General features: G+C 39.3%; 9 protein-coding genes, 3 long non-coding RNA genes and 1 pseudogene across 20 annotated transcripts; 6 read left to right on the top strand and 7 right to left on the bottom strand.

Annotated features, from left to right (window-relative positions):
• Positions 1-923: 923 nt before the first annotated feature.
• abhd3 (abhydrolase domain containing 3, phospholipase) lies at positions 924-13,231 on the top strand. Of its 3 annotated transcripts, none has more exons than XM_042427530.1 (9): positions 924-1,268; positions 2,790-2,953; positions 4,918-5,100; positions 6,525-6,570; positions 9,208-9,320; positions 10,042-10,215; positions 10,547-10,595; positions 10,696-10,861; positions 11,003-13,231. In XM_042427530.1, exons 1-9 carry the CDS (start codon positions 1,107-1,109, stop codon positions 11,182-11,184), a joined length of 1,239 nt encoding a protein of 412 aa, XP_042283464.1. In that variant the 5' UTR covers positions 924-1,106; the 3' UTR covers positions 11,185-13,231. The 3 variants fall into 3 exon arrangements, with proteins under 3 accessions (XP_042283464.1, XP_042283466.1, XP_042283465.1); XM_042427532.1 differs by lacking the exon at positions 924-1,268 and adding an exon at positions 1,282-1,447; XM_042427531.1 differs by lacking the exon at positions 924-1,268 and adding an exon at positions 1,462-1,804.
• A 2,897-nt stretch (positions 13,232-16,128) lies between these two features.
• greb1l (GREB1 like retinoic acid receptor coactivator) lies at positions 16,129-58,513 on the bottom strand. Of its 6 annotated transcripts, none has more exons than XM_042429353.1 (34): positions 58,370-58,513; positions 40,132-40,243; positions 36,326-36,485; positions 35,412-35,585; positions 34,982-35,158; positions 34,590-34,766; positions 34,300-34,422; positions 32,915-33,037; positions 31,606-31,743; positions 31,351-31,476; positions 30,658-30,795; positions 29,911-30,096; positions 29,433-29,732; positions 29,179-29,307; positions 28,624-28,758; positions 28,014-28,214; positions 27,632-27,812; positions 26,865-27,054; positions 25,897-26,033; positions 25,356-25,698; positions 24,840-24,955; positions 24,261-24,493; positions 23,218-23,783; positions 22,736-22,835; positions 22,432-22,578; positions 22,192-22,331; positions 21,848-22,009; positions 21,448-21,652; positions 20,660-20,822; positions 20,323-20,550; positions 20,088-20,229; positions 19,762-19,962; positions 18,981-19,119; positions 16,129-18,627 (listed from the first exon to the last, which is right to left on the bottom strand). In XM_042429353.1, the coding sequence occupies exons 3-34, from the start codon at positions 36,480-36,482 to the stop codon at positions 18,464-18,466; spliced, it is 5,841 nt and encodes a 1,946-aa protein (XP_042285287.1). In that variant the 5' UTR covers positions 36,483-36,485; positions 40,132-40,243; positions 58,370-58,513; the 3' UTR covers positions 16,129-18,463. The 6 variants fall into 6 exon arrangements, with proteins under 6 accessions (XP_042285287.1, XP_042285291.1, XP_042285290.1 ...); XM_042429357.1 differs by having other exon boundaries at positions 25,897-26,030; XM_042429356.1 differs by having other exon boundaries at positions 28,014-28,211.
• A 3,104-nt stretch (positions 58,514-61,617) lies between these two features.
• On the top strand, positions 61,618-92,566 carry rock1 (Rho-associated, coiled-coil containing protein kinase 1). 2 transcript variants are annotated; one of them, XM_042428894.1, is made up of 33 exons: positions 61,618-62,507; positions 72,872-72,953; positions 75,219-75,319; positions 75,470-75,607; positions 75,718-75,893; positions 77,182-77,266; positions 77,475-77,619; positions 77,789-77,927; positions 78,893-78,984; positions 79,889-80,048; positions 80,176-80,254; positions 80,419-80,507; positions 80,818-80,866; positions 81,011-81,146; positions 81,609-81,700; positions 81,972-82,218; positions 82,690-82,796; positions 83,024-83,174; positions 83,922-84,082; positions 84,172-84,356; positions 85,035-85,104; positions 85,195-85,298; positions 85,520-85,685; positions 85,807-85,900; positions 85,983-86,071; positions 86,180-86,371; positions 86,459-86,624; positions 88,386-88,456; positions 88,594-88,682; positions 88,835-88,913; positions 89,092-89,353; positions 90,008-90,215; positions 90,478-90,944. In XM_042428894.1, the coding sequence occupies exons 1-33, from the start codon at positions 62,415-62,417 to the stop codon at positions 90,527-90,529; spliced, it is 4,149 nt and encodes a 1,382-aa protein (XP_042284828.1). In that variant the 5' UTR covers positions 61,618-62,414; the 3' UTR covers positions 90,530-90,944. The 2 variants fall into 2 exon arrangements, with proteins under 2 accessions (XP_042284828.1, XP_042284829.1); XM_042428895.1 differs by lacking the exon at positions 90,478-90,944 and adding an exon at positions 90,951-92,566 and having other exon boundaries at positions 61,619-62,507.
• Positions 92,567-95,531: 2,965 nt separating this feature from the next.
• Positions 95,532-102,965, top strand: usp14 (ubiquitin specific peptidase 14 (tRNA-guanine transglycosylase)). The gene is made up of 16 exons (XM_042429169.1): positions 95,532-95,736; positions 96,586-96,731; positions 97,686-97,718; positions 97,835-97,939; positions 98,443-98,546; positions 98,693-98,751; positions 98,865-98,995; positions 99,106-99,186; positions 99,299-99,381; positions 99,576-99,690; positions 99,900-99,965; positions 100,081-100,173; positions 100,270-100,398; positions 100,524-100,584; positions 102,499-102,606; positions 102,710-102,965. Exons 1-16 carry the CDS (start codon positions 95,721-95,723, stop codon positions 102,853-102,855), a joined length of 1,476 nt encoding a protein of 491 aa, XP_042285103.1. The 5' UTR covers positions 95,532-95,720; the 3' UTR covers positions 102,856-102,965.
• Positions 102,966-103,763: 798 nt separating this feature from the next.
• thoc1 (THO complex 1) lies at positions 103,764-110,249 on the bottom strand. The gene is made up of 21 exons (XM_042429168.1): positions 110,139-110,249; positions 109,838-109,911; positions 109,690-109,750; positions 108,940-109,009; positions 107,935-108,053; positions 107,787-107,835; positions 107,599-107,694; positions 107,410-107,492; positions 107,244-107,317; positions 107,032-107,140; positions 106,793-106,927; positions 106,461-106,561; positions 106,266-106,332; positions 105,909-105,959; positions 105,636-105,706; positions 105,421-105,516; positions 105,098-105,163; positions 104,924-105,007; positions 104,664-104,811; positions 104,478-104,559; positions 103,764-104,267 (listed from the first exon to the last, which is right to left on the bottom strand). The coding sequence occupies exons 1-21, from the start codon at positions 110,184-110,186 to the stop codon at positions 103,990-103,992; spliced, it is 1,962 nt and encodes a 653-aa protein (XP_042285102.1). The 5' UTR covers positions 110,187-110,249; the 3' UTR covers positions 103,764-103,989.
• Positions 110,250-115,333: 5,084 nt separating this feature from the next.
• LOC121908304 lies at positions 115,334-117,304 on the bottom strand (annotated as a pseudogene).
• On the bottom strand, positions 117,263-119,032 carry LOC121908600 (aquaporin-1-like). The gene is made up of 4 exons (XM_042428765.1): positions 118,521-119,032; positions 117,854-118,012; positions 117,608-117,688; positions 117,263-117,516 (listed from the first exon to the last, which is right to left on the bottom strand). Exons 1-4 carry the CDS (start codon positions 118,881-118,883, stop codon positions 117,322-117,324), a joined length of 798 nt encoding a protein of 265 aa, XP_042284699.1. The 5' UTR covers positions 118,884-119,032; the 3' UTR covers positions 117,263-117,321.
• Positions 119,033-121,703: 2,671 nt separating this feature from the next.
• On the bottom strand, positions 121,704-122,144 carry LOC121909282. The gene is made up of 2 exons (XR_006099401.1): positions 121,975-122,144; positions 121,704-121,867 (listed from the first exon to the last, which is right to left on the bottom strand). It is a non-coding gene; the product is annotated as an uncharacterized LOC121909282 (long non-coding RNA).
• A 4,505-nt stretch (positions 122,145-126,649) lies between these two features.
• Positions 126,650-129,130, bottom strand: LOC121908599 (aquaporin-1-like). The gene is made up of 4 exons (XM_042428763.1): positions 128,696-129,130; positions 127,826-127,987; positions 127,501-127,581; positions 126,650-127,205 (listed from the first exon to the last, which is right to left on the bottom strand). The coding sequence occupies exons 1-4, from the start codon at positions 129,056-129,058 to the stop codon at positions 127,026-127,028; spliced, it is 786 nt and encodes a 261-aa protein (XP_042284697.1). The 5' UTR covers positions 129,059-129,130; the 3' UTR covers positions 126,650-127,025.
• A 31,148-nt stretch (positions 129,131-160,278) lies between these two features.
• LOC121909337 lies at positions 160,279-177,598 on the top strand. The gene is made up of 3 exons (XR_006099413.1): positions 160,279-160,302; positions 165,562-165,630; positions 177,449-177,598. It is a non-coding gene; the product is annotated as an uncharacterized LOC121909337 (long non-coding RNA).
• LOC121909336 (CD59B glycoprotein-like) lies at positions 177,436-178,620 on the bottom strand. The gene is made up of 4 exons (XM_042429840.1): positions 178,468-178,620; positions 178,278-178,347; positions 178,006-178,131; positions 177,436-177,542 (listed from the first exon to the last, which is right to left on the bottom strand). Exons 2-4 carry the CDS (start codon positions 178,324-178,326, stop codon positions 177,436-177,438), a joined length of 282 nt encoding a protein of 93 aa, XP_042285774.1. The 5' UTR covers positions 178,327-178,347; positions 178,468-178,620.
• A 1,770-nt stretch (positions 178,621-180,390) lies between these two features.
• On the top strand, positions 180,391-182,586 carry LOC121908956. Its single transcript, XR_006099331.1, has 2 exons — positions 180,391-180,569; positions 182,031-182,586. It is a non-coding gene; the product is annotated as an uncharacterized LOC121908956 (long non-coding RNA).
• Positions 182,587-194,623: 12,037 nt separating this feature from the next.
• On the top strand, positions 194,624-231,850 carry LOC121908702 (corticotropin-releasing factor receptor 2). Its single transcript, XM_042428929.1, has 12 exons — positions 194,624-194,786; positions 194,900-195,019; positions 219,344-219,429; positions 220,004-220,110; positions 220,987-221,104; positions 221,231-221,384; positions 225,136-225,196; positions 225,277-225,349; positions 225,884-225,969; positions 228,023-228,158; positions 228,702-228,743; positions 229,680-231,850. Exons 1-12 carry the CDS (start codon positions 194,666-194,668, stop codon positions 229,818-229,820), a joined length of 1,245 nt encoding a protein of 414 aa, XP_042284863.1. The 5' UTR covers positions 194,624-194,665; the 3' UTR covers positions 229,821-231,850.
• Positions 231,851-235,088: the final 3,238 nt, after the last annotated feature.

Here is a 235,088-nt window from a genome sequence, read left to right as displayed (position 1 = left end):
GCAGGTAATCTGAATATGTAATCCCTGTGACTCCTGTTCCCTGTGCACTGTGTACGTGTTAAGCACAAATTTATTTAGTGAAATGCACAATGTAAGCAGAATATAAACAGAAATCATAACTGCCTTAAAACTATGATTCAACTCAGAGCCCCTCTACAAGACAGGACCCCAAGATGAAGTCATAATACAGGTGTTGCTTTATTATACCAATCTGTAACTATCGACTCCACATTGCATCTCATGATCTTCTCATGTGCACAAATAATCTTGCTTTTGTCAAGCATACATTTGTGGTAGTTAACATTGTGGGTGTGTGTGATGTGCTACTGTGTGTAACTGTGTATTATGTTTTTTTGCTTTATACTGTTTCATTATTGTGCTGTTATATGTTTTAATTGTGACCGGGGGGGGGGGGGGGGGGGGGGGCTGCAGACGAAAATCAGCTTTAAGCTAACTCTGGTAGAGTACATCAAATGTTAACATTATGTTTAACGCTGTACATGGTCCCTTACAAATAAAATAAATAAAGCAAGAAAGAAAATAATTTCAGTTTATAATGTCCTGTAGTGGTGCACACAGTATGAACAAGCACATTTTCAGTTAATTAAATTACCACACACTAATTGCCACATAGTGAACCTGGGGCCTCCGGCCCCCCTGTGGATTTTGAAGCCCTGGGGCCAGTTTGCCTGCTTTGCCTGGCTGGTAATCCAGTTTTATTGTAGACTTCCACACCAGTAAATCCATAATAATTTTTCAGAAGCTGCGGGTGTTTAATGATGCTCATGCTGTCTTTGCAAATATTACAGCGCCTATTCAGTGTACATTTTTTTGGGGTGGGCCTGCAGGCTCATTTCTGCCAGTACAGCTGTAATGGTGCACATCAGCTGTAGTGACTGCAGGGGGCGACTGACTGACTGGCTGTGCCTGGTTGCATTGATAGCCGGTCAAAGAGCGCCACCGCTCGCTGATACATATATACATACATACATCAGGTCCCCTTGACTGTCTCCTTCACAGTGGGATCGCAGGCAGGCAGACACAGCTGAAACCCAACCGAGCTGGCCGCTGTCCTTGCAGTACGGGGGGAAAACAGGGACCTTGCAATGATCTCGCTGGACTTCAATTTCAACATCTTGACAAGGGATCTGTCGCATTATCTGGAAAATCAAGTGAAAGTTGGGCTGTTCGGCTCGGGAGTAGGGCTGTCTCTGGTGCTGGGCTTTAGCGCAGCGTACACCTGCTACTATTTGCTTTCCGTAGCGAAGGTAACGTTAACTTATGGTTTATAATTTTACCGGCTTCTTTAAAGGGACTCTTTGAGCTTAAGCTTGCACTGTGTATGTGTGTATGTATGCGTGTGTGTGTGTGTGTTCAATGTAACCGGCGTTTGTGCTTTTCCATAGAGGAGCATCATCACCTCCATGCGAGTGATGATAGTCGACCGGTGCGTCTGCTGATGGAGGTTTCGATTAGCTGGCATCTGTCGACCGGTGTGCTAACATTACGCGCCTGCACATGTGGGATGCATCTCATGGCATCAAGACGCGCGTTTTAATTGGCACATATATATACCCGAAATGAATATTATCTGTATGCGTGTGCAGTACAAATGTGCATTAAATCAATCCATAGCAAGACAGTTACAGTTAACTAGATGTCTGCGCTGGCTAAGCTAGGCCAACGTTACTGTATGTTAGCTAGAAATGCCGGGAGAAGGTTTTATGTAATGCAAGTTGCCACTATTTACTGGATGTGTAAAAGAGGGACTGACAGTGTTTATATTATGCAGCGTACACGTAGAGTAAGTTTATCATGTACATTGACATATTATAACAGTTTAAGTTAGCATAAATCAAACTTGAAGTGAAATGGACTGGATTGAATCCTGCATTTACAGTCAGACCAATACAGTTACTGAGCTAATAGTCTAAATTATGCAACAAATATATATATTGTTGATTTTTAACATGAGCCATAATACATGGAAGTATATTCATTTTGATTATACAGGGCTAATGCATTTCTAATGTTTATTACCAGTCTGTTCAAGTGTAATTAAGGCTCTCAGTGAATGCAGCTGTGCTTTTATCTCATTACACTCCGTGGTCAGTAGGCTATAGAGTGTCCCCAGTAACAACCTTTCTATTTGATTTTGAAAGCACACAGATACAGTGCTTCACATATAGTGTAAAATACACACATACAAATACAAGAATACATGCATACATGCACATACATATGCCTGATACATAAATGACAATTAAACACAACCAAAATCAAAATCAAAACTAAAGGCAAGAAAGCACAGATTCAGCAGATGTGATAGAAGCAGCAGATCTCCTGGGGAAGGCTGTTCTAAAGTTTAGGAGCAACAACCGCAAAAGCAAGGCCACCTGTGGATTTAAAAAAAAGGAGCGGAGAAACAGATAAAAGGCCTTGATCAGATCATTGGAGTGGCTGGCAGCTAGAAAAGGAGCTCAACAACTACTTTCTATGCAGATGCATGCTCATGTTTGTCATCATGTATTGTTTATTTTGTATGTTTTCCAAGTTTTATTATGTGCATCAGAAGATTTTATATGTAATTCATTTTGAGAAACAAGAAACGTCAAAAACTTTATTATATTTTTCACAACATAAGGTGTAAGGAAGCATGACTTTGAGCTAGAAATGTTTCATCACAGTCATGGATGAGCAGTCACGTTAAACAATATCATGTTAAATATTACCTGAGGCGGGTGCCTTTCTTGAATCTGCGCCTCACTTCATTTGTGTCTGTTTTGCAGAAGCCGCAGCTCATCTCCGGGGGTAAGAAGTTCTACCAGTTTCTGAGGGAACAATGTCCGGTAGTGTCAGAGACCTACTACCCCACCTTTTGGTGCTGGGAGAGCCGCATCCAGACGTTGCTGAGACCCTTTGTCACAGCAAAACCAGGGGTCGTCTACAGGAAGTAAGTTTTTTTTCCCCCCAAACTAAGGATTTATATGTTTAAGCAGATGTGGTTCATGTGTGTATTTGAACTCACAAAAACAAACAATCAAAGAGGTAAGTGTGAAGCATGTGAGTTAATTTATAATGTACATAGTAGAGTAAAGTGCATAAATCATTCCCGTATCATTTTAGAGCAAATGAATGCCAGACAAAACATTACACATTTCTTTCCAAGACCATTGTGCAAAGCTTTATTAAGAAACTCAAGAATAAGAAGAATTAGCTCACTGAGAAACTGCTGTTGCCTATTTCTTGATTTCTGTCTTTCACAACTGGAAAACAAATCCCAGTCTTATCCTTTAGCCAAGACTCAAAAGCTCTGAGGAGAAAGAGACCTTTTGTGCCACGATGCTGGCCTGGGCCGCCTCGCCTGCTCCTTGATAGTGTACATTCTGTTGAAGATTAATTGGCAGTGCATTCCTCGCCCCCTGCATACATAAAGCAGATTAAAATTAATCAAGAGAGACTTAATTTTCATTATTACTCATTCAGAACTTATTTATTAGTTTTACTTTTCTTTTCCTTGCGTGTTATTTATTCAAACATGCCCTAATGTTCATGCACATCCTTTTTGGTTAGTTGTATGTGTGTGTGTGCGTGTGATTGTCCTTATTTGTTTGTGTGCCAGGTGTTTGAGCTTGGATTGAAAGAAAAAAAAAAACAATTTCTGTTACTGTACTTTTGATTTATTCTCTGATAACATAGAAAAATCAACTTAAAATGAATAAGACAGTAGTAGAAATTCAGCGTGCATCATTAATATTGGTTATAGCAGGAAGTTAATCTTTTATTGGGATTTAGGAGCATTCAGAATTCAAAATAATTATGGAATTACATTTATTCTTCTTAGATCCATCATTTGTGATGCTTCTCCCAAGGACATATACGCTGCCTCTAGCTTTGACTGTCTGCTGTGTTTTCTGTCAAAGAGATAGATATTCCCATAATGCACAGGGACTGTATCCATCCTAGTGCAGCTGTCTGTTATCAAACCTGGTAAGAGTGACGGTGACATTCGCTCAAGTTATTATCACATTTCCTGCGGGGAAGACATGACAACCCCCCCCCCCCCCCATCCACCCCACCCCACCCGCACCTCCCCCCTTAATGAAGTTACCCAAGGTTGACCCAAGGACATACACCGTGAAAACCGTCCTGTTTGTCGCAGGCTTTTCCGGTTGAAATTCCACTCATCTTGTTGAGCGGGATTAGTGCCAGGTCCCCTCCCACGTTGTGTGCTGGTCACTCTAGATTGACCCTCCCTGACTTTAAAGTCTAGCCTCAGGTTCATATTTCACAGCGGTTCTGTAATTCCATGCTGATGCCTTTACCCCTGGCAGGCCAAGTTGGTTGACTGCTGTAGGTGTGTGTGTGTGTGTGTGTGTGTGTGTGTGTGTGTGCTGCAGGTTTTAAAATGTACTATCACTGGGACTGAATGACCTCATCTGTCAGGCTAGGGTTGTATAGCTCAGAAATTGATTGACCATAAGAATGCACTGGTGCAGTGCCCTCCTCCTTTTCTTAACTCGCTGTGTGTTGCAAAGCACGCTGACAAGATGATCGCAAGGGAAATGAGGCAGCTGTCAGGGAGTGTGCTACTCACAGATCCAATTCCCTCTCCTGAATAGACACAATAAATAAATGACTCTACCTGGAACTGAACACAAAGTATTAATTGTGCCGACAACTGAAGCAGAAGTATTTTTAATAATGCCATGTCACCATTTATTGAGTGTATTTAAAAGCAGATATGCATTTAGATCTAAATTTGATGTTAATCCCAAGTATTTTTCATATCCTGTGTATGTGCTTTAGTGTATGCATGTGTTTCAAGGGGAAAGATAGACGCATAGAGATACAGGCAAAAGATAACGGTCATAAAGATCCTCATTGCCGCGTTGCGTGTCCCGCTTGTCTCTGCAGTGAGCTTATTAAGGCAGCAGATGGAGGACAGATCTCTTTGGATTGGTTTGACAACGACGACAGCCTCTCTCATCCCGACCCCGCCACCAGGCCCACAGTCCTCCTTCTCCCCGGTCTGACCGGCACCAGCCGAGAGTCCTACATCCTGCACATGGTCCAACAGAGCCGGGATCTGGGCTATAGGTGGGTGGTCTTGGCCGGATACCCTGGCCGAAGTCCAGCGCTGTGCACGCATTCGGGGCAGTGAATCACAAAAATTTGCCTTATGTTGCAATTTGCCGTTCATCTAGAACACAGACTTTTTGTCCAATCAAAGTCAGAATACTTAACAGGCATACCGATGTTAAAATGAGATTTAAAACCACTTTTGTTTTTAACAATTTTGGAACTTTTATATAACAGGCCCATGAGTGACAGGAGCTCGGGGTTATTTCAGGTGAAGTGCACAAATAAATTGGGCAGCTTAGCTCTGTGTCAAGAGCTGCTTTTGTAAATAGCCAAACGTAGCACAAGCTTGGAGAGTTGCAGAGAGAGGCAGTTTTTTTTTTTTTTTCTCTCTCTCTCCACCTTTTCTCCCTCTCCAATAGGCCCTTTCTGTGTTCGCTGCACTCATTCTTTCACCCAGATTTGGGAAGGCATGGGAAGAGAACCGGCAACTCAGCATCTTCCACCCCTCACCCCCTTTCTGTATGGCTTAATGAATTACAGCTTATCCTGGTACAAGCTTTGCAGCTAAGCCCAGACCAGCTTCCCAGTCTATGCTGCAGTATGTGTTTAACCACCCCCCCACTCCCCCCACTCCACCCCCCCACCCCTCCCTCCCTCTCCCCTTCCTCTTGCCCAAACACTCTATCTAGCCCCACCCTGCTGCTGAGTTACACCGATAAAAACAGCAGGTCTGACTCCACCAGATAATAGATGACTGGCGAGAGATGTGGGGCGAAGAGGGATGCTGATGCCTTCGCTCTACAGTACAAACAGAATGCTCATCACACAGCTGTGCCTCTCTGCGCATCTCAACATATTCCCACTTCAGTTTTTTTTTTTTTTAAAGCAAGGAACATAAAGGAATTTGGGCCACCGTGTTCCTATAAACATGCTAATGGAAGTCAGTAAGTTGTAGTGACACCAAAACAGGTGTATGCCCACTACAGCTTATAAATGCTCTGCCACATACGTGTACTTTTGATCTAAAGTGAAATCTTATGTAGGGATTTAGGGCTGCAGCTGTTGATCATTTCCATCATTGATTTATCTCCAAATTATCTTCTTGATTGTTTTGTCTATAAAATGACAGATAATTATGAAAAATGCCATCACAATCTCCCCAAAACCAGTCCAAAGATATTCACTTTACAAAGATGTAAATCAGAGAAAAGCAGGAAACCACTCACATTTCTTACGCTGGTACCAGCAAATGTTTGCTATCTTCGCTTGAACAGTCACTCAAATGATTAATCAATTATGTGAAAGTTGCTGCTGATTAATGTTCTCGTTTCGGTTCTGCTTGAATTTGTTCCATTTACTACTGATGGATGAAGTGATTAAAGGAATGATTTAGGAGGATGTAATAATTTCTGAAAAGTGTTATGTTTTGTGTATTTCAGATGCGCGGTATTCAACAATAGAGGGGTCTCCGGTGAAACGCTGCTGGTAAGAATCTTAACATCCAGTCATTTGTTGTTTCCATATTCAGAGAGACAGACGTGCATGCGGGATAAAAAGTAGTGTTAAGGACAGTTGAGGACAGTTATGGTCTGGCATTTGTCAGTATGACAGCTCCTTAGTAGGGCTGTGTGCTTTTCGCTGCTTCAGACAGTATAAAGTATGTCTGTCGCACACGTGTCACAGGGCCCACAGGGAGCCTAAGCAGACGCCGCACCGACAATGTTGTTGCACAGCGGGGGATTAAGTTGCAGGCAGATACTGTATTTTAATGCCGATCCGCAGAAATATGACCTCGCCGCGCACGTGCTGGTCTGACACCTGGCTTAATCTGTCCTCTCACACCCGGGTATATTTAGCCAACAAAATGGGCCCCGAGCTCTGATAGCGCAAAAGTACTCCCACTGTGTTTTATGCGTCTCTCACCCTCTCTGTCTGTACATCTCGGAACAGAGGCGCGTTCTTTATATATGACTGTATTACCCAGATCTAATCATACCGTCGCTACTGTACAGAGATCTCATCCGAAGCACAAATGGTGTTTCATTAGAAGCAAGGATTGCCCACAATCAATCTAATGTTCCTTCTCGGTGGGTGTAAATCTGAATCAATGGCTGGTCTGTGTTGCACCGCTGCGTTTGTTGCATTCTGTTCCCTTTTGGCCTCAGCTGAAAATGTGACACTGAAGCAAAGCGTCCAGTGTCACTCAGTTTGGTTTAAACTTGCATTCTAGGTCATATTTAGTTTGCTCAGTTGTAAAAAAAACAAGAAGTTGGAACTGTATCCTTGGCACTTTGTCAAATAGTGGTGGTAAGGAGGGATTTTTTTTCTCCCTCATTTCAATCAGGAATTGTGCTATATTCTATGCAAATGATTAAGCATTTGTACGCTCCTGTGAGTGTTTTCTCTGTGGCCAGTTAGTGTGAATATTGTCCATTGTTTAAATAGGCCAGAGCCTTAGAATGACCCACTGTGTGAAGGATGCCCCCTGCCTCAAACACTGTCCTGAGTGCTAGTGCCCCTATTTCAAGACCTCATAAAGAGCCTGTTACATTACACTTGGCTGCGGAGAAGTTTCACAGCATAGAAGTTGGAGTTTATTCAAATGTTTCCCCTATTTTCTTAACATATATTTTCTTTTAATATTCTATTAGTGAATTATGCTGATTCATTACAAAGTCCAAACTTTGTGCAGGCCCTATTAGAGGAGCTGTAAGAGAAAAGAAAAACAGGAATTTACTTTGCCTGAGTTTCTGCTTGAATTTTAATGAAGGACCTTGAAGAGCTGAAGAGTCAACAGCATCCTGAAAAATGGGACTTGTTAAATAGGCTCCCTCAAGTTAGAGCTGGTTCGTTTTATAATGTTAAGTAGCCTGCGCTGCTTGACAAGCTGTTTAAAACTGAAAGGGATTTGTCCCTTTCCCCCCACCCCAAAAAAAATCCTAGAACAGTGTTCTTATCATAGCCAAAAATACTTGGATAAACTATAGTAACATAGCATTTGTCAGGATAAGATGGAAAGTGGTACGTTTCTGTAGTCATACGGATGTCTGGAGAGAAGCTTCACACCTATGACTCTGCAAAATACTCAGAGACAAACACAGCGGCAGCTCAAACCCAGCACAAGTTTGGTACTCTGTATTTATATTGTTTTCTGAAAAACTAAAATTCATCATAGTCATAATAACAGAAATTAGCAACTACATAATTACTGTTTGTTTTGAGGGCAGTATAGTTACTCATGTTGTCTCACACGTGTTTCCAAACATATCTTTCTTTGCTTTATAGATGTTTGATTTGCCTTATATATCATAGAGTCACTTTACTGTCAGAGCATGTGTGGCAACAGCAGATAACAGTGACTGATCTTCCCTAAAGATGGAAAATACCATGAGCTGAAAACAGCGCATCTGCCACCTAACAGAGACGGATTCTATAAGTCCACATCCTCCTCTCGCCCGCTCTCACTGTAAATAACAAATGTCCTGATGTAATCATTTGTAGCATCTGGCTTCATATTTGTCAAAATGACAATTTAATGCCTGCCACTCACTGAATTTAGCCCAGGGAGATTGTATCTGTTACATAATCTGTGAGCTCTTTGTGTCTACATGTGCATGTCTGTCTTTAGATACTCTATGTGTCATGTCTGTGTCTGTGTGTGTGTCACACCTGTGTTCTGTGTTTACAAAAGTGTATCATTTAATATATTTATTTCTTAATATTCTCCCACTAGGATCCAAAAGGAAAATGTTGCAGCCTAATGAAATAGTCAGTTTGCAGTCATAGTTCTTACAGCTCCAGTTTTTCCATTTTATGTTAGATTTAGTCTCTTTTCAACTTTACATTGGTATTTTAATTTTCAAATATCAGTTTTTATTCACTTTTACCACAGAAAGTAGTCAGATAGATGTAATATTTTCATACAAAAGTGGAGTTGGGCTACTGTACAATTTTCCTGTCAACCCCCAATTTTTTAAGAATTTACATATTGTGTTTTACCTCTGATGATTATGGACACAATACATTATAGTTTAGACTTTATTTTAAAAAGTTACTGTTCGCTAAAATGTTTTCATGTTCAGAGATAAAAAAAAAAGAGTGACTGCATTATTGTCCCACCAGACACCACGGACGTACTGTGCTGCTAACACAGAGGATCTGGAGACTGTTATCGAGCACATCCAGAGGACCTATGAAGCTGCTCCGATGATGGCTGCTGGAGTATCCATGGGCGGGTAATGAAGCCACTCGTTACCAGCTGACTGGACATTGCAGATACTTGCTAACAAATCCCAGAACTTGCAACCATACACATTTGTTGATGGCTCAGTGGTGGCTGAACTTGGGACTAAAAATATAAACAATAATACCTAGAAATTGCCTGACGTAACTGAATCAAACATTATTAAACAGCACAGCGATCACTCACATTAAATAATCCAGCTGGTTTGTGATTGGTCTTTGCTAAATGTAGGGCTGCAACTAATAATCTTGATTAGTCAATTAGTCCTAATCGTTTATAAAATGCCAGAAAATGGTGAAAAATGTCAATCATTGTTTCACCTAGCTTAAGATACAATATAAAATGTCTGGTTTTGTCCCGACAAACAGTCAACAACCCAAAGATATTCAGTTTACTATCATAGAGGATTTAAGGAACCAGAAAATATTCACATTTAAGAAACTGGAACCAGATTATTTTAGCATTTTTTCTTTAAAAAATGATTCAAAATAATGATCTAGCATCTCTTATGAATAAAAAAGGAGTGCATATTTTTGTCAGTTTGGATATGTCAGGGCTTTAATATGATCGCAGTCGTTCAGTGCAGCCTGCCAAAGAAGATGTTTTGTTTTTTTTTACTATACAGCGCTAATCTGTCAGAAATGGAACATCCCCCCCAATCCTTCTCTTTTTACACCGTCTGTCTAACCCTCGCACCCTCTCTCCACATTCAGGATGATGCTGGCCAACTACTTGGGGCGCAAGGGCCGGGAAACCTGCCTGAGAGGGGTCGTCGTCTTCTCAGCAGGCTGGGATGTATTCGAGTGCACCGCTTCACTGGAAAAACCCCTGGACCGTTTCCTCTTCAACTCCTACCTCACCAGCTGCCTACAAGCCTCTGTGCACAGGTCAGCCGAGGCCAGAGCGGGATTAACACGGCCGCTAACTCAACTGCAAGCGCAGGAGGCTAAGCATTGTGGGAGCTTAGATAACTGGGTTTATGTATTTATATTTTATATGCTAATCAACGGTTTGTTTTTTTTCAGTTCCTGGTGTATTTGTTAAGTGTTAACAAAAAACTGGTCGCAATTATTATACCCACAGCATATTCCAATATGTGTATTAACATGTTCCTCATTGTTGTTACAACCTTGTCAACATTTTTGAGGGTCATTTTCAGATGATCATTTAACCTAACAGCAGCGGCAGTGACACTTTTACTTTTAATCTCCCTTCCAGACACAGGCCAGTGCTTGAAAAGTGTTACGACATCGATCATGTCATGAAGGTAGGGATTATTTTCAGCGACCATAAATGCTAATCTAATTAAAACAAAGTAGTCAAAACTCAATCAGTATTCCACCCCTCCCCAACACACACACACACAGGCAAAGACCATTCGAGAGTTTGACGAGAGGTTCACCTCCATAATGTTTGGATACCCTACCAATGATGACTACTACCATGATGCCAGTCCTGTCCACAGGCTGAAATCTGTGCAGGTGCCAATGCTGTGTCTGAATGCTGCCGATGATGTCTTTTCCCCGTCTCATGGTGAGTCCTTAACATTATTTCTTGTAAAGTTAAGAATAAAAATGTAGCTCTAATAGAGTAGCTTTAGGAATGGAGAACTTATCCATAAGAAAATGCCTACAATAGGAGAAAAACCAACTTGAATACTTTTTGTGTTTGCAGCCATTCCAGTGGAGGCTGTGAAGCAGAATCCCAACCTGGCCCTGCTCATTACCTGTCACGGTGGCCATATTGGTTTTCTGGAGGGCCTGTGGCCTCGACAGAGCACCTACATGGACCGAGTCTTCAAGCAGTTTGCTAAGGCGGTTATCGAACAGGGCAGCCGACTCAATGACCTCTCCTGATAAGAGAACTCCACAAAGTGTTCCTCTGGTTTTACTTCCTTACTTTTTTTTTTCTTCCTCTCTTTCCTTCCTTCCTTCTAACTTTTCTTTCATCTTTGTCATCCATTTTTTCCTCGTTGCATTCCATCCTTTTTTGTTTTCCTACCTTCCTTCCTTCTACCTTTTTCCTCCCCTCTTTCATTCTTTCCCTCCTTTCTGCATTCCATCCGTCCTTTATTCCTTCCTTCTCTACCTAATCCTAATTCCACCCTTTTCCTTCCTTCCATTGACTTTATTTTTATCTTTTCCCTCCATCCTTATGTCCCATTCTTCCTCCTGCCACAAGCAAAAAAAAACAAACAAACATTCTTTCTCATTTGAAAGGCACATCTTATTGAATGCAAGCGTTTGTCTCGCATTCAACATCAGTTTATTTATTCGTCCATACAATTAACAAGTCATTGTATGTAATCATGCTCTCAATGGTATGCTTATTAAAAAGCAAGCAAGTAGCTGTTCATGACAGTGTTGAAAAGCTGATTCTGCGCCCATGTTGTTTAGTTGCATTAGCTAGCTAAAAAAAATTCTATTACCTTGTGCAATGAGTTTTCTTTTAAAGTTAACACAAGTACTGTACATAAAAAATTCAATCATCTTTGTTCATGAAGCGTCCTTTAGTACTAATGTCAGTAGGATTTTAGCCCTCAGGGATTTTCTTTATTTACCCATCTTTCCTGTGGATTTTTGTTTTGTCAGTCATTATCCTTTAGTTTGTATTTTTTTCTCAGTCATTGGGAAAGCATTTTTTGCACTCTCTTGCTGAGAGTTAGATGAGAAGATCGATAACACTCTCATATTTGTCTGTGAAACTTGAAGCAACAGCCAGGAATATAAAACTACAACTTGCTGTTTTTGCGGCTCAGTTTTTGTACAAGTAAATAATGGAGATAAATTGGGTTAATTTGGTGCAAATTTTTGTTACCTTTGGACACAGGCTAGTAGATTCCCATATCTTCCGGTCTTAATGCTAAATTAAGCTACCTGTCTCCTGGCTGTAGCTTCAGATTTAGCACAACAGACATGACAGCGGTGTTGATTTTCTTATCTAACTGTAAGTGTATTTCCCGAAATGTCGAAACAGTTCCTTTAAACATAGATGTTATTTACCAGTTGACATACACTAGTTTCTTTTCTTTCAGTCTTCTGCATGCACTTTTGTTTTTTCACACATTCTACCTTCTACACCAAATAGTTCTACAAATGTATAATACCGAGAATAATTAATTAATGACAAGGAATGTGAAATTGCACTATTTTAGTTGACACTACCATGCCTCTAATTCCTTAATGCAATGCACTTCATTTCATTTGATATATTAAAAGTATATTCCAAAAAGGCTGAGCAGAGCATTATATGAATTCCAAGAGATGTTCTTTGTGAAAATGTTGGTGGTTAGTTGTGTATGTGAGTAAGAGGGTGCTAGATACAGTGATGTGAATGAAGTAATGCACATGGGAAGACAAGAGAGTGTACATATTGGTGGTTTGAAGTGGCGGGTGTTGCTTTACGAGATGCATAGTATCGTTAATGGAACCTGGTCGTCGCCTTTTTTTTGTTTCGTTTCGCCAACAATGATCAAGGGGCTGGCTACCGCGTATGAGTTGGCATCGATGAAACGAGCAGATCTGACCGACGGCCAGGCTTTCAGTAATGCACTGCATGAGGGATTTTTGACTTCCTGTTCCTGTGGAATTTTTTGGTGTCTGTTTGTTCTGCCAAGTGTCCATTGAGTAGCATGTATCTCATCAACGTCATCATGTCCTGAACCTTACGACTAACACCACACGATCTGTAGCACAAAGGACACGTTTGTGTTTCCTCATAGGATGCTGCATTACATTTTGTACACCGCATAAAAAGAAGAAAAAGAAAGAAACATTCTGTTTAACATGTGCAGCAATAAGATTTTAAATTTAAAAAAAAACATGTCTCTGTAGTATAAGTACTAGTATATGCACATTATCAACATGAGTGTAATATGCTGTATTTAATAAATTATTAAACAGAGTCCAGGTCCATTTGTCTGCTTTCTCCACTGCTTGTGCTTGTAATGCATTTTCTCAGCAGAGTATATTGGATTGCTCAACTGACCATGTACTGCTGGTGGGTTAGCATCATTTACTGTGATTGCCTTTTGTCAGCAAATCTTTCTTTCTTTGTGGTTTTACACCTGTGGGTAAATAGTTTTAGTATCTGGCCTGCACAGTCAGAGGCTCATCAGTCACGTGAGATGTCAGGCTTACACAGGACCTCACCCTCGGTCACAGGCTTGTCTCCCTTAAGGCAAGACATTTGACAGGCTACCACTGGAAGCCGGCTTACTGCGTGACCATTGTGTCACTGCAGGGTCACACTCCCTCCTTCTCGCATCACAGTATTGGGTTTTGCTCCCTGGAATTGACTCACTGCACACTCGCAGGCTTAGCGGCTGATAGGATATGCATCGCTGCAGTAGTGGATGTGATCCACCAAAGGCAAACTGTAATCCCCCGGCACTCCACTTACCTTCACCCCAACCCCCTCCACCCCCAATAAACCCACAGACAGATGAGCTTTGGTTTTAGCAAAATGGTTTATGGAAGCCTGAGAGTAATTAGAGTAGACTGCCAAGAGGGATGAAAACTGATATTATATTGCAAGAATCCCTCTATTATAAATGTTGATATCTCTGCTCGTGAAAAATATGCACAGTGTAATTATATAGTTTATAGATCAGAATAAACAAGCACTGTTCTTCATGTTAGGATTAAAAAAAAGGAGAAAATATTTCAGAGTAGTATGTTAAAGTGATATGTTTAATCATGTTAGTGTTTGAAAGTAGTTTAATGTTAAGTACTGCATTGCCTGAGGACTGTGAAAGAAATATGTCAGAGGGAATCGTCAGGAGACATTTTCTCTTTTTCCTCCAAGTGATCTGTTGTAATATCAGGTAAATTGAGGAAAATGTGCACCACAAGTAAAATGACATCCTATATAAGCATCAACATAATCTTGAAAAGCTGAAGAAAGTTGTAGGCTAAAATAGTCAATTACCCTATTCCCCCTTTTTAAGCATCGGTATTCTCCTCTTTGTCTTAAATGAATCACTTTGGGACATTTAAAATCTTTAGAAAAAATTCTCTTGTGGGCTTTGGGCACAATATCTTTCTTCTGTTCCCAAAAGAGCAATTATGAGGTGCAAGAATCAGCAAACCAGCCGTTCCTGCCCTCTCTTCCTTATCCTATCCTGACTGCAGCTGGCTGAAAATAGCCTTGTGTTATATCACACAGGGGTTGTAGGTTGATGAAAAGTGTGCTCTAATATTACCTCGTGGGAACTGAAATAGTACTGTCCATGGACCGACAATGCCCCTGTGCCCTTAGAGTGAAGCCAGAGATGATCCTAGCATCCATTATGAGGCCATTTCTGCTTTTGATAATGAGAGGGTCACTGAATTATCGCAGCGTGGCTGCAGAGGTGTTGAGATGAGACGAGAGAGGTGGTCCTTGGGAAGTGAGCAAGGGCCTGGGATTTATTCTTTAGCAGAGTAAAAAGATCTTGGATGGAATGAATGCAGGGGAGAGAGTGAGAGGATTATTAATCACAAACTAAGGACAGAGCTGCACAAGCATTTCAACAATACTGCTTTGTATCAATTCACACTTTAAAATACTCAGCATTTACTGTACATGGGAAGCACAACAAAACAACACAGAAATGATTTTAAAAAATCGGAGCTACAGTAAATGTTGAATTTTTCAGATGACTACAAGATATATTGTTTGTAATACAATGTACTAACTCAAGAGTATGGATAGAGTTCAGATGGAAGAATTAAACACAGTTCTGCATAACACCCCAGATCAAAGGCAGGACATTAAAGGGGTGATCCACACTGAATATGTAGGAGGACAATACAAAAAGATAAGTGACATACGTGTCTTTCTATATTGTCTTGATTTTCTTTTATAAAGCAGTTTGGATTGCCTTGTTGTTGAAAGGTTCCATACAAATAAACTTACCTTGTCTAATCTACTACTATACTACTACTCAGCCTGTGAAAACCGTTGTATAATGTCTTCTGTGGCTCTGGCGGGAGTTTTCCAAAGATTGAAAAAAATAACCCTGATGATATATTTCTCAGTTTGGGCTTGAGACTAAAAAATGTAAACAGAAAGCCAGTGTTACAGTGTGTTGGTGTGGAGTTTGATAGATCTGAGCTTTTTGGGAGGCAGGGGAGCTGTAATGAAAGAAGTCATCAAGTTGCATTATGGGAAACGTAGGATCCAGCATTTTTAGAACTTAACCCATCCTCTGCTGCTTTAATTTCGACCATTCTGTTTCTTTTCTACACATCTGTCTCTTCTAAGTCCCCCCAGCTCTGTGGAAGTATAATACTTAATCAGTGGAGTACCACTTTAACGCAGCAACCATGCTAGAGGCTCTGGGGAGACCTGGAGGCACAGTTTTTTCTGGAGGTCCACACCACTAAAGCTTTTCTGAGACAAGGTAAGTTCATCCATAAAAGACATTATGGTATTTGCCATTCCAAACAACTGTACTATGATGTACTTAGGAAACACTGAGGAAGCTATACAAGAAAGAGACAAATATGTAGCGAGATGTTTTGCTAGCTGTTACTCCTAGGAAATAGCAAGGACTTGATAATGCTCTGAAAAATTCTTAGATGGAAAAGTTGATCTATCTTTTGAGAATTAAGGGAAATATCTTTGACAGAAATTAGAAAAAGTTGATTATTTACATGAAGTAATATGTCGAACAAGTAATATAACTGTTTAAATATGGAGAAACTGAAAATTAGGATGTACCCCATGACAACTTGGGGTAAAAATGTTTTCTATGTTAGATTGTACTTCCAGATTTGAAAAACTAATTAAAATTAAAATGTGAGAAAACACAGAAATCATTTTAGAAGTCATTTTATTACATTCATAAATTTTCAACAACAATAGCATGGCTGTAATGTCATTATGTTCACAGCCTGCAACCACAATGGTAAACATGAGGTAGATCAGCCAGGCACCAAGGCTACCACTGGGCTGCACATTTCAGTGAAGATTGTGAGAGCAAATAGCATATTAAGTGTTAAGACATTCTACGGACCGTTGGAGTTTGACTAATAGTTTCAATCACCAGTCTTATATTTGGGCTAATTTTTGGGTTCATTTAACAGTTTTGCTTGGTGGGAAATATTTTCTTCTGCTGGCAACTTGTATAGTGCAAGTTCACATTTCCTACCCCCAGTGACATTCAGTAGATTTAACAATCATTCGTTTGGGTCTTGTGCAAAGCCTTCATGGATGGTTTTGAAGAGGACGCACTCCGTTTGGCTTAAGCGAGCTAAGCATGCAATCAAATATTACACTTCAATATGATTATCAGTCCAAAATGCTTGTCAAATAAATAAGAATCCCTCATGGACCTGATTTTCATTCTCAATAAAAATCCAATACAAGAACAGGAAGGAATACAGACATATGGTTAAGGACACATCTAGGTAGATTCTTCTTGCCTTTGCAACATAACATAAAATGTAGAAAGACATTATGACCAAAATATACTGGAAAACGTTACACAAGACTTAAAAAAAACATCAGTAACCCTCAGTGGTTAAGGGGATGATATAATATATTAATAATGTAAACAAAGCTTTAAACAGTACAGTAGTCCGAAATCCAATTATTTCATCTTGCTTCACCCAGACAACATTTCTTCGCCTCACAGTTATATGGTTTCTTCATTCTCATTGGTCCGAAAAATTAGTGACTCGAGCAATGACTGTATCAAATGTCACTTAAGGCATATTCTTTGGACAACCCTGTGCAGAAACATACAAAAACATTCTCCTTTCAAGTATATGAATTGGCCTGGTCAGCTGCTTTTGGCAGTGTGTTAACTTTTCTTTGATTACTCATTGTTGTGGGGGAAAATGAGTTTAGGGTATGAGGATGGTAGCCAAGACCGGGCACAGCCAGTAGCAGGATATTTGGCAGTGAGGGGGCTTGCTCATAGGATTTACTGACATATTGTGATTATGCTTACAATACCCAGCATTTTAAACAGCAAATGCCTACATGCAAAATATTTGTCATTGAGAACATACCTGTAAACTAGTCTCACTTTCACGTTGCTCTGACTGATTGGCCATAAGATGAGTTGTAAAAATAAAACCCTGTGGCGGGTCATATATGTCTCTTTTGAACAACAGACCAAGGTCATAGTTGTATATTTAAGTGGTAATAGAATATTAACGTCCTACATTCTTGTACTTTTTTCAGTTGTGAATGTATAGATCACTCAAATATAGTCTTTGGATACATTCCTGTGAAAGTCATTTGGAAAATAAAACCACACTCGTACAGCTCCTTGCCAGAAGGATTATCGATGCCGCATAAATATTTTAGAGGCACAAGAGAAAAGGAGTCCCCATTTGCAGTTTAAGTGTGCTAGCTCAAATAGCCACTTGTTGTTTTAATCCCAATGGCATTATACTCTTGATGATAAAAATACGATTCACTGGCGTACTGTAAGTATAGACCAACCTCTGTGGTTATATTTAAATGAAGTGAGCTGTCTCTTTATAGTCAATGAGCTTCATGGAGTTTGAGAGGCAGAGCAGGTATGAAGGGACAAGGAACAGGTAAAGGCAAGGTGCAGCTGAGGATGTCTTTGGTGCCAACATAAGTTAATGCCAAAAATACATGGTGAACAGGGAGAAAACTTAACCCCCATAAGTGACCTCCCTTTGATCTCCCTTTAAAACCCTGAGATAAACACGTATGTCCAGGATGGGACATACTGTAGTCATAGTCCATGCACACATACAATCTTCAAATAGTCACATTATCAATAGGAGAGCGTCCATTTTTGTGAAATACAACAACAAAACAATGAAAGTTCAGTTTCAGCTGTGCTTTTTCTTTCACAGCAAAGTCTTTTTGTGTAGAAGTCTCGAGTGGAGACAAGCCCAGCTACAAGCAAGAGTTAAAAACATGCACTGACCCTCATCAGAGCCAGACATAGTGCACTGTGGTAGTACAGATGTAAGGAAAGCCACGTTAGGTGACCATGTGTCCTCTTGTGGGGGCACTGCGGGTCTTGTGCTCCAGCGTATCCCCTCTGACCTTCCATCGGAATGGCAAGAATTGTGATTGCTGGCTGGTTCGGAATCAAATCTCCCCTCGTTTCTGATTGTGTTTCTGCAGCAAAGTAGGGGACCCTGGCTGTTTCAAACAGGTTCAAACATGGCGGCCAGTCAGAAAGTAGAGGGGCCGATCCTCGCTGCAGTTGGCTGTCTGAAACTCGTCCCGCAGGCGGAACTGCCACTCATCCTCCAGCTCCAGTCTGACAATGGTCTGGCGCAGGGAACTTCGGTCCTGGCAGATAACACAGAGCGTGGCACCTGTGGACATGATCAGAGTCAAAACTTAGCTGGTAGATTGCAAAGTGTAAGTCAAAACTACAAAACTAGTCTAAAATCCCCACTAATGCTGATGTTGCTTCTTAAACCCACCAATTGTACAGTATGTGGGAGTCTATGTATAATGATTCTATCATATACCATTATTGAGTTAATGTGGTCAGAAATAGGTCAACAAACAAGAAACAACACAGGAACACGTACACAGAAATGCTACTCCCACATACCACATGTACCACTGTGGTCTCATAGAACAACTTGAAGCAGATGATGTGAAAACAGAAACAACAAAGATATAAGCGCACGCAAAAACTAAGACTACACTGATGTTTCACCTTTGAGGAAGCGGAATTTCTTGAGGAGTCCAGAGACGACGAAGGAGTCACAGAGGTAAAGCAGCAAGCCACTGAACACCAGGCCCTGATGGTTCAGGTTGGTGGAGTGTGGACGAGAGCTGATGTAGCACACAGAAATCTGTGACACAAGATAAGACATAAAAACTTTACTAATCAAGGCAATTGAGAAAACATGACACATATTTGTTTAGGATAAAGTGAATTAAATAATTATTATGCAACCTTAATCATCACTTTGGGGAACCACTAGGTCATCTTCATAAGCAAATATTACAGGCTGCATTGTGTGCAACTATGCATCATGCTTTATTCCCATTAGAGGTGACAAAACAAACACAAAAATTTGTCTTGGTATGCAAATAATCAAGGTGTGCAGAGCAAAGCGGTTATCACCTCATATGCACATTGCACAGTCCAAATATGCATTGTCAGCACTCACTGTTTGCACATGCGTGAGGATGCAGGTCAGAGTGTTCTAAGCAAAACAGATGGCTGGAAATCTGCAACGTTTTCTGTGGCTTTACAAAATTCTGCAAACTTATGCTTATGAAAGCATTTGAAGAAAAACTCAGCAGGTTTTTCTTACTTTTGTAACTGTTAACATTTTAGAGATTCCTGTGAAACTGTTAATGGCATTTGACTTTTATGGAAAAAGAGGGTTTCTCAACAGCTGTTCGGTCTTCCTGTGGGTTTAAGTTGATGGGATGATGCTAATAGTCTCCTCTCCTGCTTTGACCTTCAGCTCCTCGGGGGCTCTTACCTCCGGGCTGATGTTGAGGTAGCTATCTATGGACAGAACTGGGTTGTTTCTGTTCTGAACAGCCTTAGGAAACAGTCTGTGGCTGCAGCTCTGCAGGAACCTTTCCAGCAGGAACTGGGCCGGGGCATCCAGCAGGGTCTGCTCGCTGTCTGGGGCGCAGACATACTGGGACGGGCTGATTGGTGCGGGGTTTTCTATTTCCTGGAGATAGAATGAAACAGTTATGTATTAGAGTGTGTTTCATGTTGCAACAAGAGAAAATAATAATAATAAAGGAATTTTGGATCAACAGTGAAGCTGTGATGTTGTATGAATAAAATACCCACCATGAGTTTAGGTTTGACCATTAAATCTTTGTTTCCCCCAACTGGAATGTGTTTCTTCATCAGGCTGAAGTAGTTGAAGCGACAAAGCAGCAGCCCGCTACTGTTCACTCTTAGATTAAAGTCCACCTCCTCACAACTATATCTGCACATTGGCACAAAAAAGCGATGTTAAATCATCAAGATAACACCCACCACTAACTGACTAGCTGACTGACACAATCCTCTGCTAACTTACCGATTGAGGTCATATTGAACATTCTGCGTCAGATCCACATTAAGCATGACAAAGTCATGGAGGTGACACCGAGTGAAGGGGTTGCTCTGAGGCTTGCGAGCCAGGCTACTGCTCCATTTGCGCGTGCCACACATCGCATAGAGGGAGATCTTCGGTGTGGTCTCCATATGCTGCAGCACCATTTTCAGAGACACGTTGGTGAGGGTTGAGCCTCCATCACATGTCTCACTAGAAAACAGACAAAACACAATTTAAAAAGCCTGAACATATACTTTTTTCAACCTTAGCAATAGGGGTAACTCAATTGCAAATTATACAAATCACAAACGATTACTACCTGCTGTCTGCTTGTTGGTGGACGTTCCACAGCACGCAGGAGTCGTCCATCATGACAATGAAAGGCCATACATCTTGCCTCTTAACACCTTGCTCCTCCAAACGGTTTCTCTCCAGCTCCAGGTTATGGTATGACAGCTCTTTGATCATGAAGCGAGCAGCACCTTAAACAGACAGGAGCACTTCTGTCAATTTTTAATCTATATTTCCTTATATTACTTTCCTGCAATAAGCTTTGCATGTAAAATTTAAATGCTGAACATTCAATTTTGCATGGTGTGTGTATTCATTACAAATTTGCGAGTGAACTTGAACAGTTAAGATAAGGTTACGTCAAGGTAAATGATGTTTGCATATTACAGTACAAAGTGTAGTGGTTCTATGCTGAACAGAATATTGGCAAGCAGCCACGGTGACTCTCTGTGTCATGGTGAGACAAAATTGGTTAAAGAGTCAATGGTAGTTACACCCATTCCTGAAAGGCTGTACACTTGATTGGCCATCTTACAAATCAGACCACTGCACTGTAGATGATGGTTTCATTTATGATGGCTGTCTCTCATTGGTTAAGCTACATTTACACTTTCACCTACTGCAAACAAACATGACTAACTGTAATAAATATGACCAGGGCGGCTCACTGTCTGTTATAAATCCTCCATTATCAGCAAAGAGATAAGTATGTGGTGATGCAAACATAACCTTAATCCAGTTCACCTTTTACAAACAGTAAAACACTTGGAAAACCTAAATGGTCACCACTGCTGGTCAATGCCAAACATCACTCACCAACTCCAGCGTTGTTGAACATAGCCGGTAGGACGAGCAGGATGTGGTTGGGCCAGTACTTCCTGTAGTGGGGCATCTCAAATTGCTTGACCACCAGGATGTGCAGATGAGCGGCACCCTCCATGGCATGAAAAATGTTGAGCAGGCCGTGCTCTTGGCGTCCTGTAGTTGGGGTGAAGATTGGACTCTTCAACAGATCCGGGTCCTAGAGACAGAGGCAGAGAGAGAGAGAAAAGTGAAAATGTGACTCAGCTAAATCAAAGATCATTTCCAATTTCTGATTTCTGATTATGAACTGTGGCAGGGAGAGATGAACAAGCAGACTCTCTCTCTCTCTATACATGTACATACTTTCACACTAACACATACTGTAGACGTATATACTGAGTTATAAACTAACCTTGGTGGAGACCAGAGGCAGGCGCATACTCTCTAAGTGGCTGCCCTGCTGACTGAAGACAAAGTGCTGCTCCTTGGCTTTGGGAATGACAAACTGGAGCTGAACCTCTTCCCCCAGCATGGAAGAGCAGAAGGTGAAAGCATGGAAGGTGCACTCCGACAGCTATAACACACACATAAATGCATTATTAACACAGAGAGAATGCCATTAGGCATGACTGCAAAGAGTAAAAAGCTTTCAAGTATCATAGTATTTTGATAGGTTAGGGTATACAGTAGGTGTGTGTATGTATATGTCTGCGATAGAGCAGCAGATGAGTGCCTCAGCCTGCATACTGCACTCACCTGTGTGGCAGGACCAGCTTCACAGTAGCGGTGACACTGTTCACAGTGATGAAAGGCATTGTGAGCTGCAAACCTGCTGAGACGTATGGACTTGGTCTCTCGTTTGGCTGCTGTTTGGATCTCTCCTTCTTGTTTAAAATCTGCAGATACCAAAAATCAAACATATTCAAACTCCAACTTTGAGACAAGCTTGTTTAAATAATAAGTGCCTCTGTTGTGTGTTTGCATATTAGTGTTTACCTGTTAAGCCCTTTGGCATCTTGTCAGAGTAAACAGGGCTAGCCTTCCTGAACTTTGAGTCTCTGGGGTAGGGGTCAAATGGTAGTTTGCGTATCTCCTCAATGTCAGGCCACTGGCTGTTTGCTGGAGTTGTAACCTCTGATGTTTCTGGAGATTGGGGAAACATGAAAGAATGGGAATTAAAAATGAATAACCGTCATGAAAAAGACAATCTCACATTTAGTTCTTCATCATTTAATGTATTTAACATGTCCAAAATAATGAATACAAACAAATGAAACAGTTAAGTCCCAATAATCCTCACCTTCTTCCTCCTCCTCATCATACACATCTACCTCCAACAGTTTGATGAGCATTCGAAATAGGATACGGAGAAACTGCAGGTAGGCACCTGTTTTTCCCACCTAGAAAAGGACAAAAAAATAATCCTTGTTATGTTGGAATAACACTTAACATCCAGAGATGCATAAATACATACATTTTGATTTAATTGATAAATTCCACAATAATATTCAGGCATTTTGTCATTTTAGGCCAAGAATAAGTACTATGTTCTTTTACTGGCTGTTTCTAATAGGAAATCTGGGTTTTAATTAATATAATTTTCCTTTTTGTTTGTCTTTCATTGTCTTTTCACTCTTCTCTATATGTGAACAGCAGATATTTTCTGTTTTTCAAAATATTCCCTTATAAATATAATCTTATGTAATACACATATATGGTGATACAAGATGCAGTCATCCAGAATATGTACTTGTGGAAGAAGTAGTTCTTTAGTTTTGTTACCTGTGGAGGTCCACTGAGTAGCAGCCGTCGTGGATGCGGCACAGGCGGAGCTTCATAATCTGCGTGATGCTGCCTGGCGATGGTCCACTGACGGTAGTACACGCTCTGCTCTGCCCTCTGGAGGTCATGAGTGATCAGGGGCCTCAGCGGGCTGCTCCAGGCCACGTCCGCATGAGGCAGCAGGGAGAAAGAGTTCAGCTGGCTCCCCGACTCCCCCGACAGCAGGTTGTACGCCGCTCGTGACATAATGACCGTCCGCGGTGACACTCGGGCGGGCCTCGGTTCTCGACCGCACTGTGTGGACTGGCTGGGCCTCTGGGTGGAAGAGGAAGACGGGGAGAGGGAGGAAGAGGAGGAGCTGGAGTAAAGGGACGGAGGGGCCTTGGAGGTTTTGGAAGGGTTGGAGGAGAGCTGGCTTCCAAGGGAATCGCACTCCTGCTTGAAGCCTTGTGTCACTGTGCCCACGTCCGAGGTGACGGCACCTTCAGGTGGGCAGGTAGAGGTTGAGGGCTTCTGGAAAGAGTCGGCAACATCAGATGAACTGACACCATTCTCTGCCAAAGAGCCTGAAGGAGAGTAAAATGTGAATAATTAATACACATAAAGTGAACTTGTAAGATATCACTTACAGGTACAAAGTATTAAGCTTTTAATTTATACAAAATGTAATAATTTGGTATGATTACTTTAAACGACTGTGATAACAGATGAGATGACTACACACAGTTATTTCTTCAAATTAAGACCAGATTTCCTATAAAACCTTCTCTTTCATGTTGCAATGATGATGCTGCTACTTGCTACTTCTACACACTCACTCCCACATTTAACAGCTTTGCATACTGACTTATCTGCTTTCCAGTGAGGCAAGTTAATGTGAACAGTTGATATGTCAGTGGAACAACAGTAGCTCTCTTCCAGTTTTTTCCCAGTTGTATATAATGTAAAAAGCAGTTTACAGACTCGCAGAAGCTAACTTTTTGCCACTTGTGTTTGCATCTTTAATCTTAAGATTCAGTATCTCACTGAGATCAGGGACTCACCAGAGGTTCTGGTTGCTGCACTGCCATTGCTCTGAGGTCTTTCCAGCTCATCTCCATCATTCAAGCTGGTGGTGGCCTTCTCTCCGTCTGATTCCCGAGGGACCATTGCCTTCTTAGGCTCCTGGACCACACCCATGGACACATAGGTGCAAGCCAGACCTACCTCTTGCTCCAGGGCTGTGCGAGTCAAGTAGCTTGAGTCAATTAGACGCAAGTCACTATATTTCAGAGACCTAGAAGGGCAAAAAAGTAAAGATTGTCGTTCAGAAAATGAAATATAATTACAGATCATGAATTTTAAGAAAACATTTAAAATAAAAAAATACATTTATTTGTAAATAATACACCATCAGGATGCCCAAGATATGTTAGAAATTGAAACTGAATTACTAAATTTGATGGTTTTGCTATAAATCTAATTCAGTTTATTGATGCTGACACACGACACAGATCTGACACAGCGGTACAAGACCAAAAGTAACTAGACCTCTCTTGTACAGGAATTACAGATGAGTCAAAAGGAATCATTCTATACTCTCCATGAAAAGATCAGCAGGGTATTGTGAAGTAAGCGATTACCTGGGGAAAGTCTCTCCAAGAGGGTCTTTTCCCGTGAGGATGACAATGCAGGGCAGTCCTTCCAGATCCTCATAAGTGTGCGGTACCCAGTCTTCGTTCTCACAGCCTCGCCATGCCTGCAAGCAAAACACAACACACAATTACTTTAATAACTTTACAGGTCAAAAGATCTACTGAGCTAATGAGATTTTTGGTGTCTCATGATGGTTAAAATGAAGTTTGTGTGGACAGAAGGTGCAAATAAGAAAAGCAAGTTTCAAGAAAAAATTTGATAGTTTAAGAAAAGATGATCAGAGATTAAGGTCAGAAGTCTGAGAAAAATAAGCAAATTTTGAGAATAAAGTCAAAACAATGTTATTTATTCAAACATTGATGAACTTGAGTGTTACACAATGTGGATGTGATTCCCTGAACGCATCTTGCTTGACAGTAAATTTGTATAAATATTTAAAATGTTAAGGAGAAAAAATTATCAAAAGAAAAGACTCATGCGACTCTGGCTTTCACATCACTCACCCTGAGGCGGCTGGTGAAGTTTCTGGGCAGGTTGAGCTCGGAGGCGGGGCTTCCCAGCAGCACGGCGAAGCACAGCTGGAGGCCCAGCTTGTCCCTCACGTCCTCTAGCCGCTCGCGGGCCAGCATGGCCAGCTGTAGTGAGGGGACGCGGACAAGCAGCATGTGGCCCCGGCCCTGAGAGCCCTCTCTGCTTGGGGCATTGATCAGGTCCTCTACCATGGCCAGAGTCTCTGGGGTTATGTGGTCTCTCAGGGACGGGGAGGAGGTCAGGGCCATCATGGCCTCAGTGTACTGCTGAATCAGGAGGTAGCTGCGGATCACCATGCTGTGTAGGTGGGGATGTCTAGGATAAGAAATAAGAGAGTTTGTTATTTGGTTTGTTTTTAGCTGATGACGATATTTCTTATAATGTTGGGAACAGTTGTGACAAGTTTCTGAACATAATTGTAACATCTGGAACTTTTGACTAAATGCCACTAAAAAAGACAGAAGGAGCTATCTAAAATATTTGATGTCAACTCTTTATTGACTCCATACTCACCTTTCCAGCAGAGTGTGGACCATCTTCTCAAACGCATCATCACAACGCAGAATGGGGCTGGCCACGCCCCACTGCAGGGAGCTGCTGTAGTCCCTCAGGCCAAAGTAGACCAACTCATTAGGGAACTGCTCCCCCTGCTGGAAGAAAACCATGCAACATGACTGAGTGTGAATACACAGAAGAGACGAACCTGCACACCAAATGTCCACACCATTACTACTGCACCAAATTCAGAGTGTTGAAAAGCAGAGCTAATTTATTATGCAAATACATATGTGAGCCTTATCCTAACTTCCCCTTAGAGGGCCCGGGATCCTGATTCCAGTTTTGGGAATCACTGCTAAAATTAAGGTCATCCAAAGGATATTTAAATGTTATGTAGGGCTGCTGTAAACTCAGGTCAATATATTGATTAGAATAACAAATAAAGAACACCCTTACACTTTTCTGCAGCAGGAAAAATCAAATCTTAAAGACCTGAGTCTGTTATATGCTTCTGTGATAAAGAACAGTGTTCAGCTTACACACAGTATCATTAAGCCAAACCTAAATTCTGTTTATGCATTAAATATAAATATAATTATCACCACACAAACAGTAACCTAAAACCAAAACCAAATATTTTTGAAGACTCAGTAGCATCACATGGTTAAAGTGTAAAACATGGACCATATCTACAGAAAGTCATATTTCATTTATTTTTGTAAGTGCATTTTAAGTCCACCAGGTGGAGCAGCTAAACCACAACTGTTACAGACCTCTGCATGCTGCAAAACATTGAAATTTAACAAAATTTAGAGCTGAAATATCTGCATGACTTTCACCAAACTATATCTCTTTAAAGTTGTGTGATGTTTGATTTTTAACAACACACAAGAAAGTAGTATTTTTATTCCTTTGACACCCTTTAACAACAACTTATTGGGCTCTTAGTATACAACAAAATCCATTGGACTAAAAATACTCACCAGACTTTCATTGGAGGGCCAATGAACCTCGTTGTGGATGCTGATGCGGGACTGGTGGGTCTGCAGGGTGTAGGGGAAGCAGCTGACCTGCAAGACAAGTAGGTTCATCGCATCCAAGACTTCCTGGCAGTTCACCACCCGGTCAGCCAGACCCTGCAGCTCCCCATGGCACACAGAGCCTGACAGAGCACTGGAGAGGAAGAGGTAGGGCAAAGTGTTTGAAATGTGCAGATCTTACAATAGTTGTTTATAACATGTTACATACTTGTCATACCACATTAGCAAAGGACACAAATAACAACTTGATTCAGGACATGGTTCAGGAAGGCTTTTACATTTGCTTAAAACTGCCCAGTGTGTTGTAGGTTGTTCCCAAGAAAAATCCTCTGGAAAACAGGAAGTGATCTATTTTATGTTTCTGGCAGGGAAAACAGTAGTTTGCTTGGAACAAACAGGATCTTGGCATGAGCAGCAGTAGCAACCATCACTGAATAGATAAATGTCAAAATGCATCAGCAGAAAAGGAAAAATAAACATCACTTAGAACCAACTATGACTACAATAAATAAAAAATGGAGATCTCAAATGATCTGACCTACATTTGAGCAAAATTCAAGGTATAGATTGTGTTCTGTATTTGTTCCCACTTGCTCACAGCTGTTCTCCTCTTTCAATTTTAATCAGGACAAGGCCAGATTTGCAGCCATAACAACTCATCTTTTCACATTATCAGCAGAGAAAACGTGTTTCTGTGTGTGTCGTCTTACCTTGTGAGGTCGACATGCGAGTTGTCATGGATGAGGACAAACAAGGTGTACGGGTTCTGTTTGACTTTTCTCATGAAGGCTTCCATCTTGGCGTGGACGTCACCGTCCAGACGCACCACATACTTGTCAGGTTTCTGGTGGGCTAAGGAGGCTTCTTCAATACCCAGGTCCACGAGCACTCCTGTGCAAAAAAAACAAAACAAAACAAAAAAAAAACAAGTAATAATTAATGCATTTGGATGAGACTCAACTGTTTCATAGAATCTTTTAGTCACAACTTACTGAAACAAAACTTAAGTTGTGGAACAGTCAACCCTTAGTCCTTAGTAGGGATCAAAAACCATCTTAAATCATGCAGATGTTCTGTGCTGGGGGCACATACCTGATTGTCGGATGCGCTGTGCCGTCTGGTGTACCAGAATGTGAGAGGGCGGGACCAAAACAAGGAAGTCTACTTTACTAAAGCGCCCCAAGTCGAGGTTTTGGGTTCCTGAGTCAGCAATGGAGCAAACTTGAGAGAGGAGGCTCCGTGCCACAGTCAGCTGGGCCGGATAGATCTGGAAGACGTTACTTAGCAGCTCTGCTACAGGGAAACAAAAAAGGAGAAAACCAAGAACATAACATCAATTTACAGTAGTTGTCAATATAATGGAAAACATACATTTTAACCACAGTAAACCTCAAATAATTCTGCTGGTTTGAATGTAGAGAATATTGCTACCACTGAAAAAGATAACCGTCACATTTGCTGCCAACCAGTACAGTCGGAATGAAGACAAACAGTAAAACAGTAAAATGATTGGTTTAGATAAATCACCACAGTGGTCAGCAACATATTGATTCAGTAACATTTTGATGCCTTGCTGATAATCTTGCTTACATTTGTCTATAAGTGAAATGTTGTTTTGACTGATTAAAAACTCTGAAAACAAAACAGTTTAACCAGCCTCCAGCAAAAGAAGCCAAGCAGTGCAGTTAGAGAGCAGTCTAACCTCTGTCTGAGGGTGGTGACATGCTGGCAGCCTCCTGGGAGTGGATGTGGTCAGTGACATCGCCCTGGAAGGGCTGGATGACCTGGCCCTTCCGTCTACGCTGATATCGTACCAGCTGCTTGTCCAGATTGTCCCCTAAAAGAAAGCATTACGGCATAGCCACACACGACCTCACTATTGTCTCAGACACAAACACAGTTATTACATCTTTAAAAATAGTAGCAGCATCATGACTCACTAAGTTTCCTTGATATTATTCAATTGTGATTACAGATTACAGAAGTTATATTGGGATGTATATATATTAGTCTGCAGTTGATGAGTGATAACTGTTTTGCTGCCTGTAAAAAATTTAAATATCTGCATATGACTACATACTCGGACACAATGATTCACAGCCCTAAAATAAGACAGATGATGGCAAATTTAAAGTAACAAAGTGATGCTACTTTTATCAACTATCTAGGACTATCGAATATTGGTGATTTAATTTCTTCCTATTTGATTTTTTCCTTCATCAGACAACAAACACAGAATAGATAGAATGGAGCTTACCTAGCGATGTGGTTTTGAAGTGAGACGCCAAGATACTGACTTTCCCTGTAATGAGCTCATAGCTGATTTCTTTCAGAAATTCGTTGGTTGTCAGCATGCCCTCAGCCAAGGCCCGCGCTTGATACTTTCCTGTGTCCAACACATATGTTTAGATTACATTACAGCCAGATCATCATACATATCTTGTACAATTCAGTCAAAGTAATAAGATCAATCCAGATACTGAAGTGGAGCAGCCAGGCCGAAAAACTTACTTAAAACCAGCACGCAGAACTCGTTGCCGCTCATTTTAGAGGCACATATGATGACTACATATGTGGGCAGGCATTGCTGGTGGTGAGGAGCCTCACTGAGAGAACGCAGTGATTCAGAAATACCCTCTCCCAAAGAGTTATGAGTAACCACTACTTGGACACTGCCCCCAGAGACGCTGGCTTCCAGCCGAGCCAACCAGGGCAGCTGGGACGGGGAGATGGCGGGACCCCCGGGACAGCAAAGCATGGCTTTCAAAACAATCTGTTCCAGCTCCTCCCTCAGGGGAATCTGCTCCGAGCCTGCAAGAAAAATCACGTACACCAAATTTAGATATTTGTTTTGCTAGGGATATTTCTGTGTTTGATTAAGACACAGAATCTCGACGGTCAATCTACCTCACTAACCTGTGTGCTTACTAACAGCTAACATGCAACATTTAAGTAAAAACACACATGACGGAATGTATTTACTGCTTACCTAAACGTGCAAGATACTGCAAAGTGAGCAGAATCATTGTCTCCACACTGAGTAGCTGGCTGCTGTTGAGGCCCAAGGTCTCCAAGGTTTTCTCTGTCAGCTGGCCGCTTTTATAGCAGCTGACCAGCAGGGGGCTCACCACTATATCCCCGACGTTCCCATAGAAATAAGGTAAAGTGCCATGCCCTGAAAAGAAAAGTCATCATTAGATACAACTGAAATATACTGTCAACAAGTAACAACAACAACAAGAGTCTCCATGTGTCTCATAGGAAAGGGAAATATGGATACCTGTTTTCACTCGGTATGTATAATAATTTTCTGTTTACTTTGTATTTTTTTACAATATTACTGCTCTTTGTTGAATGAGTGCTATATGTAATGCTACAAGGGGAAAATAATGGACAGTAAACCCGCCTGAACTCAGTTTAGGTGGGTTTTCATTTACTGAAATAGAGTTCAACCAGCCTTTAGATTTGAAACGTCAAAGTAAGAAGTACCACAAAGTCTTTTGTAGAAAAAAGCAAACTACTTTTCTACTTTTCTGAAAAGACTGTATAACTTCTGTGCTTCTAATGGTGGTCCTGATAATCATCACCTGGATAACTAGAAAAATATTAATTTACTTTATTCTACTTGGAGGTAAAACAGACTCTGAGTCCCTTTTTTTCTGACATGAATTAACATTATTTATATGCAGGATGATGCTTATTTTGCAAGTAACACATCACTGAAAGAATCTTGTACCAATGAGGATGACGGGGCGAACTCCTGAAGAGTTAAGCAGGTTGTCGGGGACGATGACCGTCTCTCCAGCGGTGACAGGTTGGGGTTGAATGACCCCTGCCACTGGTGGCTGAGGAGAGGACACTCCTAATACAGAACCTGGTCATAAATAAAAGAGTGACATGTCAGTAGTGGGATTAGTTAGCAGTTACTTACAGCTAAATTGCAGCTTCGCTTAAGTTTTAAAGAAAACTGATTAGAACTGTAGCTGCTGTATTGTGGCCATTTTGCAATTGGAAGAAAATAAAACAGGATAGGCAATTTATTTGCAATGATGGTGGTATATATAACCACAATTGCATGATGTGGCAGCTTTTTTTTAATGTTTTAATCATTTCTACAACAAACTCTCCAGCTCTATCTCCATGGAGATGTAGAGTGAATCATCCCTAACAACCACAGAACGTCAGGGATGAGGTTTTCTCATCCCCAAACTGGAGGGAGGGGGGGCTATAAACAACAAAGTCTACACTCCTAAGAGCACAGACACACACTTCACACACTCACACACACACACACACACATACGCACAGACAGCAAAATGAGCAAAAAATGAGACAAAATAAGAGGGTCAATTTACAACACAGCTCACACTGACTCATGTTGAATACATTATGGCTCTAAGAGCCATCTTGATAGGGTTCATGAACTGACCTGGAGAACAAACTATTGGCCGGATGGCTGGCACAGGGACGGCTGTCGGTGGGACAGGCACCAGTGAACTGGGATGCCAGCTCCGGTGGCGCTTCTTTGGAGGACCAGAGTTCATGGCCGAGGACACTGGACATCAAAACAGAAACAGAAAACATCATAATAGAACATTTGAGCACTCAAAAAAAATTGAGCATGAACATAGTATAACACATATTGTGCCTCTAACTGTTTGTTCAGGAGAAGCGAGAGCATTACCTGGACTGTCTCCCAAGTCAGCAGTGCGATACCCCTGACCTTGAGGCCCTAAGGAGACCTGGGAAGGACTCAGTAATGGAGGACGTCCATCAACACCCAGGCCATTAGTCGGCCCGTTCACCCTTAGAGCTGTGGGCACTGGAAACACACACATGCACATAAACACACAGATTTACAAAGATAAGATACATATATATACACAAACACACACACACACACACACACACACACACACACACACACACACACACACACACACACACACACACACACACACACACATATATATATATATATATATATATATATATATACAGTACATACATACAATTTATTTTCTTTCTTTTCACTTTTCCCTCTTCTGAGATGTATTATATATGTTAAGTACTTTGGCAATACTGTATATGATTATGACCCTGAAAATAAAGCCCTTTGAATCTGAATACAAGACATATATATTTAACTTTATTGTCTATACTGTAGACATACTGTAGATATTTAATGATTATGGAAATATAATTAAATAATGATAAAATAAAAACATAGAAATATTATATACAGTACATATAAATATATTTTCCCAAGTGTGACTGTCTGCAGAGACTGAGCAATACATAAAAATGAGTCAGTACTGACATTGGCTTATCGATTTGCAATACATCTATATACGTCTATTGCCAAAGACCCAATTTTTCCAATCTCATATTCACTGTGTATGCAATATACTAAAACATTGATTGGCAGGTGTAGCATATGCTTGTCAATATCACAACCTTGTAAAAGGGCTAATGGATAGCAAGGCCTTGAAAAGTCATTACAGCATTCCTTCCTTCAGTATTGATTGGTGTGTAAATACTAGCGCTCACACATGCATGTGTTTGTGCATGCGTGCTATGTGTGTGTGTTTGTGTGTGTGTGTTTGTTTGTGTGCATCTAAACAGGCCATAGCAGAGGTTAATCTTGGCTCCATGGTCAGCGACGGCTCCGTCTGCCTTATGCTGAACCACGTAAAACTGTAGCTAAGCAACCTTTTTCAGGATAAGGGCAAGGCCATTTAAGCGTCACTCACATAAAGGCAAAAACTTATCAGCATCTAAATCCTTGCAAATGCCACTGTCAAAGCCTGGATGCTACTACGAACATAGGAGCAGGACTAAAATATATGTAGTGTATCATCTTTGTTATCATCTATCTGGGAAGGTTAATAATAAAGTTTAGTAATATATAATAAGCATAATATAGAAGGGAAATAAATCGATCAGGTGATAAAACAACGTGAAGGTGCAAGTGTACTGAAAACAAGCTTCACCTATTGGTAGAGTCTTGTTTCCAGGTGTGGAGGCCAGAGGTTTAAGGAAACTGCAGTCTCTGCCGACATCTTGACTCCCAAAGAAGACCGAGGACACTTGCGTCGTTCTAGTGGGTGGAGAATCTGGTGATAAAACAAAAGATGATCATGCAAGGATATATATAAAAAAACACATCTAAATATCTATCTATCTATCTATCTATCTATCTATCTATCTATCTATCTATCTATCTATCTATCTATATATATATCCACATAAAAGACTCATAATCTCTGTGCCATGCTGGTGCACAGTGTTGCAGTGTGTTGTCAACAAAATCTTCATTATAGCTTAAAACTCAAACTGCAACTTCAAATACAACAACAAATGTCAAATATTAACATATCCAACGCCCATTGCACAATAACAAACAGACCATAACTGTCCTTTTCATTAAACATTGATGGATAAACATTCATTTGGCAAAGAGCAGGAGAGGCGCACATTACAGTGTCTAACCTCCTGGTTTCCTAAGTAAGTGTCACCGACCTCTTTGGGGGCAGGTCAGGAGGTATACGGCAACAGTTACATCAACAACGAGCCCAGCAGCTCAGCTGTCTAACACATTAATGTGTGAGATCGCTGCTGACAGGCAGCTTCCAGGTTCAGAACAAATCAATACCATAAGCCCCAGAGCTTCTTTCAATCAAAGAGGGAACAGCCACTCTTGTTGTGAGAGGTCAGAGAGAGAACAACATCTCCTCAACAGAGGCAGAATCTGTCTTGTAGTCATATCACATTTTAATGTCTGGTTTATCTCAAAAGACTTTCCATTTGGCATGACCTATTATGAGAGTGCCAGAAACAAATAGTGTTCTTGAATTATGCTGCTCAAATGTATAAACTTATAAAAACATTACATAAACAAACAAACAATACTGCAACAACTACTGCTCATAAATGTAAAAACAATAATTCAAATCTACTAAAGAGATTTTTTGATATTGATAAAAATATCAGTAGGCTACCAAAATATATGTCAGAACATCATCACAACAAAATGGGATGAAACACAAACAACACAGCCGCCTCTTCGTCACGAACTGACTCATAAACAGCTGAATGCAGTATGTGATTCAAGCCTCAGTATGCTCATCAAATAAATTTCAAGGCTTAGCCAGGACGACCTGTCTCTATGGCAACAACATAAACCTGTCAGCATATACCACCTGACACAATGAATCTTAAAAAAAAAAAAATAATAATATATATATATATATATATATATAGGATAGTCATTAAAGGTACTATTTGAATGTTTCTTAGAAGTTATTTCATGTCAGCCTCAACTGGATCATTAACATCTGGACTGGATCAGAGACATCTGTGCTGCATGCTGGCTCACCTGAGAGGGAGAAGGGAGACGAGCTGTGTCCACTGGTTCCTCCGTTTTCTTTACTGCTGAGAGAGGAGGACGAGCTGGGTTTGGATGTTGATGCACTGCTGGAGAACTGACGGGTTTTACAGTCTGAGAAATGACAAAAAAATAGAATAAACAACAGTGAATTGAGTAATAACTGTGACATACAGTATGTAACAGCACAACATCATTAGAAAATAAATCAGTAGTGTAATATGTGTAATATGAATGCAGGTTTGAAAAGCTGAGATGCTCGGGACTGTTTTTTTTTTTACCTTTCCAGCAGATGAGGGGTCCTTTGCACAGAGCACCCTGAGAATTCTTCACCAGGTAGTATTTTAAGTGCTTCTGCTTCTTGGGCTGGGTGGATAACTTCAGGTTTATGTGGTTAGAAAACTCTGTGAAGTATCTGAAACCCTTTTCCCCACAGCCCACACAGTTTCCTGAAAAACCTGGAAGTAATTAAAATGAAATTAATTTTAGACAGTCCGGTGTATGACCAGTACAGGCTGCTCAACAAAAAGGGTAATAGGATAGGATGATGAATACCTAATATTTTCTAATGATATATCCTAAAAAAAGCTGTTGCTAATGCATAAAATGTGTCTTCATGTCACCAGAAACTCGATGATGCTGTCTGTCTCCTTCACTCTTATCTTAGACTGACCTAAAAGTGCATTTTTCCCATTCTCGTCAGGCAAAAAGCGTCGGTCCACGGCACACACCAGGATGTGCTCGGGGACGCTGGGGGACTTGGCACCGACCAGCTCGAAGCCCGCTGGGACTTCGATGGGCTCCGTTGCTATGGAGACCAGGCGGAGGTCCTTACCGGCCTGACAGAACCCTGAGGAGGAAGGAAGGTTGTTTTTTTTTTGTTTTTTTTCTCTCAGTCAGTTGTGATATTTAAAGAAATAAAGCAGGACTAGGATAGATTTGTCTACCGAGTGATGAAAAAACACAGATGACAAAATCATATGTTCTATAATGATTAAATCTTTTCTTCTTCTTTTTTTTCCCTTATAAAAAGAAGAAGAGGAAGAGACTCAACTAGTTAGATATGAGCTGAGTTTTTAAAGGTGTGTGGGTGCGGGAATTACCGTCCAGTGTGCAGCAGCCGTCTGGTGCAGGGCCCTGCAGGTAGGGAAGTGGAGGGCTGCTGCTGTCTGAGTCATCGTCGTCCTCCAGCTCCTCCAGATCGTTGGAAGAGTGGCCATTCAGCAGCTCGTGGCCTGGCAGCTCGCCACCATGGAGGTCAGCTTTGGACTTCATGTCTGATGGACACATATAATAGATTTTCATTCATGGGCCCATAAATTTCTAATAAATTCCTACTAAGATTCATATAAAGAAGTACGTAATTTGATACTACTTTTAGGGACAATATGGTGCATGTCCAATTAATTAATACATTCTAATTTATTGTCAGAGAGTCTTTTAGTTAGTGCAACAATGTGACTTTTGTCCACAGATAAGCACGCAATTCAATATATAATTCAACATATGATAAATGCATAATAAATTAATATCTATTTGGGTTTATATGGAGCCGTTCTGTCAAGGATTTTTTAAAATTCGGCTAATAGTTAGTACCAAATAATGTGGTTCTTATGATTAAGCTTTCCGAGAGGTTATTAGGAAACTACAGAGCTGTAAAATAAAGCATTACTGTATTATGTTTAAAACAACAATATGACCAAAGCTTTAACTCATGTCTAGTTATGGGTATGGTGTTTAATATAAAATCTAAATCAGAGTTGCATGACAAAAAAAATCCTTAGTAATGTAGACGTGATTGGCAGACATCATTCAGTCATTTCAATTGAAAAAATTCAAAAAAAATTCTTTCATCTAGTTTTACTGCAGCCTTTAAGATCATAAACATGTTATGTTTTAGTTAACCTGAATCTAAATCATTTCAAGCAGTATTTGTGTAAAAAAACAAAAGTCTTTCCTATAATCCTACTGCTGTGATCACTGCTTTACATAAATCTGATCCTGATCAAGATCCTACCGTCCATGTTACCAGGATACGGCTCCGGCTCCAGGTAGAGCTGTGTGAAGATGGGCTGTGGATCTCCACTGCTAGATCGCAGAGATGCCTCAATAGAGTTATGGAGAGCCTCTTCAAATCGAGCAGACTTCAGCTGCCCGGCGTATGAATTCCCCATTATCTGTAGGGAGAAAAGAGCAGCATGCTAAGCAAAAGCTGCACAATCACAGTACTGTTCATCCACATTGATTGATTAGTTCCTTATATAAGAATGGCAGGATACAGACAGACAAACAAGCAACATGGGTCTTTTACAAGTGCATTCATTGTTCATATAAGGACAACTTTATCTCTGAAGGGTTAGGCCACTGTAGGCTTGTGTAATCATCTTTTCATTTAAAATGATACATCAGTTCAACAGTGCTTGTCTATAAGAAGACCTTCAGCCAGATTCTTCTCTTTTAAATGACCTTAGCACCAGAGAAACACTAGATGAATGTGTTTTATATTATCAGGCTGTGCTGTGCATTTAAACCTGAAGTAATCATGTTTTGTTAAAGAGAGTGGGCACATGTTTTGCACTGGAAGTGTCTTTGCTAGATCACAAAATGCAAAGCTGTCCAACATTACTGAACAGGAGAACGTTACTGAGCTTTGTAACCGAGCTGCTCCATGTTGTCTTCAGTATCAACCAGCGTTAGGAACACCGGAGACTTGCAAGAAAAAAGACAGAGCTGCCCAAACTGGAGCTGTGATTGGTCTCTAATAAATAGTATAGTTATATTTCAGAGGATTTTTTAGAAAATGACCAAATCAACAAAACCCTTAACCCTGTCTGACCCTACTGAAATGTGAAGACCTGAAATGATCAGTACATTGCGAGAAATTTAATTTTAATTTTCAAGCAAAAACAATAAAATTTGTTAGTTCAAGCTTCCGAAATGTAAAGGTTTGCTGCTTTTTTTGGTCTCATATGATAATATATTTGGTTTTTGGCCTGTTGGTCAGACAAAAAAAACCCCCAAAAAACCCAATTTGAATCTGGAAGTTGTGATGGGCTTTCTTCACTATTTTCTGATGTTTCAAAAACCAAACTGTTGATTGGTTAACATAGAAAATAATATTAATCAATGCAGCTCTATAGTACTGATTGTAACTGGTACTATCTGTCCTGTTCTATAAAAGGTTTACCAGCAGCTACTGCAAATGATAACACACACATGCACTCAGCATATATACGCTTGTAGCCCCACACACTTAGTTTCTCTTCTATGTCAGCCCAAAGATAATGGCCAAGGCCAAAGGCTTTTTTTCCTATTTTTTGGGGGGTCTTTCTCCTTCTGTCTGATGTGTCACTCTGCCTGCTCTGCCCCCGTGCCCCCTCCACCCCAGTGTCCACTCTGGGACATCTGCTGGGGTCGGCTGTGTGGGCCTGATGTTGGCTGGCTCTCTGGTGGCAGGTGGCAGCTGGACAGAAGGCTAAAAGCGTGTGGTCTCAAAGAACAGAGCGAGAGAAAGAAACTGAGGGGTGAAATAAAGAGTGACAGAAAGGTGTAGACTGGGGGAGAAAGACAGAAGCTTAGAGAGAGAAAGAGAGACTAAATGAACTCCAAATGTGGTGAGAAAACAGCACTGATCAACAGCTACGCTACATTAATGTTTCCTTTTACATAAATTTATACAGTGGAGCTGCCTCAAATTACTCAAACTCCCATTTTTCAGTTAGTCAAAACATGTCACTAGATCGTTTTTTAATGATCAAGAGTATGTTTGGGATGTGAAGTAGTAAAAGAAAATAAAGGAGGTTTTGGCTGATTTCCTGACACATGAGAATGGCCTGAAATACCCTCCATGTTTGTCCTTGGTCTACATTGCAGATCAGTGTTGTTGTTCATCAACACTGAAGCAGCCAAGTGGAGCTTCAGCTGTTGTTAAAAGTTCAGACTCCTCATTCAAGTCTAACTAAGGACCTGTGAAGCTGTTCAGGCTTCACATGACATGCTCATGTTGTATCTCAGGTTCTGGCAAATGTAATTCATATAAGTGACCTAAACTTGTTTTCAGAGGTTAGTAATGATTCAACTAACCTCAGTGTGGCAGATAACCAAACCAAGCATTAGCCTTGGATTTAACATGTGTATACACACTGTGTTTCTACTAAAGCAGTTTTTAAATACAGCGTTCATACATTTGTTTGGATCAAAGGTACAAAAGGGTCCAAATCCCAAATATTCAGCTAATTATTAAATAGTATGACAAAAAAGCAGCCAAGCTTTTCATTTCAGGGGCTGGAGCCAGTGAAGGTTTGGCATCTTTGCTTGAAAAAGATGCCAAACAGAGCTATTGAGTTTATTGCATGTTTTATTGATGAGTGTACTTATGTCTTATTACTGCTTGTTGTTTATTGTATTATTTGTTCTTGTATGATGCAAGTTGACCTTGAGTGTCATGAAAGGTGCCTTTAAATAAAATTATTATTATTAATATTAATATTAATATTACTACTACTACTACTACTACTACTACTACTACTAATAATAATAATAATAATAATAATTATATGATAAACAATGAATCAAATATGCAAATTTTGTTGATAATAATTGGTTGGATTGATGGATTTAGATTAATATATTTTACAATCAAAATCTGTGAAATGTGATGAAAGTAACAATTTTCATTTACACATTCTTCATCTCAAATATCTACTTGGAAGTGTTTGCTTGTTTTAACATATCCAGGATTAAAAGAAAACACTTGGCAGCATTTAAATCTTGTGATTGCTGTTAGTTTTACTGTGAAAATGTCAATCCGTGACTCAATATCTGATATATATAAATACCCTGAACCTTTTTTATTTTGTCAATAAGGGGAAGGGTGGGAATCAAGTTGGAGCTGCCTTTCTCCTCCCAGGTCTCATTTTGCCCACGCCTGGACAGGTTCCAGACCCTCTGTTTACCTAACAACCTTCCTGGGGAGGAATCTGACCAACCCAGACAAAAGACAAGATTAACAGTGCCTGACTGTGCTGTCAAAGAGATAAGCAGCTTAACAGAATGAAGCTACAGTATTTCTTGCTTAACTGATGAAGGAAGGTGACTGCACAGAGAAAGAAAAACAGAATGGGTTAAAAAAAAATAAAGAAAAAAAAATGAGTGCCTGAGGGTGTTTTTAAGCAGCCGCTGCCTGTTCGATTGTGAAGTCAAAAGAGGCTCCGGAGGCCTCTTTGGCTGGCTGACCCTCAAGCCTCAGAGGACAGATTTGTCATTAACCTCGCACAGGCCGGAGGTGAACACAGAGAATGACCTTTTATCACCTGCACAACTTAAAGCAAAGCGTGACTGTGGCAGAGGTCGCCTAACGGATGTTTCTGAGGTGTGACTCAGGTGGTTGCTAAGGTCAGTTGTAGTGGCAAGAGGGGTATTTCAGGTGAGTCAGCAGCTGCAGTCCGCTTAATGGATGGTCAAACATAATGGGTGGACTCTACCGGGAAGAAGCAGTTTAACATTCAAAGACTAATGGTTAAAAAGGGATGTTCATATCGGTGAGTGGTGACTTTAAAACTGCCTCTCAGGCAGTCAGATGGTCAGTCAGTCAAGGCTATTCCCCAGCTCCTGGGTGGCATCAACAGATTGCATGAATGTGACCCCAGGTCAAAACAAGCTAGTCTAATCTTCTCTCGGTGCATTCGAGAGGACAAAGAAGTAGAAAATATGAGAACACAAGACATGCAAGTAGCAGCTGAATTTCCACTACAGTCTCAGCCAGTGCTGTTTTGCAAAAAACAGATAACACATTAGCAGAGCATTAAAAACAAGGCGGCTTACGTTGTCGGATTGTTCCCAGGCGTGAAGGGACTTGTTCACCTCTGCTACATGCTGGGTCACTACCACTCGGCAGAAACTTTCAGGAAAGACATTTCTGTCAGTGCTTCGAGACCTGAGGGAGAAGCAGGAAGATCTGTGATTAGCTCACGAACTGTCAAACACAACACAAATGAAACAGTTTACAGCAGCTGAAAAAAGAAAGACAACAAGATGTTCCTCAAAGATGTTGAAGTTCTTTTGACTTGCATCAAGAAAATTAGATTTGAGGATTTATTCATGGGTAAAATTATTTGTTCAAGTGAATATTTTTCCAAGATAAAAAGCAATGTTGAAGTACTGTACCATTGTATGAAAAGCCAAACAGATATTTCTCTTTGACTCTATTTTCTGAAACATGTATGCTATAAATACTGCAGGTCGGCACGGTCCGGAGAGCATGCCCATTCACAAAATGAATGGTTGCACTTATGACCACTCAGACACTGAGAGGGGCTCAAACCGTGACATATGTACTCACTATTCTGAGGCTAAAAAGGCGTTACATGATACTGTGGCCCTGGGGCTATTTTCATAAAACACAATTGGGTGTTTTAGTTTGTAGCTGCACTCTCTACACACAACCACAGTGCTCTGAATAGATCTGCCAGTTACTTTGACCCCTGGACAAAAGTATTGTTTATTCACTCTGATGGCTTTGATATGACAGAAGCAAAGTTCCCTTCAAAACACTGACTGACTGTCACAATCTACCCCGTCACCACTTCTGACTGTGTGCTGCTATTCTGCAAGTAGGCTGCTGTTCTGGGGTCCAAGTCCTGCAAATAGCAAGTGTACACAAGCCGTTTCAACTTGCATTAACTGACCACACTGGAATTTATTTTGTGAATGATTAGCCAGCTTGATACAGGTAATCAACCTTAAAAACGTCATGTGTCCGACAGAAACCTATACTCCTTTACCTCCAAGCAACCGAAAAGAAGAAAATGATATCAGAATTCAGTGTAGTATTGATAATGTGAAATGTACTGTTCTGTTTAAAGTATCATAACAGAAGTTAATGCGTAATCCTCCATTGGGTGTTTCCACTAAGGATGTGAATCTCAACCAAAGCTCTGACACTGCTAATTACCCAAGGAGAGGAGTCTTGAAATATTTTGATGCTTATCTTGTCGTGAAAGGTATAGACGACCCAGAAGGAGACGCAGATGGCTCCTGAGATGAGGATGAAGGAGCCGTAAATCTAGACACCAATACAAGTCAAGCTCGAGGTGCTTATTTAAAGTCCTGCTTTTCCAGTAATGACATTTGAGGGAATGTTTAGGTTGAGATGCTGGTTTACTTTACTCGGGGCCTGACAGTATTCAAGGCAATGGTTAAGTTAAAGACACGCACATTTGTCACGTAACTACTTTGTTGCAAGTGTAACTGCATGTGCATGCACACACACACACACAAACACACACCCATCTGAAGTACAGCACCAGTCAAAAGTTTGGACACACCTTCTCATTCACTTGAATGAGAAAGTGCTTCCGTATTTTTGACTGGTACTGTAAATCATCAAATACTCTGGCTATTTGTTATATATTTGTTATATATCATACAGCACAGTATTAAAATGTAAATATAGAAATATTCATTTAATATTTAACTGACCAAATGAATTGCACTATTATTCCTGTTCTTTCTTTTTCTCTCTCCATGCAGCCCTTCTTTTGTTTCTCCATAATTACACAGCAGTGTTAACAATAGAGGGAGAGAGGCAGGATTTAACTTGCTTAACCTCACATTCAAACTTTATCCTTCAAATCAAAACCAACACATTTTTTAAAGAAATGTGTAAAAAAAAACAATCTACTGTTTTCCATATTACAGTAAATATCAGAGAAAAAGGAGGTAGGAAGATGTTAATACTATCCATAGAGTTAAATTTGACATGAGGTCATTGTCTAAATTTTTTAACTCAGCAAGTACAGACAACTAACATTAATTAAGCCAGGATTTACTTTAAAGTGTTATCAAGCTACCAATTCACCAATTAAGTCTTTTTCTTTTTACCCGAGTCATCAACCATGGATGAAATGTTAATGAAAATTTGATAAATATCTAAACCGTTTTCACCTCATTGTTATGCTTTAACATTTGAAGGTCCATACCAATAGTTGAAATGCGGGAAAGAGCTCAGCACACTCTTAACATTAGAAAAGCTGTGGTGAAAAGACACTGCCCATCAGATATAGGAAAGGGGGATGGGGGTAAGAAATGAGGAAAACAAAAAAAAAAAAAAGACAAACATCTCTTGTGGCCTCTAAATTAGGTGCTAAAAGCCCATCTCATTAATGCTACACATCAGGCTGAATACCACATGTGACACACAGCAAGCAGTTTCAAAAGCTTCTCCTGTACCTTCCATGACTCCTCGACCAGTGGATGAACCCTAAAAATCCAAATGTAATAAATCCCAAATGTGAATGAAGGCAGTTTTTTTTTTCAAAGGTAGTCCATGTTAGATGATAAATCCTTGTGGAAAGAGTTTGTTATGATATCCAGGCAGCATGTGGAGTTTCACTGTTCTCTGGTATGTCTCAAGTCACCTTTGTCATGATACTCTATGGAAAGGACTAGGAATCCCACTCTTTCCCTCAGTACAGCAGAAGCCCTCCCTCTCTCTCTCTCTCTCTCTCTCTCTCTCTCTCACTCACATGCAAACAAACACACACACACACACACACACACTCACAGACCCCTCCCCCTAGTCCCCTATGCCCTCCTCTGTCCTGTGCCATTTGCCAAGGAGGGAGGGAATCCACCGGGGGCTCATTCATCTTGGCCCTGCTGACCCCCTGTGGTGACAGATGCTCTTGGAGGCCTGCAGAGCTGTGGGGGGGGGAAACAAAGAGAAAGGTCTGCATCTCCCCGCTGCCACACAGCCACGGCACTCTGCCACGCGTGACCCCCAGCACGCCAAAACATGGGCACTGTGTCAAGTTTTCATTTTTCGAAAAAAGGGGAGAAGGTGGGGTGCGGGGGGGTGTCTGTTAATCAAACTTTTGCTCTCACGCTCTAGCTCAGTTCGGTCCCTCGTTGCCACACCCGACTTTTATTGGGGCCAATTCAGAGACAGGAGACTCTGTCACCAGCAAAATGGGGACAAGAATGTCAGGTCAGCTTGAGCATTTTGTCCTTGTAGCCTTGCCCGGGATTGACCCCACACTGGGCTTTTACTCCCGCTATAAATACCAGGGGCTCATCTGGTCAAAATAAATAAACAGAAATGCACCACAAATCAACAGGCGCTGGCAGATGTTGGGGATTTTAAGTCATTATAGCCTAGCGATCACCAGGCTATACCTTATCATGATATTACCAAGCGGAGAGGGAACAGATTTTTCAGGAAATAACCAAAGAGACTCAAGACTGATGACACTGCAAAACAAATGAAGTTAGATATGTGGAACCTCACTGCATCTGAAGGGAATGTCACATTTACTTCACATTCCCTCAAATGTGAGAAATAATAGACTCATAGACTAAACTCTGCCACTCCATTACATATCATACAATCCAATATCAACAAATACTTTTTTAATCTTCAATCTTTTTCCTCCATAAACACAATCAACTGTCAGATTGCTAAGTCTAACAGTCACTCCCAGGATGTTATTTTGACTTCAACTTCATGTTTCTAATACTAATATTGCAACTGAATCATTTAATGTGGCCTTAACCATGAACTGTACAGCTCCCTTGAATTGTACAGAATTTTACAGCTCGCCTTATGGCTTCTGTGTGTGTGTTTCCCTGTCAACTAATTAATGTCAAGTAAAGAATTTGTCAAGTAAATAGTAGGTCCGACTCACATCTACTTGATGACAGGGAAGATACACTCAACATTTACCATGACACAGTTTATAGCTTTCACTTTAATTCCAATATTTCTCCTCAAAAAGTTGATTAGATTAAGAGTTAGAGCAGAAATGATAACAAAAAGGCCAATGTTTGATTTCACAAATTAGGTGTGAAAATTACACGCTTTGAGAGCATACTTTCAAAGAAGATGAAGAAGATGCATACTTAAAATACAAAATAATAATGACGATAAATGTTTGAAATAAGTGGCGGCATCAGTTGTTACAACTGTTGTATTAATTAAAGACTCTCATTATCAACACCTCACTTTACTGGCCCAGGTTTCTTGCTTCGCTGAGCCGTGTGACTGATGTTCCAGTTCATTACCACAGACACAGTCAACAGTTGTTTTAATCAAGTCGTGTGCAGCTCTTCTCACCTCCTCTCCAATGGTTATATTAGGGCAAAGTCAGTGTGAGGGACAGCTGTAAACCATGACATGAGCCAATCAGGGCCTCCATTAGTCCTCACTGCGCTTTCATGCGCTCATTTCTCTCAATCAGCCACATTTGTCTAAACATTGGGCTTGAGTTTGACTGTGAAATTTGTCTGGCTATTGCGGATTTAGACCACACATGGTAAATGTCAGTGAGTATCAAGCGGAGCCTTAGATTACATTTGACATTTTTAAGTGATGACTATCTTTGGCTATCAGGTGTAAGAAAAGTGAAATCCCTACAAATGATCCATCTGCGGCGATACCGATGTAGCCACAAGTTCAACTGGTGGAAAAGAGCTGTCAATGTGATTTATGTCTAAGCCCCTGACTTTGACATGGCCGGTCTTAAATAGCCCATTTAGGATGGAGATAATGAGTAAACCCAGCATTTTCTTTGTCCTGAAAAGACACTGTGCAAAAAAACAAAGGAGTGTGGATTGAATGCTTGCCCGCCCCCGAACCCATCCTTCACCATTGCATTGAGCTCCTGCTAAAGTCCCTGACAAAGGGGAAGTATCTTTACCACCGCCACCTGAGGAAAGACGAGTCATGTGACCAGCTGGGGGGTTCTGGGAGATCATGGGCTTGGGGGCTCTTAAATTCGGAGGGGGTAGGGAAGAGGGGTTCTTCCTCTTCAGGATTCCCAGTGGAGTGCTGCTGCTTTGTCTTAGCTGACTCAGCAGCTGCCCAACACATGACGGTTGTATGGAGCAGCTTGGATTGAGCTAAAGGCGAATCATCTACCTAAACTTGTTATTGCAGATGCTCTGACATTAATGAAATAACCTAATATACTAATCTACCAAACCTGGCACATCAGGATGGCAGCTGTGATTACACAATGTAGCAAGTCGAGGCTCTGAGACTGTAGGAAAAATGAAGGTCCTCTGCTGATGAGGTTCAACTGACAAATCGAGAGATGAGAAATGAGTATCAGGTGGGGAGGAAGTACAAGAAACGACTGAGGTGCTAATTAGCACGTCTGACTCTTATAATAAGAAAACAATCCTCCAGCTCAACTGTCAAAAAACAAAAAAAGAAAACGAAACAGCCACTATGTGAAAATTCCCGCAACCAGAATCCCCTTCTCTACCCGCTTCACATGGGCTACCTGACGCCAAGGGTGTGAGGACTCGCACTGTTGTTTACTATCCGGGTGGCAGTCCACAGCTCTAATTTCCTTATAAAAGCCCCACAACCTTCTTCGAAAACCCCCCTCCTCCCGCTCCTGGGGACTACCTGCTGGGCCCTGAAGTGCAAATCGGTGCTAGTGAGGATAGCAGATGAGCTAAGGTCATTCATGCCTTTCTGGTGGGCCACACAAACAAAGGCAAACATTCCAGCTGAATGCCATTGCTGAAGTCGGCAGCAACAGAGAGAAAGAGAGGGAGAAGGAGACAGAGCAGGGCTCAGTGGACATAATAGCCTGAGGGAGTGTGTGTGTGTGTGTGTGTGTGTGTGTGTTTGTGGTGTGAGTGTGCGTGCATCCATGTGTGTGTGTGTGTGTGTGTGTGTGTGTGTGTTCTAGGGGATTATCTGTGGAACTATAAAGTGGGGTGAACCAGGGTTTAAGGCCTGGTGTGACCAGAAGGAACGGGGGTAGGGTCTGAGGCATGAGGAGGGGCGGACAAAAGGAGCATTTGGGCAGATGAAGAAGTCATCATCATTAAGCCACTGGAAGTTTACTGTCCAGTTATAAAACTCATTTCAAAATTAGAGGCTAGGGGGTGCGTGTGAAAGGGCATCGGGGCTGGGAAGGCCTGCAAGGGGCTGGAGGGACTTGCTGAGGAACTGTGGAGCTAATTCATTAGGGGACAAGCAGCCTTTGTGTTAACACTAGGTTGATTGGAGTGGTGACCTTGCCACACACTCTGGCCCAGCGGATGAGTTTAAGGGCAAGGCATTTAACCTTAAACTAAATCTCAGCCACGGACAAAGGCCAGCATCGTTTAATGGCCAAGGCCTACCAAACAGATAACTGATGCAGCACAAATATAAAACAAGCCTTGTTAAAAGTTGCCTAGTCCCGGATAACACTGTAGAATCACATTAACAGTAAAATTTTAGTAAATACTATAACTAACATTCCAGCATATTACTTAAAAGATATGATTTTGATATTACAAAGTGAATACAGAGCTGAAATGATAAATTAATCGATTAATTGATTTCATTTTTTAAGGAAATTTATTGGTTCCAGCTTCTTAAATGTGAATATTTGTTGTTTCTTTGAGATAGTAAACTGAAAATCATTGTGTTTTGCATGGTTGATCGGACAAAACAAGCTGATCTCAAGCCTATTTTCTGACATTTTATAGAGAAAGTGATTCATTACTTAACTAAAAGACTCATCAATGGGTTATTTTATAATGAAAATAATAACCTGATTGTGATCATTTTAAAGTTTTAATCAGTATGGGGGCTGTCAAATTCCATTGGTTCTATCATTTTTGCAATTAGTCTTATCAAAAGCAAACAGAGATGACTAAAATTGCCTCCCAACTTCCCCAGAATTTCTAACAAAGCTGACCAAAACAGACAATTAAGCAACAGCTGGTTAAAATGTTTTGTGAATAAATGTTATTTTTATCCAGCTGTTATCATTTTTCTAAAAACTGATCTCATATTTTGTGTCCTCTAAATATGATCTTTTGTAAAGCTGGAATGTTTTAAAAACCTTTTTTTTTAAAATGCCAAATCTAGACTGATGGGCTTATTTTGGCCAAATAGCATCACGTCTCGCCAAAAATGTCAGTTCTTTGATAATGTGAGCAGCAAGCAGAGGTATCTGTTTTCCCGGCCGTTATCCCTGATAGAATAAGTGAATGAAAGTGAAGGATGAGTGACAGTTTACAATGTTGTTCATGACTGTGTAATAAAATGGAAGCCCTGTCAGTGAACCCAATCTGCATTTTACAACGCTGCCGGGTTGAACGCCAGTTCACCTAAGTCGGAACAACAGAGAGAGACACAGGACCCTAATGCATTTATGGACTTATTCAGGGAAGCCATATTGTATAAGACAACTATGAGTTCTATTTCATACTGTAAACCTGTCACTGGCAGTGGTCAAACACCGGTCAATGGTAAAGGCCAAGATGAGGGAAGGAGAAAAAAAACAAAACATGAGCAGTTGCAAGATTTTAACTTGTCAAAATTTCTAATAATTTACATCTTTATTCTAAGTCTGGAAAAATCTTCTCCTCATGAAATAAACAAATAAGCTTATTATAGACAAATAAAATCGCTTATTTGCTTATTCATCGTGTTCCCAATTCTGACTTCTATTTTATCCTCATCTGAGAGAGAAATAGTTTCTTCAGCTTCTTCTAACATCTGGCACACACCTAATGGCTCATCCCAGAGTAGATCTTTGATGATGGTTGACCAGGCCTTGTCCTGGCCATAAACTGTTGTTTAGACAGCCCTATTAATGGGGTGTAAACGGAGAGCCATGGATCACATTGAGAGGGACAACACTATCAAAACATTGGCTCTTATCAGATGACAGAACTAGCAAAAGGGTCATGTTCCGTTTCCAGGAGCTGGCCTGAGCTGCACTCTGCCCTCACCTCGACATTACGTATCGATCAAAGTGAGGTGGTGAACCAACAGTAAACACAGTAAAAGGGTTTGGTATCATTTACATTTTTTTGATTTTTCTGCCAATATGATATCTGAGCTTCAGTGCCAATACCAAAACAGTATGTGTGACAAAAGAAACTCAACTGAAGGTCAACTTACTGCCTTTTTTTTTTTCTTTTTTAGATCTTTCAGCTTCATCTAACAGCCTTCATTAGTAAATGGAAGAGGCTTGGGTGTCATCATGAGACATATGTGTGGGATGTGGGTCACATGATAAAAAAGACAATACTTTTCTCAACACTTCCCTTTAAAGATGATTTCTTTGCCTTTATTTGAGAGTCAGTGTAGCAAGACGGGGAAACAGGGAGAGGGAGGGGGGTGTGACATGAAACAGGGGTATGCTGGCTGGGAATTGAACCGTGGACGTTGTGGTTATATGGTATGCGCCCTAAACATTAGGCCATCAGGGCACCCTTCAATATACTTTCCTAATAATTCTTAGTAAGTTTATTGAAAGTAAATATTAAATCAATATTCATTTATGACTGGAAATTTCATATGTGTTGACTTGTAAGCTAACAAATTTCATTTTTTGCTGGAAAGTGTACCAATTAAACTAAATAAGCAAAACTTCTCAGTGCACCATCAGACTTTAATTTTGTCTCAACATGACGCAGATGGAAAAGAACTTTTCCTAAATAAAATATAGTTAATTAAATTACTGAAAATATATGCCAGCTTTATGTGTTTGACAGTTTTCCATACTCAAGCCATTAAGCGATAGATGTTAAAGACATATAAAAGATAAAGACATACATCGTCTTTATAAGGATCTTCACTCAACATTTTGGATGCTTTGAACCTTTTTTTGTAAATGAAGGAATATAAAAGGCCCTGATTCAAAAGACAGCCGATCTACTCAACCTTCTTCCCTGAAATGTTCACACAACTGACACACTAACTCAATTTAGCCACGCAGGAGCACTGAGCACTCATGGAGAGAACAGAAGAAGGAGGTCTGTTGTGTTTATCAGGCGTCCAGAGAGAGACCCACCTTTCACAATAGGACCTCTCCTTTCTTTTCCTCCCTGAAAAAAAGTGTCAGCCACCTTGAATCCATTTGAGTGACACCGCGACAAAGAGGCTTCTCAATGTCCTGAAGAAGGAGACTCCTCCCCTTCCCTCTAAACTTCCTTACCAGGCGATCAGCTGTATCCATCATGTCCCTCTTCCTGACCCCAGGCGGCACTGCTGCATCAGCAGCACCCCACCCCCGTTACTCCCTTGCCACATCTCCTCCATTACCCCCCACCCTCCTGATTAATAAGCACCAAGTTGCCCTCGGTGACAGGACCCACACTTAAATCCCATCACTCCTCCTTGCTGCAGCAAGAGCCACAGCATCAGCAGGACTCTTTTTGTCTTATGGCACAATGGGCGCAGAGCCATCCTTTGTTGAGGGCTTGACCCCACACACAAACCTTGCTGATGAGAAAAAGTGACAGTAAACCTATTCAGGGCCGGTATCACTTCATCCTGCACTGATGCCTCTGAGAGATGAGATATTTTACCAACCGGCAGATGTGACCGTTAGACAGGGCTGCTTCTACAATGTGGTGTACCAGACAGAAATGGTGGTTAATAAGGCACTCAGTTGCAAAGTGCTAAAAAATCTGAATAAAAAGATGAAAAAAATGTTTCAACTTCAAATGTGTTCCTTCTCTCTTTTCTGCCAGGTTCCTTGAAACTACCTACGTGGTGCAGTTAATGAGGGTCTCTGAAAGTGAATTTCAACATGTACCCACTTACTGTTATTGCACCACAACATGGGTTGTTTTTATTTAACAATGTTTGTTGTACCTTGGCAGCGCTAATTTGGCCAAAGTAGATATTTTTGTAACCGTAATTTGATGTTCTGAGGTCACTCTGCAGGGAAAATACAGTTTCTCTTTGAATAATTTTTAATCAACACCAACGTGCAAGACAGTAAACATACCCAATTTCACTTTCTCTGGCTTCACATCAGAGGCGCAACTGTACTGTTACATTCACAACAATAACACCACAGTAGGTAGGAACTAAAGTTACCCTGAGGCGAGGGAACATGAAAGAGCAACTTAAATGTTATGCCTCAACAATAATGTTAAGATTGCTGTATGTGGTAATGCAATCATTACTGTTGGATTAATAGTAATACAACTGAATTCTGCAAAAGTCCGAATTACTATGGTGAAATCATTACAACTAAAAACATTACAATGTACCAAAGTGTGTTATACGACTCAATTACACAAGATAAAGTAATTCAAACTTAAAAAACTGGGAAGATTTTTATTGTTAAGTCCACAGAAAGGGGATAAAAACAGCAAAAACACAGCCCCAAACAAGTGTAGCCAAATGTAGAGAGAGAGAGATTCTTTGTAGGCAAATATGCGCTCAAGTTCTTTGAATTTTTCTTATTAAAGCGAGGATCATAGATTCTGACAGTTTGCCGCAGTCAGGCCAAGCTTTAATGCTGCTTGGCATAGATTCTCTGGAGATGAACTGGAAGGATAAACGCTGTTCTTCCAAAAGATATTCCCTCATTTGGTGTTTTTAGATGATGGTGGTGGAGAGTGCTGACTAACACGTCACTCCAAAATCTTCTTGTGATATTCAAGTGGGTTGAGATCAGGTGCTTATTAAGGTCGTAGCATATGATTAACATCATCTTCATACTCATCAAACTATTCAATACAGCCTCAAGCCCTGTATGGTGACATTTGCATTCTGCACTCTTACTCAATTTTTTGATTTAATTCAACACATGCATATATATCCTTTTAGGAAAAGGTATGATAGTATGTATATGTATGGTCTGACAATTATTTTCTCAACTAGTCAATTAAATGTTTAAAAAACAGTGAAAAAAAGGGCATTCAGAATTTCTCAGAGGCCACATATTACTTGTTTTTGTCTGAGTAACAGTCTAAAATGTTGAGATATTCTGTTACCCATCATATATGATAAGGAAAAAACAGCAAATCTGATTATTTGAGCAGCTGGAACCATTAAATATTTGTCATTTTTGCTTGAAAAATGACTGAAAATTAATCGATTATCAAAACGGCTGCTGATTAATTTTCTGACGATCGACTAATCAATGAATCCACTAATTGTTGCAGCTCTATATGAATGCAAATGAAAGACTGCATGGCTTTTGCATGAACCACATGTGGTCAAGCTTCTTACAAAGCTCACTTACAAACAGCTCTCTGTTGTCTTCTTGGCAATGCTTTAAATTGACAGCTTACAAATGCCCAGCTAGTCTCACAACTGGTAGGTATGGTTTCATTGAATTAGTCCAATGGAAAATGCTAATGTGTGTTTTAATGCTATTGATTTTAGCAGCAAGTCAGTACGCAGATCTACTTAAGAAAATCCATAAGGAATTCTTCATATTCTACAGTATGCTTTTCTGTGTATTTTCTTTTTTTTGCCAGATTTTCCTTCTGTTTGTGCTTGAGTTGCAATTGCACAAGTTCACACAGAGAGAATGAAAAGAGAGAGTGAGGGAGAGATAGAAAGAGAATGACCTCCCCCTGCCAACAGAGGAACGTTGAGTCCTCGCAGCAGAGGACTGGGTCTTGGTCACCGTAGCCTTGGACAATCTGTGACAGCCTATAGAAAAGCCTTCTGCTAAAGACAGCCCTCTCCCCCACAAACCCTGGCAGCATCAACACACAGTGACCTTGTGTTTCAATATGAAGAGGGAGGGAGAGCGAGGGAGAAAGTGAATGTCCTGTTTGGGATAGAGTTTGTTTATCTACTGTATGTATGTTTGTGTTTGTGGGCAGGCTTTTTTTTAAATTTTTTTTTATAGTAAAATCAATTTGCTTTTGCTTCCGTTTTTTTTAGTCTCACTTACCTTCATTTAACACAAAAAAGAAGAAACTTAAATCACCACACAACTAAAAAGGAGCAGGAAAGAAAGGCAAGGGTATAAAAAGGGTAAATATTTGGTTATTTGTTGCACAAATGCATATTTCCTCCCACATACTATCCCACCACAGTTGGAATATGTTCAATAACAGAGCAATTCAGAAAATATTAAGTGGGTCTGTTGCAGCTGCAGATTACAAGCGCAGTGAAAATGAAATAATAAATTCTGAGGATGATCAGTGTGTCTAACTGTCACGATAATCAAGAGATGGAAACCTGATGCTGTGATAAATGATTCAAATGTTTATCTTTGGGGAAAAAAAGGACACACAAAGGCCAAAATGGAATTCAACCTAAAAACTATTAACTTTCCTTCAGATTATTGTACTACGATCCAGCCAATTACACAGCACACATTGTACTCTTCAAAAAGAACACGTAAGATGCAAGCAGTAATGTCTTGCTGCAGGTACTGTTCCAAAGGGTTGGCATCTGTGCACGGAGGGGGGGGGGAGAAATACAGCGGAACACCATGTAAGAACATACTGTTCCATAACAGCACTGTGCGAGACGGGATTCTCAGCTGGATGCTCTCCAGGTTTCAATGGCAGGAATGAGGATATTATTACTAAGTGCTCTCCACAGAGCCGCACGTACACTTTGCTCTTCGCGAGCTTGCATTGGTATAATGGAGCCCACAAAAATCCAAGAGATTGATCTAAAAAAAGGAGGAACACTGTGCAGACACGAGATAAGCACTGCATACCATAATCCTGCTGTGATGCAATGCGAGATACAAGGACTCGGGTGTCAGGGTTATTAACCTTATTTGTTTATTGCTGCTGCTGCTAATTCGAGAGTTCAACTCAGGGAACAAAAGTCTGAAATTGCTCCTTCACCTTGACAAGCCATCACTCCCCCATGAACGCACACACACACACATGCACACACCTGCACTTAATGGCAACCCTGCAACTTTGCCGTGGATGCGCTTCCTGACGGTCGACTTGGGTGCATGTCCAATAAAGTTCAATTCATTTCTGTCAGTGAGGTATTTCAACTTTGATCTAGATGTGGGAGTGCAGAGAAAAAGAGGGCAATGGAGGTATAAATCTGGAGGTTTTAACTTTTTGGTGCTTAATTTAGCTTTTTATTTAGATGCCTTTGCAAAATACTTTGAAAACAGCTGTATGAATAGGAATAAGTGTATAAATATACAATATTACAGAGATAGAGGGCTTAAAGGTTGGAGTTTGTTGAGTCAGTTGGTTGATCAACCTGGATGTGGTGACAGATAAGAACCAGTCATGCATGTCTTAATCTGAGATAACTAACAGGACAACAGGAAGTGCCATCTACCACAGAGAAAGACAGACAGACACACACACACACACACAATTAGCATCCGAAGCCTCCCTTTCGACAAAGAGCAGGATGTTCAGGCCAGTCTTTTTTGGCTGTACTCCTACGTATTGCATGTTCTACCTTCCTGACTGTAAGTTCCTTTCATTCATCATTACGTAAAAGCCACATTCTAGGGCTGTGAGAAAGAAAGGCACATTTTAGTTGTGAGTAGAAGTTTGTCCACACAACCTTTCAGTTTCCCCTTCACTGCTGAGCAGGCCGTAAACACCCTGGCGTGAAGGAGACTCACACCCAACAGCACAAATTCATGGTCAGACTTACAGGAATGAATGTTATTCACCCAGAATGAAGTCAAATAGTAAATGAACTGCTAGATAGTGTGTTCATGTTTCTCAATGTGGCTTGAACCTGTAAAACATGTCAGCTGATATAATGCAGCGAGAACAAAAATGAAAGGGTCTGTGGTGACAATACTGTATGTCTTAGCTACTGTAGATTCCTAGATAAAAAAAATAAAAGTGTTCATTCTCAGGTTTAGAGTGTGCTCTTGATTGAATATGCTAATGTTTGCTCAATGAAATGTACATTACAACTGCATGCACTATATATATATACCGATTAAGCTATTTGGTCTATAAAAAAAATTAGTTGAGAATATTCCTCACAAGCTTCAACAGTCCAGAATTCCCAAATATTCACTTTAATATCAGTGAATTTTTAGAATTTTTAAAATAACTTAGATGATTTTTCTAATGTTAAATTGTTGTCAATTAATTTTCTTTAAAGACTAATTTAATAATTAACTAATCATTTCAGCTTTCAAGAAAAAATAAAATACTAATGATGAAAATGAAAAATAAACAAATAAGTAAATCATTAAAATGTAAAAAAAATAAATAAAATAATTGCCCTGTTTCCTGCAAGTGAAACTAAGATATAACAGCTGATGGTAGAGGGCTCTGAGGAGGAGGCCCCACCCCCACCAGAGGGATCAATGCACATAAATGGAAGAGGTCACAGACCTTTGACATCTCTTTTCAGCCGGGGGAGGGGCACAGGCCTTTGTGAGATTGGCTTTAATGATCCAATTGTCGACTGTGTCATACACCTTCATACAGTACATACATTTAGTCTCGCATTTCGCTGAATCCTGTGCACACTCCCTTCTGTTCCTTCACTCGAACCGACCAGCCGCGATCCTGAGGTTTGCCTTGTTTCTCACTTGCTGCCTGCATCCAGCTGCCTTGTTTCATTCTTCATCACTCCCACATCTGTTTTAACCTCTTCTCCCATCTCTTCCCCTCCTCAGCCTCCCTTACTCCTTCCAAGACCTTATCTGTGCTTTCCCTCCCTCTTCTTTCATGCTGCATTTTTGAACAGAGGTTTGGTCACTTAAAAGGCCAAGGCAGGAGAAGATGACCACCTTAGACGTTTTGACACATTTTGTTCCTTGGATATAATATGGACAAAATAGCAAGAAGCAAGACATTCAATATATCTAATAATTGTCAGAGGGTGGATGAATGAAGATCACAGCAGGAAATTCAAACTAAAAGAAGCTCAATTAACCGATGGAAAAAGAAAACATGCATTGCTGACGTTGGCATTATATTCTGTGAATATTTCTCTCTTTTGTTAACACACAGTGTTCCTGGCATTCTTGACCCTCCGTAAAAAAGATGAGATAAAAGTTTACGAGCATCCATGCGCAACACATTTAACTCTGCAGATGACATGCTTTTATTTCTGATGTTTTTTTGCAAATAGACATTGAACAGTTTGACTGATATACAGTACAAAGATGTTTCTGTCTAATTACATCTATTCTCTTTGAATTCTGAGCAGCCTGCATAAGGTCACTGAATGCTTTTGACTCACATTAGACTCCTGAAGCGATAAAGTTGTCATGCAAAAACAAACATCTAAATCATAAAATATCTTGCTAAGTACTAACGTGCATCCATGATTTCCATGTTGTTTTTATAAACTTTAGCTTAGTAATTAGCTATGATCAGATCATGGTGTATCATCAGTATTAATGACACAATAATCTCCATGTCAACATAAACATGGGGAAAACTTTAAAAGTGGGGTGACTGCTGCCTCAGTAGTTTGATCAATGATGATTATTTTGAGGACCACCTGTTTTCTCTGTCCGGCCACATCACGGCCAAAAAAGTGTGAAACAATAGCACTGATCCCTCTAGTTGAGATATTGTCCCTTGTACCATCTGTACTCTGGATCAGAAAAGCCCATCACTAAGAAGTACCTCTGAAAGGATCAAGAGAAGCATCTGCCCGGCTTGTGATCTAATGCAAATGATCTGTGAGGGTGTTCCGTGTAAAAGATTTTGCCTCATAGATCAATATATACAATAATATGTTCCTAGAGCTGGCTGAGACTATAGAAGAAACTGAAAGCTGTGTTACTGACTGGATTGGTAATCAATCGCTATGTATGCCTTTTTGTTATGACACATCCAAGTGATCCATCACACACTCGTTTGTCATAACAGAGAGCAATAAACAGAGAACGTGTTGAATAAAATGTTGGCTGTCAAACAAACATATTCTATTTTTTCCCCTGCAAGATAAACGGATACACCAAGGGCAAAATGAGCAGACACAAGGCATAAACAGCAAAAAGAGAGTCCTCACGTGCTCAAAATAATAGCTGGAGAAAAATGAGAGAAAATAAATCAATCTGTTACCCTGGTGACAATTGCCCCATCTACAAATGGATGTGAAATAGTCATCTAGCCACAGCTTGGTCTGGCTTTTCAAGTGAGAAATGTCATGTTGCATTTTTTTGGGAAGCCCTCTGCTTCACAGCAGGTCTTCTTCACTATAAAACAACTCTGAATGAGAACTTGGGCAAAAAATAGAGAGGAGCCATTATCATAACAAGATAAAAGGTTTACAAAATAGTATTTTCAGCATGATGAAAAGGTGTGTTATTATTTTAGATGGGGCATATTTTGAGGGTGGACAGAAATGTGTTATAACTATAATTTACTTGTTTTGTAGTTTGGTATATCCAATCTTGGTTCATCTGAGTTGCTAAATCTGTAATTTAAAAGGAGAAAACCTGCTTGTGTTTATTGCTTATCAAGGAGCTACAGTGACATATGGTTTTTAGGTTTTGGCTACATATTAATGATCAGGCTTTCTTTTTTCACCACTATATGGAACTCACTTACTCTATTTCCAGGGCCAATTAGAAAAATAAAAAGTTAAGATGCCACAATCACACGAGGACAATGCCCGACGCCAAACGTGACCGGCTCAAGAGCTTTTACAAAGCGGCACAGGAAAGAAGATGTCTCCTTCAAGGCTAAAGAGAGAAACCTGTCCGGGTGCAGGAGTGGTGTCACGGGGGTCTTACTTATCTCCTCCCAGATTAAGTCCCAATTGTTCGCAGGGAACAAAGGCAACCAGTGAGGAAACCAGCCCCCCAAGGGCCAGATGGTCAGCGTTCAGAGCCTCCTGACCCCTCCAGCCCTTGCCCTCTCTTGACAGGGCTGCGCGTGCTCTAGGCGAGAGAGGCCACCCAACAAATTCACAACCCGCACGGCTCGTACAGAGCGTGTACTCACATGATACTGTACACATACTTGTAGTCTACCTGTCTGACTTCAAAGGATGTTTCTCTGTGGTAGATATTTATTTTTTTATAGGATATAGAGTTGCAGAAGACTACCATGATGATCAGAAATCATGAATCAGGCTTTTAAGCAATATTTCTAATTATGCAGATATTCTAAGATCTAAGATTTTAAAGCGTGAGAAGTGAATTTGTTAGGTGCCTGGATTAGAAATTGCTCCATAAATGCTGCTTTCGTTAAAAGTGACTATGTTTGAGAGAATGATGCAGCACAGCAGTAAACAAGGCCTCTCTGTATCTGCTAAAATGAACATTCTCTGCTGTAGTTTGTGGGATCTTGTAATATGCATGTAATTGTCATTAGCTCTACTGACATTCTGAAAGTACAAAACGGGGGTTGGAGAGACATGAGGAATGCAACCTTTGGGACTCGAAACATGAGGAATGGCAGATTAGATGTAGTCAAGACAGACTGGTTTGCCTGTAATTACAATGACAAACCACCGACTACATCTCCCAGGTCACTCTTATCTGATGTGAGTTTATCTAAGCTGCTGATACCTGTTTTCAACCCTGAGCCTTAGGCAACTGTAACAGTATTCAACAGACAAACATGTAAATTTGTAGCCCTGGTTCCAGATATACTTGACATGACTTTGTTAACAATGATTAATCAGCAGGAGGGTGAAATAAAACTCCACAGTCGAGATTAACCTTGTGTTAACTGCACTTATTGAAGCAGGACAGACTCATCTATGATTCTTTCATTACTCATGAGATAAATTAATTGACCAGTGATATATATCAATAATAAATCAAGTTTCTTTGACTTGCTTTTCTGCTTCAGGTTTTAAAAAGGCAAAGTTCCACACTGACACTCATATGACACTGCAAAATAGATTTATTAAAAGACTAATTGGCTATTAGATGTAGGACGTTTACGCACGCATTTGCGACAGAGCATCACTGACAGCCACCACATTAGGTAAAGCGTTATTATCTGCGCTAATGTAATGCAGCCTGTACATTAAAATCAGCGTTAACTCCGAAAGATGCATTCATTATATCCGAGCATTCACACGGGCTTACCGACTGAGTTTGCATGGCTATTAATTAATTGATTATCGCCTCACGTCATTGCCAACTTTAACGACCCCTTCTTATAAAAACGGGTACACTTTTTCCACCAGCGGTTTAGATTTCCGGGCAAATGTAGTGATGAACCAAACTTTAATCATCTGTTTGAGCGTTGTTGACGGAGCGTCACCAGGCAGCAGTGAAGTGACCCGGGGAGCGTTAACCTAACCAAACTAATCCCGTTCATGATCACTACCGTGCCTTCGTATAAGCATGTGATATTTAACAGGTGTGTGGACGTGAGGATACAGAAACACAAAGTCCCAATGCGTGCCTACCTTTTTTTTCCACACGGAGATGTGTGTTACAGGGTCATGTCCATGCAGAATCGGGTCTGTGGGTTAAATTCGCGTCCCCGGCTGCAGCAACACCGACGCCGCCGCTCTGCTCCGCTCTGCTCTGCCACAGCCGCTCTGCGCACAGTGACGGAGCCGCCGAGTGACGTCAGGAAATTACTGTACGTACCGTTTGGTTCACTTGAACGGAAGAAGTTCAGTTCAGCTTGTTGCTCTAGCGGGGAAGCTGAAAACACAAAGGAAGACACAAGAAAGTAATCCGTCAGAAACGTAACCAGGTGACGAACTAATTCACAGTTTAGATGAACCAAAATTAAGTTCAGCTGCACAGTAACTAGCAGTATCGCAGTAACTAATAGTAAATAAACAACCTGCAAACATGCAAACAATTGCAAAATGAATAATTCCACTGTTGATACGTTATACATTCATACATACATTCATAAATACATAGCCTTCATGCATGCATTCATACATACATAGATCAGACTCATCTTTATGGGCCAAGTATGTTTATACATACAAGGAATTTGACTCCAGTTTAGTGACTTACACAAAATAACAACACAACAATCTTCAGAAATATACACAAGGAATGACTATATACAGGTGAAATCGTTTATGTGGACTGTAAATTGGATACAAAGATACATACATGTATACTGTATAGCTATAACAAAATTACTATTATTTTCATTTTAGATACAGGCCTATGTAAGGTAGCCTGTTTCTCCAACTATGGGTTTCAGGTTCAAATATCTCCCTCTGTTGGCGGAAATGCATTGAATTCAAGAGGCTTCATATAGGTTGAGCAGGTCGCACAAACCCATGATCATTGCAATCTTTACAAAAAGTAAAGTACATCCTCCGCCCATATAAACTGATATACAAATTAATTGACAGCCGGTATCCGGGGAGCATGTTGTGACAGCAGGTTCAGTAAACCCTGTAAAAGTCAAGATCATGGGTCTTATTCAAGTTTCAGGACACGAGTGACTTTTCAACATGAATTGTAGAACATCGCCCTCTGTTGGGGGACATGCTGAATAAACAGCAGAACAGAGCAGGATCCTTGCTTTCAAAGGGAAAAAAGGAACAAAAGTGATTATTTAAAGTTTGACTAACATGACTCTTACATGAATACACACCGTTTATTAGTAATTAATTTTCTGTCTTCCCTTTTCCCCTTTCTTTTATTAGTCTCAGACAAACAGACAGACATGTAGACAGACATTAGATAGATAGATAGATAGATAGATATAAAACATTCTTTACTTAATCTTTAAAGAAAATCAGAATAGAATAGAAAAGTTAATTGTATATAGAAAGTTTATCATATATAGAAAAGATGATTCTGTATAACATAGGACAGAATAGATTAAGATATTTGATTAAGGCCCAGAACCTGATCTTATTGACTATGGTAACCTATAGATTAATGGAGTAGCTGAGTAATTTCCATTACCAAATAGCAAGGCTGCCACTGCCCCGGGGCTCCATCAGGGGCCCCACAGGCCCCAGGTATCTATGTATGTATCCACCTACTGGCAACAGGAAGTTATAGGCCCTATACTTTAACAAACTACTCCTACCAGGTTAACCAGATCCACCTGAAATGTGGTCAGCAAAGTTGTAAGATCTTGATGATGCAAAGTGGTGAAGCTTTTGAGTTTTCATCAAACGCTGTTGCCATAGTGATGCTTTATTCACCATGAAACAGGAAGCTGTTTTTGATGTGCAAGGTGTGCTCGAAAACTCTTAAAACTTGGAGCACACATCAGAACCCATGAACATTGCAAGAATATACAGCGATTGAGTTCATGCATGTTTAGTGGGCTCCATAGCGTCCTCTAATGTGTGGAGGGCTGTAGTTGGGATAAAGTTGCCCCGATATTTCTGTATTTTACGTGAACTTTTTCGAACCCCTCCTAGAAGGTTTATTGGATTCATTTGTAATTTGATTGGTATAACCCTCAGAGTACTGTGACACTAAATTGTGAAGGAACAGTCGATACTTTGAACAATGATGTCATAGGTCATGTGACAACAGGCCATTTTATGCAATTTGCAGGTATGGAACTTTTTGAAACTCTTCCTAGAGGAATCAACAGGTCCACCTCAAAGTGAAATCTCAAGGACTTCACAATACCAAATTGCCAAGCTTTTGAGTTTTTGCAGGAACGCTGTCGCTGATGTGGAAAATATGCATGTTTCGCAGTGAAAGATGAAGCTGTTATAACTTGACTTTACATTGTCCAATCTGCCCCAAATTTCACATGCTGGATAAGAGTCCAAGCTTGAAGACATCTACATGCCTATTTTAAGTCATAGTCATAGTGCCACCTACTGACAACACGAAGTCAGCCTTATGTGACATCATCCGATTTACATGAAATTTACATTGTTTTGTCTACACATGATATACAGCAACATGATGCATAATTAGTGGGTGTTCCCTGCTACCACATGGTGGACACAGAAAGTGATATTTAACTCCTGTGTGCAACAGCTGATATTCATGAAAATGCATATGCATGTCAGGCGATCTCCACTAATTGTGTTGTTGCATTTAAGACCCACAGCTCATTTTTGCCCCATGGTCTCCTGGCACTTTAATCCAGCCCTAGATCATTTTAATTACTGGATATAATAGAATAGAATATATAGAATACACTACTCTATATAGAATGGGATAGAATCAAATAAGCTATTTAATTATGGTTCAGAACTAAAAGCATTTACTCAAAAGAATAATCTATTGAGTAATGACAATTACACAATATTCTATTGTATAAAAATATATTCTATTTGATTATATTATACTAGAATAGAATAGAATAGAATAGAATAGAATAGAATAGAATAATCTTTAATTGCCCAAGTATGTTAGCGCATACGAGTAATGGCTATATAAAGGTGAAACCGTTTCTGTGGACTGTTAACAGAATACAAATAGTGCAAAGAAGTGAAAAGTGCAAAGAGTGCTGAAATAAATATTAAATGGTAAAAAAAAAAAAAAAAAAAAAGAGAAAAAGACGTTATTTTATATACATGTAGTAGGTAGAACATTTGAAGTTTTGGAAATGACAAGACGAGTAATTATGATTTGTTGTATTTTGCTCACCCAGAGGAGCTTTTCTATGAGATAAAAATGTAAACTTTGCAAGTAGACCAGCAACATGTTGCCACCATCAATCTGAACTCTTTGAATGCGGCACGCATGCGCAGTGCATTGACATTTTGAAGTTGCTTCTCCGGGGTGTTTGAACAGGAAGGCGGACATGTTGGCCAGGCTGTGGGAGAAAATCGGGCATCGTCTGCTGTTTTTTTCCCCCCCAAAACCTAACATACATCAAAATCCAATCTGTTTGCCTTCGATCTGAGAGATAAAGCCGTCTGGACGACGAGCAGTCGACAGTCAGTGACAGTGCACGGGGCTGCGGCGGAAGGACTGCCGTTAAACGCTGTAACGACTCCGTGTTTCAACTGATCGAAATTTGGAAGAAGCAGAAGTTTTTTTTCCCACCACTTCTACTTTTGAGCTGTCAGATTCGTTTGTCGTTTTCTGCAAGGGCCTGGCACAGATATGGGAACGGGCCCGGACTAACCCTCCCACAAACTGTGCTTTCCAAATAGACGTTACATTCAAGTTTAAGTTGCCTTTTGTTTGGATGCACCAACATTTTTAAGCCCTTATCCTCTGCGGCATCCTGCGGAGGCTGACTAATCTGTCGCCGCATTTATCTTCTACCACTGAAGTTATTTGCCACTCATACTGGGAAACATCTTTCGACACTGGAAATGTGGCTTTTGTATATTCAACGCAACCAGAAACGTTTTATCGTCTGTGAAAACTCGAGGAGAACGATGTGTTTTCTTTGAAGTGCGGCGGAAAGTTCACACGAAGAAAGGAACATTTGGCTAGCTAGCTACCGCTGGCTGCTAAGGCTAGCTAGCCAGCCTTCTGCCTCGCCAGTGAGCTTTTTTTGTTCATAACTCAACACCGGGACTGAGTTCAACAGCAAAAATGTCTGCTGGAGAAAGTCTGGGGGCTCGATTTGAAAAAATCGATGCCATGTTGAAGGACCCAAAGTCAGAAATAAATACGGATTGTCTTCTGGTAAGTTTGTAGCTTGCTAGCTGGCTAGGTAGCTAACGAGTCAGCCATTCGGGGTCAGTCTACTCCTTGGAGCAGAAATTCTTTCCGAGACCAACAAGTCGTCTCAATTGTCGCAGAAGAAATGTGTTGATATTGACGCTGACTGGCCAGTTTGGCTCACACACTAAGCCAAGTTCAAATATCTGCATGTGGGCGTATATGTCCTTAAGTATTAACGAAAACAAAACAATCAGCGGGTTGAACTCTGTTATTCTGTACTCAAATATAATATGAACTCCCAGCCAAAAACAATGAATCTGTAATTGCTAGCAGCAGGGTTTGTGTTTAATTTCCACAGCGATGGACTCTCAGTACTCAATAATTTGGTTTCCTTAAAGGAGACTAACTAATTAAAAAGCAGTGGTGTCTAAATTTGTCTGACAGATGACAACAGACACGCTTTAAGATTATTTTCTCAGATTATTCTCGGTCTAATTTACGTCAGTAGTAATACATCGTGTTATTAAATGTGATCAAGTGAAGTGGTTTCCTTGACATCTTCTTCAGTCTGATAATGGTATGTGATGTCACCAGTGTGACCTTCAGATCAATTGCAAGAGGTTGGTTAGGTGTGCTCTGTGCTGTTTTGTCTGAATTTACTTATCAAAGTTTCATTTGAAGTGATAGGCTGCCTGCAAGCTTGTTCTAACCTGCAGGCCTCCAGCTGCATCATTACACCTGTTGGCTTGAGTTCACCCTGACTGCTTCCTGTCTATGGGTGACAACTCATGAAGTGACTCTCCAGTCTATGAGAAAGAAGGCGGCTGCTGCCACGTGCTAAACCCTAAAGCAACACCTTCATAGATTTTTTTTTTATTACATGTGGCAATCCCAGGAACTGACTCACCATGGAGTGGAAGCTAAGGGGATGTTGTTGTGTCAAGTGTTTGTTGATATCGGGAGCGTTTTGGCTTGGGTGACAGTGGCACTGAATGTTTTCACAAGGATTTGGCCCTTGGTGACTCACAAGAGCAGTTGCACTCAGATATATAGTGTGATGAAGCCAGATATTCATGTGGGTAATTGGATGGAAAGTTCTGGCCTGAATTTTCAGGGATTGACCTTGGTACCTCTGTTTTGGTGCCCATGTTTTGAAAACTCAGACATACCCGCCTGAGTTTTCACTTAGGGTTCACTGTTTGAAGTAGCAAGGGATGACTGGTAGTTACGGATCTCTGTATACAGTAGTTTCATTGTAACTCATTCAGGTGTTGTGCGCATAAGGTCATACTCTTTAATTAATGACCCCTGTATCTTGAATGTGTGACATAAGTGTTTTAGCAGGTAGATTGTCTTAGGGACATCATGGAAACTGTTTTTGGGAAGGGGGCTTGTCCTTAAATCCCACCTACACACCTAACTTGGAGTATTTGTGTATAACCTTCTGTGGATAGCTTTCTTTTGAAAAGAAAACTTGCTTAGTCTCTGTGACCTCCCATCCTGTTGCAGAAAGAGCCAATTAAACTCACCTAAAAGTGCACATGCTCTGCATTTTTAATGGCAAAAAGCTGTGGGGACTGTTCCTGCTGGCAGCCACACACACAAGGGTGTTGTTCCTCTTTTTTCCCCTCTCTGCAATCTCCCTTGATCAATGAATGGAGGCCTTTTGCCGAGGCTCTCTCTGCCACCATGCAACTCCACCCACAGCTTAATAAAATTCCATGCTAATCAAATAACCTCTTGTCTTTGACTGGCCTGGAGTTCCCTGTGTGTCCCAAAGCCATTCTGCACGTCTGGAGAGAGTTGAGACCAGGCAGGCTGCTCTGAGGTAGCTGGGTGTGGGCTCTGCTCTCTACCCATAAACCAAAATTATGTGGACTGAAGACTCATGTTTCTGAAGGCCGTGAATCAGGACATTTAACTCATAAAGCAGCCAACATGCTTGGCTATGAGTAATAGGTTCCATCAGAACGCACAATGCAAGCCTCTTACTGGCTGTGTTTCTGTACCTGAGTCTTGAGCTGGCACTGCTTTCTGTCTCAAGTATAGCACTGTTGTGATTCTAGTTTTCTTCCCAGAGAAGCCTGGCCTGTGTTGCGTGATGGTGACGTTTGGCCTGCACCTTACCACTCAGCTCTGGGCCGGCCTATCAAGCCCTGTATTCCAACCCTGTCGCCCCTTATCTTTACCCCCCTAAATAAATCCTGCTTGGAAAGAAGAGCGCCTTATCTGGATGGGCTGCCCCCTCCCCAATCATTGTGCTCAAGGCAGGCTTCTAAAGAGCCAATCTGTACAGACAGAATTCCTGACATTGTGATGGGAAAGCTTGCTGACATTAAGGGTCCCAGAATTGATATGTTTTTCTGTTGACAACGACCGATAGCTTCCATTAGATCCTTCTTTCATAGTATATGCCTGGATTGAACATCCTCACATTAGTTTGTGTCTCTGAACGTTAGCATACAGGAAATAGGATGTTAGTACATTTGTGAAAATACTGAATACGCCTTCAGTGGTAGAGTATGTTTATCATTTGGTAAATTAGAATGGTTGGGTTGATATGTTGGAACTTGTTTTGCATGGGCTTTGCCTCTATTTGAACGATATATAAAGGCTTCCTGGCATAGTCTTTGTTCTTACTTTGACACTTGAGGTGCATTAGCTACTCTGTGTTTTGATCTGTCTTTCATCTGTTATTTGGACTCTAAATCTGTAATAAGAGTAATTACAGGAAGCGACAAGGCCAGTAAACCAGATTTGTAGACAGTGATTGTGTGACTGCTACATGAACATGTTCAGATGGATGCTCTTTTATTAAAGTGATTTAGAATATGAGTGAAGCTGAAATTTTAAAATCATAAACAGTGTTAATAGTAGTTAATGTGGTAGATACAAAAAGGCTTTAATTCATATACACTTCTGAAATACAATAAGTATGAGCTAATTTACAATGCAGAAACACTTTATTAAATGAGTGGAATAATTAGTGTATTAAAATGATATTTGCAGATTAATACCTGCTAGTATTTGTCTTCCCACAACAATGTCAGTTTAACTGATTGAAAGAGGTGCTTATTTTACTGCTTAAGCCATTATAACTAATCAGTGGTGCTGTGTGGCAATGAATCTATGGAATAAGAATGGCTAATGTGAACATTATATGCTTATTTTAACTTATTTGCTCAATGACGGTCACATTGCCACTGTTGGCATGCCGCATGATTTCCATCTCCAAGTGTATTCGAGTCCCAGACACCTACGCCCATGCTTTGGCATTCAAAGTAAACCGTCATATAGCAAAACCAGGGTCTACAGATGGTGTCCATGAGCTTTTGTGCAGGCAAAGGGACAGTCCCCAGTCACGACTGTCTAAAATCGAGCCTTCAGAATCATTAGATGGATCATTTTACTGGTGTGCTTTTAGTCGTCTCGCATAGTAAATCTGCTGAGGCCCAGCTTAAGTAACAGCCAGAGTACAGTCAATTCTTGCCCTTGTTTAAGTGACCTTTGTCTTTAATGGGCGATTCTTACCTGCAAGGTGTTGTCTGCACTGATAATGCAACTATAGTTGGTATTGATTCAAGACTTAGTGACAGATCTGCACAGTTGAGAGGAAAATGATGTCTACTTTCTTCTTAGCATGTGGGCCTATGTGTCAATAGACCAGGATTATTGCTATATGTTTGCTGAATATCAAGTCAAAATAATTAATGCTTTTTTACAGGGAGAGCTCTACCATTTCCTTAACCTAAAACCTGAGGATGTAGTAAAATTAAATTATTCAACGTCATTTTCTGTACCTATTCATTTAGAAAGCACGAGATGACTCATTATCGTTCTGTAAATGACTATACTGGTGGTTTTTATGTTTAAGCCTGTTGAAGTTGCTTAAAATTTGCTTTTACTCTATGTTAGTTGTGACTGTTTAACCAAGCATCACAACCTTTTGATGCATAATTAAGATTTAGCAAGTATAACACTGATGACTGAGGCAAATGTGAAATAATATTTTGATGATTTTTTTTTTTCTTTGTCATGTTGCCCAGCCTTGTTGTTGTCACACGGTAATGCGGCTGCCAGGAATGACAGATTTGGAAACAACTACTGGAATCTTGGATGCCAGAGCATCGTTGAATGCACCACCACTTTATTTGCAAATTGTCTCCGCTCACAGCTACATTATATCTTGCAAGGCTAATATAACTTTGATAAAAAAAAAATAAGTGATTAAATTTTCATGGTGGTGGACTGCTTCAAGTCTCTGCAAGTTAATTTTCACAGCTTGCTGTCTGGAAGCAGGAAAATCAGTCGAATAAAGTTTGGTAGGCTTTGGAAAATAGACAGAAATTTTTGTAAACAACGTCTAAGTTAGTTATTGGTTAAAACACCGGGAAAACCACTGGCCTGGTCTATAATGATGAATTCCATCTCAAGTTGAAAAACACATATTTGTAGTAATGGTTATTGTCAGCATTTGATCCATCCCTATTGTCAGAAAGGTTCAGGGCTGTCGGTTGTAAACTGCTCTCCTCAGCTATTCGGCTATGGGAAAAACAATTGGCTGAGCTATTTGTAGCTCTGCATTCCCTCAACTGACTGATTATGTGCAGGAATGCATACTAAAATGATCCACTCTTTTAATAATGGAACGCTTTTTCCTTTGATTTACCCATTGAACTTTACAGCCTCCTGCTTTTTTTTTTAATCTTAGTTATTAAGGGCTAAAATCCAGTTATTTTGTCCCACTTACAAAGGACTCTGCGACCCCTATCCAGTCAAGATGGTCTAAGTGAACTGAGTGAATGTTTAATAAGATAGTTATTTGTTCGGGTAAGGTCAGAAATCCTGGGCAATGCAGGAAAGGAGACTTGAGTTTTGCTTGAGAATCCAGAGCTCAGTCAGTGGAAACACGTGAGCGCTCTTCACTGTTGAAATAACTCAATTATATTTTGACATGAAAGCATTTGTGACAGTGATTCTCGCTCACTGGGACCTCATAAGGAAATGGAATGCCCCTGTTTTGCCACCCCTGGGTTCACTGTCACTGCCATTTATCCAGTAGAGTTGTTAGATATGCAGGCTTTCTAGGTAAGTGGGATTTCCTGTCAGTAGATATTATATACAGCAGGACTACGCAAAAGGAGTTCGGACTAAGTGCATAGTATGAAAAAAAACTTGAGTGAAACTGACTGATGAGTTCCTAAGTTTTCCAAATTGATATATCCCAGAACAGATGATTTGTATCCCCTTACATTTCTATTTGTACCTGAAAGCTTTCAGCAAGGAAGTAATGTGGTATTTTAATGCTTTGAATGGCTTCATTGGCTTGTGTGATCCCATTCGTGTTTACACGGGGCCCAGCCTGCAATGAAACTGCCTTTATTTGCATTGCAAACCGAATGGCTGTCTGCACAATTGCTCACATGTGGAAAGCATATTGTCTTGAAGGAGGTGGCAGAAAAGGAAGTGAGAAGTAGGGCTCGACTCAGGCCAGTCCACATGCCTTGTTCTGGCATGCAGAAAGGGATGATGTGGATGAATCTCCCATGGAAATTTTAACTCAGACTTAAATGTCTGGAAAAGAGCTTGTGTGTTGTGTGTGTGTGTATGTGTGTGTGTGTGTGTGGATTTCTCTCCCCTAAAGCTTAAAGAAATAATTGCCATATGTAATGTCAACCACTGGTATTGCTATACACATTTTTTAAAACTTGCATAATTACCACATTCCATTAATAGTGCGACGAGATGGTTTTTCATGTTATTATTATTATTATTTAGTAATCCCAGAGATGTGTCGCCCTCTGCCTGAAGCAGCATCAGCAGAAATAGGATAACATGGAGCCCTGCAAGCTCTAGTTTTTCCCAGTGATTTTTTTTTTTTTTTTTTCCCCAAGACTGCCACATAATGAAACATAGCCTGTGGCCTGCTACCGCCCAGTGCTTATTGCACTGAGTGAATTTCATGCACGGTTTTGCTCTGCTTCTATTAGGGTAGATTGTTGGAATATTGCTTATGTTAAGCTTTAAATATATAGTTATCAGGGGTGTAACGGTACGTGAATTTGTCCCGACCCATCAAGGTTCGGACGTTACAGTTCGGTGCATGCAGTCTAACGAAGAATATGATCTCTGACCCAAACGATTACTGTCAAAATAGTTTAATAATCCACTTACTCCGACGTGCAGAACAATGATTCTAGAGCACAAGTTCCACCCGGCAAGTTTTGGCAGCGCACCACTTACGACTGTAGCACGCTCATGTATAGTATGTATGCTAGCCGGCTTAGCCCAGGTAGCCTGGTTACCCTGTGGTGTCGCTACATCAGAATGACAAATGAGAGACCCATAACACTGACCGAGTGCAACACTATTATTAAAATAGGCTCTGTTATCTCCGTAGTAAAACGATACCGTATCTCCCCGTCCCCCTCCCCTCTCTCTGACGGTCGGCTTTTCACTCTGCCTTTTGAATGAAGCCATTCATTCAACAATAAACACATTTGATTTCTGACGTGTTCACACAGCACGTCATAAGAACCCGTACTGAGGGAGAAAAAATGTAGTTAAAAAGTAAAAGTGAAGTATAGTTAAAATAGTTGTTTGGTCCTTCTGGCTGATGTATTATTATATTTGACATCATTATATTATTAATATTGAAGCATCAGTGTTAGAGCAGCATGTTACTGTTGCAGCTGCTGGAGGTGGAGCTAGTTTCAACTACTTTATATACAGTTAGACCATAAATTATCATATAAAACAGCTGTCAGCAGGTGTGCTGACTCAGAAAGTTTGTTTGTTTTTCCACTGCAGTAAAACTTTTGTTTTAAACTGATGAGTCATTGTTGGATGTTTACATTTTTAAAAATAAGGACCAAAATATTATTTTCTACCTTTCTACCAGCCATAGTGTCTCTAAGGTTTTGCGCTTGATTAATATTGTTGATTAATATATTCTTGCCTGGTTGATTCTTGCTGTCTCTACAAAGTATTATGATATCTTGGTGGCTATTGGCTACATCCATATGGACTTAGAATTTAGGCCCTTGTTGTATTATTACTATTCATTTGCAGCACTGTATCATTTTTTTCCCCCATTTCATACTTACACATATTTATTGTTGATGCTTTGTTTCCTTCTGTTTGCCTGTAAACAGAAACCTTCAGTTCCTGAAATTTTCACAGCCTCAAATTCAGTACATGTGCTTCACAGTTTCACCTCTGTGAAATTAATGTGAATTACTAGCCAAGAAAGAGTGTCGTCAGTGATTCTGGACCATCACACTTATATTTGTTAGCATAGCCCGGGGATGATTTTTGGCTGAGCCATGTTGGGGCTATTGGCTGCTCCATCTGGTCCGTTGGCAGAGTGGTCTGAGAGTCAAAGCCAGACAACACAGATGATGTTTGGTCATTGAACTACAACCTTGATGATCACAAATTAGCCACCAGACTACAGTATATTTAATATTTATATATTAAACCTGGTGACCTTACTTCTGTGTGTGTGATGTGTTAATAAACAAACACAGAGTCTGTTTAATATTGCAGACAAACTGATGTTGATACATTGATGTGAGGAATTGAAGTTTGGTCTTTGAAAGCCTCTGATTTTTATTTTTTTTTTCAGTGTCACTTATTAGATATGCTGGATTAGCATCTAGAAAATTTACCATGTCATCATATATTATGGCGATAGAGGATTTTATCTATATCGCCCACTCTTAACACCTCCGTATCTCTAAATACAATCCCCCACAAATACCTTGACACAGTCCCTCTTTCCACTAGGATCACCAGTAGAAACCACAGCGCAGATGCAAATGCTGAGATTCAAACTCGGAACAGTTGCTTCTCACACAGCCATTGTTATTCACACTTACTGCTTTAAATTGCAGATTTAATATAGCGCAGTTTGTTCCGTAAAATCAGCTACATGTAACAATTAAAGTCTGTAGTTTGTGCTACAGTGTGCTTTCCCACTCACTATACCTGGTTCTTTTGTCACTGGAGATTCTTAGCCTTGGCTGTCTTCTGATTTTTTTCTTTGTTTTTTCCTTCATTTGTTCTCCCATTGGAGTAGCCGGCCCCACATGCACAGCCCTCCACTCCCTCCTCCTTTCCGTCATAGTGTTAAGCACTAGTACTGATTGAAAATAAGGCTCACTATGTGACTCTGTACTTGGGATGGATTTTTTTTTTTTTTTTTTCTCCCTCCCTTCCTTCACTTTTTGTTGAGAACTTGTTTGGCCACATACCTAAAATAGCTCTCTGACGTGTACAGTCCTGTTAAGGAATGTTACTGTGGCTGTCCAGAGTTCTCTGCGGCAGGAAGTTATGCAAACGTGCATTGCTGAGCACAGAGCCTTGTGATTAGGGTCCTGAAGGACTCAGTTCTTCAGGTTTTTTTTTTTTCCAGTGCAGGCTGGCTGGATACTCAATGGCCAACAAGGCCCCCTTTTTCTCCCAGCCAGTGGTCTATCTATGTGTGAATTCTCCCTTCTGAAAGTTGGCTTAAAGCTTTTTTTTTTAAAGCTCAGCAGATGATGGCTCTCAGCGTCGCCATGTGTGTCGATTACAACCTCCTCTCTCATTAATTTCCCTCATTCTGTCCCAGTGAATGTCTCCGTCGCTTTTATCCTTCCCACCAGCCATTCTTCACCTCCCATTTTCCCTTTTTTTTTCCCCTCCCACCTGCCTTCTCCCCTGCTTCCACCCATCCCAGAGGGCGTTTGCTTGTTTTATGTCTCATAGAGGGGGGTACGGCCCTGACCGCCACTGCTGAGCACAAGCAGCAGAGTTACTTAAGAGGATTCCTCTCCTTGTCTGAGCTGCTGATTCACCATGTGTCATCATTGTTTTGCTCAGAGGTGCAAAAAAGAAATGTGTCACTAGTTAACAGAAGATCATTCACAGTACAGGAATGACAAGATTCCTGGTCTGATAGTGAGTTCAGGGATGATGTATCTTGCATCTACAAGTGAAATGAAGTGGGTTTATTTTTATTATAAGCAATTTAGTTGTAGTATTTTTTTTCTCTGACTTTTTGAAGAAAGCAAACGTAGGCTAGTTGACCTGTAACAAAGTGGCAAAAGATACTCCGTTTCAACATCTGGCTCACACTTGCTGGAAGGAATGCATAACAGTATGTGGTGTTCAAGTGTTTGTGTGCCTGTCTTGTTGCAGCCATTCTGGATTATGGAAGATTAGATTAAATCCCGCCAGTAGCACTTATGCTCCTACCTAGCTCAAGGCAAGATAGCCTGTACTGTTTGTTTACAAATCGCAGAATTCCAATATCGTAGATTTCCAAGAAGGATATCTTATCTCTTCAATTACATCGACACCATCATACTCAGCCCCGTCTTCACACCTCACAGGAATGATGCTACTCAAGTTATTATGAAAGCGCTTCCTAATGAGGGTCAGGAACCGGTGAAGAAGGAGTAGCTTCTGTGTTTTCAGTGGGTGTTGCAGCCTTGTATTGTTAAGTCACACAGTTGACCTCACTGTATGGTTATTGTTAGGCACCACCCTGTTGCCTCAGTCATCAAAAGGTACTTAGTTCCTTCAGTTGCTTTTATTAGAAACTTTGTAACCAGGGTGGGAAATATGGCTTTTGGGTCATCCAGCCAGAATGACAGTTGGGTTTTTGAAATGTACCAGGCGTTCGCTTTTTCCATCCACCATTTTTTTTTTTTTTTTTATGCAAATTGAAATAATTTTCATAATGTCTGTGTCTGCATTATTGGCTCCAGAATAGATTTTCCAGTAATATAACTCATGAATCCAATTCTATCCAGCAGCTGACTCTAGCGTCTGGACGTCATAACCTTTTCACAGCAGGCTTATTTCACGTCATTTCAGCTGCATGGCCATCCATCATGTAACTGACAACATTAAAACCAGACCTGTTCGGTTACTCGTTCTGTAATATGCTTGTTATTGTATTAACTAAACCCAAATGAAAGCAGATTTTCCAATCCCTCATGTATACTTAGTCGGCATGCATTTTAAATATCGTCTTCTAGCATTAAACTGGACTTACAACCATGATTCAGTGATTTTTACATAGACCTTTGCAGACTACATGCAACTAGTAGATCTGTTATTAATCCCTGTAACACACTGTGAATGTTTACAGTAGCAGTGAAATCCGGCTCTTTGTAATAAGCTAAAAACCTCCCAGACATTATTAATGTAATCCAGGCTTGAAACTAGCTTTGTGCAGAAGTGACCGCTCAAAGCTGTCCCACAGAGACAAACAGCCTGACCGGACACTGTGTTTGCCTTTTTTTTTTACATGTTGCCTGTGATGTTAGGAGTAGTAGAGACTGTGTAGCTTTTTTTTTTTTTCCTGCTTGTTAACCCTTCTCTTCTCTCTTCAGGATGGCTTGGATGCACTGGTGTACGACCTTGACTTCCCTGCCCTGAGGAAAAACAAGAGCATTGACAACTTTTTGAATAGATGTAAGTAGCCCCTCGTCATTGCTTTTCCCCCTCGTACATCCTCTTTTAAATGTCGATCCCTCCGTGTCTCTCGCTTTAACCATTTGTGCTTTGCAGTCCCCCTGTTACATATGGGTATAAGCCCAGGCCCAGAAAAAGAAGGCTGTTTTTGGGTCACCGCCTCTATGCAGGCTTGGACACAATAGGTGTCTGCTGCTTAGTGTCCCCAACAAAGGGGCTTTCATAAATGGCTGGTGACCCACATGATGCCTGTCGGGATGGCTCCTCTTTTTTTTTTTTTTTTTTTTTTTGCGGTGCCCTTACACTGGGGAACCCCCATCTAACTATGCGTTAGACAAACCAGAACATACACTACCAAAGCTGATAGTGAAGCTTAATCTAACTCAGACTGGCTCACCTTGATACAACGGCACAAGCATTTACATTTCTAAGAGTTAGCAACTAACATGTTAATCGCAGAACTTGTTTTCTCTTCTTTTTTTTTGAGCCAACGATGACTGGGGTGGGGGCAGGGTATCAGTGTTGATCTTGGGGAATATTTGTCTTCTGAATTACATATAGACAAACATATATTACATATAGAGAAACATATAATTTAACAAAACACCTATAACCAAACATATGCTTACTCTCCCTGCCTCCTCTGTCTTCATCCCTTATCATAACCCAACATATTCTCCCTCCCTTTGTAGTATGTTTTGCAGCCTTCCGTAACACTTTTTTTTTCTCACAGAGACTCTTCATAGCTCTCCTTTAAAGAAAGAAACCCGTGCACAGGGCATGAGAATTGTATTCACATGCGGAATGAATCGGGAAGGGGTTGCTTTCACGGGGAAGTGATCGGTGCTCCGCGTTCACTGTGCGCTCTTTGTGATAGACGTCACAGATTGTCGCACGTATAAACTTCTCTCACTATGTCCACAGTGGCAGAAATACATTACCCTGATTCAATCATATACTAATTTGTAATGACTGTAGTTGAGGTGGGGGCAGCCTGCCTTATGAAAACATAGCTGAGAGGAAATGTTATTCTCCCTTGGCTCCATGTTAAAGAGTTGAGGGTTTATTTTAGTCCATGTAATGGCATTTAATGTAGCCTTAACAGGACCTATAAGCTTTTTTATCAGAAAATATTTAATGTTTCTTATTTGAATATCAACCCGAGCTTCTGCGAACCCTTCGGCAAAAACTGCCATTACGCATCTCCTCAATTACTCTTGGTACAGTACTTGTGTGTGTATAGCAGCCAAGTGTTGGAACTGCATTGATGGATATGGAGTAATGGACTGGCTGTCTTGTGAGACACTGGTCCTCAATGGCATTTGTTGCCTGAAGGGCTCTTTACTCTGAATTCCTCCCTCCATGTATTGCGCTTTGCACCCCGATCATATCAGCTGATTGCTCTACTCTATGTATGCGTGGATCTACTGGAAATAACCTTCCTCTAACCCCGCACACACACACACACACACACACAAAGTATATTCTCTGTAACAGCAACATAAAATCCTATTTGTACCATTTCTAAACATGGTTTCTGTGTTATTTTTGCCCTCTGGGATTTTTCAAGTAGGGATCATGATTTTGGGAACCTCTGGAAGTGGAAATGACTCACTCTGAAATGTTCTTATTCTAATAGCACAGCTCTTGGTTTTTTATTTTTAGATCAATTGAACTCGGATGCCTCTACGCCCCCCCTTTTCCATGCATTCCCGTGCCAGTTGTGACCCATGTGAATTGAAAATTATCCCTCTAGTTCAACTATGACCAAATTTGGCTGAACAGTGTATACAATCTCCCCTAGGGGAGCTAGCATTGCTACATCAGGGAGAGGCCAACTCTCAGTAAGCAACAAACTTTTCCCTAAACAGCATCCCTCAGCTGTGCAGAGGCGCTGTCCGCTTTTTCTGTTCTGTTTGTCAAGAGGCTGGATATTCTTATGAAAGTCAGCCTCTGCTATATGTAAACATTACATGACAACTAAAATGTGGTAACATTACAAAAATAGGATAGCAGGGCACTGATTTGACTCGAAACGCAACCACAATAGACTGTATTTTAATCAGAAAAAACAGGATACATACGTGTCGGCTCTTTTAGGCACTTACAGTATTCACTTTGAGTTGCTGATTATGTCACCTATAGATTCGGGCTGTGATGCCTCAGCTTCATCATGTGAGGTCAATGCAATAAGTTGCTGAGTATAGTGTCCTGCATAGCGTCTATTTTCTATTAACGTTTTTGTTTGCTTGTTTGTTTTTCCAGATAAGGAAACCATTAGTAAAATCCGTGACCTACGCATGAAAGCGGAAGACTATGAGGTGGTTAAAGTTATCGGGAGGGGTGCGTTTGGAGAGGTGCAATTGGTAAGTATGCCATCTTGTGCTTTTTTGAATAACACTGTATCTATAAACATTTTAAGTATTGCAGTGGTATAATTAATACACGTTTTGCTCTGAAACTACTTAAGTTTGTGATTGAGCATCACTCGATCGTCACCTCTTCATCTTTTCCAGGTAAGACACAAAGCCACATGCAAGGTATACGCCATGAAGCTGCTGAGCAAGTTTGAGATGATCAAAAGGTCGGACTCTGCTTTCTTTTGGGAGGAGAGGGACATCATGGCTTTTGCCAACAGCTCATGGGTGGTGCAGGTAAAAAGCATCTAAAACTACTTAAGCAGTATTATGTGCAGGTCACATACATAAGCTATCATTCATGAATAGCACTGACTAATAATATCTCCCTCTCTTCCACTCCGCAGCTCTTTTTTGCCTTCCAGGATGACCGCTACCTCTACATGGTGATGGAATACATGCCCGGTGGCGACTTGGTTAACCTGATGAGCAACTATGACGTCCCAGAGAAATGGGCCCGCTTTTACACGGCTGAGGTGGTGCTGGCTCTGGACGGTATCCATTCTATGGGCTTCATTCACAGGTAACGGCAAAAATTCTGCCTTTTCCTCATCTCCTTATTTTTATTCTTCGGTTGGTTTTCAGATTCAGCTGCAGTCAAACAGCAATGCAAATATTGTTTCTTACCTTTGTGAAGTAATCCTTAAGCCTTTAAACTCTGCTTGGAAGTGCTTGTGAAATGTCGAGATGAAAATATAAAATTTATCTTTGATGGTTTTTGTACATGTGGTGGTAACTTATGATCTAAGGGGGCATTGTAATAAGCAGGAAATTATCCACTTGTTATACTGTTTTTAACATTAATGCTAGTTGCATACGAGTGTTGTAGCTTCTGCATACTTCATTGCTGCATGTGTTTAAAAACTGAGACTCCTAAAAAGAAATATCTCTTGTATTGCGGCATCAATTTTGATCCTGTTTTTTAAAAACAAACAAAAAAAACATGGATGCACTGGTGCACAATAATATCGGCACGTTATCGGTATCGGCTGATGAAGGCCAAAATTAACATTTCTGACGATATAACAGGCATATTCGTCGCCTTCTCCACTGCTGCCTGACGGTAATTCCCTCAGCGGACTATTTGACCTTTACGGTCCTGCTGCTTCCTCTGCAATCTCCACTCCATTCGCTGCTTTTTCTCACTTAAACCTGAATAACAAACCGGGGGTCGGTTCTCCAGTTGGATCCACATGGAGAGCTGGGGATAGCTGGGGCGCTAGCGGAGGCTAGCTGGCTGTGTTTCTCTCCAGCAATGCTGCAGCTAACGCTCCGCTAACCTCCCAGCTAGCCCCGGTTCTCTGTGCGGATCCAACTAGAGCAACAACCCCTGGTTTGTTATTCAGGTTAAAGTGGGAAGAAGCAGCAGGTCTGTTGGTCCACTGAGTGAAGTGGAGCCTGCGGAGGAAGCACCAGGACGGTCAGAGTACAAAAACTTCCACACTGAATTTATTTTTTAATCACAAAACTAGTGTTTGCTCAATTTCATGTCATGTCATATGTCATGCATTCTTTTTTATGTTTTTCGTTGTGTTTTAGTATAATATATAGGTTCTCTACCTCTATCCCAAACCACTTATAGGCAAGTGGTAGTTGCTTTAATTGTTGTCATTTCTGTTGTGTTCTTACAGCAATTATTTGGGATTTAAATTCTGATTTATGTACTGTAGCTACTTTTCTATTTCACACCCTCAAGCACTTCTAATCTTAACCGTAGACATAAACACGTGAAGTGCTTCAGTTTCCTTGTTAAATGCTTGAGTTTAATGTATTATTTGTGTGTTGATTTCACTTTATTTTTTCCTTCTCAGGGACGTGAAGCCTGATAACATGTTACTAGACAAAGCAGGCCACTTAAAACTGGCAGACTTTGGGACCTGCATGAAAATGAACAAGGTATCAGTTCATTTTCCCTCAAAAAAAAAACAACTGTTCTCACACCACATAGATGAGGATAATTCAAGTGTGAAAGTTCAAATAGTCTTGATTGCTTATGATAAACATCGTGGACTCTGCTCCATTTTTGACAATTTATTTTAGGGGAATTATCTCTACAAAGTAATAAAAAAAGGGGAGATTTAAAAAAATATTTTTCCTCTTTCAGGATGGTATGGTACGATGTGACACAGCAGTGGGAACTCCTGATTACATTTCACCTGAGGTACTGAAATCCCAAGGAGGAGATGGCTACTACGGCAGAGAGTGTGACTGGTGGTCAGTGGGAGTGTTCCTGTACGAAATGCTAGTTGGTGAGTTTTTTTTTAATAAATCATAACGAAACCCTGGTAAAGTTTTACCTTAATATCCATTTAAAAAAAAAAGACTTTCTGCATCTTTTCCTGTTTTCCTGTATGTTTTCTGAAATTTCTTCTTACTGTGGAGATATCTGTAACCCATGGCTCTCTTTTTTTTTCTTAGGTGACACACCTTTCTATGCAGACTCACTGGTTGGGACATACAGCAAAATTATGAACCACAAGAACGCCCTGACCTTTCCCGATGACAGCGACATCTCCAATGATGCCAAGAATCTCATCTGTGCTTTCCTGACTGACAGGTTAGATGTGACTTACCAAGAAGTGACTTACCGAACACTGAATCACGAAGAGGGTTCATACCTTAAAACCCTCTCCTTGTTTGGACATTGATTGTTCTCTGGCTTATGAGACGCTCTGTGGAAGGAATCTTGGTAGAAATATACATTATAACATAAAAGATATTTGGGTTGGATGTAACGGGACAGAGTGCACAGTGAACTCAGCAGCTACACATTTCTCCCTTCTCTGTTTCTCTTTTTTGCGTCTTCAGGTTAGGCTAACCCATTGTTGCTAACTTTAGAGCTAACCCCCTTCACTTTTCCAGCACTTGGGGAAACAACAGACATGACTTTTTAGCATTTATTAACTCACACACTGGAGTCTGTACTGTACATTTACTTCCAGATTGACAACTTACTGCTAACCTTTTCCTCTGCTCCGCTCGCATCCACCGTTACTTTCTTGCCACTCACTCTTTCCCACTTGCTACACAGACATACTACCCAATGCCTTATTCCTTAACGGAGTTACGCTACCAATAGTTTCCCAGGCAACGACACAGAGGTTGACTCACGTACCGGAACAGCGCTGCACAGGGACTCCCAAACGCTATTGATATCCGAATGAATGGATTATATTATTTTTGGCATCAAATATAGGAGAAACACTGATTCAGTAAACTCTCAGTAAACGTTGGGTACAGTTAGACCTAGGAGTCTCCATTAGGTTGGGCTTGAGTTCAAAGTTCTGAAAACAACAGAGGTGTTTTGAATACATCCCCATTTTCACAGGTAATTTGTTAGTCTGTCCCTCCCACCGCAGGAAATAACAGATTAATCCTGGAAGGCTGTTGATGTAGCACTTTTCCACTTATGAAAGTAACACAGCAATTATTTGACCAATGAGAATTTGATTGGACGAGACCAACTAGTCTACCAGGAGACTCCAGCCCTAAAACTAAGTATGTCCTTCCTTACCCCTACAGGGAGGTTCGTCTCGGCCGTAACGGTGTAGATGAGATCAAGAGGCATCCTTTCTTCAAGAATGATCAGTGGACATGGGAGAACATCAGAGAAAGTAAGAACATTTTCACCTCTCTTTTCATTTGGCAGCGTGCACACTGTTACTGCAATAGGCCAATAGGCCATCATGTTTTCCATTTGACCTACTACAGACAGTTGCAGGAAATTCTTGTAGACGAGGCATTCATTCAGTATCCTCTCCAAGACCCAACGCAATTCCTGCTCAGAGTAATAATTGGCAGCACAGCATTTTTTGAGGCCAACAAAAGGGGAAGCAGTCCATCGCAAATGTTAATGCGCTGGGATCGACACTGGAGCAGGGAGAGATTAGAAATGTAGGGCTAAATCCAGTAGCTACAGTCAGTTCTTTAGTGGGTTTATATTTAATACTTAACTAGGCTGAAGTCAGCACTTTGGTGTTGGCCACCCACCCCTGTCGTTCCAATGGCTGATCAGCTCTGCTAGCTGGCTGGTTTCCCTCTATTTAAAGAGGGTTTCAAAAGAGATCTGTGATCCAGAAAAACTCTGCGCAGCCCTCACAGGTTACAGAAAACTGAAACACTGTTTTCTATATCTTTTTATCCAGGCAATTCCCAGGTAATCTACCTCCAATACAGTTCTGACAGATAAAAAAGAAACTATTTATTGATAATGATAGAGACAAAATAGAGAAATAAGTCAAAATCTAAGCATATGTCTTATTAAAGATCTATTTTACTACTGTGTTCACTGATAAACAGCCTTATAGAGAATATTTGTGTGTTGTCAAACCTTAGTGTCTGGATTAAAAGACCCGTCAATCATTTTTGGGGAGCGAAACCTGTTTTGAATTTTGGTTGAGAGGCATTTGCATCAAAGACTGCGCCTTTAACACATAGTGACTTATTATTTATGTAATGAACTGGCTCCGTTTTTTCCTGCATCATCATGAATCTTCCATCTCCATGTGCCATGTGCAGCTGCTGCCCCAGTAGTGCCAGAACTGAGCAGCGACATCGACACCAGTAACTTCGATGACATCGAGGAAGATCGGGGAGAAGAGGAGACCTTTCCGATACCAAAGGCCTTTGTGGGCAACCAGCTCCCCTTTGTAGGCTTCACTTACTACAGCAATCAGCAGTAAGTCCACCAGACGTTGCCGCATGGATGCAGAAGTGTCAATTTCATTCCATATGACACAAAATTGTCCACATAACAGCACATGTATCGAAACATAGGATTCTTAAAAATGTGTTCTGTTTTCCAGCCTTTCGCGCAGCTCCACCACCGCCACCACAAAAGCCAGTGACAAACGTAGCAGCTCCACAAAGGAAGACAAGAGTCATGTGAGTAAACGACTACAATTTTTTAAGCCTTTTGAGATGTAGAATATCTGCCAATGATCCATCTCCTCTGGTAACTTCTAATTCCCTTCATGGAGGAATCTGTGATATCTGTGTGTGTGTGTGTATGTGTGTATTTTCTAAGATTGTTGAATGTTTCTGTTTAGCTGGAGAACCTGCAGAAAAGAATCTACCAGCTGGAGGAACAGCTCCACAGTGAGATGCAGCTGAAGGATGAATTGGAGCAGAAATGCAGGTATGTAACGGGACATTTGTTCAAACACAAAAAAAAGGCTGCTGCTTACTCAGTAAAATTAAAGACAAGATGCAGTCTTTTTTTTTTTTGATCTAATAGAGCAGTTGGCATTTTTAAATGTGTGGCAGACAGGGCAGAAAATAGATAATAGCATTGCAGAAAGCTATGTGGAGAGGAGTTGAGTCGCTTGTGAACAGGAAATCTGACTTTTGCACGCAGCAACATACCTGAGATTTTTCATCATTTAACATCTTTGTGCAAGAAATCTTCCAAATATCTAAGTAGGTTTCTCAAACCCTGTTCTCCCCAGGACCTCGAACACCAAGATCGACAAGATCATGAAAGAACTGGACGAAGAGGTTAAACGTTGCTACCTTTTCTTTCTCAACATTCTTTTCACCAACACGTTATGAAATCACAATATTCGCTACTTTGATGATAATTAGATATGTCAATGGTTGGTTTGTTCCCGCCACGTCATAGCTGCTCTTTTGTTACCACAGGCAAACCTGAGGAAAAGTGCCGAGGCCAGCATGTCTCTGCTGGAGAAGGACAAAATCATGCTGCAGCACAGATTCACCGAGTACCAAAGAAAAGCTGACCAGGAGGCAGAGAAGAGACGCAATTTGGAGAACGAAGGTAAAGATAATGAGGTGCTGCTGGCGTATGATTCAGCCCTCTTCCAGTTAAAGTATAATTGCACAATGACGCTATGATACAGTCAGTATTTGAACATAGCGACGCTCTCATCTTCTCATTAACATTTGATCTGGCTAAGACAAATATTCCGGATGGATTACCTGGTATCCTGGTGTGACCTTCCACCCTGCTCACTGCTAACCTCACATCTAGTTAACTGTTAAACCGTGCACATGTCCATCTGACTTTCCCATTGACTTGCAACAGAAGACAACACTAAGTGGATTAAGAAGCATTTAAGCAGTTCGAATAGAAAACTTGATATAGTATGGCCAAACATTTGCATGTGCTAATGCTAAAAGGTTTTAATCGGGAATTTTGGGGATGGGATTTTGTTTTAGTTTGAAATAGGAGCTGAAATGAGGCCCAGTCTAACCCATTTCCTGACTGATTCTTTTGCAGTGTCAACTTTAAAGGAGCAGCTTGAAGATATGAGAAAGTTAAGCCAGAACTCTCAGGCCTCAAATGACAAGATTGCCCAGCTGCAGAATCAGGTATGTAGTTTAAATGCACACACACACACACACACACACACACACACAGTCAAGACTAGAGAAGATTCATTGACTGATATGATTTGTCATCTCACATCAAATAAAGAAAAGAGCAGTGCATCATCAAAATAATACGGAACAAGGGAATAGGAAATTCCCAGATGCTTTTCTACATCATACCTCAGTGTACTGATCATTAGGATGTATCCCTGGAGGAAAGCACATTAAATTTATATTTTCCCCTTCTGGTCCTCTCTGTTTTGATTGACAGCTGGAAGAGGCCAACGACCTCCTGCGGGCAGAGTCGGACACGGCAGCGAGACTGAGGAAGAGCCACACGGAGATGGCCAAGTCAATGAGCCAGTTGGAGACTTTGAACCGGGAGCTGCAGGAGAGGAGCCGCGCAGTAGACGGAGAGAAAGCCCAGCTGGAGAAGGAGCTCCTGCTTATTCAGAGCACCCTGGACTCAGAGAGGAGGAACTACAGCCAAGGCTCTGAGGAGATCAGGGAGCTGCAAGGTGACCCACTGACACAAAACACGAGGCTTAAGACCTGATTGTAAACGCAACTTCAGAAAAACAATGGCTAAAATCCACAACAGCATGACCAAATCACAGTTTGCATTAGAATATATTAGACCATCTCAGAGTGGTTCCAAATCACTCTGACGTTATTCTCTCTCTCTCATTCAAACATTTGGGATCCCTCATTCTCCCGTTGATATCAGGCATGCCCAAGCACTGACAACACCCACAGTATTCACATAAGTCTCTGGTTTATATGCCAGCAAGTTATCTTTTTAATAGGAAAGTCAGTGGAGGAAGGACATTGAAGTTATTTCCCAAAACAGTGATGAAAGTTTGGATATTGCAAACTGTGAAATATCTGTAAAAAAAAAAAAAATTCCAGTAAAAGTACCAGCTTCATATTTTAACACCATGTTTATTTGTCTTAATCTTTATCTTGACTTTTTCATCTTCTCTTATCAGTGAGGATGACAGGGCTGCAAGAGGACAACAAAAGCTTGAAGCTCAACCTTTCTAAAGTAGAGGCCGAACGCAAACAGGCCCAAGAGAGAAGCAATAACCTGGAGAAGGTATGCAATCAGTTCCAGTAGTCATAATTGTTTACCAAGTGTGTGTGTGCACATTTGCAAGACCTTCCAGTAGAGTAGTTTCTTACAATATGCGCTATGAGCCTGATTTGTAATATAAACAACGGCAGGTCCGATGTGGGGTGGGGTGTGATATTTCTAATGCGGACAGTTGCGTGTTCAGTTTGCTTCATGTTGTTTTTCCCTGCTCGTCACCCCCTCCCCCACAGGAAAAGAACAACCTGGAGATAGACCTGAACTACAAACTGAAGACCCTGCAGGAGCGTCTGGAGCAAGAACAGACCGAGCACAGGGTGACGCGGGCACAGCTCACCGACAAATATGAGTCTATTGAAGAAGCCAAATCAGCTGCCATGAATGGTATGCCCGTCCTATGTCAGAGCATGCCCTACTCCACCATTGTTCAACTCTGCTTTTTCCATTCGGTTAATAATGTTTTTCTTTCTTTCTAGGCATTATTGTACTTTGCCTTCTCACTTCCTTAATTTGCATCGCTTCTCCAACATTAGTTTATTTAACCTTTTCCTCACACCATCAGCCTCTTTCCTGCTCCGTCTTTCTTTTGTACTATCTAATCAGACTCACCTCCAGGGGGTTTTGGGTGGGAGGAATTTCTAGGAGTGTAAGCCAGTCAGCATGTCAGGACATTGTCTCGTTGCATATTAAAGCTGGACTGGAAAACAGTTTTTGCAATAGTGATGATCTGGCTAGATGATTTCTTACCTTTCACCTAGTGCATACTGGAAGAGACTCAAGCCCTTGCGTGTCAGTTTTCTTTCATGGCAAAGCTTACTGATTTATAATTATGACAAATTGTGAGAAAAATGCATCTTGGCTGGTTAATATGCATCTTTCTCCTTTTGTGAATTTAAAAGGAGCTACCAGCTTATAACTGTTTCTGAGACATTTTTTAAATGATCTCAACACATCTTCATGTTTCTATTTCTCCATCCACACTTATATTTTTGTATACTATGTGTTGAGTCAAGTAGAGGTTACTGAATATCAAGTGATCAACGCATTCACATTCATTCATTTTGCTTGATACTCTGTCATTCGGCCGTAGAACAAAGAATTAACTCTTATTCCGTCTCTGTCCTCCCTCAGCTGTTCAGCAGAAGATGTCGGAGGAGAACGGAGCGAGGATGCGAGCGGAGAGCCGGGTAGTGGAGGTTGAGAAGCAGTGCTCGATGTTAGAGTTTGACCTCAAGCAGTCCGTGCAGAAGATGGAGCAGCTGATGAAGCAAAAGGAAAGGCTGGAAGACGAAGTAAGTAAAACCGCTTCCAAACACGGGAGACGTCTCAATCACTTTACCCGTAAAAAACTTCCTAAAACTCTTACACCTTCCTTCTCCAGGTGAAGAGTCTGCGGATACAGCTAGAACAGGATTCAAACAAGCGCGTCCAGGCCCAGAACGAGCTGAAGGGTCGCATGCAGGAGATCGACCGTCTCCGGTGTTCAGAGAAGCAGCTCAAACAGGAGATCAACACAGCACTAGAGAGTAAACGCTCCCTGGAGTTCCAGCTGGCACAGCTGACCAAGTGAGTGGTCTTCCTGCACTAGAATTTTACAATCAATCGATAACTTTTTGTTTTTTTCATGTAAAAGTTACATCTTGTCCATCCAAGACTACACTACCTACCTCACAGGAGACATTGTCTACATGTAATGTGAATAAAACAACCAGAATTGAAGTGAGAATAAACAGAATAAACACTTGTGTTATGTTTAAGAGACCAGGAAAATCTGAGGTTACTTATGCCATCCTGCCAGATTATTTTGACTCTGAAACAAACTGGCAGCTGCTCCAGCCAAGAGTTCTTATTTTCCGTTATTCCTTTACAGGCCAGTAATGCTCTTTGGAAGTCAAGGTGTCAATTGCCCTACAATTGCCTGCTATTTTCAAATAAGTACTATTATTCCAGCTTAAAGGGTGACTATGCCAAAGCTGCACTGCGACTGTGTTTACGCCACAGGATTAGGCTCCATCCACTCCAATGCTAATCCTCTGGCTAGCTCTGTAGCCAGTGCTGCTGGTTGTGATGCTAGTTTGCATTTTACTGTCGGGGCTTACTCAGAGGCTGGCTCTGTTTGCCTCGCTGAAATGATGTGTTGTTTTGAAAATGCTCAAACTTAAAAAAAAATTAGCTAGATACATGGATTTAATGAAGTATCTAATGCATATAGTTGATTTTTTTTTTTTCCCTTTTTTTTACCAGACAATACAGAGGTAACGAGGGACAGATGAGGGAACTTCAGGACCAGCTTGAGGCCGAACAGTATTTTTCTGTAAGTAAAAGTCTCCGTTCCCTTTTTATCTCTGCCCTCCTTATTCAGTGTGAAAGCTACTGACTAAACTATCTGTCTTTCCTTCTTTAGACGCTTTACAAAACTCAGGTCAAGGAACTAAAAGAGGAGATCGAGGATAGGAACCGGCAGGTACAAGAGGCTCATAAAAAGGTGCAGGACTTGTGCAGTGAAAGGTAAGAGACTAAATATTATTTATACACATTGTAGCTAAGTAGAAGGACTCAAGTCCGTTACTCATATTTATAAATACCCAAATATTTATTAACCAGCTAAACTTTTTATGCCCTTTTTTTTTTGAGTTTTTATTATGGCCTGCTGGGGGGAAAAAAAGCTGAAGTGACAAGGTTACAAGTTTTTAAACTAACCTATAAAATTTGTTGTATCCTGTACAAAGGGACTCCCTGTCTGCCCAGCTGGATCTGACTGTGACCAAGGCTGAGTCAGAGCAGCTTGCCCGGGCGCTTCAGGAGGAGCAGTACTTCGAGCTCAGCCAAGAGAACAAGAAGACAGTAACTAGACATAAGCAGGAGATCGGGGAGAAGGAGTCTACTATTGCACGAGTAAGCAAACCTAAAATGTCTCTCTGAAGCTAGTTTTGAACATTCAGTACGATGACCTTATTCGATATATTTTATTGTCTCAACTTTGAGTGGAAAAAGTGATATTCAAATTTCACTGCAGCTTGAGGAATCCAATAAAACTCTGACCAAAGATGTGGAGAACCTCAGCAAAGAGAAGTCCGAGTTGAACGAGAAGCTTCGTACTCAGGAAGAAGGTATTTCCTGTTGTTTACCTCCATGTGTCCCATCTCTATATAATTTGGCTGTTGTACAAGCTAACCCTCTTCTCCCTTTCAGAGTATACAGCTCAGAAGGAAGAAATTACAAATGCAATCAAGGCCAACTATGAGAAGGTCCTCAATACAGAGCGTACACTGAAGACTCAGGTAAAGACGCATCTTTTTTTTAGTTAGACATTATTTGCAAACACTGTTCATGCGAGTGGAGAACGGTGGCTGATGCTTTCCAACTGTTTACCCACCTCACTCCGTCAGGCGGTGAACAAGCTGGCAGAGATCATGAACCGCAAGGACATGAAGCTGGACCAGAAGAAGAAGGGCAGTACCGCTGACCTGCGAAAGAAAGAGAAGGAGAACCGCAAGCTTCAGCTTGATCTCAACCAGGAGAAGGAGAAGTTCAACCACATGGCCATTAAGTATCAGAAGGAGTTGAGCGAGATGCAGGCGGTGAGTTAACATCTCAGCAAAACGGTATGATCATTCTAGAGTTTTCCTTGTTTTTAACTCTAATCTTGAGTCTTTGCTTACCGACAGCAACTGGCCGAGGAGTGCACATATCGCAACGAGCTGCAGATGCAGCTGGACAGTAAGGAGAGCGATATCGAGCAGCTCCGGGAGAAACTCAACGACCTGCAACAGCGCATGGATAACTCTAGCGTCACCAGCTTGCAGACAGACGAGACAGACAGCAACATCGCAGGTAGGGTTATCGCAGGGGGCTAACTGGACACTGCTGTCCCTACTTTTACTATGCAAGGCAGTCACAACAAGTCTGAAAAAAGTTTTGAAATCAAATTTAGTAGCATATGAATAACATATGAATAGTCAGGGAGCGGAATTACAGTAAAGTAGAAATATTGTACGAAAATTATTTAAGGGGTCTTGAAATTATTGCTGTTTTGCGCATAATTTTTACATATGTTGTACCTTGTGGAGCCAGAAAGCAGCTCTCTAACACACACTCAAACTGTGTATGTCCAATATGTAGCATTCATACTGTTTACCTGCTGGGTCTTAAAGTACCCAGCAGGTAGGAGACAAATGTCAGAGAGCAGTGTTTGAATTCCATGGTATTAAGATATTATAGCAGGTGTTTAATTGAACAGACTATTAAACAGGTGCCTTTTGGTTTTACATAAGGAGAAAGCAGAGACAATCTCTATTTAAAAAAAACAAACAACTGATTAACAATTGTTCAAAAATCATGATTTTAAACTCATGTTTTCCTCTAAACAAGCTCTAACACAAATATGAATATTTCTTGTTCTAGGTCTGTTTTCATGAATGCTGGTGTTTGTGGTTAAATCATTCTCTCTTTATTCCCCTCATGTCCAGTCGGTTCTCCTTGCTCTTCTTATCTTTGTAACTTCTATTCCTTTCTCTCTGTGAGTAACAAAGTGGACGAGCCCCGTTTGCCTGGCCTGTGCTGCAGCTGTCGTGTGTTTGTGTCTTTTTTTTTTTTCTTTTTTTTTTTTTTTTTTTCCTGGCCCCCAATTTTCTTAAGTATTCTTTTGCCAGAGGTGAGAAAACCATCTCTGTCGGGGGAAATGCAACACTTTTGAAAGAAGCCTGATAAGAGTGGGAGGAGCAAGTAGCTTTCAAAATCTGACCAATGAAATTCAAACATAACATAAATGATGTTATGTGATGATGCTTATTGTCAGGAGGTCAGCCCCAATGGTAAAGTAACCACACAAGATAAAAGGTTACCATCATACAACAGACTACACCCTGTGTGAGGTCTACCACAGCGCTCTCAACGCCTTTCAAAACGTGTCTCGAAACTGGAAAAAAAGACATTTTTAATTCATTGCACTGTGTGCTTCAAACACTTGTTACCGTTTTGTTGGCATGTTCACCTAGAAGTACTGCTCGTTTGGGCACGAAGACCTCCCTCACAATGACACATTTTAGTAGACAAAGCCCCTCTCTTAGTTCACCGTTCCCGTTTAGCTTGTGTTGTTTCAGCTGCATGCACTTTAGATATAATTTTAACACCGAATAATATCTACAGCCTACTGCACAGCTTTGTTTCTATGAAAGGAGTGAGTGATCAAGCTGTAATTGAAAGAAAATAAATACTAATTCTTACTGCAAAACTCTTATTACAGCGTTTTAAACTTAATTTGAAATGATAAAATCTTACATGCACTGTTAACATGCTGAAGTAAGGACTTACCCATGTCTAATGTTGTCCTCCTGCATGGAGAATCTGAACTCATCTCTTGTCACCTACTCCGGTGCAGTTACCCTAACGCTGGCAGGAACTCCCTGAAGGGGTTCACACTGTGTTTTGAAACAGTTACCCTATGACCTTTGTCACTTGACTTTTTGTTTTTTTGTTGTTTTTTTTCCCCCAGTTGAGTTTGGATTTAATCACTGCATGGCCTCTTTTCCCACAGTGCCTTTTAAGACACAGGATGTATTTGTAACTATTTTTCACATCTGGGCTGCTTTTCAGAATCCAGATTGGAGGGTTGGCTGTCTATTCCTAACCGCGCTAATATCAAGCGATACGGATGGAAGAAGCAGGTATTTTCGTGTTCATTTTGTGTTTCCTCTGTTCACCTGCATTCTTGTTCAACTTTGTTATGCTGCCATAACACATGCAGCCAAACCCCTCGAGGGCAGTATCAGTCTTCCTCTCATTGTCTTTTCAATATTTGCAGTATGTGGTGGTGAGCAGCAAGAAGATTCTGTTCTACAACGATGAGCAGGATAAGGAACAGTCCAACCCTTCGATGGTACTAGATATCGAGTAAGTATTTCTCAATCAAAAATTTAGCTGCTGCAAGAAAAGGAGTCACCACAGAGGTCGTGTTGCACATTGCATGTTGTTGTGTTTACAGGTTTAGTAGTGCTGGTATGTTTTCTGGTATGTAATTGCAAATTTTGTGCCATCTTGTGCAGCAAACTGTTTCACGTCAGACCAGTCACACAGGGAGACGTGTACCGAGCTGAGACAGAAGAGATTCCAAGGATATTCCAGGTAGGAGGCTCCTTCCTGTCCCGGATTCTCTAGATTGACATATTTCTATCCAGCCTGGACTTCTGACGTCAAAACGTCAAGTCATATTCTGTGAATAAACATTTCCGCTCAGCTTGAGCAACACTTCTGCTAAGGCAGATTTTTTCTGACGAGGTGCTCCCTTTCTGTCCGTATTTAGATCCTGTATGCCAACGAGGGAGAGTGCAGGAAGGAGGCGGACATGGAGACGGTCCCTCAGGGCGACAAGACCAACTGTCTCCCCCACAAAGGCCACGAGTTCATCCCCACGCTATATCACTTCCCTTCCAACTGCGAGGCATGCGCCAAGCCTTTGTGGCATGTCTTCAAGCCGCCTCCGGCCCTGGAGTGTCGCCGCTGCCACGTCAAGTGCCACAAGGACCACCTCGACAAAAAGGAGGATGTTATTGCTCCTTGCAAAGGTAACGTGTTAACAGTCCTGTCCTAAGAATGTGAGCTATCTATGTGAGAAACATGAGAATGAAAGAAAATTTCGTCGATAAATCAATTAGTCGATATTTATTGTTTTCCTCTCCTATGGTTTTCTTAGACTTCTATGACAGTAATTGTGATGGGCTTTGTTTTTTTTTGTTTTTTTTTACTATTTTCCTGACGTTTTATCGACCAAACAGGAAAATAATCGTCCGATTAACTGAATGAAAATCATCAGTTGCAGCCCTGTTATAAAGACTGCAGTCATAATTTGGTTGTGCAGCCTTGAAATAATCAAAAGAAAAAGCAAAAATGCCAAAAAAAAATTCTGGTTCGAGCTTCTCAAATGTGATGATTTGCTGTTTTTCTTTGTCATATATGACAAATAATTGAATATCATCAGGATTTGGAGTGTTACTAAGAAAAAACAACCAAATTGAAGACATCACCGTGGCCTCTAAGAAGTTGTGAATAAACATTTCTTAGACTAAACGACTACTCAAGAAAATAATCATCAGATGAATCAATAATGAAAATAATGGTTAATTGCAGCCCTACTTGAAATGCAAGTTAGTTTACGGTCATATTAGTCTGTTTGAGTTCATTCTTGATCTGCAACACATTATGCTACATCCCCTCCACAGTAAACTACGATGTGACCTCTGCCCGGGACATGCTCCTGCTGGCTCTGACCCAAGATGAGCAGAAGAAATGGATTGGCCACCTTGGAAAGAAGATTCCTAAGACCCCACCATCCACATTTTCAAGAGCCTCACCTCGTACTATGTCCACTCGCTCCGGACCGAACCAGTCCTTCCGCAAGAACCCTAAAAGCAATACAGGAAAGCTGAGGTAACTTGACAATTTGGGACTAATTATTTGCTAAGATTTTTTCTTTTACTGTGATTTTGTATTAATATATTTTTCCCCAAACACTATAATGTTCAAATGGCTATAGATAAGTGCATGACATATAATAAGGCACGGTTTAGAATACTATTTAAAGGAGTAAGTGAGGGTGTGCTTAAGTCAGAAGTCTTATTTTATCCCATGTGGTGGGCTGAGATGTGGTCAAGTCAGTCACATGACCTGCTGTTTGTCTCCTGTGTTGTAGCAGAGCGCAGTCCAGCCTCCAAGCAGCAGACACAACATCCAGCACTTGTTGACAGGAACTTCTTCAGAAAGTGTTGATGTTTTTTTTTAGACTTTGTCTACAGATTTAAACTCGTCTATTTATTAATTGTGTTCCTGGGTGTTTCTAACACGAGACACTTCTTGGTTGGTTGGTTGACTCCTGGGCTCTTTTCCAGTTGACACTTGGGATTCTTGTTTTTCTAATTGGCACTAATAATGTGTTGTTGGGTTCAGTAACTAACTTATGGACTTACTAGACATCCCTGCTTAGAATTTACTCCACTTAAAGGATTTTTATATCACCTGTCAAACATGATGCAAAGGTGTTAATGGTGTTGCATTGTCTGTAAACCAGCATTCCTGTTGTATGTTGACTTAAAATGGGCTACTAACCAAGGTAAACATAATTTTGTCTTTCTTTTACTGGACACCTGTCTCTGTTCTTTCTTTCAGCTAACCGTCTGAACCATTGGATTCTTTTCTGGACTCTATACTTTCCCTCCTCCCCCCTTCCTCATCCTCAAAAAAAAATGGAGAAACTTGTATTATGTAGAAAATTCGGTTAAAAAAAAAAAAAAAAAAGAAAATATCAGAAAATAACCAGCGCTGGAAAATTACAAAACATGTCAGACACAAGGCATCATGGACATTAAGAGGCCTGATACCCCCCACCCCCCACCTCCTCAGCCCTCTCACATCCTCGAGATAAAACATCCATCTACACAAAGTTGCAGCTCTCCATTTCTACCAGAAGATGGCACAGTCGTCTTGAAAGATGGACAGAGGAGAGATGGAGGGACTCATGTTATGGAGGCATTCTGTGTTTCATATCATTTGACAGTTCTGATGGAAATCGGAAGGTAAAAGGGGGTTTTGCTGGGACTTCTGCAAGTATGTGTTCAGTTAAAGGTACTGTCATACAGGGATTGCAGATCTGCAGTGAGTGGTTGTGTCTCAGGGGTGGAAAAATGAATATCTATTTTGTAATTTTCTCTCCCCTTCTGACAGAGACTCAAGTTAAATGTAAGCATACTTCTGTTTTCAGCTAACAAAAATGACTGATGCCTTCATCAAATGTCTCTGGCCTTTTTGCCTTTATTCTTATTATTCAGCAAGTCAGTTATCAGGGTTGGGACAGAGTATTGGGACATGAGTATTAGATGTTTTGAGTATTGAGTGAGGAGCATGCAAGATCATCATTTAAATCTATGCATTATTTTTATTATTATAATTATTTTTATTGCTCCAAGCCATACGGAAACCTCCATTGTAATGGCATATAGGAGTGCTAAAACTTAATTGACTTTTTTTCTGTTTATTTGGTACATTGTCTCTGTAATATTATTTTCTTGTATTGTTTTTTTTTTTTCTTTTTGTAATGTATTGCCTTACATTGATTCATAGATAAATGGTTCAAAAGGAAAACATTAAGTTAACAAATGTAAAACTGCACTGTTTGAATTGTAAATTATTTGTAGAAGACTAAACAGGTGTAGCATTTGGCCCACCTAGTGCCTTAATGTTTGGATATTGATTTTACTGCCATATCTGTTTTTTTTTTTTTTTCTTTCTCCAAAACAAGACAAATCTTAACTCTTCCAGCATTTATTTTTTAAGAAATCGCCACACATTCGTGGTTTTATCGAAACTTACTTTCTGTGGTTTGAGTATATAAAATATATATATTAGATTACCTCTTTATGGACACATTGCAATAGAGTTAGAGTGTAAAAACAAAGTCCCCAGACTCAGTTCATATCATTTGACAAATTTCGGGATGGTGTACCTTAAAGCGAGGCCTACCTGTGTCAATGATTGTCTGTTAACAATTACAAGTTGTTTCTCTAACACGGTAATGTCCCGTTAATGCAAACCCCCCCACAGTGTATATAATGAGAGAGACATAAGGATTATGGAATACCTCCGCAATCTTTTTATTTGTAACTTTTTTGTTCAGTTAAAAAAAAGCACTGGAACTATGATCTACTCTTGTCTTGGATAATTTGCATGGTTAATTGCATTGGAGTCCGCACTGATAGATATGTCAATAAACATATCTTTATCATTCATTGTATGCTCAGTTTTTATTACAGATTGTACATCATGACTTTATTTTGATCAGGCTAAACATGGATGCATCACATCTCAAGGCTGGATTACCAACTTGGCTAAATTGTCAAGTGTCCCAGATCCCCATAAGTTCAGGGGCACCAGACTTACTGTGTGTAAGCTTTTTTGCGCTAATTTAATTTTGTATGGGAATATGCAATGTATATCAAGTAACTTTACATAAAGGTTTTAAGGAGGATTCTTCTTCTCTAATCTTTAAGCCCTGTCTGAAGACAGGGCCCTTTGTCAAAATGTAGTTTTAAGACCTTCATTATTGCACATTTGTTCATATGTGTTACATATTTCTAAATAAAAATGTGTGTGTAATCAAATTACCACACATAATATCCCAGCATAGAAAAATTGCACAACTGTACTGTATATACTGTACTTGGAGGAACAGGGTCTTATTGGGAGTATTATTATATGTTATTATGAATTAACCTCACAGGTTAATTCATCTCCGTGGTGCACAGAAATAAAAAGACTCAGTTGGGTTTTTTATATTGTGGTTGGAAAACTATCACCTGTCCTGAGTGTTGTAGACAAAGTAAAAAAATAAAAACGCAGGTTCAAACCTTTTTGCGCTCAACAGAAGGAAGCAATTCAATTGGCCAGAATTAGACGCAAACGACAACGAGCGGGTTTCAGGCTTCACAAAGGTGAGCAAAGTCACTTCAGCTAGTTTAATACTGTTTAACGAAGGAATGAGACCAATCACACACTTGTTTCATCATCACAAAACCTGCAGCATGTCAATAATTGCACACTCAAAGTTCTGCCATTCGTCCCCCCCTTCATCGGATTTGAACAGTGTATATGTTCAGGAGATAGTGCAGGGCGTCTTCAGTGAGTTTAATTGGTATTTCTTAAAAGCATCTTGAGTTATGAGCAAATAGGCCACGCCCACTTGCACCAATCAATATGGCACTTCAGATTTTGGTTAATACCATGGTTTATACTTGCCCTCAGAGCGTTCACACCAATTTTGGGGAAATTCTGTCCATTGGGTTTTCCTATTCCCTATCACGGACTGAAGTTATGTACCAAATAGGGATGTACTAAGAGCCCAGTATTTGTATCTATCTTTGTATTTGTATTCGACTTAAAGTGGAAATAGGTGTAAAAACCCAATTTCTGTTTTTATTACACTTTTAATTTTAGGATATTAAAGTGTTACAATAAGTGTTCATGAATAAACTATCTTACAAAGGAGGTCCCCACACCAGGTCTCAAACTCATCTCCCAGATCGTAGACGACTGTGCTGACTACTGAGCTAAAACAACATGCATCGCAGATGTGCGGACAGACCTCTACTTATTTATACACCCATAACACAGAGACAGCACGGCGTGTAATGTGTAGGGAAGAACTTCAAAGGCGGTTCTTGCTTTGCACTTTTAATTTATTGCCTATTTTTTACAACTTAACTTTGTGGAAAGGAGAAGGGGAACAGGTTATGGAGTGTCCCTTGAGAGCACTTTGCATGTGTCAGTAGCTCAGCTTTATCTCTGAAGAACACCCCCAACTCTGGGAGTGATAAGGATAAGGATGATGCAAATAAGGAAATGTGCATCATGTAGCAGGTGGATGTGACTCCCTTTTTTGAGACCTGCTGATAGACATAACAGTGGAGCAGAGGAGAGAGACTGAGATAGCAATGTAACTGACCTGCGCGCTGGTATTTGACATGTTTTTTTTTTCTTCCTGAAAACAAATAATCTTAAAAATATTTGTATGAAATAAATATTTGTAAAAATCCCACTATTTGTGCTTTGCTGAATAACATATTTGGATTTGGGCACACCCCTAGTCACAAAGATTTATGATGAGTGGACAAATGGTTAATGAGTTATGGCCAATATTCTCTAAGCCCTGCCCTTTGTGAAGATATTTTGGTTGGTGACGGCCATGTTTTTCGACTGAGGCTGCTCATTTATAATAGAAATGTGTATTTCAGTCCTGCAATGCTGTATACCCTATATGTACAGATGGGTGAAAAATTAAAGGAAAAACCGATACAGGCCAGAATGCTTGACTCCTACAGTGAGGGGATCTGGTACATCTATTATGCTTTGGGGGGCATTTTGCTGGCATGGTTTGGGTCTACTTGTCCCCTTAGAAGGAAGGGTCACTTCAAATCATTACAAAGTTGTTCTGAGTCATCGCCTTTATCCTATGATGAAACATTTCTATCCTGATGGGAGTGGTGTCTTCCAGGATGACAATGCCCCAATTCACAGGGCACAAGGGGTCACTGAATGGTTTGATGAGTATGAAAATTATGTGAATCATATGTTATGGCCTTCGCAGTCTCCAGATCTCAACCCAATTGAACATCTATGAGAGATTTTGGACTGACGTGTTAGACAGCGCTCTCCACCACCATCATCAAAACATCAAATTAGGGAATATCTTTTGGAAGAATGATGTTCATCCCTCCAGTGGAGTTCAGAAACTTGTAGAATCAATGCCCAGGCTGAGGCACACCATTATGGTCCAAGAGGCTTTTTCTGTAGAGCACATTGAACTGGACTTGTGTGAGAAATTTCAAGTCAATCAGACATAGGTGCTGTGGCCTTTCTAAAATTGAATTTTTGGGCCTTAATTACAGCGCCACCATCTGGCCGATTGGGCTCATATTTCTGGGGAAGCACATGCACATAATTTCCAGTTATTGGGCCATGTTTCATTGTTTTTGCTCATTCCAGCTCATGGCAATTTGAGCTGCAGCAGAAGACAAATAATAAGAATAAGAATAAGAATAAGAATAAGAATAAGAATAAGAATAAGAATAAGAATAAGAATAATTATCTAGCACAAATACAGAGGGGTTCTGTCCCTTTGAGATTTGAACCCTAAAAATAGCTCTGCCTCTCATAAATTTTGTGTCTGTAAATGAGCTGAGCAGGGAGAATCAGGGTGTGTATAGTCTGGCTGCATCAGGATGACTAGCAGATGTCGGAGCGCATCGATAAGTTCTCAGCGTGTTGTTGCAGCGTCATTCTGTTTGAATGAAGTTCAGATTGAGAACTAGCCAACTCTTCATTCGCGCCCCGGTGGACTGAAACAGGAAAAAACAAAGGAGTTGAGGAAATAAAAGGTTGCCAAATATGCCGGTGTTTACAGGTAAGGTGATATTTTAATACAACAAATTCACTGCCATGGAGAAATGTGACAAAAACACGAAGCTTTACACGTGTTTTAGTGAAGCAGCGTAAATTACATTTTAGCGTGTTAGCTTAGTTAGCTTTAGCATAATATGCAGTTAGCTCTCTCAGCCTTGTTAGGCCACTGGTGGAGCTATTACAAAAACACAATATTTAGAGACAGTGAAACACGCAAAACTGATACACTGCTTTAAATGTGTCACTGTTGGTTGTAGGATTTTAAGGTGTGTTTTTTTTCCGAGCTGGCTGCGTAACGCTAACTGGCGTCTGACATAAACCAGAAAGCAGCTACTGTCGCTAACTGTCAGCTAGCTGGGCTAGCCGAGTAACAGTTTATAGCAAAGACGGTTTAACTGCTTATTTAAAAGCCACTGTTTGTCAACTTTACGCATTTAATATAGTCGTATCCGTTTCAGTTTGAGCTATTTGCATGTCTAAATATGTATAAGTATTGAAAAGCACTGAATCACTGCCTCTACTAGCACGGCTATCAAAGCTAGCCAAATCATGAGTGTACACTTCCTAAGCTTTTTTTTTAACAGTTGCAGCTAGTTGGGCACCAAAAATGTATATAGGACATGAATTTGTCGTTTTAGCATGACAGTACTGTGACGAATCAGTTGTTTAAAATCAGCAGCCAAACAACTGGATGTATGTTATTATCCTGCACTTTAGCTCGACAGTCAGTTGGACTGTCTGATAGCTGACTAGATGCTGTGTCATACATGGCAGCAGTTTGTTAATGTTTGTCACAACCTGGGAGGCTAACACATGATCCTGTACTGTTTGTTTTTTTTCAATCTTTCAGTAAATGTGAAATGGGGCAAAGAGAAGTTTGATGCTGTAGAGCTGAACACTGAGGAGCCACCCATGGTTTTCAAGGCTCAGCTCTTCGCTCTGACAGGAGTCCAGCCAGACAGACAGAAGGTCATGGTGAAGGGAGGCACTCTGAAGGTACTCATGTAAACAAGTGCATGTCAACAAATCATTGCACTTTAGGTTCTGTGTTACTGAGGGGTTGTGTCGATTTTTCTATTTCGTGATGGGATCGTCAGCAAATCCAATGAAAAAGACCAAAATCAATAATGAATTGTTCTAACAAATATTGTCTACGTAGCCTGAGCCCAGAAACAGCATATTCCTCTGTGCTATTGTCCAAAAACGATTTAAAACATTTCAGTGAGTCACACTGTTGCACCGTGTGACATTTTCCTTCATCAGGATGTACGTGGACATTGTATGCATGGACTACCTGAAAGCAGATGTGTATTTCAGTATGTGGCGTCAAACTGTGGAGTTCAAATGTTTAAAGAAATAATAATTAGACAGTATGAAGTTGACAGGTAATGGCTCTCCTTAGTTGGTGAATTATAGTATATGGCATTTGATGTTGTTTATCTGTTATTGACATACCCATCTGTTTCTATTGTTTATGTTTTGAGTAAGGTGCAGGCAAAATGAGATTTTCTTCTCCCCGCTCCTTTTCGGTCATGGAATGTGTACAAAGAAATTGAGTTGTTTTGTTTGGGAATCACGTTTTCTTTTCTGGAGCTGCGCATTCATTATAATTTATTTTGGCATCCTAATTAGTCAGTTGAGCACCAAATGTGGATTAATCTACAGATGAGAATATTCCCAGACAAATGCAGTATGAGTAGTTTTTGCTAAAAACATCTGTGCCTAGCTATCATTAAAAAAGCCTTATTTTAATATATATATTTGTGGCCCTTTTTAAATTCTACATTTTTAGTTGGAATAAAAGGGATTGGGGCTGAAAGACAGCCTAATGCATTTTTGGCTTTGGTCTTTTCATGGGATTTGTTATGTAACATACAGAAAATCACCTGCCTTACCCTTTTTAACAGTTTTTTTTTTCTGGATCTAATCAGTGTCTCATCTCCATTTTAGGACGATGAATGGGGGAACATTAAACTGAAAAATGTGAGTATTTTAAGCCTAGTTTGGAGTCATATAAAGAGAAGCTCTTTGTTTAGAGAGCTATACCAACAGTTAGAGCAAATGTGTTTGTGATTTGCTGTGTATTTCTGTTCTTTAAGGGGATGACTCTGCTGATGATGGGTTCAGCAGATGCCCTGCCTGAGGAGCCTGCTGTCAGGCCCATGTTTGTAGAGGACATGACTGAGGAGCAGCTGGCCTCAGCGGTGAGTAAGCCTGAAAATTACCAGCATGTCTAAAACAAATATGGTGATTGTTGCTTTCCGTGCTGACGTGGCCACTTCCACCTGGTTTCCTCAATGTGATGTTTACCAAGTAGAAAACCTAATAAGTTAAATAAACAATATATCTCCCTTCTAAGTTTTTTAGAAGCATTTGTGTGGCTCAGAGAGAAATTAGGCTGCAGCCAGCAAGGTGTCACGAATTTATGCCAGTGTTTACATTTTTTTTTTACTGAGGAGGAGGAGGAGTGCACCAATCACAAGGTGCAATATCAATTACAAACTGCTGTGTCACTTGATACTGTGCTGATGTTTGGTCTACAGATTCCTCTCAGTTAGGATATTGTCAGCTCCTTATTGCAGAGTTGTGTTTTAAAGGGGATGAGAGTAGCTGATTGGAGTGCCAGTGATGATGCCAGCTTTTTTGATGGAGCACTTGAATCTGTTACTTGCAACCTGGAACTTACCCAATCCTTCGTCATTTTCAGATGGAGCTACCTTGTGGGCTGACAAACTTGGGCAACACCTGTTACATGAACGCCACAGTGCAGTGTCTGCGCTCTGTGCCAGAGCTCAAAACTGCTCTCAGAAGGTGGGTTTTTCCTGCTAATATTAGGTCTTAGTATACAATAAATATGCTATGATGGTCTATACTTAAATGATTTACTTTCCCTGCTTTTTGTATTACATTGTTTTTGTGGCTCTGGTCCAGCTGAAATCATCTGTCTCCCTCTACAGGTACTCAGGTGCTCTGCGATCTTCAGGGGCAAATGCACCATCACAGTACATCACAGCAGGTATGTGGCATAATGGACTGATGCTGAAATCATACAGTCTTAAATTATATGTCTTAAACTTGCTATTACTGTTGCATGCAAAAACTAACGCGCATGTATCCTTGCACCCTCAGCCCTTCGTGACTTATATGAGACCATGGACAAGACCTCGTCCAGCCTCCCACCCATTATTTTGCTGCAGTTCCTTCACATGGCCTTTCCACAGTTTGCTGAGAAGGGAGATCAGGGACAGTACCTCCAGCAGGTAAGCAACTCTTCACTGCAATACGCACCTTACAGATTTATCAACGACTTTGAATGAAATGTCAACTCAACATCTCACATCTTGGTTTGCTTATTTTCTTGTTCTCTCAGGATGCCAATGAGTGCTGGCTGCAGATGATGAGAGTTCTTCAGCAAAAGTTGGAGCCACTAGAGCCAGAGACTCCCATGGAGGTAAACCCTAATGTTCTTTTTTTTAAACTTGTTTTATAATGAAAGGATGATTATGTATCTGATAAGTTGAGGAAAAATAATATACTCCATTTTTACTTTTTGTCTTGTTTAGACTGACTCTGAGAGCGGAGCTGCCTCCGCCTCTGCGAAGAAGAATTTCATCGACCAGTATTTCGGCGTAGAATTTGAAACTACGTATCCTTGCAGCATGTGTTTGTTAATTGCATCTTTCTACTTTTTATTTTTTGTTTGAATAGTAGGGACTGACTCTAAATATTTAAGTCACAGAGAGCAATTTGCAGTGCCATAGTTGTGTTCAAATGACCCAGTGAAGGTCTCCCAGCAGTGTGGCGTAACTCTGCCAAGTTTTTCTTAACTCTTCTGTTAAGTATGAAATGCACAGAGTCCGAGGAGGAGGAGCCAATCAAGGGCAAAGAAAGCCAGCTCCAGCTCAGTTGCTTCATCAACCAAGAAGTCAAATACCTTGCAACAGGACTAAGGCTAGTATGTATCAGACCAAAAAAAGTATTTTCTTCAGGCAGAGGACTTAATAAGCTGTCATGCACCTTTAGGTTTCTCGGATATTTAAAACTATACTTGGATGCTTGTCCAGGTCAAGTCTGAGTGAACATATGAACAACTGGCACATGGTTAGTTTGTCTCCATAGCAACAGGGATCTAATCATGTCTCTGCCTTTTTTTTCTTTCTCCAGAGACTGCAGGAAGAAATAACAAAAATGTCTCCATCCTTGGAGAGAAATGCTCTGTACATAAAATCTGTAAGTTTTTTTTCCCCCCCGTAACTTCTCTTGCACAACTAAAAGAAATGGTCTATCTACTGCTAAAATTGCAAACTTCTGTTTAAAATTTTTCTTCTCCTCTACTTCCCGCCAGTCAAAACTCAGCCGTCTCCCTGCCTACTTGACTGTTCAGATGGTCCGTTTTTTCTACAAAGAGAAAGAGTCTGTCAATGCAAAAGTCCTTAAGGTTTGTCTTGAGCCCCCGTCATTTCTCATTTGTACCAAGGTTCATTTTAAAAGGTCGCTGGATGCTTAGTCTGAAACAACATTGTCCATATTATAGGATGTCAAGTTCCCACTCATGCTGGATGTCTATGAGCTGTGCACCCCAGAGCTCCAGGAGAAAATGCTGCCAGTCAGGTCAAAGTTTAAGGAGATCGAGGACATGAAGCTAGAGAAACAGCAGCAGAAGGTAACACAGATCTATAGTTGTTTTTTCTTTTGCAGTATACAAGCTCTCATGTGGATGTTTAATATAATTTACATTTCTGTACAACAACTCACTTTTTTTTTTCTTTTTTTTTTAAAATTGTATAGCCGGTGAAAAAGCCAGGTGCAGTGAAAGAGGTGAAGCACGAGCCTTTCTCATTCCCTGAAGGTATGTTGTTGCATGTCACTGACATCCACCACACACTTAAGCACTTTCTAAAAGATCTGTCATCTTTTTTTCATAACTGGCTAAATGTAAAATGCGATGATATATTTTAACATCAACAGTAGAGATTGTTAGAAGCAAATTCATTTTCTCTCTCTAAAATATGAAAAGTCAACATCAGGGGCCAGATGCATAAACCATGCATAAACCATGCATACGCCATTTCCTGCACATAACCTGGTATTTATAAACACAGAATGTGTGCACCTCTCACATTCTTCAGACCAGGCGTACACATGTTTTTCTAAAGTGAACTGAGGGCGATGTGATGTGTTAGAGATGAAGTTTAAGTTAAAAGATGGAATGTTTTAGTAAAACATTGTTTAGGTTGATGACCAGCTGCGGTGATTGCAGTGTGATTGTTTTTTGCATTTACACAGAGATTTGTAAAATGCCAATCAAAGGTGCATTTATTAAGGTGACATTGATTAATTACTTTGTGTGATTAATTTTATCATTCTTTGAATTTACACAAGAGTCAACATTTCATTTTGCTGTTAATATTTTTTATTTTATGCTTAGTTGTGTTACACTTTGTAAAGTCGGTTTAGATATGAGTGCTGCAAACTATGATTACATTACTGAGATATCCCTGCTGACGATGGTTTACAGTCCATGTGATGAATTAACGATATGGACGCTATGAAGAGCTACACAGCTGTTCTTAACGGTTGTCCATAATGACAGCTGTTCTGCTGTTTGAGAACCTCGCTGGTGCAACACAATCAGTGAAACAGCACTTTTCTTTCCAGTTTCTTTCATTGATAGCTGTACAGACTGGTGCGGCAGACCATCATGTTGATATGGAAACAGCTAGTTTAGGGTGTGTCTTCATCCATTAATGGCTAATTGTGGAAGTGAAAATGAGGCTTGTGCACGTGCGCCCAGTTCCTAAATGACTGAGATGTACAAAACAGAACCATGTGAACGCACAGCCTCATAAATTTGACAAAAAGAATGCATACGCATATTTCTGGCTTTGTGTGTACACACAGTTTTAGTCATGAAAATACAGAGTTATATGCATTTGGCACCAGGTTTGTATCAGTTCTCCAGATCCATGAAACGGCTTGTGTTTAGATTTTAGCATTTGTAACCAATTTTTAACATATTTTATTTTTATCATACAAAAATTAACTCATATTTTGTATGAGTATCGACTCATACAAAATAATCCCTCTCAATCATCACTTATGACCCGCTAGAAGTGTGTGGCCGTGCACTTATCTGCAGAGACTCTGCCCTCTGCCTGTATTTTCTTATTGTCTTGTTATTTTGTTGTGTTGGGGGTGCTTCTGGGTTTCAACCTTTGGGCAGTGGGTGTGTAGCCCCCAGCCAATAACAGCGCGCAGGGTGTGAGGTCAGGACTCGTAGTGTAGCAACCAGGTTACATCGATGTCTCCGTTGCTGTCCTCTGGGTGGGGCTGAACTACACACACGCAGAGCAGAGAGGCTATAGCAGACAGGATGAAGCTCTACATTCACACGAATGGTTGAATGGTTCATGGTTCTGTGAGCATGTTTATTTCTGCTTTAGAACGTAACTGCTGTGAAACAATCAGAAAATAATGTTTTATTTATCTGATTCATGGCTTTGTTCTCACCAGTGCCGCTCGCTCTCTTCATTAAGTCTCACTCAACCACCGCTGCTATCTACTATTTTAATAATCGAATCATCATTAGTCACTTTTTTTTAAGGAAGAAGAAAAAAAATTGCGGTTGCAGGTCCTCAAGTGTGAGGATTTTAAATTTTAATGTGTCATACATGATAGTAAACTGAGTATCTTTGGATTTTGGATTGTTGTTTGGGAGAAAACAAGACATTTAAAGGAATTATAACACCCTTTTTTCCTGCAGACCTTGGTTCCAACAACAGCGGCTACTACGACCTGCAAGGCGTGCTGACACATCAAGGCCGCTCTAGCTCATCAGGTCACTATGTAGGATGGGTCAAAAGGAAAGAAGGTAACTACAGTTGTCTCACATTATTAGGCATATTAGCATTGTGTCATGACAGATGTTCAGGAACTTAATGTTTCCTCTCTTCCCTTTGATTTCTCTTTGACAGATGAGTGGGTCAAGTTTGATGATGACAAGGTGAGTGTGGTGTCTCCAGAGGATATCCTGCGACTGTCCGGCGGCGGAGATTGGCATATAGCATACGTTCTACTGTACGGCCCCCGGCGGCTGGAAATACTTGAAGAGGAACAGTAGCTGTGGAAGATTTCCTAGAAGACAAAGACGTCATCCAACACACATACAAATTGCCATTTCCAAGCACTGTCTGCATAGATGTGCAATAAAACTGGTGTCTTTAAAAATTTGATGACCTTAATTTTTTTTTTGTTTGTTTTTTGTAACCAACATGGATGCTTGTAAATCAATCTGTCAAATGGTGTTAAATATTCAACAATAGTGGGCTTTGAAAATGGAGATATGACGAGAAGCAATCTCTGGACTGGATCCTTGAAAGAGGTTTTTAAGTCTAGCTCTGCAGTTTCAGTAAATGTTTTATACACATTGTATATTTTTTAAAGCCTTTGATAAGGTGCTCATATCATTAAAGCAAAGTATTTCTCTTTAGTCACGTATTCAACTTATAAAAAAAAAATGCCTAGCCAAGCTTTTGTCCTTGACATTCTGGCTTGTATCTTCTCAGATGTATTATGGAGATTTCCACTTAACACTGTAAAGACTTGCCCTTGTTCACCTGTTGGACTTCTGGGAAATTTGGGTTCAATCTCAGGTCTTTTGTTAAGTGCTTGGCTTGCACCATCTCCTGGAATTGTTCTCTAATGTATCGACAGATGAGAAAACTTCACTAATGCTCTTTTGAGGGAAGTGTGTGAGGAGCTAGGTCAGAACAGGTTGCCCTTGTGGTGAACTGTGTGCAGTTAAATAAAGACTTGAGATTCAACCGTGACAGTTTACTCGACAAGCCTTGACCATTGTCGTTGTTGACGCTTGATTTCAAAATCTGACATCAATACTTTTAAATGCTATGCTTCACTTTGTTTCTCTGCGCAGGTTTCCTTGATCATCCTGCCACAATGTGTAAGACCTAACCATCACTCTGTAATAAGTTATTGACTGATCGCTTTTCATAGGTGGTGAAAATAAACTGTATACCAAAATGTGAGATTCTTTAATGTGAGCGTGTGGTTGAAGTCCTCTTGCAAACATTTTTATTAGAAAAAACATTTATTGAATTTTCTACAGTGAAAAAAACATGGATTTCAACTTTTACTACATACAAAAAAATTAAGTCTCCAAGTGTTTTTGGTATGAAAGAATGCTGCAACAACGTAATGAAGGTACTGAGTATTTAAAAGTAACGGATTATCTAATTCAAGCCTCACTGAGGCCGTCTGCAATCTGGGAGAATCCAGCAGCGTTGAGAGCCGAGACCAGGTTCTCCACAGTAGCTTGTGTTCCCTCTCTGTCCTGCCAGGCAACCAGCAGCAGCTTGGCCTGCATGTCGACATCTTCGCTGTCTGTTTCGATCTCACGCACCTCCGCCGCCTTCATCTCTAGATGTGTGGCTAACGTCCTCCACTGAGTGCCAAGTTTGGCCGCTATGTCATCCATCTGCTGGTTTGTCACAAGCTTGCTCTGTATGCTTGGACCTGGGAGAAAGACAATAGGGAGGATATGAATAGACTGGAATGGAAATTCGTGGTAACGTGGAGGATAAGGTGATTAATCATCCGTACTAGAACATGAAAAAAATACAGAGGTCAAGTTGGGTTGGGGAGGCTGGACGTGTTGTTGCACGCTAGAGGTATATAGGGAGACGTGAGAGGTATTGTGTTTAATAAGCGACTGTTCAAACTCACTGTCATTGCTCTCTTTGAGAAGATTGTCTCCGTTGTCGTCATCTTCTTCACCCGTCTTGATCTCTTCAGAAGGGATATCCTTCTGCACGTAGGGAACGAAAATCTCGATGTCAGTGTTTGTGCGTCACGCAGACTTTTTAGTCATTACGAATACTGTTTTTTAAAGTTAAAAAAACACATCCTCACCGGCAGTTCTTTGGCCAGTTTGCTAACCATGCTGTCTAAATAGTCCGCCAGGCTCTTGAACTTCTGGTTTGTCGGTTGAAAGAAGTGCGGACTTCTCCTGGACAGCAGCCTCAGAGCACGCCAACCGTAGTTTGGGTTCCGCACAACCCTGCACAGATTTACAGAAAGACACTGAAAACTCAGAAAAACGGACTGAAAATGAAGCCATTTAGGTAACTGGCTTGAAGGTTTTGACAGGACATGTTTAAGCGCAAACTTACTTGTACTCCTCCTCCACCATGTTAGCAGGGTCAGCCTGTTCAATGGCCTCTGCAAAGAATTCATCCAGGGATGGCATAAACTCCCTGAAAGGAAGACAACAAATGTGAAAAACTAAAAAATGATGGTTTACAATTGTAGTAGGAAACAATCTGCTTGTGTTCTGAACCGCTTACCTGCTGTCTGACTTGCAGGCCTCCATGTTGTCTTGGTTCAGGTTCCACAGTCGAGTCAACTCGTCACTAATAAAAACACAGTGAAGCTTGAAAAATAGAAATAAACTCCACTGGAGGTGGTGTATTTTTATAGTTTCGGTCACATTCTACTATTGATTCCCAGACCTGTCTTTATTTGCCGCCCCCTCCCCCATGTTGTTATCAAAACAGGGTCTGCACAGAACAATGCTGGCACAGTTTCACTACTAAATTTAGCAGGATTACAGGATTCAAACCTGGGATTTTCTTTTTAAAAAGACTCTCTCCAGTATAAGTTTCCTTACTTTCCCATGAAGATCTTGCGGTCAGGTCCTTTTCCGAGGAAGTCTTCTGGAGCTTGTCTTTTCCTGGTGGGCCTCTTGGGTTTGTCATCGACTGGCCTGTTAAAGAGGAAACAAGTAGGACAAAATCTCACTTTGGCATGCAACCTTCGAGCCTGCTCTGGATAAGCTGGATTGATCAACAAAATCAAAAATGTTCCGCCGTCACTATTAAGTACCGTTCTTTCACAAAGCTCGGGCATCCCTCGTTTTTCCAACCATTCCAGTTCTCCTCTGTGTTGAGGATATGCTGTCAAAAAGAAATTTAAAGATACACCAAGTCTTGTAGTTAGTTAAATGGTGAAGATGATGATGATGAAAATCTTTCAATATTACGTATTCATAACAGGTATGTAAATTTTGTTGGACATGACTAGTAAAGGACAAAACTCTGACACAAATAACATAATGTGTGTGTCTTTAATACCAGTATTTCTACAAACTGAACTTACTTCAACCATTGTAGCAAACTTGTCCCCATCAGGAGGGATCTCTCTCAGTAGCTACAAGAGAACACTTACATGTTAAAACAGGTTTGTTTTTCTCCATTAGACCATTTTCATTTTTAAATGAATCATATATTTCAAGGAGAAGTAAACTTATAAACAAAATTCAAAATGCATAATGCATTGTAACCTGTGATAATTTAGTATTTATGTGCCATGTATCATACCTTGTCAACATGTACAAGTTTCAAATATAATAATAATGCTATACAGTAGCAGATATGTACTAAAATCACATTGATTTCTGTGAACTGACCCTTTAAGTGTGTCTATAATGGTTCGACTAACTCCTTATTGACTGACCTGGTAAACCAGTTTAGTTGTCTCTTCAATCCATGTGGTCTGGTCATCGTTCAGAATGCAGCTGGAGCTGTGAGAAGACAAATACATACTAAATATTAAACTCCCACACTTGACAAATTTATTATTTACAATTTCTCACTTGTTTTTACACAAATGGAAATTGTTTTTGGACTATTCGACAAAGACAAAACTTACCTTTTAAATTTCACCTGACCCTTCAGGTACTGGAAGAGGATGAGGTACTGAAGTAGAATATGGCGCCTGAAGTTGCTGTCGCTGAGCTGCAAGTCCATCAGCTGGAGATGAAGAGTAAAAGAAAAGGAAGTGAGGTAATGTCTAACCCATATCTTCAGGAGGTTATCAAATATCATATCTTATCTTTAAATGGTTCGGAAAATAGTCTTGACAACATCATACTCTCACTCAGAGTGGAATTGATTGTCTCATTCAGCCTTTAAACAGCCTCAAAACTGAATAAAAAATGTGTGAACGGCCCGTTATTACCGCTGTAAAAATAGTTTTCTCACCTTCTCGCTTGTAAGGAACTTGGCAAAGTAGACATGTTCTCTTCCAGATGCTCTCAGCTCCTCTAGCTTTCTTTTAGAGGCCTGCATGTCATCCAGCTTGAAGCTCTTGAATACTGCCAAGGTCTCATCTGAGTACTGTACAAGACAAAAGGAAATTCACATTGATAATGCCCTACTTTGCTTTTTTGCTATGATTTGACAGTAACGGGGCAAGGGCGAACTGTTCTGAGGTGCATTACCTTGAGGAATGTCATCCAAGAGAATTTATCGTAACACTGCACAGGGTTTCTGAAGTAGTCCTGCAGTGTCCAGAACTTTCTGTACAAGTTGTAGTCAATCGGGATGGAGCTGAAATGAAATTTTATTTTAAATTAACTTAAAAACTAAAAACTGAACAAAGAAACTCTGTCATTTAAATAAAAGAACAGGGACGAGCATTAGAGCTACTTACCATGGTGCAGGTAAATCCTCTTCTCCCATTTCTCCTTCCTCTACTTCCATACCTTCTTCCTTTTCTTCTGTGTGCTATAAAACATAGAACGGACAATTACAATGTAACTGAAATTTAAATTTAATTTCAAAATGCATGCAAACATTAGCACATGGCAACACCTTACCTTTTGTCCAAGAGTACTTTCTTGTTCATTTTTGTTGAATACCGTGATGTTGTCCAGGTTGAACTGACTCTGTAGATTGAGACCTGGAAAAAACATAAAACAGGTGTAAAAAAGAGTCATCAGAGGAGCCGAGGAACATTGTAAACTGCATCCTTGACGGGGTTTATATTGCCTTATTGCTGCTCTTACCTGATTTTTCAGACAGGGGGAAAAGACGTGCCAGGAAAAGCTGGATTCGCCCGCAGAATACAGTATTCTGAGACTTGGAAAGCCTCCTTAAAAGATCTACAAGGTGAAAAAAGTGTCACAAACAGCTTTGCCTTTTAAACATAACAAAATCTTATACATCAAAAACAAGAATGAGATTTTATCCTTACCGTTACACATCCTCAACAAATAGTTCTTCCCGGCAGTATAAAAGGAGTTCTGGGAGAAATGGAGAGTACAGGTACGGTGATCAAATGATCTAGATTATGCTGGATAAAGACTTCAATTGACTTTATTGAGAGGCTGCAGCTTATTTACCGATTTCCAGGTGGAGACATTCTCCTCGACAAAGGAGAAGATTTTGTCACACTGGTCAAGAGGAAGACTGTCCAGTACATCTCCCAGCAGAAGGAAAGGAGTCGTAGCAGAGCAGATACCTGCACGGAGAGAAGGAAACAGAACAGTAAAGGCTTGATCACCACATTAATGACACATTTGTATTATTAGCCATAAATAGCTGATGAATGATAAAAGGCCTCATTGGTGTATGTGTAGAGAATAACATTCACACCAAACCGCATGCAACATGTGGGAACATGCACAGAATTGTACAGTATTCTCAGTTTCCCTACATAAGTCAAAAAAGTTCCCAACCTTATTTCCTTGCAACAACACAAGGCTGACCAGATCTTAAGTGACAAGGAAAAAAAGTGTAAAAGAGACCAGTACGGGCTGGTTGAAGGAAGGACAACTGAACATTTTAAGAATAATACTTCAGTTTTAAAACTTGATTGGAAGTCAGAGGCCAAGTGCATAGAAGGGTTAATATCTGTGGGAATTCACAAATTTTAGCCCAAACTACATCATTCTTTTCAAAAGGAATCTCTTAATGATGACATTTGCGGGTAGAAGTTTTGTATAGGAAGCTTTTAATGTCTCTTATTTCATTTTCGTTTGTACTCTAATTGGAAGCTAGCTTGATCTAGCTTGAAGAAGCCAAATTTCACTGCCTTCAATGCTGCCATCTGCTGTGTTGTGCTGTTCTGCATGTAACAATAAAACCTCTCGGATCTTGGTAGGTGGTTGTGTACAGTATACACAGCCTGTTCAATATACAGTAATGACTGAAATGCATTGAACATTTTGTATATTAACCTAAAATAAATATGTATAATTTGTAGGTGTAGTTGGTAGTACAGTGTTACAGGGTTATCGCACAGTGCCTGAGTTAACCTTTCAGAAGTGTGACAGCATATTATGTGTATTATAACGTATTAAGACAAATCTTTCACTGATTGATGTCAGCCTTTTAAGTCAACATACCCTCTGTGACGGCATCTATACTCAGGTAGATGAGAGACAGATAGTCATCACAGCTCGCCTTCTGCTCAACCTGCAGAGAAAAACATTAACATCAGGCTTTCATAAACCAGCAACAGTCTAATGAAATTACTGAGTTTTGTTAAACCAAGCTCTAGAGACAATGCTGCAGTTAGCTTCTGATTTGGGGTTAAAGGGGAAACTTGAGGGAAACATTAATACTGATATTAAGCAGCTGTTTCTCTGTTCTTTCACCACTTACACCTCTGAAAAAGTGTGAGACATTGTAGCAAAAGCCTTAACACTGTTTAAATCCACTTTCAGATTTGAAAAACCTTTATTTTGCTTATGGAAACTGAAAATATTTCTCCATCCAGACCGCATTAGACCAGATCCCGATCAAAAACCACTATACTTAGACTCGTCAAATCTGGACTAGATTATCATTATCAAGATTTGACAGATCGAATTATAGTGGTTTTTGATCTGAACCTGGTCAGATGTGTTCTGGATGGAAAAATATCAGTGAAATCGCCCTTTTTTGAGTTTTCACAAATAAAATAAAGGTTTAACAGATCTGAAAGTGGGTTTAAACAGCGTTAAGGTTTCTCCTGCGATATCTAAAATGGTGAAAGTGGCGAAAAAAAAAACAGAATCGGCCGCTACATATCTTTATTTATGTTTCCCTTACTTATCCCTTTAACCCAGTTTCAAAAGCTAACTTCATCGTTGGATGGCCGCTATTTAACTCACAATCTGATCACCAAGGACCCCCCTCAGAGCCTGGTCAAGTGTGCTCTTCTTTTCCGTCTCACTGTAACACATACACATCAGTCAAGTCAAAGCTAGCCTGCATGTTGTGTTTAACTAACGTCTATCCAAGTAAAATAGTGTTACTTACTTCCCAAGGATCTGATTGAAAGCAGTTATTATAGGTTTGCTGTTTTTACCAGCCAGGGCTTGTATGGTAGAAGCCTGCGGGCGAGTGAGAGGGAAGAAGAAAACATTTCATTTGAGAGAGAAGACGTCGTTGGGTACGTTAGCGTTAGCGTTAGCTAGCAACTGCTAACAGTTATAATAACAGAACAAGACAAAACAGTGACTTGCAGTGATAAGGCTGCTATCTAGCAGGTATTGTTGTCACTACATACAGTATTCATTAACATGTGATTCAATAACAAGGCAATTCAGTGATTTCTCACCGTAAATTTGTCTTTAGCGTCGACAAACTTAAATAAGGACGGCGACATCTTTACACCTCTGTGACCGGAACTGACGCCAGACGTCTTCCGGTTTCTTCGTTGTTTTTGTTTCTCTTTCTTTATTGACATATAAAACAATTAAACAATTTTTCTTCCACAAAATCATGATATCCAAAATATAAAAAAAATAATCTTGCGGTTTGCAGAAGGAGAAAACCCCTCTGATCGGGGAGGGTGGTTACACTTCATACAAATATTAGAAATAACAGCAACAACAACAACAAAAAACAGGTATTGATAGTTTTTACATTTTTGCGATACATGCTACCTTCAAAGTATCAAACTAATAAAGTGCCCCTGGTCAGCTGTAACATTGTTATTATTATATACTATATCATATAACTATACAAACTCTACTATATTATGTCTGTAAATAGTTAGATGCATTTTGTTTCTGAATAGTATATATTTGAAAAATCAATGTTCGATCCAAGTAATTAAATGTTACACCTCTACAAATATTTTAACTGATGCATTATTTTGCTCAGTAATGATCTATTTTATTTAGATCACAATTAGATCTCAAATTTAAGATAAAATAAGACATACTTTACTGTCCCAGAGGGGAAATTTGTCTTGGGCTCAAGTGTTGAATACAGCTGCATATAGAAAAATACAACGGTACATACAATATAGGTACATAATCTCCATTATGTACATGACTCCAAACAGACACATATAAAATACACTATTATACCACTAGTGCTTAGACTATACACTATTCCTAAAATAATAAAACACAATAAACTGTGCTCAGTAATTTAAAGAATGAAAACAATAAAAAGGAGAAATTATTTTATTTATTTTTTCTTTTTCTTTTTTCTTTCTTATTTTTATTATTTTACTTGGCTGAGAAAAAACAAAAATGTTTTAACTCGGTTGTATGTGATATTAGAGTTGAAGTTCAGCCATGGTACAACAGCGGTATATAATCTGAGCACCTCTGACCACATCAGATTGTAAACTGGAAAAAGTAACCAAATATATACAAGTCACAAAAAAATACACAATACATGAGGATATATATTTCAAAAGCATATCTTTAAAATCAAAAATGTGTGAACCCATCATGTCTTGATTTTCAAGCAGGGCATTGAGCTGAGTATAAGGGGGATGAGTGATGATATTCAAACATATAACTTCACATTTTATGTTGAAAAGTTACAACTGAACCTGTTCTCTCTATACGATTGCCTGGCAGTCTTCAGTGAAATAGAAGAGGATATTGTTTTTGGAAAATTCAGCTTCATTCTGATATTTAGGCCAGACTAATCAAGATATTATTGTGGCCTTCAGTCCATGCAGGACTTAATCCAGTTCAGGCCAGAGGGCGGCAGTGTTGCACACTATTTATGTCCACAATAGTTAAAGCCATCAGATCAGTTGCTCTGTTTGCACACATAAAAACAAATTGATTGTGAGTGAACAGGTGGTAAAATGTACAATGGTCGGATGAACCTGAAATCCACCATCTTCTGATGATGATCCCTGTAATATTTTACATTATATGAACATGTAGATGGTGGTATAACGTGTGTCTATTTTATTGGCCTCAGTCCATAAATTTGTTTTAAAAACTTCACTGAAATCTCTCAGAAACTATCTGATTTATGTTCATCACAGTTGTTCTCATGATCCATATTTGTCAATTTGGATGATTACTGTCTCCAAAATTTATTGGTGGTCATACAGGTATGTTGCATGTGTCCTTAACTTAAAGTTAGATGTTCAGGACAGGGCCAAAGTTATCACTGGCATTCAGTGGTTATGAGTAGGATTAATAGAGGTCACCACAGTCATATTAGTGTATTCATGTGTGTTGATTTGCATGTGTGTCTGTGTCTGCCAGTGCACATTTCATTGTGTTGTTGTCATACAATTTAAATTGCAACTGCTGAGCTGCAGGGCTTGAATTCTTTGATACGATCTACTGTTCAACAATGTCACACAGCACATTAGAACCAGTGGGGCATTACACTGTGATGTCAATCATTAAATGTCCAATCGTACATTTTATAGCAGAAAACTTTAATAACCTGGATTTGGTTTGTTGCCAAGTGTTAGTCTATGCTTTAAAACACCTTTTAATCAATTTGACCAATATGTTGCATATTTTGGTGGTGGGATGACCTTTCAGTTTACATATGAACAACTACTGTGTTTTAACTTTGACAGTCTACATTCACTGTTGATCTGTTGTGATCTGCATTTACCAGCAGTTTCACAAGTCAGGACCTCTAAAGTAGTTTGTGGTAGTATGACTATTCACCTTCTGCACCCTCTGACAAATGTTTATAGCCCTACAGTTACAAAGGCTAACTGAACCTAAAGGTGTTGTGATGATGTTTGGAGAAAAACACTGCAGTTGTGAAAATATAGGCCAGTAGTGTCACGTGGAAAGAGCTGAGGAATCACTGTCATTGCATTGTATTATTGCAGTGGTCATAAAAAAGGAAGTGAGAACTGTTTTACCCTGCAGTTTTGATTGACATCTTGTTTATGGTACGCAGAGTACTGCACACAGTTTACCAGATATCTAACCATGCCCCACCCCCACAACCCACTCTTCTGACACAGCGTTTTTTGAACCATTGCCAAAAACTGATGAAAAACAGAAAGGGAGTGAGTGTGGGGGAGTGACTATCGGGTTGCAGATAAGGGCCCCTGCATCAGTCAGTATAGGGAGATGGGGTGAAGAGGACTAGTGGGGTTTAAAGTTAAGGTTAAAGGGAAGCAGTCTTCTAGCTGCCGGATAGTTGGAGATGTTACGCTGCTGCCGGGTACAAAGGAAGCAGGTGCATGTCCCTTTAGAGGATAAGGCTGGTGTTTCTTTAAGACAACAAATTGATGACAAGACCAAGACCAACAATTTGTTTGTCCATGTCTCAATTGTTTTCAACTTCCCCACCACCATGTCAGTCAGCACCAAGCCCATTTGTTCCAACAGAAAATATTATCTTTAAAAACAAATATATAGTTCCACTTTTCTTTAAAGACAAAGTAACTTCCTAAAACAGCTACCTCAAACAGGAGTTAAAGTGTTTTTGTTGGGTACTGTTTTCAGCCGCGGATTAATACACATTTGTTGTGCTAGAGAGTATTTACGGTACCCATGTTCATTGTAATGAAGGAACATGTCACCCTGTGCAATAGTGTGGCTAATTTGTTTTTAATAGTTTTTGGATAGAAATAAAGGTCTATGACACAGAGGAACAAGCGATATCAGTTCATGGCTGCACAGAAAATACTTGTTAGTTTAGGATCAATTCATTGTTGGTTTTGGTCTTTTGTGACAACAAGAAAAACATAGAATATTTTCTTATCCCTTAATGTATTTCTATTCATTTTGAATTAAAATACGGGAAACTGGTTTCCAACACAGAATCTGATGAGAATATTCAGGATGTAAGTTAAATAGACTGAAAATAATGAAAATTGGGTTAACTCTTTGAAATCAGTTTAAACCAGGTTAGACCTCCATTCCCAGTTGTTTGTTTTGTCTAGATAAATATAATGACAGGACCACTGGATGCTCTCCCATGCCAAGTAATGGAATAATCAAGCTCAACACAAGAGCCAAATAATATGATGAATGACACTCTTAGACAAAATGATTGAGGAACAACAAAAAGAGCATTGTCCATGTTGTTGAGGACAAACTTCAAAACAAGAGGCTAAACACAATGCTCTGACCTCCGAGGTTAAGCACACAAAGGAAGGAGATTTTAGATTGTCTACCGTCACATGACTGGCCTCTGAGATTCTACCATAAAAAATCATGTGAAGAAGTGTCATGTCATATAAGTGAGATAAACCCATCAGCACAGCTATCCTTCATTGATAAATTTAAAAGCAAGGCGCACTTTAGCAGTTTTATGAGAAACCAAACTGACAGAGTTGTGGTAACATACACCAGAGCAGAGCAATATTCCTCCTTGAAGGGAGGAAAGCCATAGAGGATGATATATATAGTGAATGTACATAAATATTTTTATTCAGATTGCAATTGCAATTAAATATAAAGAAATATGTTTATTTGTTCAGGTTCTACAGATAATTATGGGGCTCTTCCCTGAAAACTTTCCAAGCTGTCAACATCAGCATTACAGTCCATCTATCTCTTGCATGAATGCTTAATGTTGCACTGAATTTGTGATAGCCTATATATCAGTGATTTTCCATCATGGATTTCACTTCCTTAGCTGTTAGGCAACAAGTGGAACTTGGACTTGACAATATAACAAAATGCACACCTTTATGTCCTTACCGGGTGTTGTAAAATTATTTGGGACACACATTTTGTTAATGATCATCTCACACAGATCAGAATAATAGGAATGCTCTCAAAGCGGATGTGCATCCAACCACAGCGTTTATCCTGCCTCCTGATTGGATCGTAAGCTAACAATAACTTGCATCTATTTAAACAACCTTGGCTGGATTGCCCTCCTACTGCAGGGTTTGTGTTGAGAAATGTTCGGTTGTGGAGTTTAAAGTCATTTGATGGTTATTCAATGATTAGCCCAGGGTGTGGGGACCATCAAATACACAGAAGCCATAAAATGGGATGTGAGGGGGCCATGTGCGTAGATGGAGAAAGGACATTCTTGTGTCACAGCCAAACAGGAAATCTCTGTGATATCCACATCTTGTCTAATCATGCATTTTCTTATGAAGAATTTAAAGTTCCTTTATGTGCAATTACCTGATCCACATCCTTGTGTTGTTTTACTACAGAGAGATTTTTGGGACTGTCGCCAAACACCTTGAAAAGAATAATAGTGTATACAGTGGCTGATACATTGTAAAGCAATTCTTGTCAAGGTCATTCGGATCTAAATATACATTGAGTTAGTCTGGTAACTCCTCAATGTAAACAAGGATATGTAGACCTTACTCTGAACTTTGCCATATAGAAAACAGTTGGAGATGTAAACACTGAAATGGAGGGATAAACAGGGATATTTAAAGATAAGATCACTGTTTAAAAACACATGTGATTTAAAGACTACCACAAAAACACTTGATGCAAAACTAATACATATAATCATAACCATTTTAAAGCATATCTGTATATCAGATATGCAGATTACCAATGTGCTGACAAACAGATGAGTTAAAATGTTGCATCTTGTTCAGTGTTTAAGCCATTGACTTGGCCCTGAGCTGCCGTTGCCTTCTCCATTTATTTCAGATGCATCGTTTTCATCCTCTGGACCATTAAGCAGGATGCTCCTGTGTGTGCTGAAGTCGTATGATTATGGATATGGAAGGAAATCATAAATAAGAGCTGCCACTCTGCCACCACACATCAGCCCCAGCCAGTAAACCTGGAGTAAAAGTAGAGATAAGCTACATTTGTCTGTGAGATGGTAAAATGGATAAAAAGGGATTTTAGTGGCAAAGCTTCAAACTGTCAGCTTATATTACCCAGTGGTCCTCCATGTCACTACGTATCAAAGCTGGTCCAAGAGAGAAAGCAAGATTGATATCTCATCCGGTCAAATCTATCTGTAAATGACAACACATATAGTGTTTATTGAACAGATTATATTCATTGGGTGGAATAGTTCATATGTGTAGTTTGGGAATATGTAGTTATCTTATGCACAAATCAATTACAAATCAATAGTGCTGGCTATTCTTACATCATCAGTTTTGAAAATATATATTGAGAGTGGAAAAAAAAAATACAGTAACTCAATGTTTTTGTCGAGACATTTAAATTTGTTGATTGACCAGTATGATACATTTTTAAATATATCAAGTTTTTAAAATATAAGTTGCCCATGGTGAAAGCTTATTGTTCATCTTGTTAATGCAGTTTTCCTGCGTGCGTCATAAGGATTTTAAAAACTTTCTTGGCCACATTATAAGTCAGTTTTGGCACCGGGGATCTAGGCGGTGAGCCCTTAGTACTTCTGTAGTTTGTTTTATGTTTCCATGAACACACTTACAAAAACAGCGATCAAAAGTTGACACATGCAGCTAATTTGTAATCTGCGTGTGTAGCTGCTTTGCAATTGTTTTCTGAAGTACTTTCTTCCTGGCGTGCTGGCATATCAGCCGCACCGTGCAAAATTACGTATCGAGGCAAGGGAAAGAAAAAGTCTTGAATCATGGCAACACCTGTCAAACACTGGAAAATTGTACTGGCAAGGAGAAATAGTGGTCTCAAGAAAACACTAACACTGACTTAGGATATGTGCCAGCACACCTCAGCAACCTGAACAAAAATCCAACATGAAAAACCAAATTGCTGTTTGCTGCAGAGCTATTTGAGTCGAATAGTGCTTTCATTTTTTCCAACATCTGTTATTTAAATGAAACCCTTGTCCGTTCCCACACGACTTATTTTAGTAAGTGACACACAGGGAACCAGATGAAGAGTGACAAGGAATTTGATTAAAAACCATTGTCCCACAGTCACATTTAGTTGGAAAAGATAGTGAATAACAGCTCTTTTAACAGCAAAAAGATAATGAATGCAGTGGTTTACACTACATAAAGTCAACCTCTTTCTATATATTTTAAAAGCTCAGTAATTGTCCTGTCAAGATGAAAGTCAAAGTAGACAAGGAATATCCCTTACCATGAGATTTACCAGGTCTAAATCCATTCACAATAGCAATAGCTGCAACTGCCCCAAGCATCTGAGCCAGGATGTAGCACACACATCTGAGGACACTGATCTGGCAGCTGACCAGCCTGCCCAGAGTGACTGCAGGGTTCAGGTGTGCTCCACTGATGTGCCCCAAGCTCTGAACCAGCGTGGCAGCGAACAGCACAAAGGCCAGCGAGACCTTCTCCACCAGAACAACTCTCTCATCTTTTCCAACGATAGCTGGAACAGATACGGCTGAAAAATTCTGCAGCCACAACCCTCGAAGAACACCCACCTTTTAATTTCTGGCATCTCAGCTTTTAGTGTGTCTGGTGTGTTAAAACCAACATGTTATGCGCACCAGTATTTATAGTGGAAAGGCTTTGTATTCAGAGGGGAGGAGAAAAGAGATGAAACAGGAAAAGATGTCAAGCATCAAGAGAGCAAAGAATCAAACTCCTTATCTTGAAAAATTATTTTATTTGACATAAATACACATCATGCAGGAATTATTTGTACTCAGACTGGCTCCTTTGACCATTCTCCATCTTTAACATCCTCCAGAAGGGGCTCCCGAATTTCAGTTTCCTGTGTTGAGCCGCAGTTGAACAGAACTTTTGATTTATCACTTAAAGGCTCATCTCTGGGTGACAGTATGTAGTTATACAGAAGAGCTGCCACTACACCACCACTCAGTGGTCCTGCCCAGTACACCTGAAGAACAAAACAGGATGAACACATTTCAATAGGAATGACTCATGAATCCAATAATTTCAAATCTGATTTGCACTTCCGCATTACGTACCCAATGATCATCAAAAGACTTCTGTATAATTGCAGGCCCAAAGGATCGAGCTGGGTTTATACCGCATCCTGTGTAGCTGATCTGCAAACCATATCAGAGGAAAACAACACTTACCTCTCTGGCTGTACATCTTGCAAGCTTGATGTACAGCCAGATCATTGTTATCAGGCCACAGCAGGATGGATAAACCATCTACTAAATTAATGAGGGAGGGGGAGGGATATAGAAACGTCTTAATATATTTACCCCGGCAAGGTGTCCCAACCCCACCGAAAGTCCGATTGCCAGAGGTGCAAATCCACCAATATCACGTCTTTTGTCAGTGACTGCGATCACACACAGGACCAGTTGGAGGGTGAGCAGGAATTCTACACCAAAACCTTGACTTGGGCTGATTCCACTAAGCTGCAATAATGAAGAAAACAAAACACTTAATTATGATTAGGGGGAAAATAAGCCTACACTTCCGCAACTCCTGCATGAGCTGCTAAAGAAAACCGAAAATGGAAACAAGCATGCTGCAAACCCCCCCCCCCCCCCCAAAAAAAAACCCATCAGGCAGACCATGCTTCAACTATTTAGCTGCCTGATTGACTTCGTACTTAAATTACTGCCTAGGACAGCACAAGCTTTCATCCCAAACCCAATGCCCTCCTGCTTTTGTTGCATGACAGCTACAAACCTGGAGTGATAATTAGAATTTGACATTTAATTAAACACCTTATCACCAACAGTTAGCAAATGCGGAAGTCTTAGAGATTAGAACACGCAACTTTAGACAATGGGTGTCAGACTTTCACAGGAAGACTAGATCAGCCTGGAGGCAATTCCCCAAATGTCACTCAATCTGAGCAGTAAATGTCATTCATTAGCATTACTCAGGAAAATTGGAAGGACATAGATTCTTCCTTACCTTGTTAACACCCAGTGAATCTGTGGTTTCTGGCCTTATGCCATACACAATGGCACTGCCCGCCACTGCTCCCACAACTTGAGCTATTATGTAGAAAAAGGCTTTGAGGACACTCATCTGGCAGCTTGTCAGGAGGCCCAGGGTGATGGCAGGATTAAGGTGGGCACCACTAATGTGGCCTATGCACTGGGCTAATGTAGCAATGGCCAGGCCAAATGCAAATGCCACTTTTATCTCCTGGTCGGGGTAGGAATCATTTGGATCCCCTATTGCAGCAGAGAGGCCAATGAAGATGAAGATGATCATTCCTAGCAACTCAGCCAGAACTGCCTTCCAAAATGCCCACGTTTTAATTTCTGACATTTCTGGCTAGTCAGATAATGTCAGCGTCATGCTAAAACACAGAGTTTATCCAAGACTGCGAAACAGGCAGAAACGTGGTTCCACCAGCAAACCAATTGAAAGCATCATGAGTCACATTCACCAGCATTCATCAAGTGTGTGGCTGTAAAGAATCAGGCCTAATTAGAAACAGCTGAGAGATATGCGTTTTCCACCAGTTAGAATGACCTCCATTTCTCCTGTTCTGTTCAGTACTTTTCCAGTTTAACAGAAGGCGGTGCTGCCTTTTTTGTAATTCACAACTCATTAATGATCACACCAAACTGTTGTGGATGTTAACAGAGTGATTTGGAAAAAGCAGTTCAAATGAAGAATATATTAATTTATCTAAGTGCTTTATTGGATTTAAAAGGAGGTTTTAGTGCATTAGAACAGAGGTTTTAGTGCATTAGAACAGAATAAAACTTGCAGCAAACAGCAGCTTGCATGCATAATTTGATCCATATTTTACAAAACTGTAAATTTGTATTTTTATAATTGTTGCAACATAAAACTGAAAATGGGATATTCCTCCAAATGAACCAGGAATTCAGAAAAAGAAATGCATGTTAATGTTATGGAGTGTATTATTAAAAAAATAATTTGTCGTAATTACAGGCACATGAGACATTAAATGTGTGAAGGACATTCATGAGTTGTGTGAAGAACACTCTGCTCCTGACTTCCCCCCCCCCAAAAGTCCCGTAAATGGCATCCCTATCTTTCAATCAGTTTATTCTATTCTGAGGATGCGCCATGCAGGGTTTGCTGCATTGAAGTTAACATCAGTCATATGCAGCTGTGAAGGAAATGGGCCCTTTTGAATTTGTGACAAGGAAACCAGCCTCCCATTCTCTGGTTTGTGTGAAAGAACTGACAGGTTAAAAGGTCACACTGCTTCATGTCTTCTTGTCAGAAGTAAGAAAGGGAAACCTGTCAAAGGATAACCTTTGAACTGGGCTCCATCCACAAGGAAGAATATCACCTCATTTTCTTTATCAAACAAAAGCAGTTTTAGATGCACATTTTGACATATACTTATTGATTTAGTTAATTCAGTTGACTTCTATCTATTCTCAAATTGCATAGTTGTTTCCATTTTCTGCCTGAGATTTATTTTAGTCTGTTTTCAAACATATAAAAAACACAATATAAATATGGTGCAATTCTGACTACATAGCATTTGCAGCTCAGGTAGAGATGATAGCATAACTGGAAGGATGTAAGATTACGTCAGAGGAGCAGGATGGAAGAGGTGTAACGAACTGCACATAATAAAGCAAATGTGACAGCAGAATGGAGAAACAATCTTGACGGGAAGGACGAAGGTTATGCTTTCCAACCCTATGAGCAACCTCTCTATGGGCATGCCAACTCTCACCGCAGAGCAGCAAACTCAAATTTAAATGTAGGTACTTGTTTAATCATGATGGACAAACTCGCTACAGTTTGTTGATTGGTTGGAGAAGTACGTTTGTCTCGTCAACCAAGATTTGATTGATTGAAAATATCCTTTTTATAGTAACTAATTACAAAAGCACCTTGGCTGAATTTTTTATGTTTGGGGATCTCTCACAGTGCTGCCCTGGGAAATCATAATGCTGACATGTTGCAGCCATAAAGAAGGAAATGGCTTTCTCTACTATCAACGCCAGCAGTGATAAGGGCAGCCTCAACATACATCATTTTTGTTATGCAAGAAGGAATAGTGAATTAATTTAGCTACTGAAATGCAAAACGCAAAATGTTAAATGCTGCAAAATAATAATAAAAAAAGCTGAGCAGAGCTCCATTCATGTAAATTGGCTAAATATTTTAAAGCTGTAGACATAAACTGATATTTCCACATGTTTAGGTTTTTGGAGATAGATAGATAGATAGATAGATAGATAGATAGATAGATAGATAGATGAATAGATAGATAATGTTACGGCGGCTATCATATGATGACAAAAGACACTTGTAGCTTACAAATCACAATGAGGTGTGTGTGAATTACCACACACACACACACACACACACACACACACACATATACATACATATATATATATAGTACTAAAAAAAGTAGAATAAATAGAAATTAGGCCAAAGATTTGACATGGACGAATAATATCACATGCAGATAATATTTGAGCTTTTAAGCACATTGTCAATAATACTGACTGAATCTTTTATTTGAGGGCCATTTTCATTTATGCTTGGTATTTAGGTATTAAAGGATCACAGTAAAGCTATTTGGGAAAGAACTCTGTTCAAAAAAGTAAAATACAACTGCATGACTACAGTTGCTGAGACAGCTGTGGTATGAATGTATCAAGCTGACTAAATTTTTCCAATCAATTGGCCAGAGAGAAGGATGAATTTCAATCTACCAACATCATTCCAGGTCAAGGACAGGATTAAAATCCACCAAAACCTGTTTGGATTCTGTGCCAGTGGGCAAACCTTATCTAGAAAGGTCACATGTGCTCCCTACACTTACAATGATGTTCACACCTCCTGCCTTTCTGATGAATAAAGACACAACAAAATAAGACAAAACAGTCCCCCAGATCTAGCCCCTCATTTGCCAGAAGTATAAATAACATCAAGATGCAGGTGTTCTTTAGAACCCCAGAGAAGATTTATTATTGTGGTCTGTCATGAAGGTTGGACTTCAACATAACTCAGATAACAGGATGAACACAGAGAATTTAATCAAGCAGAAATGGAAACAAGTATATAATCAATATGTGTGCTGGTGTTACGTGGGGGCAGAGCAGAAGAACGCAAATGCAGAAACAGGCGAGGAGACAGGGATATGGTAGGAACAAGGCATTTATTTTAAGATGAGGAAAAGGGAATGTTGGCCTGAGGAAGTCTGGACTGGTAGCAGGGAACCTGGAGCTGGGGCTGAGGATGGTAGCTGGGAACCTGGGGCTGAGGCAAGCTGGGGCAAGGGGACCAGGTCTGGAGCGGAATCCCTGGGGGGGAGCAGAGTAGAACAAGGGTCTAAGGCGAGGAAGTAGGGCTGACGAGACAAGAACAGGAGACAGAGACAGAGGAAGAGTAGACAGGACCGGAGACAGACCAGACGGAACTGCGGGGAACAGGAGACAGGGACAGGAGCCAGATCAGATGGGACTGTGAGGAATAGGAGACAGGGTTAGACCAGGAAAACAGGCAACAGCAAGATAAATGCAGGAGAAACGGCTTGAAACGTCAAATGACTGGACAGAGCCGATAATCTGGCAGTATGGATCTGGCGGGGCTGAGTATAAGTAAAGGTCTTGATTATAGAATGGGTCTCAGCTGTTCGGGCTCTGCTCTGACTCCAGCACACCTGACTCCACTCACACAATCACACACATAGGGAGAGAGAGGGAGAGAGCCACTGGGGAGGTGGCAATAGGTAGGTTAAATGGTAAAATGGTACTTACAACTTCAAAGTTTTTCCCTCCCGGTTGCTTATAATAAGTAAAAACATAAACTCATGATATCGTGAATAAACATCAAGTGTAACCATGGAAAAACACCAAAAAATGATTACAGAAGAGTTTCAACGGTAATTAATGAGTATCTTTTCAGTCAATCCAGGTTGGATTTGGTTGTTCATTTCAAGCAGTTTATCCAAAGTCCAAATCCAAAGCGAGTTGAGTCCAGAGGTTAGAGTCCGAGGTGCAGTTGTCCATCCAGTTTGTTGGGGAAAAGACTCCTAGTGTATTGAGCTTTGTTGGTTTTCCTTAAATAAGACTCTTAATCACATTTTAACACCCCATCACATATCTCCCATCATGTTTTTCATAGAAACTTTTATGGTCTGTCACCTCCCACAATGACATCATCTGACTTTGTAAAGGACAATATCAACACCCCGTAAGCAAAGATTAATAGATTTCATCCATACAGCTACAACAAATACTGTATTTTTAAGAATTGATTGGATATTGATGCGGGGCTAGAAGTTAAATTATGGCATTGAAAACAAAACCTGAACTGAAAAAGGAAACACTTTAAAAAAAAAAATTGTATTGGCACTAAAAAATAAAACACAGCCATTAAAAACAATTACAATCTTATTATCTTATTTTATTTATTTTTTTGCATTATGATGTGTTTTTCAAAGTCAATCTTCAGATTTATTCTTCATGTATTTGTTTTTTCAGTTTTTTTTTTTACGCTGTCGTTTTTTCCCCAGTGTCACTGGTTTTCAGTTTCAACTTTCTGTCACTGTTTTGACGTAGAGAGGAGGGCCCTTGCTGGGCCTACATTACCCAGTATGCCTTGTAGTCTGACGAAGATATCCAAGGGCGATGGTATCATGACAGAGATTTTGATATATAAGAATGTTAATATGTCACTTTATTAAGATTTAATATTTTTTCAGGCAAGAAAGTAACCATGTAGATTCCCAATATGTGGTCAATTTATCCAAATAACGCCTGCTTGTCGTGTTCAGAGAAGCTGTAGTCTGAGCATTTGACTTTCAGGGACCATTTTTACATACGCTCACCTCAGGTTTTGGAAAATCCGACATCATTATCATAGAAATAACAGAAAATCACAAAAAACATGATATGTCCCCTTTAATGGTTCAAATCAAAGCCACTTGAACCAATGTATATGTGGTGTGTAGGAACCCCATTGGAACCAGTGCGTGACCTGCTGGCATAAGACTCAGCACACTGTAGTGGAGAACTAGTCACTCGGCTCAGCTAACTCCAATAGCTGTTCCAGAGCACGCATCCAAAAGGTGTTTTTGTGAAGTGCTCAATGGCCAACTGCCCCTGGCCTTTTGCTCTGAATTCCAAAACCTCTATTCAATCAGTATGTGTCTGTGCCTTAAAGGGACACTTCATCAACCATCCTTTTAGCCATAATGTTGTATTAGTAACCTAAGTGCAGCTCTGTCAAGCCCAAGTGCCCTACAAATTCTCCTCTGGTTGGCTCCCCCTCTGTTCCTTTGAGTAGCTCAAGCAATCTCAGCAAAAATGAACCTGAACTCTATATGCAAACAATAACCTGCATGTGGTGGAGATGCCCCTTTTTCATCTCTGCCCCTGCTCCATCGGGAGTATGCATACCACTGAGCACCAATTCCCAAATTTCACTGGGGAGTACACTTTGCTCCTGTGTGGAGAACAGAACGGAAGCTTTGTGCCCGCATACTCTGTCAAAGGATGACTAACAAGCTGCAGGTTCAAAGCCAAAAAGCTTTTCGATCTTTCTATGTCCTCCACTGGCAGGCTGCCATAAAAAGACCAACTTATGGTGGAGAAATGGAGGAAAGATGAGTCAGAGAAATCTTCTCTATGTGCGTTGTTTCTTAACTCCTGGAGGGGAAACTCACCAATCTGGCAACCTGCCATTAAATTCTTCACCATACCCAGCAATGAGTAACAACAGCTGGGAAGTACAAAGAAAACACAAGAAATTTGTGCAACAACAAATTTTTTAGATGTATTTTACGGGAAACAATTCAAGATAAAATTCTACACTACAAATTAATTCAATCATGGCGTCACTGAGTTGACCATGTTTTTTGTCTCTTCTCACACAACTTAAATAGTCACCATATTCAGTTGTTGCATTGACCTGGACCCTGAAGTTGATGAGGAAGATACCAGTTAGACTTTATTCTGACCGGGCCCACATCAAGTATATTCACAAACACAACTGAAGAACTTACAGATAAAAGATAAAAAATGTTCAGCATTCATGTTTCTTAAGCTAATCATAACTGAAAGTATAGGGCTGTGATATAGTACAGGGCCATACTAATGATTTCATCAACCTTTGACAACACACTAATTTAATCAACCTTTGACAACATCCGTCAAAGTTAAAGTTACTACAAGGAACTTTCATTTTGTGCCCATGTGGACAAAAGCGGTAGTGTTTCCTAGAGTGAAGCCTGCATTACCCATGAGCACCACCGCCTTGTGTTTTAAAGATCTTGATCTGGCTAGCGTGTGCACTGATTCACATTCTCTGATTCACTGCTTTGTTCTCGCTACCGCCGTTTCCTCTCTTCATTCACTCTCTAGCTCGCTCGACCACCGCTGCTCTCTCACACGCGCTCTCTCTCTTTTTCTCTCATCTTTTTGAAAATGAGTCGGGAAGCTGACAGCAAGTCTAGCTTTACTTTAACATTATCAAACAAAGGTTTGTACTCCCTCATGCTACAATGCTACATGTAATGTAAACATAGGCTCTTCTGGTCTACGTTCATCTGATTTCGTGGGGACTCTAATTGGCAACCATTTAGAATAAATACATAGAAACAGCCAATCTTCTCGGTGATGATCTTGTTTGCTTATGTAGGCCATATAGAGGTATTCAATTTAGACTGTTTCATAACCAGTTAGAAACTCCTTGTTGTTGCTTTAAGAATACAGATTTAGCTCTTGTCTAATCCTCTCAATCATATCTAAAGACCTGTCAGTCAATTTGGGAGTGATACCAGGTTCCAGTTCTCTGTTTTCATTTTTTAGTGGGTCACCTTTTTGTTTACATATGGATTATGGATTTTTCTGTCTACTAGTAACCAGCCGTTGATGTGTGCTGTTATGTCTTCAGTGTATGCACTGCCTTCATAGATGTTCCTCTCACTGCAAGACCTTTGGCTTTAAGTCATCTGTGCTTAGTTTTCTAGTTTAGTGGTTTCCTTCCTTGTTAATGTGTCATGCATCATTTGAACAGCCATCTCCCTTTATAGCTTTCACCACCCATGACTCCTTACAATACAACAACTACTTATAACTTGTTGTTTTGTTAATTTGTCTTTAATAAGTTCTTTTTGTAACTGCTACTGTTTGATCTCCCTTGTTTGTTTCTGGCCTGGTCAAGCCAGTTGTGACAGAAGACAGCCATTTTAAAGAGTTTTTTTGGGGATAGAGAGGGGGCAGTGAGGGAGTGGGGGTAGGGGGGATGACATGCAACAAAGTTTGCCAGAGTCACACAGCCAACTTTGTGATTGCATGGTATGTGTCTCAGCAACTCATACACCAGGTGCCGAGAACGACCTGAACTTAAACTCGTTGTGAATAGCATTGAGGGAGACAAAAGCTGACATGTCAGCCAATAAATGATAAAATGAAATGGATTTTGGCCCAAGTTTTCAGCAGTTCTGACCTCTGTACACTTCTTTGTTATCAGATAAAGTCATGTCTTGATAACCAACTGGGAAAAGTGCACAATTGCCCCAGGGCCTCAGATACCCAGGGGCTCCAAACACTTCAGGTCAATGCAGGTCAATTGTTTTTCTGTAAAAACTAAAAACTTTTAAATTCGTTAGGTAAGTTGCATCCCTAAAGTACATCGACCAATGTGGCTACTGCATTATACTTAATTATTTTAGTTTATAGTGTGTTCAATTTGCAAATATTCATAAATTAAGTTGTTTTTAAGCAAATTATGACAAACTAACTGAAGCAGAAAACCTGGGGCCATGCATGGTCTGCTGTAATTGATGGGAACTGGGATTTGCGGTAAACACACAATGCACAGAGGGAAGGGGGGTAGGGGGTGTGTGTGTTGGGGGTGTTCAAGAGGGGCCTTGGGGCCACCTAAAAGGTTGATCTGGCCATCAATCTGTATGTTTTCATCTGAAAATATTCTTGAAAACACACAATGTTTTCTGTTTTTAACAAGATAATGCTCATTCAATATGTTTTTTCAGTGTTCATAACCATAGAAAAGAAAATCTATAATAAAAGATACTAAATATTTACTACCATCTACAATATATAACAAGAAAGCATGAGTAGGAAGTGTAACAACAAGTGTTTTATTTACTTAAAAAAAAGTGACAGACCTTTCAAGAGTGTACATACAATACATTATTCATCAGAGATAAAAAGTGATACAGGCACATAGAAATATGTATACAAAAAATGGCTCAACATAGAATACTGATATTGGGAATAATTTCAACACACTGCTCTGTCAAGATTCTCCCAACCTTGACTTTTATGCTTTAGTGGCAGTGAGTGGGGTCAAACCAGGAGTGAGTTAGAAAGAGACACTAACTGACCCGTTACCATAATCCTCATTGGTATTTCAAAATAGAAGAAAAAGAAGAGGCTTTTTACAAGAGTATAGACATGTACAATGACACTAAGTGGTTGTGATTGCACTGCACTACTTTGACGTCATCTCCACAGTTGTATTGTCGTTGCCTCCATTCACGTCGTAGTCGCCCACCGGGCCGCTGACCAGAACCTTCATACGCTCGGGGAAGTTGTCAAATTTGGGTGACAGCAGGAAATCATACATGAGAGCTGCCGCCACGCCACCACACATTGGCCCCACCCAGTACACCTGCAATGGATTACTTGGATCAATCTCAAACCATCGTTATCTCACAAAGGATTAACAGGAATAACAGAAAGATTCCAGCCCAGTTCAAAAGGTTTTCTTTTATCAATATCTCAGCCGGGCTTATTGTAAAACAATATGAATCTATTACTGATTAACTTGTGAAGGAGGATTCTCATGTGATTGAATCATCTGCCTGTTATTGAGTTATTGAATTATTTAAGGTTGACATGTAATATGCATCCAGAAAAATGTGAGGCATGCGTGAAGTGCTTATGAGCTTCCCTCTCTGACTTACCCAGTGGTTTGTGAAATTATTCAGGATCAAAGCCGGACCAAATGAGCGAGCGGGATTGATGCCGCAGCCTGTGTAGCTGATCTGTAATCAAAAACAAAGAGACAACATGAGAGGATATCTTCAGCTACATGGTCTGGTGGTATATATATACATATATATATATATGTATATATATAATAGAGGCTGGCAGGGGTGAGGAGTTTGAATGAAAACAATGCAAATGCATGAAATCATGTCTGCTGCTCTGGTTTATGTCGCTTAAATGTACTGTGTCTAATCCTAGATAAACATACAGCCTTGAGGATGGTTGTAAGGTGCAACTTACTGCTGCCAAGTGTCCCAGGCACACTGAGAGGCCAATGGCTAAGGGTGCTGAGCCAGTGACATCACGCCGCCTTTTATCAGTGACTGCAATAACACACAGCACCAGCTGGAAGGTTGCCAGGAGCTCTATGCCCACGCCTTGGCTGGGAGTGACACCGTTGAGCTGCAAGAATTAGGGAGGAATCCAAAACAACAACAGTTTGTCAGTCTGTGTCAGTTAGATGGATAGTTTCTCATCACGACCACTTCCCATTTAGCAGCTGCTGGCATCACCCTGGAAGTCCAACAGCGATTTGGCAGAGACTCTGAAGTGGCACATTGCTTATTCATTTTTCATTTTTGCAAAACCTGATCATTGTCATTCAGTGTTATTTAGCTGGGGTAAACTGTATGGAGCAGCACAGATATCATGCCCCACCAGTCAAGACAGCTGATGTTCCTAATTACAAATTGCAGGCTGAATTTAAAGTGAAGTTTCTTAGGAGAAGACCCTAAAACGCTTGTATACAAAAGCCGATATCTTCCAAAACAGCTGAGGAAAGACTTGACATTGCATGTTTTTATCTGTAAATTCTTTCAGCAGCTGTGGTATGGTGTGCTTTAATCATGTGTCATCACTATCCAATAATAAGCAATGACAGAATGTCCAAAGCACAAAACAAACAGTGCCAATTCAGCGCTTGCATCTTTACCAATTTCTCATTTTTCACTTGTTTAAACAGTTAATACTCACACTTTTGATACATACACCTTTATCACACTGCAGTGGATCACATTTCTTAGCATTGCACAATGGTAAAAACTCTACACTTTTAAGTGACATGTTTTCATATATTCTACCAACAACGGCGATATGAACTTTTTTACTTACAGTATTGAGCCCCAGTGCTTCAAGGGTACTTGGTCGTGTTCCATACACAATGCCACTGGCCAGAGCTGAGCCCAGCATCTGGGCCACAATATACATGACTGCCCTAAACACGCTGATCTGGCAGCTGGCAAGCATCCCAAGGGTAACAGCAGGATTCAGGTGGGCTCCACTGATGTGGCCCAAACTCTGGGCCAGTGTGGCGATGGACAGTCCAAAGCCCAGTGACACCTTCACCTCCTGGTCTGGCTTGGTATTATTTGTGTTTCCAATTGCTGTGGAGATGCTGAGGAAAATGAAAAGGGTCATGCCAACCAGTTCGGCCAGAACGGCCCTCCAGAATTCCTTGCTTTTGAACTCTCTCATGGTGGCTGTGTGGCTGCAGGTTTGAGCTGGTCCTCTGTAAAGTGTGTGTACTCACAAACAACTGCAACACGCTGCATATATAAGGCTGAGGCTGATAATGGTCAGTGGGCGGGCTTTAAAAAAACTAAAAGAGAGGGCCACACTGAATTAATGAGAAATCCCAAAGACTGGTCTCTCACTTCCCTCCCTCCCTCTGCTCTCACTCCCTCCCTCCTTCTCTCTCTGTCCTCCGGCCCCTCTCCCAGTACCTCCCAGTGCACCACTTTTTGGTCTTTGGACTTTTGTGAGTAATAGAATTGGGCCCTAGAAATAGTTGTAACCATAGATACATTTTCTATTCATCCAGGTATTTACAAGGTTACTGCAGAGGTTGTTTTAGAAAAACATTTTAGAAAACATTTTTGCTTAAATTTTTTGCAGGTAAATTATGTCCAGTTTAACTATAATTAGTCCGATTCACGTTTGTACTTCAGCAGTAAAAATGTACAACTTTTCATAATTGTACTCCTGTAGACTTAATCATACAATGGATCACTGACAGCACATAAGGGAGCACTAGAGAGAGGCCAGGCTACTCCCTAATAGTCATTTCAGGTCTCACCCTTCCTGGCACAAAAAAGGTTTTCAAAACCTTTACAAGACCACCCAAATGACATCTCCATGCAAGATTGGAGACACCCTTTTAGACAAATAGAAGAGATTGATAGAATAAAAAAGCTAATACATTTATTGTAGACATTAAAGATAGCCTCTTTTTATTATCACAAAATAGAAATTGTTATGTGTAGCTTCTTAAACAAACATATGTGCACAACCACACAACAAAACTGCAACATTTACTAATATGTAGCATGTTTCTAGGTTTTTTCAATATGTAGTGACAATTTAGTTTGTGAGAGGACACATTTACAAGATGGACTTGTGTAAACAGAGCAACAATAACACATTAACTGGAAGGATGCTTGCTAAATAATTATTACATGTATTTTAGAGAAAAAAAAAGCTGGAGCAGGGTAAAACATCAACTCTGAGAAATGAGCTGCCTGTTGCACCTGGCCCCCCACTCAAAGGGGCGTGATAACAAACAGCAGTCGGACCACTGCAACATATGTCATGGAATTGACTTTGCTGCTGCTGTGCATGTGTGTGTGTATATGTGTTTTTTTGTGTGTGTGTGTGACGAGTCTTTTGTTTTTATTTCTGAAGATATTCAAGTGTCTGATTCAAATCAAATCAATCACAAACCACACATGATTTCATCTGGTATGAATAACACCAAACATTTTAGCAAAAAAGCTGATTTAGCCTGTGGGATGTAGTTTATATATAATGAATATAATTGTGACTATTTCTGTACGTGCAACTTAAGTAACAGACTGTCTATTTTTAAGCAGCATCAAAGGCAGGTGAAGGGAAAGTGTTCTGTCCTTAAACAAATTTATGACCTTTCAATTATTAACTGTTCCAGCTTGTACTCTTACAAGCGCAGTGGGTCATATTAGGCACATTCCTGATGGTGAGAGTGAAGGGGACAGAGTGACAGGGCCCAGTGAAGAAACAAAACACGTAAATCAAAATGACTAATGCTTGAAAATGCTAATGCTGTTAAAAAGGAAATCTAGTATGTTACTGGAAAGCTGCTTAGTTCAGTGCTGTGACATGTGTGTGTCACTCTGCTGAGTAGTGGTAACAGGCATGTGTCATGCTTTTCTTATTTCAACAGGATTCCTTTTTAATTCAGTCTCCAGACGTTGTTGCTGCTGTTGTCACTTCCACTTGCTCAATAACTGAATATGACCTCACAGTCGTTATATGGTTTACAGCAGACATTACAGCAGACAGTTTATTCTTTACACTAAAGGATATTTTGACTTTCACATCATATCACATTAAATTTTTGACAGGGACACACTTCCTGTAGTGTGCTTTGCTGCCCAGGAACAGGATGCAGATAAGGACCGCTGGTGAGCAAGGAATGATGACATATCCTCTGTGGTCCTATACAAAATGCTATTTGATTTGAACATATGTAAGTTATACTGCAGGAAACTGAGGTATCTTTTGGCCATTTGGGGGCAGCACATTAGGCTGTAAACACAACACTGACAGTCATAATGATCATTTAATGCAACTGACTTGGCAAACTTGTTATCAAACGGTTGCTTATTTACACACAGAGCAGATAAGGAGTGACATAAATATGAATTTAGAGACAATTAAGTCCAATATGCAAGTCAACCAAACTAATAAAGCTGCAGGTGGTGAAACCAAAACGAGCTACATGAGCTAAAAGAGGCAGAAATGCTGAGCTCAGGGACATTACAGTGATAATTTTATATTGGTTCATCATTAAGATCAACCCCTTTCACACATGTAGTCATTTGATCCATTGTTAATACATAAATGTTTATTGTAGCTGATTCAAAGTATCAAAAGCTGTTGGGCAGTTTAATCTGTAATAATGCATCATATTTTTTGAAGTCATTGCATGTTTTGTATATTAAATCTTAATCTGTAAAGTAACTGACAACATCAGCAAGTTGACAACTGAACATGATGAACTGCAGATGAAGCTAACGATGTACAGCTGAAGCTTGATGCAAAGCACATGTGGTTTCTTTAAATAAAGTCTTTAGGTATTAGTTTGCCCCCTAACACAGTTTTCAGTTGCCCAAGATCCCCATTGACCTGTGTTTACCTGATTTGTTTGATAATTGAGTTAATGTACGGAAGGACGTGTGGTAGCCAACAGGAAGCATTTTACGAGCGCTACAAAATAGGCAAAACAAAATGGAACTTTATTTTTGGCACCTAATTATAATTCTCCGCTCCCAAGAGAATAAGCAAAGTACAGTATCAAAGAAATACTGCTTCAATATCACGGTTTGACCTATGTTCAGGATCAAAAGACTGTGAGAAATCAGATTAAGGTGCATTAATGCCAGAATAATTTAAAAACCTGACAAATAATCCGGGTTTGCTATTTGGTTATGATTACTCTTGCTTTGTTCTTAATTAAAATAAACCAGTTAAGTTGTTTGCACCACTAACTCTGTTACTTGCAGTTACACTCAAACTGGAAGAAGGGAAATCCTGAACTAAAAAGAGTGTGATTGGATAAGGAACAATTTCTCAAGTAGGTTTTCAAGCTGCACCTGTCCCACACATTTTGTTCCTGCTCTTATCTGATGCAATTATCTGCTGCACATATTCATGACTTCTTAACTGTTTATGATCTGCAAGAGCAGCACTGGAGCCGAAAGTTCTAGGACAGGTGTGGCCTGAGGACTATGTTGAGAAATAAGGATATACAGGAAACACTATATAAATTGTGTGCGTGCAGCAGAGGTGAAAGTTTAGTATGGTCATGGCCAGAGGAATAAAATGGACAAGCAGCACAGCTGAAAATTGAAGGAAATTCGCAGCCATTTTGTTAGTGTTGGCATCTCTTACTGTCAATCAAATCAGCTCCTTTTAGTCCCTTTAAAAGCAATGTGCTCCCTGCTAAGATGTACTGACAGCTTTGCAACTTAATGATTTACTAACTTTTCAAAGAGCAAACTTGATGACTGATAAAATAACTAATAAATGATTAATTCATTGTCATTTGTCACATCTCATTAGTCACATCTTATAAACCCTTTATATGTATACGTACCTCTACTATGTCAGGCTTCTCCAGTATGAGAGTAGAAAGGACAAAATTAATCTACCCGTGATTTACAAAGTGACATATCTGAAAACAGGGACATGTTGTCAACATTCAGCATCCAAAGTCATGACAACAATGTGAGAGAACAAGGGTAGGATTTCAATTGAAAATGTCAAAAATACATATAAGAAGTGGGCTTTCACAATGTTGCACATGATATGTAACCCACAGTTATGCTGTTATGCACATTCTCTATAACATCTCACATCTGTGAAGGGAAAGCACTAATATGGGTTGCAAGTTTAGTGTATTTTTGTCATAAAACAGCATTTAGTAATCAGCATTGTGGTACATAATTAATAATTAATAATAATTAGCAAGTAATATATAAACATTTAATAAATGGTTTATAAAGTAATATATTTGTCAACAACTAAAATGCAACACCCAGAAGCTGTTGTATAAACAGATAATGAATGACAGTATAGTAATGTATAGTAATCATAGTTGTACTAACATAAGATATGTCAACATAGAAGAGATCGTAATCATTGACAAGTACAGTACATTAATAAACACTTAAAATATTATATATTAAATATAGACTTATACATGATGAAACTTATGAAATGTTTATACTGCTGCTTAGGAGGACTAGGTAAAGCATTACCAACTAGGTTATGAAGACTTAAATTTAAAATTTTGTATGTGTAAACCTGTGATAAGCCATCGCTTTTCCTCTGGAAAATGTAAATGCATGGATATCAAGATGACTCATATGCTCCAAATGCGCTAAAAACACAAACCATATTTCCTCTGAGGAAGGAACTCTACTGTTCTCCTCTCAGCATTTAAAAAACTATGTACAGGTACGATAATCTGTACTTATACATATATATTGTATCTGTATCCCAACTCTTTTTTAATACTTACATAATTTTTTCTATTTACCTCAATTTGAAGTCAACTGAAACCACTTGAACTATGAAAAAAAAAAATAGAAATTAATATTTCTTGCCTATCATTTGACATTAAAGAAAACACAAAACCTATTGTAAACTTTGCACAACAGTTACAGATATCTCTGCATCTTATCAGACTTTCAGACCACTCTACCTTTGCCTCTGCTTATATCTTCTCCAAAACATACCTTAGCTGTAGTCCGTGGAGGGATGTGACATCAGACTGAATTTGTGAGGTGCTCAGATCACTAGCAGAGGAATGCAAGGAATGCTTAAAAATACACAAAGTGTAAACAGAGCGAGAAGTTCTGTGTGAGTGATTTACGTAAGAGTTGAAATAGATGTTCTGAAAACCATAAAAATTTTGAGCTAATGGAAGTGACTGATATAACAGCGGAAAGTAAACGTCAAGGGGAGGTCAAGGTCATGGTACGCTTGAAAATCACATGAGTTGCTTTGGTATTTAGGGTCAAAGGTGATACATAGTATAGACAGAGGTTAACACTCTTACAGCGTGATAATCCATACATGCATGCAGCTCGTTCATACAGCCATAAATAATTGTAGAAACTGTAATAAAAGTCTGTAGAAAGTAGTAAAGAACTGCATGGTGAGGTCCCTATGACTTAAGAAGAAACACATGTTTTCAGAAAGGTGAAGTGTACTCAAGTGGAACTGTTTCTTATTCAAAAAGGAAATTCTTCGTTTTTGGTTTACTTTAATAACACGACATTTAAATCTGCAGCCAGCTGATAACAGCTGGAATTTAGTGTTGGGTGGATATGAGAGTATTGAGGTTCCTTCTTTTTTAATACTTTATGCAAGAGTGCACCAGTTAATTTGCTGTCTTATTAGCTTTATTTATTCATTCATTCATTTTTACAATGATAAATATATTTTTGCGTTAAAAAAGGAAGTGAAAACATGGAAAAAAGTAGTTTTTTAAGAAGAGGTGCTAAAATGCCAAAATAATGGCAAAAAGAAGACAGAGAATAGAAGGAAGGAGTTCTCTGCCCAGCAGTAATTGAAAGCAGTACATGATGGATGAGCTGAAATTTGGGAAAATCCAGTCCAAGTATTAGATGGGTTTAAATGAGACACATCATGCTTCTTGTGGTTTTCTGTTATTTATATGCTGTTATGATGTTGGATGGATGTTAAACATGGTTAAAGGTCCAAAACATGAGGTGAACATATTTAAAAATGCTCCCTGCAAATCAAAAGCCCAGTTCAACCTGCTCTGTATGCTTTGTTTGCAATGTTACCTCTACTTCCTCCTCGGGATGATGTCAGATCTTTTACGTATGCCCACAGACTGCCATTTGTTCTATAGCCTTTGTAGTTAATGTTGTTCCATGGGCTGTTCACGTTTCCCACTCGCATATTTCGGATCAGATTTGTGCTCAAACATGTATGGACGTCTGCTAAGAGGCAGCTTCTTGGAGCTAACCAATCAGAACAGAGTGGGCTCATCAGGAGGGGGGCCTTAAAGAGGCAGGAGCTAAAACGGCCTGTTTCAGACAGAGGCCGAACTGAGGGTCTGCATAAAGGGCCAGTAAAAGACTGTGAGGTTTTCCAACAGCAAATCATGCAGAGATATACTAGAATATAAATACAGACTTGGAAACGTGCATGATACTTCCCCTTTAACGTCATTGGTCATAGTTACAACTGTCAGACTAGAGTAAACTTCGAAACAATTTTGTAGAAGTTTGACTATACTATAGAGTCATCATGGTTTGGCTCAGTTTCCTTAAACAGATGTCAATCTCCCTTTCGTTTCTTGCCATATTGTTTTTCCCAAAGCAATTCAAAGTGGTACAATGTACTGAAAAGGGCGAAGATGGAATCAAACCATGCACATGCTTGTTGAGTGTTTGACGGGAATACTGCGGATTTGCGGTTGAACAAACAAACTGAAAGGTTAAAGGTTGAGGAGCAGGAACCGTACAGAAATTCAGTGACCCGTGAAACTGCCTGTGACAGTTAGGAACTCATTTTACTAATTGCTCAAACTTATTGAATTACAGTTTGTTCATGAGGTGTAACAGCAAAACAAATATGATGTTGTAACATTTTCTCTGAAGTAAAAAAAAAACATACGTCAGAACAAGGTTGATAAATTTGTTCCCAAACAGATGTTTTGATTGTGAAGAGATTGCCGGGACAAGGAGAAGTCATTCTCCACAATGACCTCACAATGACAAGGAGAGGAATTTAGCAAGCGTGTGAAAGTGGACACAGACAAAAGAGCCAAATGATCATTAAATACTAAGGGTCAGATTCCTTATGTGTTTGACAATCATAACGCGTTTCCCAGAAAACACCTGCGCACACACCATCATTGGTACACAGCTTCCTTCAAAGGTTTCTGTTCAACCCTATGACAGATTGGCATTAGATATTAAATCACAATCATGTGACTGCTGCTACTTAGCAGGTTCAGGTCAGTGGGCCGGCGAGCTGCCCCTAACCTGACTGTTAGTTATATAACTAACATGAACCATCTGAAAATAAAGGTGCATGACCCAAATTAACCTGTTGTCCTCACATTATTCTCATTGTTAGCTTTCTAAACATCAGAAAAGGATACAAAAAGATAAGGATATTCCTGTGTGTTTCTCATGCAAGGTGCATTCATGGGCTATTTTTAAGATCTGAGGTTTATTTCAGATGTTTACTTCATGATTGATCCGCTTCGCTAAACAACATCAATGCGACATTTGCCTTGCGTCCAGATATTGTTAGAGGACAGGTGAATTATGACATCCAGAAATTTCCTGCTGCCTCTGCGTCACTTTGTATTTGTTTTTGAGATATCCAAGGTGTAATGTTGGGTGTGGTTGTTTTAGGATAGGAAGCATTAGGAGTTCTAATGTTGCTTTAATGGTTTTTGGCTTATCTGACTTCCACAGTGGGAATGTAATTAGTGAGTTATAAGGTGAAACTGTTTATTTTTGCAACAACCATCATAGGATATCCTCTTATTCTGCATGTGTCTCATGGCAGAGGAACTGTAGTAAATTTGTATGCCTCTCAACACCATTCATAAATCATTTTGGCAGGATCTCAGTCCAACTGAAACTGTGCAGATCCGCTGTTTGCTCATAAAATCAATTTTGGTGTAACAACTGGATAAATGAATAAATGTATTAAAATTCATCCTTAAACTGTGTCATCTTCCTCTTAATCTCTGGAAAGGAAAGGCATTTGACCTTTTCACTGCAACAAATGACTCTCCTAGCACCCTCAAATTGTTTTACAATAGTTGCAACAGCATCAAAGCTTCTTATCAGTGATGGGTTCATATAACCTTAAACATTAACCAATCAGTCTTCCAAGGAATTTTGTACTCGCAGATGAAATCCAGCTTTCTGTTGTCTTTAAATGACTTGACTGTGGTGAATTGTCAAGATTTATCTCAGTTGTACCTCTTTTTGTTTTGTAATAAGTTTCTTTGTTTGTTTCCCTGAGATCGGGTGATTCAAACCACCATCTGCAATTCAGTTCTGCTCTGACGCTTACGCATGCCCATCTCTGAAGAGATTTATATATGCAGTCTGTGTGTTCTCCAGAGACTAGCAGACTCACAAACGCACAGGGGGGCTTTTATTAGGGGGATCAGTTCCCCTCAATTGTTGCGTGTGGCTCCTGGCTCTTTGCCTATTTATTACCATTGTAAAGCCCCTTGCTTGTGTCCCCCACCTCTAAAAAACCCATACAAAAACATTTCTGAAAGGCTTAGTCAGGGGTCGGTGATGCCATGACAACAGTCTTAACATTATAGACTTCTTCCCGCTTCGGAGACCATATCATGTTTTACGCATCTTTGTGGCGAGTTCACCAAGGAGACCTTGCTGACTAACCACATCAGGATTTTGGCACACAGAGGAACAGATCAGAGGTGAACATTGGTCGCTGTGAACAGGAAGAGAATGTAAGAATGTAAAACTGATCACTAGATTTTTTAAAGCACTTTTCACAATTCATAGGCATTGTTTGGTTTATTTGAAAACCAAATAAATCAAACAAATATTTGCTCTCCACACAGTGTTATGAAAAAAAACTTTGATAATTTTATGATAACTTCACATTTCGTAGAATCACAATGTCCCATATAGTGTAGCCAGCTGTCCATGAGAGGATAATAAAACAGTTAATTCTTTCAAGATAACACTAGGCTTTATTATACCTTTATGGCGAGCTGCCATCCCGGATGCTTTGGGATAACATTGACTACTCTAGAGTGAAAACACGTTTATAAAATAATAAAAGTAGAGTTCCGACTGATAAGGATGGACTTCGTACTTCCAGCAAGCTCATCTCTGGCTTTATCATCCAATACAGATGATCATACACTATTAGCCCCAAACTCCCTCATTTGATTTGATGTGCTTGTGTCTATTTACATTCCTTGTCAGATAACAGCTGGAACATGAGGTGCTCAGGGAGAGGAGAAATTGTGTTTGTTGATTTATGAGGTACTGTCTGCACATCTCTGAAGCTTTGAGATCACACTTAAATACGATAAATAGGTATATTTTACTTAAAGCAGCAGTCACATATGCAGCTGACATTGACAGCTTGACATTTTTTTCACCTTGGTTTACTGCAGCCTGCAAACAAGTGTCTATTTACACATCAGCAGACAAGAAGAAAGATTAGCATTCATTTTGATTCATGTCTTCCCACTTGGTGAATGTAAGTCTAATATTCACTCTTCTTTTAGACCTGTTTTGGTCTCCACCAATTCCTGAGGTAAATATCTGACTCTTTACTTGCTAGCCGTTAACTTTGTCTGTGTGCAGTTTGGTGCTGGGAAACTGGAAGAAAAGGTACATGAGAACAGTTTGATTAAATCAAAACAGTTAAGTTGTAAACCAAAACAATGAGCTTAAGGACGCTAAAACGCTTAGTAAAGTTGAGGAAACTGCAGAGACGGGTGATAATTCTCTGTGGGTTTGTAATTACATGTGACCCCTGTCACATTACACACAGTCATTTGATCCATTGTTAAAATAAAAAAATATGTGTTGTGCAGCTTGTGCAGCTTTAAAGGAACCATTTTGTGAATAATTAGTTCAGTACTCATAATTACCTTATTAAATAATAAAAAAAGTCCTGTGATATGCATTCTGTGGACCAAAAAAAAATCCTCTTAAAGAAAAGTACATTTTATCTGATGCTAAGCTGGTAGGATGTGTATAAAACAACAACTCATGAAGATGAACCCTGGTTTATGTCATCTGGTGAGGTCTTCTTGCAATGAAGTGATGGTATCAGGGTGATCTTTCTCTTTCAAACAGAGCAGGATTTACAGTTATCTACGATGACCTGACAAAATCCTTAAACCTACTGCAGGATGGTTCCTTGGCAGAAACCTGATTCACTGGGAGGCAAGATCTGCATATATGATGTTTACCTAAAAGTTATAACATTGTAAAACGTCCCAGTCAAAGTGGGATTCTCCATATACCATGGAATACCATGAATCTCAGCAGTAATACATAATAGATTATTAAAACATTCAAACTCTTAAACATTTTAGCACCTCTGAAGTGCTTGAGATAAGAAACAGGAATTACTGATAGGTACCACTATCTCAGCTGAATTATTATTATTATCAGTACTGAATATAATAAGGCAGAAATAATCACATAATGATCTCTTACTCCTTAACTTGGACATACCCACTGAGATAAAACTGTCCTGTAATTCTTCCTAAAAAAGAAAAGCAATTACAATGCTTGACTCATTTATGGAGAATACAGAAAGATTTAATCAAAATTAACGATTAACAGTTGGACATAACCATATTCATGCTGAATGTGTTGCTCCAGCTGTAAAAATATGAATTAGTGACATTTAAAGTAAGACATGTTGGTTGTTAAAAAAACAAAACAAAAGAAAAAAAAAAAACATCTCAATGATATCTGTTAAATTTCATCTTTACAAGGTTTGCAAAGTCCAAATATTTATATAAAGGATGACACTGACCACTGACACTGCCTTCTCCAGCATTTATCACATAACACAACTATTTAATCTTTCAAGATATTTCTTTCAAATAAAAAAAATCCATAAGAACTTCTCCTTTCCTGAAAGATGCCAACAGCACATATTTGGTGGAACAGCATTGCTATGAGCACAACACATTGTTGTTTCCCTATGGAGACAATAAAGTGTATCAAATCAAGTCAAATCAGATCAGATCAGATCAAATTGTAGATGTTATTGCAGCAGTCCATTTAATGTTACATTTCCTGTTGACAGCTGACACTTCACACATTACATCTCAATGAATATTTCACCAAATACCTGAGCGAGAAATAAATGATGCTAAACAGAGCAGCCAGTGAAGTTGTAACCGAGACACATCAGGTACCACAAATGATTTCTCTGCCTGCATTTCTGGTTAGTTACAATGATCTTTGTTAAATATCTTCAGTATTATCCACTTTTTTAAGGTTGTCTGATTTGTTTTGTCTCATTCTTTGAGCTCTGCTTAGGTTAGATCATTGAAAAAAAAGGAATGTAAATTTGCTCATGTGTAATAACAATGATGGCGTAATCAATGAAGAAAAAATGTTCTCTTTTGGTTTGTCCCCTCCCACACAGAGGGCAAAGCCGTGTGTCAGCCAGAGAGCAGCGTCCATTGGAAGTGTTAGAGACTCTACACGAGGGTGGACGCTTGCTGTCATGGGAGATTGACCCTTTGGGCTTTGTGGAGACTCCCTTGTTACAAAACCTCCTGTTGCTCACAGAGGCTCGGCCAGATGACAAAAATGCCTTTTCAGAAGTGTGTTTAGAAATTGGTCATTGGTATTGTTTGAAGAAGAAAGCATTACGTAAATGACAAATAACTAAAACCATATATTTTGTTTACAGATTCCATTCAAATTGACAGAAAAGACAATACAAGTTTATGAAAAATTAGAATAATGCATATTAATATGATCACAACCGAGCAGCTCTGACATGAGACAAAGTTCAAGTCCTTGTGTGAATAGAGAGGGGGTCAAAAAGTCTGACTTCACTGTACGTTTGGTACATCTGTTCTGTCGAATATGTGGATGCACAAGAGAGTATGTGTGGGCGTGTGTATGGGTGTGTAAAGCCATCTGTTTTCATACTGAGAAGGGAAACAATGAAACCAAATTAGACTATGTCCTAAGAGACAATCTACTGGGGGGCCACATATAATGACAACAAAAGTGACTTCCTTATCATATAGTAGGCCTCATTATAGCACATATGCCTATGGGCTGGACATTGTGCTTGGTGCACGACGAATATCCTTAAATAATCAAGAGGGAACACAGCTGACTACATATTACCTATGTGTACACATACCTCACACCAATGGGTGTATTTGGAGAACAATAATGTTGAAAATATAGTCAGATGATAAATTATGATGTCCTCAGATACTTTTAATTTCAGGGAGAGGAGAGTGTATAAAGCTCAGTCTGGAGTCCCACCCAACACAAAGAATCCAATCATTTTCTTATGGTTCCCAAGTTGAAAACAAAATGTTCTCATGTAGCTTCTTGTGTCTCTTGTGTCTCTCTGTCTGATTAAGATGACATTATGAAAAAGCAACAAAACTATTCCCAGTCCATCTGTCCCAATACATAATATTTTCCAAAGAAGCAGCTGTCTTCATACTATGTGATTCTTGTGAAAGAAAGTGTAATATTAACAGATTTATCCCTTCATAAAGTTATTGGAATGGCTGGAGAAAACCTAAAGAGCCTCAAGGTTAAGATTTTAATTTACCAGCGCCAATAAAGAAAGGGATACCTGTATTTGTGACGTGTGCACTCTATCACAATCTGCTTGTGTTCATCACATTTCTGCTGCTTTATAATTGACATACTGCAGGCTCTTCTGTCCAAGAGTATTTGAAGATGATCCGCAAATATCTCCACATTCATTTTTTTTTAACAATTTATTCATTGACTGATCACTTTTCCAACAAGTAAAAGATGGATACATTATGAAATCCACAGGAAAGAAAGAAAAAAGCACGAAAAAACTCTCTAATAAGAACAAACAAACAAAAAACACAAAACATCAGCTCAGTTTCATAAACACAACATCATAGGTTACAGTGATAATGTCCAATAAATCAAGAAAAGCCATGCAGCATGACGGCAGAGACACCAGGCTCTACATAGTTCAGATAGGGTTCCCAAATTTTATAGAATTGGTCTATTTTTGAATGCATTATACATGTAAGGTACTCTAATGGCACTAAATCAAACAATACTCTTTGCCAGCCTTTTTCAGTTGGTGCTTTTTAATTAATCCACTGCAATAGAATATTTTTCCTCGCAGCATAAGTAAAACTACAGTACAGTCTCTTATTGTTTTTTGATATTACACATCTGCTTGGGAGGCCCCAAGCATGAGGGACACTGGGTCCATCTCCAGCTGCAAACCTACCTTTGTAGTTTACAGCATGACCAAAGACAGTGAGTCAGAGTACCAATTTCTGTCACATTGGTGAGAGAGTAAGGTTAAAATGATATCTACGATTGGAGGAAATATATATTCTGTGTATAATCTTAAACTGTATTACTTTGACATGATTGCAAACTGAAATTGATTTAGCAGGTCTCCAGATATCTTTCTTCTCTTTGTCATCAAATTGTGACAGGTAGCTCTTTCTCCCATGTGCCCTTAAGCCCCTGTAAAGTGACAGGGGGTGTAAAATGCATAGTTTCATCTTTCCAACTGTTAGAAATAACAGCTACTTTTATGAGAAACTGTTATCACCACATTTATTGAAAATGACATGCAAAGCTATCAGGGTTTTTTTTTTTTCAATCTCAGCAAAAGCTCCATTCTGCTGCATATACACAAGAGATACAGCACACTATCTCTCAGATATTATTGATGCACAGTGGACCATAATGTTTTAATACTTCTCACAGTGTCTAAGCCATATTTTTTTGATATAGTCTGTCATAAATAAAGACACTTTTGAAAATGTGATTAAACGGAGGAGCTTATCTTGCAAACAATAAACTTGATTTGACTTAAATCTGACCACAAATGACCTTAAAATAGAAAAATAAAATGTAGTGAAGATGATAAAAAAAGGTGGTAATTATAAGCCTCATCATTCACTCACTCAGGCCGCTGACCACTCAAGGCAACTTTTCTCCTTCTATGTCCTTGGTAATCTAGTGTCCTCCTCTGGTGTCTGCTGAAGGATCTCAGTGGGTGTTCATGGATCTAGGTTCCTGTTAGGTACCTTGATGGCTGGTATTCCTTGGTATATGCCCTATCCATGTCCTGTTTCTCTTTCTAAGAACTGGCAGCTGTTTATCAAGGTTTGTATTTTCTGAAAGGTTGCTATTCACCAAGTCTTAGATTGGTACCACTTTCTTAATAACTTGTAATTAGTGTCTTCATTAAGTAATCAATAAGTAAATACATCATTAACTAATGCTTTATAGATCCACCATAAGCCATTAATAGAACAACTTTTGGGTTTTGCCAAACTGAAAAATCCCTATGGCAAGTATTTATCCTTTGTGAGCCACTAAGTCTACAGTAAAAAAAAGGAACTAAAGACCTAACAAGCCCCCCCCCCCAAAAAACAGAAACAAAACAAACAAACAAACAAACAACAAACACTGTCACAGTGTAGCACAAAGACCAGCCAGATAGAGTTTTCACAACATGGTAACCTAAAAGTAATTAGGAGCATTAGTAAATTATTTATTAATAAAGCCATTAGTAAAAACTAATAAACTCTTTATAAAGGGAGGCTTATTAGAGAGTGGTGCACTTAGCTTTGTATATTAGGACTACTTATGGAGCACCTGAACCTCAAAAGATTTGTTGTTGAGTGTGAACCAGTTTTCTTCTAGGTGGAACATGTTGATTTTGGTGGTTTAAATGCAGCAGTTTAAAAAGTTGAGCACAGTGATCCCTCACTGTGACGGACTGTACACTTGGACTGCCATAATGTTTGAGTTAGTGAGGTATATCACGGTTTGTGGCCTGATCTTGTCTTACTTTCCAGTGTTTTTCAAACTTTGGGCAACAAATTCTTGCCCTTACAACTACACCAGTGTCTTGATGTGTTCAATGCTACTGAGATAAATGAAAGTCTGCACCTCTTCCAGGGGCATTGTCTGTAAATTGACTGGCTCCATGCTGGTGGTATTGATTAATAGTATCTTTGTCTACTTTCTCTTGCATCTGTTGATGTCTGTGAGAAAGTACAGCCAAGTCATCTGTGAAGTCCAGGTCATCAAGCTGGGTCCACTGGGCTGTCTGGATTCCTTTTCTTTTCTGTAGTTACTGTCTTAATGATGCTATCAATGATGAATAGAAACAGTGACAGCACTGTCTGGTATAGCCTTTAACCTGGAAAGTCCAGTCAGCTAACTGCAGGTCATACCTTTTGAATGTTTGTAATAGGCTGACTACCTTTCCCAATGTGCCATTATACATGCCAACCAGTTTTGACCATTTATTAAAGGCCCTTTTATAATCTGCTTGATTTACACATGAAGACAATTTCTACCTCAGTGACTGTTCTATAATTATATCTAGTGCTTGAATCAGGTCTATGGAGGATTGTCTTTACAAAAGCCTTCCTGTTGGCCTTTCATCTTCTGGTCCAAAACTGTCTTTCACCTTTTCCTGCAAAATGCTGTGAATGACCTTTCCCAGGAACTGACAGTAGTGATTCTTTCATAGATTTTCCAATGGTTAAGGTCAACTTTCTTTGATAACTTGATGATGTATCTCATCTGCTAATCTTTTGGTGTCTAGTCTTTCTATCATATCTTTATAGACACTCAAAAAAAGAGATCCCAGAGAAGTAAATGTTTGTACTAACACTACATTTTCTGTGTCCCAGAAAAATACCTTTTCATCATTTCACCAATAAGGTACATAGTAGTTCCCAATTATAAGGTACAACCTAAACAAAAGGTAAAGTTACCGAAGTCAGTTAATGTTGTACAAGTTTTGGGAACCTCAACTGGGCAGAGAAAAAACACAATTCAACATGTACCACTGGGTTCAGTCCTCAGCAGCTGTGCTTCTGGCTTTGTCCCATTAAACTCAAGTGGCAGTTTTCACTGAAGGGAAGTTGGTGAGAGATCAAGTCCGTCTTTCAGAACTGAGAACTAATTTTGATTGGCTTTTATTCCATTGTTTATTGGTCATTTTCAATCACTTGAGGTACATAATTGTAAAAGTTTCTTACAACTGATAAAGGTATAAAAATGTTTTTTCAAGAGAGGATATCATAATGAACTTGTACTTGTCCCAACTACAATTTTTTTCAGTTACCTTCTTCTGAGAACTCAATTAGTGATTCTGAAGGTATGTAAAATACAACATCTACATCTCCTTGGTAAAGCTCAGTGACAGAGACTTGAACATAATTTGAGGGGAAACCATCAGTCAACGATAGCATACAAAGAGATAATTGGATAGCGTTTACACATCTGTGCACTGAAAAACTTGGTTCCCTGGATCAGTCAACAGAGAACTAGACGCATGTCCAAGATGTTCAGAAATCGCTAATCGTGTGGGTAAAGAAAGGGGTGGATGTTGCAAAAGACCATCATCTACTGGCTACAAAACTGAGCATGAAACTTCTGGAAGAACTTTACAATAGGGCAAATCAAAAGGCAAAAGCTTAATGTATGGTCCCTGAAAGGCCCAGAGATCCAGACAGATTAGAGCTTGGCACAGAGCAACATATTCCAACTACGTCAGGATTTACGTACATGACGAGGAGAACCACCTTGATGCCCTCTGGCAGGATGTGAAGGCAGGTTTCACCTATCAACATGCTTTGGATACAAGGAAACAACAACAGGAGGAATGGCTATCAGCAGCAACCGCGCAGAAGGTCGAGACGCAACAAAAGAAAAAGGAAGCCGTGAAACCAGCAGTCACACAGGAGTGGTGACAGCATCAGCGCTAGCAGAGTATATGCCAGCCCACAGGGAGGTGAAATTCCAAAAAATAGAGGAGACAAAAGACATGTCATCAATAGCGTGGCAGCATTGAAGGAAATAATGGCAGAAACTGACCAGGGAGACTGGTCACGAATAGATACTGATAGATAAGGAAGAACTTAATTAAACCTCAATCTGTAATTTATAGTGTCCCCCTTGTTGGATACTAAATATGTAACAACCATGGATGAATGACATGTTATTGTTGGACTGGATATAAACACAATTTAAGATCTTAGAGGTATGATCTATGTGCAATTTTGCCGGGATGCAGTCTTACAACGCCTATAATACCATCATCCACACCTAAAGTGATTCTCTGCCTTCTGAGTATGAATCACTCACCCCCGTATAGCCGAGAGGTGGTTGTAAAAAGTTTTGCTCCTTCTTGAAGATTTTTACTCAAAAGTTAGACTTTCATCATTTATAACAGGTGGTTTCTTTTTGCAGACTGATGTTCATTGTTAGCTAGGATAGACTCTACACTCTTTACTTTACTTTTTAGTTTTAAAATCTTAGAAAAATGGCCTCCTTATAGGACATTTCTGCAGTTAAAGAAACCAGGGGACACTGCTCTTGCAGTAAGCTGTAACTTCTTGTTGTTTTTTTGCTGATTTTATTACTGTGACTGTCTGATGTTTCTGTTTTCTTTCATATGTGACAATAAGAAACTAAACTGACCTGACCAAACTGCCTCTAAAAGTATCAATATTTTTTCTGGAGGTTCTCAATTTCAAAACTGAGCTTTATTAGCATATGACATTGGATCATATTTTTTTTCTTTTTCTGATTTTAAAGTTTTAGTCAGTCTAGTTATTTATACTTCCATCTGCACAGGTGCAATTCTAAGTGTTTTATAATCTTTCCAACCATAAACAAGCATTTACAGTGTTTATCCCTAAATTAGTGTCTGTTTTTATGTCTGTGGTCCCATTTTCATTTTCTGTTGTGCTCATAACTGCAACTTCCAACATCTTTGCTTTTATTGACCCACAAGTGCCCACAAATGGTAAAAATAAAAAAATAAAATAATAAACAAATGAACCAGCATTTGTAATGCCTTTAGGGCTGGAAGGAAAAGTTGGTATGATTTGTTGCTAAGGCATGCTCTAAGGCTGTTTTACCATTGTTAGTCTGAGTATGGAGGGGGATTCACCCTTTGATTAAAAGACAATACGAGGAATTGGGATGCAGATGTGTACAATCTGACATGAGATCTTGGTGGCAGCAAGAGATCAGATGGTACAATAGAATGCTACGTCAAAGATTTATCCCGTAAGTGGTTTCTCTTTTTCCTATGAAAAGGGGAAATAGAAGAGATTACTGCCAGTGCACGCAACACACACAGTAAACCAGGAAAGGGAAGATGCATCTTAGCTGCTGAGTTTGCAGTTCAAGGGAAAAAGGAAGGGCTCTTTGGGTGTCTTCACACGTATTAACTTTGCATCATCATCCATGATTTTTAATTAAAAAATGTAAAAAGACAATCATATTTTGGTTAAATTATGCTTCATTTGTAAGGTATACAAGGTATAATGCTTTAAATTTCACTTTTACAGGGAAGAACCTCATCCAAAACCAATAGACTGAACAGACAAAGGAATGAACTCGATGGAGACACACAGAAGTGTCAGCCAGGATGCAGATTAAATTTAATACTGTTGATGTTTGGACAGGGCTGTGGCTTCCCCTTTGGCCTCGCTAGTGTGACATTGTGTCATTCACTGTTAAGATAACCTCAATGAGTATTATGATTTATAGTAATGTAAGTACTGACCGTAAAATAACACTGAGGCTGACCACAGGTTGACCTTTGTGACTGCTGTTTTTTGTCTTAAATTTTTAAAACGTGTGGTAAAAAGAATTGTATTTCTTTACTTTATGTCAAATATGAGAGGTTTTGGAACATTATTTTTTGTATAATTAAAATGAGGCTATCAACTGCTTTCCATAATTATATCCACACTAACTGACATAAAATCAGTGTTTGTCTGTATGACTCCATTCACTTCTTCCTACCTACACATGACACTTCTGCCTGCTGGGAAATGAGAAAGCACCCGTCTTTCCCTTCCCATGCCCAACAGCTACTCTCAGAAATCCTGTCCCTGTGAAAGTCTTTGGTGATGGACGTCAAGGGCTTTGATCTGGTGAAAATCACTGACAATAAGGGGGAACGCTGGCCGACTGGTGTGCTAGACAATATCCCATGCTGTCAACCCATTTCTTGGTAATGATCAATGACAGTATTCTGAGTGGAAGCTCCTGGGTCTGGATGAGAGTCACATTAGGAATTCAGTTTCCTCTGAGTGGCCTTGTGGTCAGAGGAACTGCCCTTGAACCACATGGGGACTCTGGTTGGAGCGTTTGTGTTAATAGGCGACTGACGTTCTCAAGTGGCTTTAAACAAGGCGCTACATCCCTGCCAGCTCCTGGCCTGACGTAAGTGCTAATGAAGTTCCTCTAAAGGGATTCATAAAATATTATAGTAGGTATGTTTACAGTGCCTCTATTGTATCGCTTGATTGTTAAAAATGCTCACGCGTGTTGCGCAGTCGTCCTCCTTAAAGTTCTTACGATCCGGCGGAAATGCCTAGCCATATTTTGTTGAAACTAACTGTGCATACAAACATTCAGCACTGGAATAGGCAATAGAGAAGAATTTTGAAAAACGTTTAGGGACATTTAGATATGCTATTTTTCTTGTCATTAGTCGTTCGTATCCATTGTAAAAGAATTCATTCAAGTCACTTTTCTCTATCACTGTAATTTTTTAGATAGATGTTAGGTGTTGTTTCACTTTAACACGTTTTCAGTTATCTGTATGAATGGATGTGTTCACTGCGTAGTAAACATTATGAATCACATTGAATAAAATATCTCAAAATACTGTGACAGGCTTACTAACTCTGTTCTTTTAATTCTTATGCAACCTGGGGATTACCAAATGACCATTCTTGATTGTGTAAAAAAACAATCAATCGTGTACTCTGTGCACTCCTCCCAAAACCACAGACAGACAATTGTATCACATTGCAAGCATTTCCCAGATGCCTGAGTGTCAGCATTAAATCTTAACATACAAAGCACTGTGCGAGCAGCGGTGGAAACCGGCAAGCGCTGATAATCAGTGGGAGGTCGACTGGGAACTGAAGCGGGGGTTCATGGGTGGCAACAGGGCAGGTGTTGGCTCCAAAGGCACAGGATCTTCTCACACAGTGCCGGTCCCCAGGGCGTAAAAGGACTCTCCTGTCTCCTATTTTGTAGTAGCCACTGCCTTATCAAGGGAAGGAAATAATCTGGGAGCTGCTTCCCTGTATTGTGTGTTATTGTTCCCCCTAGTGAGAGGAGGCTGCATTAGTCAGCAGGAGGAAGATAATGCTTGGGGGTGGCTCAAGGTAAGTTTGTTTGCACTTTCGAGGAATATTACCTATTTTGACTTATAAGAAAGAAACAGAGGAAACAGAGAAAGCATGAACCAGCTGATGTGAAAGTATGGATGAAAATATAACTTAAACCTACTGATAAAAGAGGCAGCATACGCTCCATGAATAAGAAATGAGTGGATACGAATTTTAGTGGCCCCCTTCACAAAAATCTACCTAAATGCTTCTTGCAACAAAGCTGCCACATTTGGTGCCCTTAAAAATCCCCCTGTGCGTTTTTATCCTCTAACTCTAAATGATGGTCCATGCACCTGAAATCCATTTAACAGCTGAGTTGTGTAGCTGCATATCAAGAGCCTTACCCATTCACTTCCACTGGCAAATGCCTGTTCCAAAAAACACTATGCCAATTTGGTAGAAGAACAGAGGATGTTCTTTTCCATTTCTTGGCTGGATGGCAGCACCATAGGCGCCCATATTATCACAATGTTGACACTTTTAACCACCACTTATCTCTCAAGATAAACTCCACCACGCACAGCCGCACTACTACTCCACCCAATCCATTTTTAACAGCAAGTGCAAGAACAGATGGATGATTAAATATCTGAATGTGCACAGTAATACTTGGAGCTGAGCACTAAGGGGGTGTTAAAAGGTTGAATGGTGAAAGCTGTTTTAATGTTCTCTACTTAATGACATCCTGGGCTACTGTTCAGCTGCCCAAGAACTTGTTACAATACAGGCCTGTAATCTGACCAACACTTCCCCCCCTGAAAGCTTGACAGTTTATTCAAGCCCGATCTATCAGCCACAAGGCTTTCAGCGGTCTCTCTTGGGAAGGGTGCTGCTTATCAGATTTATCCAAGGGAAGACTCCACACCTTTCTTATGGCCTCAGGTCTTTACCGTTCAAAGACGACTGCTGATACTCATATCAGCTGGCCAGGATTTACGTCTGGTGCCCTCTTATTATTATCCACAGATCTGTCAGCAAGCAAATCAGTCTCCAAGAAATAAAAGCGTATTGTCCAGACAAAAAAAGTAGCACACATGGCAGCAAGAAAGCCTCATGCCGCTCATCCCTCTCAAGGAAAAATAAACGTATTCACAGCTTTGTTTCTGCCCATTGGCTTAATGAGGTTAGAGGGGCCCAGTGTTCAAGCCATTACTTTGAATGTCATATCACTTGATGCAGATCAACCCTCTAAGATATAAAACCTCTTATGTAATCACAGCACAAATTTGGAGAATGACATACGATTATTATAAGTTGCACAGAACGAGGTTACAAAACTGCAATTGGCATGGACCCGAGGACATAAAATACTCTGACCGCTTCAGTCCACCTTTGTTCTTTACCCCTCTGAATAAGAGCAGGTCAGAATATAAATATCACAAAGTGTAATTACACAATTCCCTGGTATTTGAAAAGGTCAGTTCTACTCTTTTTTTTTGTCGAAACTGCTGATGGGATGCTGGCTCTTTCTCTTGAGCTGCAGCAATGAAAAGATCTGCTACCGTTTTTAATGCGGTTTCCTACCAAACCCCCCATAGTGAGGAATAAAAGCTATTGAGGCAACTCGGGTGTAAGGCCCCATAGTTGAAAAGGGATCAAATGTGTGAGAAGGCTGTTTCAGACCTATATGTTAATGAGAGAGCACTGCCAAGAGGCTGTTGCTGCTGCAGCTCAGGCTCAGGATGTGAAGACTGAAGCTTAAATCCACAGATAAACATTTGTCACTGAGCTCTGAGAAAAGACAAAAATAAATCATTTTTTCAAACCATTTCTGGATTGCAATTTCACAAATCGGTTTTACAAACAGCACTATAGTTTGGCTAAAATATATATAAAAATGATTCTAAGTTGTCTAGGATTGGAATCCTATTAGTCACCACACATGATAAGCACTTCGGAAATGACCTGCGTATCTGGGCAGTTAAAATACTTTGTAATTTCCTCATCATATTTCATTGACGAGTGTCTCTGCCAAAATGAAAAGGCACCGAGACGCAGAGTGGGTCAGTCTGACTCAGAGCATGCTGAGAGGACATTCCCATTTATCCTGTGTACACAGAAGAAATTAGACTGCTTTGATTGGAACAGCATCCAAGTCAGTCACTTCACTAAAGGGAGGTTCAGGTTACTTCCTATTAAACAAAGGGCCCATAGATCAAACAGCAGGCAGCGAGAATTTCTTTAAACTGCAGAATCTGAATCCTGAACTGTAAATTATGCTCACATATCGTTTACGTTTGCATGCATGTGCAGTTGTGACATACGTTTTCTTGACTGTTTTCTTTTCCATGCAGCATTTTGCACAATGGGTTAAAGTAGCAACACAGCAGATGCTGTCTACAAATCACAGCCTATCAGGCATGGGGCCAGTCATTGTGGCAGCTTTTTGCCAAGTTCATATCTAGACTGGACTGGTTGGTTTGTTTTCCTCGGAAAGTCTGATATGTTCATTGCATCCTGTCGAAATGGGTAGCTTGTGACTCCCTTCAATAGTGTACATGTTTATTTATCCCCTAAGTATATTTTATGGAGAAACATTTATGCCTGTGCGGAATTCACAAACTGTTTTTAGCTATTTCTGCAAGAAAAAAAAACAAAACAGCTAATGTTGTTTCACTGAGAACTTATTGAGGGTTTGAATTCTGATCACATAGGCTGTAATATGAAGAAATGCAGACAAACATTGCCTCATAAACTTGCCTTGTGGAACTGATTTCATTCTTTTGTGTCCAGGCGACAGATAAAACATTATCATGTTTTCTTACACAACACTATTGCCCCGGGCCAACTATAACAGACCCAAAACAATCCTTTCACATCAGATTATATGGCCATTTTCACACAGTGGAACTAATCTCTACCCATAGTGCACTGGTCTTGATTATTCTGCTTCTCAATAACATACGCAAGCACCTCAGGAGCTTGAGTAACGGCACCAACTTAGTATTGGTCACTGTGAAATTGTTCACAGTGCCCTGCTGTGAATGAAATGGAATTAGCAATTATAGACTCATCTAATAATGACAATTCAAATCAGTTCTGCCTTGCAATGTTCATTTTAGTCCACCTGGAGCCATTTTTATCAACCTGCGTCATGACAACAGCTGGTGCTCAGAGATGCTGTGAGTCTGCACGCACCCTTCCTTTTCTCCTTTGCTGTCTCCCTTTTTCACCTTTCCCTCCTACTGTCAAAATATATGTAAAAAAAGCAAATATTAACCATCTTTTTTCCTCTTGTGTAACACACAAGCAACACTTGTGCTACTTCTTATGCACACTCCACTTGATATGATCCCCTTACATCAAGACTGACTGAAGTACTGCAGTTGAGATTTGGCTACAAATTTCTCATGATACGGATTATTTGTGGAAAGTAAAATGGGAGGACAGGAAACATCACTATTGACAAAGCACTTGTACAAATATTAGGATAACACTCTGCTGAACTCAAAATAAGGAAGGTATGGGCTGCATGTTATTTCAACTCAGTATCCTGCCATTGTAAGATGGGATGGGATCGGGGGAAAAAAGCACCATTAAAATCACAAATCATGATTTGAATACTAAAAAAAGAATTAAAAAAAATCTTTTCTGTAATAGTTTATTAATGGATTTCCATTCTTGTACACGTGACACACAATAAACCTTTCTGGATAAAGTTGTTTAGTCATTTGAGAGGAAAACGACATCTGTGTGATCATCAGGCATTCTTGCAGATCCAGGCTTGACCCCTCAATATCAGCCTTTGTGATCGTTAGAGTCATTAAGTGTAAATATATACCATTGCATATCAACTATGACATTCTGGAGAGTCTTTATAGGTTGCCTCAGAGGTCAGGAGGTGCATATAGACATAACCTTATCTTTGCTGGTATCAGGGCATACCTTGCATTCACCAGAGGCCCATCAGGCCACCCACAAAGTTCACATTAATGGAGTTTTGTTGTTCGTTAATGTGCAAGAAGAAGTATCTCATGAATGTTTATTATTTATCAGTTAAATGAAATGGGAAAGTCATTGCCCTTTTGTTATTTTTCATTCTATGATAAGCTTGAATCTTGCATCCAAAGAGATAGCAGGTTCAGCGTTTAAAAAGAAACACAAAGAGGATGTTCTGGCAGTTCTGGTACTTCTCTGCCGCTGAGGTGAGCTTGTTTTTTTAAATGACAAGGCAATTAACATGTTTGCAGCGATGGATTGAGCCAGTGATAGCTGACAAAGGAAAACAGATGGACAAAAATGAAGGAGCCAACATATTTCATCAACCCAAGTGCAGATAAAAATTATACCACACCGAAAAGAATTTCTAGTGATGGAGGGAAAAAAATTACAGACAGCTCCACTTCAGGAGAAAAGGATTATGCAAGAGAAACTGAATTCGCAAGTTTGCAGAAAACATTGTGTCATTGTGACAAATGACAGAGATTTCATGTTTGCAATGTGGTTAAAAGTCAGTGGACCTCCTTAATTCCACAAATTGTTGGTTATGGTCTATCAAACATAGCTAGATAGGTCTTGTGGGAGTACCAGTCCACACACTAATGAAACAAGTTTGATATTCTCAGAATTGTTTATTTATGCTTCCAAAGATGCCTCCATGGAGTTTTGTTTTCCTAACTCTGAATATCTCTTAGGGGTGGTCAGACCAACCTGACAAAATGGACTGAATGAAGAGCTGTGAATAAAGCTTGGGAAATGTTGCATTTCTATCTAATGGTGTGATTTGCTCAAGTTGACATGTTGATTCTAAGACCTTTCCCAAGCTTTTAGTGGGCATCATCATCTGCTAATGCAAGAGAAAAGAGCTGCGAGAAGCCTTAAACGGTGTTTGATTGCAATCTTGTGGGAGTTCTGTGTGCTGTATATTCTGTCCTGACTTTCATCTCCCTCTGCCCCCATATCTGTCCTTGGTTTGGTTGAAAAAAACACACAGTAAGTCAAATTATTAGGGAGTGATACATAAAATACTCTTTGATTTTTTTCTTTTCTCAACCTGCAGGAAACATACAGTTCCTTGACCTTCTGAAACGGCACACTGGGGAACAAGCAGGAGCGATTTGTCTCCCCTCCACCAGATGGTGTAGCCATTGGAGTCCGTGGAGACATTTATAGCAACAAGGTGGGGTCCAACGTGCGACCGAGGTGGGATACAATACTGCTGAAGTCATACACTTGCTCCACGTGATACAGGTCAGTTTGACTTCCATCACAACTGAAATCAACATAATGCCCAAAACAACTTCCCCTGAACAGATCACATTGTTTACTGTGGTACAAATACTTTAAATAGCAGAGCGCTTGAACTTCCTTTGCATTATGCTTTGTGATTGCTTCCGACTTGAAAACATCCATAGATATTTCCCAAAAGGCTTTTCTTCAATGTGGTCAACATAGCAATCGAAAAAACAGATTGATTTCCATCTGAATTCCAATCATTCCTGATGCTGTCCAAGAGCCAAATATGCACTTCAGTATGCTCCTGCAATATGAGATTAAGGATCAGCACTTGAAGGGTCACTGCTCTGAATCTCATCTCCCAACCTCACCATTGCCCTCTAGTGAACATTAGATGATCACTTTGTAGGCTGTTAGTTAAGGTGCTCCTTATGTAAGGAGGTATCATTTTTAGCCCCATTTTAAACGCATATTTTTCTCTTTTCTGTTTTTTAATCAACATTTAGGTGCCAAAATGAACACTGGAATAGGTTTATCTTGCTGTAACCATTCCTCTCATTCATACTAGCCAATAAAAGATCCCTTCCTCATGTACTTTCATTGTAAGTGATGGGGAACAAAATCCACAAGCCCACTTTCCATACAAAAATGTATTTAAAAGTTTATTTGAAGCAAATTTGAAGCTTCAGCTATCCAAATTAGTGAACTCAAGAGGATATCTTTCAGAGTTACTGTCTTTTTAGTGACAAATTCCCTGTTTTTGTTACTATTCCTCTGCCCCTCCTCAACAGGGAAGCACTGTCTGTGGAAACACAAAGAGGGAATTTTACACTTAAAACACTGTAACTTTAGAAGATATCGATTTGATTTGACTAACACAGACTAAAAACATTTTCCACATTTTTTTGTATCCCTTACAATGTGTAAGCACATTTGAAAGGGACCTTCTATTGGTTGTTATTAGCAAGAGGAATGATTACAATGAGGAAAACCTCTTTCAGTATTCAACCTGACTGTTGTTTTAAGACAGACTTGAAAAACTGTGAAACTATCCTTTAAAGGTGCAATCAGTAAAATGTTAAATAATATTTAATGAAAGTGAGCGGAAACTGCAACAACAAATATACAGTATCACTTCATCCACATGCTTTTTTTTCTTATAAGTGCTCTGCCGATTTAACGTTGCACTCCTATAATATTGTCCGACTCATGATGGACAATTTTGAAAAAAGGTTCAAAATTGATGCAGTAGAAGCAGAGATATTGTTATTTTTATTCCACATATTACTCATCCTTGTCAAAACCTAGCACCTACATTTCCCACAATGCAACTCCACTCAACTCACTCAACTGTACAGATTTGGGTGTATGCTATTATGGGTTAATGTAGCTTTGAGCTGCTAGCCTTAAGCTGAGGAGTGGACTACAGAGGTCTAACTAACCTCACTTCTTTCTAACTCCTTCTTCTTCTTCTTTCAGAAAGGGGTAGCCACAGCAAATCATCCGTTTCAATCTGTCCTCTGCATCTTCCTCTGTCGTGCCAACCATCTGCATGTCTTCCCTCACCCTATCCATAAACCTCCTCTTTGGCCTTCCTATTTTGCTCTTGCCTGGCAGCTTCATCTTCAGCATCCTTCTCCCAAACCGCCTGACCTGAGCTGTCCCTCTAATATCCTCATTCCTGTCCATCCTCATCACTCCCAGCAAAAATCTTAGTATCTTCAACTCTGCCACCTCCAGCTCTGTCTCCTGTCTTTTCGTCAGTGCCACTGCCTCCAAACCATGCAACATAGCTGGTCTCATTATCCTCTTGTAAACCTTCCCTTTCACTCTTGCTGGTACCCTTCTGACTCCTGACACTCTTCTCCACCCACTCCACCCTGCCTGCACTCTCTTCTTCACCTCTCCTCTGCACTCCCTGTTATTTTGAACAGTTGACCCCAAGCATTTAAACTCATTCACCTTTGCTACCTCTACTCCTTTCATCCTCACCATTCAGCTGTCCTCACTCCCATTCACACACATGTATTCCATCTTGCTACCGACTTTCATTCCTCTTCTCTCCAGTGCATACCTCCATCCCTCCAGGCTCTCCTCAACCTCCTCCCTACTCTCACTATAGATCACAATGTCATCCGTGAACATCATAATCCATGGAGACTCCTGCCTGATCTTGTCTGTTAACCTATCCATCAACTTTTGTAAACAAGAAAAAGCTCAGAGCCAATCCTTGATGTAATCCCATCTCCACCTTGAATCCATCCATCACTCCAACTGCACACCTCACAGCTGTCACTGCCCTCATACATATCCTGCACTACTCTTACATACCTCTCTGCCACACCTGACTTCCTCATACAATACCACACCTCCTCTCTCGTCACCCTGTCATATGCTTTCTGTAGATCCACAAAGATACAATCCGACTCCTTCTGACCTTCTCTATACTTCTCCATCAACATTCTCAAAGCAAACATTGCATCTATAGTGCTCTTTCCTGGCATGAAACCATACTGCTGCTCACTAATCATCACCTCTCATCTTAACCTACCTTCCACTACTCTTTCCCATAACTTTATGCTATGGCTGATCAACTTTATACTTCTGTAGTTACTACAGCTCTGCACATCACCCTTATTCTTGATAATTGGTACGAGCACACTTCTTCTCCAGTCCTCAGGCATCCTCTCACCTTCCAAGATTGTACATATTTAAACAATCTAGTTAAGAATTCCACTGCCATCTCTCCTAAACATCTCTATGCCTCCACAAGTATGTCATCTGGACCAACCACCTTTCCACTCGTCATCCTCTTCATAGCTGCCCTTGCTTCATCCTTGTTAATCCATTGCACTTCCTAATTGACTCTCCCCACATCATCCAGCCTTCTCTCTCTCTTATTTTCTTCATTCATCAGCCCCCCCCCAAGTACTCCTTCCACCTTCTCAACTCTCATTGCGAATCAACACATTTACATTTCTGTCCTTCATCAACCTAACCTGCTGCATATCCTTCCCAGCTCGGTCCCTCTGTCTAGCCAATTGGTACAAGTAATTTTCTCCTTCCTTAATGTCCGATTTCTCATACATACTCGCAAAATGCCTTTTCCTTAGCCTTCGCCACCTCTCTCTTCGCCTTATGCCACATCTCCTGATACTCCTATCTACTTTCCTCATCTCTCTGACTATCTCACTTTTTCTTTGCCAACTTCTCCCTCTGTATACTTTCCTGTACTTCCTCATTCTACCACCAAGTCTCCTTGTCTTCCTTCATCTGTCAAGATGACACACTAAGTACCTTCCTACCTGTCTCCCTCACCACTTCTACAGTAGCTACCTGGCTCTTTCACTACCACTCAGATCCTGTCTTAACGCCACCCTGAACTCCCCACAAGAGTCTTCCTTTTTCAACTTCCACCACTTGATCCTTGCCATTGCCATCACTCTCTTACTCTTCTTGGTCTCCAAGGTCATCCTATAGACCACCATCTGATGCTGTCTAGCTACAGTCTCCCCTGCCACCACCTTGTAGGCTCCAATCAGTTTCAGATTGCACCTCCTGCATAAGACATAGTCCACCTGTGTACACCTTCCTCCATTCTTATATGTCACCCTGTGCTCCTTCCTCCTCTTGAAATACATATTCACCACAGCCATTTCCATCCTTTTTGCAAAATCCACCACCATCTGTCCTTCCACATTCCTCTCCTTGACACCATACCTGTCCATCACCTCCTCATCACCTCTGTTCCCTTCACCAACATGCCCACTGAAGTTTTCTCCTATTACCACTCTCTCCTCCTTGGGTACACTCTCCACTACTTCATCCAACTCACTCCAGAATTCTTCTTTCTCTTCCATCTCACACCCAACTTGCGGGGCATATGCGCTGACAACATTCATCATCACACCTTCAATTTCCAGCTTCATACTTATCACTCTATTTGGCTCTCTCTTCACCTCCAACACACTCTTGACATACTCTTCCTTCAGGATTACCCCCACCCCATTTCTCCTCCCATCCACACCATGGTAGAACAGACATGGTGCCCCTGGCCTTACTCCACTTCCACCTGGTCTCTTGCATACACAGTATTTCTAGCTTCCTTCTCTCCATCATATCAGCCAGCTTTCTCCCTTTACCAGTCATAGTGCCGACATTCAGAGCTCCGACTCTCACCTCCACACTCCTACCTTTCCTCCTCTCCTTCTCCTTCATTGGTAACCTGGGCCTCGACTAATTCGGTATGGAAATCTAATTTATGATCCACATATTTGATTTGGCATAGGTTTTGCGCCGGATGCCCTTCCTGACACAACCCTCTGCATTTATCCAGACTTGGGACTGGCATTAAGAGTGCACTGGCTTGTGCATCACCAGTGGCTGGGTTTCACTTCTTTCTAACTCCAAACCCCCGGATTTATTTCATTTTCATACTTGTAGTCTTGTAGTACTCCCCAAGACCTGTAAACAGACTTTGATAGGTGGAGTTGCCCTTTAATTGCTTGACTAGAAAGTTTTAAGCATGCTACCTGTTAGTTCTGACAAAAGCCTTTATAAACTAACAAAGGCTAGTAAGACATGGCACAATGAAACTATGAGGGTGAATGTGTGTGAATCTTCAGAGAAAGCAATGCTGATATTTTCTATGTTGCATTGCATTAACCACAAATAATACACATCTAGCTTATGTGGTAAATGTTAGTGGCATCAAGGAAAGTTTATCCAACCAATAAAATGCCAACAGAGTATTTGTTTTTAAATTTTTGGTTTTTTGAATGACAAAGAAAAGTCACAGCCATATTGTATGTGACTGCTGTATGCAGTCATTCTGCCAATAACTCTATGCTAATTACCAAAATACAGTAATGTACCCAGCAATTGAACCCCTAGTCTACACACCTCCTGTCAAGCCAACATTTTGACTAATTCTCCCCTAATTACTGCAGGCCACATTAGATCCAGCGTTCAGTTCAAATATTACTAGTGCTATTTTTAAAAAGTGCTATTTTTACACTAAATTCTTCTTAAACAATGCAATAAATAACCAGAGCAGCTAAAAAAAAAGGATTATCTAATCACCCATCTCTTCACGGCTCTCAATTTGAGTATATTTCACTACCACAAGTGGAGTTGAATCATTCCAACAGTATCATTTTGCATCGGGCTCACTGTGAAATTGATTTCACTAGACTTCAGTTCGTCTGCATAGATTCTAAGTGACCAGGCTTTCAAGTCACTGACAGTCGTAATGAGACAGAAGTCTGCCTGGAAGCTGCAAACAGAGGAACATGAGCCAAACCACTGAAGCAAGATCAATGAAGGAGACAAAATGTCTATCCCCCTGCTGATGTTGTGATTACTTAAAAGCTTTTTTTTTCATGCGCGTAGTATAGCACCTCAGCAGACATCCACTCACTCCCAACCCCTTTGGAAATGTTTGTGAGTGAAGATGCGCTGTAATGAAGTCCCTGTGTTCACACCCACTGACAGAAAATGAGAGATGAAGTGTAAGAGTGATGTGTCATCTCATGTGTCCTTGTTTAAAATGGGATGCTGTTGTATTACAATGGTTTTTATATAAGCCCTTTTACCTTCATTACATAAGCCATGAAGTGCTAGGCTATGGTTGTTTAATTTTTGCATTGTCCTTATGACAGTTCACAAAACTACATTCTTTTTTTTAAATTTCCATTTCACTGTGAAAATCAGTTGCACCTTTTGGGATATAACAGACAGGGGACAAGACTGGAAGCAACACAGCACAGGATGCAGTATAGGACACAAAATGGCCCTCTCTTGCCTTTAAAATATTCAAAATATACAGGTTTCGACAGACTTTAAGAAGATATTCACTTCAAAATCACTTACCATTATTTCACTGTAGAAGTCAAATATTCAGCAGCAGTAGTCTGATGCTCGAGTGTGTTGCCTTTCACTGAGGGTTAGAATGATGTCCAGCAGAGGGCAATAATGGATCAACAGTTTCCTTTTAATGTTCCTCTCAAGCTTTAAAAATTCTGCTCCTTGTTGTTGCTGCCTTCTACCAGCTGTAAGCATTCTCATCTTGTCTCTTTGCTTTTGATATTTACCCCCCAATTCCCCATTTCTACTCTTTCTGGACATTCAGCATGATTGTAATTCAGCTTTTAATTGACTTGTCTGTTTAAAATAGAAGTTAGATTTTACTCCCCTCACAGGGATGTAGAGCGCCGAAACTGAGGTTGGTATAAATACCTGTGTGAGAACGGATCTTTTTAAAGCACACAGGTACAACCACTAAATCCCCTCTATAATTAATTTGAACTTTAGGTGGAGGATTTATTTAAGGCTTAAGATGAGAGGTCTGCATATCTGTGCCTATCGTAACATATCAAATGAAAGCAGTGACTCCTGCCCTCTAGGCAAATGAAATATGCCTTTGCATATATTGTACAGCCCAACTTCAAGCATGCCCCCCTCATCAGCTGGCCTTGAAGTTGAAGCTGGCCGTGAAGTACCGTTATAACCCAACCATGACCCCAAGAAGCAGGGGAGCCAAAACGAAGAGTGTTTGAAAATCTGAGGGCAGGAAGTAACAGATAAACAGTCAACCTTCCAAATGCTATTCAGTCTGACTTTCAAAATTCAAATGATGCAAAACATTTCACAGGTCATGATGCGTCATTTTAATGCAGGTCTAAAATATTTCAAATGAAACTAATCTTTATTCAACAGGCTGTCTGAGATCAGAGGTGTTATTGCGACATGCTGGGTGAACAACTCAGCATCACAGTGTGTGCCGACAACTACAAAGGATATGATATTAATATTGTGAAAATTAAGAGTTTATAACCTGTCCATCACTGTGTGTGCACATCTGGATGTTTGCCTGTGCAAGTGTTTGTGTCTGTGAGTGCATTTAGGCTGCAGACTTATAATCCATTCAGCTCATTGTTGTTTTCCTGCATTTCTCAGCAACCAAGGTGAAAAAGCGTTACAATGCCTGCATCGGCTATACAGTATGTGTTGTTGTAATTAAGATTTCCATTGCTTTGGAATAGATTTGGAAACCTTCCAAAATGTCAAACGTTAGGTCAGGTTAATTTCTACATGCTTGGTGTGTATGATGTGATGCAGAGGCTGGATTACAGTATCATAGATCTGAGCCATGACAGTCTACACACTGAAGACAAACATCATGAATGGAGGATAATCTGCAGCACATGCTAATCCAACTCTCCCCCTCCCTTACTCTCTCAGTGTTTCTAGGTTTTAGCAGAGCTTTAAAGTTCAATCCCACACTGATCTTGCAGTTTATTGCAGTTCAGCTCTGGTTTATTGCACTTCTCATCAGTTTGAAATATGTCTGACTCCCTCAAAGCCGTCGTCAGCTTCTGTCTGTGTGTCAACCATTTTCACGCCAATCTGCCGTCAGTGATGACTAGACAATCTGCATCATATGCTAATCCAATTTGCTGGCAAACCTAAAGAATTGTACAGTGCAGCTGAACAGATGAATTTATTCCAAGCTTGGCAGATTACAACAATTAGACACATGCCTGTGTGCCCACATGCTCATGCGCACACACACACACACACACACACACACACAAGTACAGCATGCATGCACAGTCAAACATAAAAGTGGCGATTTCTCTGATTTGCAGCGGGGATGTTCTCCACAGTGTCCGGAGGATGTGGAGGGGAAATACATAAACAGCAATTTTCTTGATGAAACTGCAGGGGATAATTCTGCTCTCACTGGGAACCCTGATTCACCATCCAGCAATTTGGTACAATCACAAAATAGACACATATCAGATGTTTGTACAGACAAAGACATCACAGGCTGTTTTGCAGAGGTAGTTGTGTTCTTTATGGTCTTTCCTCAGTCTACAGTACATGATTGTACAGAAGAATCGGATTAGTCCAGTCATATCATGCTTTCACAATGAATAAATGAAAATTGCAACAAATTTCTCACATACTGTCATCATGGAAACATTTCTAAAGTGCTGTGCAAAAGGTTTGTAATGTCCTTATGTTTTGTTTCTGCTTTGTTAAGATTTCTTATTAATTTCTGAAGTTATTCATTGTCTGCTTTAGGTTGGTTTTAAAGTTAAAGGATGTTAATTTTAGAAGGAGGGTCTGGTGAAGTTTGTGGATGGGTTAAAAATGGAGCTGAGACAATTAATAATTTATTAGTGGAATCGATAGAAAATTAATCAGCAGCTACTTTGATAATTAATTAATCAAATAAGTAATTTATCAAGCAAAAGTTTAAAAGATTTCTGTATCTAGTTCCAACTTCTTACATGTGATGTCTGTACATATATTTTGTTCAGGGAGTAATTTGAAGACGTCACATTTAGGAAATTGTAATTGACATTTGTCACTATTTTGTGATATTTCATAGACCAAATGATTAATCAAGAAAATAATTGTCATATTAATTGATGATGAAAATAATCATTAGTTACAGCCCTATAGTTAAAATTAGAGTCAGGGTTAATGTACGGGTTAAACAAGTGGTCTAACCATCCCCCACCTACCCGCACCCACATAAACACACTCACAGCCACATCCTTTGCTTGAAATTGTCTGTAATTAATACAGAACTACAACTTCAGTGCGTGACATCTTACTGAAAAAACAAAATAAGGAACAAGTCACTTTTAGAGTGGAAGCATTAAAATTGACACTGCAGCATGTATGTTCTAAATTTTGTACACATTTGAAGTAGAATCACTTGATATTTGTCTTATTCATAACTAATACTGTTGGTTTAGGAACCACTTGGTTAGACTAAGGTCAAAGTTATAGTAACATAACTGGAGATGCAGCAAATATTGTTATTGTTATAATTGAATTTCACCACTGGACTATCTACATAATATGTCACTAAATATCAGAATGATGACTGTCAGGAACATTGAAAGGTCTTGTGCTAATTCAGAACAAAACTGCACCACTCGTTTCGTATGAAGTCATACCCTGAGCTTTGTGATTACTCTACTCTTCAGATGTTATTTGCAATGCATTTAAAAGCTTTAAAGAGGCACTTCACAGACACTGAGGACAGATCCAGTGGCGCTAAACATATGCATGAGTGGTTCTTCACTTACAACATTACGGAAATGGCATCAGAAAACACAAGTGGCAGGCATGATTGATACAAATACCACACGTTGACTATTCACGCAGTGTGGCAGGAAAGACAGTGTTATTGTTATGTAAAACTCCAGCTGTTGTTTCCGAGAGATTTTGTGTCAGGTCCTTGGGTCGGTAATTGGGCTTGTAAAGTACACATGTAAAATTGTGCTGTGATGGAAGAGCTGACCGGAACTTTATTGACAATTACAAAGACAGGACGCCCCCACACATAATGACCCATTTCCACCAACATATACACAAATCATTTAGACTTAACAGTCAGAAAAGAGCGTAAATTGAACAAATGAGTAAATACAATTGACAACAGACATGCAACAACACCAGATTTTGCAAGAACACCAATTCTCATGTGTGACCTGATCACTCTTACTACTATTCGCTTGGAAACGTTGCATTTGTGTCAAATGTTGATTTAGGCAGCAAAGACTGTAAATTCTGCACAATTGGAGGTGACTGAGGGCAAACTTCAGCTGGGGCATTGCACTAAAAAATGGATGAACTGGATAATGAAATAAGATTCTCACTCATGGCACACTGCACTGTTTTTGGCCAGTTTTGTAATTATTATTTTCAGCCACTCACAATGATGTTGGTGGTTACCATTTTTAGACTTAAAAAACACATTAAAAATAAAAGATACACTCATCATATGATTTTGCCTCCCAAATGTCAAAATGAATTGGCCAAGACCTTAATGGACTGTGTCCACCTTGGTCTTATCTATCAGGACGCCCAAATCATGACCATAATGAGCTTATTTTAATGAGTGTCCATCCCCAAGACAAACATACCAAGACACAAAGATGAGAAAATTAAAATGTTAATTATTAAAATTGGCTGTTAAGGCATTACACCACTGAATAATCGTCACATATTCAGAGAGAATATAGGCAGCATTTTACACAGTTTACACAGTGTAACAGCTTGATCATTCTGGGCACTGACGCAATTCTGTGAATATTAGATTTTTTTCCCCTCAGTAGCTCCATAACTGAAAATAGTCCTTCTGAAAATTACTTGGAGTATGATTTGATATCACACTGCTGAACAGTCTTTTCTATTGTAATGGACTGTGTGGCTCATTTTTACAGCTGAAAATCGGGTGTATTGATGAAAGTAATAGAAACCATATTTCAACTACCACTCCGCCTGGACTCACAACTGGCTTTCCTGAAGTACTTTTATCAAGTCCCTGGGCAAACACACAGGATGCCGTATAAAACACAAATAAAATCAAAATATAGAGTTCAAATAAAAGGGGTTTGGAGGCAGATATTACCTGGTCTGATTTGTTCAGCAGGTTGTTTCAAAGAGGCCTTGATGGAGGAACCTTATCATATTTACTTTTACATAATTTCACTTCACTTTACTTTAATGACCACCCAACCAGGGAAAGTGGAATTTCTGATTGGTACAGCACGGTGCAGTATAAATAGGCTCAATTGACAGTGTTGGCAAGATCATACAGATATCAATATAACATTTTGTTTTCATAATATTCACCTCTAGAATAGGATGGTCAGAATTCCACTGTCCAAGGTTCATCAGCTCATAAAGGCATTGAACTGTGGTGGTATTGTAGGATGCAAGTTTAAAACATACTCAGAGGTCCACTTAATAAATTTCCAATGCATCAAAGGTCGAGTAAGGGTGCATTACATGATAATATTTCATTACAAAAACTCCAGAACTTTGTACATGAACAGTATTTCTGTATTAATGGGAGACGTGACATCTTCTTTGTGTAGCTGAGTCCTTAAACTTGAGCATAAAAAGGTGTGATGGTCAGGTGGAGACACTGGTGAAAGTGTTCATTAATGAGTCTACTGCAGTAGGAGTTCTTCAATGCATTCATTCTTGAAATTGTTTAATTTTACAATGATTCTGCTGGAGCGTTGATATCATAACTTCAACTGGTTCAGTTTTGTGGTTCTTACCCCCGTGTTTTTGACTAGCTTTGCTCAAAAAAGGCATGTTTGGAGTTGTAGTTGGTGTCGTTTTGTGTCCCCACTCTTCATTGTGGCCGCTGTTTCACTGCAAATCAAGCACAATGGTCTCATACTTCACTCGAGCAAAATGAAAACCTCTTTCTCAGTACATTCATGCTTCAGTGCATGTTTTTCACTGTCAACCTTTCTTTTTTTGTATCCGCTAGTTTTGAACTCCTACATCCCACAACAACTGTGGCAAGTAGCGGATGGCTGAATGATGACAGACCAGACAGGTGAGGTTAACATGCTGATGTTCAGGTGGTAATGTTTACTGTGTTCACCATTTTAGTTGAGTTTTAGCATGCTGACATTTTCTAATTAGAGTAAGAACAAAGTACAGTTGAGGCTGATAGGAATGTCATTAGCTCAAAACAACAAATGTCTAACCTATAGTGGAGGTAGAGGAAAGAAATCTGAACAGAATAACAATGGGTTATTTAACATTAGAACATATTCAGCACAAATAGGTTATGCTATACACATGAAAAAGAATGAGTGGCAGCACTATGATTAAAAGTATTGTGATGAATATGAATAACCCTGTTGTGACTCCGGGCCGTAAAGAATTTCTTTCCAAACAGCTTATGCATAATTCCAGAAAGTACAGCAACAACAATGTAATAAGGTAAATTATTGAATCTACTCACTCGCTCACATTTTGTGTCCTGTTGTAACTCAAGTGGAATGCTTGCAGCCACAAAGCGCAGCTAATCAACTTATTGTCTCCTGAAGTGTGCTGCACCGGGTGCTCTGTCATCTCCCAGCTGAGCCAGTGATTTCTGCCCCAATCAAACACAGACCTGCCTGGAAGAGAGAGATAAACATCCAGAATATAGAAACACTTGAAAAAGTGGCTGAACTGCAGCTTTTGAACGCTGCTATGTAGCAAATAAAGCTGCATCATATGAAAGCAAATTAACAGAGATGTTCTGGAGTCACAGAGGCTCGGCCAGATCAGTGGACCTCAGTCTCATGGGTGTTGTCGACAGACCGCAGTCTTCAGATGATTGATCATTTGTCAAAATGTTGATTGCTCGACATAAGTTCTGATTATCACACAATGGAAACATGCAAAGTGATTATGTGCGGTCGGAGGTGATTGCCCCTCAGTGATCTCTTGGAAAGGGAGATAATTAAATGGATCATAAACTAGCATCTAATAAAAGATGCACTCTCTCAAGAGATTATGATGACAATGGATTTGTAATTGCTTGACACAAGCCAATCTTTCATTCATAAATCCACAATTCTCCTTTCAGCTGCTGCAGGTTTTAAAGTGAATCCAACACATTTCAATAGTATCATAAGTGACACAAAGCTGGACAGTTCAAAGAAGAAAAAAAACTGCCTTTATTGCTAGAATGAAAAAGACAGCAAGAGTAGGATCAAAGGCAGCAGTTCCAGAAAATAGATGTGTGCTGAATAACGAGTCAGTCACAGTATTAATATCCCAATGTGGAATATGGTACATGTGGAAGTCAAGGCAGCACACAAAGATAAGTTTTGTTATGAACCGAGAAAAAAAGACTTTGTTTCAAATAGGCCGCTGTGTATCCTTCCATTCATCTATTGTTTCACAAATTATGGATTTCCCAGTCCACAGAGGAACATGAAATCCTTCAACCGAAGTTAAGAATATCACTAACACCGGAGGTGGCTTTTCCTCCTTCCCCGCCACACAGGGAAACTCAGCCACATTCTTCATCTGACTGCAGAACTTTTGAAGAGCAGCTTCCAATTAGCTGAAGGATTAGAGCATTAGCATGAATCTGTACATAAATTTAGTATCTACGGCGATGACAAATTTGTTGAGGGATAAATTGTAACAGGCCTGAAGTCTTTGTCTTCCCTTATAACGAAATTTAATAATACCATCAGTCATCATATAATAGAAAATACATTTACATCTCCAAACTGATATTAGCTGATATTCTTGAACTGATATTGTTGCAATTTAACAATAAATAGAACAGCTAATAAAAAACAGAATCTATTATACGAGAGCTTAAGTTAATAAATATGACAACAGTGTATCATGGAACTGTCTTTAATGTGGGATTATAGAATCATTGATCCATACTATCCTGTCATAAAAAGATCTGGTTTGGCATTGAGAAATTGTTATCAGAGATATGGGGATGACACTTAATTTTAATCCTGTCTGTGTATTTCAAGACATACTATAGTATAGTAAGGTATCTAAGAAGTTGGATTATTCTTTTTTTTTATCAATAATATTTAAAAAACTTATACTTACACATTTAAGACTTGTTCCCTCCAGTATTACAACACAGGAAGAGGAAACGAGTGCCCTTTGAATACAGAAAAGATATAGGATATAGGATAGGATGGTAATAATAAACCCAGAGTCTATTTAGTTTCCACTGGTTGAGGACATAAGAATCTACAGTACTTAAAAGATACTAACTGAACATAAGATACAGAATTCCTGATATCAGCACTACCCTCAGTGTTTTGGGTATCACGGTGGATAGTGAAGACTGCTGCTCCCACTATTGCTGCCCCTGTGGCACAGTGCATCGATGGAGCTTAAATGACCTTGTTCTGGATCATTTCCACCATCACTGCAACCCATAAAGTCTTATCAAGGCTTGTTAGCATATTAATTAGCGATGAAGCTGATAGGAAAGTGAAAAAGCCCAGGTTCTGAGCTGTTTCCTCTGGGGTTTGAATGCATTTTCACTTTTTCTTTGGTAATATCTTTCCATCTGCTTAGATATAATCTCTATGGCTACATTCACACTGCAAGCCTTAGTGCTCAATTCAGATTTATTGCTCAGATCTTTATCCATTTTTTTGTTTGGCTGTTTACATTATTATTTTTTTTAATGTGACCAATATCAGATTCCAGTGTGAACTGGTCATGGTCCTGAAATCAAGATTTATGGTTTCATTTATAAGTTGATGTGCAATAGAAGCCAGCAAATTTGCTCGCTCTTTGTGGAGCAATGGCTGCTACTTCTGTATGGAGGTGCGTGTGGATACGGTTACAATATGACCCCTCAAGTTTTGCTTGTACAGAGGTGTCACCCTAAATACTTATGAGGTCTAACACCTCACTGTCCCTCCACTGACAACCTCCATCACAGATGTTTTCCATATTTGTATTCACTGAGTGACTCCTTCCAATGCAGAATTGTGTCAATCTAGAGTGACGTAAAGGTCACATGAATAATTATTATTATATATATATATATATGACTGTTCAGATTGAGGTCGTATTGCAAAAAATCAGACCTGTATCTGATGTAGGACCACATATGAAAGTGGCCCAAATCAGAATTGAAAAGATCTGATTCCATGTGACTTGTGCTGTTCACACTGTTATGAAATAAAAACAGATCTGTGTCACATATGTGCAAAAAATCAGATTTGGGCCACTTTTGCCTGCAGACTGAATGTAGCCTATAGGTGTTCACATGGTAGCGTGACCTATAGGACCAGTGTTTATACATGATGAGTCGATTATTAGAGAGAACTTCACTCTGCTAAACCGCCTGGATCTTTATCTGGTCTCTGGGTATGACAATAAAACGACAAGGGTGGTAATGAGCTGGTTGCATAAAAAAATCAGATAGACAAACATACAGGATTGTAACAGTTCCACCAGTTGCCCACAGTTGAACATCTCATTTACTGCCCTTTTTATTCCTCATCTTCATACATTTTATAAGAAGTGCATTTTGTTGCATGTCAAAACCACCTCTCTTAATATACAGGTCCTGCTGAATGGCATGCTGGCCTCCATGTGACTTAACACCTGCCAGAGCTTGAAAACTGCATTGCAAACAGCTTGGAAACAAAAGAAAATGCTAACCTCTGCAGCAGCATCTCACTGAATCCATTGTGCTGTCACTAAGCATCTAGATAGAGGGCAATGGAAAGTTAATCTGAGGGCACATGTACAACAAGTCTATTCAAAGAGGTTTAGTCCACCCTTTGAGCCTTTATCTTTTCCCATTTTCTTTCCTTTGGGTGGCTGGGGAGATCAATGCCAATCGAAGTCGACTGTGTACCAAGAAACTCCATCAAGCTGAGTGACAATGTGTGTCTCAGTGCTGACAGTCCTGAAATACTGTCCAGTGTGTTTGAAGTGAGAACTATCTGCTACTGAAGTCTCTAACCTGACAGAGTGACAGGTTACCAAACTCCAGCAGGGCTACTTGTGAGTTCTGTTCTGAAACCAAATGCAAATGCAAAATAATCTTTAATTTACAATCTATTTTCTGTGATTCAAATAAAAGATAATGAGCTGCATCCTCTATTTGACACTATAGAACATTTACTCAGAAAATGTATGCATGTTTTTCCTTAATTTTTTATAGAAGCGGCCGGTTTCTGAAAGTTTTTATTTTGCTCCAAGTTTGTTTATCAAGCACTGAAAATGAGTAATAACCTCCTGGCAAATACCCAAAGCTCTGCGCAAAATTAGTGGTATAAAGTAATGTCTGCTGCTCCTGTGTCTGCCTCAGGTTTAGCCCACATGACTAACCTTGACATAATTTAATTCAGAAAATGAATCTGATTGACATGTTGTCTCTTCGAGGCGCAAGAGCTGATTAGTAAGTCACTTGTGACAGCTGTATGCCACAATTATGGATTTAGCATATATAAATATAAGCTCTTAATTGAATTGCTGATGTGAGACACTTACCTGCATGCAAAATACGGTCTAGAGATTTCAAGGGCAATGCTCATGAATGCATCAAATGAATACAAATTATTCACGCTCTTACACATACAACTAAACAGCTGACAAGATGAATCTTGTTTAAAATATCAATCGACATCCATCCAATCCTTATGGGGCAAATCAAACATACCGTGATCACTATTAAAGCTGCACATGTGCAAAATGTCATAAGATATATCTCTCAAGTGGAATTAACTCCCTCTAAACTGGTAACATGACAGGGTGCACAGTTATCCCTTAATAGGGGTGATGGAGGTAATCAGTAGAACATCAGAATGGCTCTCTCACTCTCCATTCACCAAAACCATCAGAGAAAAAGGTAAAACTAAATGAATGTAGGTGGATCAATACATAATATACCACATAGTTCAATTACATGCACAATGCAACCTGATTACTGAGAATATACAGTTTGATTAAAGCTTTTACATGGTTTCTAGTGAGCAACTTTTCCCAGAGTTGATGTGGTCTGTTTGTCCAGATTCCCTTTACTGGTGTTTGTTGTGTCTGTGTTGATCTTGTTCTGTTGTCTCCATATTTTTTTCTTGCAATTACTTGTAGCACTGCTGTGCGATCCTTCTATTGTTTTGCTTTTACTTTACTGCCACTTGTCTCCTTGTCAGGAAATCCCAGAAAAGAAAAGTAAATTAGAGGAGACAGAAGTAAACAGAACTGGGACAGTTGTTTGCTGACGCCTTCCTACAAGTCCATGTTCATTACAGATGAAATGTCCCTATTATAAACTGTAGTCAAATAGCAAAATGGTTCTCAAATTTGCTCATTTTCTGTGAAATAGCATAAAACAGCAGGCAAACTGAGTCAGTAAAGAGACTGAGGAAAAAACTGTATTTAGAATGTGAAATTGGCTTTTTTTTATATCATAAATGTTCTCATGCTTCTGTAAGTCCAACATTTTTGCTTGGGTAGAGCAGGTGTTGAGAGAGAAAGATTACAGTTAGGAATACAAATGGGAAAAGGTGAATAAAAAAAGAAAGTCTAATGTGTCTAATTCAAACAGTCTTACTAATGATATCATTATGTGGCCAGGCAACAAAAAGAGATGGTGCTGTGTGGTGTAATGATACTGACAACAAGTTAAATTTGGAAATTTTCCCAGAGTGTTGGTCAAAGATGTAACAGCACTGACAAATGAAAGGAGCAATTGGGCAGCCTGTGTTCTTTAATTAAAAGTAAGGATGTCTTCTTCTTCTTCTGTGTTGCTGTGATTGGTTTAACACTGATGATAAATCGTGTCTGAGAGCAGAAGCAGAAGCGGAGTGCTATATCCCATGAATCAAGATGTGTTGCTTGCGGTTCATGGTATCTGGAAACCAGGCTGCATCAGTGCCACTTACACCACACTTCACTCATGGGCAATATGATGTTGGGTCTAAGGTCCTCTGAGTAAGATATGGTATAACACTTGCCTCAGTAAACAGAAAATGCTCACAAATGAAGCGAAGTCAGTGAGCCAGTTCATGCAGCCTGACTTGCAGCTGCTTCCCTCACATTGAATACTCCTCTCACTGCAACATGTATCCAATGTACCCTTTCAGTCATGGTGGTGTACTTAAGCCGGCAGGTAGAGGATCAATTGACCGATGGAGACAGTTGAAAGTATTAGTAGGCTAGTTTTTGGTAGCTTTCCTAGCTTGTCTTGTACTATAACATGTGATGAACAGTCAAGAAGAACGAAACTTGTAAATGGGTAAAACTCCCAGTAAAGTTTTTCAAGGAACTTTTGGTTGTTTAGTTTAGTTTAAGTTTGGACAATTTGTGTTTGGAATGATTCAAAACATTTACTAATGTTTATGTTGTGGAGGCAGTGCTTTTGAAACACTATATGAACAGAATCATCAGCACTGGCACCTGTAGCTGAACTGGATTTAATGTCTGTATAACCTCATGAAAGACATTATACACCAATCAGCATATGATCGACAGTAATGTAGCCTAAACACCAAACCTCACATTGAATCCATTAGTTGAAATAGTACAGTGTAAAAGTAAGTATAAGCTTACATTTGTTTATATTCAGTCTTAACATATAAAGCAAATAGTAACCATAGTTGTCAGATAGATGTAGTGAAGTGAAAAGTGGAGTAGAAGTATAAATGAGCATAAAATGGAAAGTACAAAGACTTCAAAATTGTATCTTTGTAGAGTACTTAAGAATGTTTTTAGTTACTTTTCACCACTGATTATGTATCCAGATGAAGCTGAAGCTCAGAGACTATAAGAACTGTTTCCCATTTAATCTCATTCCCTCAAAATGTACAAGGTCAGCATCATTCAACAAAGAGCCATTTAAACTTTGTCCGACTTGAAAAATTAAATCTGCACTCATCATTTTCTGCAGGGATCCTTCTGAATTGTTAGTGCTCTCGTTGAATTTTTCACATTAAAAATCAATTTTTCTCTCTCTTTTTTTTAATTGAAACACTACTTTACATCTGGTTCTGTCCATGAGCCAGACCTCAAGCGCTGCAGGGTGTGTTTATCCCAAAGACGGCACTTAATGTATTTTTTTCATATTCATCTGTGCTGTAATTGTTATGTTTCTGTTCTTTCGATTACATTTATACATTTACATTATATGCTCATACCCATTGGATTTGTCACCTGAATTATGCTCTTTACTCCTCCTTTCCTCCATTCTTAATTCTATTATATTTGTTGCAGTATCTTAGTGCTCCATCAATCCAGTATCCCCACAGGGAACATTAATAATGCAGTGATTCTTTTCAATTTGTGAATCCAGGAGTTGAATGCGCACACACTAATTTCAGCCATACGTCGCTGTAGTTACTGTGCTGTACATGCCATCCATTATCAGGGCCTGCTTTAGTCTGCCCACAGAAACAGAGGAATACCAAGTATTTGACACAAACAACAAAATGGAGGCAAGGTGGAGGAAGGGCACTAATTGCAAGACAGGAGAAGGAAGAATTAGAATTACAGGTTGCCACTGTCTTGTGTGTACTTCTGTGCATGCATGCATGGTTGAATTGCAGAGGCAGAGTTTCTGGTGAGACATGCAGTAATATCCAGATTAATGTCAGTGCCTCTGAGGCATCTGTTGCCACGGCTGCATGCCGGGGATTAAAACTGGATATTAGAGGAGGTGGACTGGTGAAACAGAAACATTGAAAAGAGCCTTTGACAAATGAGAGAAGATGGCAGTGTAAGGGCATGAATTACATAAATTAAGGATTTAGAATGAAGCACAAAGACAAAGACAAACATTTCACAGTCAGGGATAGAGGTCTATCAATAGACTCCAGACAAAAAGGAATTAGAAAGCCTGTATGATAGAATCCCAATTAACATTTTTTCCCTTTTGCTTTTGAGGATGGTCTTTGTAAGCTTTATAAAAAGATCTTAAATGAATTCAAAGTGGCTGATGTGGAGCTGCGGGTGCAAATTGAGCATCTCTCTCTTTGCTGCTCCTCCAAACTCTCTGTGGGGACTTCACTCTCTTCTCGGAGGAAAGCTGCGGAAGTCATTGTTAGAATAATACCAGAATAACACCTGCTGATCCACAAGTCTCTCGCAGATCCTTCTGAAGTGTATTTGTGAACTATCAAACTGTTGTTCAACTCTCTAACAGGCAAAGTGACATTCAATTACTGACCCTTTTGAATCACTTCTTCAAGCTTCACTCAAGGAGAAGTGGCATTTGAAACAGGTGCTGAGATAGATTAGAGGGATGACGACTGAGTGTTAATGGACCATAGCTCTGTTTTAGATCAACCAAGTAGGGAGAAGGCAGGAAGACAGACAATTTTAAGTATAAGAGTGACATTCAATTGACGTCCAGGGAAAAGAGAAGAATTTCATGGATGACAAAGCCAAGTGGAGGTGTTGTTAGGGGAGATACTCAGTGCTCAGCCTCATTTAAACTATGACCAAAAGCAGCGTAGCATCTAATTCTTGTAGACAAGGTAGTGGAGGTAAATGAAAAGGCACTTAATTATAGATTGCGGTAGGTGACCCTTGTGAGGTGAACAACCACCAGAATATACAATATACACAGTAATATAAATATTGGTTACCAGGTTGCTAGGTAGTGCTGTCCAACTCTGGTGTAAAGGAGGCGATTACCAGTTTGGAAAACCTGAAATCACGTTTTCGGTACATTTTCATTTACTCATGCAGTACACGTGCTCCTTAGCTCACTACTGTGCTGTAGGGGTAGTGGTGCACACTGCTGTATGAGCTGCCAACCCTAAGGGTGTTTTCAAACCAGTCCGTTTGAATCAAACTCTAGTTCTTTTTCCCTCTTGGTGCAATTTCCTTGGGCAGATCTGAACACAGCAATCGTATCTGTGGATCAAAACAACCGCACCAAGACGCTTTGAGGATGTGGTCCTGGTCTGGTCATAAAATACATTCTGGAGCGGTTTGTTTGCAGTGGGAATGATCGAACCTCAGTCTGATCCAACTACTAGGAGTACTCTGCAAGTCTGAGCTAAACTGCTCCTTACATACATATCAGCTGTTGCTAGCAATTAGCCAAAGAATGAGGTCCGACTTGGACTAGCACAACAAGGAACGCTGCATTTGCATCTTGCTCCCGCCCCAGACACAATTAACTACCAAGTGGAGTGAATGTTCTCATGTGGCTTTTTGTGGTGCATTTTCGTTTGCTTGAGTTTTTTCTGTGTATATAAAAACAAAAAAAAAAGCAACAAGTTCACCAACTCATCCACTGATTCAGACCAGAATGTATGAACTATAGGTTTGAAAACACCCTAAGAGAATATGAGGTTGAAATAAGTGGTGAGACTGAACCAAACAATAAACCAAACAATGAGCTGAAAGACACAAAAACGTTCTGTGAGTTTATCACGATGTGCACCCTTTCACATTTAATCCATTGTAAAAATAAAAAAACTATTGATTAGAGCAGCTTTGATGTTTCATGATGTTAAAAGGCTATTTTAGATGCATTTACATCCCTACAAGATTAAGATTGTCTGAGGAAATCTGGATTTTCCTTCATGATTTTTAAAAAAGCATTTAAGTATTTGTATTGGTTTTCAAACAACCTTAACAGTTGATAACTTTAAACTCTTAGTGTAGATGCTGAGGGGGAAACATAATACAAATTCAATGGTGAATACAGTAAACTGAGTTTAGGTGAGATTATTCCTTATTTACTCTCTGTAGATGGATTGTCCATCCAACACAACAGTTCATCAACTTGTCGTTGTTGATGAATTGTTAATAACATAATAGACTCATATTCTTTGTAAGATTTACAATTAAGCTTTAGCCACTGTTACAATCCATTACATACCTCCTTATATTACAGATATGTTTATCATGTGTCACTTGTCTGGACTGTAACATAACCCACTGTATAAACTATCACAAGGCAGGAATGGATTTCAAACCATTTATGAGTAATTCATGTCTAAAAAGCATTTTCCACTAATCTCTGTGACTCGAATATGAGCTGACGGTGACATTCAGCATATATGGCATTTGGCACATTCACAAAGCCCATTTGAGGTCCATGATATCATGGAGATTAATCTGTGTGGAAAATAGAGTCCATTTGCCCAAATTAAATTCCAATTATAATAATAACTCTTCATCATTCATCATTTACACACACACACACACACAAACACACACACACACAAGCTTTTAAACTCATTTATTGCCATTACATCATTAAAGAAACACTGTTTAAATTTGGATTTGCACAACATTATTGGACTGCTTTTCATGCTGTTGAATATTAATAGAGTCAGATTACAGATTAAATTTAACTCAGAATGAAAAAAAGAGTGTAAGAGTGTACAACTGCAGGTTAATGGAGGATTTGTTGCAAATAACCATTAAAATGTGACAGTTCATAGGTTAGGTAAAGCCTGGGAGATAAACTTCTTACTGCATACAGGAGGGAGAATGATTATGAAATGATTCATGAATGCTTCTTTTCATATTACATAACAAAGTGCAATTTGGCTGAACTGAGATGTATATTCTTGCTTATCAGTGGTTCCACCTCTCATTGTTTTGTGGGCGTTTAGGTAAGGATTTCCTCCATCAGGGTGTAATATATACTCTATACTGTGTAAAAAAGCACGAGGGAAAAGCTTTGTGATTGCATCACGTAGACAAGAAAGAACAGGAAATTAAAGTGTAAAGCTAACTCTACACAGAAAGCAACTGTGTAGTTGGCATCAACATACATTCATCACACTGATCCATATCTGAAAAATAGCTGAGATATATTGATTGTAAAAATACCTTATCAGTCATGTTATGATCCAGCAGATGCAGTTAAAGCAGTTCTGTAGAAAAAACAACAACAACAAAAAAAGCATAAGAACATTTTCTCGCCTTCAAGCCTGAAATCTCTTGAGTTCTCTTGGAAAGCTCTGCTATCCAAAATGCAAAATTTTATTTACCAGTTGGCTGTACTGGCCTCTCACAGGTGCACACACTAGGTGCTAAATTGTTCAATTATGAATCAGAGCAGAGGGCCAAAGGTATCTCTCCCGTCTTGGAGATGAATCAATGGTAATATTTCAGTGAGAGGTAAGAGGGGGAGGATGGATAGAAGGAAGACGAAGAGCATTCTGGGTTGTATCAATCATGCCAGGTAATATTGCCTCTGCTGTTTTGCCAGACACAACACCGCCTGTAAAGTTGAAGAAAACAAAATCCTGAAATTAGCATCATCTTGATAACAGAAAATGTAAAAGGTATTAGAAAGGTTTTATTAGAAGAAAGATTTATACATATAATGTCATGTCATGTGTCTCCACACAAATGCAAAATTCAGGTTTTAGATGAAGAGACTGGTGGAGTTTCACATTTGTCTGCATTGTGTGTCATAAAGCAGAAACAGCACAAGATTAACAGACAGAGAAGCAATCAAGGAAGCTGCCTAGTGCCCTGCTATTCAACCAACCTTTTCTCACTTCAATTTAAAACAATGCTGAGTGATATTCCTTTTCTGTTTTGAGAGTTCTTAGTGCACCATATAATTCACATTGATCTGATACAACAATACACTATTACAATATTGTCCAGAGATTGTTTGGTGTTGATTGGCAGATGCAGATTTGGTGATGTGGTCCAAAAACCTGCCAAGTGTGAAGTAGATCAGATGAATGGTTCTCGAGATATGCAAAGGACAAACATACAAACATACATACATACATACAGACAGACAGACAGAGGTTCCTTGCTTTAGCAGATAGACTAGTTCATTTTGCTTGGACAAAATACAGCTGAACAAAGATCCATGCTTCAAATTTTTATTGAGCTTTAGTCATGCAGTATCTAAAGTCCAGGTGGACTCTTATTTGTTGCAGCCATCCCAGTTGCAGCAGCTGACCTGCAGACCCTGAGTGATTCCCAGCTTCAGGCACTCAACCATCTTGAAGCAGGACTTGTGGAAGGTGTTCTCTACAGAGAGAGAAAGGACAATTGATGAAAGTGTAAATGGCAATTTATTCTTGCATTTCCTTTTTTTGGTATATATGTACATGTCAGGGTGTTTTATTGGCCCAAACGTCTCTTAGAGGAGGTCATACTGGGTTTTCTTCAATGATCCTCATGAAAAGCTGAATCATGAGCTTTAATTTGACTTTTCTGTTCATAAGTTTGAAATAGAGACACACTTTTTGTGATTTTCTGTTATTTTTATCCTGTTATGATGTCAGATGTTAAACATGGTCAAAGTTCCAAAACGTGTGTAGATATGCTCCCTGCAAGTCAAAAGTCAAAAGTTTCTTCTAACCATGATATGTGAAAACTGTGTGAAATGAAATTAGATTGTAATGTTAGTTGTTTTGTCTTTTGATTTGACTGGTTATGACTGACAAGGGGCAGGTCTTGGTGAGGATGACAGTAGGACCACAGTACTCACCAGCGGGGGCAGGGTAGGTAATTTTGGCGCAGGCGTTCAACTCTGGAGGACAGGTCACCGTCGTCTCCACACAGTCTACACTGTCGGGAGCCTCACGGACACAGTTCTGACACAACAGGGCCTCACCTATCATACGTGGAGACAAACAGGACTTAGATCATATTGCTTTGATCAAATCCAATGATGTGGAATCAATTCAAATTCAAATATTGAAGTTCAAATACGTTAAGATTAAAATCAGATGCTCATGCACACATTTGATTTGTATTTACCGTAGGTGGCGGCCAGCAGGAGCAGGAGAGCAAAAGCAAAGACCTTCATCTTCTTTTTTTCTTCTGAAGTCTGCAGGAGTAATAAATAGCGGAATGAAGTTACACCTTGAGACTACCATCCAAAGTCTATCTGTAGTATTTCATTTATTTTATGTATATATTCATAGTCAACAGTGTGAGAGACACTTACCAACTGAACCTGAGCAGGTTACTGTGTACCTCCTCTCTGCCTCCTCACTGCTTTTATACCACTTAATCTGCCTGGCACATCGCTGATAAAGGTCACAGCTGTGGGAAAGGACCCATATTGTGGAAATTTCTGTACCCAGTACAGAGACGTCAAACATGGGAAATCCTGTACAGTTTTCATGTATAATTTATGTCCTCCCAAATGACCTGAATCTGAAAGTTTTCTAAAAAGTGTAATTTTTAATAATGTCTAAACTGAAAACTTCTTTCTCTCAGTAGCATTATAATGTTCAGTATAACTTTATATAAGTTCCCAGTTAATCAGGTTTGGAGATATCTTTAGTACATACATTTATACATAAGTTGTTGCTCCTCTCAAAACAAAAGACAAAAATAAAGACGTATTCCGTTACAGTTATAACATACAGTACCAGTCAAAAGTTTGGACACACCTTCCTATTCCCTTGAATGAGAAAGTGTGTCCAAATGTTTGACTGGTACTGTATATTCAGACATTATTGCCTTTCAGTAAACACATTTATTGAATTGAATGGTTTGGACACACATCAGTCATGGGGAAAAGATTTGAATGTTACATTTACAGATAATAAAAGGTCCAACTTAAAGAAAATGGTATCAAGGGTCATAAACACTTGACTTATTCATATTCAAATAATTAACCAGTTCTACTGGACCCTGTCTTAAGACTCAAACCCCAAATACTGGTGGACTGATACATAAACCTAACATGTATGGAAAGAAATTGAGGTTCTTAAATGTAACACGTTCAGATCCTAAATATTTTGTAACTTGATATCTGAATTGACAGAAACCTCCTTTATGACCACACATTTTTTTCCCCTAATGCTGATTGCTGTTAGTGAACACATGATAGATAAATGTGGTGTTAAATGTAAAAATTCCCACCCCCAGTTGGCACTGCCATAGTGTTATGTTGAGCAACGTGGCATTTAGATTAGAAAAAAGTGTCAGCAGTGTTTGTTCCCATGCATCAGCCTACGGAAAAATGAGATTGGCTGAACTGAGTAAATAGATGAATGAAGTGAAACAACTATGTTTTTCCAGGAATTGTAAAAGCCAAACATGCAGCTTCAAAGTGATTTCACTACTTCTAATACTGCTTACTGGTACTGCTATTACCAACTAACAAATCTATAGTTATAGTTAAGCCCCCCTGCATCGCATTAGAAAAAGCAATTGCACATGTGCTTTTTTTATAAGGAACTTCAATTCACATATAAAAATATTTGAGAAAAAACATGATAAACTCATATAGGAACAAGTTTTTCAGAAATTCAGACATATGAAAACATGAATTTCACATAATTATTTTTATTTATCTGTGTATTTATTTGTTGTAAGGTTGTTTTTCAGCATTTCCCTGAGATTTAAACAAGACTGAGCCACCTGGCAAACCCTTTGTGTGTTATTTACATGAGTATTTACATAAATAAGACCCTAAAGCAACCGGATATAATAAAATTCTGTCCCACTCCGCTAAAAGAATCCAGTATCACCCAAATACAAGACTGTACATTTCTCAAGAACCGCATATGTATGTATCAATTGACAAACGTATCAATTCAAAGGATAAGCAATTAATGAATTAAATGGTTTAAATCCACACATAAACTTTACCAGTGAGACTAAACTGAGGTTGAACCGAGAAGCAGTTTACAGCCTTCTATTGGCTGATTCTATTGCCAATCAAACGTGCGCTCCTATTGGCTAGTTCAATTGCCTCCGCCTGTGTTTTTTTCCCTCCCTTGTGCACTTGTTCTCTATTGGGCAGTTTAACTGAGCGGGGGCATGCCTTTGTCCCGCTCAGCAAGTCAGAGCCCAGAAGCCCCGCCCTATTGTGATGTGACGGTGTTCATATCAAACAGCCCCCGCTGCACTCAGACACGCAGCTGAGCTGCTCGCTGTTCGCTTGTTTATTCAAAGTTAATTAAACGTGTGGCGTGAACGAACACCTTCACTCTGGACATTTGTCTGTTAAACAGCTACAGCCAGCAGCTGGTTTGCTTAGCTTAGCACAGCACAAAAACTGGAAACTTGTCTATAGCGTGGTTCTGTCCAAAGGTAATATTTCTTTTCCTCACCAGCATCTCAAAACCTCATTAATTAACACACTGTATGTCTTTGTTTCGTTTCAAGTGCAGCTGTTTTCCTGTTTCCAGTTTTTTATGCCAAGCTAAGCTAACCATCTGGCTGTAGCCCTGTATTTAATGGACAAATGTCAAAGTGCTAACTCTCGGAAAGAAAGAAAATGAGTGTATTTCCTAAAATGTCAGCTTGAATAGAAGTGTGTTCTAGTTTTTGCTTGATTGACAGGAGTTCTTGTCTATCATACTGAGTCATGGTAGCAAGCCTCTCCTTCCATGTACCTATTCTTTAAATACCTGGCTCTTGTTAGTAAGTTCAAACCAAAATAAGGCTTAAAAATGTCCCTCCAGAAACCCAACAGTGACGTGTTTCACTTCTGTCGACATGGTATACAGCCATCACCTCAGACCTAGTTGCTTCTCTTTTATGTAATCCTTTTGTGGCAGAAAAATGGATTTTGTTCTGTTTTCATGCAGCGAACACACACTTGCATTTTATACTGTAAAACGTCTTGAAATTCCAAAGCAATTTAGAAGTCCAAGCTTATGTTTTGCCTCCCAAAGTTCTGCAGCAGCTTAAACATATAAGGAATGAAAGAGACAATCGAGCAAGGAACAAAAATTTAATCAAATCCTGCCAGAAATTCCTGTGTCTAACTCTCTGAATTACAGATGTTTGAATTAAAACACACAATACAAGTGAGGTGCCCCACACTGCTCAATATAGATATCTTCAAGGCGTCGACATCCTCTTCCCTTGAACAATCGATTTGATGTACCTCTGGTAATTCTTCCCATAGTCATGCATCAGTGTTTTGTTAGAGGCAGTGTAATGGATTTGAAATTAACTTTCTCCTACCCCAGCTGTTTATTTTATTAAAAACAAGCTACAAATGCTGCCTGGATCTGTGTATAGCGATACCGGGCTGAGAACTGACTAGACATTGCAGTTAAATCAATCTAGCTGTCCTAATTGAAAAATTAAGATCTCACAAAAGCCTGAAAAAGAAATTCAAGCAAACAAATAATTTTTTCAGTCAGCTCTCTAATGAAGTGCTGCAGTGCACAGCCTCGTTGATTCAGACAGTCTCTATTTATTCATTTTTTAATGGATTTAGTAATCAGTGTGTTCCAGTATGATAGGCCTTTTTCACAGGAGCAACTCTGACTTTTTATACTATTAAAAGCACAGGTGTTACTAATAATATTAACGATGGTGGTGAGCCAGCGTGCACAATACCAGACACCTGAAATTGGAACAGCTAGATGGAAGTCAGCCATCAGGAACTGTATTATTTACACCTGTGTTTTTCCTACTGTGATGTGTCTTTTGTGAAGAAGGCTTTGTAGGGTCTTGAACCTAATGTTTACACTTCGTAATTTTTTTTTTTTTTTTTGTGAAAATTGTGTGCTTTCTTCTGTTGTATCACAAAAACAGATGTCTGATGGGAAAGAAGACTACTCCTGTGTAGCTGTATGTCACGTCATGTCATATTATGGTATGGTATACCAGATTCCAAAAAGACAGTTACAGCTGAATGATACAGTATGACATATGGATGGGAATATGGATGTGGATCTGAATGTAAATGTGTTCTGCGTATACAGTGTATGTATATATGGGAGAAGGAAATGCAGAGCTGCTGTCTCTGGTTTGTGTCACTCACACTAAACTAATAAAACTCAGCTGTTGGTCAGTTAGGGAGGCTGATGGTCATGTGACTTGGGTAATTTAATGATGATGTATTCCCAGTTACATTGTGGTCTAATTTTATAAGACTTATGATGTGTTGAAAGAAAGGTAAAATACAATGCAAATGATTACTGCTAAAATGACAAGCATTAAGTAGAAGTGTGTTGAATTATCATTATATTGAATGTATACCTCACAGAAACTTGTGATTGATATATGGGCACAAAGTATGTTAAAAATAATCTCACTCAGTGCACTGGATAAAAGAATAAGTGTGTTTATATTAAACTTCACCTTTTTATTAAACTTCACCTTTTTAAAAAAAAAAACCTCAAGTAACGATCGAGAAATGAGGGTGTAATATGGCAAGAATAACTTTAGGAAAAATAAAGCCAGAAGAAGGATTGAAAATAATGCTGTAAAGTAACCTTGAACAGTTGGAAAAAAATAAAAGAGCATAAATGGACAGAACTGGTTATGCCAGTCATAACCAGTTCAGCCCAAAACCTATTTTTGGGACTTTGGGTCCGCAACAGGTGATGTATTATAATGATTATAATGGTGTAATTGGCTAGTATGAAGAGGCTGGACATTAGTTGTGCCCTATATAAAGCAAAAGGTATAAAAACTGAGGTGTGGCTTTGTTCCCCAGAGCATCTGGTGGACCTTGTGTATACTGTAACTGCTCTCCTTTTTTGCCTGGCATTAAAGTACTTTTTTGCTGCTCAGAACTCGGACTCCTGATGATTCTTTTCATCAAAAAGAAGTTTTGTCCTTGAGCTGATCTGAAACTTTTTTCAACTGAGGTCCACACAAGATACACAACAACATTTCAATATGGTGCAACACAAAAATAGAGACTGTATGTAACATAGACATTTAAATTATTAAATGGTTAGGGACCATTTAGCACCTGATTCAGAGTAAATCAGGAACTAAGTGGTGATCCTTGTAATAGAGCATGTTAACAATACACATGGTAAAATGTGCCAAAGATTACAATGATAAAAGATTAAAAAGTCGTGAACAGTGTTGGAGGTCCATGATTAATTGTGGGGAAATGTCTGTGTTGAGCATGTTACACATCCTGAGGGAAGCAGCTCAGTACTTTATGTCCTTCGCTGCATTCTGTTCACATAGCTTCTCTCTCTGACACGAGCCTGACATCTCTGGGGAAACTGAAGCCTGAAGGCAGAGAGTTTTTGTTCTTGTGGTACCTACAGTACTTTCAAAACAGCACAAGATGGCATAGGGATCACAATCCAATATATTGCATTTCAGGGCATTTCATATCAGGGTATAAATTGTACTGGGGCTTCATTTCGTGACATCGTAAAACTCAACTGATAAGTCCTAAACTGTTTTATAGCTGAAGATAGAGCCAAGTAAGATTGTTTCACTGCCATCTTAGACCCCAATCATATCTACTTCAGTGAGGGCAGTTTTTTTTCTTCCATCTTGAACTTTGTGCTTATAAATATTTGCATCCAAGGATACAAGGTGGAAATACATAACAAACCCGCATCTATTCTATGCCTTTTAGAGATTAGGGACTTCACTGAAATGCCATCCACATCCCACCACTGAACAGATTAAATCCCAGCTGAGATGTGAAATCAGATTTGCTAAATTGAGGCCTGTCACATTTTCTTAGAGGTTTCTGTCAAAACAAACAATCTAAAGATGATGTGTGAGTTATATGTGATACTATCAAATTTCACAGATTAATATGAATTGAATAATACACTGAATAAATTGCTAAATTGATAGATTGCATTTAATTTAAGGTCATACTGTATGATTACATAAATTAGATTACATGTTTTGGGGTGCTGTGTCTGTTTTATTTAGAGAAATGCTAGCATCTGAAGATGCTGTTTTGACTGTGTAACATCACTCTAAATAAAATATCTGGCTATCAAACCAGCTTAACTATGGTGTTGGCTAAAATATTGAAATGAAAGGTTTCAAAGGTGGAGAAAAGGATTAAGCTTCACTATGAATTCCTGGCAGCTTTTAAATAAATTAAACATATACAGTAGGGGATCAAGGACAGGGTATTAAGCTGAAAGGTGTAGTCTGAGGATGGAAGAGTAACTATTGATTAAAGCCTCTTTCTGCTTGCTTATTGTACTGCGCAGTAATCTAGAGAATGCTCAGTAAATTGAACACTTAGAAAGGAAACCTGGTTAATCAAAGGTCTAACAGCCTCAACACGAAGGAATTAAGAACAAAAACTTGGAAGAATTTGAGCACATGTGAATTTCATCCAGACATGGCATCTTAAACTGATCAGTTGGCACTGCTATGTTGTCAATTTTTTTTCCCCACTTATTCAACGTCTCAGACACTCAGCGGGGTTTTCATCACATATTCTCTTTAGAATTCCTTAACACCCCGGCCTGCATGCTTGTCTTCAATTTTGAGACAAGTGCATGGAGAAATCTTCTGAATAATGATATCTGGTCAAAGGTTTGGGGAATACAGAATTGAGTTTCCCATCATATGACAGCTCGTGGCAAAGGTTTCACCTCTATTATCCATGATTTAGACGAAGAGCTCAGCTTCATTCAGCCAGTTCTTCATTAAAGTGCTGCTGCTGTAAATCCACATGATTATACAGAATGTGAATGATACTCCTGGCAGCCTCTCAATATGAGATGACGGTATATTTTTTTAATTAGCCAGAGCCTAAAATTTGTATAGTCAGATACAATTTTGCCTAAAATATTTCAATATAAATGAATTGTTACTGGTTGGAACAAGGGAAGAAGTTCGGGGACTAAAGGGGTAACACATTTACAATGTAATCTCCCTAATTAATTTTTGTAAAGCAAAATTATTAAAATAAATGATACTTTAATGACTAATTTAATTTCACTATTTGCACTATTACTCTGTTTTCCCCATTCGTCCTGTCTTGCAACCTAGAAACAATATTACTGTACCACATAATTATTTATGGGTACTTCCCCAGTCTCTTGTCTAATTTCCTTGTACTTAAACATGGTGGGTACCAGTTTAAATGCCTGGCATGAGAGTATTTTAATGACACTCCCATTTGACTTAAACAATTACACTGTAATTTCCTGTTTCTAATATAACAATATGCTGATGTGTGGGGAAATACTGTATATTGATGTGGACATTGGCATTACCATCTGGCTACTTTCAGTAACAACAAGCCTGAAACCACAACGTTACATTTATCATACTGTTCATCAGTTGTGCTGAAATGAGGAGTCGAGATAAGCCAATGGAGTTATTGTTCCAACATGTAGCCTAACAATTGTTAGCTCATTATTTCAGTTTCATGATCCCCAAATGTATTGTTTTGGTTCAAACCAAACAACAGATAGACAAGGTTAGTCACGGTTGAATATAGTGGAGTATTTAGCAGCTAAAAAGCCAGATATTTCCCTCAGGAACTGGTGGAGACCCTACTCCAGATGGATGCTATTGTTACTCTGTGGCTGCTGGATGTCTAAATACAACTGTGTGATGATCCCTCTGCTTGCTTGCCTTGCTCACTGCTGTGTTTTCTGGCTACAAGGGTGGAAACCTGAAGGTAACATGATTGGGACAGACCTGGGCCTGGTGTGTCCCATGCATACATAAGGCCAGAGTCCACAGAGGTCTCCCCTTCCCTAAAACTTGTATCTTTTTCACATTACAACACACTGTCATTCATCCACTTCCTACTCTACTGAAACTACAGACTTGTCATGCTTACTTACACTTAGGTGTGGTATAATTTGACTCTTTCATTAAAATGAATGTACTCTCTTTGTGTACTTACTTTGTATACCTGTGTGTTATCATTTTTGCCACAGATCTGACAACTGTTTGCTAACACCTTCACCATATCACATTTGTAAGGTGGTAATATGTCAATGTTGTGCTTACAGCTTGTTGCACTGCCCACAAGTGGCCAAAAAAAAAAAAAAAAAGCAATTCATTGGAATAACACTCAGAATTGTCTGATCCTCTTGGTAGCTGATTCATCATTCACTCTTCACTGATCATGCATACACAGTCAACTGTGCAAATATTCCTCCAGAGTAAAATACTGCTTTAGAGAAAAATCGAGGAGCAGATTACCAAAGACCTCTGACAAGGACAAAACATTATTGTGGAGATTGCAAGCCATCTTGTTTTTAAATGTGCTGCTTAAATTTCCAGCGAACCAGCCCTGCTAATGGCATTTAGTTTCTAATGAAGCCTCTGCAAAGACTTTTAGCTGAAGAAGATATTCTGTGATTTACCTCCGTTGCCAGGGTGCTGTTTGTGGAGATTCTCTGCTCTTAACTCATACTCATATGTTATAATTATGTTAACTTGGCACCTGGGAACACCACATGGCCACATGGTGGATACAGAGCAGAAAATGTTTACCATGACAACATAATTTCACCACAAATTGTGTTACCATTTCTCACCTGAGTAATGAGAAACAGCAGATGTCTCAAGTCTCCAAAGGTTTGAATGAGAGCGCCGACAGCATCGTGGCTCAGCTTTATCGGCCAGTTTTATAGAGAAAAAAGGCACAACATGACATCTTTTACAGTTGAACTGAATTTTGAATTTGTGTAATGTGCATCTTTAATGCCACAATGTGTTGTTATCGAGTGCTCCGGAGAAGTGTTTAAAACAGGCATCTCATGCAACACAGAATACTCTCCAACACTGTGACATGTATGGTGCTCACCATCACTGAGAAAACAGGCACAAGGTTAATCTGAGGCAATGGGAGTGACATCCCGTAAGGCGTTGCTCTTTGTCAGGCGATTTCACAAGGGCACCCAGGGCGTGTCAGTCTAGCACGCAATATTATGATGAAGATCATGGAAGGAATCAGCCTCTGGGAAATAAAGTGGCTGCGACCAACATATTTCTTCATCATCAGTGAGTAGATGTAGTGTCTGACATGCCAGCTCACACAAGCTGACTCACAGAGTGGCAGTTTTCGTATTATACTGCTGTATGAGCATTTCTCCACACAACATCATGAGCTTCTGGAAGGTTTTGATTGTTGAGTTACATACCTTTAGATAAATGAAGAAATATATTTCCATGCTCACACTGGCAGTGCACTACACCTCCTATTCATTTTAAAAAGACAAATGGAGCAGTCTATGAAATAACACCAAATTGCTATTAAATTAGAAAGCACTGAGTTGCACTCTGTAAATGAAACAAAGCTTAATTTGCGCTGCTAGCTATGCTTTTAAACTGTGTTTGAATGATAATTTCATGCACAAAATTAACTTTGTTTTTCCTTCTGGGCAGAGCAATTTCTGAAACACTGTTTTTATTTCAGTGTTCTGTTACATTGGATGCTTCCTTAGAGGTTGCTGGGAGAATAAACAAAGCAATGGTGATTATGGCTCATTTTAACCACAAGGGCCAGACTGAGGCCAGCTATTCTTTCAGAAGGTCCAGTTAAATTAACCCTGAAACTAAGCGTGCTTGCTTTGGCAATGTTGCGGTGAAGTGTAGGAAGAATTTGTGAGGAAGTAAAGTCAGATTGGTCTAAAAATAAGGCATAGAGTGGGACATGTAGCCCACGGGTATTGTTTTGTACAAACAAATACATTTCTATTTGAAGTACCTTTGCATGGTGAGTAGAATAGAAACAAGGCATTACATTCAACCATAGTAAACCACAGAGGACACAGGAGGACCATAAGAGGAAACTGTACACATATCTGGTAAGCTCAGTGCTTATAAAGTTACACTATATATATGTTTCTGGTCTGTCACCTCATGAGAAGTTAAGCTTAGTGAAAGTTCAATCAGGAAGACTTAGAGGGGAGGTATCATGCACGTTTCCAGGTCTATATTTTTATTCTGGGGCTCTACTGGTATATTTTTGCATGATTTACAGTTCAAAAAACTGATTTATCTTATAGTGGTCCGTTATGCAGCCCCTCAGTTCAACCTCTGTCTGAAACAGGCCATATTAGCTCCTGTCTCTTCAAGGCCCCCCTCCCGATGATCCCGCTCTGTTCTGATTAGTTAGGCTACACAAACAAACAATAGCAGTAAGACCTCACTTCTTTTTCTTGTTCTTTACTTGAAATAGAAACTTCTCAAATACACCCGCACATGTTCGAGCCCAAACCCGATCCGAAATACGCGAGTGGACGATGTGAACAACTCGTGGAACAAGATTTGCAACACAAAGTGGACAGTTATTTGTGGGCATGCTCCAACAATCTGATGTCATCAAGAGGAGGAAGTAGAGGTGCATTGCAAGCAAAGTGTTCAAAGCAGGTTGAAGCCCTGGTTTTTGACTTGCAGGGAGCATTTTATATACTTTCACCTCAAGTTTTGTAACTTTGACCATGACATCCAACGTCATAACAGAAAATAACAGAAAATCACAAAAATATATGTCAGCTGGCTGAGTTCACATTTTTCACTTCAATCAATAAAAGTTTTATCACAATCTCTGAGTCAGTCATCTTCTTACTGTCAAACTTTAGAACTACAGTGTCAGATCAATATAAGCCACCTCCACCGCATTCACTTCCAATTTCATCAGAACCAGCTGTCCATTGTCTGGACTCCATGGGGAATATTCCTGCACAGTTTATGGCATGAATTTCTGTGTAAAAAATATCTCGTTGCCAATTGTTATCAGAACAGATGTGAAGACTTGACTATATGCAGCATGTACATGGATACCACTCCTACTGTTTGAAACCAAAGCCTTTTTGCAATAGAGGCTGATTGCACATAGCAATCTGTGTTGTTGGTCCTAATAAGTCTATAATAATAAATAAAACACTAACAGCCACAACAGATTTATTCACATAGCACCATTCTTGTCAGGTACACTCTATATTCTTTGTACAACTCAAAGGGGAAAACATACACACCCTGACACAAAGGCTCTGGAAAAACAAAGACAACAGCTGATAAGTCATTTCCCATCTTCACCCTAATAACTCACACCTCCGAATCCCGAGAGTCCTGGTAATAACACAAACTACTAAAAGTCATTTCAGATCATCCACTTGAGCCCCACTTGGATTATCAACCACTTGGATTATCCTTGCTGCAGCAAAGAAACAAAAGACATCCAACAGCACACACTCGAGGGCGCGGGTGCTCGCAAACAGACACAAACAAACAGCACAAACACATCAAATTGGATAAAGAGTCAAAGCTTAAGCTGGACATCCACAAAGTTGGGCTGGTCTCATTATAGAGTTTCCTCCTATACCTACAGACCCCTTTGCCTTAGAATTTTTATTTTCTTGAGCATATGTTTTCCTCTTTTCCCCGCTCTGTTTTACAAACTGAACACCCTCAGGCTAGTTTCTCTTCAACCCAGTTTTTTTTGTCTTTAGGTACTGTGACGCGATGGTTAAACACTTGCAGAACGTGATTATAAAATACCTTCTTTTTATACAATTCAAGTGAATGTTTATTCTGGAATGTATATTCAAGACGCTAAGAACATAAATCAGCATTCAAAGTTGTTTGTAAAGTACACTTCAAAGTGATGCGAGACACAAAGCCAGCATCAATAGGACGAAGCCGTACATTTATCTACAGTGCAACAGCAGGATTTGCAGCATCTCCGTTTGAGCTCAGCCTGCTATAATGATCTGCTTTTGCAAACAATTTTGAGCAAATATGGGATTTCCATTCACTCGTCATAATGCATGGACAGTTGTGATAACACTATATTTGTCACGGCTCAGCACGGAGGCAGAGTTAGCAGTACAATATAAGCAGATATATTTACATAGATCCCAGTGACAACAGTTCATTTAGTTTAGCACATTAATTGCAGTACAGTTGCCTGCCATAGCCCACAGAGAGGTCATTTACAGTCTTTTGACATGGGGGTGTTTTTTAAACAGTGCAATGAACTTGAGGATTTAACCGCTGCTTTATGTACACACTACAGACATAGTAAGCAGAGGGGTCAAAGATTTTCCTCTGTGAGGCATGTGTTCAACATGTCATCCTAGTGCTTTGTGGCACAGTGACTCAGAGGAGTGGGTCATGGCTGGCAGCAGCAGGACATAAACAGACTGGACTCAACTGCTCTGATCCTCAGCCAAATGAACTGTCTGGGAGTCAAATGGCTACAATGACCATGGCTTATCACTGGTGCCACCTGAGCGAGGCTCAGAATGTGACTGCTGAGCTGCACTGTCACACGGCTTTAAGCTTTGATTAAGTCACCTTGAGGGCTTGTACCACTGTGCATGAGGATATTTATTCGGCAGCTGTCATTTCACTGAGTACAGTGGCTCATACTAAACCCAGCAGTCATGCAAAGCTGCTCAGGCTGACTCATGAGATCATTTTGCCCTTCTATACTGTAGGGAGTCATGTTAAAGCTTAATCAAATCCTGCCAGTGTGCACAATAATACAAAGCTGTATTGGCTTTTTATATTTTACACAATATGTTATCACACTGACCTTTTGTTGTCTTTAGCCAATGATATTGTTTTGTTGTGTCTCATTTAGGCAATTGTTCTGAACCCAGTGGGTCCTTCAGGTGCTCCAAGGTGCACTTTGCGTTGCCTCCCCTCAAGTTGTCTCTCCACAATTGGTTTCTCCATGCTGTGCCCTTGCTCACAGCCACACCTCCATAATCCTTCCACTCATACTCAGCCTACAGATTTTCTCATTCTTTGGGAACTAAAAAGGTATCTTTTTACTGAGCAAAAAGGCTCACTTGCAGAAAATAAATTCATTTGAATTAGGTCAAGTAGACTCAAAGGGTAAAGGATTTCGTTCAAAGGGATTTCAATGTGCCAGTGGCAACAAAACTGCCAGAGAGGGACTGGGATGTCCCATTAATCTGGAGTGATTTATGCGGTTTGTAACCATATGAACGGCCTCAAAAAGCACATGTGAAAAACAGCAATAATCACTAGTAACATCTCTCAACGTTCCACTATACACCTGATTAGTCATCCCCCAGCCAGATGAAACTGGCTTCTTACTCACAGCCTATACTTACATTACCAAATAAAACTCTGCGTTATTGAACTCCCTAAGGCTCAGAATCACCAGAAGCAACCCACACAAAGCAACACCCTTTGATAAATCGGCAATCCGTGGCTGAGTTGAGTTAGGTGGCATTAGGCTTAAATCCCTTTGGGTCTCGAGATACCTTATTTGATGTACAGTCTGTTGTTGAAACAAAGAGTAGAGAGAACATATTATATTACAATGTTTTGTCATGTAGGCAGAGGAGAAAAGTATCTTATACTATTCCCTTTCTGCTAAAGATACAAATCTTTGCTGAGCTGAAATTCTGGGCAACATGACAGATTACACATTATCTAACAAATGCGCTCTTCAAGCTGATCCTCATTATTGTGATTTACAATTCCCTTACCTCCAGCAAAAAGAAGCCCAGAAGATGGCAATTTTGAGCTATAAACAAGTTTAAATGGTAATTTAGCAAAAAGCTTTGATTAATCAGTACAAGACTGTGTTTGTGTCTAGTTTAAGTGAGCAGAAAAGCATCTCAAATCTCTCAAAATTTACATTTTTTATGTTTGTAGTTGAAATAATAATAATAAAGTTTAAATAATGCATATAACATTTTATCTGGCTTCAACATTATATTATTTAAAGGATATATTATATATATATATACTTTATTCTGATACTTAAAGTAATTGCAGATTCTTTATATGTAATTATACATAAAGCACTCTGCAATCTGTGAAGTTTCATGAGATATTCAACCCTATATGAACATCATGGTCATTACCATCATTATGGTGGTGATTATTGCGATTTTGCCGCATCTAAGTGTCTTCAGATGAAGAATGAGAAGGATTGAAGTCCACAATTGTTCAGTTTCAATTCAAATATTACATAAACTCAACAATCTCAGAAGCATTGTGTGACAACATACAACAAAATAAAACAATATAGATTTTTTAAATGTTACAAGATGTTTTTCCATCACCAGTAATCAGATTTAAAAGAAGCTGTTGTGACAAACACAAACCTTTTTCCTCCCATCGCAGAAAATGGTGTAGTACAGAGGGGGTGCTGTGGGAGAATTCATTAACTTTTTTGTGTACTATTAATAGCGACGGGCAATTAGAATATTCATGTACACCGCATGGCCAAGTCAACATTCAGATGCTGAAGTTAATACTGTGTGTTACAGATCTATGAGTACGTGATCTGAAAGCACAAGGAGGTAAGATGAGATGCTGCGTGTGGAAGCTTAGAGGGAGCTCGCAGAGAAAGCCTTACGCTGGCGAAAAGGTCATGTCTCAAATTTAACAGGTAAACAGCCAAGATATTAGACTCAGTTATGAGGCACATGTCTAGTCTAGACACTTTTGATTGGACAGGTTTAAGGTTTTTGGCCCTTGAGTTTGAATATTTTATTTACGGCTTATATTTACAATTTTATCCTTATGACATTTAAACAAAAAATGTAAGTGAACTGGTGGAAAGGAGTACACTTTTTGTTGGTGCTCTATGAGATTTTAACATTGTGACCCTATTTTTGTTTTGATTTATTTTATTTAGTGTTGCTTCTTTGCAGAAACAGCTGGAAATGGAAAGTCCAGGGGAGCTGAGTAAAGGTCAGTTTGTTAATATCACAAAACTCAATGACTGAACTGAAGTTCAAGTTCAGACTGCAAATGTCTGGCTATAATGACAAGTGTTTATTTGACTGATCCACCAACTAATGTGCTGCATGTGTGAAGGGTTTTAGTTTTCATGTGACACATACGTAACTCTTACACCAAACTCTACACCCAGCTGAATCTGCACTAAATGCAACAGTTGATCATTAGACAGGAGAGACACTCAACCTTATTGTAACCTGCAAATTTTGGAAAAATGTTAAGTGGTGAGAGTATTGAACTGAATGCTAATTTTCATTGTGATCATAATTATTATTATCAAATAGGCCTCTTCCATTAAAGGGGAAGGCCATCTATTTTAAGAACTCTCACTCTTTCTAAAGCTATAATCACTGAAGTGTAAAATTAGGCTCTGTTCCATGGAGCGCTGCCTTTGTGGAGTCACACTTAGTTGAGCAGTCACATTAAATTATTTTGTTTGTATTCCAGCATTGCGGACACATATCAACCAAAACTCAAACAAATATCATATTAGGCATCAAAAGAGACTAACCTTACTAGAAATACAATAGTATCTGTGGTTTTTTCCACTGCTTAAAACAACCTAATGTTTTCCAGACAAGTGACACTTTCTGGTTGTGTGAATGACTGTCCTGTCTCAAAAGCAAAGGAAGAAGTAGTGTGACATTGTTATGGTGTGTTGTGGTGTAGGAACAGGTTGAGGTGGAAGGGTCGGTTTATAGTCTATCAGTTTGCACAACGTGTTCCCCAGAATTTTATTCCTGGCAGTGTGGAGAGGACTTCAAAAAGGCATTTGCACTTTCATGTTTGTAGATAAAATTTGCTCAATTATAATAGGACAGGTAACTAAAACATAAAAGGAACAGTCCAAATAAATTTAGACTTTTTATCATTTGGTGGTCAAACTTTTCTGAGGGTGTTGGGGTGTGTTAGGGGGATGCGTCACTTCAGTATTTCTAAAAATCCCAGCTACAGCCCTGATCCTACAGTATGTAATCATTTAGGTAGGAGGACTTCATTAAGCCCCAGTCATTGCCTGTGGAGCAAACATAGATTATTGGCTTTTAGAGCACAGAAGCGCATGATGTTCATAAACATTACCTAAGACCTACTGTAGGTATTAACAGGTAAATTAATTGATAACCTATTAAGCCATTAAGTATTATGTAACTTTAACCAGAAAATAAGGCCTTCTAAAGAGAGAATGAAAAATCTTTTTGTAAACTTTCAATTTGAAGGTGATAACTGAGTTGAAGCTGGCAATAACAATTATTGCGTCTTTTCTGACAGTGGGACACATTAGTTGTCTTTTTTCTTGTATCTTGTAAATGATCTGCTTTCTAAAAATATTTGTCAGTACAGCCTTGCACATTCAGGTTACATCAACACTCATCAACAGGTGTGCCTTTCATTCTATATCTCACCCACACTTTCTCATGTGAATGCAGGAGCCCTTTTTCCAACATAAATGATCATGACAGGTGGGTGGCAGGTGTGAAATGTCAGAGTGACAAAGCCCATGATCTGGTCAGTTCGCTGTGTCGGCTGTCTTTCGTCGGGGGTTGCTGCAGCATGTGGATGGATGAGCGGTTCCGCGCCTGTGATTGGCCAGGGACGCGGTTCCCAGCAGGAGCACTGGGCTCTCTACTTGTCATTACTGTTGCTCCGATTCACAAGCCCCATGAACACCGCTGGGCTCAGTGTGCCCATCTTCTCTGCTCGGACTTGGGATTAATCTCATTATTAAAGCGGCGCTTCGCACCATGGATGCCACCATTTATCAGATCATATTTGGAGAGCTCGGAGACCTTAACTGTAGTTTGATAGATGCTTTTCAAGACACTTTTTTGGAAAACGCTTCATTGTCACTGCTGAGCACTGATGGTAAGATGGAATGTCTTCATTTTTCTTGTTCAACACTGAGAGGTGTTTTCGAAAACAATCGAAATTATAGCCTAAGCGTCCGCTTTTTTGTTTTACTTTATTTTTTATCCAAGGTTTATATTGCAATGCCACAACCGATGAGATTGGAACCTGCTGGCCACGGAGCAGCACCGGGAGGATTGTAGAGAGACCCTGCCCTGAGTACATCAATGGGGTGAAGTACAACACAACGAGTAAGATATTTAACTGTCATGGCAAAAGTTCCTTATCATGCATTTGTTTGCAAAACCGGCGAGATTTTTTTTTTAGAGCTGGTTTGTCAATCATTAAAAAGAGATATTTGGAGGCAGAGATGTGCTAATTTCAATTAAAGGTAAAAATAAATAAATAAAAATCTTTAGGGCAGATGTAACTACTCCTTCAGTATAAGAACACACAGACAGCAAACAAATCCAGCAACTCAGTGACGCCCAAATATGAATTTTCATTCATAATTGGATGATTTTCCTTTTCTTGGTCTGTTGAACTACCATCTGTTCTGACATGAAATGATGGCAGTGAAACTGAGTGATCATTACACCTCCCGTCACTGGAACAGCTGCACCACAATGAGCATGTGTCTTGTTCACGCAATATTAAAGGACAAATCCAACAAAATTTCACAATCCTCATTAAAAAGAGCTACTTGTGATGGCAATTCTTGGTCTGGTTTTGTGAATTTTGGGTTATTCCATCAGATAACCGGCCAGTAACTTGGACAACATGGACAATGTCACATCATATTGATATTTGTGGTCTAGTGGACTTTTACATATAGAAAGAAACACCAGCAGTAAAATCCACCATTATGTGTAGTTTTGCACTTATGCTCAACAATAATTAACAAACAAAACAAAACAGGCAAAGAACAAAACCACACAAACAGGCAAAGATGCATATTTTTTCATTCGCAACAGCCTTAAAAACAGCATGTATGCTGAAGGTCTATCAGCCCGGCAGCACCATTTTCTGGCCACCTAGTTGAGTTCATTCATGCGGTCTCCTCCTGCTGAATTTAGGCCACAGCAATTTCAGAAGGCTGGATTAATGGCATTTCAGCTGCACCTCAACCACCCCTGTCATTATTTAACTCATGCATACAACCCATTGGTATACTATATCTATGAGTGTGGTAACTGTTTTTATACATTGTGACCTGATAAAGATCCAACCGGAATCGAAACAATTTCAATAATTTTGGAGCCTAAAGCGTAAAGTTGCAGTCAAAGTCACCTGCACTATCTGTTGTTCCCAACAACAGCCAACTAACACTTTCAACTTGCTGATAAAATCAACAGCGAGATGAAGAAGGGATGGTTATATCTGCTGGCTTGAAAGGGTAAGCAATTCCAAAATTAAACTGTATCAGCCAACAGTTTTGCCAAGAGCTGCGAAAAAATGTATCACAGCTCTCAACCACACCAACACTGTTGTGTTATGTGTTAATCATAAGACAGATGAAGATGTTGAAACACTCAGAAAAGTAAATTACACCATTCATTTTAGTAAATAACTCCTGTAATGCTTCAAGCACAAGAGTTCAGGGTGACTGTGTCTGAGGCTGGATTTCTCTTTTAACACAGCTGTTATCCGAGTAATAGGCTTAGGTGCAGTGTCATTGCCCACTAACCCCCCACCACACACACTCACACACACCCTGCTGTCTACCAAGTCACCTCTTACTGCATTGATTTACCCTTTGCCCTGCTGGTGCTCGGTATTAGTTGGACATACCTGGTAGTTTGATCCACTTGGTGTGAAAAGCTCAGTCATTTGCCATGACAACATGTGCTAACACCTTCTCTGACGTATACCTTCACTTGTTGATGCCCTTGTGGATCGATATAATAATATTTTTGACAGGATGAGGATTAGATATTGCGGCAGGATCGCAGTGATTGAATATTTCTGTAAAATGTAACATTTGGCTTTAGTATAATGGAATTATATATGTGCATCTCTAAGGCGATCATGTGAATTCATCTCCTGTGGCCTCCTGCTCGTTTTAACAGATTTGACAAATCAAAAGAGAAAGAATGAGTGCAGTAATAAAAGAAAAAGTCAACTCTTTTAAACTTAAGTTAATGGACCAGATGACAGATTTTTTTTTCTTTTGTTCCCTTGTGTAGAGCCCATGCTTAAGGTAATTATAGGGATCAGTCTTCCTGACGGCAGATTGTACAGTTTTTATTCTTGCGCTGTCAACAACATTTATAATCAAAAGTGTGAGTTTATTTTTACCACAGATTAGAGGGTAGATTAAAATTGATAAGTCACATACATGTGTTTATTAATGTGTGTGAAATAAGGGTAGATGCCATTATAGCGTATTTCTGTCAAGAAATACTAATGATCATTACAATGGTGTGTAAACAAGTCATTCTATTTTAGAGCTGTTAATATTGTTGATTTTTCCTGACACATTATGACCAAGACTGAGAACCGAGAACTGAGAACAACATGTAGTAATGGGATATGAAGGAATGTATATTTTGCAGTCATATAACAAAGGGTATTTTAACAGTTGTTTCACACATTCACTGAAGTATCTTGGGACTGTCAGCTGTCCAATTGTAGTGGAAGATAATGGACTTGTGGATTATGGAATAGTTATATCAGAGCCGCCGTGGCATACTTGATCGGTTTAGGTGTCTATGATCAATTCTCATATGTGAAACAAGGCCCCACAGGAATCACGATCAGGAATTTTAATTGGCTGGTGAGAATTCACTGTGAGAAGCTTTTTAATGCACTTTTGATCATGTGAAAGAGCTTTACAGTCTCTGTAGATTATGGCACCGATGTATGCAGGTCTTTGGGGGAGGTTGATGAGACTGCAGCGCGATGTCGCATGCTTAGTCTTAGCATGCACTTCTCAAAAGATCAAAAATAGGTTTAAATCTCTGGCACTGTTCTGCAAAGTATACTATAGAAAATCTGTATTTATTAATTTAGTATTTGATTCAATGTGTTTTTTCATGAATATATCATTTGTACAGCAATAAATATTCACTTAGCTGGATATTTAAAGGATAAGACTGACAATTTTCTATGTTTTTCTTACTGTCAACAAATCTTGTGCAGAGCCAAACCAACAATGAAATCATCCTACTAACAAGCATTGTGTGTGTAAAGCAGATGCTACTGCACATGTGCGGGAATGTGGTTAACTTAACAGTACCTCACTAGCTTGTGCAGAAAATATCACAGCCTCTTGACTTTGTTTGAGAAGTTTCTTTGAGAAATTTACAATGTAGTACAAAGTCAAGAAGCTGTAATATGTAGCTTCTTTAAATGGAACCACCACATGTTGTGTGGCGTCTGCTTTACATTGAACTACTCTCTGGAGACCGAAAACGTGATTGCTGTCATTAGACTTTGGAGCCGTTTCTGAACAAACTACTGCCCATGCTCTGCGGGGTTAAGGAACAGGTCACACAGTGCAGTGGTGTGACATATTGACGTGTTTTTAATAGTGAACAGAACTCCCTATGCACAATCAGTATTTTCAATCAGGTGCTGGTCACAGGAACATCTTAGGTGAAGATCAAAATTAACCACTGCACACTGAAATGACTTTACTGAGATTTTATCAGGAGTGAACAACATGTTTGAGATTGCATGTATGTTTGAGATTTGTTGACAATAATGTAATATAGAAAGAAGAAATACAGAAAATCTCCAGCCATATCATTTAATTATGGTTATGGGTGTTGAATGTTACATATAGCTTTGTTTTAAAATACTGTACATTACTGTACCTTGCACTGCCACATTGCACCATGACCTTTTACCACATGCTGTATATGTACTGTATTTGCAGTGTGAAACTCTGTAAGGTCTCAATACTGTAGGTCTCCACATGTACATCACCGAAAAAACACAACTCACTGATGTTTCTTCATTCATTTCACTCTAATTTCAGTTAAATAGTATTTTTGGATTATTCTGAGAAGATAAAGCAGATAGAGCACATATGGACAAATTATGTCAAAAACTGAAACTTATGTAAGTGATTACCTCAAAGGAAATCATCTGGATGTTAAATTTCAAGGAAAAACTGTATCAGGATTAATGCATTAATGCAAGTAGAGCAGTTTATAAAGCAGATTCTGGTTAAACACAGTGGAGGTGCAATTTGCAAAACTCCTGATTGCATAATTGATACTTGAGATTCTGCATACTTTAGATTTACAATAACGTGACATGGGACAATAGAGGTGATTATCTTGAACCTGCTTGGTCTCATTAGCAGCACCCATCTGCAACCGTAGATAAATAAAAATTTTAAACGAGAAAATAGGTCAGACTAAGAATAGATGTAGGCTTGAACATCACCCGAGCAGGTGTTAATTAAGACAATGCAGTTACACAGAGATTCTAAAAGTACAATTAGAAAATTAATTTGATGTGATGCTGCTTCACATTGTTTGCAAACTAAGGCAAAATGGATGCATGTTCTTTTTAATTCACTCTCTTTGGCCACATACAAGATCTGACCTATGGGGCTTACAGCAGATTCTCTTCCATTTGCTTCCTTGGTATGTCTCAGAGCTAAACGTTTAATGGCCTGCATATTAGAAAAGCGTAAACCAGGATGGACTACTGTCCCAGTACTTTGTTCTCCCAGTTGTTGAACACTGTGGGATATACTGTAAATGCCATATCTTCTGTGGAACCTCATAGGTTTTCTGTAGTACTTTAAAATGAACGGCTGAGTAAGTTTAATGTCAGCAAAATGGTGCAATTCTCTACAAAAATCAGAGTTTTCGTAGACTTAACAGGCCTGCACAGGTAAGGGGCTATAAATTCCTTTCCATTTCTTCAAGCATATATAAATATTAATGTCTGTGCAGAGTGGCTTAAGAGGTTTATGCATTTTTAAATCTTCCCGTGTCCCTTTTTTTGTGTGCATTTATTCAGGTCTCTGGTTTACATGAAATGCACATCACCACTGTTGGGGCAGAGTTGTTAGATGTGGTTTTAAGTCATTCATTGTCTCTGCTTTGTCACTACGATGTGACGTGCTTTCTGTCAAGCCTCAGGCAAGACAAGATGTTCACAGCGGTATAGATGAATGATATCAACAACGGAGTGTCAGTTTTGCAAATTCAAGCCATATCTCGGTGGCCCATTTGCTTTCTCTGTTCAGTGGAACCCAGAGACCTGTAACTGTAATTATTCAGTGAATCACATTTTCTTCCTTTGGTAAACACACCTCATCCCCCTGTCCCTCTGTTCATTGTCACCGAGGACACATCCTGTTAGCACATAATGTACCTTTCTAGTCAACACAGCTCAAAGTCAGGATTGCTGCTCCTACAATGGAACGTTATTGATTTTCTTATCTGGATTAATAAAGACCAAGTCATATCAGTGTTGCAGTGTTTATCAGCTTCAGAGAAAGGACCGGAGCTGCTGCAGCATAGCATGTTGGGAACACAGCTTGATGTTTTATTTTAAGTCGGAGATGAGTCTGTGCAAAATACCTTGGTCTTTCCAAGGCAAAAATTAAACTGAAATAGAACGGTGAATACATCGTGGCAGGTATTACCATTAAACATGAAATTGTTGGCTTTCTTGATCAAAAGCGTAGGAAGTTCACGGTGATGCATATGTGCATTTTTGTTGCATGGTTTTATCTATCAGAATCCACTAGAAAACTGCATGAAAGAAAACATGGAAGTCACAATGAATAAGATGCTTCATTGAGAATGGGATAAATGTCTTATTAAAATTGAACCACCGGTGACATTGAAGCAGTGGATTCTTGGCACAAATCGTTTAGAAGTGTTTGAAGAAGTAATGTAGATACTGTCAGGAGGTATGGTTCTTTAACCAATTAAAGAAATGGAGGACATTTACTCAAGCAGTGTAATAGAAATCCTTCCGCTTGTCAAAAGCTTACTCAATGTACTGTCTGCATAATTTAATGACTCACTAATGTTTACCACTATAAAGTTTGATGACAGTCTAAATGACCATAATGCTGCTTTGCCTCTTCTTGTCAGTCATGTCCCTAGAGTTCCCTTGTGGAGGAGTAAAATGAAATCCACATTTCTAACTTAAAAAGCTGTGAGAAGGCATGCAAAGGCAGTATACAGACAGTGAACAGTTGAACTGTATTGGTTTGGAAATTTCCAAACCACAGAAATTTCCAAACCACAGAAATTTATATTTATTTAATATTTTAGACACTCATCCTAACTGACGCAATTAACTTCCCATGCACAGTTTCTCATGCTGGGAATCACACACTTCTAGTTGTTACAACGTGGTATTTTTCTTTTTTGAATCCAATGATTGCACCAAAGTTTTCTGTAAAGTACCTCCCCTGTGGTGTATGTACCCCCTTGAAACCTTTGATCCACTTCTTCACGGTGAAACTGGGTAAGAGGTTAGTCAGTCAACAAATTCAGGTCGAGTGTGTGAAGCAAACATTTTACTAGCCATTGCACACTAAATTCCCCATGGGAGTCAATCAGCACCAGCCTCCTCTGACAGCACTTAGGACTGGCTCAGCATCCACGCTACACTACAGTGCAAGAGCTGGACAGCCATTTTTAAGCTAGACCCATGCAATACTCACATCCAAATAGTAGAGAGAGGACCTCTTCTTAGGGATTAGCTTGTGTTATTTAAAGGTCCCATGTTGTATAGAGGGAGATTTCTATTTCTTTTTTGATTTTAAAGCAGGTCCAGGTGCTACATAAATACTGTGAAAGTATCAAAATACTCAGTCCACAGAGAGATGACCACAGCCCGTATTCAGAAACTGTGCTTTAAACGAGCTGTCTGGACTTCTGTAAGGTTATGATGTTAAAACTATACGCTCAGCATTTGCCTTTGGCCTGCTCCTCCAATGGGACCACTGCCCCTCCTGAAAGAAACAAAATATGTTTATGTTATTTACCTAATTTATGTGCACTTGTTTCATTTAAGCTCAGTGTGAGAGTCTCCACTGCGTTTTGCTGTCATTTATGTTTGCGCTAGTTTCTCTCCTCTCCTCTGTTCTCTGTGTTTCACTGGGGGCAGGGCTGCTCCTCAACACACACATGGAGCGGAGCAGAGGAGAGACCAAGCAGCAACCTCCGGGGCTGGAAAATGAAGTCAATGCGGAAGTGCCAAAAAACTGCAGTTCCTCGAATGGCCACTTGAGGCTGGCTGCAAAAGCGAGTCAATCCCCATAGACCACCATGTTAAAATGCCCAACTTTACAGCAGAAATAAACATGTTTATAGCCTGGCACAAAAAACAGTTTTGGTCTCTATAGCTAATTTCCCCTTTCATGACAACTGTACGAGGGGTGAATTTTTTTATAACTCACACGTTTAAATTTTATTAAGCCATAAGGTTATGCATAATTAAGGATGGGGCTGCTTTGAGTGACAGTTCGCTAGCCACTAGGTGGCTTGTCTCAGCAGCCAGGCTTCATTTGGCCCACCTCAGCTCCACCTCTTAGCCCGGAGTTAAGTGGAGTCAGGCACTGCCAATATGGTGATGGCCGGAGCCACCCACTTTGAACTTCAAAACCACTCTGGGTGACGTCACGCAACTTATCAGTGAGTTTTACCCGGAGCCCTGGTTTTCCTTGCTACAAGCTAGGCTACAATCTGTTACCTGTGGTTGGCTTGGGTATGTGTCACTCAGAAAACAGTCAGCCAAGCAGAAGAGCGGGACTTTGAACAGACACAAAACAGCCTGTTCTCTGTAGCGCTCCAGAGAGAGGCTTCAGAGAGGAGATGTAAAACTACACAGAGATGGTTTTTGGTACTTAAAACCACAAAAATATCTTCTTATGATATCAAGACTTCAAATAAAACACCGGAAAAGTGTAAAATATGGGACCTTCAAATAATCGCAGTCAGAAGAGTTAGTCAAGTACCAGTCTTTGATTGTTTCCCTTGCAAAAAAAAAGAAATATACAATGAATTGTTCTTGATCTTAAATGCAAGGTTGCCTTATATGGCAGTCAGTCACGTTTAGTCTAGACAATTTCTCCAAAGGATGCTGATTTACCAATCCTGTCTTGATAGATGGGTATGTTGTGTCTTGCATCCCTGACACCCCTGCCTATCCTACTCCAAATTAGTGTTTTCACACATCAAAACACAGAGGACGGGCCTTGCTTGTCAAGAGAGCCTAAAATCTCAGCACCCATTGAGGTAACAGTGGTCTCTGGTATTGATCAACACTTGTAAACTCCTGCGGTTCTGTGGCCACCAGTGTAATGCCGTCAAATAACGTTATGTCTTTCTCATCGTCTATTTCTGGAGATGCTTCTCCCTCTACTCTTGTTTGTGTTATCATTGTTAAACAGTTTTCTTCACTTTTTGACACACTTTCAGAGTGTTTTGGTGTGTTCCCTTCACATTTGTAGTTTACATATGATCAGTTAACTACTAGAGTTTAAACTATATTTGTCTTTTTCATATTCCTCAATGAAGCTTGCATGCAGGAGGAACTGCCCTAAAGTCTAAAGTCAAATGAAAGGTTTCAACATTATTGGCTGCATCTCTGGCTATTTTAGTCAGGTACACAGTAAATCCCCCTGTCTATGAGTTTATGATATATAAAACATGTAACAACCACTGCACCTCTTTTTCATATATAACTAATTTACATTTAATATTTGTAGAAAAATAAATACCACTTAGATTTCACTTTTTTTAAATCAACATAACAAGGAAATGTTTATATTGAAATAAAATGCAAACTCTTCACTTCTAATTCAAAGTCTTCACTGTCAACATATTTAACATGTATTTCTTCCAGTATCTGCCAACTAAAGCATGGTGCATTTTTGTATATGTATGTCATTTTGTATATTTTTGTATAAGCCCTGTGCTTTGTCTAACCATCCACCCTGACCTTCTCCTCATGACCAATGTGCAAAAGGACATCATCCTTCTGAAAAAAAAAAAAAATTGCCAGTGAATGTCAGTGAAGAATCTCAGTCATACAGGTCATGAAGAAGGAAGGCAGGTAAAACATTTCAAGAATCTAAAGCCAGTCCACTTGCCCTTTATTCAGGCCTTCTGTTGCCAGTGAATGTAATGCAGGAAGCAATTTTTTTTTGCAAAAATGTATTCGGCAAAGCAAGCTAGAAGGCAGGGTTACATGTCTTGGGAGTGCTATGTTGTGGTACCAAGGCCACAGTACCAATACAAATTAATTGTTTGATTTTAACAATAACGGTCAGACTGAAAAGAGTTTTTTCTTATGGTCATGACCTACTATAAATGAATTGCTTATAAAATCTGACAGCATATGCATGCTTTTTAGTTGTGTAATGTAGTATAATATGTTCTCATTATCCAGACATGCTATCCTCCATGTTTGGCTTGTTGGTTTCCCTCAGGGCCAGAGACTTGTAGCGCACGCCATTTTGCTCATTTTCTCTCACCAACTGGTTTCAATGTAGCTGTGAGGTGTGAGAGTTTGACAGCAAACACGCAGGCAAACATTTGAATCTATGACCTACAATTGGAGTTATTCCTAATGTGCCATGAGGGCATGAGGAGAAATGGGATAGTTTAAGAGACACAGCTGTGAGTAAAAGATTACCCAGCAACTTTTCCTAAGGGTCTGTTGGCCTGTCTGCTTCAGTGGTCATCACTAAAGGCACAATGTTTTTTAAGAGGGATCTAGTGTTCCCTGCTAAACAAGAGGAAATGGACTGACAGTTTCCCAAACTCCCTCTCACTGCCGTAGCAGTTTGATGCTTATAAGATGTGTGCTACTTGTATCCAAAGCTGTACAATGTTTGTTTAACCATCCAAATGATTTTGATCTGTATTTGGATCAAACTGGACATTGATAGGGTTTAATCAATTAGTCAATCAACAGAAATTAATCTGTAGCAATTGTGATAATTCATTGTTTTAATCATTTTTTAAAAAAGAAAAACCAAGCAAAATGTATCTGCTTCCAGCATCTCAAATATGAATGTCTTCTGTTTTATGTTGAATATGTCACCTTGAGCTGATGGGCATTTTTCATTATTTTCTGATATTTTATGGACAAAATTCATTAATTAAACAAGAAAATAATCAGCAGTTGCAGTCCTGTTTGTATCATTAGCTCTGTCCCCTTGAGATAATAAAGCATTAAACTCATAGACATGGTATAGTGAATAACAATGACTTATGAAACATATTTAAATATATACAGCAAAGAAATTGGACAAAAGTGGAGATGTTTCTTTTTGCAACCATAGACATTGTCGTTTTGTTAATCCATCATTAAACAGCCATAAGTAATTATGAATATGAATAAAAGTTTCACCTTGAACTATACAGTGTATCATTGCTTGAACTTGTTGTTCATCCTGGATCATAAACTTAAAAATCCAGGAATGACCTTCACAACCTTCCAAATCTGCATATTCATATATTGTATACAAGAAAAACAAAATCTTTACTTAGGGTAATAATAACAGTTTCTCTACCTCCTTGCATAAGTCCAGCAATTCAAGGCGACTGACTCTGAAACTCAAACAAAACCTGCCCCCTTCTCCTCTGCATTGAACTGAGAAAAGTCACTTTCTTTTCACTTCTCTTCTTCTTGAAAATACTCACTGAAAATACTAATTTATTTCAAGGATGTTTGTGATGGCTATACAACCTCGTCATAAGGCGTAAGCTAGAAAGACATTAAAACTTCTGTCACGTACTGTATGTACATCGTGTTCCTTCCCATTAGTTCATTATGAAACTCAATGAACCATCACAGTGTCAATCACAGCCCCCACCCCCATCCCTTCTCAGGAGGAATTTATAATTTGTCAGTCTTGTCTGTTCAATTGATATGTTAAGAGACATAAAATATCCTTAAAAGTTCCAGCAGGATCAAACTAGAATGTGAATGTGTTCAGAAACATCCAGCTGTCTGCTGTCACCCTATTCCAAGATGTCTTTGAATGCAGCCAAAACTGAACAAGCTATTCTTTGTAAAGTGGCATATTTTCCACAAGGTTGCTCAACCTCTATTATGCCTCTGAGAAAAAAAAACCTCTGGTGCTCAAGCAGAGCAGCACAGCTCCCTGATCAGGTCACCAAGTCACAGGCAGCTGGTATGTTTTCCGAGGCCTTCAGAAGATATAAAACATCACTCTCTACACTACACTGCATGCGCAGTTATTAGGCAAATTGTATTCCTCATAATTCATTTGTATTGTTGAATAAATACAATACTCCCAGTCAATCCAAATTGTTATTTAACCCCAAACCTGAATGTTTAACAAAGGAAAAAATAGTTTTGTTTTTCTCAGGGGGATATATAGGCTAAATGTGCACAATTATTAGGCAACTAAATTACAAAAAGAATTTTTCCCAAATCACATGTTTATTCTCAATTAAGTGTAACAAATAAATAACCAATATAGCCACCCTTCTTTTCAGTAACTGCCATGAACCTTCCATCCACAGAGTCTGTTAGTTTCTTGATCTATTCACGATCAACTTTCTCTGAAGCAGCAACCACAGCCTCCCAAATGCTGTTCAAAGAGGTGTATTGTCTTTAGGGCCTACCAAAGATTTTCCTAGTTGACTTGCAGTTGTTAGTTCAAGCCATTAGTTGATTAGTTGTTGCATGTTTATGGTATTATGTAATTATTTAAATATATGTATTTTTGGGGCATCATAAAATGGTTTGAGTTCCAGGGCTGAGAAAGAATGTTATAAGTAACATTGTTATGATTGTCATCTTTGAGAAGGGCCCACAAGTTCTTAATAGGATTGAAGTCAGGTGAGGAAGGGGGCCGGGTCATTATTCGGTCATCTTTGAGGCCTTTGCTGGCTAGCCAAGCAGTGGAGCACTTGGATGCATGTGATGAAGCATTGTCCTGCATAAAGATCATGGCCTTCTTGAATGCTGAGGACTTCTTCCTGTACCACGGCTTGGAGAAATTATCTTCCAGAAACTGGCAGTAGGTTTGGGAGTTGATTTTCAGTCCATTTTCAACCCGAAAAGGTCCAACTAGCTCATCCATAATGATAGCAGCCCATACCAGTACCCCTCCTCCCCTTGCCGGTGCCTGACTCGAAATGGTGCCCTGTGTCCATTAGTGATTCTATCTTGCCAGACTAAGAGAGATTCTCCCAGTTTGGTGGAACGCCATATCTTTTCAAGTTTTTGTGGGTTTGGGAGTTATATCATGGAGCTAACCTCTTTTGTTTTATTATCTTCTTTTTTAGAGGGTTGCAATGGAGTCAAGTATTATCTGCAGTGAGCCTGCGGCACTATCAACAAGATGATCAATTTGAGAGGGATTAAAGTTAGCATAACCGTCCTTTGTTTTGAGACATGAAATTGAATTAAATGCTGATGGAATCACTTCCTGTGATTTAGCTACAGCACTATGAGATACACATCTTGTGAAGACATTTTTTGTCTAATGGCGTGTAGTCCAGTAACAGGAATTCAAAAGTTATGAAATTAATGGTCTGATAAAAGAAGAATCTGTGGAAAGACTATTAAATGTTCAATTTCTATGCTATATGCCAGAACAAGGGCGAGGGTGTGGTTAAAACAGTGAGTGGGTTTATTTAAACTCTGAGATAGAGAAACCAATTGAGTCTCATAATGAGATAAACACAGTGCTAAGGATATCATTATCAACATCCACATGAATATTAAAATCGCCCACTATAATTACTTTATCAGTACTAAGGACTAAACATGATAAAATCTCTGTGAATTCCGATGAAAATTCAGAGTATGGGCCATGAGCGCGGTACATCATAACAAATAGAACTGGCTGTAAAGTTTTCCAGGTTGAGTGTGAAAAACTAAGAACAAGGCTTTCAAATGAATTATGATTAAGTTTAGGTCCAGGGCTGATTAATAGGCTTGAATTGAAAATGGCTGCTACTCCACCTCCTCGGCTGGTGTCTCAAGGAATGTGAGTATTAATATGACTGGGGGGAGTGGATTCATTTAGGCTAACATATTCTTCATGACACAGCCAGATTGCAGTAAGACAAAATAAATAAACATGATAATCTGATATTAGATTGTTTGCTAATACAGCTTTAGATGACAGAGATCTAATGTTTAAAAGTCTACATTTAATTCACCTGTTCTGTTGTACTATTTCAGTGGTGGTGTTAATTTGTATTAGATTTCTATGTATAATGCCTCTTCTGTTTATTTTAGATTTAATTGATTTAAGTGATTGGGGGGAAGTCACAGTTTCTATGGGGTTTTAGGTGGGTAACTGCTCTAACAGAACCACAGAGAGGCGTGTGGGACTGCAACTCTGCCTCTTGGTCTCAACTCTGGGTTGTCATGCTTTTGGTCTATTAATAAACTTGGCCATATTTCTGGATATGAGAGCTGCACCATCCAACGTGGGATGTTTGCTGTCTCTCCTAATCAGACCAGGTCTTCCCCAGAAAGTCTGCTAATTATCTACAAAGCCCACATCATTCGCTTGACACCACCTTGACAGCCAGTGGTTGAATGATGACATGTGGCTATATATATCATCATTGGTCCGATTTTGGCAGGGGCCCAGGGAAAACTACAGAGTCTGACATTTTCTTTGCATATATACAGTACACGCAGACTCAACATTAACTTTAGTGACCTCCAATTGCAATAACTAAGAGTCATTACCGCCAACATGAATAATAATTTTATCATATTTACGCTTATCCTTAGCCAGCAGTTTTAAATGGGATTCTATGTCACCCGCTGTGGCCCCGGCAATACATTTGACAATGGTCACCAGTCTCGTTAACTTAACTTGGAGGACAATAGGAGCTACACTGGGAGCTCTGCTGGGTCGGCCTGCACTGACTACTGGGGGCTGGCCAACAACAGTAGCTAACGACTGAGTTTTCATGGTGCAGAGCTGCGCTTTTAACTCACTGATGGTGCAGACACACAGACGTCGGTGAGGATGCATCTGGATGGACTGGACCACTGAACGCCCTGGCCGTTGTGTGACGTGGTGGATGACATACCATGAGTTGGACGGTGCTTGGTTTTTGCTCTGTGGTTTTCAACAAGGTGGCCACGTTACAAACTTTCTCATTTTACAGCTGCAAAGTAGACTAACAGAACAGTAACAGAATCTTGATTCATATTTGATCAGCACTGCCTAGTTTGATAGTTTGATCTGAGTTTCGTAAGCCGGCTGCATTCTGCTGGATGGACCTTATTTGCATAAAGTTCGGGATGAGTCATGATCATATAAATTTAGATATGGTGGTCGGTCCATCAACTCATCGTGCCATATTCATTATGCACTGTGCGGCCAGATCTCCTGCTTTAAATAGAAAATGAATGGGATCCGTCGACTTGACATCTGTCAATGAATTTGGTATGTCTGCACCTTGAGCCTTGATTGACAATGGTCAACAATGGTTTTAAATGACAGGGGGCCCCAAGCAAGGGTAAATTTGCAGAATGCATCTTAACCCATTGACAAGAAGTAAAAATGACAATAATGCCTATTTATACTTTCCATCATGTTGGAGGAAAGGCTGCTTGAGACACACTTAGGCTACAAAATGACTGTTAAGGTCAAATCGAGTGAAAAGAGACTGGACTTTCCCTTTGCGTACTTCTGTGTCTCCAAAATGTACATTTAGCCAGTGAAAATGCACATCCCTAGCATTTATTTGTATGCTAATATATGTTAGATCTACTAATGGATCATCACTAATAATTACATGCTTAGCTCATGAGAACATTGCTTCTGCAGTACGTTACCACTGATGCATGTAATCCCTGGTCTGTAATGAAGCTGTTAACATATTCTATGCTTGGATGATTTTTTTTTTTAGCATTTGGCTCCATTTACAATGATTGTGGAGTGACCTAATGATCCCATATCTGGGGAGTAAAAATTCTGGGTTGCAATTACTGTACATAATTTAAAAGATTTGTTTTAGTCATATCGTGTTATTTCTCATCTGAATACAGAGATAATACTACATAAAGCTTTTTAAAAAGAAAGCTGTGTGACTTTGCAGGTGTCTTACTGATAAAAAATCTGCTTTTGAGGACTCTTGAAACAGTAAGAGAATGATAACACCATGGTAAGAATGTGTCTGTGATTGAGCTGTTGTTACATGTTGTTAGGCCACTTCTCCTCGTAGTTACACTGGCAGCTTTTCTTGTTCTGTATAATCAGTTTATTCATGACTTGACAATTCCTGACTGAGAGCCAGATGTTTGATGGGAGGGTTAAGCATTAAAAGCTAATTGTTCTCTTGGTTTCTTGGCCTTTTGCTAAATTGTGTAGCTTTCTATATATCTGTGTTCAAGGGAGCTGCAAGTGCCACTGGGATAAATTTAAGCAAGGAAGGGAAATTTTCATCCGAAAGCAGTGAAGCTCTTTACAACTTTCCGGCTGCACACTTGCTTTATCCTCAGGGGGCAGTGCATGAAAAAAACATGTATTTTTCTAGCCATTGGAGTAAACCTTTTTTTTTTTTTTTTGAATAAGAATGTGATTTTTTGTTTGTTCCTAAGTTTCCAAGAAAGTTGTTCCTGCATTCTTTGTGAAGCATGGATGTAGGATAAAGACATCTGACATGTGACTGTATTCCTTCAGCAGGTTGGTCAGGCAAGCAGCCAAAGCTTTTAGACAAACCCCATATGTCTTTTGTTGATTGGATCAGTGGAGGTTGACCACAGCTTGTATGGTAAGGTGGTCCATGACAGTGCACCAGGACACAGTCACTTTGAGAAATGTCTCTCTTTTAACCCAGTGCAGCATTTCTGCAGCCACATCTCCAACTGCCATCTCAATTGTCAGGTGAAGGAGGAAGAGTGTGGCACAGAGGCTTACAGTCACTGCGAGAAAACAAAACAGGCAGCAGAGATTTCTATTCTGGTTGGTCCCCTGCGCATGATTCTACCTTCCATCTTGTTGGCTTTCATACAAATGATTTTTGGTCTTTTTGGTATCAAACTGAAATCTGCACCCACGTTAGTTATGTTCCTGAGATTTATTTTCAACTGCCTCTTTATGGTAGAAGTGGGCGTCTAATTTTGTCAGCAAAAAAATATGTCGCTAACGTTTCAGCACAAACCACAAATGTGTTTGACACAGAAAAAGCTTGAGCGTCTTTCTTTAGAGCTATTCCTCCCCCTTAGGCTGTTCCCTTTATACAAGACATGGGTGTGTAACAGATTTCACAAAGGAAACAGATGACAAAACAAAGCAATTCGGTACAGGTTGTCCATGTGTATTTGATTTCTAAACTTTTAAACAATATAATTTATATCATATGCAGCTGTTTAGTGCAACAGCTTTATTTTCCTGGAGCAATTCAAAGGACATCAATAGATGCATAAATATTCCTTGGCAAAAAGAAACAAAAATGTATGTAATGAGACAGGACAGGTTACAAGATAATAGGCTTTTTACTATGAGCATATTTAAGCAATGATGTGCTCATTACTGATAGAACTCAGCAGGCAGTGCATATATCTGAAGCTCAGAGCATCAGAGTAATATTGTGTAGCTATAGTGCCAGAAAGCTCTTGCCTGGTGAGATGAGCTTAAACACTTTGTGATCTACACGTGACTTGTGATCAAATATAGTTGAATTATCAAATATTGTCATAGAATAAATAGCCCTGAGACTTATTTTAGTTAAACCAGTCATTTGGAACATGTGCTGATAATGCCAGGGAGAGCAAGGGGAGTTTGTTTTTCTTTGACAAGGATCAGCACCTCTGACAAAATGTATAACAAACTGAATGTGACAAGGGCGGGACAGTATTATTTTTTGTGAAGCGGTTTAGCTGCCACGTCGCGTTTGATCAAACTTGGGTCAATCAAGGGTTTTGGAGCAGTTGCATTTTAATGCGGTGATGTTGGCATGTTAGTGTTGACAGGTTAGAGTAGCTGGAGATATGATATGATCTGAACCACAGGTCATCTAGGTCATAAATATATGATTTTTGGAAACTCGAGGCTTGTGATAGTTTCTCTCAAGGGTAGAGAACACTTTGTGTTTTCCATTATATATTGTGCAGAGGGAGAGCTCTCACTGCTTTCCTATGAAACTTAATTCTGCATGCGTCCACCTTCTGGGTTCATTTAGGGTAGTCCTTTTCCAGCCAGATGATAAATACCAGAAACATGTGAGGAAAAGAAAAAAAAAATTACTTGCCCTTTGAAAAGGACAATTTTGCATCTAGGACAAAAAGGGCAGGGACGGTCGCTGACACACACAAAAAAGCAAAAACAATAGCCTTAGCAATGAGATTCAGGCCCCAAAATGGTGTGAACCATCCTGACAATGCAAAAAACATACCTCAGTAACTCACATTATTATACAACAGTTCCAGACAAATATCAAAAAATGTGGCACTCCATAAAAAAAAAAAACTGCAGCCCTCATTTTCCAGTTTATTTGCTCTCTGTCTCTTACAGTGACGGAGATAGTTTAACTCATTCATCTGGGATATTGAACAAATGTTAATTTCAAAATCTTACTTCCTATAGCTGATATTACTGACACATACACTTAAGAAATGATGATGATTAAAGGAATATGACAAAAAAAATGCAAAATGTTTAAGTATCTGTTTTGTATCATTAATGTTTTTCCATCTATCATCCAGATTCAATTTCTTTCCTCAACAAATTACTGCTGGTAGTACAAGAAGTAAATAACTAAGTTCATATGCAACTAAATGGTTTTACTTTGTGTGATTTGTGAAGTATTACGTTCCTGTATTACGTTCCACACAGAAGTCGTAACGAGGTGGTCGAGTCGGTTGCTGGAAGAGAATTTTGACACCGGAAACTGGGGCTTGCGTCTTGCATCCTGTGTGTGATTAGTTTAGATTTAGGCCGCAAACTGCTTTGATGAGTCAAAGATGGCGATTTGGTCAAATATTTTTAAAAGTAAACACGTCATATCTTGTATCACCGTTTGCTTTTCAGTATTCAGCCAAGTGGCTAGTTGCCAGGAGTGAATATTGTCATGTCATGATCAATGATTGTCATGATTTTTATGTTGTCATGTTGTATTTGCACCCTCCTGCCTCCATGTCCTCACCTGCCCTCTGACATCTGTGTATGTAACATTGCAGCTTTGCTCCAGTTCCTGCTGCCTAAACGAAATATCAAGCTGTGAGACTCCCGTGCTGTTATTGTATGGCCTAGTTTACTCTGCCCCCCAGCTCACGAAATTAAATATCACAGGGTTTGGAGGTAAGGCTGCTGTAACTGGCTCAGGTGTATGCCTCACATGAGCAGTTTTGATCACTCACTTTTGAGATATTATAGCCTTTCATCTTTACTCCAATTTGACACTCATCCGAATATAAGCCTCCAATTTTGTTATTTCACAAAACAACTGGAACAGGGTAATTTGTGACAGGCTGTGGTTAGCAGCTTTGTGCTTTGAGGAGGCATAGCAGTCATATCATGTTTTTTTTTCTTCACTCCATCATTCAGTTAATCAACATACTGGCACAAAAGTAACACAAACCCGAAGAGACAGATGACAAACTAAAGCACAGAGCAATGAGACCCAGAGAAAGAAAGGCCGACTTGGCTTCTGGTCCTCAATTTTTGAAGGCTTCTGGTCCTCCGTTTTGGAATGTCTCTCATCAATATGTAACAAAGCACTAAAACTTAACCTCCTTACTACCATCGTTTGGATAGTCCAAATGGGGGAGGGCCTTTCGGGTCAATTAAGGAGTTTTAATTGGAGGGCAAAAAGGCCATCTTCCTTTACTCAGTGGATCCAGGAGGTGATGTCAATGCTAAAATTAGAAAAGATTAAGTATGTTGTACGTGGATCATACAAATTATTTGATAAAACCTGGTCTCTGTTTATTAGTTATGTTGAGGGCCTTCAATTTCCTTTAAATAAATAAGTTGCAACTGCTGAACATATATACTGGTCAACTGGAATACAGTGTATTAAGATATGTCTGGTAACGCCTGCCTCTTATAAAGCCTGACTTGTACTGTATTATTCTGTATGTATGTTATTATTATTTATTATTTATTATTTATTATTTATTATTTATTATTTATTATTTATTATTAAAACGATTATTTATCTATTTATTCTTTCTCTTTCAGTATGTGATCATTCTTTCTCTGTCTGTGATTTTCGTGACCTTGGACGAGAAGATGTGGGAGTGGGAGGGTGTGGGTGAGGGAGGGGGAGATGATGATAACAGAATGTATATGTATCTGCATGTCAAGATGACTATATTTTGTATAATGGAAAATACCAATGTAAAGAAGTTTTTTTTAAAAAAAAGAAAAGCTGGCTTACACAGTCTTTAAGTGAAAAATGTTGTACTGTAATATTCAGCATTGTTGCAGGTCCCACGGTTCGGAGCACAGCAACAATCAGCTGAAAGAAACAGGTCAAGCTCAGCTGCAATGAAGACATTTTGTTTTTCATCCAAATTAGATCTGCTGATTTATTACAGTTACAATTAATAACTGAATATATTTAATTTTCTACTCATAATTGAAGTCCCTATCACCAATGAACAACCAATCCAGCCCAAATTTATGTAATTCAAAGATCCTTTCCTCATTTTCCCTCGACAAACAAGCTTGAGCCATCAGTGTTTATTTGCATGTTAATATTTGTGCATCCAAGAAAGGCAAGAAAGTTGGCAGGGTGGCCGTGGAGGAGGTGGGCAATGTTGGCAGGGAGTACACCACATTTCTTTCTTCTGATAAATCTTCACACCAGTGTAGTGTGGTCAGCGTTGGGTAGCTCACAGCATTGTTAATACCTTCACGTGGCAGCTTATACCCAAACCCCAGCAGAGAGAGACTGAGTCATATAGTTATTTTATTATAACTGTGTGAATATAATGCATTTAAAAGAAAAATGGGAAGAGAATGGCTTTACCACGCATAATGCGCAGATGGTTAGTCAGAAATGTGTTTTTCCTGCACCAGTGCCTTGAATTAGTCTTGCGTCAGTGGAATAGCTCACAGGGACAAACCTCACAACCTGCTCCCCTTCCTCTATTTCTGCACCATCACTGCTTGTTTCACAAGCACAGTGTGATATTTGCCTGGAGAGACTGAGAACTCTAAATGGAAAGCACCTTGTACTGCTACTGTAGTATTAGTTCAGACAAGTTAAAGGTTTATATTAGTTTTAATGATTTTGTTTGCAGATATACTAAGAATCGTGTTCTTCATAATGTTCTGTAAATTAATCTATATTTTAAAAGAGATTTTTAAGAGACTAGAACCTTGAATTGGCAAATGACACCAACTCTCTGGCTGTGGTGTTGATATAACAGACCTACCTGTATTATCTTGACTTGAGGTGAAGCCAGTGTCCTGTTGAGAGTATCATACTCACTCAAGTTGAATACCCTAAACAGTCACAGTGAGACAAAATGATTGTCATGCTGCCTAAATTACCCATTGTGTGCTTTGTCGTACTCATATTGGGATGGAGAAGTGACATACTGTTGCTTAATTACTGATAAAATGAGGTGTGATATAAAAGCAGCAGTTACTGTAAAAAAAAAAAATTACCTGTCTGCCAGGAACAACATCTTGTTTGGAAAATGTTTTAATCATTTCAAGCATGTTGAAGTGAAATATACACCACATCCCCTGGTGCTTTTTTAAGTGTTGTTATTGTTCCCATTGAAAACTATCCATAGACAGCATGAGATATTTTTAGTGTAGCGGCAACTATGGTGTTTAATCAGAGAAAGTATTTCAGTAATCACACCTTTGTAACTTTGTAAGAGATTGGGCTTTTTTCCATGCTAAAACTTAGTAAAGTAAAGAAAAGAAGAGTAAAAGAAGTAAAACTGTCCCCACAAACAGATTCAAAAGACAAATAAACCTCTTTTCAACGTAGCATTTGAAGTGAGTGGAGGTTAACTTGAAATTGCCGGTAAAAATAACAAAAATTAAAATTAGAAATGCAATAACTGAAACCATATATTTGATGTTAGTCAGTGAAATGTTGTGTCTTCTTTAAACATTTCAGTTCCACTTGAAGGTGTGATCAGATAGAAAGCAAAGTGAAATTTTCACTTTGCGCCATTCACGCAAAATTGTCCGCTGGTTTATTGTACTGACCATACAGGTGTTAGCTGTAAGCTGCATATGGAGGCGTGTACTCTGTTTGCGAGAGTGTGACTGTTCTCCTTTTTCCTCTCATCTCTGTATGCTTATAAAGCAGATTCATAAAGCCCTGGGATACGTGTGAATTTGATTTGAAATATATTAAACTCGCTCAGACACGTCTTCACATCAGTTCATGCCTACCCAGGTGATTTCATGTCTAATCTTGGCTTTCCAATGACTTTGTATGCAAGAAACATTCACCACCTCTTAAATTCACTTGTGTCTATTCTGGCTTTATGAAGAATGTTTATTACTGTGTGTTAAAGGGTTTTATGAGTTGTAACGAATGGCTTTAACAGTTAATGAATCAGTGACTACTTTACACATCCATTATAAGCAATTAATAAAGACCACTTGGGGTTGCCAGTTTGTAAAAAAAATAATTTTGCCTGATTTTTATCCTCTGTAATAATGCAGTTGCATGCAAGAATAAATGTTGGTAATCCATTGATAAATTCTCATTTCTCACTTTCCAATAAGCCAACAAGTCTGCAAATCTAAATGTTAATAAGTAATTAATAGCCATTAATAGCATTTTTACATAATCCATCAAGGTTGTAATAATAAAATTGTTGATAATTGGATTTTAGTCCATATGCTCATCAACTCTTTTCCAGAAGGTCAGGTGTCAAACAGTCCTCTAGAGGAGTCTTCTTGATTTAAGAGCTAAGAAAACAAAGGAAGTGCCATGCTGTAGGGACTTTTCACAACCTGGCAACCCAAGACGGTGTTCTTATTAATGGCTTATGACTGGTCTATGAAGCTTAATAAATTATTTATTAACTTTATTTAAATTTATTAAGCTATTAGTTACAGCTCATTTTCAAAACAGCTGTGCTCCAGCTACTTGTGAGGTGCACTCTGCAAGGGAAAATAATCAGAAGTCAAAAAAAGCTTTCACACTCTGAAAGATGTCTCAGAAATCTCTCGTTTTTATTAAATTACATACCTGAGCACAAAGACAGATATTTCAGCATAGACACATTCTTCAGTGTGGACAAACCATATTACACCTCAGGTATTTCCACCTATTCAATGTGACCAGTGCAGGTGGTACTGATGACACTGATTAGTGCTGAAATACTCAAAACAAAGACCAAACCAAACCAGTGAAAAAACTAGAGAACAAAGATGAAACTGCTATAGCCTACTGTAGAACAGCAAACAAAAATCATGCAAAAAAATACAAATATACATATTATATTATAATTATATAGTATTACACACTATATTAATTACAGCTTATAAATGCCTTATCAGAAAGAGGCAGCAAGTTATACATACAGTATATACAGTACACGGAAAAACATGTGATTCATCCCTTTAATAAAGACCATTACTGTGTCAAAGAGTACATTTTTGAGGTTGTAGTTGTGTTTTTATATTTAACCATGTTATATACAATGATGGATCCAATTCTGTCTAATGAAGTACAACAATACAGGCAATACAGCTTTGAACATTAGTTGAATCAGCACCACTCTGCCTATTGTCTTGGATTGCATTACAATGTACAACATTCTTGTCAGTCAGTATGCACCACAATCAATTACACAGTGACTCCAAACTAATGTAATTTGTTGTGATTACGCAGTTGAATAAAGTAATGTTCCTCTTGGTAAACACTTGAAGTCACTGATGGTACAAACAGAAACTGCAGTCCTAAATCTCTAGTTCATTTGCCTTAGTTCATGTTCAAACCATGCATAAGACATTAGCTGTCCTATCACGGTTGCCTAGACTGCACAAGAACTCTATAAATGCCACATGGCAACTGATCAATGAACATGTCGAGGCAGTTTTTCGCAAAGTCAAACAAACAAGGACAGTGTGTTTTAAATGTACTGCGATTGACTGTGTTGCTGAGTCTCAAGGGATACGTGTTCCACTCATTCAAGTGCTTTAGCCATTTAACTGACTTTGATTTACTGCTGTGCTCGTGTTTCGTGCTCGATACACAAACGACTGAGACCTGGGATTTCCCCTCACAAACACAACACAAAGCATTGTCTAGTCAAAATACAATATGTGTTGCCATAAGTCAAATGAAAGCACAATATGAGCCTGTTTTAAAGGATCTTCTTCTACTTTATTTGTACTCTATTTCAAGCTGCCGCAAGCAGTTTTCTGCTCTCTGCTCTCCAAATACAAATGTCACATTACATAACATTAATTCGAAGACAGAGGATCTTTAACTGCTGCTGCTGCTGCTGTTGCTTCAAGAGAGGCTGTAGGCATTTCTGAGGTGGATGATTCCCCCACTTTCTACCATATTGTTTTGTTGTTTCCAAGAATCTGTGATTCAGGATGAGTGAATGTGAGCATTACAGTCTGCACTTGTGTGAGATTTGTCTAAACTGCTAATTCCCAAAGCAGAATACTTACTATTATGCAACTTTCCGAACACTGAGATAAACATATTTTCTCATTCATCCGTTCACGTATTTAGGGAAATATCAAAGTAGCCCCAGGGCTAATTTACTCACAGGAAATAGGATCAGTTAAGCACATGAAATTATGTTGAACAGTTTAATTATTTAGATCTAAACTGATCATAAAATGAGCTAAAATTAATCCGACAGCCATTTATTTGTAACTGAATACACTCAAGGCCTTGAACTATGAAAATATTTTTTAGTAAATAATAATAAAAAAAAAACGTACTGAAACTATTATTATGGATGCTTTTTTGAAACCATTGTTTATCAGACAGCTATAGTTTGTGACAGCAGCAAAATCATAATTGATGAGAGTTTTCATGCACACTAGAAAAAAGCTAAATAAATGATGTGTATCTTGGCAGCGGAGTGGTTAGAATTATCACTTTATGTGACTGGTCATAATAGAATAGAAGAAAATAACCTTTATTCATTTATAGCTGCTCTGTTTTCGCCTCAACTCTAAATTTTTCAGTGTTAAAGAGATAAAGGGACCTCTGAATGCGCGGTGAGGAAAGAGCAAAATGAAAAAATTCACTTCAAAGTTGATTATGGAAAGCAGGTTTTAAAAGATATGCAAATAAACCGACTGAGTAAGAGGCTTTGCATCTCCCTGCCATAATAAAAATTTGTATTGCTGAATTGGTATTCTGTATAAGAGTCAGACAGATAGTAGCGCTAAACTTTGAACTGAGCTCTAAGGAAATTACAAAGATATTTCAGCTAACCTATTTGGCAAACACATCACTGTAACCTTGACACAACAAATAACCGGCTTGTACCAGTGCCGTCTCAGCTGAATGCAGTGTCCGATATTGAATAAAGATGTCAGATTTGAATGGATGTACAAATCTTGAAAACTATCTCTCAGTTGAGATCAACAAGTATTTCTAAAATACTGTCAGTGTTGGCAACGATGCAACAATTTCGTTGTTATCTCAACTGTGCTCTCGACTCTTTTCTTGCAGGGAGTGCTTACAGGGAATGCATGGATAATGGGACGTGGGCGTTGAAGAGCAATTACTCCAATTGTGAACCCATTTTGGAGGAGAAGGTTAGTTTGATGACGCAGGAGCAATCCTGCTATGCCCTTTATTCTCTAAGCAATCTGTTAAGCATCTCAGATAAATGCTCATCATTACACTAATGGCGCAGAGGGAAAACCAATCAGATATGGCAAAGTAAATGTGTTTTGTGATTGCGCAACACTTATTGAACTGCATTTCCTTATTTGACATAGCGCATATAAACGCTTTTAAACATTTATTTCCGGATGACTTAACAAATATGGAAATACAGTCATGTCTGTGTCTCTATAAGCAAAGCCTGAGGGCAAACTATAAGACTGATGTATTGTGTGTAATGAGTTTTGGCCTGATTTCCTCACATCATGTCTCCTGATTATGTGTATTTTTGGGTCTTGCTCTATTTTCTCAGACAGTTTTAAGCCAACACATCTGAATTGTGTCAATGACATTTGCTTTCTCTCACTAGATCTCAAAAATATATATATAAAAAAAGCATAGATAGATATTACACTGTTGATATTTATGTATTCCTGACCCACTCTCTTTCTTCTATTATCCAACAGTAACATTTAAGAAGTAATTCAAGTGTTGTCTTTCCAGAGAAAATATCCAATGCATTATAAAATAGCGCTGATCATCAACTACCTAGGCCACTGTATCTCTGTGGGAGCTCTAGTCGTGGCCTTCATTCTCTTCTTATGCTTAAGGCAAGTACAGAAATAGTGCCCATTTAAATGTGTCCTGTATGCATGCGACCTCACAGAAGACAGTCATGAAAATTCATTTGATGTCCTCGGAATGCTTATCATTAATTCGTTTATGTCAAATGAATAGATCCCTGCAACTCAGCACTCATATAGGCTACAGAAGGTATAATGTGTATTTCATAACACTTCTCTCTTCTAAGCTTCTCTTTTTATGTCCCGATTTAAACACACACACACACACGTACGTCTACTATGACAGAACAGAGCAGATACTAAACAGCCTCAGCTGTGTTGTGCACTAGGGTTTGATTGATGTGTGCTTCTGAAGGCAAAAATTGATTTCTTTAGATTAAAGACAAAAATTGTCAATATTTGGTTCTGAGATTAAATATCTGTAGATTTCACAGATTTAAAGAAAAAAAAACTTGTGTTTTTCCCACAGAAATGTATTGTTGGCAGGACGGGAAATTTTCTAGAGCAGCATCTGAACCTAGATGACTGCTGCTGCTGTCGAATCACTCAAAATTCACATCCACACCAATTTCATAACCTGTGATGACATAAGTAGAAAATGCTTTATCTTAGAGGGGTCACAAGCAAAACAAGTTGGGGTCAGTTGCTTTAATGAATGATGACCCACCTCATCTACACTTTTCAGTGTCACAGTATAAGCCCTTAAATCTCATTTTAATAAGTACATTGAGAAAGAAATGTATTACATAAATGAAAATACTTTAAGGTCTAACCCTATCATAGACAACACAGATCTTTCATTTTTATTTTCTGATCTTGAATCTCATTTTACTTTGAATATGCTTTACTGTAGTAATAAAAGCATCATAATATAACATCTCTTTCACTCGGCTCGTTGTGTAGGAGCATACGATGTCTACGAAACATCATCCACTGGAATTTGATCACCACCTTCATACTGAGGAATGTGATGTGGTTTTTGCTTCAGTTGATTGACCACAATATCCATGAGAGCAATGAGGTAACAGAACTGATTTGGTATAGTATACGCAGCACACATATAACATGTAAATCCATTTAAATTCTCAGTAAGTTCAAGTAAAAGAAAAGTATGTTGTGTTTCTGTATCTTGTCTTTTTCTTTTCAGCCTTGGTGTCGATTAATTACAACAATATACAACTACTTTGTGGTTACAAACTTCTTCTGGATGTTTGTTGAAGGATGTTACCTTCACACAGCCATTGTGATGACTTATTCAACCGACAAGCTCAGAAAGTGGGTCTTCCTTTTCATCGGTTGGTGTAAGTATGCTCATGTTGACTGTGCATTAGTGACGCTACACTGTTTTTGTTTCTGTATGATACACAGAGTTCATGGTTTGAGACACTCACATATCTCACAAAGGTAGAATGAAAGCAGTAAATGGCAGTACGTATTTAGATATTTACCCTCCCTTATGCATAAAATGTGCAAAAACATGTTGAATGTTAAGTAAAAGTTGTTTTTTTATAGATTTCATTACAAAATATAAATATCAGAACCAAGTGAAAAAAAACTAAAACATTTTAAACTCCAGTTTAACCTTGTATTTTGTGACCTACAATGCATTGATTTTATAGATTGATAGTATTTGGTATTCATTGATCCCAAATCTTAAGCTTTATGTATTTTTTCTGATTATAAATTAAATTTAAAAATTCATTCTTGAGCTTCACAACAGTTGATGAAACAATTTCATCACAAGGTCTATTTAGTAGCAGCTCTAGACGCTTCCTTGCTTTTGATCAGCAGATGGTGTTTCATCTGTTGTCATGGAAATGAAGATGTTTAAATTTCCATTTTTACTGGAATGGAAAGGAGTTCACATACATGTTGGCTGAAAACAGCTGATGTTCATTTTTAACTTTGGAAACAGTAGTTGAAAAAACATTCTTACCTCAAGGTCTATTTAGTAGTTGTTCTGGATCTTAGGATCATATCACCTTTTTTTCCCACATGATTATAAATTATCATAAGCGTTCTGGATTAATTCTGAGTTTACATTGTTATTTTGACATACAGTAACTGATGCTTACACACATTATATTTGTGTATAAGTGTCGATCTCTGGTTGGCTTCTGGCACTAATCATATATCTCGCCAAAATGAAGAGTGTCAGAATTTATGTTATGAATTTGTTACATTTGCTCAACTTTTGCAAATGAAATTCTTGAGGCATTTAGATCACAGTTTTAAATGATGAAGTTAACATTTGCTTGAACGGAGGTACTTAGCGGTGAAGTGGATGGAGACCCTTCAGTGCTTCAGACTCAAGCTAATGCTCTGATTTCATAATAGAACAGAGCTGCAGTGATGTGTGGAAAATGTCATTTTTTTGTGCTTGACTTCCGGTGATACAATGAGTTTTGAACATGCAGCAGATGCCCTGTCATGACCACATTAATTATCTATGCTCACCTTGAATTCAACTATTAGGAGAAGCATATTGTGAGTTGGACAGACCCAACACCAGTGTCAGAATATTTCATCTCGAGGCAGAAAAATGCGCATGGAAACACGCTTGTATGCTTCCCTGAGACAGTCTGACATTTCCGTCTTTCCTTTATGTAATGGACAATGTGTGTTCTTGCTGGAAGAAATAGAAACAGATACTTTACTGCATCTAGGTCATGCTAAAGTGACTCAACAGAGCTAAATAGCAAATGAACAGATGACATATCATTGCTAATGACATGAAGCCAATATTGGTTTTAAAATAGAAACCAAAGGAAGATATCACCCATATCAGTCTAACTTTAATAACCTAATGTGATTAGATTATCTACACAACTTCCTCTATGAAGAAGGTCAACTCATTAGCACTTGAAAGTCATCAAGCACTCCTGCAGGTGCAGATTACAGTTGAGTTTGGTTTTAATCAAATCTGTGTGGTTACATACCCTGTAGGATGTATTTTCAGTAAACATAATACCTTGAAAAATACTATTTTAATTTCTGTAAATAATGTCCATAATTTATAATATTTCAACAGTATCATTAGCTTGTTAAAAAATATAGGACTTTTACATATTTCAGCAGCAGAAGAAACAGGTTAAAGTGGGAGGAAACTGATTAAAGGAAAAAAAAAAGAACCATTTAAAATTAAATAAATGAGAAAGAATAAGCAATACATTACATTACATTACAATACCTTAGACAACATATGCAAATATTTCTGCAAATATTCCAGTGGTGACTTGATTAGACTCATACTGAAATAGAAGCAGGCAGCTATAGTTCAATCAGGAGAGACGAATGAATGAAGCACAAAGAACTGTTTATTATACAGATGATACTAATGATTATGTGCTGTCACAAGTCTTTGGCACTTAGACTCTACAGGGAGATTTTGTAATTGAGGGACATCAATCCTGAGCAGCAGCAAGATAAATCCTCCCATGGGGTCTAGACACTGGTGGTGGTGGTGGTGGCTGATGACTTCTGCTGAGACTGATAAGGCTGATGAGGTTGATGAAGTGATGAATCTGCAAAGACTGGGCGGTGATGGGGAGGTGGTGGGGTGCGCAAAATGGCAGCAGGAAAGCACTAAGGTAGAGATGGAGAAAACATTTAAAAGGACAGCTGCAATATGATAGGCTGGCGATGAAGGTGTGTTACTGTGCTATTGGTTAGATGTGACCAGCTGATGTGAACAGCTGATGTCTTAATTGACACCCAGGGGAATGACAGCAAGGAAATTATGAATGAGCATGCATTAGGGATGGGAATGACAGATGGTTTGAGAAATAATACTACAGACCTGAACATGCAGAATATAGCCTTCCTGACTGAACATTCACTAAGCTTTATTTTATACAACATATAATATAAATACAGTTAAATAGATATAAGTATGATAAGTAATCAGAGCGAATTCTCTTGTTCTTTCATCTCTACAGCTGCTGCATTGTGGAAACCATGAGCCAGAAAGAGAATAGATTTCTCATTGTGTCGCTGCTATTAGTCTTCAGAGATTGTTAATTAGAATTCATTATTATATGATGGAAGTGGGGCAGATTAAATCTGTCTTCCACCAGAGACCTGCTGTTAGCTGGGATCAAAATAGTTTCAGAACTATTGCAGAATATGTTTTCAGCTCCATTAAAGGTTATTTCACTGATCATTTAACCTTTACAAACAGCTGATCTACTTTGTGCTGCTTGTTACAAAACTTAACCATATTAGATCAGCTTTCTGTCTTTGTGTTTTTGTTATTTAGCTAGAGGATGTTTGTTCAGTTAGGTTGTCGGCTCACCGGCAGGGTTAAAAGCCAAGAATCAACTACTTGTTTGGGAAAAGCAGACTTTCCTTGAACTGCAGTCCAGACGGCTTTGGGTTTTACTTTTTTTTCTTTTTACTTCTTCTATCCTAACAAGCCACAAAAAGCAGCAAAACAGTCTCAAAACAGTTTATAAAATAGGCATAAGCTCTGAAACACAGACCACATGTACATGAAAACAAATAAAGGATTGTAGAAAAACACATTAGGTGGAAGTGTACTGTGAAAAGTTCAAATGAAAATACAGTTTAAAGTGTAAATAGCAATATGCTTCTCTGAGAAAAAATATGTTTTGATTAAAATTTGATTTAAAAAATGTTATTACCATAATGGATACTCATTCGTTCTTTCAGAAGAGAAAAATGGGAACATATTTATCCTTTTTTCAAGTTTCTGCTTTGTAACTGAAGCTTGTAGTGTTGTTATTTTTCTCCATTTTGATCTTGCTGCACAAAGGTTTCAAAATGAGCAGCATGAGCTCTTAAATCTTTCTTCTGAAATGGAGAATATGGTTCTGAGTTTTTTTTTTTTTAAAGGAGGACATTCTGTGATTTTCACCTTCATCATTCAGTCCTACTGCCTCCACGCCATCTAAAAGCTGTTTGTAGCCTGTGGATTAATACATTTATTTGCAATGGAAGCTATTTTCTAACAATATATATGCCCCTTGTAAATGTTTAATACTTTATCTAAAAACACTGAATGACATGGATATTTTTTTCTCTCTTTTTCAGGTATTCCATTCCCTATAATAGTAGCCTGGGCTATTGGAAAGTTATATTATGAAAATGAACAGTAGGTATTCAACAAAAATTCAAGTCCATATGATTTTCTGTTACTGAGATGGTATTGATTTATTTCCTTTATTTCAACAGATGTTGGTTTGGTAAAGAACCTGGAAAATATGTGGACTACATTTACCAGGGACCAGTTATTCTTGTGCTTCTGGTGAGCAACAGCACAGAGATGTGTTGCACTGTACATTCATTGTCATTATTTTTGCATTATTTTTTGAAACCATTCATTTATATAACACCATTTACACTAACCCAAGATTCATCACTTATGCCTACTTGTAGGTGAAAAATGAAATGATGAACGAAAATGGTTTTATAATGAGCGTGCGGCATCTAGCTTGTGTTGAGGTAGAATTAATCTTCCTGAAGCGTTAAGGCGTTTTCACACATAGGAATACTGAAAATAAGAAACTGTATTGATGCTGTAGGAATGTATCCACTAATGGTTATGTACAAGCTGTTACCAGCATGTAGTAATGCTGTGACCAGCCTTGATTTCTCCAATTCCTCTAGCACTGTCTTGTTGAGAGAGGAGATGGTTTTGACTTGTGTTGCCCTCTACTCCTCCTACTCAGCACTTAATGAGCAGAGTCTGGTCCTAACGGAAAATTGCTCTCGGTGTATTTCAGTGTAAGCCATTAGCACCTAGAGTTCAAAACTAATTGTTTTGTTTCTCTTCTTCTAGATAAATTTTGTTTTCCTCTTCAACATTGTAAGAATTCTTATGACCAAACTGAGAGCTTCTACCACATCTGAAACGATACAGTACAGGTGAGTCGATTCTGTGTGTGATTGCGTGCAATGTAGAAATGAAGCTCTTTTTCTGTCTGTTCGCTTCTTCTGAAGACAACATGGAGCGTTTAGTGGCTGTGAAGAAATGTGTAAACGAATTTGAACCATTACTATCAGTGTCAACGTTTAAATTCTGACTTAATTTCATACAAATCAGAGCACTCGATGCCCTCAGAAGATATTAGGGGACCAAAGAACTGCCAAGTACTGTAATAGTAGAGCTCGATTATAGTTCTAATGGCTTTTGCTGTGCCACTTTCAGGTTAAGTATTGCCTGTAATTGCAATTATTGCTGTCATTTTAAAAGATCAACTCACATTAACACTGAAAACCTATTTTTATGATGTGTTTCACTAAAACACTGCTATTTCAAGCAAATAAGAAAGTCATCTTTTTTGTCAGAAAGGGGCAACAGTCAAATCCTTTCTAATCTTTTGCATGTTTTGTATGTTTCTCAGAACACTTCCATATTATAGCACTATATGGTAGATATTGTAGATACTCAGATTAAGTTGTGTGCACAGCAGTTTCCTTGAACATCTAAGGTGAAATCTGATGTGTTTCACTAATCTCCTTAAGAGCCCATGGCAGACAGGGTTTTTATTGTAGAAATTCATTCGGACTGAGTTCTGTAAAAAAAAAAAAAAACGCTAAATATCCCTGTCATTAAAAAAAAAGAAGTCTAGACAAACAAATTGATGTGAGTGAGCACAAGGTATTTACAGTACTCCATCCAAGAAGCCATTTCATTTGGTCCCACCAGTAATCTTTAGAGGTGGCTAACCTCTCATGTGTCTGATGAGACTTGATGAGTGAGTAATGGCAGAGATTTGGTGTGTCTGTGCTTGACAGAGCCGATGCTGTGTGCCGCTGTGCACTAAAATTGTGAGCTTGTTTTCTCGCTTTTTATTAACATCAAGTGTACTTTTCTCCCCTGGGGGGATTATTCAGAGTGTACAGGGTGTTAGCAGTGTCACAGCTCAGACAACTTTGATTCAAGTACTTCAAGCCAGAGTTGGATTTACGGTTGCTCTGACAGATATGCTGACATGAGCTATGAAGATTTAAGTGAGTGCAGGACAGGGATTTCAGGCAGAAATTGTTGACCTAAAAATAGAAAATAATGGTTGCTTCGACATGCTGCTGGTTATACCAGAATTACACAAACCAGGGGATGAATTTGACAAAGAAAGACAGGATTTTATATGATGTTTAAATTGCTAGCAATGTACAGCATGTCAAGATTATTGGCAGAAAACATATTTGAAATCTCGGTTTCATTTTAAACATCTTGCTGTACCTCTCTCTAGTATGACACTCTTCATAAAGCATTGATAAGTTATAACCAATGGCTTTATCAACGGTAAATAAATAATTTACTATTGCTTTATAGATCAGTTAAAAGTCATAAAAAATCTTTGGGTTGCCAGATTTCAAAAACACTTGCTTTGTCTTTTTAGCCATCTCTTAAGTTCATCAGAGGAACAAACATCCAAAACAAAACCTGTTGATTACAATGTATAAACATCTATAACCGCAGATTTAATAGATTATTTTAATTGATGATTTATTAACATTTATATGTGCAGACCTGATGGTTTATTAGAAAGTAAAAAACAAAACAAAACATTATTACCACATAAGAGGGATGAAAATAATAAAACTATATTTTTCAAAACCTGAGAACCACAAATTTGTTCTTAAAAATGGAAAAAAACCTATAAAAGTAAAAGTTGTACATTTGATAATCATGTGTACAGTTACAACATACAGTATCAGTTTTGACTGAGACTGTATACACCATTTATAAAGAGTGTCTTAATATAAAGTGGTAGCTATAATGCAAACTAGGCTTCATCTCTCTAATAATGTGTTGGTATTATGAGAAGCAAAGCTGTGTGTTTATTTATTCTGCTGACGCAGGATCACGCATTTTCTAGAGTCAACTTGGATGAAAACCAAGTTCTTATTATATTATAATTATAGTTAATTTAGTAATGAGGCTCATGATATTCTGTTCCTGTCTTCACAGAAAAGCTGTGAAAGCAACACTGGTCTTGCTACCTCTGCTGGGAATCACCTACATGCTCTTCTTTGTGAATCCGGGGGAGGATGACATCTCACAAATCGTTTTCATCTATTTCAATTCCTTTTTACAGTCTTTTCAGGTGAGAATAAAGATAATGATACAGCGTGACGCGGGTCAGTGCTCGAAAAACCAGCGCGCACTACTTTTAGAGTTAACAATGTGAATCATACTGATTTCGTAATGCGTCGCATCGTGGGGATGTATCACTTCTTTAAGGATGACTTTTCAGGTTATGAGCCTTCTTGTGGGAAGATGATCTGAAGTAGCATCCTGGCTGTGCTTCCACACAACATGGCCCTGCTGCCTCGTGTTCAGGACTCTCAGCTGTCAGGATTACCAGGGCCATGTGGGCATGATTTCTGCTCTGTGGCGTGGCCTTTTTTTTTTTTTTTTTCTTTCTGTTCTGTGCTTAAATGTAAGACTGAGTGGGAGGAGAAGTAAGGCTTTTTTACTGTAAAGAATTACATTTGCCATTGCAAGATTTGCTCCCTAAATTGAACTTTTTTTTTCACCTTTTCTTCTCATGACTGCACAATTTGAATTCTCTCATGTCTAATTAAGGTGTGATTACACAATACAGCTGCATTTACTACTTCTAATAGTAATGTGTCTTATTCTGCAGGGGTTCTTTGTGTCAGTGTTTTACTGCTTTCTAAATGGAGAGGTGAGTCATTGGAGCTTTGCAATTTATGAATTTAATCAAATTGTCAACATGATTCTTGATATGTGATCTCAATAAAACCCCAAATTGATTTTCTTGATTACTTTAGTAATGTCTTTTTCTAACCTCTTTCTATCCCCTTCTAGTTATAGTTTTACTAAGTTCAACCAGGGGAAGGATCAGGTAGCTTTCATAAACAGTTTAGGTATATATTCTGCTCCATCAGTGAAATTGTAGCATTTCGATGATGATCCTTAAATATGATAAAATACCTTAATTGAGTTCTGTCCCTCTAGACTAATTAAAATAAAAGCAGATTCCTGGAATTCCAGCTGTTTGAAAGTCATTAATGCCATTACAAGAATTACACATTTGCTAGTAATTCTGAAAAATGAAGCACCCTCTTAATGCTCTCTCCCGGCCCTCCAATAATTGAAACTCGAGGGTGGGGGGGCAGTTAATTTGATGAGGAATTGTGAAGAATTTTAGTCATCCCTCTTGTACTGGCAAAAATGATTGCATGGCATTAACGGAAAGGTCTGAATTGTTTTTAAAGGACCGTTTTAATTTGGTACTCACCGTACACATACATGCAGGGAGTTTTCGTGTTTGTAGTCATTCTTCCTTCTTCCTTCTCTGGCCCCTCGACTGATGGAGAAGTGGTGAAACAGCTAGTTGACAGTACCTCTTAAGCTACTAATTAACACGTTATATCTTTAATCTGCACAAAAAACAAACTAACAATCAACGTATGTGTTAATTAGTTAGAGGTGCTTTCAGTTTTTATGCTAAACTAAGCTAAATGTACAGTATATTCCTTTAACAAAAAAATCAAGTTCTGACTTTCAAGTTGTAGCGTTTCTTCTTTTCTGCATGTACACATTAGTTTTATATGATAGCAAATAGAAATAATAGCTGTATTTATCGTCAACATTTAAGGTACGTTCTGCAGTGAGGAAACGGTGGCACCGCTGGCAGGACAACCATGCACTCCGAGTGCGAGTGGCTCGAGCCATGTCCATCCCAACGTCTCCAACCAGGGTCAGCTTTCACAGCATCAAACAGACCACAGCTGTGTGACCGGGGGAGGGAAACGAGCGCATAATCTCCTCTACACTAAGGGATCAGACTTAATCTTTTTGTCCAGTATAAACAATGAATTGATTCACAGAAGAGACTGATATCCTAGATTCCGCCAACAAGGCCATAGTGCGACGGAAGAATCATGGGGAAATTTCTGTTGCCTGTTGAGAACAATTGGCGTCTAAAGGAGTAAAATGGACATGGCGCATGACATTCTGTACATGAGGAACGGGGGTAAATGGGGGTATTGATTTTTCTGGATTTTGGAGTATTTAAAGACATTAAAATGGCATCATCAAACTGTCACATCTAAACGTTGGCAAAAATCTTATCGTCTGATCTTACAATGTTCTTATCGCTGTCATCTTACTGCTAAGTGGTTATTAGGCAAGATAATCCTACGGGATTTGTAGCAGGATACATCAGCAGCTCACACACTTGTAAGCATGCTGCTCCATTGTTACTTAGTGGAAGGGAAACAAGGAATATTTGCATTTTAATTAGACACATTGACCATGATGCATTCAAAATGTTGCCCAAACAACCATTTGTATTTAGCATGATGAATATCAAAATGCAGAAAGGCTCTTTGAGTTAATCAGTGCTCTTTGGCATCGACAGCTTCTTTTGACAGCTAAAAAAGAGGCTTTGGGGAAGAAGTGGGTTCGCCTGAATTAAATATCAAAAACTGTACTTTATAAAAGGTATGAGATTTAAATGAGGCACTGCTCTCTCTTGAGGAAAGGGGATTAAGAATAATTTAAGTGAAAGTGAACAATTGGTACCCACCAAAGCACAGTCACAACATGCTGTGATATGTTTTGGTCAATGTGAGCTGACTATTTTACACAGATAAGCCATTCTAATGAAGCCTTCAAATGTTTCCTCAAAGTAGTCAGAGTCTCTGGATTCTTCTTGAAGTCTGTGTTCTTTTATACAATGATACATTTTTAGTCTGTATACTGTTGTAAACATTGTTAAAATACTTGTTCACAAACTAAGCTTCCTCTAAAGGCTTTCTCTGAGCTTTTTGTTTCCACCACAATTTTTGCTTCCCATTTGTTGGATTTTTTTTATCCACAAAGAAGGAGGGTGTGAATATAAAGAACAATTTAACATGTTATGTGTTTGAACTCCCAGAGGCTGATGGATGAGCGGTCCCAAATTAAATCTGTGTAGATCAGATAGTATAAATACATTATCTTATGGAGTTGGAACAGTGATTATAAGGCATTTATGTAATGTATATGCATGCTAAGTGCCATGCATGGATTTATCATGCAGGCACAGTGGAAGCAGCTTAAAGTCTTGGCTTTACGAAATCCTTGTGGCTTTCTCTTAATCAGTGTCACAACTAAGCTTCTGGTTCAAGAGAAGATGAGCTAGATGAAGTGAGCACCAATTGCTTCCCTTAATGCTTGCCCTGGTCAGGTCAACATGCTGCCTTCCTCTAACACCAGCACTTACATCTGCTTCGGCTGCTCAGACAATAATAACAAGAACCATCTATTTGCAGTGACCCCAAATTACTGTTGTACTCTGCAGCAGGATAAACAAGGGGAGAGGTAAAATTAGTTTTGAAAAGAATTTTGAGAAATGGAAAAGTCTGAATTATGTTGCAAGCTTAAGTTTTGATGCAGATGTTCCTTTATGTGTCTCTAAATTCACTAAATATCATCTGAAGAGTATTTTGGTTTGTCAGGTGGTATAATAAAGAATGTTTAGAGGGATAGTTTGACATGTTGGGGAAATAGGCTTCGTCACTTTCTTGCCAAGAGTTAGATGAGAAGATCCATACCACTCACATATCAGTTAAATATGAAGCTACAGCCAGTAGTTAGGTTAGCTTAGCATAAAGGTTGGAAACAGGGGTAAACAGCTGGCCAGACTCTGTCTGAAGTAATCTCTGTTCCTCACTCCAGGAAGTCACTGCTCTCAGCCAAGAAAGAGTCTGGTATATAACCCCTCTCAAAACTGCAAAATGCTGTTTTTTTTTACACTTCAATGAAACAAACAAACAAACAAACAAACAAACAAACAAGCTGTAATGTTTTAATAAGTGAGTTTTTGAGGTTTTACCTTTGTACAGAGCCGGGCTAGCTGTCTCCACAAGTTTCCAGTCATTGTGCTAAGCTAAGCTAACCATCTTCTGGGTCCAGTCTCATATTTAACTGACAGATATGAAAATGGTATCGATCTACTCATCTAGCTCTCAGCAAGAGAGCAACGTAAGCATATACCAAATTGTCAAATTATTCCTTTAGTGATTAATCTTGCTTTATTTTAGTTTGTGTATATTTATTTATATATCTATTTACAATTCTTTGATATTGTCGTGGATTTAAAAAATGAAAAGAAAATATGCTGAATTTTTTTATTATGATCAAAAATGAACTGAAATCAAATGTGTTTGAGGGTGTTGTACTGTAAAGAAGATAACATATTTCACAACTTATTGTTGTAAAATATACATTTCATATGTATTTTGTAAACTTTTGTTACATTACAGCAGACTTCATCTTTTGTTGTTGTACTGCTCAACTGGAAGGATGTTAGCCGCTACATTAATTGTTGATCATCCAAAGTGATTTAGATGTAAATATTTTTTAACATTAACCTGTGTTTCTGTGTTCATCATCACAACATCTGCCACATTACCTAATAGTTGTGAAATATTTTCATACAGAAATAAATAAAAAAAACAAACAAACCCAACAACATTTGTTCCAACTCACCAAAGAGACAAACCATGTTTACCAACAAAGAGATTTTTATTGTCTACATGTTTCTATTGTTGCCACTGCACTTTGTAGACCAAATCTGGTTGACTTTACTTTGTACACCATTTACTGTACATGATGAAATGTATTCAATGAAGTGTGATGTCATATTTAGTAACTTATTATTGTACATAAATACATTTGACCTACTGATTTTATGAAAAAACTATTTGTTGAACCACCCATGTTGCCTTATAAACAAAAGAAAATGTTTTTTTTGTGAAAAGGAAGCTAATGTTTCTGTTAATTACATGTCATTGTGTTACTGATATACATTTGTACATGCACACGTGAAAGGAAAAATATTAATTTCAATTAAAAGTATACTGTTATTTTTGCTGTTGGACTCTTCATATTAAAGGGAGATTTTAAAAGGAGCTGTAAACAACAGTAATCAGTGTTGACAGAGTATATGATGCATTATGTCTGTTCATTTGCACTGGATAATCTGACATTAACTGTAGATTGCACTAATATGATTTTTTTTAGTTGATTCATTTGCTATTTAGATAATATAATATCTCCAAGAATAGTATGAGATAAATGCAGCTGTACTGTAATGACTCAATCAAATTATGTTCATGAGTAGAATACTGCAGCTTCACTGGCACTGTGGCATGTAATTGTCTTACTTGTAAATATAGTTTTTAGTGAAGGGAAGATGCCCTGAGAGAGTGCCTGCTAGGTTATGTAATATGAATGTAGATCTAGTTTCATACATTTCAGGCTGGGCTGGAGGGAAGTGGAGCAGAAACTACTGCCTCTGCCCAGAACACTCAGGACTCGATGAGTTATACAACCCCTAACAATTAGCTAGGACTCTGATGCAGCCCAATAATGGCTTGTTGTGACAATTAATGCTTTTGATGGTTGACAACAGCATGAAAGGCGGACAGGATGTGATGTTATGCAGCCTACCAATGCCAGAGGCGAGCAGCACATCTTAACTTCATTGTGGATTGTTTGCCCCAAGCTCCTTTGTGTCTATATTAGACTGCATTTCACCAGTCATTACCTCAACTAAAAATAAATGACTGGCATGACAGCCTGAGGCCGCCACTATACTGGCTGACAATACCTCGTTGTTTATAATGCTACGCTGTGACAAGGGGTTTCCCAAAAAACAAAGTATCAATTTGAAAAGAAAAAAGAAAAACATTACTGTAAGTTAATTAGCAACAATATCTTATCACCTAATGAATTATTGCTTTCACCAGTAAGGATGATGTGTCTGAGTGTCATCCTTTGAACGGGCATCCTGCTGATTTTACACGTAAAGATCTGTTTACTTGTTATAGGCAGAGCTAATACTCAGCATGTGAAAACAGTTTAATGTCTTGTGTGGCTCTGGAGGAGCTTTGTCAAGTCTGAGATAATGATCCTAATGCTGTCGTCAGGATTATCTGGGTTTGGGGAAACTAATTTGTAAGAGCAAGCCTGCATGACAAACTGGGGCTATGGTGTTTGAAAAACACCAGACAAAGAAGGTCTAAGGAAGAGGTGTTCTTGGTTGCATTATGGGAGATGTAAGATCCTGCATTTTTGGAGCAAGACTAAATGTCAAAATATCTTTAGACAAAACAATCTCATCTCAAGGTCCATTTCTCAAGCTTTCAATCATGCCACATTATCCTCTTCATCAGGTGGAGTTTGCCTTTAGATGTGTAGATGTTCACATTTCCATTTTTTCTGAGCACTTATTGGACTCAATTTTGCCTTGAAAGTTGAAGTTCAAACAGTTTCATCTCCAAGTCCAATTAGTAGCTGTTCTGGGAATTTCATTCTTAAGAAATCTTCTTCATCTTTCTGTAATTGTTTTTAAATCTATCTCTTGTGAGTTCCCAAACTTAATGAAAGTGCAATAAAGAATCACTAGAGTGCCCTTTTAATTGATAGTTTCTCCTGAGAGAGTAAAGCAAAGTGATTTGTAAGCTTCTGAATGGGTCAACATTTACGTTTACAAAAGTAAAAATACAAGTACATTTTGAAGATTGAGAAATGCAAAACCATAATATCCTCAAGCACTTATTTGTGCTTTACAGTATTGCATTGTCCATTTTGTTGTACTTTATTTGAACCATAAAATTATTGGACAGAGACATAATTCATTCCATTGGCTACATCAAAGCCACATGACAGAAGCAGCTGTTGCCAACAAGTCATACATTTATGGGACACATTATTTTATTGATGCTAGTAATAGGTGGATGGTGGACTGCATTAGTGCTTTATGCATGTCTGTGACACTGAAACTTAAAGTCAGGAGCCTGCCAACAGAGTTATATATTGTAGCTCAAACCTTTAGCCAATAAATTTGCACAGTGACGACTGAATATATGTATGTCTGATTAATCACACTGATCAACCTAAAGCAAAGAATGTCTAATGAGAGTATTTTATTTCAGCATTACATTTCCATAAGTGTGCCTTTAGGACCTGATGTTGAGTACGAGTAAAGTGCACTTAACAGGAACAGTATTGCTCT

Source organism: Thunnus maccoyii, chromosome 12 (genome assembly GCF_910596095.1).
Source record: "Thunnus maccoyii chromosome 12, fThuMac1.1, whole genome shotgun sequence".
Taxonomy (NCBI): domain Eukaryota; kingdom Metazoa; phylum Chordata; class Actinopteri; order Scombriformes; family Scombridae; genus Thunnus; species Thunnus maccoyii.
Note: the sequence above shows the minus strand (reverse complement) of the source record. Positions and strands in the feature narration are given on the sequence as shown.

What these genes read in the sequence shown, in the direction of transcription:
- LOC121908600 (XM_042428765.1), bottom strand. Translation starts at nt 118,883, where the DNA reads ATGTCAGAAATTAAAACGTGGGCATTTTGGAAGGCAGTTCTGGCTGAG. An exon ending in ATTCACTGGGTGTTAACAAG is followed by an intron (nt 118,013 to 118,520) that starts GTAAGGAAGAAT and finishes TCATTATTGCAG; the next exon opens with CTTAGTGGAATCAGCCCAAG. An exon ending in AGTCTTTTGATGATCATTGG is followed by an intron (nt 117,517 to 117,607) that starts GTACGTAATGCG and finishes TTTGTTCTTCAG; the next exon opens with GTGTACTGGGCAGGACCACT.
- abhd3 (XM_042427530.1), top strand. Translation starts at nt 1,107, where the DNA reads ATGATCTCGCTGGACTTCAATTTCAACATCTTGACAAGGGATCTGTCG. An exon ending in ATTTGCTTTCCGTAGCGAAG is followed by an intron (nt 1,269 to 2,789) that starts GTAACGTTAACT and finishes TCTGTTTTGCAG; the next exon opens with AAGCCGCAGCTCATCTCCGG. An exon ending in GCTGGAGTATCCATGGGCGG is followed by an intron (nt 9,321 to 10,041) that starts GTAATGAAGCCA and finishes CTCCACATTCAG; the next exon opens with GATGATGCTGGCCAACTACT.
- LOC121908702 (XM_042428929.1), top strand. Translation starts at nt 194,666, where the DNA reads ATGGATGCCACCATTTATCAGATCATATTTGGAGAGCTCGGAGACCTT. An exon ending in GTCACTGCTGAGCACTGATG is followed by an intron (nt 194,787 to 194,899) that starts GTAAGATGGAAT and finishes TTTTTATCCAAG; the next exon opens with GTTTATATTGCAATGCCACA. An exon ending in GGTGAAGTACAACACAACGA is followed by an intron (nt 195,020 to 219,343) that starts GTAAGATATTTA and finishes CTTTTCTTGCAG; the next exon opens with GGAGTGCTTACAGGGAATGC.
- greb1l (XM_042429353.1), bottom strand. Translation starts at nt 36,482, where the DNA reads ATGGGGAATTCATACGCCGGGCAGCTGAAGTCTGCTCGATTTGAAGAG. An exon ending in TGATGAGGAGGAGGAAGAAG is followed by an intron (nt 22,579 to 22,735) that starts GTGAGGATTATT and finishes CCCAATCTCCAG; the next exon opens with AAACATCAGAGGTTACAACT. An exon ending in CACCAACAAGCAGACAGCAG is followed by an intron (nt 20,551 to 20,659) that starts GTAGTAATCGTT and finishes TCTGTTTTCTAG; the next exon opens with TGAGACATGTGATGGAGGCT.
- thoc1 (XM_042429168.1), bottom strand. Translation starts at nt 110,186, where the DNA reads ATGTCGCCGTCCTTATTTAAGTTTGTCGACGCTAAAGACAAATTTACG. An exon ending in TTCAATCAGATCCTTGGGAA is followed by an intron (nt 109,751 to 109,837) that starts GTAAGTAACACT and finishes TATGTGTTACAG; the next exon opens with TGAGACGGAAAAGAAGAGCA. An exon ending in ATGGTGGAGGAGGAGTACAA is followed by an intron (nt 104,812 to 104,923) that starts GTAAGTTTGCGC and finishes AAATCTGTGCAG; the next exon opens with GGTTGTGCGGAACCCAAACT.
- LOC121909336 (XM_042429840.1), bottom strand. Translation starts at nt 178,326, where the DNA reads ATGAAGGTCTTTGCTTTTGCTCTCCTGCTCCTGCTGGCCGCCACCTAC. An exon ending in CCTGCTGGCCGCCACCTACG is followed by an intron (nt 178,132 to 178,277) that starts GTAAATACAAAT and finishes CACGTATGATAG; the next exon opens with GTGAGGCCCTGTTGTGTCAG. An exon ending in TACCTACCCTGCCCCCGCTG is followed by an intron (nt 177,543 to 178,005) that starts GTGAGTACTGTG and finishes CTCTCTCTGTAG; the next exon opens with AGAACACCTTCCACAAGTCC.
- usp14 (XM_042429169.1), top strand. An exon ending in GGAACATTAAACTGAAAAAT is followed by an intron (nt 97,719 to 97,834) that starts GTGAGTATTTTA and finishes CTGTTCTTTAAG; the next exon opens with GGGATGACTCTGCTGATGAT. An exon ending in ATCACAGTACATCACAGCAG is followed by an intron (nt 98,752 to 98,864) that starts GTATGTGGCATA and finishes TTGCACCCTCAG; the next exon opens with CCCTTCGTGACTTATATGAG.
- rock1 (XM_042428894.1), top strand. Translation starts at nt 62,415, where the DNA reads ATGTCTGCTGGAGAAAGTCTGGGGGCTCGATTTGAAAAAATCGATGCC. An exon ending in ACGCAATTTGGAGAACGAAG is followed by an intron (nt 81,147 to 81,608) that starts GTAAAGATAATG and finishes ATTCTTTTGCAG; the next exon opens with TGTCAACTTTAAAGGAGCAG. An exon ending in AGTTGAGCGAGATGCAGGCG is followed by an intron (nt 86,372 to 86,458) that starts GTGAGTTAACAT and finishes GCTTACCGACAG; the next exon opens with CAACTGGCCGAGGAGTGCAC.
- LOC121908599 (XM_042428763.1), bottom strand. Translation starts at nt 129,058, where the DNA reads ATGAGAGAGTTCAAAAGCAAGGAATTCTGGAGGGCCGTTCTGGCCGAA. An exon ending in GCCTGGGACACTTGGCAGCA is followed by an intron (nt 127,582 to 127,825) that starts GTAAGTTGCACC and finishes TTTTGATTACAG; the next exon opens with ATCAGCTACACAGGCTGCGG. An exon ending in ATAATTTCACAAACCACTGG is followed by an intron (nt 127,206 to 127,500) that starts GTAAGTCAGAGA and finishes AATCCATTGCAG; the next exon opens with GTGTACTGGGTGGGGCCAAT.